The sequence below is a fragment of the Cynocephalus volans genome, chromosome 4, assembly GCF_027409185.1.
Source record: "Cynocephalus volans isolate mCynVol1 chromosome 4, mCynVol1.pri, whole genome shotgun sequence".
Lineage (NCBI taxonomy): Eukaryota > Metazoa > Chordata > Mammalia > Dermoptera > Cynocephalidae > Cynocephalus > Cynocephalus volans.
The window spans coordinates 145,736,109-145,951,933 of record NC_084463.1 but is presented as its reverse complement, the minus strand read 5'-3'; the positions used below and the strand labels follow the sequence as shown (position 1 = coordinate 145,951,933).

At 43.6% G+C, this 215,825-nt stretch overlaps 10 protein-coding genes and 1 non-coding gene across 34 annotated transcripts; 6 read left to right on the top strand and 5 right to left on the bottom strand.

Annotated features, from left to right (window-relative positions):
- Positions 1–32,991: 32,991 nt before the first annotated feature.
- MTCH2 (mitochondrial carrier 2) lies at positions 32,992–49,082 on the top strand. The gene is made up of 13 exons (XM_063093256.1): positions 32,992–33,163; positions 35,356–35,440; positions 35,595–35,701; positions 39,035–39,061; positions 39,257–39,319; positions 41,186–41,243; positions 41,507–41,558; positions 41,981–42,040; positions 43,643–43,736; positions 44,716–44,763; positions 45,522–45,589; positions 46,884–46,959; positions 48,877–49,082. The coding sequence occupies exons 1-13, from the start codon at positions 33,077–33,079 to the stop codon at positions 48,961–48,963; spliced, it is 912 nt and encodes a 303-aa protein (XP_062949326.1). The 5' UTR covers positions 32,992–33,076; the 3' UTR covers positions 48,964–49,082.
- Positions 48,384–48,457, bottom strand: TRNAI-GAU (transfer RNA isoleucine (anticodon GAU)). Its single transcript has one exon. It is a non-coding gene; the product is annotated as a tRNA-Ile (tRNA).
- Positions 49,083–71,474: 22,392 nt separating the features above from the next.
- On the top strand, positions 71,475–72,596 carry C1QTNF4 (C1q and TNF related 4). The gene has a single exon (XM_063095847.1). The coding sequence runs from the start codon at positions 71,544–71,546 to the stop codon at positions 72,528–72,530; it is 987 nt and encodes a 328-aa protein (XP_062951917.1). The 5' UTR covers positions 71,475–71,543; the 3' UTR covers positions 72,531–72,596.
- A 493-nt stretch (positions 72,597–73,089) lies between these two features.
- FAM180B (family with sequence similarity 180 member B) lies at positions 73,090–75,810 on the bottom strand. The gene is made up of 3 exons (XM_063095496.1): positions 75,478–75,810; positions 74,584–74,654; positions 73,090–74,369 (listed from the first exon to the last, which is right to left on the bottom strand). The coding sequence occupies exons 1-3, from the start codon at positions 75,563–75,565 to the stop codon at positions 73,974–73,976; spliced, it is 555 nt and encodes a 184-aa protein (XP_062951566.1). The 5' UTR covers positions 75,566–75,810; the 3' UTR covers positions 73,090–73,973.
- Positions 75,811–76,946: 1,136 nt separating this feature from the next.
- NDUFS3 (NADH:ubiquinone oxidoreductase core subunit S3) lies at positions 76,947–81,759 on the bottom strand. The gene is made up of 7 exons (XM_063093478.1): positions 81,645–81,759; positions 81,468–81,533; positions 80,172–80,269; positions 79,811–79,960; positions 78,815–78,940; positions 78,560–78,679; positions 76,947–77,212 (listed from the first exon to the last, which is right to left on the bottom strand). Exons 1-7 carry the CDS (start codon positions 81,709–81,711, stop codon positions 77,030–77,032), a joined length of 810 nt encoding a protein of 269 aa, XP_062949548.1. The 5' UTR covers positions 81,712–81,759; the 3' UTR covers positions 76,947–77,029.
- A 34-nt stretch (positions 81,760–81,793) lies between these two features.
- Positions 81,794–86,447, top strand: KBTBD4 (kelch repeat and BTB domain containing 4). 3 transcript variants are annotated; one of them, XM_063093476.1, is made up of 4 exons: positions 81,794–81,891; positions 82,784–83,398; positions 84,290–84,396; positions 84,868–86,447. In XM_063093476.1, the coding sequence occupies exons 1-4, from the start codon at positions 81,852–81,854 to the stop codon at positions 85,726–85,728; spliced, it is 1,623 nt and encodes a 540-aa protein (XP_062949546.1). In that variant the 5' UTR covers positions 81,794–81,851; the 3' UTR covers positions 85,729–86,447. The 3 variants fall into 3 exon arrangements, with proteins under 3 accessions (XP_062949546.1, XP_062949544.1, XP_062949547.1); XM_063093474.1 differs by having other exon boundaries at positions 81,794–81,975; XM_063093477.1 differs by having other exon boundaries at positions 81,889–81,975; positions 82,788–83,398.
- A 213-nt stretch (positions 86,448–86,660) lies between these two features.
- On the bottom strand, positions 86,661–92,299 carry PTPMT1 (protein tyrosine phosphatase mitochondrial 1). The gene is made up of 4 exons (XM_063093479.1): positions 91,820–92,299; positions 91,663–91,743; positions 89,038–89,229; positions 86,661–87,166 (listed from the first exon to the last, which is right to left on the bottom strand). Exons 1-4 carry the CDS (start codon positions 92,195–92,197, stop codon positions 87,011–87,013), a joined length of 807 nt encoding a protein of 268 aa, XP_062949549.1. The 5' UTR covers positions 92,198–92,299; the 3' UTR covers positions 86,661–87,010.
- Positions 92,300–102,246: 9,947 nt separating this feature from the next.
- CELF1 (CUGBP Elav-like family member 1) lies at positions 102,247–167,254 on the top strand. 17 transcript variants are annotated; one of them, XM_063092958.1, is made up of 17 exons: positions 102,247–102,408; positions 135,817–135,856; positions 139,595–139,675; positions 140,910–141,061; positions 150,240–150,427; positions 152,187–152,269; positions 152,611–152,659; positions 153,521–153,652; positions 154,215–154,294; positions 154,633–154,794; positions 157,232–157,295; positions 158,925–159,053; positions 159,420–159,530; positions 160,395–160,580; positions 162,667–162,810; positions 163,268–163,434; positions 166,767–167,254. In XM_063092958.1, the coding sequence occupies exons 4-16, from the start codon at positions 140,991–140,993 to the stop codon at positions 163,393–163,395; spliced, it is 1,527 nt and encodes a 508-aa protein (XP_062949028.1). In that variant the 5' UTR covers positions 102,247–102,408; positions 135,817–135,856; positions 139,595–139,675; positions 140,910–140,990; the 3' UTR covers positions 163,396–163,434; positions 166,767–167,254. The 17 variants fall into 17 exon arrangements, with proteins under 17 accessions (XP_062949028.1, XP_062949027.1, XP_062949023.1 ...); XM_063092957.1 differs by having other exon boundaries at positions 159,417–159,530; XM_063092953.1 differs by having other exon boundaries at positions 157,220–157,295.
- Positions 167,255–180,770: 13,516 nt separating this feature from the next.
- Positions 180,771–194,254, top strand: RAPSN (receptor associated protein of the synapse). Of its 4 annotated transcripts, none has more exons than XM_063093654.1 (8): positions 180,771–181,045; positions 181,803–182,141; positions 187,530–187,688; positions 188,335–188,433; positions 188,517–188,639; positions 189,156–189,209; positions 190,140–190,339; positions 193,787–194,254. In XM_063093654.1, exons 1-8 carry the CDS (start codon positions 180,965–180,967, stop codon positions 193,875–193,877), a joined length of 1,146 nt encoding a protein of 381 aa, XP_062949724.1. In that variant the 5' UTR covers positions 180,771–180,964; the 3' UTR covers positions 193,878–194,254. The 4 variants fall into 4 exon arrangements, with proteins under 4 accessions (XP_062949724.1, XP_062949723.1, XP_062949721.1 ...); XM_063093653.1 differs by having other exon boundaries at positions 180,771–181,156; positions 187,563–187,688; positions 193,787–194,253; XM_063093651.1 differs by having other exon boundaries at positions 180,771–181,156; positions 193,787–194,250.
- Positions 194,255–200,436: 6,182 nt separating this feature from the next.
- PSMC3 (proteasome 26S subunit, ATPase 3) lies at positions 200,437–206,350 on the top strand. The gene is made up of 12 exons (XM_063093421.1): positions 200,437–200,682; positions 200,931–201,014; positions 201,579–201,704; positions 202,141–202,245; positions 202,362–202,424; positions 202,689–202,826; positions 203,242–203,385; positions 203,503–203,651; positions 204,515–204,611; positions 204,841–204,986; positions 205,900–205,981; positions 206,166–206,350. Exons 1-12 carry the CDS (start codon positions 200,608–200,610, stop codon positions 206,274–206,276), a joined length of 1,320 nt encoding a protein of 439 aa, XP_062949491.1. The 5' UTR covers positions 200,437–200,607; the 3' UTR covers positions 206,277–206,350.
- Positions 206,351–207,872: 1,522 nt separating this feature from the next.
- Positions 207,873–215,527, bottom strand: SLC39A13 (solute carrier family 39 member 13). Of its 3 annotated transcripts, none has more exons than XM_063093657.1 (10): positions 215,449–215,527; positions 213,749–214,057; positions 211,919–212,032; positions 211,494–211,618; positions 211,000–211,107; positions 210,802–210,891; positions 209,975–210,025; positions 209,579–209,711; positions 209,337–209,436; positions 207,873–209,215 (listed from the first exon to the last, which is right to left on the bottom strand). In XM_063093657.1, the coding sequence occupies exons 2-10, from the start codon at positions 214,047–214,049 to the stop codon at positions 209,140–209,142; spliced, it is 1,098 nt and encodes a 365-aa protein (XP_062949727.1). In that variant the 5' UTR covers positions 214,050–214,057; positions 215,449–215,527; the 3' UTR covers positions 207,873–209,139. The 3 variants fall into 3 exon arrangements, with proteins under 3 accessions (XP_062949727.1, XP_062949728.1, XP_062949729.1); XM_063093659.1 differs by having other exon boundaries at positions 209,131–209,215; positions 209,583–209,711; XM_063093658.1 differs by lacking the exon at positions 211,000–211,107.
- Between the last annotated feature and the right edge of the window lie 298 nt (positions 215,528–215,825).

Sequence of the window (215,825 nt, the reverse complement as noted above, 5' to 3'; positions counted from 1 at the left end):
CCTGCCGGCTGCAGCATGTTATGTCAACATGCTGAAGTCATGTTAAAGAAGTGTCACTCGAGCTCATGCCAGGCCCCCTATGTTAACTTTACCTTTTTCCTATCACATTGGATTGAAAATTTTTTTCATTGTCACTTTTAAACTTTCACCCCTACCACTGCCTGGGTGACTAGTGATTAGAACAACATGGCAACACAAATTTTATTGCAATCCCAGTGTGTGTGTTTTAATTCTTAGAGCAGTTTTGGATTTACAGAGAAATTGAGCAGATAGTACAGAGTTCCCATATACAGTAACCTCCACACAACTCCCCCGCCCCCCACACTGCGGGAGTTTTTTTTAAAGGGAATAATATCTTCCCACGCTCTTTACATAGGGAGTTTGCAAATGGCCTTGTCCTATGCCACATCTTACTCACATCCTAAAAGGATTATTAGCATTTTAAGTATCTAGAAAGCTCCAGCCGAAACCCCACTATTTGTCCCTAAAAGGATATCCTTAAAGGACAAATCCCAAAGCCATTATAAACTGCTGAAGGCAAACTTTATTTGAAAATTATTCAGAAATACTTGTTTTTGCTATGAATAATTTTGGAGAAAGTTTATAAAAAGCACCTCAATATGTTGATAATATTTTTGGAATAAAAAGTCAGAATACTGTACATGATTAGTTTTTTGTTTGTTTTTTAATTTATTTATTGAATCAAAATTGATTATACATATTTTTGGGGATCAACATTGAGATATGTGGATCAAATCAATATTACTAGCATATATATTGTTATAAATCTTGTTATTGTTATAAATTGTTATTCTTTATGCCCCTTGTCCAATCTCTCCCCATCCCCCCTCCTTCCCGTCTCCCCCCTCTAATTACCCTAGATTTCTTCTCTCCTGAAAGAATAATGGTTACTCTGTTGATTTGTTGCCTAGATGATCTGTCCAATGCTGAGAGGCATGTTCAGGTCCCCCAGTATTATCATAGAGCAGATGCTTCTTCTGTCACTCTGAAATGGGCTTTGTGGAGCGAGGCATCCTCTTCTTTTCTTTATCAATGCTGGTGACTCGTGTCAATGCACTCCAGTGGCTGGCAGACCATCTGCATGGTGGTTGTGGCATCTAGCCGCTTTTGCAGCAACCGCAGTTATTGTGGTAGCTGTGGTGGGCCACACACATGGAGGTAATGTTTTTGGCATGCTCCTTGGCGCTGGCGGTATGCCTGGTTGTGGGGTGTTTCTGGTCTCTGGATCCATGCCTCAGGTCCCTGGGTGGGCACCGAGGCACTGGCATTGTGTGCCTTGTTGTGGGAGGGAGGTCGGTCCCCTTCTCAATGCCTTGGGTCCCCGGGCAGGCCCTGAGGCACTGGCACAGTGTGCCTGGTTGTGGGAAGGGCATCCGGTCCACTTCTCCATGACTCAGGTTCCTGGGTGGGCCCTGAGGTGCTGGCAGTGTGCCTGGATGTGAGAGTGAGGTCCAGTCACCTTCTCAATGCTTCAGGCCCAGATAAGAGTTTCTATACAACCCAGATCCACCTGGTTTCTGGAGAACTGGAAGTACCTATAATGCAGTTATGCATTCCTGACCAGTCTCCTCTGAGTGGTCCTGTGCTGATTGAGGGGTGGGTCAGCTGTCCTTGCTGTGCCCCAGTGTTCTTCCAGTGGGCCCATTTCCCCCACTACCCGTGCTCCAAACACCAAAATACACACACATACACACACACACACACACAAATTTTCCTCCTTGGATTAGGAAGAAGTGTCCACAGGAAATTTACATACTGTAGCTTCTAGAAGCCAGTGTGCTTTTGGTAGGAGGCTTGAAGGGGTAACTCTGGCTAGAAATGGCAAACTAAGGTAATTCATTCTAACTGCCTGAACAGTATAAATCAATATCATGTTGCTGGAGAAATAACCTGAAGTCTCTTGATCACTAAACGTGAACAGTGAGAATAGAATGAAAGAGAAGTAGAAATGGGCCGGCCAGTGGCTCGGGAGAATGTGGTGCTGATAACATCAAGGCCACGGGTTCGGATCCCATGTTAGGATGGCCACTTTGCTCACCGGCTGAGCGTGCTGCTGACAACACCAAGTCAAGGGTTGAGATCCCCTTACTGGTCATCTTTTAAAAAAAAAAAAGAGAGAGAGAAGTAGAAAAATAGCATTTTAATCAGGCCAGAGGGTAGATAAGATCAACTTTACATTCAATAGTTGTTGACAAAGTTTAAGGATATGGGAGAACAATGAATGTACTTCATACTTTGTTTTTTGTTGTTGTTTTGTTTATAAACTAAATGCATAGTCACTAATAGAAGTGACTATTTGAGATTAAAAATGGATTTCAGGGGGCTGGCTGGTTTGCTCAGCTGGTTAGATTGCCTCCTTGTAATACCAAGGTCAAGGATGTGGATTTTCTTCACCTGAATGCTGCCTTATCAACTAAAAATCTCAGCCAGCTGCCAAAAAGAAAGAAAAAAATGGAACTCAGGTGAACCAGTTTTCTTGAGAAGCCTTACTTTTTGGACCATGTGGCCTAACAGAGGCCCTATTACCGTCTGGTGGCAGTATACCTTTTTTGATTTTTGCAGAGGTGACAACACCTTTTAAAAGTGATATAAACAAATGTAAACAGGTAAGGTGATGACAGTAAACATTACTATTAACAACTTTTTGGTGGAACATTTAATATAGGAACTCAGTATGGACATAGAGATTCTTTGAGAATAAACATTTTAGATATTTTTTCCCATTTGTCATCAAAAGTTGCAAGAATTTTGGAGCTCTACTAGGTACTTGGCCACTCTGAAACTACCTTTGGTCTTTGGCTATAGATAAGTGTAAAGCTAGGTGACTACACCGTTGGGTTATATAGCAATAGCTACACTAAAGCCAAAACATTTAATTATTTTCGTTATACTGTTTCCATTTGTATTGTCAGGGCTAGGGCTCAGACCCTTCAAACCCATTGTACAGACTGGGTCACCAGACCCCTCACATGCCAGACTGGGTCACCAGACCTCTCACAGGCAGGTCCAAGATAGGTAATTAGGAAAGGTCCCAGGAGCCGTCAGCAGACGACGTGAGCTTAGTCCGCAGCAGCAGCTTACAGTAGCCTCCAGCAGCAGCGAGGGTGGTCTCTCGGAGGGTCCCAGGAGTACTGGCAGCAACAGCCTCCAGCAACAGTACGGCCTCCCTATGGTGGCAGCATCTCAGGGGCACTGGCAGCAACAGCTTGCAGCATCAACCTCTGGCAGTAGCAGCTTCCCCGTGGCCCCCCCTCCGGGGACATCCGGGGGCCGGAGGGGGCAGTGGATCAGAACCACTCATCCTTTATACTTAATTCATAACCCAGGACACCTGGGTGCACATGCACACTTACATTAGACAATAACCAAGGAACACCTGGGCCCACGTGCCTATTTACATCAAATGCTCAGCAAGATTCTGAACATCTGAGGGACCCTGACCATTTTCCTTCACTTTCCCTACAATGTGTCATCACCAAATTCGATGATAGATATTGGCCGAAATGCCACACGCTAGGTTTTGCAGAAATAGAACTGCTAACTTCTGGTTTTCCAGGCTGTCCTCAGACTAAGTCTGGTTTAATTATCTAGAAGAGGAGTTGGCTGATTAGCTCAGTTGACTAGAGTGCAATCCTTGTACCAGCCAGCTGCCCAAAAAAGATTATCTAGAAGAAATACAAAGCCTATTCTGTCCTTTAAACTACAAACTGCATAGCTTGGCTAGGTTTAGTTGAACTAATTTCTGTCCATTTCTTAGTGGAATATTCCTGGGCAGGATTAGCTCATCTCTGTTAATGCTCACCAAGGTCCAACATCTTTTCCCCCTTTTCTTCACCTGGAAGCTGCCATATCAACTAAAAATCTCAGTATTTATTTTCCCCATAAGGTGGCTTCCATCTTGGCTGTGCAGCTAAGTCTTATGGTCTATGAAAAACAAGCTTCCTTGTGAAATTGATGTCAGAGGAGAGGGTCTGGGAAGCCCAATAGTCAGCCTCAGCCCATCCAGTCCTCTTACCAGGTTCTTGACTCCTACACAGGAAAGAATTCAAGAGCAGAGTCACAGTGGAAAGTGAGAACAGGTTTAATGTAACAAATAGGAGATACAGACTTCACAGAGAGTGCCGCCTAGCTCCAGAGACTGGGCAGGACCCACACCAAGTTTAAAACAGAAGTAAGAAATGCACACACTTAAAGTCAGTACAGAGTGCAGCCTGGCTCAACGGAGTGAGCAGCCACCTGCTAAAAGTAAGTTTGATACAAAGTAAAGCACACACACCTCAGCCGGAGTAGTACGAGTTGGCCCCAGGACAGTGGGCAACAACCCTTCCTTCTGCTGGGATTAAGCTTTTATAGTTTTGCTGTCTTGTACATATTCATGATAACGAATGAATATTCAGTTAAGGGGGTGGTTCCCTGTTTTGTAACAGTCTTGCACATGCTCAGTTGGTCTCTTTTTGGAGCATGTTCATTGGTCAAATCCTATCACATGTACTGAACATATTCAAGAATATTCTGTGCTCTTTAACACCTCTAGTGGAAGGTCATTCAAGGACTAATTCCACTTTACTGAGCATGCTCAGCTACCAGGGTTATCTAACCCTTCTCTACTGAGCATGCCCAGCCACTGGATTTGCATAAGCCAGCCCCTGGGTCTCAATTTCTCCTGTTGGTGCCAAAAATAGGTCTAACTAGCAACAGTAACTCTTCTCTAGGGCAGGTCTTAGGGAAGAGGCTTGAGACCTTGGGGAATGGCTTGAAACCCAAAGGTATGTCCTGAAACCTGAACCCAGGGAAACTGAGTGTCTCCTATGTCAAAATCGGGTTCAGAAAGGCAGTGGGGTTTTTTGTGTGTGTGTGACTGGTAAGGGGATTGGAACCGTTGGCTTGGTGTCGCCCGCACTGCGCTCAGCCAGTGAGCGCACCGGCCATCCCTATATAGGATCCGAACCTGCGGCCTCTGGCACTCCCAGCGCCGCGCTCTCCCAAGTGAGCCATGGGTTCAGCCCAGAAAGGCAGTGTTTTAATGAGTATTTTTACTGACAAAGCTCTAGTGACAAAGTACACCCCACATTTCCAGAGTAATACTTGCTTAATAAAGACCAAAATAAATGAAGATCCCTAAGAATATATAAAAGAAATAATGCTTCTTGAAAACTCTGACTCCTTGCCAACATTTCTACCCTAAAATATGGGCTATTCCCACAATTCATCAATCAAAAAGAATTCATTGATCAGTGACTGCCTTAGGAGCTATGGAAAATGCAATGATGTGTAAGACTTCATAACTGCCCCTGTGCTTAAAATCCAGGAGGAGAACAAAGATTAGTATACAAAACAAACCAGTTAGGCATTTTGCTAGCTTCAGAACATGGTAGGGATTAAAGAGTTACGAACTTGGAATTTAGAACACCTGGGTTTGAATCCCATCCAGGCTGGGGGCAGGGAGAGGAGGGTGCAGTTACTCATCTGCTCTGGACCTTCACTTCTTGACCTTAAAAATGAAGTGACTATTCAGGTGAAATTATCTCTAAGGTCCTTTTGGTTTTATGAAATCAAATCTATTTGAACACTAAACTGTTGATCATACATTTCCAATAATATTCCTTAAACAGTTTCCCTCTTCAGCATAGGTGAACTAGGTCTTCTCTCATTCAATCTCTGGTCCTTGGTGAAATGGAGATCTTGGTCTTTTTGGTTGCTCCAAACAAGCTCTCTTCATTGCTCCAAGTACAGCCCCCCCCATCTTGTTCCCAACCTATTTTGGTACAAGCCATCTCTCCACATAGCTCCCTGAACTGGCTATTCCTAGATAGTTGGATTCAGTGACCAGAAATAACTTCAATAAATCCCTTCACAGCTCCAGCCACTCTTCTTTCTCCCTCTTAGCTTCACTTCCTCCCCAGTTCAGGCCAAACTCCAGGGTTCATGATGTCAGCCAATCTTCAGCCAGCATCCCAGTGTTCTTACCCTCTGTCCTTCTGCCATCCACCTGGTAGTTCTCCAGTTTTGGCTTAGCCAGCCATCCCAACCATCTGTCTTCTCTACTCCTACACCCAGGCTGCCAAGATGGCTGCAGGAAAACATGCCATCAGGGCCACACACGCCTATCTCTTCCAGCCTTGGAAATTTACCCTCTACTTCTGAAACTGAAGCTCCCGCACCTTTCCCCTTCCGTGGCTATTTCACACCTTCTCCATTTCCTCAAGCCCCCTTCTCCCTCTCTGCTACCACCTTCCTCCTGGAAAATAGCCTTGCCAGGAAGAAGTGGTTAAGAAGTTAAGCTCTGGGCTGGCCGGTTGCTCAGTTGGTTACAGCACAGCCTTATGACACCAAGGTCAAAGGTTTGGTTCCCCAGCCAAAAAAAAAAAAGAAGCTAGGCTCTGATGAGACAGGGGTAGGGAGAAAGTTGCAATCAAATTCTGAACTCTCTTTGGTAGGTTTGTTTATGTGGTGGTATTAGTGAAATGATTCTGAAGATATTTTAGATGTGATTTAGATATTTAGATGTGATTGAACAAATGAATAAATGTGTTGATTTTGTTAAGAGCCAGGATTCTCACTCTGGAAGAAAAATCATACAAATATTTAACGGAGGTCACAGGTTTGGATCCCCATACTGGCCTGCTGCCAAAAAAGTTTAACAGAGGGAAACAACAAAAAAAACCCTATGGGAATGGGTTGGAATAGGAGATATCAGTGTGAACTCATGATTTCTACAATATATATATGTATGTATATACATATGTATGTTTATACAAATATATATGTGTTTGTGTATGTATATTTATATTCATATATGCATATACATGTGTATGTATATTCAGCTCTATTAAAAGGGCCTGAAATCAAATACTCCCCATAAGCAAATTTTGCACTGAGATCTTGGTCTCTAATACCATTCCCCACTGAAAGGAATCAGGGTTTATTAGCGAAATGGCTGATTTCCAGGGCAGAGGCATTGCAGATATGAGATAAGGAGCCGGGAATGTTTGGTTATGCCAAAAAGTACTGAAGTACTTAAAAATCGATGGCATGTCACAGGACAAAGGAACCAGCTTGAAGGGTCTCCCACCAGCCAAATCTGGGATATCAGGCACAAAAATGGTTAAGGACATTAATAACTTATAACCCATTGAAATGAGTTTATATCAAATGAGACAGAGAGAGGAGAAGGGAGGGCTCTTGCTCAAGCAAAATGAAGCTGAGGGCCAATGGGGAATGTGGAGGGAGTGCTGGAGTTGGGAACTCATTATTTTGCAACCATTGCAGTAAAATGCATCAGGGAAGAATCATCTATGGATGCTAAATTTAGGGGAAATATGAGGAGCAGGATACTTCCGTGGTTTGAAAGTGTCTCCACCCAGATTGCTTATTAGTTGGAAAGGGAAAAATAGTGACTATATAATGGGGCAATTGAATACCACCTTAATCAGGTGGTCATTTAGGGACAGATGGACATACTGTGCCTTCTGATGTGAAGCCTGAGAAGGACACATCGCTTATGTAGTATTCTGGTTGGAAATACATATGCTGAATCTAATCATGAGGGAACGTCAGTCAAAACCAAAATTAGGAACATTCTACCCAAAAGAATCTAGACTCGTGTCAGGATGTCTGGTTCCGCAGGCTTTATGACTTTAGGCAAGTTACACTCTCAAAGACTCAATTTCCTCATCTGTAAAATGGTAATACTAGCAGGACCCACCTTTCAGGGTTGTTGGGAGGACTGGATGAGAGAAGGCACATAACGCACGTAGTGAAGTAGCCCGCACACAGAAGGCACTCAGGGATGGTTAGCACATATCAGTCCTGTCCACCCTGACTTCTTTCCCTTTGTTCATAGAGAAAAAAAGTGCCTAGCTTTGGGTTTAAGGCTAATCTTTCCACTTTATGCTTCATTTCCACCTCCCTGTTTATCTTCCCAAACTTTCTGTATTGCCCTATCCTGTCTTTCTCCCTCTCTGCCAGCAACTTCCCTGTGGCCTAAAAACATGCCAAGCTTCTCCCATCTTTAAAGAGAGCACAAAACCCTCAATCATGTCCCTGTAAAACTTCCATTCTTTATTGTCTCCACTTCATCCCTTCTAAAAGTTCTCCCCTCCCTCAATAATAGCCACGATTTATTGTAGGCCCATTATGTGTCAAGAGCTTTGCCTTCCATGGGAGAGAGCTATTATGTCTCTATTTCACAGGTGAGGAAACGTGCACTCAGTGAAGATTTGAACTTAGATCCGCCTCTGCCTAGAATTGTCCTGTTTGGCAGCCACTCACCACAAGTGCTATGGAGCGCTTGAAATAGGACTGGTCCAAATGAGATGTGCTGGACGTGTAGATACAAGCCAGATTTCAAACACTTAGTACAAGAAAACAAAAGACTGTAAAAGATCTCATTAATATTTTTATATTGATAACATGCTAAAATAATATTTTGGATGTTTTGGGTTAAATAAAATGTGTTATTGAAATTAATTTTTATCTGTTTCCTTTTACCTTTTTAATGTAGCTACTGAAAAGTTGAAATTACATATGTGGCTGGCATATTTCTACTGGACAGCACTGTTCTGGAGTATTTACCGCACAACACAAGAAGGCCTCTTGTCTTCCTGACACCACTTGTCTTAGCTCCTAGATTGTGCCCCTGAGCTATGGGGCTTTTCACTCTACATACCCCACCTCTATGATGTCAGCCCATCCCCGGCTCCTGTAAGCCACGATGAGACAGGCTCAGGCCTCTCCTAACCCCCAGACCTCTAGTTCCACTGTCTCCCCCTTCTCCATTTACTTCCCCTGCACACCTCAGAGGCGACGTGTCCAAAATGGAATTATCACAGCATCTTTTCTTTAAACCAGAGCCTCTGTTCTCTCTCAGTAAACAGTGCCACCATCATTACCACGCTCACAGCCTCTGCGTCTCCAGAGTCGTCCTCCCTTCCATCTCCGCGTTCAGTGACCACATCCTGTTGGTCCTCCTAAACTATTAAATCCTTTGATAGAGCAGCTGAGGCGAGCCCATCAAAAGGCAAATCTGATTGTGTTGGTCCCAGTCTATCTCGGATGTGGCCCTGCTGCTCCCTCAGGCTCCGTCTCTGAATTACCTGTTCCCTATGAATCTGGAATATTTACTGCCTCTCCCTGCCCCCTCTGCCCATCACTCCCACACTGGCATTACTTCACAAACACGTCTGTCATCCATCAAGACTCAGCTCACATTAACAGCCCATTCTGTGAAACCGGTCTTGATGCTGTTCACCAGACAGAACTCACTAATCCTTCCTTTGCCTCCTACAGACTAACTCAGCACCTGGAACAAGGCAGTGCACCGATCTGTTTACTTGTCTGTCTTCTCTAACTAGAATGATTTCAACACAGTCCACAGGAGGAAAAAATATGTATATAATAATAATAATAATAATAATAATAATAAAACAGGCAGTTCTTGCTTCACATCAACAAGAAGTCCAGCTGTAGGGCAGCTCCAGGACTGGTTAGTTGATTCAGCAGCTCATGCATCATCCAAGATCCAGGCCTCACCGTCTTCCTGCACTGCCCTCTTGGCCGTGCAGCTGTAGCAGATCCAGGCAAACCACCAGACCCAACAACCTCCAGTGAAAGAAGAGAACATCTGTCCTGTATGTCTTTTTTTAGAATAACTTTTCATTTTACAATAATTTTTAATTTACGGAAAAGTTACAAAGAGTTACAGAGTTGCTGTATACCAGCACCCAGTTTCAGATTCCCTTAATGTTCTCATCTTACATGACTGTGGGACATTTATCAAAACTGAGAAAACAGCATTGACACATTGCTATTAATTAGACTCTACAACTAAACGCTATAACTATAAAGTTATATGCTATAACTCTAAATCGGATTTCACCAGTTTTCCCATTAATGTTCCAAGATCTAATCCAGGATACCACATTGCAACACTGCATTTTGTTGCCATATTTTCTCTCTCTCTCTCTCTCTCTCTCTGTAGAATGCCCCCCAAATGGGATTTGTCTGGTGTTTCCTCATGATTTGACTAGGGTTATAGGATTTTGGAAAGTAGAACACAGAGGTGAAGTGCCCTTCTCATGACATTATATCTGGGGCACATGCTATCCACATGACACCATTGGTGAATATACGTTTCTTTTGAAGGCCAGGAAACCCTTCCCAAAAGCCCTGGATTTTGCCTCATGCCTCTTTGGCCAGAATCCCCCATGCCTAAACCAAGAGTGAGCACAGGGAAGTGAATCACTATGATTGTCTTAGACTAATTAGGATTTACTCCTCAACTGGGATAGGTGAGTACCTGAACAAAACCAGTTGTAGTGGATTGAATTATGTCCCCCCAAAACTCATTGAAGCTTGAATTGTGTCCCCCAAGTTTTATGTATTAGAAACAGCCCCCACTGTGACCGTTAAGAGTGTGGGAAATCCTATGATGGTAATTGTAAGGTGGGGCCTTGCAGAGGTGATTAGATTATAGGGCCGTGCAGTGGTGAGTGGATTAAAAGTGGTGGTCAGGGGCATGGTTCTCAGGGCTTTAAAAGAGGAGGAGAGTCTGTCTCTCTCTGCTCTCTCTGTTTCCACCATCTTGCACCATGAGATTCCTGAGTCACTGTGGCCACCACCAGATGGACTTTGGACTTCCCAGACTCAGAAACTGTGAGCAATAGATATCGTTTTTCTTTATAAATCACCCCGTCTCAGGTATTTTGTTATAAGCAACAAAAATGGACTAATACACCAGTGTTCTGCTAACAAGTAAAAAATGGTGAAATGTATGTAGTGTAGGCACCAAAAGTGTCTGTGACAACTGGGAGCTCCTTGTGGTAGGAAAGGGTCTTGTTTGCTTTGGCCATCTGGGCTTCTAGCACAATGCCTGGCACATAATAGGCATTTATGTACCTATTAATGTTGGATAAAACAAAGGACTGAATGAGTGACTTTGTAATGAACGATGAATCAGCTGTTGTTCTTCATCTCTAGTAATACACATTGGTATCTTCTGCTTCTTCAAGGTCACCTTGAAAGCCCCCTTTTAGGTCTGTTCATGCTTATTGTCCTGGAGGTTTTGGGAGTTTTTTTGTCTTTGGCGACTGGCCATTACAGGATCCAGACCTTTGGCCTTGGTGTTATCAACATGATGCTCTAACCAGCTGAGCTAACTGGCCAACACAGGGTCCTTGGGCCCAAGATGACTGTGCCCCTCATTGTTCCATCTCCAGTTTTGCTCTGCAGGCTGGATCCAAATTCGCATTTTCCAGCATCCATATGTGTATATAACAACCATAACATTATCTGCAGCAAAGTAAAAATGTTGAATAACCATACAGAAAGCAACCGTATTTACTTTGTGGTGCCCATTCTAAATAGTAGAGATGCTCAGAAAATGAAGAGATCCCTGTGGGCAGAAGTAGCTGGAGAAAGCTTTTTGAAGAGGGTGGAACTTGTCAAAAGCTGTATGGTGATCCCTCAAGAACATTACAGTGGCCAGAAAGTTTTCCAGTGTTGGGGCAGCAGGAGCCCAGCTGCTTTGTCCTGGGACTGATGCCCCTTTGAAATTGGGAACTGAAGCAGTCTAATAACCAGCCTGATTTTTATAAGTAGAAAATGAAATTAATCTGTGGGATTAAAGTCTTCTTATGCTCATTTTCTCCCTGGGGCACAAACCAGGCACAGGAAACATACAGATTTACCTGATAATCTACCATCAAGTAATGGAAAAAGTCACAAAACTGTCTAGCATCTCAATAGGATAGCATTCATTTCTGCATCCATTTATTAAACACCTGCTACTGTGTGCTAGGCTCGATGTGGTTCCCAAAGTGCAGCCACGGATAAGTGCAGCAAACTCAGAGGGGCATCATAGGATATTTTAAATTTCCCAGAGAAACACAGCAACATCAGTCAGACACGGACAAACTACTGGCTTAAATTAGTTCATAATTCCAACGTTAGATCACACTACAAGTCTTTTGTTGATGTCATATATTTGCAAAACTGGATTTTCAATGGTCGCTGTAATACAAAGCAAGTGCCATGCAAAAATCAATGTGGAATAGAACATTGGGGTGGTGGTGTCTAATCTGATTCCAAGGTTTGATAAGTTGTTCAGTCCCAAACAGGTGCACACATCCCATTAGCAAATAACTGTAATTACTTAAGTATAAAATTTTAAGTGTTCCTTTTCTTTCAAATTATGTGTATGGTTTTTTCAAATAGCTACCAAGTTGTTAGCCATTAATCAACAGTTATTAAGCCATTTAGACCTAACTACTTAATAAACAGAACTATTAGGCATCTCTTTTGGCTTTTAAGGAGTCCCTTTAAAAAGTTACTGTCATTAAGGATACCATGAAATCAGCAAGTTTGGGACTCTCTTTAGGTGAGCCCTGGAACTGCAAAACCAAACATCCAGACCTGGGCTAAGCCAGTGCGATGGCAGAGTGTAAACGTCTGTTGGAGTGGAGAAACAGAATGGTTTCCCTTCAAAGTATTATGAGTGGATCCACAGAGCAGATTCTTCTTCTCTTATCAAGGCGAGATGACCCATAAGCACCTGCTATACTTTGTTTTCTAAAAAGGGCACTGACTGCTGCCATGGCTGTGGACACATTGGTCTAATCTGTCCCCTTTCCCATCCATCAAAGCATGCAGATACCTTCAAACATAGCCCCAATTACACTGGAAAAAAAACAACAACAACCAAGAGATATGGAAAAGGCAAGCTGAAATCTATATGGTATTTTTATATTGATATTACTGCTTTCTAAAGACAGTTTCAAATCAAAATTTGAATTAACTTTCCACAAGAGGAAAATCTCATTTTTTTTCCTCTCATATTTTTCTTATTGTTACAAGTGTCCACGGGTTGAATTTGCACTGCGCAAGTCCAAGGGAATCAGAAAAACAGTGCCAGGAAAATTATGTTCTCGGCTTCATTCCTGCCACTAACTCACCATATTAATTTGTTTCCTTAATTATTTGTGAAGGAAGATTTAAGACAGCTCACTACTTCCCAACTATATGACTTGGGCAAATCACTTCTCTAATCTGCAAAAATAAAACTAATAATACCTTTTAACCTACCTTGAAAGGTGGTTGAAAGGACAGAATAAGATAATGTACAAAGGAAAATTGTTATTCATTATTATCATAAATAATAAAGTACATTACGTTAATTAACCTAGCCAAGGATGGCTATTACCGCTATTAATATTTTATTTTAAATAATCATTTGGTCAGTCAGCCAATAAATATTTATTAGGAGACTTATGGTTTTAAAATGCCAGAGTAAATCTTGCCACTCTCTCTTCTCCTCTTGGAATTCACCCAAAAAGAACACAAAACAGAATTTCTAACTCCATTTTGACAAAAAGTAGAGACACCTAAAATCCCCAAATAACAAATATAAGAAAGAGTGCCAAATGATGTGAAAGTCAAAGAGTCAGAGTGCAGTGTTGTAGTTTTAGCTGTCATTTAGGTCTATGGTCTTTTTTTCCCTCTCCCCACCCCCACCCCCAACATTGCACTCACACTCAGCACAGACCATAGACAGACTCCTCTCTATGGTCCATTTTGGATTAATTTTTGTGTATGGTATGAAGTAAGGGTCTAAGTTCATATTTTTACATATGGATAGCAAATTATCCCAGCACCACTTTATGAATAAATTATCTTCTCCTCCACTGAACTAACTTGGTACCTTTGTTGAAAATCAACCGACCGTGAATGTAATGGGCTCTCAGTTCTGTTCTGTGACACCAATACTATGTCTGTCTTCACACTGTTTACACTCTCTTGACTACTGTATCTCTATAGTAAGTTTTCAAATAAGGTAGTATAAGCTGTTCAGATTGTTCTACTTTTGCAAAATTGTTTTGGCTACTCTAGCTCCTTTGCATTTCCATACACATTTTAGGATCTGATTGTCAATTTCTACAATAAAATGTCTGCCAGAATTTCAATAAGGATTGTATTGCATCTATCGATAAATTGGAGATAATTACCATCTTATCAATTTTAATTTTTCCAATCCATGAACATGGTATGTCTTACCATTTACTTAGATCTTTAAAAAATTTTCCTCAGTGGGCAACAACAACACACACACACTTTTACTGTGAATAAAATAACAATGGTTTTATGTACCTGTGTGCCATGAGATGCCATTTTTTTTCCCTCTTGGCTTTTTCCATTCCAAATTATTTTGCCCATCTTTATGTATGTACTCATTTGAAAAGGGGCTATTTATTACAATGGAAAAAGATATGCAGATGTCAAAAAATACAAAATAAAATAAAAATTTTCTCAGCAATATCTTGTAGATTTCAGTGTACTAGTTTTACACTTTTGCTAAATTTATTCTTATGTGTTTATTTTATGCTGTTGTGATTTCCTTAATTTAATTTTCAGATTTTTCACTGCTAGTATATAAAAATACAGTTAGGGCTGGCTGGTTAGCTCAGTAAGTTAGAGCAAGTGTTGTAACACCAAGGTTAGGGGTTTGACCCCCATCCCAGCCAGCCACCAAAATAAAATTAAAATACAGTTAATTTTTATATATTGATCCTGTATCATGTGACCTTGCTAAACTCATTAATTAGTACTAAGGTTTTGCTTTTTGTAGATTCCTCAGGATATTCTTTTTTTTTTTTTTTTTTTTTGTCGTTTGTTCGTGACCGGCACTCAGCCAGTGAGTGCACCGGTCAGTCTTATATAGGATCCGAACCCGCGGCGGGAGCGTCGCCGCGCTTCCAGCGCAGCACTCTACCAAGTGCGCCACGGGCTCGGCCCCTCAGGATATTCTATATACAAGACAGTTTTACTTCTTTCTTACAATCTGCCTTTAATTTATATTTCTTACATTATTGCACTGGCTAGAACCACCAGTACAATGCTGAATAGAAGTGGTGAGAATAAACATCCTGGTCTTGTTCCTAATCTTAGAGGAGAGGGCCAGCCTGTGGCTCACTTGGGAGAGTGTGGTGCTGATAACACCAAGGCCATGGGTTCGGATCCTATATAGGGGTGGCCGGTTAGTTCACAGGCTGAGCATAGTTCTGACAATACCAAGCTAAGGGTTGAGATCCCCTTACCAGTAATCTTAAAAAAAAAAAAATCTGGGCCAAGCCCATGGCGCACTTGGGAGAGTGCGGCGCTGGGAGCACAGCACCGCTCCCGCCGTGGGTTCGGATCCTATATAGGAATGGCCGGTGCACTCACTGGCTGAGTACCGGTCACAAAAAAGACAAAAAAAAAAAAAAAATCTTAGAGGAGAAATAGTCAGTCTTTCACCATTAAATATAATGTTAGCTGTGGGTTTTTCACAGGTGCCTTTTGTCATGCCCTTTGTCATGTTGAGGAAGATTCATTCTATTCCTAGTTTGTTCTACGTGTGCTTCATGAATAGGTCTTGGATTTTGTCGATTTTTTTCTCATCTATTGAGATGATTATGTGGTTTTATTGTAAACTCTATGGTGTATCACATAAACTGATTCTCAGATATTAAGTCAATCTTGCATCCCTGGAATAAATCCCACTTGATCATGGTGGATAATACTTGCTGGGTTCAGTTTGCTAATACTTTGCTAGGATTTTTGGATCTATGTTTGTGAGGGATATCGGTCCTTAATTTCCTTTTCTTGTGTTATCTTTGGCTTTGATATCAAGGTAATACAAGCCTCATAGAATGAATTGAGAAGGTTTGTTCCCTCTCTATTTTGTGAAAGAATTCTGCAGGATTGATATTATTTCTTTCCTAAATATTAGATAGAACTCAAAAGTGAAGCTATTTGGGCCTGGGTTTTTCTTTGTGAAAAGATTTTTAAGAACTAATTCAATTTATTTACTTGTTACCATCTAATCCGTTCTTCAATTTCTCCTTGAGTTAGTTTGGACAATTTGTGTCTTTATAGGAATTTGTTCATTTCATCTAAATTGCTTAATTTCTTGGCATAAAATTGTTCACAATATTCCCTTAGAATCTTTTCTCATTTCTGCAGAGTCTACAGTAATGTCCCCTCTTTCATTCCCGGTATTGGTAATTTGTCTCTTCTTTCTTTTTATGATGGGTCTAACAAAAGATTTCTCAACTTGGTTGATCATTTTCAAAGAACCAATTTTTTTTTTTTTAAAGATGACTGGTAAGGGGATCTTAACCCTTGACTTGGTGTTGTCAGCACCACGCTCAGCCAAGTGAGCCACGGGCCGGCCCTAAAGAACCAACTTTTGATTCCATTGATTTTTCTCTATTGTTTCTGCTTTATGTTTGATCAATTTCTACTATGATCTTTGTTATTTCCTTTCTCCTACTTACTTTGTATTTCATTTGAACTTCTTTTTCTAGATTCTTGAAGTGGAAACCTATTGATTTAAAATTTTTCTTCCTTTCATATGAATATTTGAAGCTATAGATTTTACTTTACACAGTGCTTTATCAGTGTCCTATAAATTTTGGTATGCTGTTTTTTTGTTTTCATTCAGTTAAAGATATCTTCTTTTTTTTTTTTTTTGTCTTTTTCCTGACCGGCACTCAGCCAGTGAGTGCACCGGCCATTCCTATATAGGATCCAAACCGCAGCAGGAGCGTTGCCGCGCTCCCAGCGCTGCACTCTCCCGAGTGCGCCATGGGCTCGGCCCAGTTAAAGATATTTTCTAATTTCCTTTGTGGTTTCTTCTTTGCTCAGTAGTTATTTAGAAGTGTATTAGTTAATTTCCAATATTTGGGGATTTTCTAAATTACTTCTTGTGGGCTGGCCTGTGGCTCACTCGGGAGAATGCGGTGCTGATAACGCCAAGGCCACGGGTTTGGATCCTGTATGGGGATGGCCGGTTTGCTCACTGGCTGAGTGTGGTGCTGACAACACCAAGCCAAGGGTTGAGATCCCCTTACCGGTCATCTTTTAAATAAATAAATAAATAAATAAATAAATAAATAAATTACTTCTTATTTTTGGATTTCTATTTTAATTCTGTTGTGGAAAGGATGCATTGTATGCTACTGTCTTATAGGCTAGCATATTCTACAGACTGTTTTCAAATAAAGAAAAAAGAAAGATGAAAAACAGTATGTATCATAAAATGCTACATTTTGTGTAAAAAAGAATAGAATGTAGATATACATTTACATTTGCTTGTGTTTACACAAAGAAACCTGAGAGAGTAAATAAGAAACTAATAAAAATACTTTTTTTTAACCTTTTATTAAAATTGTAAAAGCAATACAGGTTTATTGTAGAAAATTAGAGAATCAGGTAAGCAAAAGTAAGGAAATAGAAACAAAATATATCTGGTTACCCAGAAATTATCATACTTAACTCTTTAGTTTTTAATCTTTCCAGAAAATTCTATAAATTTCAATGTATTTTTTTGCTAAAATGAGATCACATTGCATATGCTGTTTTACAACCTGCTTTAATCAACAGTCCTCTGAACTATATAAACAGACTACTTATTCAAAACATAAAATTAACTTTTATTTATTGTTTTTATTTATTTGTTTTTTGGCTGGCTGGTAAAGGGAACGAACCCTAGATAGGTGTTATCAGCATTGTGTTTTAACCAACTCAGCTAACCAGCCAGACCTGAAATTAATTTTTAAAAAGAAGATATAGTTGTTGTTTCCAGCATTTTAAAAAAAGAAAAACCCTCTTGTATATGTATATTGAAAATCTGAACTTAGTCCTTGAAAAACTAGCAACAACAACCAAAATAAAACTATGCTAAGACATACCTTTGTAAAGTTATCAAAATTCAAAGGTCAAATTCAGGCATCCAGGCAAAAAGATAAAAAGTTTTAATATGCCTGTATTGAAGAAACATATTTTCCATGATCCTTTTTTGGAAAATTGACTAGATAATGAATTTTACTCAACCAAGAAAGGAATGGAGACAACTACACCAAAAGGACTCATAGAGAATATTAAAGTCCTTTTATTCTAGGACAGGGACTCTTTAGAACATGAAATTTTACTTTTATAGAATGGAATGGCAATATTATGAACCTAGCAATGCATAAATTATATTTATAATAATATTTGAGTGAGAAGGAGGAGTAAAGGCTAAAAGTAGTATGTTCATGCTGATTGCATAAAAAGAAATAAAAAATAAATAAATCAAGTACTAGAAGCGCAAATGTATTTAAAGATATGAAGTTAGACACTATGGATAAGAATACAATTATGTGGAACTCAGGAGGGGGAAAGTGAGGGTTGGAGTTGGACAAGGGAAAGAAGTGAATATAAATTTATTTCAACATTGTTCAGAATAGGGAATCATTAGACACTGTCTAAAAAAGAGAGAATGAGATATAGTATATAAAGTCATAGTCTCAAAAATAACCACTATACCTGAACTAGAAACCTTTCAAATACACATACACAAAGCAAACAGTTCATATAGTAAGTTTTTTAAGCTATGGACAAAAACCTATTTTAGAAGTTATAAACACTTTAAAAAAAATTGTAAAAAACAAGTTTTATTATAGAACTTTGAACAAAACATATTTGTCATATCAGTAAATGTAAATTAGCTAAATTCATCTAGTAAAAGAAAGTAGATGATCAGACTGAATCACAAAACAAAAACCACCAATTATTTGGCATATACAAGACACACCCCTATCCTGGTATTGGCAAGCTGCAAAAAAAATTTTTTTAAAAGAAGAGACACCCCTAAAACAAATTAACTAAGAAAGATTGAAAGCAAAATAACAGGCAGAGGCACACAAGATGAATGCAAACAAAAAGAAATAAGGGCCACAGTCTTAGTATCAGATAAGATAGGATTCAAGTCATTCAAGGATTCAAAAGCAGGGCTGGCTAGTTAGGTCAGTTGGTTAGAGCATGGTGTTGTAACAAGATTGAGGGTTCAGATCCCTCTACCAGCCAGCCACCAAAAAAAACACTAACCCCCTGCCACACACACACAAGAATTCAAAAGCATTTCACAAGACAAACGGTCTGAAAAGGTGCAGTATACAACGAAGCTCTAATAGTTACACGTTCTTTATACCAAATAACATAGTGTCAATATTTATAAATTGAAAACTACCAGAAATACAAGGAGAATTAGACAGAAATGCATTAATATTGGAGATTTTATCTCACTTTTCTTTGATAAATGGACAAAAACTAAGTAAAAAAAAAATTATACACATGTACACAAAATTACACTAAAACCTAAAGAAGAAAATACATGTCCTTTGCAAATGTTCATGGAACACTTACAAAAATCATCATTTATTAACCCACAAAGCAAATTTTAAAAATTATTTATAAATCAATTCCACAAAGAAGAAGTAGAAAAGACAGTATCTCTGAACACAAAACAATGAAACTAGTAATGAATAATATCTGCGAGGTAAAAACAAAAACCTACCACTGAGAAATCAAAATCTCTCTCAAACAAATCTTTGGTCAAAGTAGACATCAAAACCATAATTGCTGGTCTGGCCACTTAGCTCAGCTGATTAGAGCATGATGTTAGTAACACCAAGGTCTGGGGTTCAATCCCTGTACTGGCCAGCTGCTAAAAAACAACAACAACAAAAAACTTGCTAGCTATTGAAGAATGTATTAGACTCTATGAACTAAAGCAGTGCTCAGGGATGGAGGGGTGTAAAAAAAAAAGCAGTGCTGAAATAGAAATTCATAGTCTTAAATATTTAAAGTAATGAACAAGAAGGTGTAACAATGACAATGAATGAATGAAGCATTTATATAGTAGGCACAATTCTAAAGGTATTCCCCACAAGATTCCCATCTTCTGGTTCTTCTATCAAACACTTATATAAGTACTGCTATGAAAGAATTTTGCAGATGGAATTAAGGTTACTAATCAGCTGACTTTAAAACAGGGAGATTATTTTGGATTATCTGAGTAGGCCCAGTGTAGTCACATAAAAGCAAAAGAGGAAGGCAAAAGACTTAATCAGAGAGATGGGGTGGAAGAAGGGGTAAAAAAAGATGAATAGAAGAGGAAGCCAGAGAGATGTAAAGCATGAGAAAGACTTAACCCACCATTTCTGGCTTTGAAAATAGCGGACAGACACCCAGAGCCAGGAAATGCCAGCAGTGTCTAGAAGCTAAGCACAACCCCTGGCCAATAGCCAGCAAGGAAATGGGAACCTCAGTCCTATAGCCACGTGGGACCAAATTTGAATTCTGCCAACAACTGAATAAGCCTGGAAGTAGATTCTCCTGCAGAACCTCCAGATAACAGCCCAGTCGACCAAAACCTTGATTTCAGCCTCGTAGAACCCAGAGCTGAGAAATCAGCCAAGTCTACTGGACTTCTGACCTGCAGAACTGTGAGATAATAAGTTCATGTTGTTTTAAGCAGCTTGGCTTGTGCTCATTTGCTATGTCAGCAATAAAAAACTCATACAGCATCTAACTCAAGAACTTAGAACAACCAAATAAAGTCAGGGAAAGCAGATGGAAAGAATAATAAAGTCAGAAACAAAAAATGGTTCATTAGGGGACAAATAGAAGGCAGTGGAACAACTTGATAGCTGGTTGAACTGTAATGAACTCTACACAATCTGGCGGAGAGTCCAAAGTGTTTCCTCTATTTCATGAGCTTCTACTGGGCCGGTGGCCAAGGATGAGCACAGCAGTCAAGGACAACACGAGTAGTCTTAAACAAGAAAATCCTTTATATAACAGACAGGCTTGGCTCCCAAAATAGCCACCTTTGTAATCTCTAAAGTATAATAAGCCCCAATACTAGAAGGGCTGCAGAAGTGGTTTTTCTCCCTGCAGTGAGAGGAGCACAAACACCGCTCACTCTCTGCTGCTACATTTTTTTCTTCTGTCTTTCTGGGCTGTGAATCCACACTCTGATCTTGTTAAATTCATCTGCTTAACTCTCTTCTTTCCAGCTGTTGAAACTTGTGCATTAAGGCTTTTGTTTTGGGGACTGGCTGGTTAGCTCAGTTGGTTAGTGCGTGGCACCAGTAACAAGGTCAAACGTTCAGATCCTGGTACTGGCCAACCGCCAGGAAAAAAACTTTTGTTTTTAATCTGCCATCCTCAAGTGCTTTCGTTTTCTCTCACTGGAATCACCCAGTGGTATACTGATAATTGAAAAAAAAAGCAATGAGAGTTAAAGTGTTGGCCAACCAAGTCAGGGAAAAAAAATGGAGAAAATACAGATGTACAAAATAAGTAGTGATTAATGGGAAATAACCACAGATTCAGCATAGATAAAAAAGAATCATAAGAGGCTATTTTGCTTAGCTCTGTGTAAGTCTATTTATTTATTTATTTATTTATTTATTTATTTATTTATTTGGTGGCTGGCCAGTACAGGATTGAACCCTGGACCTTGATGTTCTCATTGCCACTCTCTGACCACCTGAGCTAACAGGCCAAATTTTAATGTTTTTCCTGAGATCTATTGTTGACCTTAATATCCATGTTCTAGACATGTTCTCTTTCTTTTTTTCCTTTTCCTTTTTTTAAAAAAATTTTTACTGAATCGTAATCGATTATACATATTTTGGGGGTTCAACATTGACGTATGTTGATCAAATCAATATTACAAGCATTTATTTTTTTTATTTTTTATTTATTTATTTATTTATTTTTGTCGTTTTTTCGTGACCGGCACTCAGCCAGTGAGTGCACCAGTCATTCTTATATAGGATCCGAACCCGCGGCGGGAGCGTTGCCGCGCTCCCAGCGCAGCACTCTACCAAGTGCGCCACGGGCTCGGCCCAATATTACAAGCATTTATATTGTTACAAATCGTACTTATTCTTTATGCCCTTGTCCAATCTCTCCCCTTCCCCCCTCCATCCCCCCTCCCACCACTGATAGCCCTAGATTTCTTCTCTCGCTCTGAAAGAGTAATGGTTACTCTGTTGATTTGTTGCCTAGATGATCTGTCCAGTGCTGAGAGGTGTGTTCAGGTCCCCCAATATTATCATAGAGCAGATGCTTCTTCTGTCACTCTGAAATGGGCTTTGTGGAGAGAGACATCCTCTTCTTTCTTTGGTCTCTGCTGGTGACTCTCCTTGTGTCAATGCACTCCAGTGGCTGGCAGACCATCTGCATAGTAGTTGTGATGTCTAGCCACTTTCGTGGCAGCTGTGGTTACTGTTGTGGGCCACCCACATGGAGGTGATGTTTTTGGCATGCTCCTTGGCTTTGGAGGTGTGCCTGTTGGCAGGGGGAGTCCAGTCCCTGGCTTGATGCCTCAGGACCCTGGGCGGGACCCAAGGCACTGGTGGTGTGCCTGGTTGTGGGCAGGGCATCTGGGCCCCAGGACACTGGTGGTGTGCCTGGGCTGGAACTAATTTTTTGTCCTTTGCTTACTTCTTTTTTTTTTTTTTAAAGATGACCAGTAAGGGGATCTTAACCCTTATCTTGGTGTAGTCAGCACCACGCTCTCCCAAGTGAGCTAACCAGCCATCCCTATACAGGGGTCCGAACCCACGGCCTTGGTGTTATCAGCACGACACTCTCTCAAGTGAAGCACAGGCTGGCTTGTCCTTTGTTTACTTCTAAAATGGGGGAACTTCCTGTGGTAACTAGTGCTTGAGCTCTGTGGTTTAGCTAAATTGTTGTTTTGCTGCTGTTTCCCTAGGGAAGGCTTTTTATGCAGCTCAGGGTTTAATGGTTGACCTTATAGGTACTTCTGGTTCTCCAGAGACCTAGTGCACCTGGGTTGTGTAGAAACTCCTCCCTCTCCCTCCCCAAAGTGCCAATCACCCTATTGTCTCACTGTGTCATTTGTCCCAATTCCTTCTCTCCAATCCCTGCTTGGCCAGTTGACCTTTATCTGTTCTCCCTCTCCCTGTGATCCTGCCACTCCTTTTTTTTTTTAATTGAATCATAATTGATTATACATATTTTGGGGGTTCAACGTTGATGTATTTTGATCAAATCAATATTATTAGCATACCTATTACTACACATCGTACTTAATGCCCCTTATCCATTCTCTCCCCATCCTCCTTTCTTTCCCCTCTCCCACCTGTGATAACCCTAGATTTCTTCTCTCCTTCTGAAAGAGAAATGGTTACTCTGTTGATTTGTTGCCTAGATGATCTGTCCAGTGCTGAGAGGTGTGTTCAGGTCCCCCAGTATTATTGTAGAGCAGATGCTTCTTCTGTCACTCTGGAATGGGCTTTGTGGAGAGAGATGTCCTTTTCTTTTCTTTGGTCTCTGCTGGTGACTCTCCTTGTGTCAATGCACTCCAGTGGCTGGTGGACCATCTGCGTGGTGGTTGTGGCATTTAGCTGCTGTCGTGGCAGCTGTGGTTATTGTGTTGGGTTTGGGGGTCAGCCACATGGAGGTGATGTTTTTGTTTTTGTTCTATTTTGTTTTGTTTTGAAAGCAAATTTGATTCTGTATTCAAATCATTGTGTAACATGGTCTTTAAAGTACAGGTAAATTTTACAATATGGGGCAAAGTTCAGAATAAAAAGAAAAAAAAGAACAACAACAACAACTATATATATATATATATATATATATATAAAGAAAAAATTAAAAACAAACAAACAAAAAATAAAAAGAACAAAGCTAAAAATTAGGGAAAGTCTTCCAGAGTACCCATAGGCCTACGTACTTGTCCAAATGTAGCCAGGCCTTATTGTGATTTAAAGTCTTCCCCTTGCCTGTAGGGCCCACATTCTGTCTGTGGCGGAAGAGGATTCCCACCCCTCTGACCCCTCCCTTGCCTCATCTAGACCTCAGCAGCTTCCCCAAACCTCAGCCCCAGCCTCATTCATCCCTCAGGCCCTGTGGGAACCCTGTGTCAGGTGTTATTAGAATTCCACTTAGTGATTTTTAAGGTTTCGAGAAAAACAGGAGTTTGGAAAGTTTGACTAATGAGATATCCAAAAATAATAAATAGAATGTGGAATGAAACACAGAGCTCTCTATGCTTGGCTTGGAGAGGACTAGAGGAACCAAACCTGAGATGATCACCCGGAGGTAGGAAGAGGCTGCTGATACCTATGTTATAACATGCTTAACTCTTTTCTAAAACACAGTTATTACCCTAAAAGTTTTTTTAGTGACTCAGAATCCCAATGGGAAACTGTATTCTAAAACATTTAGCCTTTACCTTAGACAGTCAGGGACCAGTTTGGATGTTCTGAGCTAATCTGAATGAGAATTGGGACAAGGCCTAGAGTGCTTTATCCACAGAGGAACCAATCAAACAAATAAGAGTCCAGAGGGACTTTATTGGGTGCTTGAATAACTACCTAAGCAAAGAGATGCCAAGTGCAAAACATTCTTAATCTATTCACAGAGGAATCTTTCTAGTCAATATTTCGTTGGCCAAATTAATTATTTACCCAACAAGGATACTATAAATCTTTAGTAAATTTGGGCCCCTCCTTTGTTCAGGCTGGCCCTTCTCTTAATTCTAAATTATTATATGTTTAAACCAAAACCTGTAGAATTTACAACTCTTATTTGGACACAAGATTTTTTCTTTAAAAAAAAAAAACTCCACTGTCACTTAGATCAAACTGCCTCTAGATCTCAAAAGGTAAGTGCATCGAGCTGAGTAGGTGAGGCCTGGTCCCTCACTCATACAGGTGGATACCCTACCCCCTAAGCAAACACTTTTGACTGTTTTAAATACTGAGTTTACTTATTATTCTGCTATTTTAAAAAGGGGGTCTGAAAAACCACTGACTTAGGTCGGCAGGCTCTCAGAGCTGGAAGTTACTTAAACAGTACCAGGTCCAACACCCATGGTACAGAAAAAGTAGAAAGTTGGGCCTCCTCTTTGGGACAGAATCCAGATGGTTTCTTTATTCAAGAAAGAAGGGGGGAAAACCCTAAAAACTGCTTCTAGACATTATAGAAGCATCCAACTTCAATAGGCAAATATATCCTCTCATGACTGTTGTACTGTAATCATTCCAGCATCTGATATTTTCTAAAAACAAACCAACAAAACAAAACAAAAAGCCTAGGCTAATAGACAAGTCATCACAAAGACCAATTACGGAAAGAGATGTTTATAAACACACTCTGTCCACTATAGCATTTGGGATGGAAAGTCCAGAGTTCAAGTACAATCTACCTTAAGCAAATTCAAAGTATGTAATTACAATGCAGCTTAATGGTTATTTATATTACAAAATGGTTTGTCACAACATTGTCTACAGAGCAAACATCACTCGGCATTTAAAATATAACTCATTTACAAACACTAAATATATATACAACTTCAAGGAGGTGATGTTTTTGGCATGCTCCTTGGTGCTGGCAGTGTGCCTGGTTGTGGGAACAGGGTCCAGTCCCCAGCTCCATGCCCAAATTTAAAATTTTTGATAAAATAAATAATTTTCTAGACAATATAATTATCAAAAGAGATAGAAAATTGAAGCAAATTGCCTTGAAGGAAATAGAGAATGTTGTCTAGGAGCAAACCGCCAAGCACCAAGCCCAGATAATTTTACAGGGGGATTTTACCAAAACTTTAAGGAACAGGTAATTACAATGCTATTTAAACTGTTCTAGAGGATTAGAAAGAATAGCTTTTATTTTATTTTATTATTATTATTTTTTAAAAGGTGACCAGTAAGGGAATCTTAACCCTTGACTTGGTGTTGTTAGCACCACGCTCTCCAAGTGAGCTAACCGGCCATCCCTATATAGGGATTCGAACCCATGGCCTTGGTGTTATCAGCACCACACTCTCCCAAATGAGCCATAGGCTGGCCAAAGAATAGCTTAAAAAAAAAAAAATCAATGTGGTACATTGATACCAAATGAAAAGGCCAGCACACAAAAAGAAAATTACAGACCAATCTCACTTGTATCAATCCAAAAATCCCAAATAAAATATTATCAAATCAAATCTAACAGAATTTAAAAGAGTAAGACCTTGACCAAATAGCATTTATCCTAAGAATTCAAGGATAGTTTGTTAGGGCCGGCCTGTGGCTCACTCGGGAGAGTGCGGTGCTGATAACACCAGGGCCACGGGTTCAGATCCCATATAGGGATGGCCGGTTGGCTCACTGGGTGAGCGTAGTGCTGACAACACCAAGCCAAGGGTTAAGATCCCCTTACCGGTCATCTTTAAAAAAAAAAAAAAAAAAAAGGATAGTTTGTTAAACCATATTACCAGGTCAAAACAGAAAAATTATAAGACCATATCCAAAGACGCTAAAAAGCCTTGTGACAATATTCAGCATCTAGTTTATATATGTAAAAACAGTCACTAAAATAGGAATAAATGGATACTTTCTTAACATGATAAAATATATCTCAATTCAAAAGCTAGCATCATGTTTAATGGAAAGCAGCAGAAGTATTCTTATCAAAGTCAGGAACACAACAAGGATGTCTACTATTAAACAAATTTATTAAATTGTGTTTAGTGAAATAAATTAAATAACATTACTATTATTATTTAATATTGTTGTTGAGGGAATATCCAATTCAATTAAACAAACAAAAGAAGTATATTATTATTTATTGAAAAGGGGGTGGTAGTGAAATTATTATTTGCAGATTATATAATTATATGCCTTAAAAACCCACAAGAATCAACCGAAAAATTGTTGCAAACAAAAAGATAATGCAATAATTAAGCAATACACACTTATATATAAAAATTATAATCTTTCATATATATAAACAACCAGTTTGAAAATATGATGAATTAAAAGATTCCATTTACAAAAGCCATTTAAAAAAATGGTAAGAGCTGGCCAGTTAGCTCAATTGGTTAGAATGTGGTGCTGATAACATGAAGGTCCAGGGTTCGTTCTATCCCTGTATCGGCCAGCCCTCCCCACAAAAAAAGGTAAACCTGAATCTGAATGTGAAATCAAAAACATGAAATGTCCAAAATTTTAAAATATTAAAATGCCAGGAATGCAAAAGTGTTGAACAAATGGAAATATTCTTGTACAGGAAAACTAAACATCATGAATATGTCAGTTCTCCTTAATTTAATATACGAATTGCCTTAGCTAAGGCTGCTATATAACAAAATACCACACTCTGTCTGGCCCAAACAACAGATGCTTTTTTTGTTTTTGTTTTTGTTTTTTTGTTGTTGGCTGGCGGGTGTGGGGATCCAAACCCTTGGCCTTAATGTTAAAACACCGTGTTCCAAAAAAAAAGAGTAAAACACTGTACTCTAACCAACTGAGCTGAGTGGCCAGCCTTTGTTTTTTAGCAGATGTTTATTTCTCACAGTTCTGGAGGCTGGTAAGTCCACGATCAAGGTGCAGGCAGATTTGGTTCCTGATAGGAACCCTTTCCCTGGTTTGCAGGCAGCTGCCTTCTCACTGTGTCCTTACATGGGGGAGAGAGAGAGAGAGAGAGACTGAGTTGGTTTTTTTTTTAAAGAAATATACAATTGGTTAAGGAAAGGATATGTTCTGAGATTCGATGAGATTCTGTTTTGTTTCGGTTTTTTTGATGGCTGGCCAGTACGGGAATCCAAACTTGTGACCTTGGTGTTACCAGCACCACACTCTCCTAAGTGAGGTGACCACCCAGTCCTTGATGAGCTTCTGAACTGGCGAGCATATTCACATGCTGGGAGGGATACTTTGGGACCTCAGCCTACGTACGTGTACATTTGGATGTTCATTTATATCCATTATAATAAACTAGTAAACGTAAGTAAAGTATCTTCCTGAGTTCTGTGAGCCATTCTAGCAAATTATCAAACCTTAGGAGGAGGCTGTGGAAACCCCTGATTTATACCCAGTCAGTCGGAAGTATGGGAGGCCCAGGATTTGCCCCCCATCTGAAGTGGGGTGCAATCTTGTGCGACTAAGATCTTAAGCTGTGAGGTCTGCTCTAACTCTGTGCAGTTAGTGTCAGAATTGAATTGAATTGTGACCCAGTTGGTGTCAAGAGAATTAGAGAATTGGTTGTTGGTGTTGGAAAACACCTCAGCCAAGCTTGTTATGTGAGGGGTCTTCAGTATTACCTTTTTTTTTTTTTTGGCAGCTGGCCAGTAAGAGGATCTGAACCCTTGACTTTGGTGTTACTAGCACCACGCTCTAACCAAGTGAGCTAAACGCCCAGCCCCTGTCTTTTCTTTTCTTTCTTTTTTTAAAAATTAAGATAGTCATGAATGTACTGGCCAATCACCAAAAAAAAAAGTCATGAAGAACGTATTACCTTCTGATTCAATTCTTCCATAAACTTTTCGAAGTACCCTCATAAAGCTCAAGTTAAAAAATTAAAAAGCTGGAAAATACTGCAAATAGAGTAATAATGAGAAGCTGGACCTACCAGATATTAAACCATAAGCTACAATATTTAAAACAGTTTGGTACTAGCTCATGAATGGATCAATGAAACAGAGAGAAAGTCCAGCAATAAAACAGAATGCATTAAAAATTGTAGTAGATGATTAAGGGCCATTTCAAATCAGGAAGGATTCTTCAATAAGAGTTTTTGGAACATATAGATAGCCATTTGGAGAAAAAATCAATATATACAAGAGTATATTGCAGGTGCACCAAAAATTTAAATAATTTGTCTTCATTGAGTAAAGAAAAAACAAATAAACAAAAGAAAAAAATTTTAAAACTTCAAATTTAAATATTAAAAATAAAATCACAAAAGTTCTTGGATAAACAAGTTGAGAATTTTAAAAAGTATATTGGAGTGGGGAAGGCTCTATAAATATATGAGGACCCTGAAAATGATTTTTGAAACAAAATCTGTTAAATAATCAAGTTCAGTGTTCTCATGGTTTGTATGTGAGATTGTAAGTGCTTCTGTCCATTGGTGAGAGCAAGTATGGGCTGGTTATCTCAGTTGGTTACAGTGTGGTACTAGTAACCCCAAGGTCTAGGGATCAATCCCTGTACCGTTGGCCAGCTTAAGGAAAAAAAAAAAGCAAGTACATTTATACAAGGGAACTTCAGAAAGTCCCCAGAAAATTGAATTGAAAGATAAAAGTATGAACTTGATTTTTCAACATAAGCTCCATCAAATTTAAGACATTTTTGTAAGCCATGATACTAGCCATTTAGTTCATCCCTAAAGAATGAAGGATCTTGGGAAGTTAACCATATTGATGCGATCTTCTTTACATTACTAATTAAGAAAAATGGGTGACCTTTAAAGATTTTTTTAAGATAAGAAGCAAAAAGGAGGGCTGGCCCATGGCTCACTCGGGAGAGTGCAGTGCTGATAACACCAAGGCCATGGGTTCGGATCCTATATAGGGATGGCCGGTTCGCTCACTGGCTGAGCGTGGTGCTGACAACACCAAGTCAAGGGTTAGGATCCCCTTACTGGTCATCTTTAAAAAAAAAGAAGCTAAAAGAGCTGGCTAGTTAGTTCACTTGATTAAAGTGCAGACTTATAAACCCAAGGTCATGGGTTTGGATCCCTGTACTGGTGAGCTGCCAAAAATAAATAAATAAATTTAAAAAATGCCCTAGATTTTCTTTAGAAAATATTTGTTGGTGAAAAGGGAAGGCAGCTTTATTCAGGACTGGTAACCTGAAGAGAGATGGGAGGCTGACCCATCTCCAAGGCTCAGATATACCAAGGACTGGGTTTTTGTTTGTTTGTTTGTTTTTATTTCAAAAAAAGATGACTGGTAAGGGGAGTAGTTTCCTGATGGGGGAGCCATTCATCTGGAGACCCTGACACCAAGAAGGATGCCGCTCAGCTCCTTCCCTTCTCCAGAATTCTGGTGTTTGGGGCTTGCTGGCTCTGAGATTCTCTGCTTCCCAGCATCCCACTTGAGAGACTCTGAGCTGGGGTATCTGGGATCCCAGGAAGCACTGGCCCTTTGGTTATGAAAGTGGGTGAATCTTTCATTGTAGAGTCCTTGGTCCAAACTTCTATGGCTTGAGACTGCAGTTTGGGGCCCATTGAGCAGGCTCAGCATCAGGCTTTGGGCTCTCAGCCCCTCCTGCTACTTTTATAGGATACGTGGCCACGGACCCATCTGCACACTCCCCTCTTGACCCAAGCCCTCGGTGTGGAAGGGCGTTGTTTAGGGACAAAAGACCCAGGAGGTTCCATTCACCTGCCATTCCAATGAAGATTGGAAAACCACGGAAATATGATATGCAAGGTGCTATAACTCCTCTCTGATATCCAAATCAGTGAAGGAGGAGAAAGAGGGAGAGAAGCTCCAGATGAAGGGGGGGAGAGAGACAGGCAGAAGGAAAGGATGGGACATTCTCTCTCAAACCCAGTGGAGACAGTGCCCAAAGTGGTCATTCAGGGAAGTTTATTTCCACTCGAAATCTGGAAGCACCAGCATCCCTTAAAATAGTTTTCCTGTTTCCACAAACCAGAAACCCTTTTCATTTTGAGTAGGGTGCAGGGCCTCCACCTGGCGGTCTGGGATGTGGCCCCTGGCATGGAGGTGGGCAGGCAGGGTCCAGCCAGGTCTGGGGATTTGCTTTATCCCCAACGCAGGTCTTAAAAGGGCCTCAGGAAAACAGGGTGCCCCCTCCAACCTCCACCCTCCTCCACCCCTGGGGCCCCTGGAAGCCAGAAAAATCCTCTTCCACTCAAGGGACTAGATGGGATGTCAGGAGTTCTGCTCTTTTCACCCTGGTTCTGCTCCTCTCTGTCGTCAACAAGCAGGATGGGCATTCTCTGAGCGGATACAGGCCTCCTTCCGGTCAGGGTCACAACCATCTCTGCCTGCCTGCTGAGGCCCCCTTGGGGCCCTGCCCACACCCTCTTCCTGAGGTCCTGCCTCCCCTCCCCCACCTCCCTCTATTTCCCGCACCCTGCCCCTCGGTGCCCTCCCTGAGGAACCTTCATGCCTGTGCCTGGGTGCGCAGAGCCTCTGCTGTCTTGAATTCCTGCATAAACATCTGCTCCAGGGTGAAAGGGCACTGCCCACTCATCACAGGGGAACCAAGCAAAAGCCAAGACCTCAGCTTTGATGGTGGGGGCACACAGCATACATGTGGCTTCTGGCTGTCAGCAGTTGCAGCGATGTGACCATGTGCAGGTGGCTCAGCCCTTCTGGGACTCTGATAAGTAACAGGGCTGAATATATTCTGAGGGTCTCTCAGCTTGGGAAAGCTGCCGTGGACTCCAGGACTCCAGGACTCCAGGACTCCAGGCAAGGGAAGATGCATCCTGACTCTGACCAGCACCCCCTTCCCTCCTCGGGGTGAGGCCTCTGCCATTGTCCCAGATGTATGCAGTCAGGCCCTGTGGGGGGACCTCCTAGCTGTGGCCAGCTTACCTTTATGCAATGTTTCTTCTGGCAACTCATGGGAATGGTTCGTGCCAGACTTGACATTTTCCAATACCCTCCCTGGTGAGTGGCCTGCCTGCCTATGCATTCTGGGTACAACCCTTTTATGTGTCCCCATTCCCCAACCCCTCCAAAGCTGTATTTTTCTCTGGCTGAGGCTAGAGCATATTCCTTATAAAGTATTTTTCTATATGGGGTCTTCTTAGGGCTCTCAGGAAGCACAACATGCCAAGGGGCTGCATTGCAAAGGCCGTTTTGTGGTCTGTTTGGGGCCCACATGTAAATCTTTGTCCCAGCAGGAATTTCAGTGACTTGGGGGGGATGCTATTGTGATGTTTTAAAATAAGATTATTTAAATGCAAAATAATAATAACAACTGGCAGAGATGGAATTTGGAGCCAGGTCCATTATTTAAATCCCATTCGCCTTCTGCTCTATAAACTGCCTCCCAATATCACCTAGCACTGTGCTGCGTTAGCCTAGCATCTCTCCTCAGGTCACTGGTGTTCCTGAATAAAAGCTGAACTCCATTTTCACCAACATTTGACTTTTGTTTGTTTGATTTTTGTCTGGGGGCAGGCAGCCAGACCTGTGAGTTCGATATTAATTTTGGAGAGCCTCAGCCAGTGGCTGAGTGGCCCCTGTAACAATAGCACAAAGATCAAGGGTTCAGATCTCCATACTGGCCAGCCACCACAAAAATAAATAAATAAATAAATAAATAAATAAAAAACATTTGTATTTCCATGTGTTTTCTTAAAAAAATCCTTTCCTACGCACAATTTCACTTAATGTTCATAATAACCCTGACAGATAGACAGTAGTGTTCTCCTTAAATTTGTATACAAAAACTGAAGATAAAAAGAGGATAAGATGACAAATAGATACAAAGGAAAAGCCAGGATCCAAACGCAAGTCTTTTCTCAGTCTTTCATTCTCTGCTCCATGCTCTGCCTCACTAAATATCGCTCCATATAGATTATGTGAACTGAGGGCTGAAGGGGTAGGGACAGTTACCTTTTTTATTTTTGCTTTTAATAGCCTGTAGCCTGGTAGGCACTGAAGCACCTGTATTTGCTCACTTGTGCAACAAATATTTACTAAGCACCTAGTATGTGCCGGGCTCAGGCACTGAGATTACAGTCGTGAACAAAGGCTGTCACTGTTCCTGAACTCACAGAGCTTCCATTCTCGTGGAGACAAACAGATCAATAATTTCATACAGTGAAAACTGCTGCAGGGCGATACGGCAGGAAATAAGGGAGGGCGGGGGTAGATTTAGGTGGAGTGGTCAGAGAAGGCATTTCTGAGAAAGTGACATTAATTGAATGAACGAATGCATTAAGAGCCCCTCGCTTAGGACTCATTCCTCAGATCAGATTTGCCTAGTGTTTGCTGGCCATTAGACTGGGGCCTCTGACGCTGAATACCCTTTAAACCTTATGCTGATGGTGCCCGAAGGGCATGTGAAAAGAAAAAAGCATGACGAAGAATCTCTTTCAATTTGCTTTTATTCTGACCTTGCCTTTGCTATCAGGGTCACACACCCACCTTGCCACTCCCACGCTTCTTCTCCCCTATACTTACGGCCTGCGCATGCGCAAGGGAAACCGTTAAGCCCAGCGCTACTACACAACGCATGCGCTCCCGCCCCGTAAACCCCGCCCCGACCCCACTCCCGCTCGCGAGGGCCTGCCGTTTCTCGGGGCGGGGCGGTGGGCGGGGACTGGGCGGGGCTGCGCGCGCAAGTACGTGCGTGCGCGCGCGCCGTGGGCGGGCCAGTGGAGCCGGCGGCCTTGGCACGTGATCCGGGACCGGCTCCGCGGCTTGGTGGCGCGGTCTGTCTGTCCGTCCGCGGGTGCCATCATGGCGGACGCAGCCAGTCAGGTGCTCCTGGGCTCCGGCCTCACCATCCTGTCCCAGCCGTTCATGTACGTGAAAGTGCTTATCCAGGTATGAGTCGTCGCCATTTCTTTCCCAGCCCGGCGCCCTGTTCGGTCGCCGCCGCCCAGGGCTCCTGAGGATCGGTTCCAGCCTTCCCCGGCCTTCAGTCTCCCGAGATGCTGCTCCTTCTCTCCTGCTCTTTCCCTCCCCGCAGGGACAACTCGCACCGTCCCGCGGCCCCTCGCGGGGGCCTCCCGGAGGTGTCGCCTCCCCGCCCGGCGCTGAGGCCCGCTACTTCTCTCGCAGCCAACTGCCACCTTGCCCTGGCCAGTGGCTCCTCTCAACTTTGTTTTCTCTTCCGTGAGGCTGATCCTTGGCGGGTCGCCACCGGGGCTCCCCAGCCCTCCCCTGTCTCCCCTCTGAAATTAGCATTCACATCTCCTCTTGCACTTAACCCCGCCTCCGAGAAGTCCCAAACACAGGACATGAAATATTCAGTTGAAGACAGATTTGAAATTAGAAGGGAGCCAACATTGTATTATTTTTTTGTTCGTTTTTCTTCTTTTTTTCCTACTTTTAATGCTGCTGTTCTTTTCTGAGGTTTAAACGCCGGATACCCAGATAAGCACAAGGAGCTCATTCAAAAGTGGTAAGGAAAGTGGTTGCTGAATCAAATTTCGGAAAGATCCATTGAGCGCTCTCAAGCAGCAGCCCATGTGGCTCATGACAATGAAAGTCACATTTTTCTGAGCTGGAAATCAGTTCAGCTGAAAGAGGTTCAGCGAGTTTGAACATAGGTGTTAGTTTCTAACCTACTGTAAAATAATTCTTAGACGATATTATATTCACAGGCAAGCAGACTGTGTTTTAGCTGACGATAGATAGTATTTTCAGTTGCTTTCCCTGTAATGGGCAGGTCATTCATTTTTTAAAAACTTTATTGAGGGTTGACATAATTATCTCATGCATGTGCAATGAAAGGGAGCAGTTTTTAGAACCCTGTCCTCACCCTCTGCCTTTCTCAAAAAAAAAAAAAAAAAAGACTCTAGGGAGGGCCACATTCTTGCTCTTGAGTTATTGCTAATCCAAATTATTTTTGCTGAGTTGACCGGTGTAGATTCAGATTCCATACGTGAAAGGGTATTGTAAAATAAATTATTTGAACCTGGAACAAAGACTTTGAAATGTACTGTGATGTTTAAAACAGAATTGGCACATTTGGGGCTAGGTAGCATCTGAGATGACAGCATTTTTCAAGACAGCTAGTATGAACCACTACTTAATTCTTCTTCAGAAGGCAGGGTTTTCTAAGTGACATTCAGAGCTCTTGCCTCAAAAACCTGAATATCTCTAATTCTGATTCACAGCATCTGTGTGTTACCAAATATCTCAGAGGTTTTGGTGAAATTCCCGAATACCAATTTTAAAAGGAGTTGCGTGGTAGCACTTTCAGGGAGCTCAGACAGGAGTTATTTAATAGAACAGATTAAGAATCACATTAGAGAGTCAAAACGATGTCCTACAGCGTTCATTCTCTGAAATGTCACTTTAGCACTAAAAATCCTGAATATATAAAATGGTAGTTATTAACTTTATAAAATGGCCTTCATTAGATTGTTAATGACGGTCTGTTAATTTAACATGAATTTAGCTTGTAATTATTTCCTAAGTGAATTATCCAGCTATATCTGCATTTGCATTTTGAGTGTTTTGTCTAGCCAGCCAAACAATGCAGTTGATGCTGGCTTAGTGGATGTCTTCTCATTTTGTTCAAATATTTAAAAATGCCCTACTGGCTGGTTAGTTCAGTTGGTTAGAGCCCAGCCTTATATATACCACGGTCACAGGTTCAGATCCCCATATTGGCCAGCCGCCAAAAAAATAAATAAGTAAATTTTAAAAGTTAAAAATGCCCTAGATTTTCTTTAGAAAATGTTTTTGAACCACCTCAGTAAACTGTAGCTTTTCTAACACAGAAGTTCCCTTATTCTGTTTTCAGTTTGGTGTTAGTCTACCTCGGCTACATGATTTACTTCATAGAATTTGAACCAAAAAGAAACTTGGAGTTTATTTAACCCAGTCTTATCAATTGACAGAACCAGAAAACTGATGAGGATGACACTTCATCATTGTCTTGGAAGACATACACTGCATTTTTACTTGTATTAAAAATTATAACCCTAATTTTGTTCTTTATTCAGGACCTTGCAACCAAGGTATTCCTGGAGTATTAGTATTGATATTTTCCTTTGTTTTTAAAGGTGGGATATGAACCTCTTCCTCCAACAATAGGACGAAATATTTTTGGGCGGCAAGTATGTCAGCTTCCTGGCCTCTTTTGTTATGGTAAGTGTCTTTCATTTATTTAGGGTTGGGTGAAATTGAGGACTGTGACAAGAAGGAGTTACTGAAAGAAAATAAGTAGCAGGCATGTTTCTTTGAAATTTCTATGTAACCATTTCTTTGGACTAGAATTTAAATCTATGATTTTTGTTCTTAGCCCAACACATTGCAAGCATCGACGGGAGACGTGGGTTGTTCACAGGCTTAACTCCAAGACTGTGTTCAGGAGTCCTTGGAACTGTGGTCCATGGTAAAGTTTTACAGGTAAGAGAGAAACCAATTAATCTTCTCATAGGTTTTGATTATCTTTTATGCACAGTTTATTCTACTGATCAAGAGCAATTTCAAAGATATATTTATAACCCTGGCCTTTCTTCCTCCTGTAAAATATTTTCTTGAAGTGCCTATTTTTACTTCTTTCCTGGGAAGCAAGGGGAATTCACGCAAAATGAAGTAATGGATTTTGACCTACATGACCTTCTTCCTCTGAACCAGTTGTTCTGAGCAGAAATTAAATACATTCACTTATTTGATTACCTGAACAGCTCAGTTTATTTCTTTGAAGGAGGAAGGAAGCTGACTAAAACATACATTTCTTTTTTCTGAAGTTATTTTCCTCTTGTTTCTAGTGTTACCCTAGTAAGATATTTTCTATTAAAAACTTATTTTAAAAAAAAGAACTTAAAGTCAGGGTAGTGATTATAGGGAGAGGGAAAAGGGACCATGCGTGGGGGTCTGGGGTAACGGCAATGATTTTCCTTGACCTGGATCATGGCTGTGTGGATATTTACTTTTTAATTATTTAATACATTGTATGTTTGTGTTTTGTGCACTATTCTGTATGTGTATTCTATTGCATACATTTTTAAAGTTTAAAAAAACTTAACAAATGGTACATCAAGGCAGAGTAATGGTTACTTTGGGGAAGGGGGAAGGGATGAGGGCTGGAATTTCAGCAGTACCTGTGGCACTTTATTTTAAGAAGGCAAGAGATCTTAAGCAAAAAAGTGCAAAAATGTTAACATCTGTTTACCCTTGGGGGTGGATGGGTGAATTATTTTCTTAATTTTTCTGTATTTTTAAGATGTTTTATAAAATGTTTTATTTTATTTATTTATTTATTTATTTATTTATTTATTTATTTATTTATTCATTCATTCATTCATTCATTCATTCATTCATTCATTCATTCATTTATTTTTGGCAGCTGGCCATTACAGGGATATGAGCCTGTGACCTTGGTGTTATAAGGCTATGCTCTGATGAACTGAGCTAACTGGCTGGCCCTCATAAAATGTTTTTAAAAACATCAGACTTAGGGGCCAGCCCGTGGCTCACTTGGGAGAGTGTGGTGCTGACAACACCAAGGCCAAGGATTTGGATCCCTGTATAGGGATGGCCAGTTAGCTCACTTGGGAGGGCGTGGTGCTGACAACACCAAGTCAAGGGTTAAGATCCCCTTACTGGTCATCTTTTAAAAAACAAACAAACAAATGAAACATCAAACTTACATCTTTCGTAGTGATCCTTTTGTTTTGCCGGCTTCTTTTTACTTATAATGGTAAACCTTGTAATATAATTTCAATTATCCTGGTTTCTCAATTGCACCTGTTACAATGTAGGTCAAATTGAATTAACCTTTAATGTAGTCTTAGTATTTAGAAGGCATTTCTGCAGACAGAATTGCCTTTTGCTATATTTATAAAGGTGTTGTGAATAAGAATTCTGTACCATTTAGCACAATCCAAGAGAAGGTTGTGCAGCGCGAGTGTGGTTTAAATAGAAAACTTAATTGGTTTTCCTAGTTCATTATCCTATCTCCTGTTGGCACCAAGGGTTATTATCCTCTGTGCTGTAACTTAAAAAATGTAGCAGTGTATGCTAACCTAATCTATGTAATATTTCAACCTATACAGTATATCAGATGTGTTAAAGTCAAAATGTTTACTGACTGCTTGTTTAAATAGTACTTTATACAGTCCTTAGTGTACTTTTTTAGGCTTTAACATTTCCCCCAGTTCTAGTGTTTTATCATCTGATGAGCAAATCATGATTTTTTTGAACAATTTCATTGGCCTGGATTTTTTTTTTCCCCCGAAACCTAGGACATTGGCTTGGATTTTAAATTTTCTTCAGCCTTCCTTGATTTGGAGAAATTTTTCATCCAGTTGCTCACATGGAAGCTGTTTTACCCTTTAGACATTTTATTATTCTTTACACTTATTCTTTTTTTTTTTTTTTTTTTTTTTTCTTTATACTGTTGTTGGCAGGGCTGTAGGTTGAATCTTGAAACACCATTTCAGGTGGCCCTTGGATCAGAGTGATGTAGTCTTGATGGACATATATTTTTGGTGGATTGATTACTGCTCTTTCTTTTCCAGTCCCACCTTACTCTGGCTCAGTGAAAGTGTTGCTGAGATTTACATATAGAAAGGCAGAGCAGTTGTCATCTAATCAAAGAGGTTTATGTGTAGACCTAAAGCAAAAGCGAAATTACTGCTTGAGACCAAGTTCCTTTATGTAAAGGAAAACTAAGATAAACTTGAGGTAACCAAGTACCCTAATGAAATATAACAGGGGATTGGTACTACACTTACTTTCAAAAGCTGGTTATACAGTTAAGGAGAAAGGCTTGTTCAGGGCTGAGAAAACTATTAACCTTTATAAGAAAGAGTTCCGTATATCTGAACAAGAATTAAGTTGAAATCTGTTAGAATAATGTAGAAGAGACAGGTAGACAATTTTATCAACGGAGTGAAAAATGAAGTCTAGAAATGAGTGAGAATTTTTAAAGAGGCCTGAAATTATTAGAGTTAATTCTAGCCAAGTATCTGGAATTTGGCCAAAAGACATCACTTTGCTTAATCTTGACATTTGTTCTCTTGCCTGTGATTTTTACAAAACATAATTCTTTTTACAAAAGAAAATGTTCTCTATTTTTTTAATCTGGTATGACTAGAAAATAGTAAAACCGATTGTTCATAATAAGGAGCTCAATTGTCTGATTCTTTTATTTTCACCTAGCCCACATTTTATTTTTAAAATAACCTAGAAATAATATTTCCTCTTCTGATTTAGTCTGGGCTCTGGCAGTGTTCATGTTTTCTTCTCTAGAAGAAGAAAAAAAAACCTCTCTTCCTTGTTTTAGTAATGGTCAGGTACAAAAGGAAAAGTGAGGTGATTTCAGCTATTCAGATTTAACACCAATTTTCTGTTCTTTTGTAAAGTGAAGAAAAGAATCTTGCCCTAATTTGCTATTGGTCCTGCATTTTCCATGAGAAGAGTAGGAACCCTAGGCTATGTTTTTACCAACTTATTTTCTGTTAAATGTGTATGTTTAGTAAATAATGTTCTTGGAGGGTTTTTTTTGTTTTGTTTTGTTTTTTAAGTAAGAGTTTATGAGCATTTGCTTGTTCCTTCAGCTGACCAATATGTTCAGCCTTGCAACAAGATCATCTTAGAGACAAAAGTAATTGGAGTTTTGCAGCAAAAAAGCCTCAGCTATTTTACTTACTACCAATAGAGTTTTCATCTTATGTCTTCTCTCACATGACCCTGTAACAGCCCTAATCATCCTTTCTTTTCTTTTCTTCGTAGCATTACCAGGAGTATGAAAAGGTTGAGGTATGTTGGAGCTGACTGCCATGCATGAGCCCCTTTCCCTTGCAAGTTACTATGGCTATTTGGGCCTCTTTAGAGGAAAGCTAAGCAGTGAGTTCCTCTTTCATCTCAATGAGTGTTGGCATAGGGGGTGCACCAGTTTAAACAGTTCTATTTAAAACCTTCAAGATCTCTGTCTTCTCTGATTTTGATTTCCAGGAGTTAGGACCTGGAAATGTACAGAAAGAAGTCTCATCTTCCTTTGACCGAGTTATCAAGGAGGTAAGAGATGAATTATATCCTGCACTGTCTCTCTCGATCAAACTGTATGCAATGTGGCAACTGTGGAATCAGGCTCATCAGGCCTGAGCGTTCAGTGTCTGTTCCCAAGTGAAATTAAACCTTCAATTTATTTATTTATTCTTCTTATTTCATATATCTTTATTTTACTTATTTTTATCGAAACAATTGTACATATCTGTGGGGTACCTGCATGCAATATGTGATGCTCAAATCAGGATAATTAACATATTCAGCATTACACAATGTAATCATTTTTTGTGGCCCTTTACCAATTTCTTGCTAGCCCACCATCCCCCTTTCCCATCTCTTAAACCTTCAATTTAATTTGGGCTGTACTACATGTGTAACATGAAAAAGAAAGAGGAGCAGTGCTTGCTGTTCAGAATTTCAAAGAAACTCATTTTGTCTTCTAACAGTGTTGAAAACTTCAGACATAGAGGTGTTAAAATAATGGCCAGTCCCTTGGTATGTTGGTTATCGTATATCCAGAAATGTTTTTATGTTTTTCTGGCTCTGAAATGTTTCTCATTATCCATTTCCCACCCCCAGCGTCTGCCATTGGAGTTTCTTTCATGCCTGACTTTCAAAACTTCTCCTTTATTTCTTGATCTTCAAGTTGTCTAATTGCCATTAATGAGGTCACAGTTTTCCAGTAAATGCTGCCTGCTAAAATATATATTGCAGCTGGTCAGTTGCTCAGTTGGTTAGAGTGCAGTGTTATAACACCGAGGTCAAAGGTTTGTATCCCCTTACCGGCCAGCTGCCCCCCCAAAATAAAATAATAAAATAATCTTTAAAATATGTATTCTAAAACAAACATTACTAAAGGTCTAGACACCAGATAAATCAGTTCTGTTTTCTGTAAACTGTTATGAAGTGAGTTAGTTTAAAAGTAGAGATAGAGGCTGGCTGGTTAGCTCAGTTGGTTAGAGCACAGTGTTACAACTCCAAGGTAAAGGGTTCAGATCCCCATACCGGCTATCTGCCAAAATTTAAAAAAAAGAAGTAGGGATACACATATTAATATGCATTTTGTATTTTTGTGGGGGTTTTTTTTGTAGATTGATTTTGCATTATGTATTTTCTTAACTTTAGTTAGCCCATTCTGTCCTCAGGATTCTCTAAAGCTACCACTGGAGTGTAGGGGTGAGGGGTGTCTTAACTCAGTCACTGAAGATAATGCTTTCTGTTTTTCTCCTGATATGTACCAGGAATGAAGATAATGTTTAAGTGCAAAATGAATGACAGGTCTGCTATATTTTCGACCCCAGGGCCTATCTCCAAGTGTTGTAATTTAATCTTCTTTATTACATCCTTATAGTCATAGACTAGAAAGATAAATTAGGATAAACACAGCAGCTCTAAGATACTGCACAGTTATAGGATTGTAGTTGCAAAACAAATAAAAGTTGTTCGGTTCTTCCTGAGATGTTGGTACAGATTAAATGGAGCCTGACAAATAATCAGTCTCTCCAGAATCACTCACAATTAAGAGAGCAACTTAATAAACTGAATACAGGCCTCATAGTTTTATTCCACTTAAGTGACTATTTGTTGGTGGCCCTCCCTGTTTCTTTCCTTTTTTTCTTATGTGTAAAATCGGGAAAATAACAGAAATCTGCAGAGTTTTGAGGAAGTAACTATAACGGAACATTGAAATCCATGAGTGAAAGTTGTGGTAGAATGACCTTACTATATTGTATCCCATTCAAACTGCTCTTCCTGACTCTAGGGCAGGAGTGCTGTGTCTCTCATTATCTTATCTTGTATTTTACCACATTCCTTCTCACAGGAATTTGAGTGTCATTTATTTAGATTTCAGAAGTGTGTGTTGCTTGTTTCTAGACAACTCGAGAGATGATTGCCCGTTCTGCTGCTACCCTCATCACACATCCCTTCCACGGTATGTTGGCAGTTGATAACCGAAATCTGATTGCTTATCATTCTTTTATTACGTGATCTTTCCTGACCAAACTTAGTTAGGTTCACATGGGAGTTGATTAAAGTGCCTTGCTAGTGTGTTTTTTGTTTGCCTGCTCGTTCTGGCTTTTATCAAATTTATCCAGATAGTAAAGTTACTTTAGGTGGAAAAACCTCCCCCCCGCCCCAGGGCTATCAAAATCTATCTGAACATAGTTTCAAAAATCTTTTGTCTGTGTTCTACAGTGATCACCCTGAGATCTATGGTACAGTTCATTGGCAGAGAATCCAAGTACTGGTAAGTGTTTTTGTTTTCAAGTACTCAGGGAGATCTGTTGAAGCTGAAGTGTACTACTTTACATTTTTGTGATGCCTTAGAGTTTACAGAACAAATGCATATATCTTATATAATTTAATCTGCACAAAATTGAGTAAAATAGGAGGAAATAGGCCTGGGGAGGTTTAGAAGGCTACCCAGGATGTCAGAGTAAGTTGCAGAGCCACTGAGGACAAATTCCCCCTGACCCCATAGGACTGCACCCTTGAGTAGTTAACATCGTCACTTCTTTCTCCAAATCTTTGCAGAGTGAGTGGGTGCTGGAGAAGTGTGAGGGAAGGGGGTTGTAAATTTGACCTTATCAAAAGTGATCATTGAAGTTATTTTATTTATAGTTTCAAAATAATCTTACTGTATTTCACCTTTCCTTCCTATGTATTTAGTGGGCTTTGTGACTCCATAGTAACCATCTATCGGGAAGAGGGCATCCTAGGATTTTTCGCGTGAGTAAATGTTGATTTGTGTGTGTGTGATTTTGTGGAGTAGAAAACTTTCTTGAAAATAAGGACTACAAATCTTTGTTTAATCCCTAGGAAAATGTACTGCCTGGGTTTATTTCATGTGAAGCTCTATTTAGGCCCCTCCTGACTTGAATTCTCTTACTGTAAAGATCCCAGTCCTTTGCTTCTAGATATTTAAAACATTTGAAATGAGTAATTTGGTTTTTTAAACAAATAAGTTAATTCCAAGTTTCTCCTCTTACAGTATGTTCCTAATTATATACAGTTAATAAAATGTGGAGAATTAATTTTTGAAAAATGGGAAAATTATCTTAACATGTATTTTCCTTATCCTGAGAGAACTGGTTTTCATAAGGTTTGAACGTACTTTGGGTGTGTGTGGGTGTGTGTGTGTGTGTGTGTGTGTGTTTATTTTTTGGTGGCTGGTTTAGAACCTTGGACCTTGGTGTTAGCAGCACCACGCTCTAACCAACTGAGCACCCAGCCAGCCCGTGGATTTATTTTGGAAGAACTTAGACTATTATCTTCATTCTTCTATTAACAGAAATTTTGCATTGTTAACTAAATAGACCTTTTTAATTTTCAGTGTTTCCACATACTCGATTTTATTTGAGTATCATAAATACTCTGGGAGATAGGCAGGACAACCATTATTAGTCTCATTTTAGAGATTAAAAAACATTGATGCTTAGGGACGTTCATTCACTGCCTGTTGCATAGCTGATGAGTGATGGAACTGGCACTTGAGCCCTGGTCTTCAGTCTGGGGGGTAATGTTCTCCCCTCTATTCCATGCTGCCTCACTTAGCTCACCCAGAACCTGGAAACGTGTCTTTTGATGTTTCTCATCTATATCTGTGCAGGGACCATTCTCGCTTTGTAATTTTTTTCATCTTTTACTCTGCCAAATTTGAATATCAAATAGCTTAGCGAAACCATATTTAAGTCTCTTCTCCAAAGGACCTCACAAATCTTTGCCTCTCTGCTTATAGCTATTAATACTAAGGTGAGCCACTGGCCACAGTTCAGAGGGGTATAGCTGATCCGTCTTTTATTTTATTTTATTTATTATTATATTTTAATTTGTGGGGGTGTGCAGCTGGCCAGTATAGAGATTGATCCCTGGACGTTTGTGTTATCAGTACCACAGTACCACGCTCTAACCAACTGAGCTAACTGGCCAGCCCCCAAACTGCATTTTAAAAATGGGAACAAAAGGTAGATTTCTGTACCACCCAGCCTCAAAAAAAAAAAAAAAAAAAAAAAGTCACTAGAGATCAGCCTCAAGTACAACTGTGTTAACTAGAACAAACTAGTTGTGAGGACTAGATTCTGGTGTTTGATGTCTTTTCCCTAGAATATTTTGAAATCTCTTAATACTTTTTTTGAGGGGGAGGGGAGGGTGGCTGGCCATTACGGGATCTGAACCCTTGACCTTGGTGTTACAAGCACCACACTCTCCCAAGTGAGTCAACCAGCCAGCTCCTGAAATCTCTAATTCTTTGAGAAGTGTTTGTATTGAGTGTAGTATCTTTTTACTGACCACAGTTTTGGTTCTTCTTATTTTTATTGTTTCTTCATTTAGGGGTCTTGTTCCTCGCCTCCTAGGTGACATCATTTCTTTGTGGCTGTGTAACTCGCTGGCCTACCTCGTCAATACCTATGCACTGGACAGTGGGGTAGGTTGTGACCTTGGTGAGATGTGCCAGTGTTGGCTTTTTTGTCTTCACCTGGCAGCTAGGTTAGCTTTAAAGTAAGATGACAGTTTGCTGTGTGCCAGACTGAACATTATAGAGCTAAAAAATATCAGTTGAATTTTCAAAGACTAGTAAAATGACCCATACTGTTTACTATAGAGAGATATATCTTTTGGTTTCTACGATGTGACAGAGTATGCCAAAGAGGACTAGCCCTGTCATAGTTCAGGGCTTTAAAGAGATAACTTCTTTACTGATAACCTAATTTTGGAGGATACGATGAAGCAGAACAACAGCTTTATGGTGTATCTGGGTTTTCTTGGCTACTCTGGAGTGATAAGGGGGCTCCTGTATTGGGCTTTCTAGAAACCTCAGTCTGAGAGGTTTTGAGAATCAGTCTTTCCTAGAAGTTGTCTCCCCTGTCTCAGCAGTTGTGGGGCCTCTGTGTACATAGGCAGCTCTACAGCGTGGTGAAAAACAGAACATACCAAGGCCTGTATGATTAAATCCACGTTGTAAGGTTCTGGAGTATACAGACGGATGTTCTCCAAAGCATCTGGTACCAAGTTGGTTAGCTGTGTATAGAGGTAGTGAATTGTCCCTTGGATACACTATAAAAGTAGTTTTCCGGGGACTGTATTTCGAGGACATGGGAAAAGGCTACCCAGCACATGTTCTTTTGTTTTTGAAATCCTGAGGCTATTGCATTTGTCCCTAAACCATCCTAGTCTAATATGAATTTGTCTGTTGATGTTGAATCAGGTTGGTTCAAAAAGGCAGTGATGGTGATCACTGTCTTTTTATGCTCATAATCAGTATTTTATGTTTTTATGCTTAAAATTAATTTTCAAGCTGCCAAAGAAACTGATAATTTAAAGATATTGATATGGTTGTGGGCTGTTAACTTAATATCCGCTCAATGTCCCGATTCATTCTGATAAAGACTCTTTTGCTGTTTTAGGTTTCCACCATGAATGAAATGAAGAGTTATTCCCAAGCTGTCACAGGAGTGAGTTTTGTTTTTTTTTTTTAATCCACTTAACCTTCTAGGAATAGTTATTTTGTTTTGTTTTTCTTTTAAATCTGACCTGTGTCATTGCTGCTTTTAAGCAACCAGATGTCTCCCTGGGAAATCATTCTCAATTTTGTTAATGTTTGTCAAAAGGAAGAATAATGCAGAACTCTTGCCTCATAGCAACAGTCATAACAGCCTGCGTGGTTTGGTGCTATTCAGCTTTCACAGGGGGTGTGTGGGCATTTCTGGTCACAGCTCTGTCCCTGATTCTGGGCCTGCTCACACTGTGTCTTGCTGATCCTGCACTGGAGAACTTCACCCTCTTTAATCATTATGGAGTCTTCCAATAGTTGACTTTTAAAGTAGTTTTCATTGTCTTTGGAAGGATGCTCGTATTTTCTTATTTTCTTCAGAGGTGTTTCGAAGTGCTTTATTTGTATTGGTTGTGTTTTCTTTTTCTCCTAAATAATGTAGTTCAGTTTTATTTGAATGAGGACTCAGTCACAGGGTAAGAGAAGTCTTCTTGCCTTTTGTTAAAATGTTGGATTTAATTGTTATGTTGTATGTTATAGGGAAGAAGCATCTCCATGCCCAAAATGTGTAACTTAGTCTTTCCAGGGGTACTGAGAAAGCAAGGACAGTGTTGGAGTATTTGACCATAGTGGCACTAGACATTTAAGGAAGAGGAAGGAAGAGAATAAAGGCGACTAGGCATGACCTAACAACTTAGCTATCTTTTTACCATTTTACAGTTTTTTGCCAGTATGCTGACCTATCCCTTTGTGCTTGTCTCTAATCTTATGGCTGTCAACAACTGTGGGTGAGTACTCTGCATTTCTTATCCTAGTAGTTTAACTGCCTGTATGCCTGACAGCAGAGTGTCCTGGTAGAACTTGGGAAAGAAAAGTGCAAGTGATTGGATTCCTGATTTTTTTCTCTATATGCCCCACGCACCAGCAGCAGCATCAGTTTCTATTTTTAAGCAGCCACCTCATATCCTTTTTTGGAATAGAGAAGGACATAAATAATATTTCTCAAGTACTCTAATTAATATACACTGTCAGTAGTTATAGCTTCTATCTTCAAAAGGGTGAGGAGACAATTATCAAATTCTGTTTTCAGAATTTCTTTTTCTTATTTTAAATCTTTATCCTCTTTTTGATTAAGGTGACAAAAGTTATGTCAGGCATTAAATGAAGTGTCTGTACCTCTTTCCTAGGGACTTCATGGAGAAAGTGAGTTGTAAAGAAAGAGAAGTAGGAAATTTGGTCTATGGAAAGTTTCTTAATCTTTCCCTGTATTGGTTGGGAAGGGTGGGTGGTGGTGGACACCATTGATTTCCAACTTCTAGATGCCACATGACCCTGCTGAGTTGGGCAGAAGCTTTGCCTCTTTTTTTTTTTTAATCTTTCTTTCATTTTTCTTTTTTCTTTTTTTTTCTTTATTTCTTTTGCTTCTTTTGCGAAGTTGCTTCTTGATTTAACTCAAACTCTGTTCCAATATGGTAGCTGATATAATGTCATTAGACATGTCATTGTCTTCCAATCAGATATCAAATAGCTGTGTGGAGTTTTAACCAGAGTTTGACTATTCTGTTACATGCTGTTTGTTTTCTGATTTGTAGGGCAGCTGCTACGTTTTAGCCCAAAGCATACTTGAAGGATGAGTTAAATGTATTATTATTATTATTCCTTACAATGTTTTCAAGAGGAAGTGATTATGGGTTATACCTGAGCAGGAACATATAGTCACCACTGTTGCTATTCATTGTTATATTTAGGTTCTTTGTGAACACCAATTAGTTTTTAAATCCCCTTTCTATCCTCTTTAATTGTGTTCTATAATTTCATTTCTCCGTAAATGAAAAACCTAAATGTTTCAGAAAATAAGATTGAGGTTTATGTTTATTTGTTGATTTGAAACCTAAATGTAGGGGGGAAATCCCTTTTGGATGCCCAGTCTTTACCAAGCCCCAGTATAGTTTGTTTTATTAGAACTAGAATTGCCTGTCGGGGGATTCTACATAGGAGAATATTTTGACAGAGGTTTCTCAGACTCCTGAGAGAACATTTTGTAAATACTAACGTGAGTAGCTAGTCTTTTTTCTACTTCAGGCTTGCTGGTGGTTGCCCTCCCTACTCCCCGATGTATTCTTCTTGGCTAGATTGCTGGTGCGTGCTACAAAAAGAGGTATTTCTTTCTCTCTTGTTTTGTTTTGTTTTGTTTTTCTTCGTTTTCTTAAATAATGTCTGTGGAATCCCAGGTTAACTCCCGTAGCTCACTTTTTAGGTGCCAGTTAATGTATGCTTTATGATCTGTATATCACTCAAGCACAACAGTAAAATGTGATGCTTAGAAATCATCAGACTGGGTAATGGAGAAGTAGGAATCCCTAGATGTAATCTAGAAGCCATTTGAGTGATCACATTGGAGTTGCAAATAGGGTCCAGGTAGGTAATGATCCTGGATGTTAAAATCAGTCTTGATTTCAGACTCTTTTTTTACAAATTCGCCTTTAGCTTCTCAGAATCTCCTCATATATTCCCCACAGTGTAGATGAAGAAACTGAAAAATAAGAAATTATTAACTTATGACAAATTATTTGTCACAAAGCTGTTTACAGAGCTGATCTCTACTTCTAGAGTTTTGTTAGTGGATGATTTTTGTCCAGACTCCAATTTATGGTTTATTATTGCTATGGGGTATATTATCTTCAACCAAAAATTCTTGATCAATCTAGACAAAGCTTTATTAGAAACTAAAGTAATGGATGGGCTATAGGCTAAATTTAGCATGAGATCACTTAAAATGACCTTCAGTTTAAAGCTGTTTTTGAGTGGGAAGCACAGAAGAAAGTGCATGCAGAAGCTCCTTGTTGCATTACTACGTAGTACTAGTGACATGTCTGAGAAAGTCCTGTGTTCACAGAGCCCAGGCTCCCCAGCCTGCACTTGGAAGGAAAAGTCCAAGTGTTGGCTCTGGTTGCTTTTGCTCAGGATGCATTTCCAAAAAGCCCGACTGTGAATCCAAGCTAGAACACTTAAATGATTAATGTATAGACCTGCCATGAATATTCTGGGTTTCATTCTGAGTTTTACATTCTCTTTATTGGACAGTCTCCTACCATGGTTTCCATTTGAAAGGGTAGAGGGCCTTTCTTCCCCTACTTTCTAACTAACCCCTGCTGTAGGGAGAGAGCAGATAGAAAATGGATTAGGGTGTCAGACATGCCTTACCCAGGGAACAGTCGATCCTGTAGGTGCTTGAGACAACAGCAAATCTCGATTGGGCATTTAGTATATATCAGACTGTGCTAGAGCTTTCTATGCAGCAACTCATATAATTCTCAAAATAGCTATACAAGGAAAGGTATCATTCTTTGCCATCCTATTTTCACATACCAAAAAAAAAAAAAATGGGGCTTAGAGCAGTTTAATGCCAATTTTCTAACCCAGGGCTTCACCATCTGTATTTGGGAGAGCCAGGATTTATACTCAGGCTGTCTAACTTCAGAGTCTACTCAGTTACACTATAGTTACACAGTTACACAATAGTTACTCAGTTACACAATAGTGCTAAGAAGCACTATTACTTTTTTTGTTGTTTTTGGTGGCCGGCCAGTACAGGGATCGAACCCTGGACCTTGGTGTTATCAGCACCATGCTCTAACCAACTGAGCTAACTGGCCAGCCCTAGAACACTACAACTTAATTATAAGGTTTTATAAGTACTTTTTAGGAACTCGAACATTTCATTAAAAAATAAGTAAAAGCTAGTGCTTACTGAGTGGTAGGCACTGTTCTGAGCACTTTATGTATATTGCCTCATTTGATAACCCAGCTAGAGAGTGGCAAAGCCAGAATCCAAACTGGGCATATCTAACTAAGAAAGGAAGAAATTCTTGCCTTATTGATGAGAAATTGTAGTTAGTTCCACAGTCACTCAGTAAGTCCCTATTCTGTAGTGATAGTCCCAGTTTTGCCCTGGTCATTTTAGTCATGACTCAGAGACATGTCCATCTGGATCTGTCTGCTGATTTGGATTGGCTGACCTCATTTTCACACTAGACTTTATTTGTGTGTTGTTGTTGTTGTTGTTGTTTTTCAGGGAAACATGAGCCGAGGAAATAGCTTATTCTTCCGGAAAGTCCCCTTTGGGAAGACTTACTGTTGTGACCTGAAAATGTTAATTTGAAGATGTGGGACAGGGACAGTGACATTTCTATAGTCCCAGATGCACAGAATTATGGGAGAGAATGTTGATTTCTATATGGTGTGGCGCGCTTTTTTAATAATCATTTAATCTTGGGAAAATGCAGGTGTTTGGCCTTTTTTGTTCTTTTTTTTCACAGCACAACATAATTTACCACTGATATTCTCTCTCTAGTTATTCTGAAATGGAACATTTTTGCTCCAAATCCTCAATTTATTTAAACAGGAAAAAAAAAAGTTGTATTTTCCTAAAGGTACAGGCAGGTTGACGTGTGATATGAGTCTCAGTTTAAGCTTTTGTAAAATAAAGTACAGTCCCAAGAAAAAGAAATAATTCTGTAAAATTAAGAAAATTAACAAGGCTACCTATATGGGAGGTTATGAATTATCTTTTCTTGGGTATACCCTAAAAAGTCAGCAGCATCCACAAGAGTCTACTTCCCATTGTATGCTTCTGAGCAGTTTGATTAACTTTGTTTCTTATATTTCAAAAAAAGGACAATTACATTGCTAAATTATTACTAGCAACCTCTATGTGAGGCATCCATGCCTTTATTCTGTTATTGCAAAGTAATAATAAATTGTCACTAACAACAAAGAAAAAGTAACAATTATAGAGAATAAGCAAGATTTGATTTGGAAAGGAAGTATAATGACATTTTTTTCGCAAAAGAAATTCTTGTTTTCACATGAAGTAGGAAAAACAAATACTGCCCCAGTAGCCCTCTTCTCTAAGAACTTAAGTCTTTGCCAGTCCCTAAATTACATCATTATACGGTTCTAATTGTGCATAACCTCTTGTTCTTCAGGTTTTTTTGTTGTTTCCTTTTTTTTATTGTTGCGGAAGATGAGTTGTTTGATTTTTATTCCTGATGATACCCTTGGAAAGTGTATTTGCAACTCCTTATCTGGTAATGCAGACTTCAGTCCACAGGGTTCTTAGGAGAGTGACCACCTTGCATATCATACCCTCAGGCATGTTGACAAACATTTATAGGAGGGGGTGGAATATCACTTTAGAAGGAAATAAAATTCAACTCGAGCATCAAGCCCCTATTTATTCAGGCCTTTTAAAAGCAGGTTAAAATGCTCTGAAACAAGAAAGCTTATTGTTTCACTTATTCAAATAATCCACTGGGATGTTGCCAAATGTGTAAGCACTTAAATCGCTGCTTCGGAGACTTTTCTGTCAAAGCAGCAGCACCCGTAATATTAGAGTGAGCATGTGGGGGTCTCCTCCCCCAGGGTTTAGGGATACAACCTGAAGCTCCTGAGTAGCTTAGCTTAAAGTGTCTTTGATGTCTGTCTCGAAAAGTCATGTAAATTTTATATACTATTCAGTATTATTATCTGCATTTGTTTTAATATAAAAATGTTTTGCATTACCTACTTTTTTCTCCCAAAAAAATCTTTAAGTAAAGATGATCTAGGAAAATGCCATGTTTATCCTGTGGCTTCTGTGCACATACACACTTTCCTTATCCTGAGAAGCATGTCGGATTGTAATGACCAGTCTACCACCAGAGGGTGCCAAGGCTTCGTTTTTGCCTGTGCAAGTTGGGATGCGGAGAAATTTCACCAAGGACTGGGGTTGCTCAATCCAAATACAAGGGATCTTCAAAAAGTTCATGGAAGGATTTATATTATCTTTTAATTCCAATTTTTCCACAGACTTCTTTTGGAGGGGAGGGAGAGTGGCTGGCTTGTATGAGGATCCAAATCCACAGACTTATTGAAGTATCCTCATACTAATCCAGTTGTTTTGCCACATCGAAGCTATAGGTCCGATATGGATCCTATACCTGTGGTCCTCCATAATATTTTATTGTAAACTATTAACAAAAGTCTGAAGTATATTCAGGGGCTAGTAAATGCAGGTAGGTGCTCTTAATGTACATGTGTGTGAAATAATGAACTGACTCAGCAAATAATATAAACTTAGATAAAGGTTGGTAAGCTACACCTATGAAAATGGACAAGTGGTTTATCTTTGGCGGTGCCAAGCTAAATTACTGAGAAGTATTCCCCTAGAGAGGTATGATGAACATTGAAACCTCAATGGGAGAAAGGAATGTGGGGTTTCATGGAACTTCAGGGGTGATTGTAAAAACACCAGAGTAAAAAAGCAACCTTAGGGTGAAAGAAACATTAAACATAAGCCCTATACTCCAGCTTCCTGCTCTTACCTAAACACACCTGGGCTTTGCTGTAATTTCTCATTCTAAAAATATCCTCCTTTCCCTCTTCCCATTGAAATTTTTCCTATACTGTAAGATTCAGTTTTAGTGCCATCTCTTTGTGAAGTCACTCATAGTCCTCCTAACCAGATGAAGGCTTTCCCTTCAAACTCCCCCTCTCTCATAGCACGTAATTACAGTACCAAAAACTGACAAACACAAACTGCATGCAACACCCAAGTTCAGGTTTTACACTGGTAACATTGGTTCTCTCTCATTTGAAAATTCTGTAGAAAAACTTATATTTGGGAGCTGGCCCATGGCTCACTTGGGAGAGTGTGGTGGTGATAACACCAAGGCCACGGGTTTGGATCCCATGTAGGGATGGCCGGTTAGCTCACCGGGTGAGCGTGGTGCTGACAACACCAAGTCAAGGATTAAGAACCCCTTACTGGTCATCTTTAAAAAAAAAAGAAAAACTTATATTTAGCCCTTTAAAACAGGCAAACTAGGGGCTGAGCCCGTGGCGCACTCGGTAGCGTGCTGCGCTAGCAGCGCGGCGACGCTCCCCGCCGCGGGTTCAGATCCTATATAAGGATGTATGTTTCCTTGAAAAAAAAAATTGTAATTAAACTTGTTTAATCCTAAAAAAAAAAAAAAAAAAAAAAAAAAAAAAAAAAACAGGCAAACTAAAACAGCCTCATTGGGCTTTATAGAAAAACTGGCTGGCTCTCTGGTTGGCCTTAACATGAGAAAAAACCAAACTAGCTGGCTAAGTAGTGGTAAATGAAAGTGATCAGTTTAAGGTGCTATGAGGGGTAAGGGAGCAAGAAGGAAGAGCAAACATTGGAGACTAATGACTGCCAAGCCTGTTGTGTAAGTTTGAATTCTCATAATTTTTGGTAGGACGGTATCCCTGTTTTGGGTATAAGGTGATTCAGATTAAGTAACTCACTCAAAATCATATAGCCAGTAAGTTTCAGAGCTGGATTCAAACTTGGGTCTACCAAATTCCAAGGCATTTTACTTTGTGGAGGTCATAAAATGCTGAGAGAAAGCCAATAAACCAAATGGTAACATAATAATTCATCCACCTGAGGAAAAAGGCCCTGCATCTGTAGTCAAAGCAGTGAACCCAACAACACGCCTCCCGACAGAATAGTGAGTAGAATGGCCTGAAATCAGGAAAGCTGTAGCGCTTGCCTTTACAGGATGGTAAAGACTGGAAGCAACTCAAAGTCAGAAGGATTGCCATTACTTTTCTAGATGTGATGATGGTTTATGTAGATAAAAAGCTAAATTACTGTATGACAAGGATCTGTTCCTAGAAGTACCACATCAGTTCAATGTAGTTAGACAGCTAATACATACAGAGGGTAGCACTTCTTGAAAGTGACCTACGTGTCAGCACCTCTGGTGGGTACCTTTAAAACATCTTTGTGGATTGGATGAGTTCATTCACGGCTGCCTCCTGAAGTACCATAGTGGTTTCTATTTTGGGTGTTGTTTTTTTTTTTTTAAATAGAGACAAAGATATGTTTTATCTCCTGTTCAGAGATGTTTAGGCTTACCTAAAGAAGTCACGTGATATCTCATGTTATTTTTTTTTCCCTTCTACTGACCCTATCTTATTTCCTCTGTTGCTTTTTGGTTTTTTTGGTGGCCGGCCAGTTTGGGGATCCAAACTTGTGACCCTAGTGTTATAAAGCTGTGTTCTAACCAACTGAGCTAACTGGCCAGTCCTTTATTTTCTCTTTAGCCTTGAAGAGAGAATCTTGCACTAAATTTTGTCCTGGAGGGACAGTTGAAAGTGAGAGGTTCTCTTGCCACCAACCAAAAAATAGCTTCTCTTCAGAATAGCTCAGATAGGGATGGGGATTAATTTTCTAGAGCATGTGAGAGCATTTTCCTTTCAACCAACTTTGTCCGTATGCCAGCTTCCTCATCCATTTGCTGCCCAGAGAGATGTCTTGGGAAGGTCCCCTGACAGTGCCTCACGTAAGTCTCTTCACGCACATGGTTCTAGTGTGCCATCGTCCCATGGCCATGACAAGAAATCTCCAAGAGCCCATTATGCCTTAGTCTCATAAGTGGATTCCTCTGCAATCTGGGCCCCATATCTCTCATCTGAGACCAATTAGGCAGATTTCCTATTAAAACCACAGTTGTTCTGGAGCCAACTTACTGCATCCCTGAAGAAGAATGTTTTCAAATAGATTTTACACACTGAAATAGGGTTAGAGGTTGGTATTTGAGAGAGCGGCAGGGAAAAGAGAAGCGAGCATGCCCTGGAGGTGCTGTTCAAGATCCACCAGCTTCCTGCAGAGCATGAAAGAAATCTTACCCCTCCCTGAGGCTCCAAGATGACTCATGGGCCAGAGAAAGTTTTGTAGCACCAACCACCACCTCACTAAGGCAGCCAAAGGAATGGACTGTTTCCTGGTAATGCCCCATTTTCATGGAAAATCTATTAGGTGTTGCTTTTATTTCCAAACAGAGTAATATGAAGAGGCAGAGGTTAGATAAGGACAAGAACCAGAATTGTACCTTCTCTGGCTCTCTGTCCAGTATGGGGCCCTGCCTTCTTGGCCTCAGAAAGACTGCTGAGAATGCCCTTTGGCTGAAAGCCAAAAAAGGAGGGTGAACCACAACAGCAGAAGCGGGCCTCATTTCAGAGTGCCCACCTCCTGCTGGAATCCAGCGGCTCGTCTTTCCTCCCCGAGGCACCCATGTTTAGAGTTAACTGCCACTGCCAGTTGGGAAGTGAGCGGCTTGGGCTGCGTCCTGTGCTAGGGGCAGTGGAGCATGCAAAGGCCTGTAATAAATCTCCCTGTCCTCCGTGGCACTTACTGTCTGCTAAGAGGGATGCAGAATGACAAGACCATAAAAAACCAGGAGTGTGGGGAGGATTAACTGCAACCATGTGTAAGACGGCAAGGCCTGGTGCACTGAACGAGAGCGCTCACCGAAGCTCGCTCAGACACGCTCTGATTCCTGCTGTACAAAGCGGTGGAGGCCTCGAGAAGGTGAACTGAGCACCATGGGATCGACAAGAGGGAAAGCTCATATCTGGTTGGGGAAATCAGAGAAGACTTTGTGAGGGAGGGGCATTGGGCTGGGGTTTTAAGGATACTGAGGATACTGGGGGGCAGGATGGTGAAATGGGAGCTTTGAGACCCTGGGCAAGTTACTTGGTTATTTTACGCCTCAGCCTGCTCGATAATATTGTCTGACACAGAGTAAATATTTGTATGTGGTAGCTATTATTATCGTTAAAACTAAGAATTAGAAGGGAGGAACACTTTACAAGTGTAGACAATGATACGGACAAAGTTGGGCAGTGAGTAAAGGCCAAAGCAGTTGAGGGCAAGTGGAATTGCATCTAACCCTCCTGACCTTTCTTCAAGGCTGTATTTCTGCCCTAGAATGAGCACCTGGAACAGTGACTAGCACATAGTAGGTACTTAACAAATATTTGTTGAATGAATGTCCAACTGCCTCCTCGATGTCCTTCAGGACCCTCAAATTGAGTTGCAGCTCAGCCCATCTCCAACGCCTGTGGTGGGGGCTGGCTGGTTAGCTCAGCTGGTTAGAGCACAGTGTTACAACACCAAGGTCAAGAGTTTGGATGCCTGTGTCAGCCAGCCGCCAAAAAACCAGCCTGCAGTGGGATTACGATTCCCTGATCCAAAATCTGAAATGCTCCAATTTCCAAAACCTTGAGTGCTGCATGACACTCAAAGGAAATGCTCATTGGAGCATTTTGGATTTTGGATTTAGGGATGCTCAATCAACGTGTGTATTTTGCAAATATCCCAAAATCTGAAAAAAATAGACATTCAAAACACTTCTGGTTCCAAGCATTTTGGATAAGGGATATTCAGTCTGTACCTGCATTCTCAAACTTTAGTAAGCACCTTATCTTCACCCTATTTTCCAAGCTGGAAACCCTGGAGATGATTTTGAATCCTCTTTACCCCTCCCCCTGCTTCTAAAAATTCACTGCCAGATCCTTAGACATACCTCTTGAATTTGTCATCTCTCTTCCGTCCCCACCTCTTGATGCATCATCCCTGTTCAGCTGTCACGGCAGCCTTCTGTCTCATCTTCCTGCCACCAGTGCAGGGCGGTAGGCAGTAGATAAAGCTGGAGTTCTACAGTACAACCAGGGTATGGAGGATGGCTGCAACTTTCCTCTGTCTCCACAGGCTCATAGCAAAGGATAAAATAATTGTTTCTGACCCAAGTGTCTTAAGACTTTTTGTCTTAGCATCCTTAGTCCTTACACCCTGAGCCCCAAACAGTCCCAGCTCTCCTCTGCCCTCCACTGCCCTGCACACTTGTATCCCCTAGCAGCTGCTATGTCTGTTAGCTTCCACTGAAGCCTTATGCAGGAGGAGCCAAGCTGAGAGACAGGGATATTTATAAATAGAAAGTGGTTGTGCAGTTTTGTAGTCACAAATGTTTTAAACAAGGCTAATTCTACCTCTCCTCCATTTGAGCTTTGAAATTCCTGTTCACTCCTTCATCTTCCATCTTTTCCCAAAGCTTCAAGTTCCTGCTGTCTCCTTGGTCAGAGCCACAATAAGCCTGGATAGCCTGGTGGCTAAGAGGTGTGACATGAATGAAGTGTGGGAAATACATGGAGTCAGCATCTGTAGACAACCGTACAGAGTAAAAGCTGTCAAGATAACATAAATGTGCTTACCACCTAATAGAATACTTATTGGTGACCCACTGTGTGACCTGCCCATATATCCATTAGCTCCAACCCATAAAACAGCCACATATGGAAAATATTGCCGCCTTTTTAGTGGTAGAAAAGTGAAGCTCAGAAGAGCTAATTGATATGCACAAGACTGGTAAATGGTAAAGGATTCAGACCTGGGTCTGCAAGTCTGCAGAACTTCTAATAATATGCCATGCACATGTATTTTTCCTAGTATTTTTCTTCATGAAAATAGGGGAATTTCACACAGTTAAATATGAAACGATGGGAACTCGTGATTTTATTGTAACAATGAGAGTCAACATGGTATGTTACAGCTGCATACTCAGAAGCCCAACTCAAACTGGCTAATTAAGAAAAGGAATTTTTTGGCTCAAGTAACAGAAATGTCCAGTGGTTAATCTGGTAGTTCAAACAAGGGCATCTCCCCATCCCTCCCCATCCCTTGGGTCTGCCTGCCTCTGCCTGGTTTCCCCTTCAGGCTCTCTCCATGTGGCAACAAGATGCCAACTGGCAGCTCCACTCACATGGCTTCTTAAAGCTTGTAATTCCAGAGAAAGAACAAATACCTCTTCGGAGAGCTCCAGCAAAAATCCCCAGGAGGACTCTGGCTTGAAACACACACCCAGCTGTAAACCATTTGGTGTGTCTGGGAGATGGACTATTCTAGTACCCCACTGGCCAGGCCTGAGTCACAGGCCCATCCTGAAGGGGTTGGGGTCCAGGGTCAGCCCCACTGGAACCATACACATTGAGCTGGACTGTTGCCTAACATGGAGAAGTGTGGCTCGTGTAAGGAAGATTCACTGGGCAAAGACAAAAATCACACCCTGTCCAAAATAAACAGCTTGAATAGAAAGGGAAAGAAAACAGTCCACCAAGAACATGTAACATGTGAGAACCCATGAACCTAAGATAAGCACAGGCACTGGTGCATTTGAAACCTATGCACAAGTATGAACATATATTAGCTCAGTCAAACCATGAGCCGGATAATAATCTCATTTTTCAAGTGGGAAAAACCGAAGCTCAGAGATTTAAACAACTTGCAAGTAAGAAGCAGAACTAGATTCAAACCTGGGTATCTTTGACTCCAAACTGTTTAAGCTTTACACCACAGCACACTGCCAGTCAGGGATGAGCCAGACGTGAGGGTGAGCTGACAGATGGATGCTTTGGAAGCCATGTCCTTATACACTGCTGACCGCCTGGCAATCCTCTCAGGGCAGCCTGGCACCGGGCTGGGAGCCCGCCCTGCCCTGAGCAGCTGATCAGCTCCTCACGTGTACCAATGACAGTTTCCTTTCTCGGTGGGAAGAAAAAGCTGCCCAGGAGCTCTCCCCAACTTCACTTCTGACCATGGGAAAGAATCACCTAGTGCTGTCAGTGAGGCAGGGACCACAGGATTTCTCTTGTTGCATTGAGAAGGAAGGGCATGTTGGGTATGGAAGGAATGGATAACTCAATAAATAGTCCTAGAAAAATGATTTGAAAAGGTTAAGAAAAGTTATGACCTCAAGTTTAGAGACTAGGTAGGAATATGTGGCACAAGAGGGATAAGAAGGTCTAAAATAAGAATGTAGGACATCCCATTTGCAGATAATCCCTGTGCAGAAGCAGGGAAGAGCTGGGGAAACTTCATGGCTCTATCCAGAGATTTCTGACAAGCTCAAAATGTAGAAGGTAGGGTATAAGAGATGGAAGGAAGGATGAAGTCCTTGATAAATTGAAATTTGGAGGAGGTGCAGACAATAAAAGACCTTTGGTTATGTTCTGAGTCAGAGGACTAAGGAGAACATGGGGTTCCACTTGGGGATGAAGGGGCCAGGTTAGCAGTTGTCAGAGAAAGCAGGATACTCAAGCAGGATACTTGATTTTCTTCATACTCCTCCGAGGAAAAGCATTTCTAAACTGAGGAATGTAAAGCAAATCATGGTTTAGAGGAAATGGAAACTCCAAACAGAAGAAAAGATAGTGAAAGAAAACCTAAGCACCTAGCCATTCAAAATGAGTTTCAAGCCCCAAGGTGTTGAAAAGTTTTGCAGATAAGATCCTGGAACCCTTGCCAGTGTAACTGAGAAAGCCTTGGTGAAAAAGGGCAGAGACCACAATGCTGGATGGCTGCAGATGTCCTGACATTCAGAGAAGAAAAAAAGGTAGATTCTGGAAATTCTTGGTGGGTACATTGGAGGTGAATTTCCCCAAATTTATTCTAGGATATAATAGTAAACTGTGGGTTTGAGAGCACCTAGAAAAAGAAGTGGTACCTTCACAAAGAACAAAATATGATAAAAGTATTAATACCAACAATAATTTATTATTATTTATTTGGAAAGCCACTAGAAAAATTCCTTGGACTGTAGTGCTTCTTGTCTTTAGTTAGACCCTGAGTGCCTCACGATTGAGGAGACAACTAGGAAAACAAGACCTCAGAGACTGCCCAGTCGGGTGGATTTATAACCTGTGCCCCTTCACCCCAGTTGGTTACTCAATGGATGCAAATCTGGGGAGAAGTCTTCAGTTCCCTGCTACTAGACTCAGGTTAGCTCAGTAGTTAGCAGTGTCCACCACACTCACTGTATTTGCAGACAGGACCACTGTTGGGAGGAAAGGATAATATTTGGATGTCAGAATAAAGATTCTAAAATAACTTGAGACAGTAGGGTGAAACCAGATGGGTGGAATTTAAAAGAAATAAGTGGAAAGACCTGCATTTAGATTTTTTTTTTTTTTTTTTTTTTTTGGCAGCTGGCCAGTCTGGGGATCTGAACCCTCGACCTTGGTGTTATAACACTGCCTTCTAACCAACCGAGCTAATCAGCAGTCCCTAGATTTTTTTTTTTTTTTTAAATCAGCTGCCCAAGTACAGAATGAAGAAAGTTTGGCTTGACAGTGGTGAGTGTGAAAAAGTGTGATCAGCTTTCAGCTGATCTCAGGTTGAATAGAAACCAGTAGGAATGCAGCAACTGCCTGAAAAGATGGTGGTTCTCCTGCCCCTTTTGTTTTAGGTACAAAGAGGCGAAACAGTGAAAAGTATATCTCCCATAACCTTTCCCTTTCCAGGAGGTTTCTTGTAGATTCTCTTAGAGGTATTATATGCACATACAAGCAAATGCATACTTACTTTTTCTTTTTTCACATAAATGGTAGCATATTGTATACCTTATTTTTTTTCCCACTTACCAGTATACATTAAAGATTATTCCATAACAATATATGAAATGATTCCTCATTCTTTTGTAGAGGGTCCATAGTGTTATATTGTATATATGTATCATAATCAGTCCTCTGTTGCTAGATATGTATATTGTTTCCAATATTTTGCTATTATAAACAGTGCTGCAATGAATAACATGCCATTTTGCTCTTACAAACAGTTTACCATTACAAACAATGCTAAAATGAATGACATGTAATTTCAGCATGTGGGCATGTATCCGAAGAACATCTTTTCAAGAAGTGGAATCACAGTTAAAGGGCATGCACGTTTTTAAATTTGCTAGATGTTGTCCAGTAGCCCAGTTTGTGTCAGTTTACCCTCCCACTAACAATGTTTAAATGACTGTTTCTCCACATCCTCACCAATAGAATGTATTATAAATATTATAAATCTTATTGGTCTTTGGCAATCTGAGAGGTAAAAAATAATAATAGTGGCATCTTATTGTAATTTTCTTATTCTGATAGTTATTTGTATTTTGTTTTTTATTAACTATTTATATCCTTTATCCATTTTTCTACTGAGTTTTCTTTTTCTTAGAGCTCTTTATATATTAAAGAAATTCGTTCTTTGTGATATGTGTTACAAATATGTTTTCCAGTTTGTAGTTAGTCTTTTTATTTTGTTTCTGATAATTTTGCCATGTAAATATGCTTTTCTTTTAAGCAGTAGTAAGATGTATCCATCAGTTTTTTTTGTTTGTTTGTTTTTTATGACTTCTGGGTTTTATGTCATACTTCAAAGTCCCTCCTCACTTTAAAATTTTTTTAAAAAATTATCATCTGATTTCTTTTAGTGCTTTTTTGGTTTCATTTTTACGTTTAAATATTTGATCCATGCATCTGGAATTTGTTTTGGTATAAGGTGTGATGTATGGATCCAACTTTATTTTTTTGCAAATGGCTACCTAGTTGTTCCCATATAATTTATTAAATCATGTATTTTTCCTCCTCTGATTTAAAATTGCACTTTCACCATATTCGCATTCCAGAATGTATTTGGATCTAATACTGGATTTTTATGTTGTTTCATTGATGTGCTTATTTTGATACATTTGAGAGAAACTATAGCTTTTATTGATATTTTGAATTAATTTTGAAATGAAAACAGTATTCATTCATTCATAGTAAAAAGTTTGGAAAATAGAAAAACTTATACAGAAAAATAAATATCATCCTTGAAACTATCATAAATAATCCACTAATTATTTTGGTGTTTATCCATTCAATCTTTTTCTACCTTGTTGTTATTATTATCACTATCACTATTATTATTATTATTATTATTATTATTATTATTTGGGGGGGGCAGCTGGCCAGTACAGGGATCAAACCCTAGGCCTTGGTGTTATCAGCACCACGCTTTAACCAACTGAACTAACCGGCCAGCCCTATGTAATTATATTTTTTACCCAATTAAGATGGTACTATGTAAGTCCAATTTTTCTATCCCCCAAATGTGATGTGATCTAAATGTCCAAAGTGGATCTAATCGTCATTTCACCCTGACTGAATCCACTCCTTCCTCACCATCCTCCCAGATACCCAGTGCAAGAGATGGAGTCAACTATTGACTCCTCCAGCTTCTTCACTCCCCCTTTCATTCATAGTCACTAAGTCCTCCATATTTTTCCTCCATCGACTCACAGGCCCCTAGATTGCAAAATCCTGTCAATATTCAGTTGAAGAAGGGCTGGCCAGTTAGCTCAGTTGGCTAGAGTATGGCCCTGTAACACCAAGGTCAAAGGTTCAGTTCCCTGCACTGGCCAGCTGCCACAAAAAAAAAAAAAAAAAAAAAAAAAGACTTTCCATCAATCCTATTGGGCTGGCTAGTCAGCTCAGTTGGTTAGAGCACAGTGTTGTAAGACCAAGGTCATGAGTTCAGATCCCCACACTGGCCAGCCACCCCAAAACAAAAAACAAACAAAAAAATACACACACACACACAAGCACACATATACAGGTGAAGAAACCAAGACCCAGAGAGGGGAAGTTACTTCTAAGTGCTAGAGTGCTTTTACCTACAAGAAACAGAGGACCCAACTCAAAATGGCTTGACCAAGAAGGGGCTTTATCATCTCCTACAGTGAGAGGTCCATGGGTAGGTAAATCCAGAGTTGGTTAACTCAGTGGCTCAGTGATAGCACTAAGGACCCTGATTCTTTCCATCTGTCCATTCTGCCATCCTGTGTATTGGCTTTTGCGCTCACACTTTTCCCACTCTTTTCTCCACCTGTAAGATGGTAGCAGTACCTCCAACGATCATCATCTTACATAATACTACATGAAAGGCAGGAGAAAGGATGCCCCTTTCTAATTCCATATTGCCCTAATTGGGAGGTGGGCAGTAGCTGAGAAGTGTGGGAGGGCATTTTTGGTTGTTTCAGTGATTGGGGACATTACTGGCCTTTAGTGGGCAGGGGCCAGGGATGCTAGATGTCCTATAACGTTTAGGACAATCAAGTTAACAAAATATTAGCTCTCATTCCTCACAACATTCATGTAAGTGGAAAACCAGAACCTAACTCTGTTTTTTTTTTTTTTTTTTTAAAAGATGACCGGTAAGGGGATCTTAATCCTTGACTTGGTGTTGTCAGCACCACGCTCAGCCAGTGAGCAAACCGGCCATCCGTATATGGGATCCGAACCCGGGGCCTTGGTGTTCTCAGCACCGCACTCTCCCGAGTGAGCCACGGGCCGGCCCCTAACTCTGTTTTTACATACAAAATAAACTTTTATTTTGGTGTTGGTTGGGGGTGGGTGGGAGCAGTGATTGGCTGGCCAGTACAGAGATCTGAGTCCGTGACCTCAGTGCCATAAGCAAAACAAACTATTTTTTGTATGACTTTAATTTGCACTAAATTTTCCAGGAATGTAACTTACCTGTAAATTGAGAAAGATTGTAATTTGTTCACTAGTCATTCATTATTTTAGAAATCAATGCCCCTAGTGGTACTGGGGTTCCTGATAGCACGTCTTTGTATCAGTCTGTGTCTGTAGCTGGTGGTTCTATATAGAAGTGTATAAACTTCTGACTTTTCTGTTTTGTTATTTCTCCTGTGTAGCAATGCCCAAGCATTTACATATTGAAAAACAGATTATTTTGTTAAAATTACTTTCATTTCTTCTTTATACACATTTGGAGCATTATATTGATTTTTTGAAATTATGTGTTCATATATTTCACTCTCTATGAACTTCATTTCGGTATAGGAAAGGAGGCATTACAAAATATTTATTATGAAAGAAGTTAGGACTGACAGGATTAACATCCACTGACTTCCAGAATAAAGTCTAGATGGCGTAGCCTGGCACTTAAAATTCTTTATGACTGGATTCAATGACATTTTTCCGGACCTATCTCCTATCAACATCCCTGAATTTCATGCTTCAGCCACACCAATATTATTATTGTTTTCAAACACACCAAGAAATAGTAACAGCCAACACATACCGAGTACTTACCATATGCCAGGCTCTGTGCTAAGTGCTTTCCACCAAGTATGTCTTTCAGTACTTGCAACAAGCCGATGAAGCATAGACACTTTTATTATCCCCATTTTACAGGTGGGAAAACAGGTCATGCAGTTGATGATAGAGCTGGGATTCAAACGGAAGCAGTCTGATGCCAACCACTGCTCCTCACCACCATTCTGTATTGCCTCCCTAAGGGAGTGGGTTACCTCCTGCTCCTTGGTCCTTTCTCCCAGAATGTTCTTCCTGTCTGCTGTTCACTGTCAACATCCAGGGCAGCCTTCACGACTTCATTTAGGTGTAACCTCTTTCATTCAGTCTTGTTGGACCCCTCCACTTCGAGTTAATTTCTTTTCTTAGTGTTCCCATTTCACTTTATCTGTGGTTTTACTTAAAAACTGAGGGCAATGATAAATTGCCTCTCCCTGCCCCTGTACCTCTTCCAGAAGTTACTCAACACCCCAAGCTCCCTCCTGCAGTCACTCAGGATTCAGACGCACCCGCTGGCTGGCACTGCACTGGGCTGAACACAGGCAAAGCGATTCATACCCTCCCCACCAGTCAGAATCAGAATGCAATACCTCTGTCATCAAAGAACACTCTTCATTGTCAGAACAGGGATCAAAACACGCAGGAGCCGCAGGGATTCTCTCCCTGACCCCCTTGTTAGGACATATCCTTCCTTTTTTCTCTCCCTTCCTCTTTTCTAGGGCCTGTCACTCCCAGAGTCTCCTGCAAGTCATGGAGACCTAACCACTGTCTCCTGCCAGAGCCAGGGCCACCAGTTTCAAGTCACAAAAGAGGGGGTCTTTTCTAGCTTCCTCCCATTGAAAAGCTGACTTTTGCCCTCAAGGATGTGCAGATCTTGGTATCAACATGCAGCATCCCATGGCCAGACATACAGGATTTGGGGCTCCAGACAGTCTGGAGTTATTTGTGCCTCCAGTCTCCTCTGCTAACATGGGAAAAGGAGAGCTTGCAGCAACAGCTCAGGGAATGAGCCTGGGGATGGAGAGAAACTTGGTGGCTGTCCTGCATCTTCCTCCAGTTTTGTCCAGTTCTGGTTCCCCGGTGTTCCAACTATCTATTGCTGCAGTAACCCCATGCTTACTGGTTTAAAACAACAGCAGTCATTTTTATTCCTCATGGGTCTGGAGGTGCACTAGGTTCAGCTAGGTGGCTTGTTCAGGCTCTCATACTGTTGCCATCAGACAGCAGCTGGGCCCAAGTCATCTGGAAGGCTTCCTTGCTCATGGTGCTGGTCTTTGATGCTGGGAACTTGGCTGGGGCCAGAGCCAGCTTCATGGGCATGCAACTTGTGCAGCTGCACAAGGTGTCACACTGAGAAGGACCCTATGCTCTGTTGTCACCAGCTAAATTCTTAATTTTTGAACAACAGGCCCCTCGTTTTAATTTTGCACTGGACCCTGCAAATTATGTAGGTCTTGACTGGGACTGTTGGCCACGACATGTACACATTTCAAGGGAGAGATATACAGGCAGAAGTGGCATCACCTTTCCTGATCTAAACTAACTCCTCCTCTTCATGGAGAGTGACAAGAGCACACTGTAAGAAGAGGGTGGGGTTGGGAGATGGGAGATACTGTCACAGCCCTTTGGAAAATGCAGTTTGCCACATCCGGGCAGGAGCAGGTCACCTCCCCATCCATCTGCAGAAGGGACCCAAGGGATTCAGTTCTGTCTTCTAGGACGGCTGGTGTTGGACCTTCTAGCCCTGCTGGGGAAAGGGCCAAAGGACAGTTAGGACTTGATCCTCACAGCCACTCCGAGCTTCCCCTCTCCCAGGTTATTTACCTGGTGCTCAAAGGAGTCAGAACCAGGGGCAATGGGGCCAGGATCCTGACCCAGGAGCCCTAAATGTCTGCTCCCCAGGAGGGCTGAAATCCCCGAGGAAGGCAGGGACTCAGTGCTTGACATCTGTTTCTCCTGCTGGGATCTCTGCTTGGTTAACATTCCTGCTCTTTCATTTCTCCCTGGGGCGTGTTGTTGTCTTTCTCATTAACTTACCCTGAACTCCCAGCAAGGTCCCTAGACTCAGCTCGGCTAATTCTCTGTAATCCATTGGCAAACCAGGAAGCTAATTAAATTGTGAGCTTGTGTCTCTCACTCCCTCTGTCAGTCTCTGAATCTCTCTGCTCAGTCTCTCTCCCACCTTTTCCCTTTCTTTTCCTTTCTTACTGCCCTTGCATAGTTCAGATTCATCTGGACACTTTCAGTGTCTTCTCACCGATCTGTCTGCCTCTCCTCTGTTCTTTTTTTTTTTTTTTTTTATTAAAAAGATGACCGGTAAGGGGATCTTAATCCTTGACTTGGTGTTGTCAGCGCCACGCTCTCCCAAGTGAGCAAACCGGCCATCCCTATATAGGGATCCAAACCTGTAGCCTTGGTGTTATCAGCAGCACACTCTCCCAAGTGAGCCACGGGCCGGCCCTCTCCTCTGTTCTTATGTCTTCTGTCTTTCAATCTGCAACCAGAGTAATCTTAAAATATACCTCTGAGCATGCCTCTCTACTTCCTGCAAGATAAAAGCTCCTTAGCTGGGCATTTAAGCCCCCCATGCCTTACCTTCCATAACTTCCTTTCACAAACCCTTCCCTCCTGAAACAATCCCTGTGCAGTTTCCCCTGCAAGCCCCGTCTTTACCACCTCCACACCTTTGTTCTCATTCATTGACTGGATCCCACCCCCTCACTCCTCCACCTCCACCTGCACCTCCATCCCACCATGTCAAAATCTTTGACATTAGTTAGAAATAGCCTCCTTTGTGACACCTTCCGTGATCCCGCACCCCAGCTGGAATGTCTCCTACCTTGAGCTCCCATAGCACTTTGCAGCTCTCTCCTGGCACTGATCATCCACCGATTATGATTTTCTATGTACGCATGCTGCCACCCCCACTAAATGACTAGCTCCTTGAAGGCAGGGTCTAGGACTTGTTCATCTCAGCTTCCTCCTGAGTACCTACCTATCACTGTGCCTTAGAACGTTTCATTGTTGTTTTGTGGCCCAGGGTGGCAACTGGAGCTCCAGCCTTCATGTCGACCTTCCAGGAAGAGGGAAGACAGGAGGGAGGGCAGAAAAGAGTGGGCCTTCCAGCTGAGTTAGTCCCTTCAAAGCACTTTCTCCACCAATGACTTCTTCCATTTCACTTACCATGCTTAGCTGCAGGAGAAACTAGTTACTTGGCCCCCCTTCAAAGTCCAGAGGTCAGTGGGCTGGTTAGCTCACCTGGTTAGCACACAGCCTTAATAACCCCAAGGTCTATGGGTTCGGATCCCTATGCGTGCCAGTCACCCCCCACCCCCCCTCAAAAAAAAAGTCAGGAGGTCGTCACTTATGTTACTGGATCCCACCCCCTCATTAACCTCTTAAGGCCCAGCGAGGATCACAGAAAGGGAAGCTGCAGAGCATAGTGGTTAAGGACTGGGTTTGAATCCCACTGCAGTATTAACCTCTTTATTCCTCATTTGTAATAAGATCTACTTCAAGGGGTGTTAAGAAAGTTAAATAAGACAATGGATGTGAAAAAGGACTTAACACAGTGCCAGGCACACAGTTATTGTTCAGTGTCTTAGTCTGGGTTCCCCGCAAAGCAGACACTGAGACAAGGATTCAGGTGCAAGTAGTTTATTTAGGAGGTAATCCCAAGAAGCAGGGTGAGGGAGTGGGGAAGGGAAACACGGAAGGGAGGAAAGAAAATAAAGCATACAGTATGAGTAGGTTTTCACCATGGAAAACATATTCAATTCTGCTGGAGTCTTTCTGAGACTGGAACATGCCTTGGAATTGGGAATCAGAAGCGTCTCATTGAGGGACCAAAAAGCTGGGGTATCTATCCACTACCTCTGGACTCTCACTGGTTGAGGGTTGCCCTGGGGGGGGGGCGGTAGCTTAATTTTCCAGCACTTCCGGCCTGCCTGCACTGACCTACACCATAGCTGAGAATGCCCTCAGGAGAGAGACACGGCAGATTCAGGAGCTGTCTGCAGGTGACCTCCAGACAGTGCCTCTCAGTAAGAGGAACCTGCTGTTCAAATGATTACGGTTGCACAACAAAGGAGGAACAGGCAGGAAATACAACCTCACCTAGGGCTCTTTTCTTGAACCCTGCTGCCAGCCCCTCCTGACTTCCACTCTCTGTACCCCTTGCCTTCCACCCCAATCTGCCCTACATGCCCACCAAGCTCATGGCATCATCTTTCTTCATATTCCTTTCCCAGTGGCTTCCTCCCTGTCCCAATCCCCTGAAGTAAACCCTGCTGTCATCTTCCCCAGCCACCTGTCTCTGCCCTGACCCTGACTTCTCTGGTGAGTATTCTTTTGTGGACCCAGGGAATGTGTCAAATGGCTTCCAGCCTGAGCCAGACCCCAACTCGGATTTAATTGTCCTGTCTTTTCCCCTCCTTTCCCACCATCGGAATCACAGCTTCAAGAAGGCAGCCCTATCCTTCTGGTCCAGAAGGGGTACAATGCCCTAAGAAGGGTTCTGGTAGGTTGACTTCCTGCCTTCCCCAACCCTCCTGCTACATCCCTGTCTGGCTCACTCCACCCTTACCTGCCTCATGCCCTCCCCATAGGCCTGTGGCCCAGTCTTTTCAAGCTGGTGAAGGAGACAGTTGTGATCTGACAAGGGCTAGACAGTGTTTCACCCTAAATCCCCAAATACCCCCATTATCCAGCCTGAAATGCCTCCATTCATTCCTTTCCATTGAGGCCCATATTCATTTATTCATTTCATCGTTCACCTGACACCTTGAAGAGAAACTTACAAGCCAACCATCATTATTAACACCTTCATAAGGACTAACCTGTACTAGATTCACTGGGGTCAGATAGGTTTTGAGAGTTCCAGAAGACAAGCTCTGGAGAGCAGGGGCTTTACAGGGGGCCAGGCCTCACAGTGGGTGTGTGGCAGAGCCAGGACTACAGCCCAAGCCTCCCAAGTCAACCAGGGCAGGTGGAGGGCACCAGGTCCTGGTGACGGAGAGTGGGCAAGAACAGCAGCCCAGATGAAGGGTCAAAGCCCAGAGCAGAGGCCATCGGAAGGGTCTTTGGTGAGTTCCCTGCCTTGATGCCCTGCTGGACTCCTGCTACTCTGGCCCCAGCCAGGCAGGGTGTCAGTGTTCCTCTCCAAACAGGCCCCTCTAACCCTCCCGTTTCCCTCCTCAACCCTCTCCCTTCCCGCAGGAAGCAAGAACAAACTTTCCAGCAGAAAATTCAATTCTGCCCCAAGGATTCTCCCCCTGATCCATCCCCTCTGCAGGGGACACAGCTGACCCTCTGATGTCTGTGGACTCTGTTTTCCTCCTTCCAACCAACCAACTGCACATTTTCAGATTTGGAGGTGAGGAGGAAAAACCAGGTTATTTTAAGCTCTTCCTTTACTAGCGACACTGACCCATTTATCCTTCTCTTCCCTCAGACCCCCTCCCACTAAGCCACTCAGCCTGGACATCTGCCCCAGCCAAAATTTTACCTTCCACTGTCCCTGCAGCCCAAAGGCTAGTCCAGTCTCTTTGTCCTGCTCCACTCCTCTCTCCCCAACCAGGGAGGAACCTGGTCTGTACAGTGCTCTGGGCCACCCCCGGCTTGGCCTCTGCCTTGGGCCTCAGTTTCCCCATCTGCTATCTTGGATTAATAATGCCTGCTGTCTAGATCCAGAGGATGAGGCTCTGAGGAAGTCACGGGCGAGCAAGGGTCCGGTGCTCGGCGCAGGCTCCGTGCGGTGGCCCCGCTGCTCGGCTCCCTCTCTCGGCGCGCCCCTCCCTCTGCTGTCTACTCCCCTCCTCTCCCCCTTTCCGCCTCTCCCCTGCTTCTCCGCTCGCTCGCCTCCCTCTTGAGCTGTCCTTCCCTGTCCCTCACGCCTCCCCGCGCCCCGTCCCGGGGTCCCAGCGCCCTGCCCCCCGCCGCCCCCGCCAGGCCCGGGCCGCCGCAGCGCGGGCGGTCAGTGCGCAGCCCCCGCGCCCGCCCGCAGCCCGCAGCCCGCAGCCCCGCGCCGGATCGCGGGCTCGGACCGAACCCGACCCGACCGCCGCCCCCGGCCAGGTGAGGGCAGCTCAGGGGAGGCGGGAGAAGCCAGGCTTCCCCTCTATTGGAAACGTGGGCGGCGGAAGGCGCGGAGAAATCGGGTCCTTTTTCCTTGGAGGGAGGACCCGGGAGCTTTTTCATGAAAGAGGCTCAAGGGCTTTCACTCGGAAGTGATGGATGGAGGGAAGGTCTGGGGGAGACAGGTTTGGGGTACCCCTTTCTGGGGGATTTGTTTTTTCCATGAGAGAGGATTGTCTTCTGTGAAAGTGGGACTTATCTTCTTGGGAGGATGAGGGGTTTTCAAGGTAGGTGGGGAGGGGGGTTCCGGCAGGGCTGGAGGAGGGGTTCACTGGGGAGTGGGGGCTTGGCGCCGAGAAAAGCCCTGAGATCCCCACAGCCTGGCATCGCAGCAACGCCCCCCACCCCCCGAGGGCTCTGGGTCTGCCCAGCTTCCTATGTCCCAGTTTTTCTCTTTGAAGATGACTATTTTGAGCCCCACCTGCACAGAGCTAGGAACAGCCATTTCCTTCCCTGGAGCTAAGACGCCCACCTGACACCCTCCCGCCTCTGACCTGCTCAGGGAATGGAATCAGGGAAGGATTGGGGACCCAGGGATCTGGGAAATAAGCAGTGGTGGGTGAAACGGAGGCAAGGTGCTGGTGGGTGCAGCAGACTTGGCAGGGAGATTGCTGGGGGTAGGGTGGGCAGGTGCTCCTGGAGCACCACCTGCTAGGAAGGCAGCAGGATCAGGAAGAGTCCAGCTGTTCCCATAGTCCCAGGAGACTAAACGCTAGAGGGTGTTTTTGTTTGCTTGCTTGTTTTTGTTTGATTGTGCTTTCTTTCCTTCATTCTCCTTCACCCTGGATCCCAATACTCATCCCCCTGGTCTCCTCTCCTATTTTTGCAAAGAAGGAAACCGAGGCAGAGGACAGATTGGCTGGAGATACCTGTGTCTAGGAGAGAAGGGGTGGTAGGGGAAAGCACACTGATCTGGAGTCAAAAAGCTCTGTTCAAGGCTTGCCTCAGTGCTACATGGGTGACCTTGGGCCAAAATGCTTCCCCTTGTTGGGCCTCAGCTTTCTCTTCCATAAAATGGGAGAGAGCTTGCCTATCTTGCAGGTTTGCTGAGACCAGATGTGTCCAAAAGGGCTTTATAAAAGGGAATGAACCGGACACTTGTGAGGTGCAGTCCTCACCACTGTAGATGGGCCCCTTCCCTCCTCCCTGTCCTCACCAAGGGTATTGCCAACCCATAGGGCACCTTTGTGAGAATTAGAAAAAATACTTCCCCTGGAAGGTGACAGTGTTCAACCGGGCTAGCAACTTGGGGTTTTTGTTATGAGAATTAGAAGGCACATTTTACCCCAGGTGCAGCTCTAACAGCTAGACAGGCAGAATGTGGGCTAGATTCCGGCTCCCAACTACCCTCAGGAGAATGTCCCTGTGCAGGACACATCTGTACAGCTGCAGCTGGCAACCCTTTTCAGCAGGCTCCTGGTGTCTCTAAGAGACACAAAGCTACACACACTCCCAGAGTATTTTCTAGAGAAGCCCACATCCCAGGCTGTCTCTAGCTGATTTCTTTCCTGCTTGTCTCCACTTTGTGAGGACCTTTGGGTATTCACACAACCAAGCCTATGCCCTACTGGGAAACATGATGGAATCCCACCACCAAAGAGTGGCTCCGTTGAGCTAGGCAGCGCCTTCACCAAGCTCTTAGGGGCAGGAGTTACTGAGTCCCTAACTCCTTATGTCAAGAACGTGATCAAATCGCTTTTCTCAGGAACTAGAACTGACGCATATGCACACCTGGTGGCATTGCCATTTACAAACCATGTTGACATCTGGTATCTCAGAGCATCCTCACAGCAAGTTTGTGAGGCAGATCTCCTTCCCATTTACAAGAGAAGTCATGCCCAGAGAAGTTAAGGAACTTGCCCAAGATTTTACAGTGTGTAAGTGGTAGGGCCCATTTACAGGACCCTAGCCCAGATCTAGCTGTCCAGTCCTCTCCACTCTGCAGCCATTGAGTAACAAAGTTGCTGACTTCACAGCCTTGCTAAAGCCCTGCTGGAAATGTTGCCCTCCCGCCCTATCGCCAGCAGCCCCTGGCTCTCTCCTTCCCCTCAGTGATCAGCTCCCAATCAAAGACGAAGGAGTCACCTGCTCTTTTACTTTGATTTCATGGGAGCCACATCTCTCTTCTTCAGTGCAGGAAGGCCCCTGGGGAGTCCAGAGGTCCAGTGTGAGAGCTCACCCTTGACTGGGTCAGAGGCCGGGATAGGGGTCAGGGAGCAGTTATTTCCTTTCCTGCCCAGATGTGGGCTTAAACAGTATCCGTCATGAAGGACATGGCCACAATGAGCCAGAGCCTGCGTGAGGGGCAGGCCAAGGACCACAGAATAGCCCCAGGAAAATGGAGCAAGCTGAAGACTGAGGGAAACTGAGAGACCCCCTGCCTGCACACCCTCTGTGTCACCACAGGGGAAGGGGTGAGCAGACAGGGATGTAGGCACCTTCAACCAGCGCATTTCTGCTTGCCAGTGGTACATGTGTGAATACGTGTGTGAGCTTTCACTTGAGAAAAGGGTTTCAGTGCTTACAAAAAAAAAAGTGTGAGACTCACTAGGCTAATCCAATGGCTCTTGGAGTAGCTCCTAGACTGGCAGCATCAGCATCATGGAGAACTTTTAGAAATGCAAATTGTTGGGCACCATCCCAGACCTACTGAATAAACTCCGGGGACGGGGCCCAACTATGTGTTTTAATAAGCCATCCAGAGTGCAGGGAAACCGAGACCTAGTTGTGGGTCAAGGGCAGAGCAGGGCTGGGAAGAGAACCCACGTCTCCCAGTCCCGGAGGGCCAGGCATGAAGAGGCGGCCTCTGTCCAACCCTCCTCTCCTTCTCCCAAGGCCATGCTGCCGCTCCTGCTGGGCCTGCTGGGCCCGGCCGCATGCTGGGCCCTGGGCCCAGCCCCCGGCTCGGGCTCTTCCGAGCTGCGCTCGGCCTTCTCGGCGGCACGCACCACCCCGCTGGAGGGCACGTCGGAGATGGCGGTGACCTTCGACAAGGTGTACGTGAACATCGGGGGCGACTTCGACGCGGCCACGGGCCAGTTCCGCTGCCGCGTGCCCGGCGCCTACTTCTTCTCCTTCACGGCCGGCAAGGCCCCGCACAAGAGCCTGTCGGTGATGCTGGTGCGCAACCGCGACGAGGTGCAGGCGCTCGCCTTCGACGAGCAGCGGCGGCCGGGCGCGCGTCGCGTCGCCAGCCAGAGCGCCATGCTGCAGCTCGACTACGGCGACACGGTGTGGCTGCGGCTGCACGGCTCGCCGCAGTACGCGCTCGGCGCGCCCGGCGCCACGTTCAGCGGCTACCTGGTGTACGCCGACGCCGACGCCGACGCGCCTGCGCTCGGGCCGCCCGCGCCCCCCGAGCCGCGCTCGGCCTTCTCAGCGGCGCGCACGAGCAGCCTGGTGGGCTCGGACGCGGGTCCCGGGCCGCGGCACCGGCCGCTCGCCTTCGACACGGAGCTCGTCAACATCGGCGGCGACTTCGACGCGGCGGCAGGCGTGTTCCGCTGCCGCCTGCCGGGCGCCTACTTCTTTTCCTTCACCCTGGGCAAGCTGCCGCGTAAGACGCTGTCGGTGAAGCTGATGAAGAACCGCGACGAGGTGCAGGCCATGATTTACGACGACGGCGCCTCGCGGCGCCGCGAGATGCAGAGCCAGAGCGTGATGCTGGCGCTGAGGCGCGGCGACGCCGTCTGGCTGCTCAGCCACGACCACGACGGCTACGGTGCCTATAGCAACCACGGCAAGTACATCACCTTCTCCGGCTTCCTGGTGTACCCCGACCTCGCCCCCGCCGGCCCGCCCGGCCTCGGGCCTCCGGAGCTCTGAGCCCGGCCGGGAGAGGAGCCCGGGGGGCCGCGGGCACGCATGCCGAGCCGGTCCGCGGCCCGAACGCCCCGCCGGCTTCACTCTGCCAATAAAGTGCGCCTCGCCCGCCTGTCAGCCGAGCTCCCGCGCTCTGTCCTGCCTGCGACGCCTTGGCCCCGGGGCGGGAAGGGAAGGCACTGAGGCCCTCAGGCCCGAGGTGGGGGTCGCAAGTCCGAGAGCAGGATTCGGTCAGCCCCGGGAGGAGAGGGCGAGGAGGGGGGAATTTGAACCATCCATAACCCTTGGTGGGCCTCTCTGTCTGACTCCTTTCCATTGACCTACGACCTCATTCTTAAGGCCCGGCTGAGTCCTTTCTGTGACAAGGGCACCGCCCCGCCACCCCCCTGGGGACATGGGATTCACTACTTCTTCCAGGAGGGCGTGGGAATGGAATGGGAAGCTGATACCTGGTTGCCCTGACCTGCCCTCCCGGGGTGGGGAGGGTGGTTTGGTCAGGGCAGGGGTTACTTACTCTGACAGAATGACACAAGCTCCAGGAGGCCGGGACCGAACAGTTTATGGAAAGAGCTACACAGAATCAGGGCTACACCCACCCCAGCCCACCTCAGCTTGTCTCTCTCTCCGTGGGTCCTCTCCCAGCCTTACTCCCTCTTCTGGGGCCCTGGAGTCCGATGAAGATGGACCCAGACGTTTTTCTCCTCCCTCCCCCGAAAGAAGTAGTGTTCATTCACCTGCTTCCCTCCACTCCTCCAACAGACAGAACTCAAAAAGTCCAATCTGTTCTCCCAGCCCAGGTGGGGAACTTGGAGGCGTAGGGACCCCAGAGCCTTGGTTGATCTTAAGGGGTATCTAAATTAGAACTGGGTGCTGAGCACTTACTCCACAGGACCTCTCACAGACTGCCAGGGTAGGAGTTGGGAGGGTCTGACCTGGCCTTACCTAGGTGCAGCTTTCCTTTTAGCATTTCTTATTTATTTATTTATTTTTTAAAAGATGACCAGTAAGGTATCTTAACCCTTGACTTGGTGTTGTCAGCACCACGCTCTCCTGCGTGAGCTAACCGGCCATCCCTATCGGCGGCCCTCCTTTTAGCATTTCTTAAAAACACTTCTCAACTCTGACCCCTGACCCAGTGCGCACGCGCGCGCGCGCTCACACGCACGCACGCACGCACCCTGCAAGTCCTGCCTGTAGCTCTGCGCCTGCTGCACTTGCTGCCTGGCCTATCAGGGTCCAGGGAACATGATGGGGTAGGAGTAAGCAGAGGGGATGCGGGGAGGAGAGAAAGGGGTGTCCTGGGTGCAAGCCAAACCCAAAGATCTGAACACAGTAGGAATAACTCGGTACCAGAAGGAAGACCCTGCCTAGGATGGGTCTGGCTCAGGTTGGGGGGAGGGGGCTGTGGTTATAAGGGAGAGGTGAATGGCAGCTGAAAAGGAAGGGTCAGGGGAAAGGGTCAAGGATCAAGGCCCAGGGCCCCAGCGAAGGGGCCTGGTCCTGGGGGCAGAAGCCCTTGCACAGGTCCCAGAGTGTTTCCTGTGCCAGGAGGGTGAAGACCTGGGCCCAACGACCCCTCTCCTCAGCCTCACTAGCTGCATGGAGCCGGTAGACACAGGACAAGCCTGTGAGGAGCATGTGTTCAAAGTCCCAAGGGCTGAGAGGAGGCCCCTTCCGCAGGTTCTGGAGCTGCTTCAGCCGCTGCTCAGCACCCTCCAAGTCTCTGGGCACTCGGTGCTGTAGGAGGAGCCTGAGTCGGCGGCCTGGATGTGTGGATGCTAGTTCTTCATCCTGGATGTGCAGCTGCCCCATGATATCCAGCTCCAGTCCAGCCCAGAGCAGCTGTAAGGGGAGTCATGTAAGGGGTGGGCTGTGGCCTGGGGAGCAGGGCAGGGAGCAAGAGTGGGCCGGGGGGGGGGGCATAAGCAGGTAGTAGGACCATGCTGGGTTGCCCACTCCCGCCCGACCGCCAGCAAGGCCACCCTAAGACATCCCTCTTCCCAACCCTGAGCTTAGGGACACTCCCACCCCCATGTCCCAAGCTGGGAGGAAAGACCTCAAACATCACTTCCGGGGCCTCTGGCTCCTGCAGGCCACCTCCCACGCTGGTGCTGTCCATGGGCTGCCCTGGGGCAGCAGAGAGGAGTCAGGCCCCTGCTGTGCTCCACCCTGAATGCCCCAGCCTCCCAGAAGTGCCCTCAGCTGTGTGGTAGGGGTCCCTAGTAGTTCTATCTACAAAAGGGCAGGAAAGCCATCCCATGCTTCCCTCCTGTCCCCCACATGCATACACATGCACATTGACATTCACCCACCCCAAAAGCATCATCCCAAGCCTGATTACCATCTTAGCAAATGCCCAGGACTCCTTTAACTTTCACAATGCCCTTGGTAAAGAGCTCCAGGCCCCACAGGTCACAAGACCCTTCCCCTCCCCATTCCTTTCCCTATAATTATCTGGGGTCAGTGTGACCTAAAATAGTGCCAATGACCCTCCCCACAGGATGAGGAGTTCTTTGGGAAGAATTTATTCTTTCCCTACTCCTCAGTAGTGGATCCTGTGCAAGGCAGGGAGGACCGGGCAGGACAGAATGTCTGTTGCAGCTTCCTCTATCCCACACCCTGGGGTGTTGCCTACTTCTTGCAATGATTGTCCCAAGCCCAGGGAAAGTCAAGAGACCTTGCTTTGGGCATCAGCTGGAATAAGCCCAGGGCCCTGCTCTGTCCAGGGCTAGCATTAAGAGCACCTAGGTCTATCTCCCTAGGCTTCACCTGGACCTTTCCAGTTCTGGGGATGGGGCCCACACGATTACCCACTGCAGCACATGTCACCCTGGTACCCATCATGCCCACATTTCCTCTGCCTTGCTAGGTTCAGATAGGGCCAACTGTAACTGCTGTCAACCCAACAGCTTTCCTTGGCTTCTATCCACCCATCCTGAAGCCCCGGTACCTGCATGGTGCTGGGTTGTAGTAACCCCAGGGAGAAGGAGGCAAATAGCTACAACTTGGCAAGCCAAGAACTGCACTGTTGCAGCCATGCTCCACCACGTCGTCTGAGTCTCTCTCCCCAGCAGCTCTCGGCTCCCTCATCTGCCTGCCACACACCCCGGCTTCAACTTTCCTCTGCAGGCTGCCCCAGTGTTCCGTTTTACGTCAGTCTTCAATGCTGAACAGGGAGGGGCTGGCCAGGGAAAGGCTGGCCGTGGCCTCCGTCACCTCCCGGGCGCTCTTTCCATCCCTTGGAAGTGGGAATCTAGTTGTTGGCAGGAGCCTGGCTCCCTGCTTGTCAGGCTCTCGGCCTGTTCCTGCCCAGATGGGCGGGATGCTTAGATAATAGGAAAAAGGTGTTTGGTAGCCAACAGCTCTAGCCTGGCCCTCTCAAGCCCAGGGAGTAACACTACCTACTATCTGTCCTCACCCTCAAAACATCCTGTAACTGAGACCAGCCCCTACACCCAGTCCAGCCCAGCCCAGCCCAGCCCAGCCTCCAGGGAGCCCCAGAGCAGCCAAGAGCGTCAGCTGCAAAGTCTGGTCCTCCAAATGCATGGTGGGCGAGCTAGGTGGCCCATGGACAGGCAGAGCCAAGCACTCCCATCTCAGGCATTCAGCCACAGCGTGAACAGATCCTAGACCAGCTGGGGTAGGTACTGTCCCCTGGAAGACAGACAAATCTGCAGCTCCTTAGTATTTTTTGCCCCAGCCCTGGACCCCTTCTATTTGCTAACAACATTCCTAGCTCAGGCCAGAAACTGAAAGATTCCCTTAGCCCAAGTGTGATGGGCTATGAGGCTACAGGAGTAGTACATAGGGTCTAAGACTCAAAAATGAGCTGAGGTTCTTCCTGGCCCTGACTATTGGCTTATGGAACCCTGTGGATGTCTGGGTGAGATGAGAATGAACTGGGGTTTCCCTGGTTCCACCCAGGCCCGTGGACCTATCAGCTACCACCAGATAGTCTGCTGCGACAAGGGGATTTCTCCAGTTGTTGAGACTCCTCTAGTTCTCATTAGGGGCCATGCCACACCCGTCCTGAGCTACCCATCCTATGGACTATGAGAACTTCCAATTACAGCTCCAGAATCCCTCTCAGAAATACATCCAGGCCTGCAAATCACCATATCTGCAACTGCACTATGTAGTCTCATTAAAATAGACTCCCCTGGGCCGAGCCTGTGGCGCACTCGGTAGCGTGCTGCGCTAGCAGCGCGGCGACGCTCCCGCCGCGGGTTCGGATCCTATATAGGAATGGCCGGTGCACTCACTGGCTGAGTGCCGGTCACGAAAAAGACAAAAAAAAAAAAAAAAAAAAAATAGACTCCCCTGCTTTGGTAGGGTCTAAGAGGGCAGAGAAACACCCCTGCCTGCATCTCTCCTCCTGAGTCAAAGTGTAACTTCTACCCATTATAAGCGCACAGGAAGTGGTGAGTCTAAGTAAGAATTTATTTACACAGACACTCAATTATAGATAAGGCGCTTTCTAGGATCCACATGCTTTCCCTGGACTACTTGACTTCAGGCTTCTTGGCTTCAGGCGGCTTGTCTCCGGCTTCAAGCTTGAGACTTTCAGGGGGCTGGCGATAGGCAGGGAAAGCCTCCCAAGGGCTGTTCAGGTCAAATTTGCGGAACTCTTGGGCCAACTCCACTGGCTCTGCCACCACTCGCTTCACCTCATCATCATAGCGTAACTGCAGTGCAAAAGGCAGGCTTGAGTACTGAGGAAGGCCTTGTTACAGCCACTAAGGAGCCCACTTTCACAAGGCCATGGTTGATTTCCCCAGTTCCTGTCCCTCTCTGTCCTTGACTCCTGTCCCAGCCTCTGTCAATAAGTCTCCATCCACATCTGTGGTACCTACCAGGCCACTTCCCAACCAGCTAGTATGGGATCCCAAAATGGCCTCTACCTCTCATTCCCTGCTGGACTGGGTCAGACTCCTCTGCCCACCACATCATAAGCTGTGAACCCTTTTCCAACAGAACTGATTCTGCTCACCCCCACACACTCCTATAAGATAATGGTAAGCATTTGCCCAAGATTAGGGAGCAGTCAGTAGCTGAAAAGAGTAAACTTAAACTGGCAGGCGTACTTCAAACGCTATGGCCTTGGGATTATCACTGTCAAGATCTAAAGCAGTACATATGGCATGGCTGTTCTTGTTATTGGAGGATTAGCTGGATAAGGAAAGGATAACCAGGTGCTGGAGTGAAGAGGCAAACCAGGTAAGGGAGACAGCAGGAGTGAGTGAAAGGGAAAAAAGAGGGAAGTAGCACTGACCAGAAGTAGCATGAGAAAGAAATGGGAGCATGGAAAGCACTAAGAAAACAGGAGCATTCGGGTACAAAGGAGCAGGGCTAGAATAACACATATCGACATTCCTAAAAAGTTACTTTACAAAATTCACATGTGTGTATGTATATAATAGATGATCTTCTTGCTAATAAACAACTTGTAGCACCACTGAAATTTTTTATGAGGACTTGTAGTCACAAGTTGCTGATCCTGCCTCTGGCCATTCTTTCTTTTTTTGGTGGCTGGCCAGTATGGGGATCTCAATCCTTGACCTTGGTGTTACAACACTGCATTCTAACCAAATGAGCTAACCAGACAGCCCTCATTCTTGAGGGCTGAACATTTAGTGCCTTCCCTTTCAGCTGCATTCCCAGAGGTCCCGAGCAGGGTAAAATAATTCTCTGCTTTCAGGTCATGGGGACAGACTGTCTGCCTTGATCATTAAAATGATCATTACAGTAATGGCTAGCATCAGTCGAGCATTTACAATACACTAGTCTTTACATACTTAATGCTCACCACAAATCCATCAATTAAGTGCTGTTATTGTTTCCATTTTACAGATGAGGAAACTGAGTCATAGTCAAATTAAATAATTTGCCCCAGATTACAGAAGTAAAGCTAAGATTTGAATCTAGAGCCTGCTCTTAAACCACCACAATCCACAAACCATCTATGCACAGGATCCCCCAGGTTCCCTGCAAGTCCCTCCCTGAGGCTGCTGTTCCAGTTCCAAGTCTCCTACCTCAACATAGCCAGAAAGGGGGAAGTCTTTCCGGAAAGGATGTCCCTCGAAGCCATAATCTGTCAAGATCCTTCTTAGGTCAGGGTGGTTAGCAAAGAAGACTCCAAACATGTCCCAGATCTAGAAAAGAGAGGCCACAAGCAACCAGTCCATCAGGGCCAACAGCAGGGGTGAGTGCCTGCACTGAATCCCATAGTTTCAACCAATTCCACAGCTCTGGCCCAGAGGCAGGGTCCACCACAGCTGGTAACTCACCTCCCTCTCATACCAGTTGGCTGCCTTGTACACAGGGACAGTGGACTCAATGGGCGTCAGCTCATCTGTATAGGTCTTCACACGGATCCGTGAGTTGAAGCGCAGAGACAGCAGGTTGTAAACAATCTAGGGAGAACAGAAGGAGCTGGAGGATCAAGATGGCCATAGGTTGACGGGTCTGGGGTAAGAGTCCTTGGGTGGGAGCATCAGTTGTGAGGATACAGGGTGGGCTAGGGTTCAAACCTGTGACCCTGCCTTCTGTTCTGAAGCTCAAAACCTTAAGTTGCCATTAAACTTACAACTACTTCCAAAGGCCCAGGCCACAGCTGTAGCTCAGCATGCCTATCTTTGCTCATACTACTCCCTCTGTCTGGGATATCTCTCTGCCCACCCCCTCCCCCTGGCTAATTCCTGGTCTGCTCATCTGTTAAGATTCAGCACAAACATTTGCTCTCTTCAAAGAAGCTTCCCATACAAGGCTAAACGCCACACCTGCATTCTTAAAGAAAGCATCCCTCTAACATCCTATGTATTATGTTACTATTGTAAGCTGTTTCTGTGTCTTTCTCCCTCACTAGAATGTGAGGGACTCCTGGAGGGCAGATATTGGGTGTTACTTCTCTCTTGATCTCAGGGACTGGCATATAGATGACCAGTAAATAACAATAGCTTTGAGAACTTACTGTGTACTAGTAATTTACCTGCACTACCTCATTTGATCCTTACAACCACCCTATAAAATAGGGACCTTATGCTTATTTTGCAGATAAGAACACTAAGGCTCAGAAAGATCAAACAAAATGTTGACATCACACAGCCTGTTAGTGACAGGATTCAAACTTAAGGTCTACTTGATTCTGAAGTTTAACTGCTATGTTCTACTGTTTGACACAAACTGAAACTAAGGAGGTTATGGTTCCTATAGGTAGTTGTCACTCTGAAACTTTTGTTCCCTATCCTACCCTTACTTCCCAAACCTCAAATCTCTTGACTGACCTCAAAACGGTTCTGCCGGGTTGGGATGTCCACTGCTGTCAAGTCAGCCAAGGATTTGAATTGTGCATTGGTGTGATCTCTGAGGAATGTCAGCACTGGGATGACTCCATCGGGATGGATACAGATCTCTAACTCATTGAAGCAGGATACCTGCATACATGGAAGGGAGGTGAGAGGGAACAAAGAGCAACTGAGGGAGCAGCTAACTTCCACTGGAGTCTCCTGGTCTAAGGCAGAGAAAGAAGCCCAAGTTTGGGAAGGAGGAGTCTGTGGTTTCTCAGAATCAGGCCGCCCAATCCCACAAGCCCTGAGAACACGGTTCTTTCTTGACTCAGACCCAAACAACAGTAGTGAATATTACCTGAACTTGTTGGACATACTTGGGCAGGATTTCAGCCACATACTCTCCAAAAGCTGAGAGCTGATTGTGGGCCACATCATTCCGTGGTCTGACAGTGGCTGGAAGGAAAAGGCATATTTAACAAAGGAATGGAGAAGGCAGCAGCCAGCCCAACATCCAGTCTCTTGGGCTTGCAAGGGATGTCATCCCCCAGCAGGGCTCCCTGCAGAACCTTGAGAAAGGTGCAGGCGAAGTTTCCTCTTCCAAGGAATAGGAGTTGATGAAAACCTGGGGAAAACGCCACCTCAACTACACAGTCCACAAAGACTCTTCTCATTACTGCAGCTGGGGTGTTTGCCTCTTCTCAAAACTATTCCATGATTCCTCCCTCACACTGCCTGCATTTCTGCTGAAGCAGCATAGTCTCAGCCTTCCTACCAGACTAGGAGCTCTTTAAGGATGGAGAGCAGAACTTCTGCTCTTGTACCAGGTTCTCAAACTAGGAACTTCAGGGCTGCCAAACACTCTCAGATTAATCTCTTTGAAACCCCATTTTTAAAAAATCAATAAGAAAACTGAGGCCCAGAAAGGAAGAAATGCCAGGTATCCTAACTTCCAGTCTGCTTATGTTGACTATAACATAGTACCACTGAGCACAAACATCACAGGTAGCAAAGTAATGGTTAAGTGTCCTTTGCCTTTGGCAGCAGGCAGGCCTCCTCTGTCATTTGCTAGGTCTGTGACCCTAAGCAATTTAATTCTCTAGACTGTTTCTTGATCTATAGTACAGAGCGTTAAAATGCTATCTACCTCATAAGGCTGTTGTGAGGACTAAGATAATTCACTAAAACGTGTAGCGAGGTGCCTGGCACGCAGCAAGCACTCAATTAACGTGATCTACTATTATTACGGAGCTCTGAGGCCCAAGGGTTACGTTCCTGCTCTCAAAGAGCTGACAGTTTAATCAGAAAAAAGGAGATAGGGACTGGCCGGTTAGCTCAGTGGGCTGGAGCGCAGTGTTGTAATGCCAAGGTCGAGGGTTTGGATCCCCATACAGGCCTGCCGCCAAAGAAAAAGGGGGCGGGGTCACGGAAACGGACAAGGGACAATCTGGGCCATCAGAGAAGCCTAAGGGCACAGGGAGGGCTCGATTATGTCTGCAGAGTGAAGACCACTGTAGTCGGGTCTCCAAAGACAAGCACAGACTTGCCAGGAGGATGCACGAAGGGTATCCTAGGACAAAGACAAACATCGACGAAGAGAATGAAGGGACGCCCACCGATAGTCCGGAGAAGAGCGCTGCCCGCACATACTCACGGCGCGTGTCAGCCGCGGCGCTCTCCCTCCTCACCGGCAGCAACAGTACCGAGGGTCGCCCAGCCCCTGCACGGGGAGATAAAAGGCACAGACAAGCGGGATGAGGCCTGAGGAGCTCTCTGCGCTGGGCACGCCGCTGCTCCTGACCCCGGCCTCAGCCAGCTGCCCCCTGCTCACCCCTGGCCAGAGCCGCGGCTCCCACCAGTCCGCGCCACCAGACTCTGGCTGCAGCCGTCGCCGCCATATTCCCCGGATACAGACCAGGCAGCTGAAGGATAGCCGGCAGGACACGGAGCCCCAAGGGCACGGACCGGAAGCGGAAGTGTGCGGCGGATCTCCTTCCGGGCGGACCCGGGGCCGGAAGCAGAGGTTCCGGGTTCCGGGATGAAAGGAGGGAACGCAGGTGAAAAAGCGAGACGGGCAGGTAGGGGAAACCGTGAGGTGAAGGTAACCGTAGCTCGGTGTCGCGGAGGCTGGAGTGAAGGCGAGGCATTGAAGAACCGGACGGGTGAGAGGAGGGAAAGGGGCGGGCGTTCTTGGTTCTATGTTCGACACCCCTTCCCCACTGCTGGAGCTAAGCTTTTGAGGACGGCGGGCGGGCCTGAAAAACTGTTTCCCTGACGACAGTTTCCCAGGTGACTCCAGGTGGAGCGGGTACAATGCACAGGGCGATGGGCCTCCTAGTGCCCCGGGCTGGTGACTGTCTCAAGTTCTGGGATGGAGGCTTGAGGAGTCTAAGGCGAGCGGCAAAGTGGGCGGGGGGGGGGAAGTGGGGTTGGAGGAGAGAAGCTCAGAAGAGAGGAAACGTGGGTTTGATGAATGTCCCACGACAGGCCTCTTATCGGAGAGCCTGGACCCCGTGCGCAGGGGAAGAGAGGACCTGGCCGCAAGGACGTGGGGATCTTTTTTGTCTAGTTCTGCTGCCCCCGAGCCTCACTAATTTTATGCCCGAATTGTTTGGTTAGAAAGGCTTTTAAGATCACAGGCTTTCTCAAGCCACTTGCTTTCATATGTTCCTAAATCTCAAGCCTTTTGTTACGTCATAGAAAGGAATATTCCGTGTTTTCTCAGGGAAACACCCAGAATTGGAACTTTTGTTGATTTCATCGGGGGAGGGGCACTACGGTAGGATAATGAACACAGTTTTGGTTGAAGGAGAGCGTCAGGGACATCACTGGCAGGGCCAGCACGAGGACCAATCTGGAGCAACTTTACTATCACTTTTTCCATCTTCTTTTCTGAGTTTGGTCAGTTGGATGCACAGATAAATAAGGCTGTGAATTCCCCAAGTCACTCAGGGTGGTGTTGCTTTGCAGACAGCTGGCAGAGAAAGTTGGCTACCATGGAATCACCAGAGGAACCTGGAGCATCCATGGATGAGAACTACTTTGTGAACTACACCTTCAAAGATCGGTCACACTCAGGCCGTGTGGCTCAAGGCATCATGAAACTGTGTCTGGAGGAGGAGCTCTTTGCTGATGTCACCATTTCAGTGGAAGGCAGGGAGTTTCAGCTCCACCGGCTGGTCCTCTCAGCTCAGAGCTGTTTCTTCCGGTCCATGTTCACTTCCAATCTGAAGGAGGCCCACAACCGGGTGATTGTGCTGCAGGATGTCAGCGAGTCTGTTTTCCAGCTCCTGGTTGATTATATCTACCATGGGACTGTAAAACTTCGAGCTGATGAGCTGCAGGAAATTTATGAGGTGTCAGATATGTATCAGCTGACATCTCTCTTTGAGGAATGTTCTCGGTTTTTGGCCCGCACAGTGCAAGTGGGAAACTGCCTTCAGGTGATGTGGCTGGCAGATCGGCACAGTGATCCTGAGCTCTACACTGCTGCCAAGCACTGTGCCAAGACCCACCTGGCCCAGCTGAAGAGCACAGAGGAATTTCTCCACTTGCCCCACCATCTACTCACTGATATCATTTCAGGTAAATTTAGGGAGGGGGCATATCATACCCACCTACTTGGGTACGATGTTCAGTAGATGTTCTAGTTTGGGGGAAAGGAAACCTCAAGCTTCCAGGGATTAATTTACATCATTCTTGGTAAGAATTTAGATACCTGCAGAGAGAGATTGAGTTGACATTCAGTGTATCTGCTGTCAGAGACAGTTTTCTTACAGAGGAAGAAGCCAGGGAAGTAAAAGCAGCAGCATTTACCCAGAAAAGGTAGTAAAGAGCTGTTTGTATTATACGCTAGTCTCTCCTATTCCTAGGTGTTCTCATCTGTCCTGTACTTTGCATGTACCTATGGGATTAGTTACCTAAATATCAAGACATTTAACAGACTTTTTTAGTGATGGGCAACTTTAGGTAACAATGCTAACCCTGCAAGTAACGTATACTTTAGTTGTGAGCTCTGAAGACTAGTAGATTGCTTCCATGGCAAATGGGATCATATCAAGCCATCCATTTTTATTTAAGTAAGAAAATTTTAGATTAATTTTATAAATATATATATGTATACACATACATACATACACGAGGGTACTTCAAAATTTCATGAAAAAATAGAATGGAAAGATAATATGAATCTTACAACTCTTAGCAGTGGAAAAGTTTTTTAAAAAAGTTAGGGCTGGCCATTTAGGTCGGTTGGAGCACAGCCTTGTAACACCAAGGTTAACGGTTCAGGGTTTGTTGTACCGGCCAGCTGCCAAAAATAAAAACAGTTGATACAAATCTTTCCATGAACTTTTTGAAGTACCCTTGTATACACATGGTGCTAATCTAATAAAGTGGTTCATTTCTTTAAATCCCCTTGCTCTAAATTTCCCTTTCGGATTGTTATTGACCATGCCATTCCTCTGGCTCTCACAGATGGAGTTCCATGTTCGCAGAACCCAACAGAGGCAATAGAGGCCTGGATCAATTTTAATAAAGAGGAAAGAGAGGCTTTTGCAGAGTCACTCAGGACTAGCTTGAAGGTAAGGCAGATTTCTTGAGTTGGGACACCATAATCTCCATGCATTCTGGTCATTAGTTGGCATGGCCTCTTTGATGGCTATTGAATAAGTCAGTGGCTTGAAGTTGATATGAGCTGGGGAGAATATGTTTGTTTTGGGGTCGTTTTTGTTTGGCGTCTGGCAGTAGGGATGGAAATGATAAGTTTCTGACCCTAGAAGCCACCAATCCATAAGCTACAGAGTTCCTTGAGAGAACTGCTTTTTAGTTAACAATCCTAAGCACCTTTTGTCTGAAGCACTGGCTTATGGTAGTTTAAAAAAAGATGCAAGGATGGGTGCAACAGATTCTCTGCCCCAGTATAAAATGCTTAGAAGAAAGTGTAGAGGAGAGCCAGAATGACACACAGTAACTAGAGGGGAGTAGGTTAGAACAAGATACAAGTGTAGACTAGAACTGACAGATGGCATTTATAATTTTAATTTTGCCAATAGGAAATTGGGGAGAATGTGCACATTTACCTGATCGGGAAGGAGTCATCTCGTACCCACTCATTGGCTGTGTCCTTGCACTGTGCAGAAGATGACTCCATCAGTGTAAGTGGCCAAAACAGCTTGTGCCACCAGATCACTGCGGCCTGCAAACATGGTGGAGACTTGTATGTGGTGGGAGGGTCCATCCCACGGCGCATGTGGAAGTGCAACAATGCCACTGTTGACTGGGAGTGGTGTGCACCTTTGCCCCGGGACCGGCTCCAGCACACCCTAGTGTCTGTGCCCGGGAAGGATGCCATATATTCACTGGGTGGCAAGACACTGCAGGATACCCTCTCCAATGCAGTCATCTATTATCGGGTAGGTGATAATGTGTGGACAGAAACAACCCAGCTAGAAGTGGCTGTGTCAGGGGCTGCTGGTGCCAACCTCAACGGGATCATCTACTTACTAGGGGGGGAAGAGAATGATCTGGACTTCTTTACCAAACCTTCCCGACTCATCCAGTGCTTTGACACAGAGACAGACAAGTGCCATGTGAAGCCCTATGTGCTGCCCTTTGCAGGCCGCATGCATGCAGCTGTGCATAAAGATCTGGTGTTCATCGTGGCTGAAGGGGACTCCCTGGTGTGCTACAATCCCTTACTAGACAGCTTCACCCGGCTTTGCCTTCCTGAGGCCTGGAGCTCTGCCCCATCCCTCTGGAAGATAGCCAGCTGTAATGGGAGCATCTATGTCTTCCGGGACCGATACAAAAAGGGGGATGCCAACACCTACAAGCTTGACCCTGCCACTTCAGCTGTAACTGTCACTAGAGGCATTAAGGTGCTGCTTACCAATTTGCAGTTTGTGTTGGCCTAAGGGTGTGGGGGTCAGAGCAGCTGACTTCTTTGCGCTCCTCTTTTTTCAGCACCTCCCCATCCAAATTCGAAGTCTCCTCGTCCCCAATTCAGAGTAATGTATTATTTTTTGGCACATATTAGAAAGGCATTGCCTCAGTCCTTCCCTGAACCCATGGGGGTGTTCTGTTTGGGGCTTTTTAGACTGCTGCTAAGCTGGCTACTTGAACTGAGAGCAAGCCAACCTGTTCTCTGCCATCCCCTGGTAATCCTTTGCCTCACTACAGATTGCTTAGAGCAAGCCTCTTCTCAGACTGTAGGCACAGCCTTTCCTCTTTACCTGATCAATGTTAAATAGGATCACCCTTGATCCCATGGCAGAAGGAAAGATGCCCAATTCCACTTTTTTTCTATAGCCTGCAAAGTGGCTAGTTGGATAATTTTTCCACAAAGAATTAGGTATTAGAGTTTTCCTTCAGGCTTTGTTTGGGAGAATGAACTAAGCTGAAGGTGTATTTCACCAGCAAGAGTCAACTGTAGAATTCTAAATGTTCTATTTGTTTTCTCATCTATCTGTCAGGAAATTAACTTTAGTTTTTATTTTTGGCTTATCCCAAGAGGTAAGCCAGAAGGTAGTAAGGATTATTTCTGATTAATAGCAGAAACTGTTTTTTAAACTCATATATATAAGGTCTCTGCTCTTTTAAAAGCTCTAAGCTAAGTCAGGAGCTAGGAACTGTTCATACAAATAAAAATTTTTGAACAGATATGTGTGTTCGTGTTGAATTTTGGAGGGGTGACTGTCTAAGGGGAACTAATTACATCCCACACATCTCTAAGTCAGCAGCAACCCATACTTCCCTTTCTACACACCGGATGACTGCTCCAAAACTGTGAGGGGAGCCCCACAGGGCCAGTGAAATTGGGATTGTCACAGTGACAAAGAGCCAGAGCTGAGTATTTCTCTTTTCTTTTCTAGTGTTAAATATCTTTGAGCTATGGTACTAAATATCATTGGGCATAATAGTAGGTACACCATAGATTTTTGTTGAATTTAGTATTTCTTTGACCCCCGTCCCTATCCCGTATCCCATGAATGCAAGCAAGCCACACTAAATCTCTTCCTCTCTAACCATGCAACAGTGTTATTCCAGGAAAATGAAATAAGACAAAGGAAGCAAAATTATCCATTACTTAGCACATTTCCGTTATGTCAAGTCTGGGCTTAGGCCCCTTTGGTCTTATTAAACTTTTTTACTCCGTATCAAGCAGAGTTGGCTTAAGTTCTTTCTAATCCATGTACTTCAAGTCTTTGATGTATGACCAGTCTCATCCTTTGCTGCCCCTGCATTTATCTTATAGAACTCTTTAAGAACTTTCAAGTGGCCAGGTCTGATATAGATGTGTGACCGGATCTTGGCGATGACTGTTATAGCTTCCTCTGGAGTCCAGTTGTGCACCTAAAGTACAGGGTAGGGAAATCAGTAGAGAAAAGAGAAGGTATTAAGGTGCCCTTGACCTATGAGCAGGGTCTAAAGGACTCCTAGAATTTCATTTTTTTAAATACTCCATTTTGGGGGGCAAGGAACCATGCTCCATGTAGTATAACAGGTCTTCAAAAAGTTCATGAAGTATTTATATTATCTTTTAATTCAATTTTTCCATGAACTTTTTGAAGTACCTTCGTATAAATGGGAGAGTACTTTAACCGTCTCAGTTAACCAGTCCTACAATACTATGCAACAGGCTGGGTGGACAAGTCAGTCTTTCTATCTAATTCTTTGCTAAACCCTGGAAAAAGAAGGTTGAACACACGAAGCTGAGATCCTAAGTTCAAGACTGCCTAGACCTACTCAATATCCCATCTGAGCTGGGCTTTTGGTTACAAGAATTTCTTTTCTAAGATGACTGGTAAGGGGATCTTAACCCTTGACTTGGTGTTATCAGCACCACACTCTCCTGAGTGAGCCACGGGCTGGCCCCTGGTTACAAGAATTTCTAGGGAACAGTATATGGTAGATGTTTTTATGCAACTCATCACCATGGCTAGAAAAAAAGAATACTTTTAAAATTTAACTAGGAGGGTTACCTTTGTGTTCTAAGGATACTCTTTGGTTTAGAACTCAACATAATCAAGAAAATATGGACTTCTAGCTTGCTGGTTCTCAGGTGGCCCAAAACACCTTCCTGATACCGTTTCCAGCAGAGTCCTTATGACCAAAGCTTTAGTATTGTTCAATAATATACTCACCAGTCCACAGTAATACAAACAAACCTAGGCTGATTATCTTTACATTTCCTTTCTCCTTAAACTATCCACATGACTTAGAAAACGTCTGCAGGAAGGGGCTGGCCAGTTAGGTCAGCTGGTTAGAGCACTGCCTTGTAACACCAAGGTCTAAGGGTTCATATTCCCGCAGTGGCCAGCCACCAAAAAAAAAAAAAAATGTTTTGCAGGTACCAGACAAATAACAAAAATAAGTCAAGCTGTGAGGATGTAAGACAACAGGGATTGATGCATGACCACAGGGTATTTGCTTCTTTTAAATATTTTTAAAGCATCTTACCTGCCAATCACAACAAATTGATAGGCAAAATTCAGCTTGGATCCTTTGTTTCTAGACACAGATGTCCAGAACTTTACTCTGAAATACTTGAAGAAACCTGAGTACTACAGAGCTGAAAGTGATGAGCACTATTATCTACAGTACTAGATTCCCTGACATATTATTTGTAACAAGTATTTCTAGCCTTTTGTTGAGGTTGAACATCCGTCACACCTTCACAATTTTTTTTAAAAAACATATAGGATATTTAGTGTGGTAGGGTCCTGTGAAAAATGAAGTAGGAGTGAGCAAGAGTAGGGAGAGCCTTCAGAGCACAGTGAGGAACTAACAGTTTTGGAGGCTGAGAAGTCCAAAGTCCAGGGGACACATCTGGTGAGGGCCTTCTGGGTGGGAACTCTACAGGGTTCCATGTTGACCAAGGTGTCACGTGGCATGAATGGGCTGAGCAAGAGTCCACACCTCCATTTTTTGAGTGCCTGCTGTAGGCCAGCACTTGTACTTTCTCATATTAGCTTCATACCAAATTTGGTTTGAAAACACTGAAAATCAGAGAGGAGCCACTTTTGCCTACCCTAGCTGGCAGATAGCAGAGCCAGAGGTTAGTCTATCCCCAAAGCTCAAGTATTTTCCACAATAACACACTACTTGCCAATAACCTGAAATTGGGTACATGGCTCCTTCCAGCAAGGCCTGCCAGTAGTCCATGCTATTGAAGTTCTGGAAATCTGCTATAAATAGGGCCAGTCCAGAAAGAGCTTTCCTACCTGAATCAGATATGCTGCTACCATAGTGGCACTTCTGGAGCGCCCCGCCTTACAATGCACATAGACGCACTGGCCCAGCGACTGGTACTTGAGAGCAAACTGGACTCCTTTCTGGAGGTTAGCCAAGGTGGGGATCCCAGTCATGTCTACTGTGCTGAGCCGCAGTTGCTCGACCCCTACTCTCTTCCACTCCTGGAATCAGGTCCATCAACATGAAAAAGAGAATGAAAAAAACCTCAAGATGGGCTCCGAAGAGGCAACAAGTGACAAGAACATTTCAGGGTTTACTACAATGTGAATATACTGTTTCCTGTTTTTTAAAAAAGAAACTATGTACAGAAATTCCTTTAAAATGGCTGACCTACATGGTTAGCGTTTCATTAAACGACAGCTATGCTGTTGAGTTAGAATTATGTCCAAGATTGAAAGTGTTCTTAAACTGGCCAGTAAGCTCAGTTGGTTAGAGCACAGTGTTGTAACACTAAGGTCATGGGTTCAGATCCCCATCCTGGCCAGCCACCGAAAAGAAAAAAAAAATGTGTTCTTAAAGTACCTTTTGAGGGCTGAACCCGTGGCGCACTCGGGAGAGTGCGGGGCTGGGAGCGCAGCAGCACTCCCGCCGCGGGTTCGGATTCTATATAGGGATGGCCCGTGCACTCACTGGCTGAGCCCGGTGCGGCCGGTCACAAAAAAGACAAAAAATAAAATAAAAATAAAAAATAAAGTACCTTTTGAGTACTTGAATCTTAAGCTGCAAAATATGAGCTATATAAAATTCAAATGCAAAAGTTGTGTAACTGTGTTTATCTTGGCACCTTAATAGTGACCCAGATGCAGGCTTGGGTACTATGTTCCGTCAGGGCTTTCTATTTTTCTGTCCAAAGTCTCTTTTTTTTACCACTTTTTTTGAGGGAGCCCATGGTAAAGAGTAGAATTATCATTTTAAAATTAAAACAACGCCCCTATCTTAGTGCAATGTTATCACTTAAAAAGTAAAAATAAGAGAAATAAGACCTCTAACAAACTGGACAACTTTATTTTTGCTTCTTCAGATATGCTCCAGTTACTCTCGTTATTAATCTCTTTAGCAAGTACCAGAGACTTTTACACCTCTGAATGAAGGTCAGTATTTAATACTGCTCATGAAATTAACAAAAAATGAAAGCAAAATTTTGCAGCATGTGGCTTTTGCATTAATTACAGAAACACGTGCAGAACTTGCTAAATACTCAGATTCCTGGGCCCCACCCTAAAGTTCCTGAGTCAGAATCTCTGGGGCTTATATGTACAAATAGCAGTCTTTGCTATTTTAGCAAGACTGCCAGATAACTTAAGTATATTAAAATGTGAAAACCACTGCCTTGGAGATTTCTTTTCTCTATGTTAGTGGGATGATACAGCCACATCTTACAAATGTCAATGCCTTACACCTAGCAACCAAGCATTTTCTGTGGATGCCCAGTAGCTTTGGACTCTCCTTGCCTTGCTGGACTGACCACACTAGTAAACATTTACCATTTTGGCTGATTCCTGAGGCCTTGTGGCAAGGTACTTTGGGAAATCCAAGGAAATGTTATCCATTCTTTAAAAACATATGCCATGACTAATCAATATATTTTAAATGTAAATCACAAATATTTTCAAGCTTTTAAAAAATCTATGGAGAGCACCTCTCTGACTCTGTCAGATGGTGTTTCCCGGGTTGATACTCACCTTTGGCTTCCAATAAACTTTACAAAATAATAATAATAATAATAATAAATCTACAGGTTGAAATAATAGCATCTCTATCAGGCTATATTAGGACAATAAGTGAGAAAGATAATTGTTTAGTGCTAATAGATGTCAAACAGTATAATGATAAGGCAATATCTTCTAATAACCATTGTGAAAGGTTCCACAAACAAGCATTCACATTTCATGAAAATTATGTTTTAGGCCTGAACTTTATTATGACAGTACTTTGGAGAGCACCATAACCTCTAACTTATGAAAAACTCCCCCATATCAGAGCCAAAAGAACACTTTGCAATTTTTCCATGGATACCTTTATGATAATTTTTTTTTTTTTTTTTTTTTGCGGCAGGCCCATAGGAGGATCCAATGGGGTGGGGGGGTGGGGGGGTGGGGGAGTGTGTGTGTGTGTGTGTGTGTGTGTGTGTGTGTGTGTGTGTGTGTGAGAGAGAGAGAGAGAGAGAGAGAGAGTGTGTGTGTGTGTGTGAGTGGGTGTGTGGGTGTGTTCGTTTGAATGCCTAACACACTGCTTGACCCATTAAGTGTTGAATGAATGAATAAATGTATGAATGAAATCAACAAGGCACAGAAAAGTTGCCTTTCAATTTTAGTTACTGATTTTAGTTATCAATATTAAAAATACATTTGAACACTAAGGAGTAATCAGTTTTTGTCAACTTTACTTTTAAATGCCTTTCACAGTTACTTTCTATCCTACGTCCTATTGCAGCCATTTAAGCTCAGAAGACCAGAGCTTCCTGAAGAGGCAGAGAAGCCTGGGACCCCCAGACTTCCCTAACTCCCTCAGGCCCAGGGGTGGTGGGCGAGGTTGGCGGGCCCCGACCCTCCCCGGCGGCCGGATACAGCCCCCCGCGGGCCCGGGCCCCTCACCTGTGAGGAGTTGCACAGGAACCGGGTCTCATACTCCTCGTTCATGGTGATCACCCCGCGCACGTTTTCGTCCTGGACGAGCTGCCGAGGCAAAGACCGGGCTCAGCAAGGGCCGCGGGGAGGCTCCCGCCCCGGCCGGCTGCCCGGCGCGGCTCACCTTGCGCGTCATGCTCCGCAGCGGCAGCGCGCCCAGCAGCACCGTGGGGTCGATGCGGTGGTACCAGTCGCGGTGCGCCCGGCCCGACGTCTTCCCGCGGAACAGCGTGTAGAGCAGCGTCGGGTAGAAGAGCACCCGGGCCAGGCCGGCCGCCAGAAAGCCGGCGGCCGCCATCCCGCCCCGCCCGGCCTGGCGCAGCGGCGATCCGTCAGCCCCCGGGCTCGCGGCCCGCGGCCGCGCGGAGAGCCGGCAGGCCGGCGAGGACGACGGCTGCGAGCCGTGCGGGGCCGCCGGCGAAGGCCCCGCGGGCGTCGAGACTCCGGGCCCGGACGCCGGGGACTCCCGGGAAGGTCCTGGAGCCCCCGGGGCGGGCAGCATGGCTCTGGAGGAGTGGCCGCCGACCTCGGGGGAGGGACCAGGGACTCCTGGGCGGGAAGCTGGGACCCAGCCGAGCGAAAGCTCCTGCCGGGCTACAGGTCTGTGGGCCTGTTGCGTGTGGAACTGGGCCCCAGCCTGTGGCCGGTGACACCCCCACTCCCGAAGGGGGGGCTGTGACCCCAGGTGATGGGGTGTGGCCCCCCTCACAGGGGAGAAAGGACAAAGAAGAGACTCTATGGTAGGAAGTGGCCCTGAAGAGCAGAGAGGAGGGCGATTTCAGTTTTTAGGCACAAGCGCTACCTGGTTGAGAGGGCTTGATCCTGGGACCAACAGGCAAACTGGGTTGATGTCGCCCTTCTCCTCCCTCCCCCTTCTCAATGCATGGCTCTCTCCTTCGGGCCAACAGCAGTATATACATAACAAGAAAAAATAGGAAAATATATATTTTATTTATATATCATTAAGAAATATATTATGAAAAGCTCAAATATAGAGCCCACACCTTCAAAGAGGCAAGAGAAATGGTTGTATTGCTGGTTGTTTACACTGAAATAGTTCTCTGATGTGTGCATCCAGTGCTTTTTTTCTTTTCTTTTTTCCTTGGTAGCTGGCTGGTAAGGGGATCCGAAGCTGTGACCTTGAGTGTTATAAGGCTGCGTTCCAACCAACTGAGCTAACTGGCCAGCCTGTGCTTGTTAAAAAGGTTTCTTTTCTTCTTATAAAAGTAATACATACTAATAATGGGAAAATATATGAAAATAGGAAGAATTTAATCACTCATAATTGTATCACTCCAAATACACTTATTTTTTCCTCCAATTTTATTTTCTGTGTGTACCATTAAAAAAAAAAAACTTTTTTATACTAGCTTTATTGAGATTTAATTCATATAACCATACAATTCACCCACTTAAAGTTTACAGTTCAGTGTGGGCCAGTGGCTCACTTGGGAGAGCATGGGACTGATAATACCAATATCAAGGCTTCAGATCCCCATACCAGCCACCAAAAAAAAAAAAAAAAAAGCCCCAGCAAAGTATGCAGTTCAATGGTTTTTAGCATATATATATATATATATATATATATATATATTTTTTTTTTTTTTTTTTTTTTTTTTTTTTTTTTGGTCTTTTTTGTGACTGGTAAGGGGATCGCAACCCTTGGTGTCGCCAGCACTGCACTCAGCCAGTGAGCGCACAGGCCATCCCTATATAAGATCCGAACCCGTGGTGAGAGCACCGCGGCGCTTCCAAGCGCCGCACTCTCCCGAGTGCGCCACGGGGCCGACCCTGGTTTTCAGTATATTCATTGAGTTGTGCATCCATCACCACAACTTTAAAACATTTTCATTGGGGCCGGCCCATGGCTCACTCGGGAGAGTGTGGTGCTGATAACACCAAGGCCATGGGTTCGGATCTCAATTGGCCAGTTCGTTCACTTTGGAGAGTGTGGTGCTGACAACACCAAGTCAAGGGTTAAGATCCCCTTACTGGTCATCTTTTAGGGAAAAAAACAAAATACAACAAAACATTTTCATTGCAATGCCCTCCTAAAAAAACCCCATAACCAGTAGCAGTCACTCACCATTTCTCCCCAAGCCCCCAGACCTAGGCAACCACTAATCTACTTTGTGTCTCTATAGATTTGTAGGTTCTGGGCATTTCAAATAAATAGAATCATAAATCATGTCCTTTACATCTGGTTTCTTTTATTTAGCATAATATTTCCAAGGTTCATCCATGTTGTAGCAAGTATCAGTACTATATTTCTTTTTATTGCCAAATCATGTTCCATTGTATGGATATACCACATTTTGTTTCTCCATTTATCAGTTGATGGGCACTTGGGTTGTTTCAAATTTTTGGCTCTTTTGAATAATGCTTCTGTGAACATTCATATACAAGTTTCTGTGTGGACATATATTTTCATTTCACCTGTGTGTACACCTAGGAGTGGAATTGTTAGTCATATGGTAATGCTATGTTTAACCTTTTGAGGAAATGTCTTATCGCTTTCCAAAGTGGTTACAACATTTTCCATTCCCACCACCACACTCTCGCCAACATATCTTATGTCTCTTTTTGATTATAGCCATTTTAATGGGTATGAAGTGGTATATCACTGTGGAATAAACTTTAAATCTGGAATAATTTAGATGCATAGAAAAGTTGCAAAGATAGTACAGAGAGTTCATTATGCCCTCTCCCCTCCAATGTTAACATCTTTTTTTAGTAACAGCTTTGAGATGTAATTCATATTCTATCAAATTCACCATTTTAACTGTACAATTCAGTGGTTATTAGTATATTTACAGGGTGGTGCAAATGTCACCACTATCTAATTTATAATATCTTCATCACCCCAAAAAGAAACTCTATACCCATTAGCAATCACTCCCCATCCCCCCCATCCCCTGGCAACCACTAATCGACTTTCTGTCTCTGTGGATTTGTCTATTCTAGACATTTTATATACATGGATATATACAATATGTAGTCCATGTATACACATTGTACACATATTGATAAAGGTCATTGAAATCATACTGATAAAATTTTGTATCATAATTTTTTTTCACTGAATGGTGCTATAAATACTTTCCCTATTGTTATTATTTTCTCGTGTGGCTGGCTGGTGTGGGGATCCAAACTCTTTACCTTGGTATTACAATACTGGGGCTCTAGCCAACTGTGCCAACCACCAAGTCTTCATTTCCTATCTTATTATATTGTCTTTATAACTATTATTTATAACAAACCTAATTACTATACCATAATGTGATCATTCTCCTATTATTAGACATTTAGTATATTTCAAGTTTTGTTATAAAATATTTCTTTTTTTTTTTTTTTTTTTTTCTTTTTTCGTGACCGGCACTCAGCCAGTGAGTGCACCGGCCATTCCTATATAGGATCCGAACCCGCGGCCGCTGGGAGCGTTGCCGCGCTCCCAGCGCAGCACCCTCCCGAGTGCGCCACAGGCTCGGCCCGTTATAAAATATTTCTGGTATGAACATTTTTCCTATATTTATGTATTTTCTATATTTAGAATTACTATATTAGGATAGTTTCCTAAAAGTGGAGTTAACACGTCAAAGGATCATTTACAATTTTTGCCTTTGGTTTTTTTGGTGCTGGTGGGTACGGGGACCTGAACCCATGACCTTGGTGTTAGCAGCAGCACGCTCTACAATTTTTGCATTATATAAAGTATATAACCTGAAAAGTTCTATCTCTACCCCATACCCACTCCTCAAAGATACAGATTTTTATACACATATATTCTTCCAGTGTTTTGTTATGAGCATTTTCATAATAGAATAAGTAAGAAACTGGAAAATTGGTCTAACTAGTTAGCTCAGTTGCTTAGAGTATGAGGTTATAACACCAAGGTCAAGTGTTTGGATCACTGTTCTCAGCCAGCTGCCAAGAAAAAAACAAAAAAAGAAATGGAAAAATTGAATAAATTGAACAGTGAAAACCTATATAACCACCATCTAAATTCTATTAACATTTTATTGTTTGTTTTATCACATACTCATGTCTCAAATCATCTTTTTTTTTTTTGGGGGGGGCAGCTATCTGGACAGGGATCCGAACTCAAGACCTAGGTGTTATAACACCAGGTTCTAACAAACAATCTTATGTTTTATTTTTTTTTAAAGATGACCAGTAAGGGAATCTTAATCTGTGACTTGGTGTTGTTAGCACCACGCTCTCCCAAGTGAGCTAACCAAATATCCCTACATAAGGATCCAAACCCATGGCCTTAGTGTTATCAGAACCACACTCTCCCAAGTCAGCCACGGGCTGGCCCTAAAGCATCTTATTTTTAACGCACTTAAAATATACATATTTTATAAAAATTTGCTCATCCTATGTTTACTGTTCCGTAATATACTTTTTTCATTCGATGATATTTATGATTATGCCATATCATCGCAGACAGATGTAGAATTACTTTATCCTTTTTCAAAAGCTACGTAGTATTCCAATATATGGATTTCAATTCAACTTAAAAATATCTATTGAGTGGTCTCTATTTTCCAGCACTTGGGATACATCAATAAACAGAATAGATTCCTGCCCTCTCTTGCCTTGCCTCTATGAACTTTATTTTAGGGTAACCAAGTATCTCCTTTGTGAAGTCTCTTTACGGGAGACCTCCTATTAATACATGTGGAAGGGATGATAGAATTAGAAACTCAGCATTTTGCAATCCCTAGTAAAATAATTAATCCAGTCAATACTCATCAGTGTATTAAAGCCTTAGATAAAACACTTACAGGAAACTTGGCCTTAGAGGAATAAGGCTGAAGTCACCTCACCTACTGATGAATCTCTGCCTTACTAAAAGCAGGACAGACAACCAGACATCAAAGGCCTCCCAATATGATGCAATGTGGTACTCACAGCACCCCCTTCAAAAAAGTTGAACTTTAGTGTAACCAGGCCTCAGGAGCTAACTTTCATTTACAGGAAATAGAGAGGAGAGCGGGATAAGTTAAATGTCATCATGAAGGAGCAAGAGACAAATCCAGAATGTGGGACATTCTACAGGGGCAACTGACCCAGTTTCTTCAACAAGTCAAAAGTATGAAAAAAAAAAAAAAAAGAACGGGGGAAGGAGCTGCCTCAGATTAATAGAGTACTAGAGACATGCTAGATGTAATCTGTTGGCTATTTGTTTTTTTTTGTTTTTTTTTTTTTGGTGGCTGGTATGGGACTGCAAACCCTTAGACGTTGGTGTTATAAAACTGAACTTTAACCAATTAAGCTAACCAGCCATCCAGAATCTTGGTTGAAATGAATCAGCTATTAAAAGTCATTTTTTGAAATAATTGGAGACATTTGATTTGGACTGATAGTACTAAAGAATTATTATTAATTTTGTTAATGTGGCCATGGCATTGTTACCATGTAAGAAAATGTCTGTAAATTGACTTACTCTTACTAAAGTATGTAGATATAAAATACCATATGTGGGATTTGCATGAAAATACTTTACCAATTAAAAAGACAGATTAGACAATATGGCAAAATATTCATCATTGTTGAATATGGGGATTCTTTTTTTTTTTTTTTTTTAATATGGGGATTCATTATGTCCTTCTGTGTACTTTAAAAAAATATTTTCATAATAAAAATTAAAAACAGTATTGTTTTTACCACATAAACAGATAGTTAATAAAAAGTAGTGAGCAGGCTGGCTGATTAGCTCAGTTGGTTAGAGGACAGCCTTATAATACCGAGGTCATTGGTTCTGATCCCTGTACTACTGGCCAGCTGGAAAAAAAAAACAACAAAAAAAACAAAGATGAATAAAGCAAGGAGTCTTTGGGCTGGCCTGCGGCTCACTCGGGAGTGTGTGGTGCTCACAACACCAAGTCAAGGGTTAAGATCCCCTTTCCAGTCATCTTTTAAAAATAAAATAAAATAAAATAATAAAGCAAGGAGTCTTTTATGAATTTTTCATCAAAGATTCAACCACATTGTTATGTGCAGATATTCTTCATTAAATTTTAGTGCCCTATAATAATCCATTATAGGATTATATTATCATATATTTACCCATCCTCCTGTGATAGAAATTTAGGTTGATTCCAGTTTTTTTTTTTTAATTATTGGGTTTTCTTTTTCTTTCTCTCTTTTTTTTTTCTCTTTTTCTGATTCCAGTTTTTAATCAATTAAGAATGTATCAGTAAGTGGTTTCACCTTTTATGCAGTCAAATCTTTTGTCACCTTAGTTTTGCTTTATAGTTTTGGGGGGGTTTTCTTTTTTGAAAAAAAATGACCGGTAAGGGGATCTTAACCCTTTACTTGGTGTTGTCAGCACCACGCTCTCCCAAGTGAGCAACTGGCCATCCCTATACAGGGATCTGAACCTGTGGCTTTGGTGTTATCAGCACCACAATCTCCCAAGTGAGCCACAGGCCAGCCTCTTATAGTTTTTGATTATAATATTAACACATGCTTGTTATAAAAAAAAAAATGTAAGCACTTAAAAATTATATAATGTAAAAAGTGAAGGCCTCTTGTAATTTTATCTCAGGAGTTAATTAGAGCTGAGTGCGTATTCTCCTAGGGATTTGCTTTTCTTTCAGGAACCATTAACTATCCACCAAAATCCTTTATCCACTTAGAAGAAGTATAGAAGATAGTTATTTGAGTAGCCATATGCTCAGTGTCCCTTGAAGTTAGAGGTGACATGGGACCCAGTTTTCTCCAATAGAAACATGAAGTGTGCAGGCATCACAGGACCAACAGGTCTGGTCCATAAAACCCCTGAAATCTCCCCCATACTTTTTATTTCTTGTGGGCTAGAATCGTGATTCAATGGCTGGAATAATCTCAGCGGGAATGAGTTATAGATGACCCATTAGTCTGGGTCACTAAATAACTGCTTAGAGTAGAAGCTACCCCAACTCATTTTCCCATCAATTAATCTGTTAGGGGAGAGAAATAAACTTCTATTTTGTTTCAGCTATTTATTTTAGGTCTAACTGTCACAGCAGTTAACCTACTGTAACTAATATATGTGCATTAGTCAGGCTCTGAGTTGCAATGTGAAACCCATATCCATTGGTTTTTTTTTTGACCAGCCAGCCAGCCCCTAGTTTGGGCTATTATTAACAAAGCTGCTACAGGGCCGGCCTGTGGCTCACTCGGGAGAGTGTGGTGCTGACAACACCAAGTCAAGGGTTAAGATCCCCTTACCAGTCATCTTTTAGGGGTGAAAAAAAAAAAAAAGCTGCTACAAACCATTCATTTAGCAGAGAAAAGTATTCATTTCTGTCAGGAGAAGAATTGCTGTATAAGTGTGTTTAGCTTGAATAGATACTGTCAAACAGTCTTCCATAGTGGTTGTACCAGTTTTCATGCCTACCAACAATATATGAGAGTTCAAAAAAAAGACTTCACTGCAAATCTCAGGAGGGAAAAGATGATCTCTTCACATGGTAATGATCAACCGGATATTCACATGAAAAAGAAAGAAAAAAAGGAAGGAACTTGACCCCTATATCACACCATACACAGAAATTAGAGATAGATCATAGATCTAAATGTGAAAGATTAAAACAATAAAGGAGAATATTTTCATGATCTGCGTAAACAAAGATTTTTTCAACAGAACACAGAAAGCACTAACCATAAAATTAGGATCTATAAATGGGACCTTATTAAAATTAGGAACTTTGTTCAACAAAAGAACTATTGAGAGAGTAAATGTCAAGCCACAGGCTGGGAGAACATATGTGTAATATATATATCCGACAAGGAACTTGTAATTAAAATATATAAAGAACTCCTACAAACCAACAAAAAATATATAATTGGTAAAAAAATAGGAAAAAGGCCTTAGTAGGCAGTTCACAAAAGAGAATATCCAAATGGTCAATAAGCATATGTAAAGGTGATTAAAATCATTGGCCATTAGGGAAAAAATTTAAACCATAACAAAATACCACTGTACCCCTACCAGAATGACTAGAATTAAAAGGATGATAATACTAAGTGAGGAGGTAGAGCTAGAGCACTGTTAACATTTTAATATGTATTCCTTCTGGTTTTTTTTTTTTTTTTCTTCTCTCAACAAAAGCACTCTTTAACAAAGTTCGGATCATATTATAACTTATTTTTAAACTCAGTTGAATTTATCAGTTATATTGTACCTATTAATTTGTTACCTGTTTTATTCACTAAACTAGTATTATGATTTTCCCACAATTACATACTTTTCTCTATCATTATTTGAAATTATATATAATGTTCTAGGCTATGAATATACCATTATTTATTTAATCAATCTCTTTTTGTATCAAATTTTATGCTACTTAAATGATGTCATGATCCCCGCACTTACCCATGATTATTTCCTTAGAATAAATTCCTAGAAAGGTATGTAAAATTTCAAATTCCTTTAGACAGATTATCTGAATTTTACTCCTTCCAGCACTTGGAGAGGACTTGTTTTCTTGCACCCTTACTAACATTGGCTATTTTTAAAAATAAGTCTTATTTGTAAGGCAAAATATGACATAGAAAGCTGTACATACTCTTTCTAATCTCACATCAGGCATTTTTCTATTTGGATTGTTTAGTATTTTGTCTATGCTGCTGAAACCCTGTGAAGTTATAAGACCCATTTGCCTGTTCTTTCTTTGTTCTTTCCTCCCACCTTTGGGCTGATAGGCTGTGGCCTTCCTAGGTACCTAGGAGCGTAATTGTTAACTAGTATCCTGCAAGTAGTTTCTCTCCTGCAAATGGGAGCCCTAAGTCAAAGGGCAGATAAAATAGAAAAAAGTTTCTGGTTGCCCTTCAAGAAATATCTATCGAGCCAGACACTGGAAAAGCACTGGAGATATAAAAGAATATCAAGATGGGTGTGCTCCCTGCTCTTATTTAGCTCATGGGCAGTTTCCAGAAAGCTTCTAAAGGCTAAACAATTCATTATTTATTGAGTATCTACTATGATTTAGGCATTATCTAGGCCCAGGATAGATGGTGTTAGTGCATTGGATATAAACAAAGCAATGGGCCAGCAGCCACTTAGCTCAGTTGGTTAGAGCGCACCCAAGGTCATGGGTTCAGATCCCCATACTGGCCAGCAGCAAAAACAAACAAAAAGTGATGGTAAAAACAAAGCAAGAAAGGAGGATTGGAAGTGTGTGAGCCACTTGAATATCTGGATGATTCTATGGAGCACAAAAGGAGGCAGATTCTCTGCCTGAAACATTTCTATAATCTATGGCAGCTGGGAGACGAATACAAGATTAATTGTGGTAATATTTGTGACAACATTCTGTAAGCTATAACAATCTATAAGCATAGGATGTTTTCAGTATATTACTTATAAGACTGTTAACAAGGAGATCATATATCAGCATTATGGATATATATAAAGCCGCACAATACAACCAGGGAATATGGTAATGTCCAACTTAGGGTCTAATTTTTCCCATCTATATGGTGCCAGAAAAACTGTTTTTTTTTCCCTCCCCAAAGGGGAAAGAGGCGCTTCCAACACATGGGAAAACCCTTGAGGCTTCTGCTTGAGAGCTCACTTGTTTTTTGTGATAAAGTAGGGTATAATCAGTATTTGTGGGTATAAAAATTATTTGCTCTGGGAAGCCAAATGATGCTACAGACAAATCATTTGAAAACCCATGAATTATTGGCCCCAAAAGTCCCAGAACGAAGTTTTCTTTCTCTAACTGCATTCCATTGTCTCATAAGGTCTCTAGCACCTGCGGAATGAACAACGTTGGCTTAATCTACAACAAATCGTTGTGCTGTTTGCATTCCATCTAGACCCAGAGATTCCTGAGTAACTCGGAAGTAAGTCTTTAGAGGCCTAACCTGGGTTGTTCAAAAAATTTTTTTTTTCTTTCTGGGAAAATTAGGTTAGGGCTGGGAAATCAGTCTCTTAATAGAATCCTCACGAGCTTCCTGCCATCGCAGGGATTTTTGCTAATTTGTGCGTTCACACTGCTCATCATCTTGCTAGAAGGCACTCCCCTAACTCCTTGCAACACACTCACATTGCACATCCCAGCACAGAAGAAGGCCTGGACGCTGTTGCTCGTCTGTCGGAGGAAATGGTGCCATGTGCCCAACGTAGGCCAACCACCATTCACTCATTCATTCATTCCTTCATCAAATAGTTTATTATGCGCATATCCAGTGCCAAGCAGGGGTGCTTGCCCGTCAGGGTCATCCAGAGCTCCTGAGGGTGCGCTGGAAGAACCAAGAACTCCAGATTCCCAGGCCGGGGTCTTCCCTCCGGTGGAGACCGCAGACAAAGAGACGTGCTCTAGCAGCTCCCTCGGCTGAGGGCTCCGCCCGCCGCCCCGGGGTTTCTTTGCGGCTGCTGCTCCACTCCCCAGCCCGAGGGGGCGCTGCATCGCCCGGCGCTCGGCCCGGCCCGCCCCTGCACCGCCCTCCGCTCAGATCGGCGCTGCGGGCGGCGCCGCGGTGGTACGTTCCCCCGCACCGCCCTCCGCCTCCTCCTCCTTCTCCTCCTCGGACCTCCCCGCCGGTGGTAGGCGCCGGAAGTGCCGCCATTTTGGGGTGTTCTGCTCTGGCCGCAGCGGCAGCGGCGGCGGGACGCGGAGGCTCCCCCGGGACTCGGCCTCAGCGGCGAGGCGGCGGCGGCGGCTGCGGAGGCGCAGGCAGCAGCTGAGGCAGCGGCGGGCTCAGGTGCAGCCGCTGGTGAGTGCGGCGGCCGAGGGATAACGGGCCGCAGGAGGGAGAGCGTGAGGGAGGGAAAGGAGGCAGGAGGGAGGTGCCGCGGGGCGGGTCCGGTGCGGGCGGCCGCGGGCAACAGGGCCCTCCGGGCGCGGCCGCTCCTCGTTCCTCGCGCCCTGGAGGCAGGGCCGCGGTCTCCTCCCGCGTGTCGGGGTCCTCGGCTCCCCGGGTCCCGCCGCGCCTGTCCGGCGCGTGCCCCCGCGCCCAGGGAGACCCGCCCTCCTCGTGGCCTTGCCCTCGCTCCCCGCGCCCTTTGCCTTCCCCCTCCCAGACCACAGGGTTTCGTTCCCTGCCCTGGGGCAGCTCTGGACTTTTCTTTCCGACCGCGGTGTCGGACCCAGGCTGCCTGCCCGACCGGGACACCCCTTCTCTGCTCCTGTCGCCCCACGTGTTTTTAGTGCCCACTCCTGGGTCTGCCCCAGGATCCCCGCTTAGAGGGCAGCGCTTCTCCGGTGCCTCGAAAGCCCCCTATTCATCGCCCCGATCCGCTAGGGCCTTGGCTCGCCCTTCCCCCCCACATCAGGTGCTCACCCCGTCGTGGCCTAGCGCGGGGAACACATACATTAAAGCGCTTTCTTCGCTAGGGACCTGGCTTTGAATTTAAAACTGGTGTTGTCTTGGTTGTGGTCCTCCGGGCAGGATGTTGTTTTAATTGTCTAAGACCGTTGCACATGCTCTAAGGAGTTTCTCATTGGTTTAGGCTCATCCCCATAGTTGAGGGGAAGGTGGTGAGATTTTGGTAGGAGCAAAATGGAATCTCTTTCTCGCTAGCAGTTAATGTTGTGTGTTTATTACTCTTGAGTAAAAAGGCTGTGTAACAGTTTTAAAGAACAGCGACTGCTTTATAATGTCTGCAGTGTAAGAGGTTACAAATACTCAATGAATCCTTTACGGGAACTTCACCTTTAGAGGTCTTTTAATGAAAATCAAAAACATTATTGTCTTTGATTCTCCGTGAATTGGAGGGGCTTTAATTGCATTCTTTCACCTTTTCCACAAGTGTAGCATTCTCTTAGAGTGCTATGGAAGTTTGTTTCTCCGTAAATCCTTGGTGATAATGAAGGTGTCTCATATAATCACCAAGGGTTCTTTCTGTTTTGGCATTAATGAGACCACTTGGAACGTCACGGAGTTACCATAGCATGCACAAACTATTGCTACAGTGGTTTTTTCCTCATGACAATTTTTATATTTTTCTGTCTTTACTTACCGAGTATGTGGTTTCTGATCATGAGTTAGCCAAGATTGAAGCAGTGCTGCTGGTAAAGCAAAGCTGTAGCTTTCAGCTGTTGCTTTAACCAGGAAGGTTATGGTTCCCGTAGTGGTTCTTTCCTCATGGCTGTCCACCACCTGTTTCCATTAAGGATGGCTCTTGGCCCAGAACGCAGGCCTCAACTTCTCTAATCATTCATTTTTGCCTTTAGGATTTTCTTATGCTAAGATGGTATCTAGAGTTAAGATTCATTAGCAGGAGGGGCTGCTAGAGATGAAACATCTTTTCTAACCCGGTTACTTTTCACATGAGGAGACCGAGGCCCCCAGAAGTTCAGTGACTTAGTTGGCCATATATAGCCAGTGCTCTTAAAAAATATGCTCTTAGGGCCGGCCCGTGGCTCACTCGGTAGAGTGCGGTGCTGAGAACACCAAGGCCTCGGGTTCGGATCCCATATACGGATGGCCGGTTCGCTCACTGGCTGAGCGTGGTGCTGACAACACCAAGTCAAGGGTTAAGATCCCCTTACCGGTCATCTTTAAAAAAAAAAAAAAAAAAAAAAAAATGCTCTTATCAAGCAGAGTCCTGTGGGGAAAAATCAAACAAAAAGTTTTAACACAGGTTTTTAAAAACAAACAAACAAACAAACAACAAAAACACCAAAAAACAGTATCTTGAGCAATAATGTAAGTTGCCCTTCGAGATGTGATGGAACAGAAAGGGCCCTGGACTTGAAGTTAGAAGGCCTGGGTTGTAATCCTTGCTCAGTGAGTTACTATTATATGAAACTTGTCCAAGTCACTCAACTGTTTGATCCTCAGTTTATTTTCATCTGCAAAATGGAGGAAATAGTGTCTGTCTCACATGGTGTTGGTTCAGCTTCAGTGCAGTAATATGTGAAAGTACCTGTGGTGTAATAGGCAGACAGTGAAATTTTGAGCCACATGATTTATTTTCCTAAAGATTTCCTTTTATTTTTCTTCCTTTCCTTCTTTCTTTCTTTTTTGGTGACTGGCCAGTAGGGGGATCTGAACCCTTGACCCTGGTGTTACAACACAGTGCTCTAACCAGCCGAGCTCACTGGTCAGCCCCCATTTATTTGTCTTACAACAGAAGTTACAGATTCATTATAAAAAATACAGATAAGTCAAAAAGGAAACTTACCCTTAGTCCTACCACTCAGATTATTGTTGATATTTAGTCTTTATCTTTTTCATCCTCTTTATATGCTGTAGAAATTTTATTATTTTACCAAAATAGGGCTTATCCTAGTCACAGTTTTGTGATGTGTTTTGAAGATTTAATAATAGGTGCTAGGCATGGTTTGTTTTAACAACTACAATTTAAGCGGTGCTCTGTATTTAATAGCTTCTGCACAAATGAGGTATGCCAATGGGTATCTCAGCAGAGGAGCAGAGAAGTCCCACTTTTAAACATACGCTGGGCTGGAAGAAGAGGAAGAAAGGAACATATACATACTGTGTGTATGTCTTTGCATGTGTTTTTTAAATAAAAATTTGTGCCATGCTCCTAAATGTAGAGTGTGAGTCCTGAATTCCATGTCCCTTCCTGTGATTGGACCTAAACTCTATTTTCCTGTGAGGCTGGACCTAAAAAGGAGTTGGGTGGGTAGAAGGTGGTGGTGGGATGCCTTGGAGAGAAAAGAGCTGTCACCTGGAGGGCAGGGTAAAGTAGAAGCATAAGCTCCTTTCTGCTCAGGGCTTTGGGTACTCCCAACAAATTGCTCTGTTCTCTTTAAACCAGTGAATGATAGGATTTGGTTAAGCCATTTCCTCTTCCTTTTTTAAAAAAAACAGCTTTATTGAGAGATAATTCACATGTCGTACAACTCACCTATTTAAGGTGTACAATTCAGTGGTTTTGGTATGTTATATTATTAATTTTAAAAAGTTGTGGTAACAAAAATTTGTCATTTTAACTGTTTTATATTTGCATTTTTAAAAATTATGGTAAAAGACACATAACAAAATTTACCATCTTAACCTTTTTTGGGGGGGGGGAGGGGAACCGAACCCTTGACCTTGGTGTTACAAGGCCGCACTTTAACCAGATGAGCTAACAGGCCAGCCCCAACCACTTTTTTTTAAAGTAAGGGGATCTTAACCCTTGCTTTGGTGTTGTCAGCACCACGCTCCCCCAACCATTTTTAAATGTACAGTTCTGTGGCATTAAGTACATTCACCTTGTTGGGAAACAGATCTCAGAATTTTTTTTATCTTACATATCTGAATCTCTGTACCCATTCAGCAACTCCCTTTTCTCCCCTTTCCCAGCCCTTGGTAACCATTATTCTTTTTGTTTCTATTAATTTGGCTGCGGTAGATACCTCATGTAAGTGGAATCATGTGGTATCTTTCTTTGTGACTGACTTATTTTACTTAGCATGTCTTCAAAGTTCATTCATATTCTGTGACAGAATTTCTTTCCTTCTTAAGGCTGAATAATACTCCATTGTATGTATGTACCACATTTTGTTAACCACTGCATCCACTTATGGACATTTGGGTTGCTTCTACTTCTTGGCTACTGTGAATAGTGCTGCTATGAACTTGGCTGTGTAAAAATCTGTTTGAGACCCTGCTTTCAGTTCTTTTGGATATATTCCCAAAAGTGGGATTGCTGGATCATATGGTAACTTTACTTTTAATTTTTTGAGGAACACGCATATTGTTTTCTATAGTAGTCTCACTGTTTAACAATCCCACCAACAGTGCACACAAGGGTTCCAGTTTCTCCACAACTCATTTCTCTTTTTTTGATAGCCATCCTGATGGGCGTGAGGTGATATATCATTGTAGTTTTGATTTGCATTTCTCTGATGATTAGTGATATTGCGCATCTTTTCATATGCTTGTTACCATTTGTAAATCATCTTTGGAGAAACGTCAGTTCAAGTACTTTGCATTTTGGCAACTGGCCAGTGAAGGGGATCTGAACCTAAGACATTGGTGTTATTGGCACCACTTTGAGTGTTTTTTAATATGAGGGTAGTTCAGAAAGTTCATGGAACAATAGAATTAAAAGATAATATGAATCTTTGCATAAATTTTTTTTTTTTTTTTTTAAAGATGACCGGTAAGGGGATCCTAACCCTTGACTTGGCGCTATCAACACCACCCTCTTCCAAGTGAGCCAAGGGCCTGTATTATTTGATTTTTTATTGTTGAGTTGTAGGAGTCATTTATATTTTCTGGATATTAATTCCTTATGAGATATATGATTTGCAGATATTTTCTCACATTCTGTAGGTTGCCTTTTCACTCTGTTGATTGTGTCCTTTGATAGCACAAAAGTTTAAAACGTCTATGTAGTCCCATTTGTCTATTTTTGCTTTTGGTGTCATAGCTATGAAATCATTGCAAAACTTCGTGTTGTCATGTTTCCCCCTATATTTTCATCTAGGAGTTTTATAGTGTTAGGTCTTACATTTAGGTTATTTGAACTATTTTTGAGTGTACAGTTCAGTAGCATTAATTACATTCGGATGGTTTGCAATCATTACCATAATCTTTCCAAAATGTTTTCATCATCTCAAACAGAAACTCTGTAACCATTAAGCAATGTCTCCATTTTCCCCTCCCCCCAGACTCTGGTACCGTGTAATCTACTTTCTGTGTCTATGAATTTTCCTATTTAGATATTTCTTGTAACTGGAATCATGCAATATTTGTCCTTTTGTGTCTGGCTTTTCTCACTTAGAAAAGTGTTGTTTTTAAGATCCATGCATGTCGTAGCATGTATCAGGACCTCATTCCTTTTTATGGCTATGTTCCTTGCTTGAGGTCAGGGATGTCTCCATTTTGCTCTCTTTCCCTCGGAATTTTATAAAGGTTGTTGAACTGATTAAAATTCACGTTCTTCATATGGATAGCCAATCACAGAGGGATATCCACTGATGTATTCAAAACTTTTGAAAATTCAAACATCCGCATGCATAGAATTATGTAATAACCTAGATTACAGTTCATAGCATCATTTCTGATTTCTGATCTAATCATTAATTTCCAGTCTTTGAATGTACAGCATTTTCAAAGTATGTGTTATATACTGAAAAAGTATCACATGAAGAGAACAAGAATTGACAAGTTTCTGCCTGTGCTTTATACCTATAATATGTGAATGGATTTTGTTAGAGAGGCATACTGATCTCCAGGTATTCCATATCGTGTGCAAATAAATTTATAAACCTGGCATTAATAACCTAGTTAAATAAGTAATTAATTCTTCTGGGTAACAGCATTTTGAAAATATTCATAGGCTTCCCAATTTGTTTTAGTATAATGAAACTACTCAGAGTATCCTTGAGTTGCAAGAAAGACTTTCTTCTTAAGATAAGCTTTTACTTATCTTCTTGGAGATTCACAACTGATTTTGGTCTGTCTCATCTATTTTTCCTCTCTTGGGTTTTGGACCTGGCCTACCACTACATTTTTCTCCTCTCCAGTAATACAAAGAGTTTAATATCAATCCTTGGGGCATGGAAGTTTTATTCAGTCAACCCTGTTGTCCCAAAGAGGTATTACAACCTTCCCAGTACTTACCACATAGGACTTTTTAGTATCAGGGAGGACATATATACCTTCCCCCGCACTGCCCCCCGCCAACATGAACCGTTCTGTTGTTTAGAACTATCTTTGATTCTTGATTTTTTTCCCCCCTTGTGGCTGGCCAGTATGGGGATTCGAAGCCTTGCCCTGTGGTATAACACCATTCTAAACAACTGTGCTAAGCGGCCAGCCCACTTATTTTTGATAATATTTAGAAATAGAATGTATTATGGGAGTTCAAGTATTTCAGAAATATAATTTGAGCTAGGAATTTATTTCTTTGTAGAATGGAAATTCTTTGGAATGTCTAGTAGATCCCAGAGTTGATTACTATTAGTATAATCTTATATTTACCTGCACACTTTTGCTAGAGGTGCTATTGCACACTGAAAGGCAAACGGCCAGTAAAGTAGAAACAAGAAAATTTCAATAAAAATCTGGAGAATTAGGCCAGTTAGCTCAGTTGGTTAAGGGTGGTGCTGATAACACCAAGGTTCAAGGTTCAATCCCTGTGCCAGCCAGCTGCCCAAAAAAAAAAAAAAAAAAAAATCTGGAGAATTAGTCTTCCCATAATTCAGGGTTGATTCTTTGATTGTAGAATTCTTAAAATGGAAATTGTGGTTTGAAGTAATGATGTGCTTTTAAAGCATGGCCTGGGAAGGATAGCTCATTGTTCTTTGTGGAATACTTGGGTGATAACGGTTTCTTAGATTCATCTTCACAGTCTCTACTTCACATAAGAGTCTATTGATAGGAGGCTTCTATGTTCAAAGAAAACTGAAAAATGCAGGTGTATATATTGGATTTCTAATATGAGATACTTGGATCTCTTCCTAATTTAATATTTAGAATTGTAGTGTAGATGAAAGATTTACCCAATTTTAGCTATTTGCTTTGTGAACTGTATTGTACAAAGAATCCTTATCTGTACTTTGTAACGTGCTAAAAGGAATTTTCTTCATGATATCTTTGTAACTCTCTCTCATAAAATTGGCTATTTAGAATCTCTTTAAAGTACAGGTTTCGGGGCCGGCCCGTGGCTCACTCAGGAGAGTGCGGTGCTGACACCACCAAGGCCACAAGTTCGGATCCCATATAGGGATGGCCGGTTTGCTCACTGGGTGAGCGTGGTGCTGACAACCCCAAGTCAAGGGTTAAGATCCCCTTACCGGTCATCTTTAAAAAAAAAAATAAATAAATAAAGTACAGGTTTCCCTACGGAATTAATCAGCAGAACTGTTCTATATTTATTTGTTAACCTCTGCTGTGCTGTGGAGGCCGAGTTTGTATATTTTAGACTTTGCTGAGTTCAAGACTTGTAAACTTTCCATATTCTTTCTGCTAAGGAACTCTTTAATTCTCCTAAAAACTATCTCACAGGCCAGAAGGATAAATACCAAAGTTTTCTCTGGGCAGTAGGATATAGTTGGTTTTTTTCATTCATATTTGTTGTTTTCTAATTTTATTCAGAGAACGTGAACCTCATAACAATGAAAACTTATATTATAATCAGACTTTTTTCCCTCAAGATGAGAAAATCTAGTTAAGGGAGACTGTATGAGTATATTTCAGTATTTTAAATGATTTAAAGCATTTTAAACCTTAGAGCTTTGTGAAGTTTTTTTTTTTTTTTTAAAGATAACCGGTAAGGGGATCTCAACCCTTGGCTTGGTGTTGTCAGCACCACGCTCAGCCAGTGAGCAAACCGGCAAACCGGCCATCCCTATATAGGATCCGAACTCGTGGCCTTGGTGTTATCAGCACCGCACTCTACCGAGTGAGCCACGGGCCGGCCTCTTTGTGAAGTTCTGATGTGATACTGAATCAGCCGACCTTTTTGCCACCTTACAAGAAATAGTCTCATTTTCAGAAAGCTTTTGGGTCACCAAACTTTTATTTCTCTTCTCTTTCACTGAGAAAATTTGGCAGCAAATATGGTTGCATTGAGATATGACAGATCTACTTAATTGGTTTTAATGTGTCACTACTGGGACGTGCTCATATGTGCAGTGTTGCTTTAGGAAGACCTGTTCACCGACTTTGTGACCGCTTCTTTTTACAGCTATGTTCAGCATTGACAAAATAGAGTTGAATAATTTCACTTTATTCCCACATTAAAACTTCATTGAAACTTTATTTTTGAGGGGAAATGGTTGTAGTTTGGGGATTATACAAAATGAAGTTTTTTATTCTAGAGTTGTTTAATTTTGTAGTGTTATGCTTTTAATTTTGAAAGGTCAGTAGTTTCATTTACATGACATTGCCATATGCTTCAGCAAAAGAATTGCTGAATTAGAAACTGTCACTACTTTCTCATTGTTCTTTTACCTTTTTGTTTCCTGTAAGAATGAAGCAAGCTCTTGCAGAGACTGTGGGACTGTGTGATATTTGATGATCATGTGTCTACTCCTGTGAGTAGACTGTCTTTTTTAACCCAATATTATTTGGACATCTATTTAGTTTTGTACAGATAATTTACTGTAGGCGTTTCCCTGTTTCTTTGTGTTTGTAGCTTTTGTGTGTGGGAAACATTCTCTTCTCTAATCCCCTTCCCCTACACTATAACCACAGTTTCTTTCTCTCCTGGATGAATTCTGTCTGGGTAATGTTGCAGCTAACTTACCATACCAGGTTGGGTGGGATGGTACCAGTGAGAAACACCTGTACCATTTATTGGCCGCTTGCCTAATTCTGAGTGCTGTCTGAACAAGAGTCTTGTGGGAGCCAGGGGATGAAAGGAAGTCAGGTGGTGACAACTACACTGTGATTACTACATGGTGAAATAGTACTGTTTTGTGGTTATATAGTCATTTTAAGCCTTTAGCAGGCTTTCAGCAATGTTATTTCACTGGAAACTTTATGTGGTAAAAGACTACAGTATTCATTCCTTAGGTCCACATTTCTTAGATGGCTAGAGCAAGAGGAGCTGTTATCACATTTTGTGTTTAGGAGTGTTCTTCAGCCCCTCTTTGTTCATGGTTCAATTCCTGTTTGTTATTTTGTGTAGTAAACCTTTTTCATGGAGCTTTTCTGTCCATTCCTTCCAGTACCAAATTGTAGGATATGATTTAGCATGTTATTAATGTTTTTTTTTATTTCAGCGAGATTTTAAGCTTTTTTAAGGATGGAAACTGCCTTATTACTTAGAGTGTTATGTATCTTTTTTGGGGGGGGGGTCAGACATGTAATTCCTGCTCTAATTATGCTGTCTTCTAGCCCCTCTCGTAGTTTTGGGGTTTTTTTTGGCTGCTGGCCAGTTTGGGGATCTGAACACTTGACCTTGGTGTTATCAACACCATGCTGTAACCAACTGAGCCATCCAGTGAGCCTTAGCCCTTCTTGTAACAGCTTATTGGACCAGGGGTAGACACCTGGCCCAAGCAGGGTAAATCAGTTTCTCTTAGGAATTTGAGATTGGAACTGAGATTCAAGCCTTTAGGAAACAAACAGGTCACCTGAATTCAAAGAACTCAGGACGTATAAACTCAGATGCTGACATGCAGCCAAGTTCAGGCTCATTTATGTGGAAGCAGTGAGGCCTATCTATAGGGAGGGAGAAGTAAGTAGATTCACACAGAAAGAAGCATAGATGAAAAATGCAGCTTTGGTGAGAGGCCAGCCATCATATGCAGAATAGAAGCCTGGATGCCTGAGGGCTTTCCAGGTGTGGTCCTGTTCTGGGTTTCCTGAGATGCTCTAGTACCCTTTCAGTTAATTTCAGTTTTGTTTGTTTTTTTGTGGTGGCTGGCTGGTACAGGATCAAAACCTAGACCTTGGTGTTATCAGCAGCATTCTCTAATCTATACTGAGCTAACCAGCCAGCCCCCCAGTTTTTGCTTAAGGTACTTTGAAGGAGGTTTCTGTTACAAGCAGAAGAGCTTTGAATGAGACTTAGTACAGAGCTCTGCATAGCACTCTTTAAGTTCATTTGAATTTTTGAATAGTCATGTCAGGGATCATGGCTGTTTGGAAGATTGCCCATTTTCTGCCAACAGCCTCCTCAACCCCAGGCAAAAAGCTGCTGGGGGTCTTGGCTCTGTGTGTAGTATACACATTTGCTTACATTATTGCTTTTGGTGTCTAGAATGCTTCTTTTTGGTGCTTTGCAAGATCAAGATTATGAATTTTATTTCCTTTTTTAAAACAAGTTTTTAATGATTATTTGTTTATAAGTAGTTTTTCTAGGTATATAAGAGTGATAAAATAATACTGTTATTTAAGATAGGAAACTTAAAGTGAGCCACCACTTTTTGGCGGGGGGCTGGGGAAGGCTGCTGGCCGGTACTGAACCCTTGACCTTGGTGTTATATTAACACCTTACTCTAATCAGCTGAGCTAAACCTCTGACGAACTGAGCTAACTGGCCAGCCTTTAAAGAATTTTTGTTTGTGAGGCATATGGATTCAGTCTTTTCTTCATTTCTAGTTAAGTAACACATTTGTTTTAGTTTCCTGATTGTTTCCTCTTAAAAAAAAATGCTGATGGGCTTGAGTAGAACACAATAATGTGGGTTGAACGGCAGTTGAGACTTTAAACAAAGGGTAATGGTGAGTGGCTATGTGCCCAGTTGATGGAGTGAGTCTGGTCTCGGCTCAGTTAGTAACTTCATGAATGATCTGTAATAGGAGTGTTTTTCTCTTTGAGAAATGTTAATGAGGGAGAGAGGGAAGCTCTGAGAAAGACAGTTTAGTGCTTCTAATTCTCTTTTTTTCTTCTTGTGATTATTTGGTTTCTAAGTTGAAATACTTTATTCCAGAGAAAAGTAAAAATTTCCTGTAATAATGATCAGGAATTAAAAAGAGACGAGCTAGCTTCAAACTGTGGATTTATATACAGTTAGAAAGGAATAGATCTGTAGGGTAGAAAAAAACTGGAAGACATTAAGAGAGGCCAAATTGTAATTGCAAGTATGTATCTAAACAATATTTATGCCTTTATGTAGTATGCTTATAGTACTGAACTAAATGCTGTGCATAGAGTCCAGTGTTTACTCATATTGGAGCCTTGCATAAAGTAGGTACTTGGCAAATATTTGTTGACTGCTCTATGTCTGGTCGAATGGCACTTTGATTTTATTCTTTGAGACAGTTCAGTATTACGGGCTGAAAAGGAAGAATACTTAAAATTCATATTCTGTGAATTTAAGTCATTGTCTTCTGAAGATAGAGTACTTTAAAGCCCCAAGGAGTTTTCTTTTAAAAAAAAAAAAAAAATGTAAGCAGCTTTCCACTGGAAGATATTGGTTAAGATTTGTGATTTTGAAACTGCATATTGTATATTGCCTGAACAAAGTCAGAAGGCTCCTAGACAACCTTGATTTTGGCTCTATTTACCATAGCTCCAGAGAATAAGAAAAGGAGAATATGATACTCTTGGCAGTCTGTGCTTTTTTGCTTTTCTGGGCCAAGACATGCTTTTCCAAATAAAATCAGAGAAATTGTAAACTAGTAGTAAAAACGAATAAAGCACCCAGGAGTTTGCCTCCTCTCATGTCTTGTAGCTCTGTTTTCTCCTTTTTGTCTCTTAGACTGCCTGATATTAAAATAATGTGGCAAAACTATCCTCTGGGCTCGTTCTTCCTACTTCTTCTTTCAAGTTTATAGGATATAATCACGGAAAGACACCATGTTTATTATATATGCATTGTTTTTATTGTATACTGTCTCTTTAATAGCCTTTGGATAAATTTACAAGTGCAATTTTAAAAAAAAGCTTGCAAACATCTTTACTGAACTAATTTGGGTTATAGATGGGGTTGGGAAACTCTAAAAACAAACCCTTGTGGACCTGCTACAGGAAAGCTTAGGTGAGTAAATGTAGCAAAACCAGATATATTTTTGTGGAATATTTTGATGCTTATTACCTACTTTTAGCTGACATTTCCCATCTACTTAGAGCCATTTTTTTCTTTTGGCTTGTGAATTTGAAATTCATGTTTTACTTTACAAAATGGTTGTGAATTTGGTTTTCAGCACATTTTATCTTAGTGGCATTTATATTTAGGCTTTTCTTTATCTTTTTTTTGGGGGGGGGGCAGCTGGCTGGTACAGGAATCAAACCCTGGACCTTGGGGTTGCAGGTACTTTCTAGCCCAAATTGTTGTGGATTGGGCCTAGGATAGCTTACGTTCTAGATTATCACCATGAAATCAAATGATATTTTTACGTATTAATATTCATTTGTCTGGGCTAAGCAAGACCTATACTCAGAAAGACGTTATTCTGTTCCAGGAAGCTTTACAACTTAGAAAAATGTTTTCTTTTGATTTCTGACTGCTCTACTTCTCTGAACAAACCAGATCCACAGATTCGACTTGTAAATAATCTGTTTTCTTAAGACATTTTCTAACAGAACAGTCTCCGAGCTGCTGAGTGGCAGCACACCTTTAGCCGGAGTGGCAGTTCATCTCTCTGAGTCACATCACCTTTGTCTACCTACACACAGCAATTTTGGAGGCAGACTAGGAATTTGACTTATACTTCTCTGTTCCAGTTCAGTCATTTTTATTTTCTGTTTCTGATGTATTTCTAACATAATTGTATAGGGAAGCTGAAATTTCTTGAACTTTGGACAACTTTGAAGTTTTGATAGGAAGATTAATAAATATTATACAATATGGTGATCTGGAAAGAAATAGAAGCATATGTAAGTCATTGAAACTTCCGTTGAGTGTATATTTGTTTGTTTTTATGAGTAGACAGGGAAAAGATTAAGACTTGAATATATTTAACTATTTTGCATGAGAGAGCCACTGAAATAGTTTTTAATATTTTTCCGGAATTGTATACTGTATGGTAATATTTCTTGAAAGCAGCTTGCTGAAGAAAAATTAGAGTAGTTTTCTGAATTGCCAGATCCAGAACAACAAAAATGCTTTGACAAAAAAAAAGGTAGAGAGAGAAAAGAGAAAAAAGAAAAGAAAAAGCCTGCTGGATCCACCCCCAGGAATCTTACTGGGTCCCCATGGCAACAGCCTCCTTGCTTACAACTTGTCACTGTGTAACTGTCACTGGGATTCAAAGAAAAGCCAGTATATCAAGAACTGTGTGGCATTAACTACTTCTTGATAAGATGCAGTTGCACATTTGCAACAAGCTGAAATTTTTTTAAAAGTTTAAGATTTTAATTTCTGTGTTCTATTAATTAGAAGCTTAAAAAGCTGCCTAATTATGGTAAGGTACAGCAGAGGGAAGGTGGTGGGTGGCCAAGGCTGACATAGGAGGAAGAGGAAGTTAGCCATAGGCTCAGAATGTTAGAAGCTTCCGAGATTTTTCTTTTCTAATCTTTTCATTTTGCAAGGGAGGTAAAATGCCTTATTTAAGTTCACATAGAGGCAGAAGCAGGATTCCAGCCTTTTAATTTTCCCAGCACTCTGTTCTGCTGTTTCCACCCACATGTTGGATTTACCTTGCCTCAACTTTTTTTTTTCTTTTTTATGTAGGATCCGAACTCATGGCCTTGGTGTTATCAGCACCGCACTCTCCCGAGTGAGCCATGGGCCGGCCCTACCTTGCCTCTACTTTTTGTAATAAATCTCAGTTCCTGAGGTTAGGAAAGGACCTTAGTGGTCATGCAGAGAAACTTTCAACCCAATGAAAGAACCTTTTCTACAGTATCCTGTGCAGGTGGCCTCTGTCTCTTCCCTCAGGTTGAGATTGCTTTGTCTGGTTGACAAAATCCCCACTGCTAGAATTCAAAAAGAAGATAGTTTTACACACATTTCACATTTTAAAGCTATACACCTTGTTTTTCTTTTCTTTTCTTTCTTTTTTTTTTTTTTTTTTGGTGGCTGGTGGGTATGGGGATCCAAACCCATGACCTTGGTGTTATAAGGCTGCACTCTAACCAAGTGAGCTAACCAGCCTACACTTTGTTTTTCTCTCCTTATAAGATAGCAATTGCAAATCAGAATAATTCGTGAATGTTTTTTATTAGCTTGTTTATCTCCATTTAATCATGCTTGTCAGTCATGACAAGACATAATTCTTTAAAGGAATTATGCCCTGTCTAAATCCTAGAACTTTGAAAAGATAATACTATATTCAGAACAAGCTAGTCCTTTAACAAGCAGGAGGGAAGAGATGATGATAAATGCTATATTGAGCTTAAAGTACTTTATAATGTCCTTAATAAGACGAGATGATTGTGAGCTAAAGAGTATCAAAAGAGGCCTCAAAAATACTCTCGAAACAAAATTAAAAGCCAAATAGGCAAGTTTTTTGTGTTTTTGTGGTACGTTTGAGAATGCTTTTGTCATTGTTTAGGTACACGTATGCAAAAGTGAGTTTGGGGTTCAAAAACTAACATTATTTTGGTATTTATTAATTGTATATACCAGAAGAAGATTTTTAGGTCCATTTTTTGAATGTCACATTGCTCAGTATGCCAGTCATTTAATACCCTTGTCAGTGAGTGCTTCAGCTTTTTACTTCACGTTCCTCTTTTAGAACTGTTTGAAAGATAGCAGTAGATAAACATTTAAGAATATTAGCTTGAGTTTTTAAATACCTTCTTAACTTAAGCAATTCACAGACGTATGTTTTCTAATAAGATATACAGAAGTGTTTTAATTTTCTTATAACCACAGAGTATTTTTCCTTGAAAAATTTCCCATACCTAAAAATGGAGACTTTGGCTCCAACATTAATTTTTCTTTTTGTCTTACCAGAAAATTAAAGTGAAAAATGCTGTTGGCAGTCTTTTGCTCTCTTGACTTCAACACTGTAGAGAATGCTATAATGAAAATGTGGCTGAGTTTTTAATATTCTGGAATTTCATGACCACCAGCACTTCTTGTTATACAGCCCAGGTAATTAACGTAATAAATATTTTGATGATGTGGCATGGCTCTGGAAGAAATCTCTAATCCTAGCCTCATCTACAGTGCCCTTTTCCTTCATTTTTTCTAAAAACATTTATTATTAGTTGTTATTCTGGTTCTTAATTCAACCAGTGAATTTTTGCATAAAAATTCATTGTAAAAGTTTTCCTTGATAAGAAAGTATGTTAAGTTATAGTGTAACGAAAGGAACTAGCTCTGTGGAACTTTGCATTGATAGAGAAAGAGTGAGAGAGTGCACATGTTGCCCTGCCACCATATTATAGACAAGGAAGCTTCAGGTTAGGAACCTCAGTGCGGATAATAACTGATTTGTCAGTGGTAGAATGGACTGGGCTACCACTTTAAATGTTATACTGTTTTCCTGTATTTCTCTTGCTTACTGAGACCCACTCTCATGACAGTAATGAAATTTCATTTTTGTAAGCACCTCCTTTCATGCGTTAGTATAACTTTTAAGTAGCAATGTAAATTCAGTGTCTCATTTCAGGAGTTACTTACCTTTGAGAGAGTTACAAAGATAGACACGTCTGTTAACTGCTCTGATAAGAATATTTTTTGTGTATCTTACATAAACTGTTTACCTATTTTATTACTGAAAAGTAGGAGTAATTGAACCCTAGTAGAAGTGGCATGGAAATGTGGTTTTAAGGTGGCTAGCGTTCATAGCATCTTCACGTCTTTCAAAAGAGTTGCATGGATCATAATGTAGTTCCTGTGGGCAGCAGGTGGAAGTATTCCCCCAACAGGTCATTTAGTAGATGAGAAAACTGGGTGTTGCATCTTTGTTTGGTTCCTTAGACATGAGGTGACGTAAAAGAATGCCATCTCTTGACTCGTAGGTTTGTAGTTCTTACTTTTTTTTCTTCCTCTTAAAGTCTGGTCCCCCTCTCTCAGTCCCCATATCCCGCAACCATCCTTTTGGCTCTGATATTGCTTCTTAATTCTTTTTTTTTTTTTTTTTTTTTTTTTTAATAAAGATGACCATGAGGGGATCTTAACCCTTGACTGGCGTTGTCAGCACCATGCTCACCCAGTGAGCTAACCGGCCATCCCTATATGGGATCCGAACCCGTGGCCTTGGTGTTATCAGCACCACACTCTCCCGAGTGAGCCACGGGCTGGCCCTTGCTTCTTAATTCTAAACAACCATTTTCCACGAGTTCCTAGAAAACAGAGAGAAAGAAAACACCATCTTTTCTAGACTGCCTTGGAGTCAACGCCACATTTACCAAGTTTTCTGGTCTATGACCATGTCCTCCTTTGACTGGGCCCACATTAAAGAGTGTCCCAAATATATGGGATCTTAATATATGTACCAAATACATGGCTATCTTAATATATGTCCTCACTAGCAATCTTGTTTTTTAAATCTCCACTTACAGGTTGATTCACAGTGGGAAAAAGCCGTGTTCAGAAATTTTTTCTGATAGCCTGAATTTTCTTGTCTTTCATCTCTTTGCTTCTATTTATGTTCTTTGTACCTCTTCTTCCTTGAGCTTGTGCCTTCTGCATAGTTGACTCTATTATATCATCTTTGGGGCTTCAGAATAAAAGTTGGAAGATTTTTAAAGTTAAGGTTCCCAGAATAATGTTATCGCCCACATTGCACATATGTCACATTTTGAGTTTACTAGTTAAGTCTCTAAATATGCACTTTATATACAGTATGTGCAGTGTGATGACTTAGGTTGCCATGAGAACCTAAAAATTTTGGTCTTATATGGTTCAGTAATACTTTTTTTTATTGTCTTAGATGAAGGCTAATTTTTTCTTTTATCTAATATACTTTTTACAAATCAAGGCATGTGGCAGTATCCATTTTCTCTCTTTTACTGACAGGATGGGTAGCTTCTTTGTTTGCTTGCCTGTTATCAGTCTCCTTCATTCCAGTCTCTCATGCTTTGGTTTTTTCCCCTCTGTACCTGTTTCCTATTACTTTCTTTGCTTATGAGGTAGGATTGAAGTCAAAAAGTAAAAGTTATACCTTTTTTAAAAAAGTGAACCTGGTAAGAGAGAACTCTTATCTAGTGGGCTATCACTTAGCACATCTAAGGAATTCTGCTCTTATGTAAGCCCCCTGAGATGAACTATAGTGGTAACTTATAAGCTAAAATTTGTTTGAAACCATTTTTTAAAAAAGCATTGTCAAGTTCATCATTCTATCATCTAAAAACAATTCAGGTTCATTTTGAATTGGAATACATTATTTTGAATAATTTCTTGACCAGAGTGACTTGTTTATTCTTGACTGACTGGGTTCAGTCGTGACGAGTTCCTTTTTTTTTTTTTGGACCAGAATACAAGAGGAAATGACAGGATGCTAGAGATGTATATTGTTTAGTCTTGGGTTCTTAAGCCTATTTTGGGTCAAGAAAATCTTTGAAAATCTGGTAAAAGCTATGGACTCATTTCCCTGTAAATGCATATATATGCAAAATTTACACTTAATATAAGAGAGCTTTTGGAATCCATGAAATGTCTGTGGATTCCATAGATCCGTCCAAGACATGGACCCCTGATATGGTCCAATCCCATTTTTCACTTCAGGAAACTATTCCAGAGAGGGGAAATGACTTGCCAAAGGCCATATTATAGGTGTTTATAGCCATTTTGATTTTGAGGTTATACTTTAAGTAATCATCCTTGTTGCATACAATTGTGGTCCTTTGCTTTGTGGTCTTTATTTTTACTTAGTTGCCTCCACATAAGTAATCTTAATAAAGTACATACAGCTAGATTAAAGCTATGATGTTAATATTAATTAATATTAATCCACAATAAGCTACTCTTTGAGAAATCAGAGTTGCTGGGGCTGGCCCGTGGCTCACTTGGGAGAGTGTGGTGCTGATAACACCAAAGCCGCAGTTCAGATCCCTATATAGGGATGGCCGATTTGCTCACTTGGGAGAGCATGGTGCTGACAACACCAAGTCAAGAGTTAAGATCCCCTTACCAGTCATCTTTTAAAAAAAAAAAAAGAAAGAAAGAAAGAAAGAAAAATAGTGGCTCTTATAGGGCTATTCAGATTCTTACAAAATTAAACACATAAGCTACTGTGTACAGTTAAGAGGTTTTTATTAACGTGTTGAACACTATATCTATTTTGTGGGACATGAATGTGCCTCTACTTCTGGACTCTTGTGTTCTTTTCTTTTTTAGTAGGTCAAGAAGGGTGTGGACAAGGCTCTGCCTTGCAGTAGAATGGGTAGTGGGATTGAGAATTCAGGTTTGCTATTTAGCCTCATTTGCTCATCATTACTGCGTTACCTACAAGAGACTAAGAGAAAATTTCAAAATTCCAAATAATTAACTTGCTAATAAAGTAAGTACTTACGGTGGACCATTTATCTCTTAAGAATTTGATTTTTTTTTTTTTTTTTTTTTTTTAAGTTTTAGGGAAAATGTGTTGCTGGAGAGTTACCTAGTATAGTAGTATATTTATGCCCCATCAGTATGGGATTGTACACACATATATACCAGATGATTCAGTGATAGGCAATGCTCTTTTCTGTGGAACTCCCTTTGATGACTGGATGACTTAGCAGTGTTTTGTAATCAAGGATCTCAGAGTGTATCAGGGTAAAGATTTCTAGTCCTACCATTTTGTTTCATTGTAGTAGGGGGTCTTTTGTTGTTGTTGTTTTAAATAGTGGTTTAAAACTTATTCAAAAGGCTAGGCAGATATGTCTGAGATGGAAGAATATTTTCCTGAAAGTGTTAGGTGAGAGATGTTGGAGTGGATGCTGAGTTATGGTCTGAACTTATGTTTTACCTTTTTTTAAGAATATTTTTTCTCTAAAGTAGGCAAAACTATAGTTTTGCTTCCATAAGCAGTGTGGTATTAATCTCATACTACTGTGAAACATTTTAAGTTGAAATTACAGACTCAAAGAGTTTCCAGAAATGGAGGGGCCTTAGAAATCATCTGCCTGTCCTGTAAACTCAGTTAGAGTGTGGTACTGATAACACCTAGGTCCAGGGTTTGATCCTTGTACTGTCCGGCCACCAAAAAAAAAAAAAAAAAAAAAAAACCCAGAAAGGAACCATCTAATCCAAATCCTATTTTCTCTCACATTTAAGATATTTCAGATGTCCTTTAAGAGTACTGGTAGGTAGGACCCATGGAAGATGATCTAGATCTGTCCATCCTCAGTCTTTCTTCTCTTAATGTGCATAACATTTATACTTGGTACCCCGCACTTTAGCATTAGTTATGTACTGTCTGCCTTTATTATTATCTCATGTGTTAATCTTATCCAGGAGCTAGATTGTGTTGGAGGTCAGTGGTAGTATATTTTTCGTTTGTGCTACAACCCCTGCAATACTGAATAAATACAGAAACAGTGCACACTAAGTACTTGGTTCATTCAGTAAGAGCTGAAGAACAGAGTCATTTGAGCCAGTCAGCTGTGCATTTCTTATCTTTGGAGAGTTCAGTCTGGTCAGAAATTAAGCTTTTCACATACTTCGTATTGAGATGAATCTGAATGAGTTCTAAGTAAAATAATTTTTGCAACGTAACTATTTGGCTTCTGATTATATAAGCTAGCATCTTGGGAAATATATTTTTAAAATTACATCAGAATTTATTTTAACTTGTACCAACCAGAAAAAGAAGAAAAGAGAGATCCCAAAACATAGTCTGAGAGTTGGAATGAAATCTTCATTCTGAAAGCAGCAAAAGGCCAGTGAAGAATAGAATTGTTCACACGAGTGGGGAATAACCTTTTTTTCCCCTGCTTGTTAAATTTTGGGATTTAAATGATAAATATCATGGTTACTGCTGATCTGGTAAGAATCTGACCTAGTAAAGTTTTTCACGATGTCTTTTCCATTTCCTGTGGCTGAGGGATTCTTGGTGTAAGTGACAAATTATTGGGAAGTTCCTTGACTGAAATATAATCTCTCAAACCTCATTTCACGTACCAGCATGTGTGTTTCTGTTTTTTATCTGCAGCATGTGAACAGAATGCATGTGTGTGAGATAATTGGGTTTCACTAATGGCCCCCTTTCAGCAACCATGTATGGGTAAAGCTGTTCAGTTCCCTGCTCCTCCCTCTCTGAGCACGGAGCAGAATCTGTTCTGCTGAAGCTGCTGTTCCACTTTTCAGCTTTCTATATTTGTACAGCAACAGCAGGAGCAGCCCACTAGCTAAGCCGTGCGGCTGCCCTGCGCGCCCACACTGGCTCAGACCTGCTCAGGACTCAGCCAGGGCTTGCAGTTTGTGTTCTTACGTGCGTCCATCTGTCTGTCTGTGTACATTTCTGTGGAGGACTGAGGTGTACAAGTGGAAGAGGTGACCTGTTTGTCTTTTTGTTTTGCTTTGTTTAGGTTTGTCAATGATAAATTGTAGAGAATGTTTCAGAATTTCAGGAATGGGGTGAGGAGGCAAGATTTGTATTATTTAGCAAAAAACATGTTGGGGAAAGGGTGCCAAACTAATGTAGTGTCAGAAATGGTCTTTGTGTTCCCTTAGAAATATATCTTGTTGAAGCAGTAGTATTTTTTTTTTTTTTTCCCTTTTTTTACAGGTCACAAAGATCAGCTCTTGGGAATGGAACTGAATTCCTTTCCTGGCATACAAATTTTTCTGACAAAATTTGATTAGAAAAAGATGAGACATGTCTACCTCTATAAAAAAAGATTTAGTGCACATCTTTTTGGAAGAGTGTGCAGTAGGGGTTAAGCCTATTGACTTGGCCATTGCTGGGAAAGGAACTGTGGGGAATGCCCTGTTGATTTGGGCTTTGCAGCAACCTGTGCTATGTTTGTGCTGATTGAGTGCTTTGTCAAGTTTAGCCTTACAGAGGCCTTGTAGTGCCTTTTGGTGTCCTGTCTATTTAAGGAATAGCAGGGGATATGACATGTAGACAGATTTCAGGCTATTTTCAAAAAATACTCAGTTTGTTACTATATTTTAAAAGGATACTTTCCTGGTTTGTTATGAGATATTGTAATTAAATAGAGATGAATCCCTCACTGTTGATCAACTTAAGTCTAAATTCAAGTTCGTTTCTTTGTTTTACAGTTTCCTTTACTCCCCTCCCCCACACCCCCATGAGTCATAACCATGCATGCAGAGTTGGGAATAGAACTTGTCAGCTGAGTGGGGATGAGACAGTTCTTTGCACATATTTGTCATGTAACTGTGGCCGATCAGGAGAGGAAAGGAGTTTAAATGCTAGAGAAACACCTCCACTGAGGCACCTTCTTCCTGTGGCTGTGTGGTGTGGATGTACAGTTCTATGTGACCGTTCGCTGATGTATTCTGGCTCTGAATCACTTAGGAATCTGTTCCACAGAGTGTCCATAGTTGGCTTTGGATGCGTGTGTTTGTTTAGGGCCTAGGACCTGGTGCTGAGTCTCTTATGGTCCTGCATACTTGATGACTTTCTAAAATTCTGTTGAGTGTGGCATTATGTCAGCTTCCCCTTCCCTTTCTTGGCAATTCTTAGTGCCTATCTCATTTTACTGTCTTATTAGTGTTTTCCCATTTACCCTGTGAATCATTGCACACCTTCTGTAGGGGCTGTCGTTGGAGATTAAGATCACTGGCAGCTCTTTGATTTTACAGCTCAATCTCAGTAAATGACACTGGTTAGCATACCTATATTCCAGTTTTCTCTTTGTTCTTGATCTTTTAAGAAAATTTATAATTTCTCTGGTTTCATTTTACTAGTTTATACTTTTGCATTGTATCCATTTTGAAAGCTTCCACAAATCCTCTTTTGGTATGATGAAGGGGATAAATAAGTGTTTATAAATAAATAAGTGCTATTAGAACAAGTGATTCAGTATTCGGTAATGAAGAGGATACTTGTACTGGATGCTAACAGGCCCAGTTGGAGGTTGAAGATCTGTCACCCTGCCACTGCCTTTTTGCCTACTCCTCTCCCCCTTCTTCTAATAGGAAATATTTCTGTGTAATCTCAGGAACTCTATTTCGAAGAGATATAATCATCTTGTCAGAGACTAAAACTTTTTGGGACTCTTTCTCTCCCACCCTAGGCACCAGGCTTGGTGCCTGGAATAATAATGAGAATAGCAAATGTTTATGAGCACTTTCTGTGTGCCAGGCACTATTCTAAATGCTTTACATATATAAATATTTTAATCCTAACAAGTACCCTGTAAGGTAGATAATCTTTCTGTAACCATTTTCCACATGAAGAAACAGAGATATAAAGACATTAAACAATTTGCCCAAAGTTATCTGGCTAGTGAGTGGCAAAACTGGGATTAGAAAGCAGTGATATAACTCTAGTCTGGGTGTGGGGTACATCATAAGCTTGCAGTAACTATTTGTCGATTCATTTTATTAACACACTTTGAGTATTATTTAGGATTATTGAATTATGAATCAGTCTAACCCTCTTTCGGTTTAGAATTTTCTTATGAAAATGATTACAGTATATAATTTTGGTTTTGCAGGTCACCATCAACTATACTAATTCATTTGTTGATGGTAAAGAGCAGCAAGCCAGATAGCAAGTTCGTGGAACATCTCAAAAATTAGTAGTTTATCTCTACTAGAACTTGACTGTTTACCAAAGATATTGAAAGCAGAATTAATTTTAGCTTCTTTAACTCTTGTTCTCTGCATGGAACATCTTGTGGAGATGCCTTCACAGAGGGAACATGGCAAGTTTTGCCTAATCCATAGACTGTAATCTGCATGCGACAGGGTAACAGGATCTGTTCAAAAGAAATGATGATGGGAGAATTATTGGTAGACCAGGTAATTTCAGTGGAGGGTAACAAAAATGTTATTCTTTCAAGGACAGTGTGATCTTTAGCACAAAAGTTTGATTTAAACAGAGAAATAAGCAGCAGCTCTCCTGATATTTTTTTGTCTCAAATTTATGGCAACAGTTTCCCTTGGACATATGCTGTCCCATGTTTTTTGTTTCTCATGCAAGTCATGTTTTCAGTACAAGACCATAAATTCCTTAAGGACAGGGATTGGGCCTTTTTTTGGTACTCTTTTTAGTTCTGAGTATGTAGATGTTCTCTAAAAAAGTGGATGCTTTTTTGATTGATAGAGCTCCCATTTTCTAAAGAGCTTGTTTTTGTAAAAATGAAATCAAAGCACTGACAAGTTTATTTTTGTGGAATAGTTAAAATTTTTTTAGGAGTGATTTGAAGGAGATGATGGAGATCATTTAAGCGGGTATTTAAATGTGAGAAACTTTTTAGGAGCACAATTGGAGAGTGATGAAAGCGTGATAATTGAAGTTAGTTTTTTAAAAAGTGATAATATATTTTGAGATATTTAGAATTTGTCGTAGGGCAGTGCATGCTTTGGGGCACATGAAGCTACACTGAACATACTCCCTTTTTGACTGAAGCAGAGGTGTAATTTTCATACTTTCTGTCATATAATCTGTCTGAGGAAGTGTCTCCCCGGAAGATGTTTCTGGTTTTGTAGAATTAAGAAATTAAGAACAGAAAGAGATTGGATAAAGTTTCCTGCTTTTCAACAGAACTGGACAAACCTCCTGAGACAAGACCATATGGAAGCATCCTGCTTGAGTGCCCATGTGTTTGGGGGTGAGTTTGGGGCAGATGGTACAGGCAGGGTTCTTGGCTGCTTGGTCAAGGGTTTTGGAGATGATAGAAGTTAGTTGCTAGGTGCTGTGGAAGGGCTGTTGTATGTTGTGTGCATTGGGCGTGTCTGCCTAAGAGGTGGAGTGAGCTCAGTGTAGGGCTGAGATAAGGGAAGAGGCAGGGGAGATGCTGACTTGGAATGATAAAGCCTGCAGTTGGATCTAAACCTCCCAGTTCGGTTAGGGAGAGGGAGACAAGATACAGTGTGAGAAACAAGATTCCAGATCCCTGGCCTCCTCTGTTCTCTGGAGCCTTCAAGTAAGCCATTGCAGAACTGTAGGATTTTCTATTTAAACTCAAAGCTGTTTTGATTCCTTTTGAGATACTAGGCCAAAAGCTGTATTTATAGAACTTGTTTTGACATATTATCTCACCCTTGTCCCTTGCCTTCCTTACTGGAATCCAGCTAATATTGCACTCTGCCTTGGCAGGAAAGGTTGATTGAAGAAAATGTACACACAGATATACAGCTGAGTGATTGAAAATAGCTCCAAACTTTGTAAATAGGCCAAGCCATAAGGCTTACAGTCCAAGTTGCATGAATGTCAGTTGCTTGGATAATTTTAAATGGTGTGATATAATTGCCCAGTGTAATGCTGTTTCACCTGGATAATGGCTGTTTCCACACAAAAGTTTTAGGTAAAGCAGGAAAAAAATACAAAAACAAAGTGCTTGTTTTGGAACAAAGCATGAGTTGAAATTTTTCTTCACTTTGTGCTTCATGGTTTCAACAGATCTTTAAAAAATTCTGTAGAGTAAGTAACATATCCACGTGTAAACAATTCAAGCACCGTTGCTCATCGCTATAACCACTGTATTCTTTTCATACAAAATCCATGTGTAATTCCTTTTTTATTATCTAAATATATTCTGATCACTCAGCTGCTTTATTCTCTTTAATAGCTACAGAGTGTTACTTTTGTGTGGCTATAGTATAATTTATTTAACTAGCTCCCAATTGATGGACATATGTTTCCAGGTTTTGCTATTATAAACAATGTTCTTATGAATGCCCCTTTGCATACTTTGTGTGCATGAGATACAAGTTTGTTTATAGGCTATATTTCTAGAACTGGAATTGCTGGATTCAAAGGGCATGTCCAGTTTTCAATATTGATGGGATATTTATGATCCTTTTATATTTTGCAAGTGATATTATCCATTGACGAATACTGTTAGTGGAGTGGGAGGTCTTAATAATGCAATAGCAGTCAAACTACCACCCTAAACAGTTACTAGAATGATCCTAGGACCTGAAATACCTGGATGATATAAGAAACCTTCTTGAGAGGAGCTTAACTGTCAAGTCAAGCTCAAGAGGCAAATTGCTCAGAGGAGGTAGGAGCGCCTTTTTTTTACTTTTAAGGAATTTGGTGATGGTATCTGAATCTGCAAGTCATCTCTTTTTTACTCTCAGAGTATTAGTTTCACCCATTTATGATCTCTACCAATTAGAAAAAACATCTGTAATCTATAGTCTATTCAGTCCTTTTAAAACTACTCAGATGGATATCATGAGACCATCTGATCATTAGAATTAACCTGTAAATTCCAGGTAGTTGTTATATCTCAAGTTTACTAATTACCTTAAAAAATAAAAGCAAAATAATATTTTGAGTTTCCCAATAAAAAGCATTGTACAAACTGTGCCTTAGTTTACCAAATATAGCACTGTGACTCAAGAAAGTCAAAGTCCCAGTGGCTGGTGTGGAACCTGGGTCACTTAATCCATTCTCTTCACTTTAGTTCCCTCATCTGAAAAATGAGAGTGAAAATGCTGAAGAATTTCATTTGAGCACTCAGAAAAATAATTTTAAAGCCATTTCCAGAAGGTTATGTATTATAATGACTCTTCAAAGACATCAAGATTATAAGGTAATTTAAAAAGTAACTCTGACAGTGAGAAAAAAATTAGTCACATTCTGCCTACATGGTACTAACATATGGTGCAGTCCTGATGAGCTGCACAAGTGGGCTGAAATCAAAATGCAGTTGGAGAGAGGAACAGTAGTGACTCACTAGATGAGAAAGATTTGGCCTTATGGCAGGGCAGTGAAACGAAGGAGGTACTGGTGGCCTTAGACCATGCCAAATTTGAGCAAGTGATACATGAATATTATGGAAAAGTCCAATGACTGAGCCCTGGTGTTTGGATTAGGTGCTTCGTCTGGTGTCACAGTCCCTGCAGCTAGTCCCCCTTTGTGGCTTCAGAGTCCCCCCTTCTTCCACCCAGAGTGAGGGAACCTTTGCCTCCTGTGACTTTTGTGCATGTTTCCTGTGCCTTTTGAAGGTAGAAGCCACCAGGCGAGTACTTAACACTGATGTGCCTGGAATACTGGGTTCAAACTAGAAAGATGTAGAAGCGTTAGTAATTCTGCCTGGAGAAAGCCGCATATTAGCTTAGCTACCATATGTAAACTGGTACTACTACATTCAGCAATTTGTTGCCCATTACTGACAGTGCTGCTGTAGGAAGGAAACAGGAGGAGCTGTAGAAGGAATGAGATTCCTTCCCTTCTCCCCCCTACCTTCACCCCAGTAGGGAGCTTTATGGGGAGGAGAGAGGGAATACTTAATGGGGATTTGGGAAGTACTTTAAGAGTGTGGGCATTTAGGGAGGAATTAGGAAAAGAGACTTAAAAAATGTATTTTGCATTCTCTGGCTGCCTCATCTGTGTGCCTCTCAGTTGATGAGATGTCCTCTTGTTTAGGTGCATATGTATGGAAAGATCATATAACTGAACAGGAGATGAGATAACACATTAAAGAGGAAGAAGAATAAAGAGCCCAGTTTACCTATCCTCATTCAACTTTAGTGAACCACCTTTTTGTACAATTTCAGAGGATTTGTGAAATAGATGTTATATTTATTGGTTGTGACATATAGGTAAGGATGCTGTTGGCAAAATCAAGCTTTAGGCCAATTCTGACTCTGATCCTTAAATAGAGGCTGTTCGTAAGAAAATGTTTATAATCAATTAAGTGAAAAAAAGTTATGCAGTAGTGTATACAGTATGGTATTGAATTTGATTATGTGTGTGTGTGCATTTTAATATAAGCATAGAAAAAAATCCTGGTAGGAAAAAACCAAAATGTGGCTTTATGTAAAAACTAAATAATTTAAGTTGTGGAAAGAAATGGAAAAATTAAAGCAGAATGAATACTTAGTGAGTAAATATTACTTCTGTTTAAAAAGAGGGGGGTCTTTTTTTTTTTATTTGTTTGCCAGAAAGTGCAAATATTTATGGGTAGAGATGTCTCAATTTAATAAAACATTCATGGAAACCTTACAAATTATATTAGATAAACTGGGGGATTCATTTCAGTAATTGAAGGTTCAGTATGTGTTATCTTTATTCCAGGTGTTCTGGAGATATAATTATAAAAGAGAAGGAGGGACTTGTTACTAATTTACAAAATTTACAGAATGGTAACAGTTAAAATATATTTCATTAACAAAAATTTAGTAATGAGCTTGAAATTAAGTTTCTCCCAAGTGTATCACATATGTGGTAGGAACTGAAATAGGTGACTGTTTAAAATGTTTGGAGAAAATATAATTATACTTTCAGCTGATTTAGTGGTAGTCTAAATTAATTTAGTCCTATCCTCTAAGGAATAGGAGGGAGTCAAAGGGGATGATTCTAATAGTGGTGGTAAACCCTTTAGAGAATATGGTGAAAGCTGTGGATTCTTCAGGAAACCTCACATGTTCATCTTCACACAGTTTAACGTAAAGTAGCATAGAGTTCATAGGCCTCCCCCGACTCGGAAGAGGTCTGAGGGTACCAGGTTAAGAATCCTGAACAAAGAGTGATGTTTTAAAAATCGGCCAGCTGCCACGCACACACACAAATTGTTGCCGTATCATGTGAATATACTTAAAAGTGATTAAGGTGGCAAATTTTGTTATGTTGTGTTATGTGTTTGTTTTTTAACCACAATATTAAAAAGCTGGGAAAAAACTTGTTGCCACTACAGAAAGGATGAGCATACTGGCCAGTGTGGAGAAGGAGATGAGATTAAGATCTGTTTATAAACTTCGTACTAGGGTCATGGAGAGGACACGCATAGATGACTCATTAGTCAATAAAGAGTCAGAAGCCCCAAACTGGAGCCTGATGATGGAAATAAGCCAGCTGAGTAGCTGAAGAGCGAGTGTCACAAGGAAAGAAAGGGGGATTTTTTTGCCCACAGGTAAAGTGTTAAAGTTTTATCCCTGTTGATCAAACAAGTCAGAATTAAGCCTGGTGCGGTACAGGACCTAGACTATTCTAGCACAGCGTAATTTATTACAGTGTAAGGGGATGCTCTGGGAGTGATGGGATTAGAAAGAAGGGAATTTATTATGTGGTTTAGGGTACCTTTTTGATCCACTTTTTCATCCCCATTTTACAGATAAGCAAAATGGTGACTAAATAGTTTCTCTAGGGTCATTCATTCTTGGGCTCACCTATTTGTTGCTGAGTGCTTTTACACATTTTATGTCATTTAATACACTATTAATTGTGATATATGTGCCCAGGATCCTAGGTTAGAATCTGATGGCAACTACGATTCCCCCTGCTAAAGGTTCCCGAAAAGAATAGGTAGATTGGCTACACCAGCCAAAGTCTGCTGGATTTTAGCACCAGTCCCTGGTGAAATTTTGCATCATGATGAAGTGGGCTAGCCAGGAATGCTTCCTAGTTGATCCTTTCATCTGATTGTTTGGCTTTCTAGAGTAAAGTGGTGGGTGACCATGCAGTTTTTCGAAGCAGAGAGCCCAGGCTTCTTATTGAGCCAGCCATATAATAGGAAGAAAAAGAAGGAAGTTGAGGGCATTGCAAGCAGGCTAAAAGGTAACAACATTTTTAAAAGAGTACGCTTTTCCCAAGTAATTTCTATTATTTGTCTATTTCCTCTTCCAGTTAAAAGTTTGTACAGTGATTTGATTGTATTCTGGGTATCCATTTCTTTCTTTCTTTCTTTCTTTCTTTCTTTCTTTCTTTCTTTCTTTCTTTCTTTCTTTCTTTCTTTCTTTCTTTCTTTCCTTTTTTTCTTTTCTTTCTTTCTTTCTTTCTTTCTTTCTTTCTTTCCTTTCTTTCTTTTCTTTCTTTCTTTCTTTCTTTCTTTTCTTTCTTTCTTTCTTTCTTTTCTTTCTTTCTTTTCTTTCTTTCTTTCTTTTCTTTCTTTCTTTTCTTTCTTTCTTTCTTTCTTTCTTTCTTTCTTTCTTTCTTTCTTTCTTTCTTTCTTTCTTTCTTTCTTTCTTTCTTTCTCTCTCTCTCTCTTTCTCTCTCTCTCTCTTTCTCTCTTACTTACTTACTTACTTACTTACTCACTCACTCACTCACTCACTCACTCACTCACTCACTCAATTTTATGGCCCTCAGCATGTAAAGAGTTTTTTCTGTGGTTTATGTGCATGAGCTTCCTTGGAGACAGTTTTTAATATGAAGCAGCCTTTTAACCAACAGGCAGACTGCCTGGCTTTATATCTCAATTCCCTGTGATCTTGAAGGACTTACTTCATCTCTTTGTGTCTTTTCTCATCTGAAAAATGGAGATAGGATAGGTATGAGGATTAAATATACCACATCAAAACAGGGAATGGCATACAGTAAATGCCCAAAAAATGTGAGGTTTGTTTATTGTCACTTTGCAAATTTCTGGAAATTTCTCCCTACTTTTAGGTGTTAAGGGTTTACAAACTTTAAATACTTACAGTCCATCAATTCGAGAATGCACGTTTATTCCCATTGATGGTATCTTAAATTCATTGATGCTAAAGATAGAAAAATCTGCTGTTCAAAAAACTGTTGATCTCAAAACCAGATATAAAATCGGCGAATTATCTATTGTTTTGAATTAATTATCCAGGCTAGTTTTCATGTTCCCAGGAGACTGGAAGGGTATCCTGAGGGCCAGGAACCAACACCTGGGCCTGCCTTGCCCTCCTCTGTCTGTCTTCAACCTGAACATCCTCACTTCCATGTTTAGGGGAAAAACACTTGTGCTTTTAAAAACATTTGAAAACCTCTAATCTGGATAGTTAAATTCTTCATTAGCTCCCTTTCTCATATCACAAAAGTTTTTAAAGGAATTATTGAGTGCGCTTACTAGCAATTGTTAGTAACAATGAATTTTGCTAATGAGGCCAAGGGCATGGGGTTCAGGACTTATGTAGGTCATTGAGCATCACTGTACCACCAGCTCTGTCTCTGGAGTTTGTGATCCAATGCATGCTACGTAAGAGCTGCTGATGTTGACTGAGTCAGTGGCCATTTTCCTGGGAAGGACAGTGTTTTGTCATTTACTCAGCATGCAAGCTATACAGGCCAGCAGAAAACTCTGAGAAATAAAAAAGGGTTCATGACCTTGCCTACTGTAAGGAGGGTGTACAGGATACCTGAGAGCTTTTGATCAGTGAAGTACAATTTTAAAGCTTCATTTGAGGTCATATTTTAAACATCCTAACATTTATCAGAAGCAGATAATACTGTTTGTTATTCTTAGCTAGCTTGCCCTTCATCCTTCTCACCATCCTCCCCACTTCCCAACCTTTTTGGTTCTCCTTTTCCTTCTTAGTTCTTTTTTTTTTTTTCTAGAGAGAGGCTGTGTTGCAAATTCCCTCTTTTTAAAAAATTTTTTTAAAATTTTATTTTGTCAATATACATTGTGGCTGATTATTGTTGCCCCTCACCAAAACCTCCCCCCCTCCTCCCTCCCCCCACTGATGTCCCCTCTGTTTGCTTGTATTAACTTCAAGTAATTGTGGTTGTTATATCTTCTCTCCCTCCCCCCCCCCCGGTTTTTTTTGTGTGTGTGTGTGTGAATTTATATATTAATTTTTAGCTCCCACCAATAAGTGAGAACATGTGGTATTTCTCTTTCTGTGCCTGACTTGTTTCACTTAATATAATTCTCTCTTCTTAGTTCTTTTACCTGTCTTTGGAACTGCCTTTATGCCACCTGGTCCCTGCATGGTGATAGAGAAAGGTGGAGATAATGTTAATAGAAACAGACATCTATGGCGGTCCAAGGAAATAACAGCACAAATATAATGTAGTTCAGGCTTCCTCAGTTTGGTTCCCCACAGAAATTAAAGGAAAGATGTAAAAAACCTCAAACCTAAGCCTTTTAGTTTCCATTCAGCTTTCCTTTCTCCCCAAAGCCTTTCTGTTTTCTTACAGAATAAGCAACAGAAGGTAGGAAAGGCAAAACCGGGAGACAGAGCTTTTAAAGAAAATACCTTTTTCTGTATTGGATTACCCACTGTCCTCCAGGTGACAAGGGCCTGTGTGGAGGAATACCATGTTACTCATTTTTTTAGTTTGTGTTTGAGTTTTCCATTAAAACGTCTTTCAGTGGCTTAGGAGTAGGATGATTAATATCCTATTTATGTGTATTTTTTAAAAAGGAGTTCATTTTTCTCTTTCTTTTGGCTAGGCAGTTAGGGGATTCCTAGCTCCCTCAGGCTGCTGTGTTCTCTAGGACCTAGATATGTGTCCTTCACCCTTTCATACACAGGTGCTTCATAAAGTTTATGGAAAAATAGAATTAAAAAATTATATGAGGACATGGGGTATAATCGCAGTTTGTGGTAATGGGCATGCTGATAGTATTGATCTGGCCATCACATCTTGGGCACAGGTGGTGATGGTCAGCTTTGTACCCCATGAAAATTCATAACCAATTTTTAAAAAATGAATCTCTCCAAGAACTTTTTGAAGACCCACTATTTATTGGCCTTTCTGAACAGCCCCAGGTCTCCCTTTTGCTGTCTGTATCCTAGTGATTCCCTGACTAGCACGCAATCTGAGTCTGCTCTCACAGAGTAGAGGAAGGGATGCCTGTAAAAACCAGTCACATAACAGTAGTGTTTCCTTAAACTGTTCCATACAACATTTTGGGAAACGTGGGCCCCTTGCCTTTTCTTTGCCCTTTATATCTTCCAGAACAACACTAGTAAGTAGAAATTTAACTTGCTCCCTACCCACCAAGGTAACCACTACTCCAGAGCCCTCTCAAGACATAACAAGTCAATAAAAGTTGGTACCTCCTAGATTATGGTCACATTTCTCAGAGGTAGACCATGTGCTGTGGAGTTAGACTCCCATCTGCAGCACCTACTGAGAAACACCTACAGACTATCTTCCGTAGCATCTGAATCCTTAGAGGAGTTCCCCCCGTAAATGTGAGAGTGATACAGGATTGGGTGAAGTATTGTGAACTTAATAAATGGAAATTCCTTTCCTTTTAACTTTTGATGGTATAGGCAGATCCAAGCAAATGCTTTTAGAAGTTTTTTTGTTAGTGTATTCGTCAGGGTTCTCCAGAGAGACAGAATCAATAGGATATGTTATAATTATGTGAGAGGGACTTAGGGGAATTAGCTCACGTGACTATAAGCTGGATACCAGTGGCGTGGCTCAATCCAAGTCCAAAGGCCTCAAAACCAGGGAAGCTAATGGTTTCCTTGGTGTAAGTCCTGGAACCCAAAAGCCAGAGTCTCAAGCTCTGATGTCCATGGACAGGAGAGAAGAGTGTATCCCAGCTCCAGCAGACTGAGAGAGAGCTTCACCTCTTTCCTCTGTCTTTTGTTCTTTCTGGCCCCCCAGCGGATTGGATGGTTCCCACCTACATTGCGGGAGGGTCTTTCCCACCTTGTCCACTCAGACTGTCATACTAATCTCTGCTGGAAACACTCACACGGACACACCTAAAAAATAGCTTTACCAGGTTTCTCAGCATTCCTTCATCTAACCAAGTTGACACCTAGTATTGACCTTTACAGGTAGTATACATTTTGCCTTAAAATTATTGGAAGTATCACTAGCAAAATTGGAAACTAATTAGATCCATGTGAGAAGTCAAATTAAATACTGGAGCCACCTACTTTATGCCAGTTAAAAAACATCTTTGTCTTCAGGGAGGATAGGCACAGTGTAAGTATCTCATTAGTTAGTTCTGGGTCTGGCTTTGCCTTGCAGAATTCTTGTACTTTCCAATGTAGACATTGTCCTTGATGACTTTGAGTAGTTCTCTGTAGCTAGGGCCAGACCAAAGTACAACTGGCAGGAGTTGTAAATGGAAGTTTGTAGAAATTTGGGCAGCTTCATACAGTGGATTTTTACTTGCAACATTATTCGATAATGTTTAAAAATAAAACATTTGGTTTTGTGGTTTCTCTGTTTGCTTTTACCTTCAGTTACTTCCCTATCTTCTGAGTTTTTTTGGTTTCAGTGGTTCACCACCACGTGAAGCCACCAAGATGCATTTACAGAGGCAGGAACTTGGTTGCTCTTGAAGAGTTTTATGCCTGGTACCTACCTATTAAAGAATGTTGTTTTGGGGAAATAGCGTGGCATCTTCACATTAATAACATGATCCTTAATTGCTAAAAGAATTATACAGCCTTTAGATTTTTTGTCATCTTCAGTCCAAAAACAGATGTTAAAAATGATTGTTTTGGGGCTGACCCATGGCTCACTTAGGAGAGTGTGGTGCTGATAACATCAAGGCCATGGGTTCAGATCCCATATAGGGATGGCCGGTTAGCTCATTGGGTGAGCGTGGTGCTGACACCACCAAGTCAAGGGTTAAGATCCCCTTACCAGTCATCTTTATATTAAAAAAAAAATAATAATAATAAAAATAAATTGTCTTGGTGATCTAAATATACTGAAATTCAGCCTCATAAATCCTACTCATTGTTTTGCTATTTGTTGTGACATTTTGGGGCAAGCTTCTTTTTTTTTTTTTTTTTTTGTCGTTTTTTCGTGACCGGCACTCAGCCAGTGAGTGCACCGGTCAGTCCTATATAGGATCCGAACCCGCGGCAAGAGCGTCGCCGGCGCTGCCAGCGCAGCACTCTACCAAGTGCGCCACAGGCTCGGCCCCGGGCAAGCTTCTTATAAGCCTTTTAGTACTTTAGTTCCCTGTCTTTTAAGTTGATGGTGTTTATAAATTAGCTTTGAGGTATTAAATGAAATTTATCTTTAAGGTGTTGTGTACTTAAAAATGGGAAGGGGAGGAGTACTTCTGTTTTATCTTCTGCTATGGTGACAGAGGGGCTTTTTTTTTGGAAAGAAACTACTTATCTGGAGTCATGAGGAGAGTAGGCATGGCCCACTTATTTTTCTTTCCTTGATATTTTAGAGTGAAGACATAGTCCAGAGAGGGAAGTGTAAAGCTACAGGTAGGCGCTGATTGCTGGATGGGTGTGTTCCATGGCCATCTTTTTAAACTTTTTGCATGAGGCCTGCTGTGCAGATGTGAAAAAGTTGCTTTCAGAAAGGGGATGGCTTCTTTTCTATAATATGGGATATAATTTGCAAAATGTCTGTTCCTAGGAAGATAGAAATATTTTCTTGCTCTCTCTTTCGACGTTTTCTCCTTAGCTATTTCCCAAGGCAGACTTATCTCCCACTAGAACTAGCTGCTGCCTACTTCTTACAGCTGTGGCAGTGAGAATGAGCGTGGGTATGTGTGTGTGTTTGGGGGTGGGTGGGAGCAATACTTTACACACCGCAGCTACCCAGTTAGTTACCTTTCTTTCCCCCATTCAACCTGATAGTTAGGAAATCCCAACTAAACTAGAACAAAGATGAGGATGGAACTTAGTGGATTCCACACAGATAATATTACTCTCCTGGAATCAGAATTTGTTCAACATACTGATTTTTTAATCAGCACTGGAACTTAAATAAAGCGTAAACTTACAGTAAACTGTTACCAACTAAGAATTACACTTAAGTTCCAGAACTAGTTTGGGATCTGAAAATATAGCTTTATTTGAAAGGTAGTCACAATTTGACAGGACTGTTTGTTAGATCAGGGTTAGTCAATAAACTCCAAGGGAAGTCCTGAGTTTATATTTTTGCTAAGAACACTAATCACAGAAAAAGGTCTTTCAGCTAGTCCTTCTCTTTGGCACTGATTGAGGGAGGAAAATGGACAACTTTTTAGCTTTCAAAAAAGGTGATGGTTTTCCTTCCTTTGGCCTTGTCATAACCACTCAGTATACCATATGTGATAATTTTGCAGGCAAAGCAACTTGCCCACAACAAATTATTAAAGTTAGTTCTTTTATTCGTACAGTGATTTTAGATATGAAATAGAACTTTTTCTTTCTTTTTACAATATTTCCATTTCTTTTTACTTTAAAGCTCTCCCCCTCTCCCAAATTCAGAAATTTTTACCTGGTCTAAACTCTTATTGAAAACTCACAAAGGATATTTGGTTTGCTTTAAGTTATTCTTAACTGTGCCATTTTTGCAACAACGGAAACAAAAAACTCCCACAAAGTGAGATGTCACAGAGATTATTACCTGTTTGGGTCGACATATTTTGCATATGCAAGATACTGGGTTAGGAGCTCTGGAAGACCCACTAATTATATTGGAAGTACTCAATTTTAGAAGTGAAATTCAAGTCCATAAAGGTTTTAAGCTAAAATTTTAAGGTACTGTGGTTGGTTATTTTCAAGTGGTATTAATTTCTTGCTGTTTTTCTGTATCCCTTATATCATCTAACTGTCAGCAGCTATTGAGGGGGGAAATACCCAGTCCACTTAGCAGTCTGAGGTTACAACTATCCCCTAGATTTTTGCACTTTTAGTTTCCTTTTATAGACTGATGGTGATTTTTCTTTCTTTTTTTTTTTTTTTTTCTTTTTGGCCGCTGGCTGGTATGGGGAGATGGTGATTTTTAATGACATAGGTTCCCTTTTATAATTCAGTGGTAGTCTCTAATCTCCTCTATGCTCATATCACCAGACTTCACATTATTGCCCTTTCAAATATGCTTAGATTACTAGGGTGGGTGTATAAAATCTGTTCATCTGTCATCGAACTCCCTGGTTAATGTCCAGATAGACATTTGCATGTGCCACTTAGGCTTTTTCCCCCCACCTGTAATTTTCTTTGCTCTTTCACCCTTTTGACAAAACAAATGCTGTGATTTTTAGTATTTCTCTCTTCCAATCCAGTTTTACATCTTCCTGTTAATTTTATTCCATTCCTATATTCTAAATGCAGGGTACACTATTCTCTTGAGCATTTCCTTTATCTTTATTGATGATTTTTTAATGATTTAGGTTCTTAATGTTACAGCAGGCTAATCACCCCTACTTTCATGTAATTAGGCTTTGAATGGTTGCCTTTTTATTAAAGAAGTAGTAGAGAAGATTCAAGGCTAAGAAAACTGAGACAGACAGACAACCAAGAAAAAAGGAAACCATGAAAGTAAATTCAGAGAGAAAGGAACAGGTGATAAAAAGAGACAGAGAGAAAGTTAAGATCTTCTTTTGCAGCAGACCCTTGGTTATAATCTTCCTGTCATCTCTTTCTTTTAAATTTTTTTTTCCCCTCTCTCGTTTTTCATGGCTAGCCGGTAAGGGGATCCAAACCCTTGACCTTGGTATTACCAGCACCACGTTCTCCCAAATGAGCTAACTGGCCACCCCACCATCTCTTTATTTCTAATACATCCTTTGGGGGAAAAGCCTGGAGTGTGTATTTAATAAATTAGGCTGGCTGGGTTGGCTCAGTTGGTTACAGCACAGTGTTACAACACCAAGGTCAAAAGGTTCGGATCCCTGTACTGGCCAGCCACCACACACAAAAAAGAAATTAAACAGCAACAACAAACTTATGGGCAGTTTTCTGGGAACAACTGACTTTTAATTCTACTTTTTATTTTGTCTTAATGTCTGCATTTTTGTATTCCCATAATTTTTTTTTATTACTACAACTTTATAATCCTTTTCTAAAATTGAGTGACTTTTGATTAGTTTCTGTGCTTGCTTTTCTCACAAGCATGTTCAGTTTAATTATATTGAGATAATGCTTGTGATCTGACTAAAGAGAAGTGCCCTCCTTCATGTAATAACATTTCCATCTTGTAGGTTTTTAAAGCATTGTTGCTTTATAAATCATGAAATGGATTTTAATAGCAGTGTAGGCACAGAGAATTTGTGGGCCCCTCCACTCCCTGATTTCTTTTTTTAAATTGTTTTATAAATCGGGTTTCTAGAGATTTCCTTTTGCAGGGAGGAGGGCTGCTTGCTAGTACAGAGACTGGAGACTTCTTTTGAATAAAAGTTCCGTGACTGGGAGAAAATGGTTTTAAAATCTTACTCTAAATAGTGTTTCCCAATCTTTGGCTTGGTGAAAATTATAATGAGTACACATTCTTTCACACACTGGGCAGTGCCTGGCAACTCAGTAAAGTCTCCATTTAAGTACTCTTTTTGGTATAGATGTAATTCTGATTAAAATAGAGATATATTAGAATTTATATATTTTTACTGAATAGTAAAAACACAGCAGTAACCAATGGGATTCCTTGAAATGTATTGATTCCTTTTTAAAGGAATTCTTGAACTAAAAAATCTAATTTGGTTGTTGACTCACAAAGTTACTCCTTGATCCAGGTAGCTTTCCATAGGAAGAGGCTTGTTACCAGCTCTAATGTACATAGTAGAAACTAGGACAAACCTAATGGTAACATTACTAGTCCCAGCTAGGGTTACTATAATCTTCTGCTTGACTGACTGTCAGGGCTGGGTAATCTGTATACTGTGTGTCAGTTGCACAGTTTCCTTTCACTTGCAGCTTGTTTTTGCCTTTTCTTTTAATAGGATGGAAGAGAGCTCCTGCCACTTCTCCCACCAAAGGAGTAGATCAAATGAGCGAGAGTCTCTGACAAAATAGGAGGAGGAGTTAGCTGCTGTTAACAGTTCTAGATTTTGGATGGTTATGTCTAAACATTAGACAGAAGACACAGTTTCTCCCTTCTTGGATCAGATGCAGACAGGTGTCAACCATTGTCACATAGACTAGAACTTTTAGGCCTGTGCCATCACATGTTGCCTTTCATCATTTTTTTTTAAAGTAACTATATGTTTAGGAGTTCATTCGTTTACTTCTTTACAGGGTGAACATAACTTCTTTTTTTCAAAGTTTCCTGTGTTGTGAACTGAGCGTGGGTGAAATTTCAAGAGTGAAATCTTTGAGGTAAGGCAGCCCTACTGATAAAAACAGAAAGAAGGCCTGTGAAATTTGGGAGCCTTCAGAGATATAGTTTTAGAGTCAATGCCTAAATATTGAAATGCCACCATTTGTTGTTTGGAGGGATGTGGAGCTAAATTGAGAATGGGCGCACACATCTGCCTTGATTGCTAAGTATATCCATTTCTACTGCTCACCCGTAATAGAATTTGAATGTGTGCTTTCATTAGTCTTGGTTTTAGCAACATTTTAAAGGAGGAAAGAGAATGAAGAGACTTAATCTACATTCCTCTGTCCATCTTTTACATGTTTGAGTGTTTGTCCCTGGTAGGTCCCAGTTCTTTTTTTATTACTATCACTGTGGAGGCTTTTGTTTGCCTTTTGTTTTTTGTTTCTTTAGAAAAATCAACAGAACCGAAAAGACATTTCCTATCAAGAACACTATCAAGAGGCAGACTATTAATTTTTCCGTTTTTATTTTCTGGCAAATTAAGATTCAGAGTTAGTAAAGAAATTTTGCCCATGCTACCTAATGAATGCTACTGAATAAAGGATTTTTGAAATTCTTCATCCTGACGAGGAACCATTGGATAGCACACTTTGCTCTCAATACCATTAAGAAAGCAAGGTCGGTCCAGTGTAGGTAGTTGTATGTGAGCAGTAAGTTTCTGGTGGCCAGTTCTTTGATGAGCTTGCCTCTGGCCTGCTTCTGATGGTCTTACCACTCCTCCTTATGTGACTGTTCTGAGGTTAGTTTGGACCCAAGCATTGTGCTCATTGCTGTCTTTGGCACATGGAAACTTGAGTTTAAAACCAAGGCTAACAACTCAATTCTTTTTAAAAAGCATTTCAGACCACATGAGGTGAGCTTTTTTGGCTTCAGGTAGTTTCAGGCTTTGGGGGACCTCAAAAACTGATTTGCAAGGAGGAGTTTGGAGGATGTGAAACAAGTTTGTGTTTCTTCTGCTCTGTTAGCTACTGCTATCTTCATGGATCTGACACGCCATTTATCTGACAGTGCACTTAGTACTGCTTCGCCAGGGAAAATCACACAAAACAAGCCTGGCGCATCAGCACTTTCATTGTGTGCCGGGCTGAGCCTCCCTTCACATGGTCACATCCCCGTTTTAATCCAATACTCCCTTTCCCTGCCCCTTCCCCAGTCCTGCCTCTTTCTGTGGCACTTATTGCTGGTTTCCCTGAGCTCCTGTTTCCACTTTGTGTTTTTTGTGGGGCCCAGGAAGCTAAAGCTGTGTGTATTTGTGGATCAGACAAGTGCAGCAAGTTAATATCATTGGCTACTGAAGGGGAAAGTGAGGTGATGGCTGCGTTTAAGTTGGATTTCCTTCCAGAAATGATGGTGGATCATTGCTCTTTGAATTCCAGTCCCGTGTAAGTATTTTTGTTGTCTAATTTTTATCATAAGCAGAGGAACTGGGCTGTTTATTTGATGAAAGTGGGTCTTTTCATTACAAGAGGGAAGAAAAAATTGGGCAAGGAATCCAAAATCTCTCATGCTATCATTTTCTGTTGTAGTCTGATTCAGTCTCATTACTGCTAATTTCCTTGAGGCTGTACCTAAGTTCTTTACATAAGGATGCACTTGATAAATGATCAGCAACATCAGCTCAAATGTACTGGCTTCCATCCCTTCAAGCTGTGTTTTCTCATATGATAGAGTCCAAGGTATTTTTTAAAAAACTGTAACTTTATTGCTTTGGGTTGGGTATGCAGTTTCAATCTTTTGGAAGGAAGTGTTTTATTTATTATTTTTAATTATAATCTTAGATCACAGAGGAGTCTGGCAGCTAGGATGTACTTAGTATACAGCATTCTGTATTGAAATGCAAAGTGTTATCCTGAACCTTGATTATTTTTTCTCTCCAATCTAATTGAAAATGCAGCTCAGCACGTGATTTCAGGAACATCAGATTGCCCCCCACCCTCTAAAAAAAGCAGAACTGGATCAATCTTGATTGACAGTTTGCCTAAATAAATTGTGAAGATGGGAGTGAGAAACCTTGTTAAGTTGCAGTATTGTGCAAGAACTGCCCATACACACAGCTAAAATGCTAACTTGGCCCTGAGTTGTAGCTACAGGGCACCTGAATTCTGGACTTTGTGGAGAAGGATCTAATTCCAACCCCCCGATTTAAGTCATTTTAGCCAGGCCTCAAAGTATCTTGGAACCTCAAGCAAATGAGCCTTAGGTTTTTCAAAGCCAAGAATACTAAACGGTTGGATATTCCCTAGATAACAGGTGTTCGTGGAAGTCTTTGAGTTAGGTCTCCATGTGCAAATCAGTCTACCCTGGGATTAGGTGTAACAGGTGTGGATAATGGCAGATGCTGAACAGTTCTTTGTGGAATAGTTTGGGGCACTTCAAATTCAAAGTTAGCTGACTTACTCTTTTGAAATGGATACTGTATCTTCTCCGTAGCGTCTAAAATAACAGTAATTTACATAGATGTGTTTTTTTATTAAATTTTACTACGAAAATTTTATTTTAACAGTAGTAACAGGTGAAATTACAGTGAATATCATCATGAAGATTTAATACATAATAAAGGTATTCCCATGTCCCAGGATATATGATCCCTAGAAATAGGACTTTGTGGATCAAATTATCTTTCATTGTTACACTTCTTTCTGTGCTTTGCCACTGCCTAGTGTTCAACCCATTGACACAGCATTTTTCTCAGACTGTTATCTCATCAATTGGACTAATTCAGGTCTGGACCATGGACCACTGCATGAAAATCACCTGGAACTTAAAAATCCAGATATTCTTTTTTTTTTTAAGATGACTGGTAAGGGGATCTTAACCCTTGACTTGGTGTTGTCAGCACCATGCTCACCCAGTGAACTAACCAGCCATCCCTATATAGGGATCTGAACCCATGGCCTTGGTGTTATCAGCACCACACTCTCTCGAGCCGGCCCCTAAAAATCCAGATATTCTTATCCTACAGTAGGACCCAAGACTCAAACACACACACACACACACACACACACTCACACACACTCTCTCTCTCTCTCTCTCTCTATGTATATATATATATATATGTATGTATGTATGTATATAATTTTTTTTTTTTTTTTTGATAGACCAGTAAGGGAATCTTAACCCTTAACTTGGTGTTGTCAGCACCACACTCTCCCATGTGAGCAAACTGGCCGTCCCTATATAGGGATCTGAACCCTTGGCCTTGGTGTTATCAGCACCACACTCCCAAGTGAGCCATAGGCTGGTCCTTGAAGATTATATTTTAACAAGTATCCGGTGTAGTGTTCATGCACACTAAAGTTTGAGAACTGACAGACTTAATGCAGGTCATCCCAAGTTAATCAGGGAGTAGACTGTCATAATCATTTTTTCCAAGTGCATATGTTTTAGTCATCCATCTTCACCAAGGCTTTGTAAGGCTAACTGGGCTTAGACTATTTCCCCTGTTTTACTGATGAGAAACCAATTGAGAGAGCCTATAACTGACTTGCCTGAGGACAACTGGTGTCCAAAATACAAGTTTAGTGATATCCTCTTTTTATTTTTGCTCACTTGATCAGACTGTCTCAGGTGTCAATGAGCCATCAGTTCCTCCCGTTGTTCCAAGTCCTTAGGTCCACTCCTGTAGTCACCATACAGCAAAACACAAACATGAAAACAGTAAGCAGCTGGGAAGAAGAAAGTTCTTGAGAATGGTGGGTATTTGCCACCCCTTTCTTGGATTCTCAGCCCTTTGTTTCCTTCTGTTTTAGCAGGAGGCTTGCCATCAGTGGTTTTCTCACTGGAGTGATTTTACCTGGGAATGTGATCTAGTGATATATCTTATTTCAAACTTTTTTTTTTTTTTTTTATAACAGAGAAGTGGTGGGAGAGCTCTGGAAGGGCCAGGGGACATGGGCCCTAGTTCCTATTTTTACTTGCAGTTGGTGTCCTTGATTCAACTTTGATCACTCTTAAGCTTCTATTGATTCCTCTTACTTTGCTTGCATCCTAGAATTGGGTGTTCTCTGAGGGATGTGTCACAGGCCTTTTTCTTTTAGTTCTCCCATTGCTTAAGGGGGCACTGATATGCTTCACTGATTCTCACATCTCTATATCTATACCCCAGTGTCTTCTGAGCTCTATGACTTTATTCTAAAAACTGCTTATTGGACACCTTCATCTGGAGGCTTCCCCACAAAAAACAACCCCACAATTGCACTAGAACCCAAGAATTATTGGTAACCTTTTCCTCATCTCCTTGGAGTTCACGTGAACCCCAAGTCCTAGTGGATCCTGATTCAGAATTTCTCAGCATTAGCTGGCCAGGTGGTTAGAGCTTACCCTTATAACACCAAGGTCACAGGTTCAGAGGCCAGCCACCCCACCCCCCACCCCCCAAAATTCTCAGCATTGCTTGCGACTGGGCCCTAATCTTATGAGCCGGTTTATGAAAGGGCCTCCTGATTTCCATGGTTCCCCACTTTATTTCATCCTCTAGATTATTGCTAGGTATCTTTTATTTTATTTTTTGGATTTTTACACACGATTTTTAGATAATTATTACAAAAAGCTAAATGGCAAAGTCCAGTGCATGCATGCACACACATTTAATACCATGTTTTTATCATATTCCTCCCTTCATAATAACATCACTTTATATATTGCACAGCATTATTAAAAATTAAGATGTAAGAATCTAGTTATCTTTTAAAAGACAAATCTTATCACTCTCTTGTTTTACAGTCTTGGGAAAAGTCCAAGTTTTAAAGTCTAAGCCTATCAGTATAACATGGAAAGCCCTTCACTGGGTCTCTTCAATCTACCTTGTTATTCTCAATTTTCTAATATTTTCTCTTTTTATCTGTTTTTATGTCCTACTTCCAACTTTATAAAGTCCTGTTTCTCCCTATCTCTCTCACTCTTCTCTTCTCAGTCCTTGCCATCTCTTCGGCTTTTGTTCTTCCGTGCCATATAGCACTTTTTCCAGTTGCCAAGTCCATTCAACTTAAATCCCTGCACACATCTCCCCCTCCTTCAAATAAAGTAAAACCATATTAGCCACTTCTTTCACAGAACTTTTATACATTTGTTAAAGGATTTATGCAGTATTGTATGTGTCCTGCTTATTCAGTGTCACTGGCTCCAGGGCAAGTATTGCTCAGTCTTTTATTGAACCCTCTAGTGTGTAGTATCTGACTCCACAGTAAGAGCTTGGGAAATACAGTTGAAATGAGTGATACACTCTTTTGAGAGTTTTTTGTAATTAAAGATTATTGCAGAGATACGGTCTCCAGACATTATCTCCATATCTTAGGTGAAAAGGCTAAAAACCTTCAAAAGCAGATTGTTAGCTGTTCTGTTGTTGGATGGTGACTTTATAACCTTTATTGATAGCTTTTTCTAGTACCTGACACCCCACATGACAGAAAGATCTCCCTTTATCTAAATGAAAATTACTTCCTTACAGCATAAACATATTCTGTCTGGTTCTCACTAGAGAACAGCTGGTAAGTAACTCAGGCAAGTGTTTCTGGGCCCTTTTTATTCTGATGCACTTCTGTTCTAGTTTTTCCACAGCCCAGTATGTGAGCCAGAGGGACCTGGTAAGGGTGGGTGGTGGCTGGAGTTTGGAATGCAACAAGTATTTATTCCTGCTGGGGAGGTGGAGGGATTGGTAAGTATCTGAAATTTTTCATTTATATAGTGAACAAAAGGAAGTCAACAGGTAATGAGAAGGGGAGAGAGTGAAAATTGAATAACAAAAAGTTTCATAAGTAATTTATGAGCAGGTGTGAAGCCAGCCTGTTTGGCTGCAAGGAAAAGATACCCACTCGAGCTAGCATATATGAAAGGGTTTTCTTATAAGGTTACATGTAGACTGGACTATAATGTAATCGGAAGCTCCACAGCTGGAAGGCCTGGAAACTCCCATTTTTCTGGCCCCAGATACATATTCTGCTCACTTTGCATATGCCTCCTCTTCTCTACTTGCCTTATAACTTTGGTTGCAGCATGGCTTGGCCACTGTACTTCTAGCCTGTCTGCTGATCCACACCCCCCCTCCCCCATTGAGATATAATTCACATACCATGAAATTTACCCTTTTAAAATATACAATTAATTGATTTTTAGTATATTCACAAAGTTGTGTAAACACCACCACTGTCTAATTCCAGAATATAGTCATCACCAAAAAAAGAAACCCTGTATCCATTAGTAACCATTCTCTCCCCTTCCTCTCCCTCCTCCCCCTTTCTCCCAATCTCCATTCTTAGACAACCACTAATCTACTTTCTGTGTCTGTAGATTTGCCTGTTCTGGACATTTCATGGAATCATACAATATGTGGCCTTATGTGGCTGGCTTTTTTCACTTAGCATAATGTTTTCAAGGTTCATCTATGTTGTAGCATGACAGTTATCTCTTGCCACAGCCCTTTCATTTTATCCACTTAATTCATGCTATCTTGAGTTGCAGCTTTTCCATTTCTGACTTCACTACTAACTGCCTGTTTCTGTTAACCATTTTCAGCTTTTGTGGAGCAGTATTGTCCAATAGAACTTTCTTTGATGACAAACATGTTTTATATCTTCATTGTTTGATGCACTGGCCATTAGCCACCCATGACTTGTGGAACTGAAGAACTTAGTTCTTAAAATTAAATTTAAATAGCCACATGTGACTAGTGGCTATTATATTGCTCAGTGCAGATGTAGAGGAACTTGACTGGCCAGGCCTATCTTTCTGTTTTAAGCATAGGCCAGGGGTCTTAAATTTCTGGCCAGCCAGTGAATCAGCATGCCATTGGGTTAAGACCCACTTCTTGGTCTAGTCAGCTGAGGCCAGGGGATGGGAAAAAAGTGGACTAGAACATCTGTGCTACATCTGATATGGGCCTGGGTTTGGGGAGTTTTGAGAGGGCGAAAGATGGAAAGAGAAGAGAAAGTTTAAGAATTTTGAACAAATGTATGTTTTGAAAATAAAGCTCTTTTTTGTCCTCTCCCATGTCTGTCTTCCCAGTTGGGTCTCTAAAAGAAAAGAGGAAAAGAGAAAAAAACAAAAACATTTGGGTCTCTGTTCTATTTTCCCAAAGCAGGAATCAGGGTAGACAAGTTAGCCTCTAGTCCTGATTTTTCATAGTTGTTTATTCTTAATGATTTGCCTCTTTGGGTAGTTACTCTCATTGTTGCTTCTGCTGACAGAAGCAGACACATAAAAAGAGGTGAGTTGGAGCCATGCCTTTCCCCTAAAACACTTGCCAACAACTCATCTCCTTTCTTCCCTCACTGTTGCATCCCAAGTCAGGGCTGGCACTACTGCCACAGAAGATTATAATTTCTGTAGCCTTGCCTCTTAGGAATGATGGGAACATTATAGATGCTTTTCTAGGCGGGGTTGCTGAATTCATTGGTTCTTCAATAAATATATATAGTAAATATGTATTTATATAGAAAAATGACAAGTATATATAATTTATGTAGGTTTATGTAATAAGTGTAATTTATTATAAATATAAAAATACACATAATTTGTGATCACTGATCCTGAGAGCTCTCCCATCAGTTTGGGAAGTAAGGCATATATTTGAGAATGTATTTAGTGATATATAGAGTAAATGGATGATGTAGGATCCTTGGCCTATCACACTGGGAGTCCTGTCCTCAGGTGGCTTTTTTATGCAGTGATTACTTTGAACCTTAAGGACAACATGCACACTGGAAGTACGTGTGGAAGAGGGAGGATGGAAGAGCATTCATTGTTGCTCATCTCTTTGGACATAGGAGCAGTTGAGAAAGTTTGTGATTGCTTATTATGTGTACATAGGTATACATGTAGCTGCTTCTCTCTCTTTTGTATCTCTAGCTGATATTGCTACCTTCATTTGTTTCTTTCTTTTCTTTTTCTTTCTTTTTTTTTTTAAGATGACTGATAAGGGGATCTTAACCCTTGACTTGGTGTTGTCAGCACCACACTCTCCCAAGTGAACGAACTGGCCATCCCTATATAGGGATCAGAACCCAAGGCCTTGGTGTTATCAGCACCACACTCTCCCAAGTGAGCCATGGGCCGGCCCTTGAGCTTATGTTTTCTATTTATTATTATTAGGTTGAACAGATATAAAATTGCTCAGTTCACTTTCTGTTTGAAAATTTCTAAAAGGTTAGGTTTGAAGATTTCGGTCCTTAGGCCACATTTTGAATAGCTCTGCTCCAGGGGATTATTCTGGCTATTGATTTGGTATACAAAGTGGGGGAGGTTAAGGGTGGCTCATGGAATAGGTAGACTTGAAGAACTAGAGAAGGATTTGGAGGATAAAAGAAGAGAAAAGGACAACATTTGTCTAGAATTGTGAGTCTTCACTGAACTTGGGGATAAACCATAATCTGCGTATTGACTGTTTATGCTTTTGCATTGAACAATGATGTGAAAAGTTTAGAAATGGCACACAAACACAGAAGGAAGGGACAAGCTGGGAGCAGTTGCCTCCAACATAATACAAATTAATAAACCCCTGCCTTTTTCCAGAAATAGCTTTGTCAGCCTCCTTATCGTTAAAACATATTCTCAGCACCACTGGAGTTCTGTGTTAATAACCCTCCCTAGAATAGAAATATGATAGAAGACTAGCAGCATTTTAATAAAATGCTAATAAAACTGGTAATTAAGGTTGTTGGAGGCAGGTTGCAGAGAGTGACATCTATTGTTTCACTAGTCATAGGTATTTTCATCGGGATAGCCTGGTTTCTGTTGGAATGTTAGGATTAAGCTTCTAAAAGCAGTTAACATTTTATTTTTGCAGTGACCTGACACACATGGTTGTAGATTAACAGATTAAAGGAAAACTGATAAAACAGTGCATTCCAAAACACTTTGAAAAAAGGGGTTGGGGGGGTAGATTGATCCTGTGGCAATCAAATAGTCAGAGGAGATAATAGCTGCTCTTAAATTTGAGAGCCCTCTTTGTACACAGCACTCATTTCATCAGGGTTAATTGCTTAAATGAGGGGAATTGTTGAGACTACTAACAAGAAAGTCCTCCCATCCCACATTTGATTGCTTACTTTGAACGAGGCACTATACCAGATGTGACTACAAGAATGAATAGGAAATGAAACAGTGGCTGCCTTCAGGAAGCTGTCAGTCTAGCTAGGAGAGGTGGATACAGCCAGATTATGCTAAAAAAAAAAAAAATAATAATACTATAACGGGCGGAAATGTAGTACTGGTTGAGTCCTAAGATGTAGCTGGAAGAACGGGGGAGTCTTCACAGATATAGGGACAAAAGTATGCTGTTTGACCTAGTGCTAAATTCAGCAAAGGTGACGTGAGAAGACCCCCTGTGCGTGTTTAGTTATAAGGGATTTATGAATTGAAAGATAATGAGGTTAAGGCTGTGCGGTTAGTTCAAGTTGGTTAGGGCACAGCCTTATAACACCAAGGTAATGGGTTCAGATCCTGTACTGGCCAGCCGCCAAAAAAGAGGTAAGAGGTTGAACTATATTCACAGGTTTCGCATTCTTAGGGATCTTCAAACATTATTCAGAAGATAGCAGATGGAAAAACAATTGTTTTTCCTTTAAAGAAAGCTAGCATTTTATTTAGGATTGGAAACTAGAACTTGGAAAATTTGAGTATGATTATATGATTTCTGGATTAAGCAGCAAATACTAACAGGAAAGGTTTCTGCACTTATTATTTGGAAACAGTGATAGAAGGACTGAAATAGATGGTATGTTCTGAATGGGAACACTTATATAGTGTAAGAATCCCCCGAGGCTCTTGGCAATGGCAGGGGTAGGAATGAAGGTATTAAAATGGGAGCATTACAAGTATTCTGTGATAGAACTGGGGGAATTTGTGGGTGGTTGCAGTGGGTAAGGGAATCTAACTGGTAAAGTCTTGGAGAAATAGAAGTAAATTGGATAACGTAGGAACAACAACAACAAAAAGAATGATGGCAACATTGTTGATTTGTGTATCACAATTACTTGTGGAAATTTAAGAGGTAAAGCTTTGTTTTGATCTGTGGACCTAACTCAAAATCACTAGGACTATGCATGAGGCAGCCACATTCAAAAACCAACATTCTAGTCAGTTCTTAGTTTAGATCTAGTCAAGTACTTCTGTTCTCTCTTGAAAGGAAACTTCACTGTTTTTGTATACATTGAAGAGTCCTGAATCTACCTGTAATCAGTAGTCCTTTGTTATTTTATGGACTTTTAAAAAAGTGTTTCTGTTTTGTTAACCATGCTTAAAAATTATTAAAACTTGATCTTGCTTTGGGAGCTTTACCCTTTAAATTCCTTTGAGAATTCTCGTGCTAGACAAGGAATGAGTGACATTGTCAGTTCCTTAGTTAAAAACCTGGGATGTCCTAATCAGAACATTTAGTTTGGCATCTAATGGTATGGGTGGCCATGGTGAAGGAGGACCAGGAAACTCTAGTAAATTGAATGGAAGTAATGAAAGAAGTAGAATTTTTTTTCCTACTTTTCCAGAAAGTAGTTACGATCTTTAAAGAAAACTCCCTCTGGGAAGCAACATGAATATATAATAGAAGTTTTGCTCTATCTCGTACAGCTCAAAGAAAATGAACGGCACCCTGGACCACCCAGACCAACCGGATCTTGATGCTATCAAGATGTTTGTGGGCCAGGTTCCAAGGACCTGGTCTGAGAAGGACTTGAGGGAACTCTTTGAACAGTATGGTGCTGTCTATGAAATCAACGTCCTAAGGGATAGGAGCCAAAACCCTCCTCAGAGCAAAGGTGAGGGCTTTGGTTTTTTGACAGGGTACAAAGAATTGGGTTTTTATATGCAATTTCTGTCATATCCAGTCTGTCTCTCATTGCCAGAATGCCCTTGCATATAGGGGGAAAATGTCTGTCCTTTTATAGTAGCTATATCTTCCATTCTAAACACATTTAATGGCTTAAAAATAAAGTTAAGGTGACATCAGAAGGATACTTTGTAAATTGGTGTTGGGCAGTCCTTTGTGAGAGCTCTAGACTCAGGAGACAGAACCATGTGAGTGTCTTACTTGATCTTGGGAATGGAGTGACAAAAATGAAGTTAAAGTAACCCAACTACATAAGGTTTTCTTTAGTATTTTGGCTAGGGTAAGCTGAAAGAGAAAGACTGTCCACATACACATGGATCTCTTATTAGTGTTACAGACACCTTGCAGTGTGGTTTATCAACTAGGAAGGACTTGTTTAGGCAACTCGTTTGCCATAGACTACAAAATGAACAGAAGAAAGGCTGAGCTGCTTCCAGAAATACCCAGCAGAGTGGAAGTTTCTCAGAACTAACGGTAGATAAGCATTAGCTTTGCCCTGTGTACACATAGACATGCTCTTGTTTTCCAAATGACCAATTTCAGAGTAATTTTCTGTGAAAGCTGTTCTGCAGTGAAAATGTGAACAAGCATGGTTGTCATGTTTGAAACTATTTTAATAGCAGAGGCTCTAGAAGCAGAGGAATTATTTTCTCTTTGTGGCATAGTAACCAAAAATATAAAGTATTGTTTCTGGAGATGACTGTCAGTATAACATTCAGCCATTTAAAATCCTAACTGTAGGGCCGGCCCGTGGCTCACTCGGTAGAGTGCGGTGCTGATAACACCAAGGCCACGGGTTCGGAACCTATATAGGGATGGCCGGTTTGCTCACTGGCTGAGCGTGGTGCTGACAACACCAAGCCAAGGGTTGAGATCCCCTTACCGGTCATCTTTTTAAAAAAATAATAAATAAATAAAATAAAATAAAATAAAATCCTAACTGTAGCACGATTTTGAAAGAAATCTATATTGTTTCTCACAGGAATATGGGAGCATCAGAACAAGATTTACAAAACATACTTTTCTTCTCCTATCCCCAATAAAGATACAAAGCATGAAATCTGTAGATCTCAGGCAGCACCATATGCTGTTAGAAGCTTAATTATATTTGATGAGAACCAAGAGTCCAAAAAAAGATGTTAAGAGGTTCTTGCTCTTAAGTCATTTTATAATTTAATAAATGATAATTATGTTTGAGGCATATGGTAGAAACTGGCTACGATGTAGCAAGTGGTTTATTCTGAGAGAGCATGGAAAGAAAGAGTTCCTGGTAGACCATAAGCTGCAAGAGCTCAGGCCCTGTCTGTCTTGTTTGTGGGTGAGTCTTCTTGCCCAGCCCACTAATTGCTGCTCTAAGTAGAGTTGATTGAATGGAATGGCACATGACCTTTGTCACGGAAGTCATCTATTCCAGAGAAGTTATAGGAGCAGCTAAAGAAGACTATTAATGTAACTGGGAGGAGACTAAAACAATAAGGCAAATACATAGAAAATAGTTTCTTTTTTTCCTGTTCCTCTCTCTCTCTCTCAAACTCACTCTCTCACTCACTCACTCACTCACTCACGCCAATTTTAATAAACCCATCCTTCTATTTTAAGTTCTAACATGTCAATGCAGGAGCGAGTGCTCTAGGAATTGTCTGTTTTCAAAGGACTGGTTTGATTTTGCAAAATCTTGTTTATTGCAGGGTGCTGTTTTGTTACATTTTACACCCGTAAAGCTGCATTAGAAGCGCAGAATGCTCTTCACAACATGAAGGTCCTCCCAGGGGTAAGAAAGCTCCTACTAATACACATAGCAGGCACACTCTGAAAACCATTTTGAGGATAAGGTAACTGCCGCAGAGATTGACGTAAAGGAGGACATAAAGGGAGCATTTCAAGGAAGATAGGCTGAAAGTAGTTCTTTCTCAGCCAAGAGTCTTGGGTATTTTGACTTTTTGGCTGACATTCTATCTATTCCTATATGCTGTGGGGAAAGATCATGAGGCAGACATGAGTTCAGAGAGAAGTCTTAGACTCTAGTTTTGGTATTTCTCTTAGAGTCTTCATTTGTATTTCTGAATGCCATCAGTGTGCACAATGATGATACTCAGGTGTTTTCCTTTTTAGATGCATCATCCTATACAGATGAAGCCTGCTGACAGCGAGAAGAACAATGGTACGCAAGCGCATAAAGTCCTCCCCTTCTGAGGTTTCTTCCTAGTTTGTTTGCTCTCTGATGATATCTGCATTGAATTGGGCTCTAAGTAATCTGCCATCTAAATTGTTTTTTCTTTAAAATAAGTATGATAAATAAATGAGAAGAATAAAGTTGACAGGGAAACATAACAACATTTTAGAATGAATTGGAATGTCCTTGGTCAATATAATTTCTTATGGACAGGAGTGAGGGAGAAAATCAACAAGTTAGGAAGAAGAACTTAGTCCTCATGAAAATACTTCCCTTTTCTGAAGACAGTTATGCTCAGTGAAAGGTGTGTTTTCTTCCTCTTGTCATACCAAGTAAGTTTGTGAAAACCTCTTCCTTCTTTAGTAGTATTGCTAGTAAGAGCAAACTAAGTACTAGGCTAAGCACTTTTCACTTAATACTTTGAGGTAAACATGGTTATCTCTATTAATCAGATGTGGAAACAAACACAGATTGGTTAAATAACTTTCACAAGATCACAAAGTTACCATATTTCATCTAAATGCTTTCAATTACGGGCTGGCCGGTTAGCTCACTTGGGAGAGCATGGTGCTGGTAACACCAAGGTCAGGGTTCAGATCCACTTACTGGCCAGCCACCAAAAACAAAGATTTTTTTTTTTTTTTTTAAAGCTTTTAATTATAATTGTAAGATACCGTTGGTTACAGAGGAGATGTAAAATTATGGAAAAAATGAGTGTGTTAGAATCCATGAAATGTGATTTGAAGGCACAGAGCCAGGATTCAAACACGGGGTCTGGCTCGCAGATTTGTGCTACACTGCCTCTTTAATAACAATGTTCAAGCCTTTTGTGTTTTACTCTCTTAGCAGTGGAAGACAGGAAGCTGTTTATTGGTATGATTTCCAAGAAGTGCACTGAAAATGACATCCGAGTCATGTTCTCTTCATTTGGACAGATTGAAGAGTGCCGGATATTGCGGGGACCTGATGGCCTCAGCCGAGGTGGGTACATTTTTAGCTTCTAAAAATACTTATCTTAAAATTGTAGTCTCTTTTTATTTGGACCAGTGGAAACCGGTGATCCCAGCCAGCATGACCCTATCACGATGAAGAGGTTGGACTTGATGCTACCTGCTGTACATCTTGGTCCCATCACGATGCCTCCTACCAATAGATCCCTTTTGTATTCTCCCAACCCCTCTAAGGAGTCTACATTTTGCACTTCAGTGTCATGTATTAAATTTTCTCTTCATGCTTGGAGAGGTTCTTGATGCCAAAGTGGAAGCAATTCCTTTTCCCATTTTATTTTCAAGAGGAACTAGAGGATATGATTCCTCCTTTCTCTTTCATGCGCTTTCTTTCCTGTCTCTGATTCCCTGGTTTTTCATTATAGAACTTAAACACCTGCTGTAACACATCTGTCTCCATCAGCTTGTGAACCCCTGAAGACAGGGACTATACCTGTAATGTTAGCGTGGTAGTTGGCATGTAGTAGATGCACAGTAAATGTCTGTCAGATAAATAAGCAAACAAATGAATGAATTATTGACTCTTCTCTTACCAGGTTGTGCGTTTGTGACTTTTACAACAAGAGCCATGGCACAGACTGCTATTAAGGCAATGCACCAAGCACAGACCATGGAGGTAGGGAGCACATAGGTGAAAGGGAGGGGGGAAACGCCTCAGCCTGAGAATGCTAGAACAGTTGGCCATCCAAGTCCAGCATCATGTGCAGCATCTAGTTGCCCTAAAGTTAATTAGCAATCTATCTTAAAGTTAAAAACCAATGCTTTCTTTAAAATTATCATATTAGAAATAGTTGCCCTTTTAAATTGTCTTTTACCACTCGTGTCTATAAGGAGGAGAATTATTTGGCAGTGAATGAAATTAGAATGCATCCTGCATTCATGTCACCCCAAAGGAGGACTTTTTTCTTCATCTAGAAGGAGGAATTTGACCTGTTGGTTTTGGTGTTTTCATAGGGTTGTTCATCCCCTATGGTGGTAAAATTTGCTGATACACAGAAGGACAAAGAACAGAAGAGAATGGCCCAGCAGCTCCAGCAGCAGATGCAGCAAATCAGCGCAGCATCTGTGTGGGGAAACCTTGCTGGTCTAAATACTCTTGGACCCCAGTATTTAGCAGTGAGTCTTTGTGGTTTGCTTTCTGCCGACTGTGCAAGCTCCCAGCTGTACCTTCTTCTGCTATCCCTAGCTAACAGACAACAGTGGCATTTACAACTTGTGGCATATAGAAATTTTACATAAAAATTCAGGCAGTACAATGTTCTTTAAGTCATATTAATCTGTCTCTCTCTCTTTATCTCTGGTCATGCATCTCAAGGTTATATCTTGAGGCTTTTGCTACAATTGAAGTGAAATCTTGATTTCAAGATTTAAAGTTTAGAAACATCTCGTGTGTCCCTGCCTCCAAGAAAAAAATTCCTGGTGGAATCTTATCTACCAAGCATCTTTCTCCATATCTCTTTCTACCAGATATAGAGGTCATCATTAAAATCCTTATTGAGTCTTTTCTAAAAAGTATGATAAATGTTTCTTTCAGTGCACTGAGAGATCGAGATATTAACATGGAAATTATTAAATGAGTATTACAGATATATTTTTGAGTTTACTACATTGTAAATAGATTTCCTTTAATTTGATCTCTCTGTTGCATTTGAGTCATATAGTCCAAAGGGGCTAGCTCCAATTTGTTATTTAGATTTACTAGGTCTGCGGTATTTGTTATAGGGGACCATACTGCCGTAATCCTTAAAAGAATTGCATCTAGCACAAGACACTTAAAACTGTCTCTTCTGTGAGTCAGAAAGAAAAGGTCATCTCTGAAGCTATAAATGGTGAAACCACTAGGTTTGTATGGATAGTCCAAAAATACCCACATAGGAATAACTAATGTAGTTATTCTCTCCTCATTTTTTCAAATATTATTCTGTATGGAAACAGAGGAAAGGCAATGATTTCTCTCCCCCCATACTGAGTTTTGGTTAATTTGATGCCCCTTGGTTTCCATATCTCTAAAATCTTACAGGAAATCCTAGTTTATCCTACCTAGAATTTCTCTGAAGTAAAAAAATGTAGAAGGTGGTTATATTTCAACAGATTAAATTATTTTTTAGTACTAGAACATTTTCTTATAAATTCAGAAAATTCTGAGAGATTTTAGACTTCTGCCAAAATGATAATGCTTTGAAAATGATCTCCATGAAATGCATTTACTTTTCTCAGATAGTTTTGGAGCCTCTTTTTAGGGAAGAATTCCCTTTTGTTGTCATTGCCACACCCAGCAAGTGCATGATGGTGTATGTGGAGAGCTGTGGTCTCTCTGTTTCAGTTAGACATGATCCCCGCCTTAAGAGCTGTTCTCATTTAGGGAGGAAATAAAGGTGCCAAGTACAGTATGCACAGTCCACCAGCTGGGACTGAACACATTGCCCAAGGTATTTAAGAAGACAAAAATGAAGACATGTGGGTGCTAATGGACTGTGTAAGTGATAGTACATCATCTTTAATTATGATGTTCTTTCTGGAATTTATGGACTTGAACCAGCTGAGCTCTACTGGACTAGAGCAGTAGTTTGTAATCTTTGTGGGGTCGTGGACCCCTTTGAGAAGTGGTAAAAACAGTGTACATGTGTGTTTTAAAAATTCTAATTCTGGAGGTTTGTAGACCTCCTGAAACTCATCCATGAACTCTATCCTAGAGTTCTGCCCATGGTGACAGAAAAACCAGGTCAGATGTTTATAGGAATGAGAAACAGGTTGAATAAAGGATCCAGTAGAAGAATACCAATATTCTATAAGGAACGGTAATTGGGTTTGAGTGGAGCAAAGATTTTCAGCAGGTTGGTTAGATGAAGGTTGTGGTTTGCCAAGATCACAGAATTCCTTAAGCTGCAACCATTGAAAAAGAATGTACATGGAACCTGATAGGCACTGTTGGCCATCTGCAACAGGACGGACCAATTTGGAGAGGAAGAGATAAATAGGGGTGGGTAGTTGTGTAGCTTGGGAGTGATTGATTAATCATGGGTTCATTGTGACTTTTAAACGGTGACTCCAAGAAATACCATACAGTGGTCACATTTGATGTTTCAAATAGTTGTTTGAAGTAGTTTTTGGGTATCCAGATGGAAATGATCTGCAGAATAAGATGTGTGACTCTAACTAAGGAGAACTTGGGTAAGGGGAACTAGAAATGAGGGTCATTCATACTCAGATACTAATTGCAGTCAACTGTGCAGCTGCTTGAGTTTAGCTTATTTCCCTGCTCTACTTCTGTCCTCTACTGTGCTGCATTCTGCTGCCCAGGGACTTGAGCTTGGTCGGTACTCAACGAACATACCATCTTCTGGGTCAGGGCTTTAGCTGTGTTGTGTTGTCCTATGCTGTCATAAGCCTCGTGTTTTGCTGTGTTGGCTTGGGTTCTCGTCTTTGACTTTCTTCTCTCTGGGGGCCTCTGCACTCTCGCTTTGCTGTGCTGTGGAGTTATCCCAGATGCAGAACCAGCCCTCACTCTCACTCTTGTTCTGTTTTTTGGTGTAATGTCTAGCTTTATTTGCAGCTCCTTCAGCAGACTGCCTCCTCTGGGAACCTCAACACCTTGAGCAGCCTCCACCCAATGGGAGGTAAGTGTTTCACTGCTGCACAGGAGCAGCAGCACCCAGGCCAACAGACTCAGCTTTTTTGCACTGTTTGTGCGAAAAAAGTTTTTCTCGCGCTACGTGAACGTGACCTAAGGTGAACATCCCAGGACACAGCTGCCTTGTCTCTATAAGGTGGCTTTATTGCTAGTTGATGCCACATTGCTCTGAGGTGGTCTGTTGTCCCACCCCTTTAAGTCACCATTGGGGAAGAACATGGAAAAGAGGTGTTAGCACCTGTAGGCTATCTAAGGCCATTCTGATAAAGAGAAAGTTGTAGGAACTCTTTTTTTTTTTTTTTTTTTTTTTGGTACCAGTGTTATGGACTGGAAGGAATTCTTTATTTGCACAATAAAGTGACTTTTTCATTGATTTTGTAAGGAAAAGCCAAAGTTGGCTTTCATGGAAATGGCTCAACCTGAAGCTGCTAGAATCCAAGCAGTTAGTTTAATTGTGTGTCATGTAGATGTTGTTTCGTAGGTGAATTCGTCTTTTGTTGTTGCTGTTAACATACACAGAAATCTATTTTTGTGGGGGAAGGGGGGCAGCTGACCTGTATGGGGAACTGAACCCTTGACTTTGGTGTTATCCGCACTGCACTCTTAACAAACTGAGCTAACCAGCCAGCCCATACACAGAAAATTTAAATGACCAATATCTGAGTTTATAACAAAATGGGGCTCCACAGACAGACCTGAGCCAGGGCCATCAGAAAAATTGATGGGGGGTGGGGGGCAGTTCCAAAGCTGATTGTGCCTGCATCTTCTGTAGTGGGTTAAGGCTAGGCAAGTACCTTTGAGAAAGAGGTAGTCTTCAGTGAACTTTGTTTTGCAGTTTGAAAATTTTTGATAGTGGTTCACCTTGTCTCAATAAATTACAGTTTGCTGTGTTTTTGGAAAGTTGCTGGATTGTAATCTGTATTATGTTTTTATTCTCACTTACTCTTCCCACTGCCCCCTACTCCCACGTGCCTTTTCATCACCTAGTAAGTGGTTTGCAGCATCAACACAGTTCAGATTTCTTCCTCTCCTTTTAACTGTTGCCTGGGTTCTACTTTGAGGTCTCTCCCTCAGTGTTTTTTTCTCTCTTCTTCTCATGATTAATCTGCTATTCAGTTGGCAGTATTTTCTTTATTCTTTCTCTTATTGCTGTTTTTATGTATATTCTCCCCTGTCATTCCTCCTGGGCCTTCTGGATCTCTGCTCTGTTTTCCACTTTGTTCACCTCCATTACAAAGAGAAAATCCCTTATAAAGTGTGAGTGAGGGTTTTGGATGCAATCCCATTCTGTGCCACAGTTTTTGGCATTGTGTTCTCTTGGGCTGGCCCCATGACAGGCCACAGACATGCCCGTTTCCTTGCCCACCCTTTATTAGTGCTCACTTGGAGTGGTATGTTATTGGATTAGCTATCTCTTCTCTGAGGAAATGATTTCAAGTTTCTTAATGACTGATATCTGAATCTTTTTTGAAAACTTGTAATGTTGCTTGTAAGGCTTATCTAGAAAAGTTCCTCTTTGTCTGGGACCAACCTTCTGCCAGTGTGTGCTGTCATTGCTGGAGTTGATATGAGGCACCCTTATCTGCTGGCTGATCTCTTGCTTTGGATGTTGCAGGATTAAATGCAATGCAGTTACAGAATTTGGCTGCACTAGCTGCTGCAGCTAGTGCAGCTCAGAACACACCAAGTGGTACCAATGCTCTCACTACATCCAGCAGTCCCCTCAGCGTCCTCACCAGTTCAGGTAAGCATGTAATAGGGGTCATTGTGTCATTGTGTGCCTTGGGCAGATCCTCTCTGTTTGAAGGCAGAGTCCAAAGAGAGGGGTATGTCATTTCTGGAATGTAGTTAACATCCATTTCCAGAAGGATCAGACTATGAACAATAGATTTTCAAACGTCATCTTCTGACTTAAGATAAATCTCATAATTTTTAATTTATTTAACCATCATTTGTCTCTCTGTCCTGCAAGGATAGTTACCAGAATTAGTAACTGTGAAAACCTGTTTGCAAATAGAATACTTGGATAGTATCACTCTTGTGCTTTGTTCCTCTTGAAAGGAGAAGATAAGTAATGACTTGAGTTTAACTCCTAGATTTCTAATAGCAGGGTCCTCACCTAGCTCCAGCAGCAGTAACTCTGTCAACCCCATAGCCTCACTTGGAGCCCTGCAGACATTAGCTGGAGCAACGGCTGGCCTCAACGTTGGCTCTTTGGCAGGTAAGGTGCAGCCCCTGGCTGTCATCAGGCCATTCTTTGTGCAAGTAGCACATCTTGAACAGCCCTGTTAGGGACACTAGGCATGTTTGGAGTGGCCCAGTAAAGTTAGAAATAATCATGGAATTTCAGGTCAGACCTGAGTTAAATCTCACCTCTGCCGCTTGTCTAGACCACCTTTGTAAGGTTATTTTCTCATGTATGAAGTGGGAGTAATAGAATACTTTGAAGGGTTATTAAGAAGTGAAATGAGAACATAGGTAAAGTGCTGATGAGTACATTGCTTAGTACAGTGCCTGGCACATAGAATATACTCAATAAATGTTAGCTGCTATTTTTTTTTTTTGTCTTTTTCGTGACCGGCACTCAGCCAGTGAGTGCACCAGCCATTCCTATATAGGATCCGAACCCACGGCGGGAGCGTCACCGTGCTCCCAAGTGCGCCACAGACTCAGCCTTTTAGCTGCTATTTTGATGGTAGATTTACTCACATCTTGTCATAGATCATGTTTACCCATTTTAGTCCCCCGTCCCTGTACTGTTATTCTACCACATTGCAGCTCTGTATGGGAAAATGGCAGAATAGCCAAAGAGAAAATGGAGCTAGTTATTTGTAGTGGTAGAAGAAAGTAACAAGGAGAGCCACACCTGGGTATGGCATTTTTGATGTCCCCATTAGAAGCAAAGCCTTGTGAAGGTCCTGAAATCTGACCAGTCAGATGGGTATTCCTCCTTGGGGAGAAACTAAGAGGAAGTTGAAAGGGAGTCCTTTGGAGTTTTCCCTCTTCTAGATGTCCCTAAGTATATCTGACTTTGGTGTCAGTTGAGTCTTTCCAGTGTGTTAATCCTGCTCTTCCCCCAACCAAGGAATGGCTGCTTTAAATGGTGGTCTGGGCAGTAGTGGCCTTTCCAACGGCACTGGGAGCACCATGGAGGCCCTCACTCAGGCCTACTCGGGTATCCAGCAGTATGCTGCTGCGGCGCTGCCCACTCTGTACAACCAGAACCTGTTGACACAGCAGAGTATTGGTGCTGCCGGAAGCCAGAAGGAAGGTGAGTGCGAAGGGATTGGGGTCGGGGATGGGAGTGTTACTCCGTCTGCACCAGAACTGAAAGGCCAAGAGAACCATTTAGGTGGTCAGACCAGTGCTTTTTTTTTTTTTTTTTTTTTTTTTTTTTTTTTTCTTTTTGTGACCGGTAAGGGGATCGCAACCCTTGGCGCTCAAGCGGTGAGCGCACCGGCCATCCCTGTATAGGATCCGAACCCGCGGCGGGAGCGCCACTGCGCTCCCAAGCGCTGCACTCTCCCGAGTGCGCCACGGGGCCGGCCCCAGACCAGTGCTTTTCTTTGACACTGGCAAGAGCAGACCGAGAAACTCTCTGAAGAGTGGTCTGCTTTTGGAATGTTTTCTGGTTGTGGTTTAGATCAGAATCTCTGAATGCCCTCCTGGTATGGTGCTGCAGTTTTTTTATTTTTATCTACTTGTAAATATCTTCTATAACAGGGGCTGCAGTTTTTAGATGAAGAAATAGATACTGACCTTATTGTGTCTGACATCATTTGATAAGAATCTATTTTTGTTAGGAAGTTTCCTTTACGTATTATAAGTCCGTCAGAGAATCTTCTGTCTAGGTGTCCATTTTCACTATATCATTTGGCATTTTCCTCACTTTCTGGTGAATGCTTGTTCTAATTGAGGACATCCTTAGGGGTGATGGGACAGAAAGAGTTATGGCCCGTGGGTTGATGGAGTGGGAAGTTATGTACTTTGATATAAGTGGTATTAAATTCAGGAGAGGCTTTCTAGACAGAAAGAGGCCTAAAGGTGGTTTATATGAATAGAAAGTCTTGCTGACACTTTGTTCTCAGATTTGACTGAGCAGAGTTTTAATAACCAGGACCTGGCAAGGTTTAAGTATTAATGTAGGAGAGAGACAAGTATCCTTCCTTGTCACAGCAGCAAGGAGTTCTGGTCCAGTCCCTCCTCACCCGCTCTGAATCATGGTTTTATGCCCTGGGAATGTGGTAGTGGGGGCTGTCTCTTGTGAACTGATATTTTAGTGAAGACAGACAGTAAACAAGTATGAAAGCATGGGGTGTTTTTAAAAATTGTTTTTTAGTGATATTGTTTTGTTTTTGGTGGTTGGCCAGTAGGGTGAGGTGTTTCATATGATGCTCTGAAGAGTTCATCAGGGAATGCTAGAGATACTGCATTTTATGCAGAGTGCTCAGAGAAGCTCTTTGTAAGGCAGCATGTAAGCAGAAACCTGAAGGAAGTGAGGGAACCAGCCTTGCATGGATCTAGAGGAAGAAGAGTCATAGGAGCAGAGGAAAGGCAAAGGCAGAAGCCCATGGGCAGCAATGTTCTGTTCCATGACATATTTGACTAGATCAGAGATGCCAGGGTGGCTGGAGAATGGCTGGGCTGCAACTGTAATAAAACCCTTTGGTTAAGAAATTGTTGTGTGTAAATGGTTGGATAAAGAAAGTATATTCTATTTTTGAGTTCAGTGCTAATCATAGGCACGTTTTTAAAAATGTAATTTTTTTTTTTGAGGTACAATTTATATATGGTTGAATTCACCCGTTTTGGTATATAGCTCTATGAGCTTTGATGAACACACGCAGTCCTGTAACCACCACCACAGATGTAGAACATTTCCATCACCCCCGGAAATTCTCTCATGCCCCTTTGTAGTCATTCCCTGCCCCTAATCCCTGCCTCTGGCAACTACCAATCTTTGCAGTCCCTATAGTTTCTAGGCACAATCTGGAAGCCTGTTTTGTTTATAAACCTCTTTCTGCCTCCTTTTCTGTGTTTCTATGAACCTCCGATCTCTGTTTTACTTCTCCACACACAAGTCTGCCTACTTCATTATGCCAGCCCACCCTCCTCCTTCAAGGTGGAATTCTGATATCCCTCAAAGAAGCAGAGCATGGCTAAAGATGAGGGAAGGAATCTATTTCAGCAATTGCCCTTCAGTTCCCTGCCTTGTGTTTAGAGAATGTGTTTAGTTCTCCAAATGAATCTCTGTTGGGATTGTGACAGTTTTAATACAGGTGAAAATGAAAAACCATGGGCACAGAGCAGTGAGTGTGCTTGATACTGATTCTTTTCCATCAATGGGTATTTTGAAGGTCCAGAGGGAGCCAACCTGTTCATCTACCATCTGCCCCAGGAGTTTGGCGATCAGGACCTGCTGCAGATGTTTATGCCCTTTGGGAATGTCGTGTCTGCCAAGGTTTTTATAGACAAACAGACAAACCTGAGCAAATGTTTTGGTATGTTGTCTTCTCTTCTGGTGTCAGGGTGAGATTTTTACCACAGAGAGAAAGAAAGAGAAGGGGCTCATAGCAGAAAGAGCTGGATTTGAGTTTGGGCTGTTGCTTAACTTGGCCTTGGGTAGATAACATGACCTCTTTTGGAGCCTCAGTTTTCTCGTTTCTGTAGTGGAGGCAATGATTTCTACCCATACTGTTGCTCCAGAGGGAAAAATAATGTATGGAAAATGGCTTGCCAAAAAAAAAGAAAAAACCCTTAAGTTACCATGTAGATGTCAAGTGGTACTGTTAGGAACATATCATATATTTCATGTGATATAATTTCCAGAGTTCTTGTTCCTGCTGAGAAAAATTGGGATTTAAGACTTAAGCACATAGGGTATCTCTTGTGTAAGGAGGACTGAGAATCTCCTTGCCTCATTATGTTCCTCACCTAGGTTTCTGCTTGGACACACAGGTTTCGTAAGTTACGACAATCCTGTTTCGGCTCAAGCTGCCATCCAGTCCATGAACGGCTTTCAGATTGGCATGAAGCGGCTCAAAGTGCAGCTCAAACGTTCGAAGAATGACAGCAAGCCCTACTGAGCGTGCTCCCCTCTGAGACTGGAGTGAGAGGGTCTTCTGGTAAGTGGGGGAGGAGCACCCTTAATGATTCGAAGCCCTAAGGCTGTGTGTTGACAGCCCTGGACCCTGATCCCTGCCACTCTCGCAGGCACAGCTTGCCGTGAAGACTCGGCTACTGCCTTCTGTGGGAATTTCGCTTCGTACAGAGGACAAGTTTGTGCTTTGGTTTCCGGTGTTTTACTTTGGAGTTTAGGTGCCATATTCTGAGGTTTTTTTTTTTTTTTTTTTTTTTTCCTCCTTCTTTATTTAAAGTTTGCTGTGTTTGTAACCAGTGTGTGTTGAGAAGGACCAACACCAAACCACCCTGGGGGAGGGGGAATGGGGAAACGTTTAAAAAAGATGATCAGAATTTGCCCAAACCACCCCAAGAGAGAGGACTAAGTGGAACAAGAAACTGACCCCCAGAATCTCCCTGAGTGTGGAGAGGAGTGGGGGTGGTAAAGTAAGAACTGACATCCAAGAGCTGTTGGGGGTGGAGGAGGTTGGGTTGGCCTTGGAGGAGGGTGGGAGTGACTTGACACCTAATGCCCTGGCAGCTGGAGGCCAAAACTCCTCTGTAGCTGCTTTCTGGGGAAATATTGAAGTTTTACCACCTATTTTTCAGATTCTTGTCCTGGATTTCTGCCCCTGTTTTCTAAAAGGGGGTTAACAATTCTCTGGAAATAAAGCACCTGTTAAATTAGCCTGACATCACCCATTATCAATTTTCCCAGCCAGTCATTGGTATTGTACTGGCCCTGCCTGGCTGGCGGCTGTTTGGGAAAAGCAGCCAAAGAGGTCATTTTTAGTTTATTTCAACACCAAATTAGACCATGGCCCATTTCCAACAGGTCCTTTTAAAGAAGGCCTCTATGGAAGACATTGCCTGGTTTCTTTCCTTGCGGTTCACCACAGCTAGGAATGTCACCTCCATCCCAAGCCACATTTTTCTCTTGAGGCAGACCCAAGAAGGGCTTGCAGTATCTAGCTGAAGGGGGGCTTCTCTCCTAAGCAGAGCGATCAAAAGCCATCTAGTTGGGGGAGGAGGAGCCTGCTTCTCGGTGTACCTGAGTGAGATGGTCCCTGTAAGCCTGGGTGCTGCATGGCCAGTGGCCAGCACTTAGTACTTATGAGGATCAGAAATCCACGCTTGCCTCCTTGATTGTGGTGTCCCAGTTGTAGTATTCCCACAGAGGTCTGGCAGGCCCCTCTTCTAACCACTCCAGCCCCATCTTTTGCTCTTGGGGACAGAGGAGACAACAGGACGTTTACAGCCTCCCTCTGGATTTAGTGTTCATTTACCTCAGTATTACTGTGTTCATTTGTGTCCTCATGCTTACAGTTAGTGCCCTGCTGCCTCCACAGGTCTCACTCCAGCTCTTGCCTGTGACCCACACAGCCTCTGGGCTCTGCCTCTGCTTCTAGGAATGCAGTGGGAGTGGAAAGCCAGGAAGGATGTTGTGCTGTTAGGAAAGTACACCTGGGCAGAGGTAGTAGCCCTGTTAGGATACGACTCTTAGCCACGGCCAGGGACTGGGTCCCCGGGTCCCTGGAATCTTAAACCTCACGAATATATCAGTCCAGACCCCTAGCAGCAAAAATAAGAATAAAAGGGTTGGTTCACTATTAAGTCAGTTGGGGGCTTTCTCCTTTGTCATGCTGTCCCTAAGGGTAACAGGCAGGGATTGACCGTTGCCATTGCACAGGTAGTTGGTGGTGTTGGATTATCCCATTGAAGCTGGGACAGCTGTTCCCTTCTCATAGTGATAACTTGGGTCTGTTGTCCTCTAAGAAACATGAAACATACACTTCTTAAGCTGAACCATGTAAACTTGAATTCTGCACACTGGGAGAAATGTGTCCTGTGTTTCAAAGGATAAAACTGTTCTAAAGGCTTCCAGGGTCATGATGGGATTTTTTTAAATAAATGCAAAAAAAATAAAAAGAAAAAAGAAAAAAGAAAACAAAAAAAGAAAAAAATGCTAGGTTGGGGAGGCGCTGTTCTGAATCCCAACCGGCTGGAACCAAGAATGTCGTTTCTATTTTTATAGAAGTTTTATACAGCTCCGGGGTGGAGAATATTTATTACCTAAATTATATCTCTGGAAAAGGCCAGGATTTTTTAGAATCCAGAATGTGATTGTTGTACACACAGGGTGCTGTGTATGATTGAAACTACTGACTTTCTGTGGCCCGTTTGCAGCCCAGCTAACCTGCCCAAGGGGAAGGCATTAATGCTGTGAATTGGCAGAGGAAAGAATTGTGCTCCACAGGGTGCTGCCGGTGCTGTGCTCCCTAACCTTCTGTTCTGTCTTCCTCTGAGGCCAGAACTCCACTCCCCTCCCTCTTCTCCCCTCTCCTTCATTTCACCATGATTTGTCCACAGATCTGTCCTGGACCCCTTTCCTGATGACGTAAGAGGCAAAGGTGCAATCTACCCACCTTTGATAGCAGATCTTGAGGCTTTATTTCATACCTGCTTGTAGGTTCTCTTTTCTAAAAGGAGCACTTACCCCAGCAGGGTCCTGGCTGCTTAAGCAGCCAGCTGGTGAGATTATGCTTTCCTCTCTGTTCTCCCTTCCCCTTGCCCAGTGAGTTAGCACAGCAGTAGCACTGCCCTTGAGCACAGTTCTCTCCCCAGGCCAAAGATGGTTTTGTGAAGAAGCTGCTCCCCTACCAGTCTCATGTGTGAAAGGGCTCAGCTCAGAGAGTGGAGACTCGCAGTCAAGTCTTATGCAGTCCTTTTCTGTTGTGTGGAGGTTTCACTTATGATGTGTTTTCTGCTGTAGTTTTGTTTCTTACTTGGGTTACATCATGAAATTGATTTGCCTTGAATGCAGCCAGACCACTGTCGCCTGGGTTCCACATGAGTGGCCAGGGCCCGTGTGGAAGCTAAGAGCTTGGATTTCTGAGAACAAAGGGCCATCCTGTAGGATTGAACAGAAATCCTGGCCCTGTCCCCTGAAGAATTTTCCTCACTCCAGCCAGCATCTTTTTTTTCTCCCTGGGTCTTGACCAGGGCATGGGGAGAGAGGCTGAGGCTCTGCTCCCCCAGAGACTTTCTTCTCATAACGTGTTGGGCGCTTCATGGGAAATCCAAGCCTTAGGTTCCCTTCTGTCTCTGGCAATTGGATGTTTTCTTGGTGTCCTCCATGTCTTTTTTGACTTCTCCCTGTGTCCATTGTTAGCATGTGCAAAAGTTCCCTGTCATTGCCCAACCCCTGCCCTGCCCCACCTCCTCATTTCAGGGCTGTACACACAGTGAGTGTTCCTGTTCTCTCTCTCTTTGTTTGGATGTATTGCTCTGTGTAACTCAGTGGGTCTCCCTCTTTCTGGTTTGTTTTTTTTTCTAGATTCCTGCCGTTTGTTCATCGTTGTGCCTAAAGCATGTCGATGTGGCGTCAAGTACATCGTCCAAATCCCTGTCTCTTCAGCTTCTCTGATGCTTGAACTCTCACCTTTGACCTTGTGTTGATCTTTGATGCTGATGTGTATTTTTATTATGTTTGTTTGTTCTTTTTTCTTTCCTTTTTTTTTTTTTTTTTTTTTCCCTTTTGTGCTGCCAAATTGGTTTTGCTAGAACGACTGCTGAAGGGGAAATATTTAAACTTGCATTTGAATATAAAAAAATCTATTTTTCTAGAACTTCATAAGATAACCACTTGATTTTGTGATTCCAATTCTTTGTAATTGTCTTCAGAGCAGCCCTACTAGCACATACCGTGTGGTGTTTGTATCTCTGTGAACACACAGCCAGTCCGTTTCTAGGCTTTGTTTCTCTGTGTGCTTAGTTTTAAAGACAACTTTGAAGTAAACAATGAAATAAAAGATGTCACTAAAACCTTTGAGGCTCCTGAGCACATTTTGCTGATATAGTTTGTGGGGCTTGAGGAGACGCATGTGTTATTCTTACTTTTGTTTTTGAGTTCTCAACTGCAGAAGACACCTGAGCCCCCTTTCCTTTTTTGACCGCAGGCTGCAGTTTGGGCCCCAGCCAGCCCTTTTTCTTTTTCTTGTTTTCTTTTGTGGTTCTCCCCTGGAGCAACCCTGCGGGGAGCCTTGAACCCCTCTTGCCCCTTCCCCTCAGCCCCACGGGGCTCACCTCCATGCTTTTTCCTACAGTCTCCACAGCAAAATGTGATGCTTTGATTTTTTGTTTTGTTTTGTTTTTGTACTGTTTTTTTTGTTTTGTTTTGAATTTTTTCCTTTCCTACTAAGATTATGCCCAGAAAAAACAAGTTTTGCATGTTTCCTGCTGTTCCTTCACACCTTCGTATATATCACCTTCACCTCTCTGTTTTCTATAGTTTGTGCAAAAACTGACCGGTTTAAAAGGGTTTCAAAGAAGCTGTTTTAAATTGTTGTGGGGTTGATTATTTTTTTCAAGATTGTATTGTTTTATTTTGAAGTGGCAACTTTCTCCTCTATTGCCCTTAGAGCATTTGCCTGTGCACTTAGACTGTCACCTCGTGTGGCCTCCAGGCCTCAGCAGGCATCTAGGAGGCTGGCTGCTCTGCTTAGAGAAGGGTGGAAAGGGGCCTTGCAGAGGCTCGAGAAGCAGAAAGAGAACCCAGAAGGTGGCTGCGGGTGGGCAAGGGGCTTAGCACAGCAGGGGTAGTGAGCTCCAGGGAAATGAGGGTGCTCTTCACTACCTGTTGGAAGCCATCTGTGCACTAAGCAGCAATACACTGGCCAGGCTCTTCCTTGGTGACAAGCACAATACTGCAGTCTTCACACTGTTTACAGCCCTAGGCACCAACCACCCCACACTAGCTCATCATCAGGCTCTGTTCTTGCTTAGCTAATGGGGTGGGGGTAAGGGCAGGGATTTGCTTTTCAATTGGGTGAAGAGCCAAATAGCTACTGTCCCTGGGTGCCAGGCAAGCCAGTTCTTTGGTTCCCTGAGGGGAACTTACCCTCTTCTCTTGTGTCACCATCCAGCCTCAGGGTCTTGGAAACTTGAGTAAGAATGTGAATGGAGGGGGGAGAGGCCAGAGGAGACTAGAGGTCACAGGGTGGATCTGTGGAGGGAAGAGGTTGCAGGGGGACGAGTTTAGGATAGATCCCACCCAGACCTAAGCTGCTGGTGGGTGGGAGAGCTGGAAGTAGGATTGTCCAGGGAAGGGTGGAGAGGGGTAACCAAGGGACTGGGGGTGGGGGGTGGGAAAAGTAGAAGCACTGTCTAGCATCCTCCATGCTGGGGTTGATGAAGAAAGGGATCCCATCAGAATTTCTGCTCTGGGACCCAGCAGGTTGCCCAGTATTATGCTTGAGGCCTCTCTTACTAGGAGGAAAGGGCAGCCAAGCGGAGGCCCAGTGTATGGTAGGCTGCTTAATTTCCTGGAAGGGGTGATTGGATGGAAGGAGGCCAGAAACTCCAGCCTGAGAGACTGCTGCGTGCCCCACAGTCTGACTGCACAGAGCCGCCTCTGTTGGCAGGAGGCACTGAGGCTCCCCTTCCTGTGTGTTGAGAAGCCGTGTTTGCCAATATGTTTTGCTTTCAATTCCAAGAGGAGCTCTGGGAAAACCTGTGGATAAAACCAAATGCCAAACGTTGGACGTTGTTTCCTTTTCCTTTTCTCTCTCTGATTGTTTAATTGTTCTGTGGTGGTTTTAATGGATTTGAGACCCTGGAGCGGCAGCTGCCTTTCTGATTTCCAGCTGCTTTTTGTGAATAATTTAAAAAGAAAAAAAAAAAAAAGAAACTTTACATTTTGGAGACAAACCTGTGTGAGTTTTTTATTGGTACAAACGTTGTATTTAACACTAGGGGTTTTGTACAGTTTTTTGCCTTTTCTACTAGAAAACAATGTAAAGTGATTTCACAATGTGAAGAGAAAAAAAAATTGCCACTATGACCAAACGCACAGTCTGTTCTGCAGCAACAACGGGATTCAATCAACTCAAAGTCGTGATTCAGCCGTAGAAATGCTTTTCCTTTACCTTGTTTGAGCTTTTCCTTTCTTTCCTGTTTTGATTTGCAAAAGAAAATGTCTTTTTTGTGTGAACTTGTGTTGTACTCTGTAGAAAATTATGGATTTTACTTTAATGGTTTAAAAAAAGGAAAGAAGAGCCCTTGTCGCTTTTCTTACCTAATCACAGAGTTTGTGTAGTGGATTAAAAAAGAAAAAATTGTTACAAGTTTGGAGCAAGGGAGTATGTGTTTAAAAGGAATCTCCTTCCTTTTTTTGTGTGTTTCTCCTTTTGTCCCAATGGGGAACTTAAATCTGTTTTAATTGCACAGACACACGGACAAAAAGTCATTTTGTATCTGCCAAGTGTGGTACCTTCCTTTGTTTATTTGCTATTAAACTGTTTGAGAAGAACTGATGTTGTCTTCAGAGTTTTTGATTGTTGGGGATGGGCAGTGCTGGTGGTGTCCTGAGGAGAAGGGGTGGGTGCCCTGGGCTTCGTGTCATTTTAATGTTTTGCAGCTGAACCCTCCAACAACGCCAAGGGAAAACGTAGTTTCTCCCCAGAAAACTGCCTTCCCTACCTTCCTGTATTATTCTGCAAGATCCTTGTTTGTATGGATACACTTTAAAACTTTTTTGGCAGCCTTAATTTTTGTGTTTCTCCCATTCTCAGTGATTGCTGCCACACCACAGAACTGGTCCCTACCTTTGGGGCAAGTCCCTTTCCTGATGCTGCAGAGTCCTTGCTCCCTGGGAGTCAGCGACCAGCAGCAAATCCCAGAGCGTGGCAGCCTTCCTCTCCAGGCCTCTAAAGCTCTGGACCAAAGGGGTTAATTTTCTACTTCCCACACTCTGACCACAGTACTAGGTCACAGAAGGGCATGTTTCTAAGATTCTTTCTGTTTACTACTTAGTAATGCTCAATCACTCTCCAAATGAGGCCCTTACTGTGGCCTCCTCAGGCCTCTGAGAACTGCAGGTTCAGCCAGCTACTGAGCCAGGAGTCTCACACTCTGGCTAAAGTATAAGCTTGTCTGTTCCGTGTCTGGTCCTTCCCTGCCACTGCCGTCCTCACATGAAGATCCCAGCTCTTCCTCGTAGGCTGCCCTTGTGAAGCTGGAGCCTGAGGAGTACACCTAGCTGACGGCCTGTGGGTAGGCCAGGCCTCAGCCGCCTTGTCAGTGGGGGTTGCATTGGGTACTACTAGCACATGATATGTTCTGTGAAGAAGGTTCTGAACCCAAATAAATTTGAAATGTTCTCCTGTCTTCTAGTGCTAGGGGCATACTGGCATTTTCAAGGCTTTGAGAAATCAGTCAGTACAGAAGCCTCTCAGACTTGATTTAACCCAGCACCTCACAGACTGGATCCCATTTGATCATGTCCACTTGCTCTCCAAAAAAACTTTATGTACCAGATTCTGCATTTAAGTGCTCTTTTATTCACTTCTGCATTTTTATTCATTAAAAATATGTTTTAACTAGAGGTGGGAAAAGGGTTAACAAGAAATTGGTTAATGGACACAAGGAATGATTACATTTTGTAATGATGAATATGATAATTATCCTGAATTGATCATCACACATTTTACACGGGTATTGACATTCAACTCTGTACACCATAAATATGTATAATCAATTATGTTTTAATAAAAAATAGATTTCAGAAAATTGTGAGAAAAATAAAAAACTAAGAAAACAGGTGAAAAAATATTTAAAAATCAGAATTTGATATTGATATGTAAGTAATTATCCTAGCTAATGGCATTGACTGTTTACCACAATCAGGTGCTGTGGGATTCATACACATTATATGTTCCAGTCTTTATATCACTGGAAGGTGGCTACTGTTTCCATCCCCATTTTATGGATGAGCAAACAGGTTAAATCGGGTTGCCTGTTAGAAGGTGTTGTGCACTGAGAAAACAGGTCGCTTGACTCCTCAGGCCTTGTCTTAACCACTATTGGGTAGAAATAAGTCAAAAGCCAGTAAATGTGCTTTAGTTAACCTAGGTCTCATCACAGGTGGTTGCACTCTGTCTAGGGGACCCTGTAATTTTTGTGGTTCCCCTGGGTGGTGTCTCACTGGAGCTTTGTCCTCCTTAGAGCAGCTCTTTCAGTGTTTGAGGGGTTTCCTGGTTTCTAAACACTCACAAATGGTCATCCTGCTGCAAGGTGTGGCTGCCCATGGGGAGTGGGGGACTCCTTAATGGCGCTTCTTTCCACACAGTTCTTCACTAGATCTGGTACCAACTCAAGCTATTGTTTACCTTTTTTTATTGTGGCAAAATTCATATAACATCAAATTTGCCATCTTAACTATTTTTCAGAGTATAATTTAGTGGCATTAAGTACATTCACAGGGCCGAGCCCGTGGTGCACTCGGGAGAGTGCGGTGCTGGGAGTGCAGCGACGCTCCAGCCACGGGTTCGGATCCCATATAGGAATGGCCGGTGCACTCACTGGCTGAGTGCCGGTCACAAAAAAGACCAAAAAAAAAAAAAAAAAAAAGTACATTCACAGTGTTTGTGCAGCCATCACCACCTAATGTTTTAAATTAACTTGCAATGCACTTTTCCAACTTAATTTCATTCTGACTCAATATTTGTGAAATCACAAGTTTGATATCCTAGTTGTTATGTTTTAAAATACACTTTAAATTACATAACCATGAATACATAAAATGTCCAGTGGGTTCTTTCTCGACCAATTCTGTGTTTCATGCTTTGTGAGATTGGTGTAGTGAGGGCCAGGATGGAGAGTCAGGGGCTTCCTGGACCTGTTTTCCACAAGTTAGGGGGTGGTTAAAAATGAAGCTCTCTCCTGTCTGTGCAAATTTGATTTCCTATGACTAAGAGCAGGGTGGTTTGTCTTGGTATTCCTGTGTTCCTGAGATGAGCTTGATATAAAAATAGAATGTTACGTACAACTTGAGCATCTTTCAGTTTAACATCATACTTAAAAAGCTGTTGATTCTCATACTTGAAAATTTACCCCAAAAAGGGAATATGCCAAAAGTACTATTTTTAACCTTTTTTATTCCAAGTTTAGGCTTTTGCATCTTTATAATTGTAAAGCTGTGTCTTCATTAAGCGGTTTATATTCCTTTGAAAACCCTTTTATCTTTCTGCAGCTTGCTCAGTGCCTACTTTTCACCATGTTCCTGCCCTGACTTTCTTGGTCAGCATGCAGCTTTCTTAACCCACATACTGTGCTCACCTGAGCAGCTCAGGCCCTAATGAGGAAAAGCCATTGGAAGGAAATTAAAGACCAGGTTGTCCCTTCAGCGCTGGGAATGTCAAACTAATGTCTGATAACATTTTCCTTAAGGAGATGGCTTTTTCTTGCGCCTTCTGCCATTTTCAAGCATTTTTCTTCCTTCTCAAGAGTCCTTTCCAAACACACCATCTGGTGTTTAATTTCTCTGCATGCATTAACTTTTTCGTTACTGGTAAAGGCTCCAGCTGTAGGGAGGGCTCTTGTTTTTTAAAACCAAAGCCAATCTTGGGGTGGGAAATTGACCACATTCAATTGGGAAGGGCCATCCTGACCTGCAGCCAAGTTGTCTTCGGCCACCCCATCCCCACTCTGGGGGATCCCACTAACCTGAGGTCCCTTGAAGTTTGGGGATTTTTGTTTACGTTTTGTGTAGTACAGGAATCTGGGTTTTTTAAAAACAGCTTTATTGAGATATAATTTACATGCTATACAATTCACACACTTGAAGCATTCCGTTCATTGGTTCTTAGAATTGTGTAACCATTCCACAATCTAATTTTAAAACATTTTCATCACCCTGAAAAGAAGCCCCATACTCATTAGTGGTTACTCTCTTTCCCCTCTCTCACTCCCTTTCCCAGCCCCTGGCAGCTCCTAGTCTGCTTTGTGTAGCTTTGCCTATTCTAGACATTTCATATAAATGCAGTAATACAATATGTGGCCTTTTGTGTCTGGTCTTTACTTAGCATACCTCCTGAGGCATTTTCTTCTTCTTCTTGCTTGAAAACTAGGCACAGCACTGTCTTTGTCCCACCTGCCCCTGCCATTCCTAGCCCTTCCTAGCTTGTCTGCTTTTAATCCACCCAAGTTTCTGCAGCTGCCCTGTCCCTTCCAGTTCTCCTCGTTACTCTGCCTTTTGTCCTGCTGTATCATCTGCCTCGACCTGAATCTGGCAGTCTTCGCAACCTGCATTGTCCAGTAGGGTTACCCACTAGCCACTGTAGCTATTTAAATTAATTAAAATTTAAAATTTAGTACCTCAGTTTCACTAGCCATATTTCAAGTATTCAAAAGCAGTGTGTGACTGGTTGCTATCATATTGGGAGGTGCCAGTGCAGAACATTTCCATCATCACAGTCAGGGGTCAGGACTGTTCTAGGTAGTTGCTTTGCTTTTAAGAAAACAGAATAACCACCATTTATTAATCATAGCCACTTGTCCTGCCAGCACCAGTAGCGTAGGAAGATAGAGACTGAGGCACAGAGAAGCCGCTTTTATCTGTTACATGGCTAATGAGTGGGAGAATTGTATTTTAACTTAAGCCCACCTGACTCCAAAGTCCCTGTAGAGCATATTCCTTTGGGGAGTCGTCATGGTGCGCCCTGGGGTGCCCTGGCTTAAATTCCACCTCCAGATTGGGGTTTGATGAAGGGAAGGACCATATCTCGGTCCTCACTGGAGCCCTGCAGTTCCTCACAGGGGCTGGCAGATACATATTCAATGAGTGGGAAATGCACAAATACCAAAAGATTACACTTGTTTTGTCAAGAGCCTCCTGGTGGCTTTTTTTCCCCAACTGTATTAGAGTTGTGTGCAGCTTGATCTTAGAGAAATTCTGTCTACTCCAGAATAAAGGAAATAACTTATTTTTGTACCCGTTTTACAGATTGCTAGCCACCAGCCAGTACCTGAATTCTCCTTAGGCCCTCTGTGGCCATGAAACAAAAATAGCAAAGTCCCTCAGAGATACTTTACAGGAATTCTGCTAATATAGTTTCCACACTTGGCAAGTTAGCCTACCAGGGACCCTGCCTGGGGAGGAAGTTGGTGCCAGCACCTGCTTTGCAGGGCCCTGTACTGTAGGAGGTCCCTCTTGGCAGAGAGGCCCCCAAGGGAGAGGAACTTACCTGTGGCCCCCCAGCCCAAGCGTACCACCAACCTGCTCATCCCTAAAGTGTGTGCACCTGGAGCCTGAGACATACATGACACAACTCTTACAAAGTCAGTTTAGCGTATGATTTTTTTTTTTTTTTCTTACCAGGTGACCGGTACAGGGATCAAATCCTGGACCTTGGTGTTATCAGCACCAGGCTATAACTAACTAATCTAACTGGCCAGCCCTGAATTTTTTTTTTTTTTTCAATGTGAAACATTCAAGTAGTTCTAGAAGAGGCCTTTTAGAGTATGTTGGGAAAAGCTTGTGTTTAAGAATCTTAATCTGAAAACGAAAACACAAACACACAGAATTTTAATCTGGTAATAATCCCAGCTTTACCATCACCAGCCCTGTGACCTTGGGCAGATTACTTGATTCTCTCAGCCTCGGATTCCTCATCTGTCAAAGAGAAATAAAAACACCAACCTAATAGAGTTGAGAAGATGAGAGATTGTCTCAAATGCTAGTCAGGGAGCTGCCCCTGGTGAACAGCTGTTAAAATTGCTAACAACCATAAATCATCCAGTTAAAAATGAATGAATCCCCCATCTCACAGCCCATAGGTAGCAAACAGATGGGGCATGTGCTTCCAGGATTTTCCTTACATGTACAAAAATATGTACATATATAATTTTTGTTAATAAAAATCAGACCATACCATAATATGTTCTGCAGCTTACTTTTTTCAGTGATACGTCATGGGCACCCTTCTGTCTGGGTACACAGGTATCTCCCACTTTCTTGTTCAGAGGATACATAACACTTCATGGTTTGTCAAGCACCCTCCTATTAGACACAGATTATTTCTAGTTTTTTTACTATTATAAATAATAAGAGCCAATAGAGGGACATTAGTTCAACATCTCGTTTTCAAAGCAAGTTCTTATTTTATCATCTCATTTGGTTTTCACAGAAAACTTGCCAGAGAGGTGATAACCCCATTTCAAACCTGAGAACACTAATTTGTTGAGAGGGAAAGAGACTCTTCCCAAGTATCCCACTAATCATGGCAGAGGGGACCTGGGATGTCCCTTCCAGTTACATTCCTCGTGCTTCTGGAGCAGGGGCTACAAATGAGCGTGGGAAAGGAGGTCAGTCTAAGATGACAAGCGACGCTTGGCTTCAGTGGCAAGGCAGGAATAGGGAGTGGTAGGGGCCTTGGATGAGAGACATTCTTGGTCTCTTGTGGCCAGACACTGGCCACTTGACTGGTTAATATTCAGAATCACAGGATCAGGGTTGCATGAGCTTCCGGTCTTGAAGCAGGAAGTGTGAATTTTTTTTTTCTTTTTTTTTTTTTAAAGATGAGCAGTAAGGTGATCCTAACCCTTGACTTGGTGGTGTCACTTGGGCGCCACGCTCTCCCAAGTGAGGCATGGGCCGGCCCTAGGAAGTGTGAATTTTTATATGAAATTTCCCAGATGACAAATTCTGCCAACCAATTCAGAAACATTCTGCCCATGCATGCCAGATTGTGACCCTTGCTTTAGGCCCAAACTTAATTTTCTACTTTTGTTTATAAGACAGGGATTTAAATGTGAGGCATATAGCTGGCACCTGGCACAGCAGGCACCTGGTAAGAACCCCAAGGCCCCCAACTGTCCCACTGCCCTGTGAGGTTAAGTGGCCCAGAAAAGACCATTTTATTTTGTGGCTCTTCCTCTCAACTGCCAGGGGCCTGTTGACCACTGGGCTTGCGTGAGCAGGTCTTGACTAGGTTTGCTTTCTCCTTAATACATTTCTTCTGTCCACCCAGACCACAGCTTTAGACATTGTTCGCAGTGACTTTGTGCATCGAATAAAGATCACTTTGAATTCCTGAAAACTGGGGTCCATTTATCCACTTCCTCCACTTTTTTTCCTTCTCCCCTTCCTCCTTTTTTCTGAGACAGTACAGTGGTTAGGAGTGGACCCCTAAAGTCACACTGCTTGGTTTCCGGTCCTAGCTCTGTTGCTAGATGGCGGGTGTGGTCTTGGGCAGGTCACTTTACCTCTCCGTGCTTCAGTTCTCTTATCTGTAAACTGGGAGAAATGCTTAGTTCATCTTAGTTGCCTCTCACTTCCCTGGAGCTGTGCGATTAGTTGCTAGACGAGTAAACACCATCCTGGCCCTAAAGGAGCATGACCATAACCTAACTGTGTGCAATAGCTGAATTCTGGGAAACATACTCAGAAATTAAATTTTTTAAGCAAACATAAGGTACTCTGCTATCTAGAAAAAGGAAATATGGGCATACTCATGGAGTCAGAGGAGCAAAGAGCTGACTTGGGGGCTAAGGAAGCCTTTATCCTGTCAAGTCTTCAAGTTTTGAGATCATTTGAGTTCCCTGGGTAACTGGAAGGCTGTGGTCCCGGACGCCTTCGGGGCGTAGGTGCAGGCTGCCCATCCTCCTTTCCTTCCTGCCAAAGACGAGGTAGATCGTGTCTGCACTGCTGACTAGCGGAGGAGTGACTGGCCCTCCAGCTCTTTCCCTGTGGGCCTACCTTCCTTCCCAGCTGCAGGTTGACTTCAACCCAGGACCCGCTGAGGTGAGAGGAAGACCCCAGCGAGCTCCTGCTGCCAGCAGCTGCCCTCCTGGCCTCTGAACCTCCCTTCTGTCCCTCCCTTTCCTAACTTCCTGTGGTCCAAGCCCAAGAGTGCTTTCCCCATAGGCAGTCCCAGTGGCCTTGCCCAACCACCTGTCCCATGGGCCTGCTCTTTGTCCCCTCTACCTCTGCTGAGCCTGTGGTACAGGCCCTGGGGCAGGAACTCTGGGCTGGCTGTCGCCTCCCAAGTCCCAGATTGCCTTTCCCTGTATCTGTTTTGCTTGCAGTTTACAAATCCCCCCAGGATGGTGCAGGCCACGGCAGATATGACTGCTAAACCTGCAGCACTTGCTTTAAATTTCAGTTAAGCTGTCATTCCTCTCTTTTCCTTATTCATTCATTTAGCATTTATTGAGGCAGCCACTGTGTGGCCAGGCCTAGCTCTGGAGATGCAGTCATGGTGGATTAGACGAAGTCTCTGCCTGCACACTTGAGTGGGGGAAAAAGACATAACCTCACTAATGAATATAAAATTATAGAGATAAATATTGTATCAGTATGAAATATAATTCTGTGAGAGGATATTAAGCTGATTCACCCTAAGTAGGACTTACTTGGCAGAGTGTCGGGGTAGGGAGAAGGGAAGGAATCAAGGTGCAAAGGCCCTGGGGCAGACAAGTTGGCAGTTCCTCAAAAAGTTGAACAGTTGCTATATGACCCAGCAATTTCACTCCTAAGTATATATCCAAAAGAAATGAAAATATGTCCACACAAAAACTTGTACATGAATGTTTATAGTATTATTATTTGTGATAGCCAAAATGTGAAACAACCCAAATGCCCATCCACTGATGAATGAGTAAAATAAATGTATTCATGCAGTGAATATTAACCACGCATAAAAAGGAATGAAGTAAAGATACATGCTAAAACACAGATGAACCTTGAAAACATTATGCTGAATGAAAGAAGCCAGTCACAAAGTACCACGTATTGTTTGATTCCATTTCTATGAAGTGTCCAGAACAGACAAATCTATAGACACTGGGTGACAACAGAAAATTATTTTCTCACAGTTCTGGAGGCTAGAAGTTCAAGATCAAGGTGTTGGCAGAGTTGGTTTCATTCTGAAGCCTCTCTCCTTAGCTTTCTCCCTTTGTATTCATATGGTCTTCCTCTTTTTTTAAAAAAAAAAAGATGACCGGTAAGGGGATGTTAACCCTTGACTTGGTGTTGTCAGCACCACGCTCTCCCAAGTGAGCTAACCGGCCATCCCTATATAGGGATCTGAACCCATGGCCTTGGGGTTATCAGCACCGCACTCTCCCAGGTAAGCCACAGGCCAGCGCTTATGGTCTTCCTCTTAATATCTGTGTCCTGTGTCTTATTTTCTATTTTATTGTTATGCAGCTGGCTAGTATGGGGATCCTAGACCTTGGTGTTATAACACTGCACTCTAACCAACTGAGCTAACCGGCCAGCTCCCCTAATCTCTTCTTATAAGGACACCGGTCATACTTGATTAAGGCCCATCTTAATGACCTCATTTTACCTTAGTTAGCTTTTTAAAGACCCTATCTCCAAATAGAGTCACTTTCTGAGGTACTGGGGGTTAGCACTTTGCTATGGGTCAAATGTGTCCCCTAAAAGTTCATGTGTTGGACGCTTGATCTCCATTGTAACAGTGTTAAGTGGGTGGGAAATCCAATTATGGTATTTGAAAGGTGATGCCTTTAAGAGGTAATCAGATCACAAGGACTGCCCTAGTGAATGGACATCCATTCATGGAGTAAGGGGTTGATGGTTTAGTGGGTGGTAATATCCCTGGTTCTGATGGCCGTATAAGGAGAGCACGTGAGGAGGTTAGCTCCCTCTTGCTCATGCCATTCGTTCCTTGCAATGTGACACCTTGAGTTGCTGTAGAGAGTCACCACCCATAAGAAGGCCCTTACCAGATGTGTTCCCTGGACTTTGTACTTCCCAGCCCCCAAACTGTAAGAGATAAATTTTTTTTTCAAGTTACCAACAATTAAGGGCCGGCCCGTGGCTCACTCAGGAGAGTGCGGTGTTGATAACACCAAGGCCACGGGTTCGGATCCCATATAGGGATGGCCGGTTTGCTCACTAGCTGAGCGTGGTGCTGACAACACCAAGCCAAGGGTTGAGATCCCCTTACCGGTCATCTTTAAAAAAAAAAAAAAAACCAACAATTAATTGTTTTATCAACAATTAATGAGTTTCAGGTATTCTGTTATAAGCAACAGAAACAGACTAATACAGACTTCAATATATGAATTGGATGTTGGGGGCCGGCCCGTGGCTCACTTGGGAGAGTGCGGTGCTGACAACACCAAATCAAGGGTTAAGATCCCCTTACCAGTCATCTTAAAAAAAAAAAGAAAAAAAGAATTGGATGTTGTGGGGGAAGTGGGGGACGCAATTCAGCCATAACGTGGGAGGAATGGAGAGTAACTGCTAATGGGTGCGGGTCTTTTGGGGGTGATGATAATGTTTTGGAATTAGTGGTAAATTCCACTTTGTGATGAAAAACCACTGAATTATCCACTCTGAAAGGATGCACTTTGCCCTGGGGCAGGAATAAGCCTGGTATGCAGAGGGAGAGGAGAAAGTGAGGGGGGGGTGAACTGGTGGGGTTGGCAGGGGCCGTTCACCTAGGGTCTCTCTTTCAACCCCAAGAGCCTCAGGACTCTGCTCCTTGCAGAAGGCCTTGCCCTTCTCCACACTGTCTGGCATTAAAGCCCGTTACTACCTTATACTGGCCCGCCGCAAAAAAGTAAAGCCCATTATTAGGGACTCTCAAACTGGGGTTGGGATTAGACATGGGACACTTTTTAAGCCTTCAAGGGCCAAGCTTTGGCCCTGATGGGCAGTTTGCCATGGAGCAAGACAACCTCTTGCTTATCAATATACACAGTATTCCCTATGGACCAGGTACTCACTGTTCTAAGTCCTTGTCAACTAGTAAGTCGTTTAGCTATGACAATCCAGCAAGCTAGGTACTGTTTCTCTCTCTATTCCCGGGGCCAGGAAACTCACCCACATTCACACTGCCCATACAGCTCATACACAGACAGCAGAGCCAGGATCCGAACCCTGCCAGCCTGGCTCCAGGGCCCACGTTGCTAACCACCATGCTGTGCTGCATGTGAGCCTCTACGCTGCTGCCTTGTGACAGCCCTGTGCACTAAGGTTTATTATCCTATTATTATTCTCATTTTATAGATGAAACAGGCCCAGAGAGGTAAATGACTTGGCTAGGGTCACACTGTGAGCTAGAAGGAAACCAGGCTAGAGCCCAGGCCTCTGGCACCAGCTCGGGGTCTAGTCCAGGTCACTCCAGGATGAAATGTTGCGAATGGTGTGGGCATGTCCACAGGTAAGTGACCGCGGTGCCTGGTGAATCACAGGAACAAAGCCAGGGGAGCTTGCGGTGGTGGGTGTGATGGGGGAGAAGAAGGCTGGGCCCCAGCCTCCCCAACGCCTGTGTGTCCAGCTTCATCCCCGCTCCCTCCCAGTTGTCAGCCCCAGCTCCTTGGCAAGGCTGCAGGGAGGGCCTACCTGACCAGGGCAATCAGGGTCAGTGTCAGAGTGCTGAAGGCATGCTCAAGGGGGTGCCCAGGTGGCAGAGTGACTGTGTCCCTGGGAAAGCCACCTCCAAGCTAGCAGTGGGTGCGGCAGAGGCCCTCGTGACCTTGTGCTGACATTCCTCAGAGGCCACGTGGCCCCAACTGGCAGGGACAGCTGCAGACAGGGGCTGAAGCAGCTTTGTTCCCAGGGTGGCACCCGCCCTCCATCCAGGCCCCACTCCGGCTCCAACCCAACCTGCTTTCCTCCTGGGGCTCAGTGGGTAGCCGGTACAGTGGGTCCCAAGCCATGAGTGCCTAGAGGCACAGAGCCACCAGGGTCTCTCCACGTGGGGCACAGGACTCTGAAGGATGGGGCAGGACCAGACAAAGCAGCAGATCGAGAAGGGGCTCCAGCTGTACCAGTCTAACCAGACAGAGAAAGCTCTGCAGGTGTGGATGAAGGTCCTGGAGAAGAGCTCAGACCTTGTGGGGCGCTTTCGCGTGCTGGGCTGCCTGGTCACAGCCCACTCGGAGATGGGCCGCTACAAAGAGATGCTGAAGGTGGGAGTATCCAGCCCAGGGGGCACGGGAGTGGGGGTGGGGGGAGAGTTGGGGCTGGGGCTGGATTTCTCCTAGGCTCTCTGGCTCCTTCCCAGCCTCTTCAGCCTTCCTTGTGTCCACAGACCTCAGGGCCTGAGGCTCTGAATCTGCATCTGAGGCTCTGGGTCTTAGATGCTCAGTCTTGGCTTCAGATTTAGACCTGTGGCCTTGAACTTCAGTGTCTGAGCCTCTGAGATTAAGGTTCTAAGGCTTCAAGGTCCAGGGTTCAGGCACCTCAAGCATCTGGGTCTCAGCCTGCCTGTTTGGGGTTCTGTGTCTGAGCCTGGGGGGGTGTGGGCTCCGGATTTGAGGCAGGGGCGGGACATGTGGGGACTCTCGATCTGAGGCTGGGACGGAGGAGTGATGGCTGTGAGTCTGAGTTTGGGAGGGGAAGGCTTCAGGACTGAAGCTTCTAGTCTGTGGAGTGTAGAGAATGTATCTGAGGCTGGGGGTGGAAACTCCAGGTCTGAGGCTTTGGGGTCTGCTGCTTGGGTACGAGGCTGGGAGGTGTGAGTGTGGCTCTAGATCTGAGCCTGGAGGGTGAAGGTCGGGGTCCAAGGCTCAGAGTCCAGCCTGAGAGCTACCTGCCCACCACCCTGCTGGGCAGTTTGCCGTGGTTCAGATCGACACCGCCCGGGAGCTGGAGGATGCTGACTTCCTCCTGGAGAGCTACCTGAACCTGGCACGTAGCAACGAGAAGCTCTGCGAGTTTCACAAGACCATCTCCTACTGCAAGACCTGCCTTGGCCTGCCTGGCACCAGGGCAGGAGCCCAGCTTGGAGGCCAGGTCAGCCTGAGCATGGGCAACGCCTTCCTGGGCCTCAGCATCTTCCAGAAGGCCCTGGAGAGTTTCGAGAAGGCCCTGCGCTATGCCCACAACAACGACGACACCATGCTTGAGTGCCGTGTCTGCTGCAGCCTCGGCAGCTTCTATGCCCAGGTCAAGGTGGGCCTGGGCCCTGGGGAGAGGGTGATGGGGGCCTTGGGACTCCTTGACAGCCTCTCATGGGCCACATTCCCTGTCACACTACCTAGTTCTGCTCTCCTTTCAGGTGGGGACAAGGTGAGTGAGAGTCAGAAAGGGAAACAATACAGATAGGAACTGCAGAACCAGGATTCAAACCTTGATGGGTCTGACTTCCTGGGGGAATGGGACACCCTGGGTGAGGACAGGCCGCGGGGATGCACTGCCATACATTTGCTGTGTGATCTTGGGCAAGTCACCTCTCCTCTCTGAATCTTGGGAGGTATATCTATAAAGTGAGGGCGAATAGGACCCACTTTACAGCAGGATTGTAAGAATTCAGTCATCAAGTGTTCATTGTGCATCTACTATTTCGCAGGCGTCGTTGGCCTAGGGTGCAGCAGTGAAAACGCCAGCGAAGTGCAGTCAACACGATCAGGAGGAAGTCAGTTACGTAGCGCGTGAAAAAGTGCTGAGGAGAAGGTGAAGCGGGGCAAGGGGGTGGGCGTGCCAGGCTGTCACAGTGTCAAAAGGGGGTCAGAAGGCCTCGCGGAGGTGAGACTTGATGACTTGAAGGAGGGGAGAGGATGAGCCATGCAGGATCCGCCCTGGGGGAGCACTCCTGGCAGGTGCAGATGGTGGCTGAGCTATTGATAAGGCCAGTGACTGCAGGCCTATCCTGGGATTTGCTCCTCTTCCCCTCGGGCATCCGGCTGTGCTTGGCCCATGGGGGATTTTAATGGCTGGCACATGGTAGATGCTTAATAAACCTTGGGGTAAATGAGTGTGTGAACGCTGATGGATCCGAGGTGGGATGGGATGGAAGGAGAAGCCCCGGGGATGACGGCCGGGATTCTGTTTTCAGGAACTAGATGGAAGAGGGGGGGGGGGGCATTCAGAGATGAGATAGGATTCAGGAGGGGAGGGTTTTTTTTTTTTTTTTTTTGTCTGTTTCGTGACCAGCACTCAGCCAGTGAGTGCACCGGCCAGTCCTCTATAGGATCCGAACCCTTGGCGGGAGCGTCGCTGTGCTCCCAGCATCGCTGCACTCCCAGCGTCGCACTCTCCCGAGTGCGCCACGGGCTCGGCCCGGGGAGGGGTTTTTTAAAACCTTTTATGTTATGCAGAAAATTAATTGTACAAGAAAGTAGAGAGAATAGTATAATGAAACCCTATATACTCACTACTTCGACTGAACAATTATTATTTTTGACATATTTGATTTGCTAATTTCGACTGAAGTGTTATGATAGATTATAGACATCGTGATATTTTCCCCTGAAGTAGTTCAGTGTGCATCTCTAATATTTAAAAAGGGCATTTTCTCACACAAGGACACTTTCTTACTTAATTACAATACCATTATCACACACACCAAAATTAGCAATAATCTCTGATGGCAGGTTAGGGAGTGATGCTGATAACACCAAGATCCAGGGTTCGATCCCTATACCAGCCAGTTGCCAAACACAAAACAAAATAAAGCAAACGAAAAACCCCAGTAATCTCTGAATAGCATCTCATACCCAGTCCATATTTAAATTTCTCTACTTACCCTAAAAGTATGAATTTACCGTTAGCTTGTTTGAACTGGGACACAAGCAAGAGCCACACATGGCAGTGGTTATTATGTCTCAAGTCTTTCCCAATAGACGATTGCTTAGAGTGCAGCCTTGTAACAGCAAGGTCAAGGGTTCCGTTCCCCATATCAGGAAGCCGCCAAAAAAAAAAAAAAAAATCCTACCGGCCCTCTTATTTTCCATGATTTATTGAAGAAACCAGATCACTTAGATCACTTGCCTTGCAGAGTGTCCCATCTCATTCTCTCATTGTTTCCTCAAGGAGTCATGTAACTTCTTCCTTCATCTCTTTGATCCCTACGAACTGGAAATTAGGTAGTGAGTTGGTGAAAGTTAGGTCACACATTTTTGCTAAGAGGACTATATAGACAATGCTACGTGCTTCATCGGGGTGCTACATCAGGATGCTACGTATGTCACATCAAGATGGATCAGGGAGTGACAACCTGATCCTTCCACTTTTGGGTTTGCACTTTTCCTCTCATGACCAGAGGTTAACGTGTGGGATGACACTTTGGCATCCTGTGAGTATTCGGTTTTGCAACCACATTTTCTCTAGCGGTCTTAGCATCCATCAATGTTTGTTGCCTGAATCAATTATTTCATTTCAACTCTAATGAAAGGATGATTTCCAAGTTCTGTCATTTCTTCTATATTTATTAGCTAGGATTTTTCTCTTTTTAAAAAAAATTTTTTGTGGCTGGCATGGGAATCTCAACCCTTGACCTTGGTGTCATAACACTGTGCTCTAACTCTGGCTAGGATTTTTAAGGAAGAACTTTCCCTCATCTCTTAAGTCTAGTTTGTCATTCTTTTTTGTTTGTTTGTTTGGTGGCTGGCCGGTAAGGGGATCCAAACTTTGACCTCGGTGTTATAACACTGCCCTCTAACCAACTGGGCTAACTGGCCAGCCCTAGTTAGTTATTCTGAAATACAGTTCCTAAAGGAAAGCCAGAATAAATACTTTTTTTCTTTCCTTTAATTACCACTTTTCTAATAAAGGAGTTGGTTGTAAAGCTGCCTTCAATGGTCACACTCTTTTGGAATCATTATGAAATCATGGATTTTTCATATTCAGTATTCTTTGGTCAATCATAATTCTTTTCTTTTGGAGGGGGGGGGCCGGCCGGCAGGTACAGGGATCTAAATCTTTGTCCTTGGTGTTATCACAAATCATTCTTTTTTGGGCCAGCCCGTGGCTCACTCGGGAGAGTGTGGTGCTGATAACACCAAGGCCCCGGGTACGGATCCCATATAGGGATGGCCGGTTTGCTCACTGGCTGAGCGTGGTGCTGACAACCCCAAGTCAAGGGTTAAGATCCCCTTACCGGTCATCTTAAAAACAAAAAACAAAAAACAAATCATTCTTTTTGATGTTCGTATTATCTTAACTTCTAGCCGATGGAATCCCTTCAATACGGCTCCTGTGTCCTTTTGACAAGACTTTGTCTTTGAAAGCTTTCTTGTTTTCTGGGACAAGAAACTGTCCCAGGCTCATTTTGAACATCCCCTGCCCCAGACCTGGAATAAGTTCATTTCTCCAGTTTCTAAATGGTATTTAAAAACCGAATGTGGTGCTCATTGCTACTGGGTTGTCTATGCTTCTAAACCTTTTAGGTTGCTAGAACAACTGAAGTTTACTGTATATTGCTATTTCCAATTTGAGTCTGATGTTTCAGGAGTTCCTCTTAATTTATTTTAAACTTGATTCTCTTTTCTTTTAGACAGATAATCTTTGTTTCTTTCTTTTTTTAAAAAAAAGATGACTGGTAAGGGGATCTTAACCCTTGACTTGGTGTTGTCTGCACCACACTCAGCCAGTGAGCGAACCGGCCATCCCTATATAGGATCCGAACCCGTGGCCTTGGTGTTATCAGCACTGCACTCTCCCAAGTGAGCCACGGGCCGGCCCCATGTTTCTAACAACATAATTAAGGCTGGCCGGTTAGCTCAGTTGGCTAGAGCACTTCCTCATAACACCAAGGTCAAGTGTTCGGATACCCTCACTGGCCAGCTGTCAAAAGAAAAAAACAAAAATCTAACAACATAATTAAATACCTTATCCCACAAAATACATGAAATAGTTTTAAAAGACAATACCAATGTTACTCTAAAAAATAAATAAACTTTTAAAAAAACAACTGAATGAAGTTTAAGATTTCTTTGCCGTTCTTTTGTCTTTATAATATACCCCACTATAGCGGGCAGGCCGTTGGCTCACTTGGGAGAGAATGGTGCTGATAACACCAAAGTCAAAGGTTCGGATCCCTGTACCAGCCAGCCACTGAAAACAAAACAATACGTACTATGGGTACATTGTCCAAGTGTAAAACATTCGAAATGATTGTTTTTTCTGTGTAGTTATATTAATATGGTATTCAGTTAGGGTCATTTATTTCCATTTTCTATTTGTAGGTGCTATTTTTTTTTTTTTTTTAATAGATGACTGGTAAGGGGATCTTAACCCTTGGTCTGGTGTTGTCAGCACCACGCTCACCCAGTGAGCTAACCGGCCATCCCTATATGGGATCCGAACCCATGGCCTTGGTGTTATCAGCACCACACTCCCCTGAGTGAGCCACAGGCCGGCCCTAAGTTTAATTTTTTTGAATCTGTAAAACATTTATATGGCTTCAAGTTAAAATGTACATAATAAGATCTATTAGGAAGAGGTTTTTACTGGGGTTATTGAGAGTTCTCTTTGGGTCATATTAACTCAGAACTGCTTGTTAGATATTAAGTAAAAGATCAAATAGGTTTACTATGTTTTTTGTGTTGTGTTTTTGGGTTTTTTGGCAGCTGGATGGTATGGGAATTTTATTTTATTTTTTCGGTGGCTGGCCAGGCGTACAGGGATTTGAACCCCTGACCTTGGCGTTATCAGCATCATGCTCTTCCAAGGTTGCTAACCGGCCAGACCTCAGATGGGTTTACTATGAAAAAGATCAGAGAAATGGGGCTGTAGCTGACCGGGAAATGAGGTCAAGAGGATTGTTTGATTTTGACTTTTGTTTTTATTTTTTAAATGGGTGAGAAATGCCAGAACGTGTTAGCACACCAGTGGGAATGATTCAGTAGAAAGAGAGCACTGGATGGTGCCGAGACCAGGAGGTTGGGGGTGGCTGGCTCACGGAGGAGCTGGCATTTGATAGGAGCAGGGAGCCCTCCTCCACGATGACAGGAGGGGAAGCCGAGAGAGTGGGCACAGAGCCGGGAAGGTGGGAGACATGGCAGAGGAGGACAGAGCTGTTTCTCCACTGCGTATGATGATAGGAAGCGGATCATGGGCAAGTTGAAAAGGCACTTGGAGGTTTGAGGACAAAGCATGAGAGAATGATTTCGTTGCCTCCCTGAGTCTGTCCCAATACTCCTTTGCGCCCGTTCCGCTGGCAGTCTGTCACTGAGCCTTCAGCGAACATCTGCTGCTGGGCACGGGAGGCAAAGTCTGGTCTGGGGGGATCTGATATCCCCTCTTCCTTTGTGTCTCTGAACCTAAGGATCCTGTTTAGGACTGGGCTGGAAGTGAAACCAATTGTATTTTCTTGCCTTTTTATTCATTCATTCGATAAATATTTATTGTGCATCTACTAAGTGCCAAAAACTGTGCTAGGTTCTTGGGATACAGCAAACCGGAGAAAATCCCACACCTTTGCGCTGGCTGCTCCCTCTGCCTGGATCACTCTTTCCCTGGATGCCAGAATGAGTCAATGAACACTGGGCCCCCAGAGCCCTTGATTTGGGGCAGCTCCTATCACTCAGAGTGCCCCCTCCCATCCCATGTGCCCTGCAGGACTACGAGAAAGCCCTGTTCTTTCCCTGCAAGGCCGCAGAGCTGGTCAACGACTATGGCAAGGGCTGGAGCCTCAAGTACCGGGCCATGAGCCAGTACCACATGGCCGTGGCTTATCGCCTGCTGGGCCACCTAGGCAGTGCCATGGAGTGTTGTGAGGTGGGCAGCAGGGATGGGGCGGGTGGGTGGTGGTGGTGGGGGCCAGGGTCAGGGGCCCAAGACACAGGGCCTCTTCCTTCGAGGCCCCCAGGCTTGCCCCTGGCCCAGCTTCTCTACAGCTGAGCTCCTGAAGGAAGCACGTGTTTCCCCAGCCCCATCCCAAACCTCACCCCTTTCCAGACCATCCTCGGGGGAGGGGGCTTCCCTCTGTCCTCAACACACTCTGTGAGATACTTTTTTTTTGGGGGTGGCTGGCCACTATGGGGATCCGAACCCTTGACTCTGGTGTTATAACACTGCGCTCTAACCAAGTGGGCTAACCAGCCAGCCCTGTGGGGTACTTTGAAGAGTGGAGTAGGAAGAGGGCTGTCTCTGGAGCTCCACTGACATGGGTCCAAATACCAGTTTTGCCACTTACTAGCTGGGTGACCTTGATCAAGTCACATCTCTCTGACTCTCAGTTTCTACCTGTCAAATGATAGTAGCCACCTTGCTGGGTCTTTGACCTTGATGGCTCTGTGCGTGAAGCCTCAGCACCATGATAGGTGTATTAGGCTACCAGGATGCTGGTAATCCCTGGGCTGTCCCTTCAGAGAGGTGTGCTGGGGACAGATGAACAGGCCCAAGTGACCAGCCTCCCTTGCAGGAGTCCATGAAGATTGCACTCCAGCATGGGGACCGGCCTCTGCAGGCGCTTTGCCTACTCTGCTTTGCTGACATCCACCGGAGCCGAGGGGACCTGGAGGTGAGGTCACCAGGATGTGGGGGGTGGGGGAGGAGGGCTCAGGCCTGGCCCAGCCTGACTCCACCCCCCACCTGGCTCTGCAGACAGCCTTCCCCAGGTACGACTCTGCCATGAGCATCATGACTGAGATTGGAAACCGCCTGGGGCAGGTGCAGGTGCTATTGGGTGTGGCCAAATGCTGGGTGGCCAGGAAGGCACTGGACAAGGTGAGGTCAGCCCTTTTCCATGGCCCCCAGCTCTCCGCAGTGCTCCCCACTTGGGGCCAGTAAGTCAGCTGACAGTCTGTGGGTCTGGTGCTGGGCAAGGCCTTTCAGTCACATTGTCTAACAGTCTCACCCTGACCCCGTGAGGCCGGGTCATTCCCAATCATTTTCCCAACTCAGAGAAGGCCCATGACTTGCCCAGGGACCCACAGCTTGTAAAGGGCTAGAGCTGGGGTTTGAGCCCGGAGCATTCTAACTGCCTCCCATGATCTCAGAACACCCTGCGAGACAGCAATATTCTTCCCATTCTGTATCTGAGTAATCTGAGGCAGAAGGTAACTTGCCCAAACAGCTCTTGTGACTGCACCCCAGTCTCTGTCTGATGCCTTCACTCGTAGGGCCACTGCCCCAGCCACATTGTCCTCCCTGGGCCCACGCTCCCTACCCTTTCCTTTGCTATGAGCCAAGGCCTCTGTCAGACTGCTCTGTCTGCAGCCCTGGTCTGTGCTCATGTTGTAGGCTCTGGATGCCATTGAGAGAGCCCAGGACCTGGCCGAGGAGGTGGGGAACAAGGTCAGACCAGATTCTGTCTGCTGGGCGTGGGGTCAAGAGCCCAAGGGGGGGCACTGAGTTTGGGGGGAGGGTCCCCTGAGCCTGCTCACACCCTGAGCCCTTCCTGAACCTCTGGAGGCTTCCCTCAGCTGTGCCCAGACCCTTGCTCTTTCTCTTCTACCCAGAGAGCACTTCTGAGGGTGGGACAGGAATCCCAGAACTTGGAGGATAGCAGAACTCCTCAGAGGTTTCTTGACGTTGATTAAAACTCCTAATAGTAGCCTCCAGTCCCTGAGAGCTGGAGAGTTCCAGTTCTCACTGTCTCCCTGCAAGGTGGGTACAGCGAGCCCATTTTAGAGAAGAGGAAAGTGAGGCTCAGAGAGATGTCCAGGTCCCACACCTGCTCACTGGTTTGTCTTAACTCCAAAGCCATGTTCTTCCCATAGTCTACATGGCGTCAGCAAATGTGATAATCATATCCAAACCTTAAAATGTTGAAAACATGCTCAGCATTTCTCAAAGCCTTCTAGAAGATGAGCATTTCTCTGGAATCAGGTGCATAGTCCAATTAAAATGCTAAATATATTTGGTTTTGGCTGGATTGTAGCCACTCAGGTTTACCCTGGTATCAGGCTGATCCGAAATGAGGATGAGCTGTTGTGTGTGTGTTTAGTTAATAAAAACAGGAAAGCAGATTAATTATTATGGAGTCCCTGCAGCAGGTTGGTGAATAAAATCCTTTAAAGACATGAGGCCCCCGAGCAGCTCTAGGGGTGAGGACCACTGATCTCACCCACCCCCTCATTCTGCATGAAGGGAAACCAAGGCCCAGAGAGGGTGGGACATTCTTCCTGGGTCCATCAGCAAGGCAGGAAAGCTCTGAGACCGAACCTCAGCAGCGCTGACTTTGGTCTCCACCCCACCCCGCTCTCCTGTCCCCACCGGCCCCAGCTGAGTCAGTTGAAGCTGCACTGCCTGAGCGAGAGCATCTACCGCAGCAAGGGGCTGCAGCGGGAGCTGCGGGCGCACGTCGTGCGCTTCCACGAGTGCGTGGAGGAGACGGAGCTCTACTGCGGCCTGTGCGGCGAATCCATCGGTGAGAGGAACAGCCGGCTGCAGGCCCTGCCCTGCTCCCACATCTTCCATCTCAGGTGAGGGCTCCCACCGGGTGGGCGAGGGGCAGGTGGCCTCTGGGGGGCACTCCAGGCCCCAGCTGATCTGACAATAATAGTACTAGCCGCAAACCCTTATCTAGTGCTTTCTGTGGCCCCTGCGTGTTCTAAGAACTTTTCATGTAGGAACTCATCGAATCCACCCAGCAGCCCTGTCCTTAACCCCAAAGAATTCAAGAGGCCTCTTGAAGGTCATCAGAGCAGACATCCAGGGCCAGAGCTGCCTTGGGGCTGTGGCAGATGCTGGGCTCCATCCCTGCCACTTGAGTCCCAGCCTGTGCCCTGCCCTGGAAACCCCCTGGGGCAGAGGGGGAGAGGGGCTGCAGCAGGAGCTGGTGGGGGGAGCCATTCCTTCCCCACCACCACCACCAAACAACGGCCAGCCGAGGACTCCTTCCCAGCCCCAGCAGAGGGCAGGGAAGAGAGAGAGGGAGGGCCCAGGGCCCAGGATGGGAGGACGGGCCTTGGTGAGTAGACAGAGCCCTTTGCCACCCAAGGTGCCTGCAGAACAGCGGGACTCGGAGCTGCCCCAACTGCCGCCGTTCCTCCATGAAGCCCGGCTTTGTGTGACTTCCAGCAGCAGCCTTGGCCCTCCGCTCACCCCCTGCTCCCCTCCACCCTAATGCTGGTCACCCTGGTTTACTGCCAGGGCAGCTGCCGGGGCCTCCTTGGCACAGCCAGGGCCTGGGACCTGCCCGCTGCTGCTCCGCTGGGCCCAGCTGCCCTACCTCCCACCTCTTTGTACTGTGCTCTTTATAGAGAAATAAACCATTTGTACCTGGTGCCAGTGGTTCTGACTTTCCCTGCTCCAGGTCCGAGGGGATAGGGGAAGCGGGGAGCAAGGCTCCCCTAGCAGGCTTCCTCAGACACGTGTACAAGGGCCTCCAGCTGTACTTCCAGGAACTTGGGGTGCCACAGTGAATCCGAGAAGAGATCCCTGCCTGGGAGGAGCTGATGTGCAGAGGGTGGGAGGGGGCTCTGGTAAAGAGTAAATGATAAATGAGCAATGTGGAAGGTCTGTGAGAAAGCTGTTATGTGGATCCCCGTACCAGCCAGCCACCAAAACCACAAACAAAGACTGTTACAGACCAAATTGTGTCCCCCCAAATTCATATGTTGAAACCTTAGTCTGCTGTAACATTGCTATAACAAAATACCATAGACTTATAAACTTATAGGCTTATAAACAACAGAAATTTATTTCTCACAGTTCTGGAGGTTGGGAAGTCCAAGACCAAGGTGCCAGCAGATTTGGTGTCTGGTGAGGGCCCAAGTTCTGGTTCATAGATGGCGACTTCTCCCCATGTCCTCACATGTAGAAGGGCAAGGGCAGCTCCCTGGGGTCCCTTTTCTTAGAAGGGCACTAATCCCATTCATGAAGGCTCCACCCTTATGACCGAATCGCTTTGCAAAGGCCCCACCTCCTGATACCATCACATTGGTGATTAGGTTTCAACACCTGAATTGTGGGCAGACACAAACATTTGGACCATAGCAAAGCCTAACCCCCAGTGTGACTGTACTTGGAGGTAGGGCCCCAAGGAGATAATTAAGGTTAAGTGAGGTCATAAAGGTGGGCCCCTAATTCAATAGGACTGGTGTTCTTATAGGAGGAGGATGAGACATCAGAGAGCTTCTCTCTCTCTCTGTGGGGCACACAGAGCAGGTCGTGTGAGGATACAAGGAGAAGGTGACCATCTGCGAGCCGGGATGAGAGGCCTCACTGGAAACTGAATTCTCTAGCACCTTGATCTTGGACTTCCAGCCTCCAGGACTGAGAGAAAATGAATTTCTGTTGTTTAAGCCACCCAGTCTGTGGTATTTTGTTATAGCAGCCCTAGCAGACTGATATAAAAGTGATAAGGGGCTAGCCAGTTAGCTCGGTTGGTTAGAGCACAGCCGTGGAACACCAAGGTCATGGATTTGGATCCCAGTACCAGCCAGCTGCCAAAAAAAAAAAGAAGAAATAAATGATAAGTGCTTTGGAACAATAAAGCATAGAGCATGGATCCTCTTCCTCATCTTTGTCCCCTTCCCTTCTCTTCAGTCCTAAAACCATCAGGTAGGACAGAACAAGACAGGCATCCATGTGGAGGGGTGGCCTGTGTGGGGCATTGGAACCCAAGCAAGGTGAGGAGGGTGTCCACATAGGGGAGGGCCCCGAGTAGGGAGTCAGAGCTTGCGTGGAGAGGGCAGGGTGTCCCCAGATATGGGTGGCTCGTCCTGAAGTGTCAAGACGAAACTAGGGAAGGCGGGGCAGCCTGGCATGGGCCACTGGGGCCTAAACAGGGCACAGAGGCCTCCGTGTTGGTGAAGGCCCGGGGGAGGCCTGAGAGCTTGTGTAGAGCGAGTAGGGCATCCATGTGTTTGGGTGTCCTGGCCTGGGGCCTTAGAACCAAGATGGAGTGAAGAGGGATCTGTGTATGAAAGAGTGGCATGGGAGGTCGCTTACAGAGAAGGATTGATCAGATAACTTCATATATTACGGATAATGGAAGCCAGCTTTCTGACGGTTGAAGAAGAGATTTACAAATATGGGAAGGGAGAAAGCCAGAAAGGAGCCTGTACTGTTGAATTGGAATTGTAAGGATCGGTGTTAACTCATGAATTTCAAAATATCTAGCTAGACATAGAAATACATATAGTTATAAATGTGTGTGTGTGTCCACTGGCCTGGGTGTGGTGACATGCCAATAGCAGTGAGCCCAGCTAGTGGGTACCTGGATCTGGGCTTCTAACACCACGTGCCACTATAGGAAACCAAGCCTCTTTGGAGAAAGGCCTGATTCTAGGCCTGGGCCGTGGAAAGCACAAGACGAGCCTGGATTGTCTTGTGCCAAAAGGCAGAGGAAGCTGAAAGGGTGAGCAGGACAGCTCAGAAGCACCCAGGAGCAACTTGGATGTGCTCGCTGTGGCCCACTAATAATAACTGACTTAGCATGGGCTGCCATAATAAAACACCACAGAATGGTGGCTTACACAACAGAAATTTATTTTTTCAGTTCTGGAAGTCCAAGATCAAGGTGCCAGAAAATTCCAGAAGCCCCTCTTGCTGTCTGCTTTCTCGGTGTGTCCTTACATGACCTTTCCTCCTGTCCATGCTCCTGCAGAGACATCAAGAGATCTCTTCCTCTTCCTATAATGGCACTAATCCCCTCATGAGGGCCCCACCCTCATGACCTAATCTAATCCTAATTACCTCCGAGAGGCCCCATCTTCAAACACCATCATGTCAGGAGTTAGGGCTTCAAAATATGAATTTTGGGGGACACAAAGATTCAATCCACAGCAATGATACTAACAAACTTTATTGAATAAAATAAGGATCCATACTAATATAAAAAAATAAATAATTTGATGAGGTTTGGGAAATTTACATAAAGTCCCAAAGTACTTCCTTACAAAACACTTATTTATTTTGTATAGAAAAAAGAGTAACTTCACAGTGGAGAAGGTTGGCAGACACCAGCTTCGTCAACTGAGAAAGGTTAACATCCCCAGTAACAGGACAAGATGAAGTCATGCACTACCTGAAAAAATGCAGTCAAAACCCAAGATTTCTTCTATGATATTGCTGCTAATGACGTATAACCTGAAACTATAGTTACAAACACCAGATGAACCATAAGTGTAGAAACATTCTACAAGGTAACTGTAATCTTTAAAAGTGTCATGGTCATGAAGCCAAGGAAAGGCTGAGAAACTGCTACAGACTGAGAGAGACTAAAAGGCACTACTATGAAATATAATGCTCGATTCTGGACTGGAGCCCTTTGCTGTAAAGGCATTATTGGGACAATTGGTGAAATGTGAATGGGATCTGTCTTAGTCCATTTCTGTTGCTTATAACAAAATACTTGAAACTGGGTGATTTATAAAGAAAATGAAATTTATTGCTTATAATTTCTGAGGCTGGGAAGTCCAGGGTACATCTGGTGGTGGCAACAGTGACCCAGGGGTCTCACATTGCAAGATGGTGGAAGGACCTCACATTGCAAGATGGTGGAAGGAGAGAGAGAGAGAGAGAGAGAGAGAGAGAGAGAGAGAGAGAGAGAGAGAGAGAGAGAGAGAGAGAAATAGAGACTCTCCTTTTAAAGCCCTCAGAACCACGCCCCTGAGAGAGAGAGAGAGAGAGAGAGAGAGAGAGAGAGAGAGAGAGAGAGAGAGAGAGAGAGAGAGAGAGAGAGAGAGAGAGAGAGAGAGAGAGAGAGAAATAGAGACTCTCCTTTTAAAGCCCTCAGAACCACGCCCCTGACCACCATTTTTAATCCATTCACTACTGCAGGGTCCTACAGTCCAATCACCTCTTCAAGGCTCCACCTTTCAATTACCATAATAGGATTTCCACCCTCTTAAAGTCACAGTGGGGGCTAAGTTTCTAATACATAAAGCTTGGGGGGCACAATTCAAGCTTCAGCGAGTTTTGGGGGGACATAGTTCAATCCAATACAGGGTCTGAGGATTAAATGGTAGAAACATGGATGTTAATTCCTGCTATTGCAGGCTGTGCTGTGGTTAATAGGAGAATGTCTTTGTAGGAAATTCACACGAAAGCATTCAAGATGATGGGGTATCAGGTCAGCGGTTTACTCTCAATTGGTTTAAGAAAAAAAGGTACTTGTATTTTTAACTTTTCTTTAAGTTTGAGATTGTTTTGAAAATAAAAATATAGAATAATAATAAAGGATAAGAGTTAGCAATACGGGGGTGAGGAGTGAGGGATGGCTGGGGCAGGGAGAGGCTGGTGGTAAGAGTGGCTCCTTGAGAAGGTGGCATTTGAGTGAAGACCTGAAGGAGGTGAAGGAGTGAACCAAGCAGCTATACTGGAAAGAACATTCTAGAAAGAGGGAACAACGTCCTAAGACAGGAACTGGCCTGGCATGGTCAAGGAACAGCAAGGAGGCCTGTAATGGTTGCAAGGGGAAAAGGGTAGGAGTTGAAGACCTGGAGGAGACTTTGGGGGAATGGAAAGATGCATGGCCTGTGAAGAGCTGTGGCTCTTACTCTAAGTGAGACAGGCAGCTGCTGCAGGGTTTTGAGCAGAGGAGTGACATGATCCGACTAGGTTTTAAAAGAATTCCTCTGTTTGTTATGTTGAGAACAGACTAGATACAAGACAACTGGCCTGGATGCTTCAAAAGTGTCAAGGCCTTGAAAGACCAGAGGTTGGGGACTGTGCTAGATTAAAGGAGACTAAAGAGAAGTGACAACGAAATGCAATATGTAACCCTTTACTTAATACTGGATACTTTTTTAAGGCTCTAAGAGACATTTGGGGGGTGATTGGAGAAATTTTAATATGGGCTATGTATTAGATATTATTGCAACAATATTAAATTCCTTGGGCATGACAATGTATTACAATACGCTATGAAATATGTATTACAAATACTACAATGTATTGTAGGTACATATAAGAATGTCTTTGTTCTTAGGAGATAGGCTGAAATATTTATTTATTTATTTATTTATTTTTTTTTTTTTTAAAAGATGACCGGTAAGGGGATCTTAACCCTTGACTTGGTGTTGTCAGCACCACGCTCAGCCAGTGAGCAAACCGGCCATCCCTATATGGGATCCGAACCCGTGGCCTTGGTGTTATGAGCACCGCACTCTCCCGAGTGAGCCACAGGTCGGCCCAAGGCTGAAATATTTAGACATGAAGTATCATGAAGTCTGTAACTTATTTTGAAAAGATAGGCTGAAATATTTAGACATGAAGTATCATGAAGTCTGTAACTTATTTTGAAATAGTTCAGAAAATGTATATCACACACAGAACAAAAGCAAATGTAGCAAAATGTTATCAACTGGCAAATTCAGGTGAAAGGTACACAAGTGTTCATGGTCTATTCTTTCAACCCTTTTGCATGTTTAACATTTTTTAAAATAAAGGATTTTTCAAAATAATAGAATTAGGAAGTGATTAGTCAGGATTCTCCAGAGAAACAGGACCAATAGGATATCTCTATATTTATACCTTTATGAATTTACAGCTGTCCCTCAGTATCTATGGGGGATTGGTTCCAGGGCCTCCTGTGGATACCAAAGTCAGTGGATGCTCAAGTCCCTGATATAAAATGGCATACAACCTACACACATCCTCCCATATACTTTATATTTTATTTATTTTTTTGGTGCCTGGCAGGTCCAGGGATCTGAACCCTTGACTTTGGTGTTATCAGCACCATGCTCTAACCCCTGTATACTTTATATCATCTCTAGATTACTTATAATACCTAATGCAATGTAAATGCTATGTAAAAAATTGTTACATTGTATTTTTTTGCTGTTTCATTGCTATTTTCTATTGTTTATGTTCTTCAAATATTTTCAATCTGCGGTTGGTTGAATTGCAGATGCGGAACCCACAGATACAGAGGGATGATTGTGTGTGTGTGTTGGGGGGGGGTTTGGCAGCTGGTCAATACGGGGATCCGAACCCTTGACCTTGGTGCTATAACACTGCACTCTAACCAACTGAGCTAACTGGCCAGCCCCACTCCTTCTCTTTAACATTCCCCCAGGTTATGATCCCACATTTGCCTTCTTTCTTCCTATGATAGCAAATTCACTTCCCCCTATGGCAGCTTCTTCCATTTCATACAGAATTTGGACTTAAGAATGGACTGAAGTAAGTCTCCCCGAAATCTCTGCTACTGGAGTCCTAGTTCTTCTGTTTCTTGTATGCACTGAGGCCAAGTCCAGCTCTCTTCTTTAGGAGCCCCTTGGACATGAAAGGAATGCCCATCTTGACTGCTCATTGAGTCTAATCAACAGGCTATTGTAGTCAGTGCCTGCTGTTAAAGAGAAATAAGGCTGGACACTAGTTAAAGGCAGTAAAGGTAGATTTTATTCAGTACTATTGCAGTAGGGGAAAGAGACAAGTATAGAACTGAGCTCAATTCCGAATACAGCAAAGACAGCTGGGAATTTATAGCCAACAAGCAGAGGGGGTAAGTGGATGGAAAATTACTAAGAGAGTTACCAGGCTCAATGGGTCCGTTTCTCAGTGAGTGCAATCAAATAAAGAAGACCAGAAGTCTGGAAAGAAAGGTTTATTACTAGTTACAAGCAAGGAGGACATGGGATTGTTCCTAAAGCAGTGTCTCCTCGAAAGGAGGGTTACAGTTTCTTTTATTGAAGGTAAACATGAATATGCATAAGCTTTATTGAAGTCATCACATGTAAAGGTGGGTGCTTGTCAGCGTGGATGCAGATCACCATGCTTGCTCATGCATCCTTTTATGCTAATTAGTAATTATGCCGCCCGTGGGTGGAAAATTTAGTATTGTAATGAGCAAAGTTTACTCTAGGTTCAGAATTTTAGCAACCCCCCCCAACAACAAAAAAATGAATTTTAGCCCCAAACTTGGTGGGTCTGGTCTTCACTAGATTCTGCTGGTTCTGTGAGAAGCTTCTCTTCTCAACTCCCTGGAACTGGCTGTTCTTATTATTAGCCCTAATCAGTCTCCTTCTATCCTGATCCTTTTAGCAAACAAGAGTAGAAGGATTCTTGCTAAAAGCAGGCTAAGGACTGAGAACATGAAAGTGGGGGATGGGGAACTTAATCAGATATCAAGGGTGATCTGGTATCAAGGGTGGGGCGATTCTGTTAAACTGAGAAGGATTTTTGCTAAAACTGGGCTAGGCAGGCTGATGACAGGGCCAAAGACTAGGCCATGAGGCCTAGTTGAAAAGAGGGCTCAGAGGAGCCTATCTAGTTTGGTCAAGGAGAGACTGCCACCACCTATCATAGGCCTTGGCTGGAAGCTTTCTAAATAGAATAGTTTAGTCAGGACACTCGCCTTAAGTCAGGTTGGGGGTGGTGCAGCACATTCTTTGTAAGCAAATTGTGTGTGGGGGGGTGGAGTTAGTGTGCCTCTGTGGCACCACCGACTTGGCTGGCGTCTGCCTCAGGCATCTGCCGCATGTGGCTATGGTCTCAAACCTATGGCTTCCAAGGACCTGTTTGCCAGTTACTTAGCTCACAGACCTGCGTGTGAGGGGTCTGGTGACCTGGCCTGCTGGGTGAGGGGTCTGCAGACCCAGCCTGGCATGTGAAGGGTTTGTGACCCAGTTTGGACTGTTTCTTTGTTTCCCACGGATTTGTCACCCCTCTTCCCCTGGGTGATGAGCCGCAAAAGGATTACTCAAAGCCTATCTCTCTGAGCAGTGAGAAGCCCTGAAGGGGTTAATCTCCCAGAACCCTCAAGAGAGAGGCATTCCTTCCATTTGGAAAATTAACCCCGAATTGGGGTCCTCTTCCCGCATTTAGTCTCCAGACCAGGAAGTTACAGGAAGAGAACACAGGTGTGGTTATAGTTTAACAATATAGGTTGGTAACATTCAGTAAAACAAGCAAGGTGACATTCCATAATGCAATTTGCAAGGGGTTAAGTTGATCCACCAATAAAAGCTTGATCTTAGCAAACATTCTCTCTCCTTACAGCAATTTCCCAGTATCTTTACATATCAATCAGTAACCTGTCTGTCCTCTGAGCCAGCAACCTTGCTGTGCTACAATTCTTTATCTTACAACAGAGACTAACCTGGGGGAAAATTCCTGTCTTTTGCAAGGTCAACATTTTATAAGTACTTTTAAGAAGTTAGGCTAAACCTGAAACTGCAAGGCTTTGGAAAACCAGGCCCTGTGAAATACACTTGCTTTATGTATACTCCACACTGGACAACCGGCTTGAGGGGTCTGTGAGCTCCAGACCCAGCCCTAGCTCTACGATTGGCCCAGTCGGCAGGATTACGGGCAGGTAAAAGAGCTTCCACACAAGGACTAGGCCATAAGGCCTAGTTGAAAAAAGGGCTCAGAGGAGCCTATCTAGTTTGGTCAAGGATAGACTGTCACCATCCATCATAGGCCTTGGCTGGAGGCTTTCTAAACATATTCCTATTTGTCGGGATCTCCAAATGTAGGCTGCAAAATGGGACCCACCTGCACTAGTTGTGGTGGGATTAGCTCAGACAGGGCAGTCTCTTCCCCAGCTGAGCTTCTTGACTCCTGTCAGGCAACTCTGAAAAGTGGAAATTTGGGGTCCGCAGTTCCATTGCTGACAGTGACTCACTGAATGACGTTGGGAAAGTCACTTACCCTCTCTGAGCCTTCATGTGCTTATCTAAAATTGAGAATGATTATTCAATCTGTCTGTAGCACAGGGTTGTTGGGAGGGTGTAATAAAGTACTGCTCCCTGTGGAGGTGCTTTGTCAGCCTGAGGGAGCAGCTGCAAATGTTATTTAAAGAAATTTCTGTCTTCAACTGCATTCCAAGAAAACCACTGCACAGATTTTCACCAAGTTTAGAGGGTGTTTGTGGTGGCTTGAATTAAAATATAAGCTACATGGCTTACATGAAGTTCATTTTAGGGGGCTCTAGGACTCACCTCAAAGCTATGAGGAGAGATCCTCCAGGTTAGCAGACACAGGTACAACCAATGAGTCTCATGTGATCCAAAGAATCTGCCCTGCTCACTGAGATAATCTAATCACGAACAGAGAAAGCAAACGATTGCCGACGTGAGTTATAATATTTTTAATTGTAGAGGCTGATTGTCAATTGAGCTCTTCCCACGTGGACAATTCGTGGCGCCTGCTCCCAAGTTAGCAGCAGCAGCGGTTTCTATCTTTAAAACTGGTTAATGATTCTCTCCAAAATAACCCTTGGTGGCCAGCTTGTACTTAAGTAAATAATCATTAAGATGCGGCCTGAGGTGGCATGCCTTTTTCTCGGCCCTTTGTACACGGCTGGCGTATGCTGTCTACGGCTTGAGAGGCAGTGCCATTGTGCAAATCCCTTCAGTCCTAGTAGGGCCAGATTCTGAGGTTTAAAGCCCCTCGTAGTAAGCGCCTTTTCAGTTATGGCCCAGATTAAAACTACATTTCCCAAGGGACCTCGCGGCTCCCACCTTTTCTCCCTCCCCTTCCGGTTTCACACCCAGGCCCCGCCCCCGCCTGCGCGCCGGCCAATCGCGGCCCCGCGTTTCGCGCCTGGCATAAAGAGGACGCGGGCGGAAACGTTTCAGGAGCCGCGGGGGCGCGTCCGGTGTCCCGCGGTTGGTCTTTGGAATCGGAGCAGCAGATTCGTGGTGGCAGCACGGCCGGAGATAATCTGATCACGAATCAGGATTGGTGGAGAGAGATTCGCTACCAGTCAGGAGAAGACGTTACGAAAGACGGCATTAATCTCCCGCCGCGGCGTCTGCGCAGTCCGGTCTTCGGGCTGCTTCTCCAGGAAATGAATCTGCTGCCGAATGTCGAGAGTCCAGTGACTCGGCAGGAGAAGATGGCGACCGTGTGGGATGAGGCTGAGGTGGGGACCGGCAGGACTGGGGGTCCCGGAGCCGGGGCCAGCTGGGAGACGCCCTTGGCGGGAGGGGAGGAGGTAGCCAGGGGTCAGGGTCTGGGGACGGGGCCGTTTGGGATGTGGACAGAGGTTCAGATTCCGTCCTGGATTTATGGGCTGGGAAACTGAGGCTGTGAATGGGCCGGGAGAACGCGGGATGCTTGTCCTGAGTAAAAATAAGTAAGCAAATGTATAAATAAAACAATTTTTAACAGCAAGATGGCATTGGGGAGGAAGTGCTCAAGATGTCCACAGAAGAGATCATCCAGCGCACGCGGCTGCTGGACAGTGAGATCAAGGTGGGCGCGCGACCCCCGTGCGGGCCCCGTGTGATCCTGGTGCCTGTATTGCTTCCTCCTCGGCCTCCCTGGGGAAGGCATGGGGCCTGCGGCTTCCTCCTCGGACCAGGAAAAGGGAAAACTAACCCTTAGAAGGGACAAGAAGAGGGACAAGGTGGTGGGAGACCAAGCCTGAGATGGACAGCTATCAGACTGCCTTTCACAACGAGGTCTTTAAGTATTCCTCTAATCGTCCTTTCAAGAAATCTCCACTTTACAGATAAGGGAACTGAGGCTCAGAGAAGTTTTTACTATGGTAAAGTACCAGCCCTTACTAAGCAGCAGAACCTAAAACCTATATTTGCCTGACTCAAAGGCTTGTTCTTTTACCAATACTACAACTGTTTCAGCAGGAGGATTCCAAACTCGCCTCCTGTTTTGACTTCTGCAGGATGTAGGTACAGTCAGGCTTGGCTTTCAGAGAGCCCTAGAGCTGGGTGAACGGGTGCAGGAGGGTGCCCTGGGCAGCCTGGACCTCACCAATTACAGAGCCCTGACATGTGCCTCCACTTATCCTCATCCCAGATCATGAAGAGCGAAGTGTTGCGAGTCACCCATGAACTCCAGGCCATGAAGGACAAGATCAAAGAGAACAGTGAGAAAATCAAAGTGAACAAGACCCTGCCATACCTTGTCTCCAACGTCATCGAGGTGTGTGTGTATGTGGAGGGGAAGAGAGGGGGTTAGCAGGACTTGGAGACAGCCTAGGAGGGGCTGCTAGCAAACGAGTGGGTGGAGGTTTTGAGGCCAAAGTGCATGTTAGAGCTACACATCCTGGAACCTTCTCTCTAGTGTGCACTAACGGAGAGATACAGGGCCTGACCAGGCCTTGGAAGTCTCACGTGTCTCCTTTTCTATTGGTTATTCTTCTGGGGTGTGAGTAGAAGGGATGAGCTCCACATAGAGAAGCAGCACCTAAACAGAGATCTTATTGCTCGCTTGGCTTATCAGCAGCAACTTTTCTGGGCTCAGGGCTAGTTTCAGCAGTGGGAGAGGATGGCCAGCCCTGCAAGTGTTGGGAATTGTCTTGGCCCAGGAAACCCTGGGCTCTGTTGAGTTGCAGGGGCTGAGCTTTTTCCCTTACCAGCTACTGGATGTTGATCCCAATGACCAAGAGGAGGATGGTGCCAATATTGACCTGGACTCCCAGAGGAAGGGCAAGTGTGCAGTGATCAAAACCTCCACACGACAGGTGAGGCTGGCTCAATAATAGAATGGAGGAGGGTAAGGGGAGGATGTGGGACGGGCCTGGGGAGCCTTCCTGACTGAGGACAGTAACTGAGGCTGCGCCTGTAATTTTTTCTACAGACCTACTTCCTGCCTGTAATTGGGTTGGTGGATGCTGAAAAGTTGAAGCCGGGAGACCTGGTGGTGAGTGATGCCTGAGCCCAGGAAGGGCTTTTCCAGTGAAGTTTCTCCACCGATGAGCTGAGCTCCTGCCTCAGCCCCAGGTCACTACTGGCTCTGAATCTCGGCAGAGCAACCTGGGGAGTCTGGGATCATGTTTACTTGCTCCTTGATTCTTGTGTTGCCCAGTCCTGTATCTTTCCTTTCACTCTACAGACACCTGTCACCCAGCCAATTAGGTAGGCCTTGAGCTAGAATAAACCTGAAGGCCCTGTGCTGTGTCCTCAGGGTGTGAACAAAGACTCCTATCTGATCCTGGAGACCCTGCCCACAGAGTATGACTCGAGGGTGAAGGCCATGGAGGTGGACGAGAGGCCCACAGAACAATACAGTGACATCGGGGGCCTGGACAAGCAGATCCAAGAGGTGAGGGAGGCTTGGCAGTTGCCAGCAGCCTTGCTAGCCTTTCATGTTTCTCCTTTTCATTGACCAGAGCATGTCCGCCTGATGTGTCTCTTATCTTCATAGCATCCTAGGGAGGCATGTGACAGGTTAGGAATCTGAGGTCCAGAGAGATTCACTTGCCCAGGGTCACCCAAAGTTAGGGTCAGAGCCAGGACTGGAACTCAGGCTCCTGGTTCTTGGCCCAGTGTCTTTCTACCATATCCTGCTGTTCCTTGGTGGGGGTGAGCATCCTGTGCCCTGGTGATATGGGGGAAGGGAGAGGGCAGTGTCTCTAATTTGGAGTATGAGGGGTACAGATGGGGTTGAAGCTAGTAAGGGTTGGGCTGTGGGAGCCCTCAGGGCTTCACTCTCCTCACCCAGGACTTCTTCCTGGCAGCTGGTGGAGGCCATTGTCCTACCAATGAACCACAAGGAGAAGTTTGAGAACTTGGGGATCCAGCCTCCAAAGGGGGTGCTGATGTATGGGCCCCCGGGTACAGGGAAGACCCTGCTGGCCCGGGCCTGTGCTGCACAGACTAAGGTGAGTGCTTTGGGACGGATGAAGAGGAAGTGGGCAGAGCTGAAGCTTTAACAAATAGACTCACTCAAAGGGGCCTGTCGTGCCTTTGGCCTGACCCTGTCACCCCTACCCTCTCAGGCCACCTTCCTAAAGCTGGCTGGCCCCCAGCTGGTGCAGATGTTCATCGGGGATGGTGCCAAGCTGGTCCGGGACGCCTTCGCCCTAGCCAAGGAGAAAGCTCCATCTATCATCTTCATTGATGAGCTGGATGCCATCGGCACTAAGCGGTAGTGGGGTGCTGGGGGCCCCCACGGGGATCTCTGTAGCAAGGGCCTTGACTCTTTGTTATGCTAAATTTTAGCTCCTTTTCACCCTGTCTTCTCCTCCCACTGGGACAGTGGCTCCTCTCCTTTTGAGGTTCTACGTCCTAAATTCTCTAGCCTCTCTGCTCCCCAACTACCCATTCTCACAGCTGCCAGCATAGCATGTTCCTTTTAAAACAGCAATCTGGCCACCTCACTCATATGTACCCACAGTCCTTCACACAAATAAACTCTTTCTGGGCCTCCCCATTGCTCCTTGGGAGAAATGCTGGGCTTCCTGTGGCCTGCAAGGCCCTGTGTAGGGCTGCTCCTGCTCCCCTCCAGCCTCATCTTCTACCTGTCCCCACCTCCCCTGCTCTGGACTCTGTCCACGGTGTCCCCTCGGTTTTCAGGCCCACCCTGGCTCTTCTCTAGCTGGTAGCCCAGCCAGTGTGTTTTCAGCCTTCAGATCTCAGCCTCAGGGAAGCTTTTTAGGGGATGACTGCCTAGCTCCCCCTTGTGCTCCAAGTCTGGGCCAGATCCCTGCACAGTATTTCTAAGCTTTAGCTCAGTTTGCAATCACATGTCCATCTGGGTGATAGCGTGGGCAGTGGCTGTTTGTGCTCACTGTTTTGTGCTAGGCCTGGTACCTGATCCCAGTAGCCTCTCCAGTCTCTGAATACTGCATTCCACAATCAATGACACCTTTTATGTGCCAGCCCTGGGCTGGGGGCCCCAAGTTGAGCAAGAAATTTCCCTGCCCTGGACAGGCTTCTGGTGGGTGGAGAAGGGAGGGCTCTCCCCACGCTGTGGTCTCACCAGTGTCTCGGGCCTCTGGGGTGCCCCAGCTTTGACAGTGAGAAGGCTGGGGACCGGGAGGTGCAGAGGACAATGCTGGAGCTTCTGAACCAGCTGGATGGCTTCCAGCCCAACACACAAGTAAAGGTGAGTATTATCACTTCCCGGATGGAGAAAGTGAGGCTCAGAGGTGGGGGAACTGTCTCAAGTCAGCCAGCTAGTGAATGGTGGGGCTACAATTGTAATTTGGGCCTATCTTTAATGTGCCCTGCTGTCTCACCCGCACCCTGGGCTGCCTCTGCTTTTTATGACCATGACTACACGTCTGCCAATGCCTTCCTCCTCAGTGCAAGTTGATGCTTCTCCTGTTCCTCAGGTCATTGCAGCCACTAACAGGGTGGACATCCTGGACCCCGCCCTGCTCCGCTCAGGCCGACTGGACCGCAAGATCGAGTTCCCAATGCCCAATGAGGAGGCCCGGGCCAGAATCATGCAGATCCATTCCCGAAAGATGAATGTCAGGTGAGCACGGATGTGAGCAAGACGCTGTTACTTCTGTTTGTACTGTGCTCCCCAGCCTCCGTGACCACCATCTCTCCCTCCCCATGCACAAACAGCGCTGTTTCACACGCTGGCCTGTTTCTCCCCGGTTGCCTGACACAGTCTTGCTGGGGCCCAGGCCCTAATCTGGGTCCATTGCTTCTTAGAATCCACGCCCCTGCCCCCTCCCTAACACCCCCACCTGAGAGGCCAGGCCGGAGGGTCAGTTTCCCAGCCTCCCACACCCAAGCAGATGCACACAGCCCAAGCATGGCCCAGGGGAATCTAGCCAGGGGCCAGGTACACCTGAGTTCAGACCTACAACCTTTGCCAGGTGGTATGGCCCCTCTAAGCCTCAGTTGTATTATTTGGGATTTTGGCATAATAGCACTGTCCTCACGGGGTTTTGGTGAGGATTAGATGTGACAGGAATGAGCACAGTGCTTGGCACATGAAGAGGATGGTATAGTAGCAGCAGTTCTGTGCTGCTGTGGAGCCACTCTGCTGGGAGAGTGTGAGACCGTCTTGTCTCCATAACCCCCTGTTCCCCTGCCTCAAACTCAGTCAGTCCCTGGAGTCTCCAATGCAAATTTCTAGAAGGCTAGAGCTCAACAGGCACTGGCTGGCCAGTTAGCTCAGCTGGGTTCAGATCCCTTTACCAGCCAGCTGCCCTCCCCTCCAAAAAAAAAAAAAAAAAAAAAAAAAGGAGGCACTAGAAATACCCTAGTCTACCTCTTTTGTTACCCCATCTTGTACTGAGAAGAAAACAGGTGCAGAGGGTAAGGGACTTGCCCGTGGTCATAGGAGAAGTTGATTTTGCTGCTTGATGGGGGCGTGGGAGGACATCTGCCCCCTCCCCATAAGTAACAGTCTGTGATGTCTGCCCTCTCCCCAGTCCTGATGTGAACTACGAGGAGCTGGCTCGCTGTACGGATGACTTCAACGGGGCCCAGTGCAAGGCCGTGTGTGTGGAGGCGGTGAGTGGTCTGGTGGAGTGGGTGCATTGCTTCCTGCCTTCTTGCCCCTTCCCTAGACAGGACAGGGGTGGAGGGTGCTTGGCTGGTGGTGACTGCTGACGGAAGAGGTTGAGAAGGCCCAGGCTTCTGGGAGCAGGGATAGGGGTGCGGGCAGATGCCCTAGCCCTGTCTGTCCTGGCTACAGGGCATGATCGCACTGCGCAGGGGTGCCACGGAGCTCACCCACGAGGACTACATGGAGGGCATCCTCGAGGTGCAGGCCAAGAAGAAAGCCAACCTGCAGTACTACGCCTAGGGGCATCCCCAGACCTGCCCCTGGTCTCCTGCTGGTTAAAGTTTGTAATAAAAGATGGCTTTGGGTCCCTGCCACCTGTCTGTCTTGCCTCCCCTGAACTCTGGGTGGCTGAGTGGGGGCATGTGCAGGAGGCCCTTTCCCCAGGTGCTGCAGTCTGGAAACCTGAGACAGCTGTGGGCACCAAACCAGTTGTCAGGGTGAGGCCCTTGGGGTGTGTAGGGTGCTGCAGCTGTTACCTGGAGTCTTCACCAAAGCCTTGTGTCCCTCTTCATTGCCCCACCTCACTGAGCTTCTAGAGGTTTGTGGCCCTGCAGTTCCAGAATGAAGTCCTTGAACAGAGGCCAGCCTTTACTTTCTTTCTGTGTTTTGATGCTGTGGCCCTAGTGCTTGTCTGCTTATAAAGCCAGGCTCTGGGTCTTTGGTCCTTGAAAGTTTTTCCTAGTTTCCTGGCCCCTGGATCTTTTTTTTTTTTTTTTTTTTTTGCCACTGGCTGGTACAGGGATCTGAACCCATGACCTTGGTATTACCAGCACCACACTCTCCTAAGTGAGCTAACTGTCCAGCCCACCTATTTCTCCATATGCCCCTATTAGCTCTTTTGGTCCATTTCTTCTGGCTGAAAAGTGAGCCTTGAGCAAAATCTATTCTGAGAGCTGTCTAGGCCTGATCTTCTGTCCTGCTATGTTCTTTCCCACTCCAACAGGCCCCATGTCCTCTCACACAGTTTGCTTTAGGATCTTGCTGATCCCTTCCTGTCCAACTTTCTAGCTCTCCCACCTCACACATGAGCTAGTGTGGGTCACTATTCTTTGAGAGTTCATTCTATGCCACATGCTATACAGGTCTTAGTGCGTAATTTTATCTAATTATCTGGATAACCACTAATAGTCTATCCCCGCTTAATAGCTGTGCTTAAGAAACTGGGCCGAGTGGTGGCTGGCGAAGACAGCCATGGGTTTGTTCCTTGGGTCTATCAGGCCTAGACCTGTTAGGTCCTTTAGACAGTTATCTTGCTGGTAGGTGAAGCAGATATTACATACCTTCTAAGTGTTTTGCTGATAGAAATACTGAAAGCTAGGCACTGCTGGCTAAGGATGGAACTGATGTGATGTTAACACCACCTATACCAGACTCCATGACACTGCACAGACTCTGCTGATCCTGGCCAATGGGCTACTAAAGGTTCTGCTTGGCTTGGAGAGAAAAGAGGTGGACAGGACTTCTCCTTTCTGCATTCTCTGATAGCACAGAGGGGAAGCAGTACCACCCAGTGCCTGACCTGAACCTTTGGACCTTGTTATCAGCACGAGGCTTTAACCAAATGAGCAAACCGGCCAGCCCTCTCTTTTCTTAATGATGATTTCACTGGAGCCAAACCTGGAGATAACTTTGTAGATGGAGTTCACTTCCTTGATTAAATTATTAAGGGGGTAGCAGGGGAGAAACTCCTGACTTTTAGGTCTGTAAAATAATGTCAATGTTCTTGAGGGTGGTGAGGAGCAAAAATGGTGTAGTGCCAGGCTCATATGGGTGCTCAGCCATTATCAGGGTAAAAGGCTAACAATGAAGCAAGCCAGGAAAACATGAGATGTTCAGAGATGCACAGTTCTGACACAAGGACCTGGCCAGGAGCACCGAGGAAAAGCCCTGCTTGGCCATGGGATCTCGTGTGCAGAACAGGCAGCCAGTTTGTGGATAATATTTATTTGTACCTTATCTATAGAACAGGTATTTACAGATACAAACAGAACCACGGCAAAGTTGCTGTAAGATCATTCAGGCCCTCTCCATGGCTAGTTCTCAAAACATCAACAGTCAAGCGGCAGGGCTGGAGCCCAGCTGTGGAGAGGTCCAGCTGAGTACTTGGGTGTCAGCCAAGGGAAATAGCTGGGGATTATGGCTTCTGCATTCTCCCAGAGCACATTCCTGAGCACTGACAATGTGGAGCCCTCACCACCCCCACCTTATCCCTAACCCTAATGGGAAAGGAAAAGGGGCCCGAGCGGGGACAGGCAGCTGTGGCTCATTCTCCTGCCCAAGTCTCTGCCTGGACCCTGTGCTGGCAGGAGCATCCCTGAGCTGGACCGGGAGGCCTCTGGCCTGGGGCTGCTCTCTGCCCTGCAGGCTGCCGTTTGGCAGCTGGAGGTGGCAAGAGCTGCTGGTGCTGCCAGGGAGCATTCGCTGGGGGAGGAGTTGGCCAAGGGCAGTGGCCCTGAGGAAGAGCTCTTGGAAAGCATCTCCCAGCTCAGTGCTGGAAGGGAGGGACTGTCAGTGCTGAGGGGACTGGTAGCTATACGAGTACCTGCCTCTCCTTTCTTTGGCTGTAAAAGTGGCAAAAGAAGGGCTGGGAAAATGGACACAGCAGTGAGAAGCTGCCCCAGCCTTGGCCCCTAGGCTGCCCGGGGCCTGGTGCATAAGCAAAGAGGGGGTTTACTCCCTCAGCAGAGGCCCAGGGGGCTCCAGTGGGAGGCAGGACAGCTGTGGGGTTCCCTCCAGTCCTGGGTTCCTCGGGCCACTCTCCCTCCTTTGGGATACCAGTGAGGCAGGGTCCTAGCGAGGTGGGCCTCTGCTTGGGACCAATGCTGCTGTTCCTCACTGCTCACTCTGGGAGGTGCGAGATGGCAGGGTGGCAAGGAGAGAAGACCACAGCGTAGCAGGGGCAGGCACACAGGGATCACAGTGTTGGTCTCACGCATACACACCTCCGGCCACATGTGCACGCCACACACATGCCCCCTCCCTTGGGTCTGGTTGGAGGCTCGCTTGCTCTCACAGGCACTCATCCTCTCTGCCTCTCACATACACAGTTACAGAGTGAATCAAGTCTCTTATTGCTGTGTGGGGGTGGGGGCTTCGGGGATGATTACTCCACAAAGAGTGAGAACAGCACCATCACCACGATGCCCATGCAGAGCAGGAGCACCTGCTGCAAGGAGTGCCTGTGGGGAGAGGGGCCAGGGTTCAGGGTGGTGGCATTGGCAGGGGGAGCAGGCAGAGGCCAGAAGCTCCTTCTCAGGCCCCTGTGGGCCCCGTGAATATCAGTCCCAATGGGTCACTCACCATGGATCATCTTCCTCCAAGAGGTCTGGCAGCACATTCACCAGGGCAATATAGAGGAAGCCGCCAGAGGTGAAGGGCAGGATCCAGGCCACTGTCTCCTCTGCAGCGAGAGAGGAATACGCGACTGGCTGGGAGCGCAGGGGACCCTATGCACCCCACTGCCTCCTGCAGGGGAGACCAGGGCAGCCCCGACCCTTTGGCAGGTCCCCTCTGCTGACCGCCACCACCCACCACACCCGTACCTACTCCCTTGGGAGACTGTGTGCAGATGGCGAAGCAGGCACCCAGCAGGCCCCCCAGAGCTGTCGAGAGCTGCAGCTTGGCTGCGCTCCATCGGTCAAAGCCGGCCCGCAGCAGGATGGCAAAGTCGCCCACCTGAGGGGAGGTGCAGATGTTCACCCTGGGCCCCAATTGGACCAGATCCCAAATGCCTCAGGTAAGGACACAAACACCAAGCTCCATCCCCCCACCAACAACCCTGCCTCTGGGCCCAGTCCTGAGGCGGCTGCAGCTTGGTGGGGGAGGAGCTCTAAGCCCACACAGCCCAGCCCCAGCCTGCTGCTGCCCCAGCTCCATGCCGTGCTGACCGTAGGAACCTTTGGTCCTGGGCCCCTTGAGGCCGCCCTCCGGGCACTCACCTCATGGGGAATCTCATGCAGGAGGATGGCCATGGTAGTCAGGAGCCCGATCTGCAGGGAGGGGAGCCTGAGTCTGCGGGGTCTGTGCCAAGGGCCCGGCACCCCACTTGCCCACTCAGTCTACAGATATTTACTCTGCTTGCTTGGGGCTGGACACTGTGTTGGCTACTGGAAATACAGCAGTGAGTAAAAGAGACAAGAAACTTGCCCTCATGAAGCTAACAGTCTAGAGGGGAGACACAGAACCGTGTGGTTACGTGCTGATGGGTGCTGTGAGGGAAAGCATGGACTGGTGCCGTGGGCCAGGAATACAAGGGCCTCATTTAGTTGGGAGGTCAGCAAAGGCCTCTCTGAGGAAGTGCCAAGGCCTGAAGGATGAGTCGTCAGCCGTTCGAAGAGTGGGAGGAAGAACATTCCAGGCAGAGGGGACAATGTGAGATAGGAAAGAGCTTGGCTAGTTCAAGAGTAGGCAGACCACTGGGGTCAGAGCACAGGGCAGAGGGAGGAGGTGGAGGGAGAAGCGTCTAGAAGAAGACCCCTAAGGGCCAAGCCTAGCAGCTGGAGATAAAGGCATCCCAACAAGGAATGGTGGAAACAAGAACAGACCAGTGCCTCCGGACAAAAGAAGTTCAGGGAAACCAAGGAGGTGGCTATGGCAGCATCCAGGAGAGCAGCAGGGAGGACTGTGGGTTTAGATGAGGGTACTGGTAATGGAGGGAGCCAGAAGCAGACAGACTCGAGACATATGCTGGAGGTGGAACCAATGGTCAACACCATTCCCACCAAAATTGCCTGAGCCCCACCTGTGCCCCCCCCACCCCACTTACCTTCTTGCTCACAAGGAAGCTGGCGGCCACAGCCAGCCCGTGAGTGAAGTTGTCGATGGTGTTGGCCAGCAGGTTGAGGTAGCCACTGACCTGGGATAGGGGAGAGAGAGCCAGGCTGAGCTAGGCAGCAGGGCTGAGTCAGGCTGGCTACCTGGGTGTGTGGCTGCAGGAGGAGGGGGCCCTGAGTGGGCCACTCACTTTGATGCTCCGGACCACGGCACTCGGGCCGGGCTCTGCAGCCGGCTGGGCCAGACAACGGCCTCCATTGAGCGCGGCAGCAGCAGCAGTGGGGTTTTTGCTGGGGGCCTAGGGCCAGGAGAAGGAGGGAGAGGTGACATTAGATGCCCCCCGCTCAGCCAGGGTGGACACAGAAGGGGACAGAGATGGATAAAGAGACAGGAGCACCTCTTTCCTCTGGCTAGACCTCTCTGCTGCTCCAACAGTGGGTGCCCCAAACTCAACAAACACCCGATCTCCACACTGCTGTCACTGTCTGTCTATCAAAACAAGCCACAGCAGGGGCTGATGTGTCACTCCCCAGATCCTCCTAAAGAAGTTGGCCCAGCCTCCTATAGCTCCCAGGAAAGGGCCAAGAGATGCCTCTTTTCAGGGCTGAACTCAGAACTCATGCCTCCAGGGCACCACCAGAGAACACAGGATGATGTATCCAGTCCCTGGGGCTTGGGGCTCACCTGGCTGGTCCCCTCCTCCTCCTTGCTGTCCAGGAACATCTTCTCCAAGGCCAGGAAGGTCAGGAAACCAGCAATGACCCACAACCCCAGTTGCTGTTGCTGCTGTAGGCTCTGCCCCTTACCACCTGCAGAGGGCAGCACTGACAGACCAGGCCAAGCCAGGGCCATAGGAGGGGGCTGTTTGGAATGGGACCTAGTCCTGGGCAGTGATGGGGTGGGGGTCCAGGACTGGCTGGTTGGGACCAGGATGCTGCGATCAAGAAGATGACCCTTCCTCCCAGGCAAGTTCCCTGCCAGATGCCCAGAACCCCTCTCCCAGTCATTTCGGCAGAGCAGGCAAAGAGCAGGCAGGCCCTAGGCCATCCCTGGGCATGGACACCAGCTCCCCACTCCTGCCCTCTTGCCCCCAGCTTGTGCTCACTTACCAGGGCTGGTGCTACAGGTGTAGGCCCATGCCTCGGGCAGCAGGTGCAGAAACACATTGCCTAAAAGTCCCCCCAAGGCAAAGCTGAGCAGCTGCTTCAGGCGCCAGGCCCCAGCTACAAGGCAGAAATATGAGGTCTGGGGCTGACTCACTGGAGCCCCTGCCTGACCTCTGCCCCACCCACCTCACTGGGCTCTGTTCTCTCAACCAGACTTGTAAGCCTCCAGAAGGCTGGATGTGGGCTGCTGCTCTTCCTGGGTGCCCACCCCACAGGCCCAGCACAGGTGAGTGCTCAGCAGGAATACACCTTAATGACTGTGGGGCCACTACTGCTTCATGGTTAAGAGACTGGGCTTTGGAGCCTGACAGATCCCAGTACCCCAACCCACCAGTTGGTGACCTTAGGCAGATAATTTCTGAGACTGCCCATCTGTAAATTGGTTCTTGTAGGAATTAAATGACAATATATATAACCAAGTGCTTATTAAATAGGAATTTTTCATTCTCAGTCACTGCCACTCTCAGAAAAGCGGCAGAGATTTGGGGACTTTGCAGACTTGTAGTATCCAGAGTTGGAAGTGCCCAAAGAGAGCCACATACAACTCCTTGGTTTTGGGTTTTTTTCCCATAGCTTACTCTCCTGGCTTATAACCCCTTGGTTTGATAGAGAAACTGAAGTGCGTAGAAGACAGAGGCAGCTGGGTGGTGAGGTGGGATCCCAAGGGAAGCTGCTACTTCCAGGCTGTGTGACCTTGGGCTGGTCCAAGAACCTCTCTGTACCTGTGCTTCTCCACTTGTAAAATGGAACTGATAATCCAAGTGCTCCCTCCAATGACCTGGCAGGGCAGCTCTGAGGAGGGAATGAGCTGATTCCCAGGCATGACAGCAGGCCCCCATGAGTGCTCTGTGCATGGCTGTGACACCAGCCCTCAGCCCAGAGCCTGGCACAGAGGTGTTCAGTAACAACTGCTAAACAAACAGTTCCTGGGCTTAGCAGGCAGCACAAGACTCTGGGGTGCTCATTTATAACAAATTCCTGAGGCCCTGGTCCAGACCTACAATGTCACACTCTTGGGTTAGGGGATAGGCACCTGCATTTTTAGCAGCTCCCCACATTATCTTTTTCATTTCCAATTACAACATGTTATTTGTGAACAGGCAGTACATGCACATGGCACAAAAGGGTAATCAAGGAAAAGCCTCTTTCCCATGCCTGTGCTCATCTCACAGATCCCCCCGCAATCCCTAGAGGCAGGCCCTGCCACCAGCCTATTGTATATTCCTGCAGAAGGCTGTCCCAGCTGCTTTTGGTTTGAGAACTCTTTTATGCTATGAGCAGAGACTGAAGGGAGAGGACTGTGCTTACCACTGCACCCCTGTGCCCAGCCTGAGGCCTGCAAACATCCAGCCCTGTCCCTGCACCAGGCAATCTGCCAAGTGCTTTATGTCTATTAGCTCATTTAATCTTCGTACCAGTACCTATGAGGTAGTTACTAGTAGTATCCACATTTGTAAGGTTGGGAGACTGAGGCAGAGTAAAGTTAAATAACTCGCCCAATGCTACCCAGAGCCAGGATTTGAACCCAGGGAGCCTGGCATCCATATTCCCAACCACTATCAATACTGCCTCTTGGTGACTGCTTGCTGTTGAAAGAAAAAATGAGCATGTGCACCCCAGTCCCACAGGACCAACGTGAGAAATTCTAGTCTATCCCCACCATCCATCTCAGACACACAGTGACTAGTATGTAAGACCTGGAGTCTCCCAAGAATACCAGCAGCATGTTTCCCACACTGCTGGCTGCCCCTGGGGCACTGGATGGTCACCCACCTTCTGAGCGCAGCATGGTCCCCATCTCCAGGGGAATGAGGAGCAGCGGGAAGACCCCACTGAGCCCCACCATGAGTGAACCCAGGAGGGAGCAGATCCAGGTGTCCAGCCTTTCCCCGCTCAGCAGGGCCCCCCAGGACTCGCTTTCCTTGTTGTCCAGGCGACAGGCCGCTGCAGCCCCCCGGCTCTGGAGGCCTGACTGGGAAGCCCCAGCCCTTCCCATGAGCTCCAGGGCAAGAACAGTGAGAAAGAAGAGCCTTTGGCCCGCCATGCCACAGCCAGGGCAGGGACATCCAGGCATGCCACGTACTGAAAAACACAAAGGCCACTGACGTGAGCTGCCACCCTTGGCCGCACACCTACTTAGGAAACGTGGCATCTCAGCCCTCCCTCCAAGTGGTCAGGCTTCCGCCCTCCCTGCACGGAGCAAAAGGGCTCTGCTCCTCCACATTCCTAATCCCAAGGACCACGCATTTCTTTCCTTCTGAGCCAGCTCCAGACAGTGTGTCAGAGCATGTCTGCCTGAGGCTAAACTTTTCCTAATGACAGGGTGAGGCGCTGGCTGGGTTCCCTTCAGCCACCGGCAGGCCCAGCCCAGCTGGGTGTCTCTGGCTGCCAGGATGCACCCTGGTGAGGACACCCCAGGGACTGAGGCCAGCATGGTCTAGGTTAATGGGGCTGCATTCAGGGGTAGGGTGGGGAAACTGAGCAGCTGAGCTAGGATAAGATCATCAAAGCTTCTTCCTTGGAAATGAGCCCAACGTTTCTGGGACAACAAGAAAGAAGAGGTGGGGCTGGAGAGAAAAGATCCTTTTGTCAGAAGATGCCTCCCAATTGCGAAGAGTGCAGGCTTTGGAGAACTGCAGGTAACTGCTCTGCACTATTAGCTGTTTGACAGTGGGCAAATCCCTGAAGCCCCCCTCTGGGCCTCAGTGTCTTCATCTGTGGGATGGGGCTAAGTACTGCCTCCCTCACAAGGTTGTGAAGATGAGATAAGCTTGATAATGCAAGTGTACGTGCCTGGCGTGGAGAAGGCACAGAGAGGCCCTGCTTGTGTAGGAGGAGGCCGGAGCACCCTCCGCAGCAGGAATGTGCCCGGCCACAGGACGTGGTGTCAACCAAGCGAGAACTTCAATCTGGAAACTCAAGCATGAGGTTTAATATGGGCTGCCCTGCCTCATGCTGGCTGTGACCTTGAGCTGGGACGTCCCTGCCTCAGTTTCCCCATATGCTGATGGAAGTGGGAGGGAGAAAAAGCAGCTGCCTCTGGGTGACGGAAAAGATGCCCACATCTGGGATCTCCGGGCCTTAACTGATGAAACCAGCGGGGCTCCACTGGGGACCAAAGGCAGGATTGGGCCAGGCAGGACCGGGAGGCCGAGGCAGGTCACGCAGAAGTGAGGGGACCACAGTTTAGGGAGAGGCAAGGGGGTTCGGAGGGAGTCCTAGAGAAAGGGGGAAGGGGAAAGCGAGAGTGTAGCGTCAAGAATGAGAGAGCCGGAGCAGGGGACGGGAAGGGAGAGCCAGGGAAAGATAGGGACTGTGGAGCGACCGCAGCGAGGAGCTGAAGGCGGGCAAGTTTAACTCCCGCGCTCTGGGAGGGGGCGCAAGTCTGACCAGGACGAGCCGGGACGGGTCGGGAGGATCGGTGGGTCGGTCCCGCCCGGCACGCGGGCCCTACGGGTCCCACGGTCACTCACCGTGCGGCAGCTGCGGCGGCGCTCCGGGCGGCCCCGGCCATCCAGCTGCGTAGCCGCGCCCCGCCCGGCTCCGCCCCGCCCAGCCCGGCCCCCGGCCCGGAGCCGCCCCCGGCGCGCGGCCACGTCACACGGGGCCTGTCCGGAACCCGACGCGCCGCGGGGCGGGGGGCGGGGGGAGCGGCGGCCGAGGCGCTTCCGCCTCGCGGCCATGGGGGACCCGGGCGGAGAGCGCACTTCCGCTCGGGCCGGGCGGCGCGCGGCGGGGAGGGCCGGACGGAAGTGGGAGGCCCACCGGCACCGCGCTCAGCCAGGCTGGGCAGGGGCGGAGGCGGCGGCCCGCCGGGGACCGCGATATTGGCCGGGCTGTTGGGCTTGCG

What these genes read in the sequence shown, in the direction of transcription:
- MTCH2 (XM_063093256.1), top strand. Translation starts at nt 33,077, where the DNA reads ATGGCGGACGCAGCCAGTCAGGTGCTCCTGGGCTCCGGCCTCACCATC. An exon ending in ACGTGAAAGTGCTTATCCAG is followed by an intron (nt 33,164 to 35,355) that starts GTATGAGTCGTC and finishes TTGTTTTTAAAG; the next exon opens with GTGGGATATGAACCTCTTCC. An exon ending in GGCATCCTAGGATTTTTCGC is followed by an intron (nt 42,041 to 43,642) that starts GTGAGTAAATGT and finishes TTCTTCATTTAG; the next exon opens with GGGTCTTGTTCCTCGCCTCC.
- C1QTNF4 (XM_063095847.1), top strand. Translation starts at nt 71,544, where the DNA reads ATGCTGCCGCTCCTGCTGGGCCTGCTGGGCCCGGCCGCATGCTGGGCC.
- FAM180B (XM_063095496.1), bottom strand. Translation starts at nt 75,565, where the DNA reads ATGGCTGCAACAGTGCAGTTCTTGGCTTGCCAAGTTGTAGCTATTTGC. An exon ending in TACAACCCAGCACCATGCAG is followed by an intron (nt 74,655 to 75,477) that starts GTACCGGGGCTT and finishes CTGCTGCCCCAG; the next exon opens with GGCAGCCCATGGACAGCACC. An exon ending in CCCCGGAAGTGATGTTTGAG is followed by an intron (nt 74,370 to 74,583) that starts GTCTTTCCTCCC and finishes CTCCCCTTACAG; the next exon opens with CTGCTCTGGGCTGGACTGGA.
- NDUFS3 (XM_063093478.1), bottom strand. Translation starts at nt 81,711, where the DNA reads ATGGCGGCGACGGCTGCAGCCAGAGTCTGGTGGCGCGGACTGGTGGGA. An exon ending in AGCCGCGGCTCTGGCCAGGG is followed by an intron (nt 81,534 to 81,644) that starts GTGAGCAGGGGG and finishes CTCCCCGTGCAG; the next exon opens with GGGCTGGGCGACCCTCGGTA. An exon ending in AGTATGTCCAACAAGTTCAG is followed by an intron (nt 79,961 to 80,171) that starts GTAATATTCACT and finishes CCATGTATGCAG; the next exon opens with GTATCCTGCTTCAATGAGTT.
- KBTBD4 (XM_063093474.1), top strand. Translation starts at nt 81,852, where the DNA reads ATGAAAGGAGGGAACGCAGGTGAAAAAGCGAGACGGGCAGGTAGGGGA. An exon ending in GGCATTGAAGAACCGGACGG is followed by an intron (nt 81,976 to 82,783) that starts GTGAGAGGAGGG and finishes GTTGCTTTGCAG; the next exon opens with ACAGCTGGCAGAGAAAGTTG. An exon ending in ACTCACTGATATCATTTCAG is followed by an intron (nt 83,399 to 84,289) that starts GTAAATTTAGGG and finishes TGGCTCTCACAG; the next exon opens with ATGGAGTTCCATGTTCGCAG.
- PTPMT1 (XM_063093479.1), bottom strand. Translation starts at nt 92,197, where the DNA reads ATGCTGCCCGCCCCGGGGGCTCCAGGACCTTCCCGGGAGTCCCCGGCG. An exon ending in TGCGGAGCATGACGCGCAAG is followed by an intron (nt 91,744 to 91,819) that starts GTGAGCCGCGCC and finishes TTGCCTCGGCAG; the next exon opens with CTCGTCCAGGACGAAAACGT. An exon ending in TAGCAGCATATCTGATTCAG is followed by an intron (nt 87,167 to 89,037) that starts GTAGGAAAGCTC and finishes CCTGTACTTTAG; the next exon opens with GTGCACAACTGGACTCCAGA.
- CELF1 (XM_063092948.1), top strand. Translation starts at nt 140,991, where the DNA reads ATGGCTGCGTTTAAGTTGGATTTCCTTCCAGAAATGATGGTGGATCAT. An exon ending in TCTTTGAATTCCAGTCCCGT is followed by an intron (nt 141,062 to 150,239) that starts GTAAGTATTTTT and finishes TATCTCGTACAG; the next exon opens with CTCAAAGAAAATGAACGGCA. An exon ending in CAGCCTCCACCCAATGGGAG is followed by an intron (nt 157,296 to 158,924) that starts GTAAGTGTTTCA and finishes TGGATGTTGCAG; the next exon opens with GATTAAATGCAATGCAGTTA.
- RAPSN (XM_063093651.1), top strand. Translation starts at nt 180,965, where the DNA reads ATGGGGCAGGACCAGACAAAGCAGCAGATCGAGAAGGGGCTCCAGCTG. An exon ending in GCTTCTATGCCCAGGTCAAG is followed by an intron (nt 182,142 to 187,529) that starts GTGGGCCTGGGC and finishes TGTGCCCTGCAG; the next exon opens with GACTACGAGAAAGCCCTGTT. An exon ending in CCGAGGAGGTGGGGAACAAG is followed by an intron (nt 189,210 to 190,139) that starts GTCAGACCAGAT and finishes CACCGGCCCCAG; the next exon opens with CTGAGTCAGTTGAAGCTGCA.
- PSMC3 (XM_063093421.1), top strand. Translation starts at nt 200,608, where the DNA reads ATGAATCTGCTGCCGAATGTCGAGAGTCCAGTGACTCGGCAGGAGAAG. An exon ending in TGCTGGACAGTGAGATCAAG is followed by an intron (nt 201,015 to 201,578) that starts GTGGGCGCGCGA and finishes TCCTCATCCCAG; the next exon opens with ATCATGAAGAGCGAAGTGTT. An exon ending in GATGCCATCGGCACTAAGCG is followed by an intron (nt 203,652 to 204,514) that starts GTAGTGGGGTGC and finishes GGGGTGCCCCAG; the next exon opens with CTTTGACAGTGAGAAGGCTG.
- SLC39A13 (XM_063093657.1), bottom strand. Translation starts at nt 214,049, where the DNA reads ATGCCTGGATGTCCCTGCCCTGGCTGTGGCATGGCGGGCCAAAGGCTC. An exon ending in CCGTGGTCCGGAGCATCAAA is followed by an intron (nt 210,892 to 210,999) that starts GTGAGTGGCCCA and finishes CCCCTATCCCAG; the next exon opens with GTCAGTGGCTACCTCAACCT. An exon ending in TGCATGAGATTCCCCATGAG is followed by an intron (nt 209,712 to 209,974) that starts GTGAGTGCCCGG and finishes ACCTCCCCTCAG; the next exon opens with GTGGGCGACTTTGCCATCCT.